The sequence below is a fragment of the Vipera berus genome (assembly GCF_964194415.1).
Source record: "Vipera berus genome assembly, chromosome: 2".
Taxonomy (NCBI): domain Eukaryota; kingdom Metazoa; phylum Chordata; class Lepidosauria; order Squamata; family Viperidae; genus Vipera; species Vipera berus.
The window spans coordinates 207,333,448-207,621,805 of record NC_138203.1 but is presented as its reverse complement, the minus strand read 5'-3'; the positions used below and the strand labels follow the sequence as shown (position 1 = coordinate 207,621,805).

General features: G+C 40.1%; 3 protein-coding genes and 1 long non-coding RNA gene across 4 annotated transcripts; 2 read left to right on the top strand and 2 right to left on the bottom strand.

The window, feature by feature from the left end:
- Positions 1-52,840: 52,840 nt before the first annotated feature.
- On the top strand, positions 52,841-61,547 carry ARSI (arylsulfatase family member I). Its single transcript, XM_081320213.1, has 2 exons — positions 52,841-53,284; positions 59,978-61,547. Exons 1-2 carry the CDS (start codon positions 52,962-52,964, stop codon positions 61,374-61,376), a joined length of 1,722 nt encoding a protein of 573 aa, XP_081176339.1. The 5' UTR covers positions 52,841-52,961; the 3' UTR covers positions 61,377-61,547.
- A 15,189-nt stretch (positions 61,548-76,736) lies between these two features.
- Positions 76,737-120,094, bottom strand: LOC308663816. The gene is made up of 2 exons (XR_014025496.1): positions 119,986-120,094; positions 76,737-77,009 (listed from the first exon to the last, which is right to left on the bottom strand). It is a non-coding gene; the product is annotated as an uncharacterized lncRNA (long non-coding RNA).
- Positions 98,030-276,727, top strand: CAMK2A (calcium/calmodulin dependent protein kinase II alpha; the record flags this gene model as incomplete). The annotated part of the gene is made up of 20 exons (XM_081320536.1): positions 98,030-98,091; positions 135,994-136,088; positions 183,249-183,308; positions 218,597-218,651; positions 228,024-228,089; positions 229,757-229,829; positions 233,717-233,819; positions 236,334-236,417; positions 240,306-240,400; positions 243,718-243,840; positions 244,778-244,861; positions 247,832-247,874; positions 252,594-252,634; positions 256,927-256,959; positions 258,026-258,074; positions 265,834-265,909; positions 268,036-268,130; positions 269,230-269,458; positions 270,293-270,355; positions 271,211-276,727. The coding sequence occupies 20 exons, from the start codon at positions 98,030-98,032 to the stop codon at positions 271,212-271,214; spliced, it is 1,533 nt and encodes a 510-aa protein (XP_081176662.1). The 3' UTR covers positions 271,215-276,727.
- LOC308662401 (protein Tob1-like) lies at positions 199,073-200,096 on the bottom strand. The gene has a single exon (XM_081318167.1). It carries the CDS (start codon positions 199,881-199,883, stop codon positions 199,302-199,304), a length of 582 nt encoding a protein of 193 aa, XP_081174293.1. The 5' UTR covers positions 199,884-200,096; the 3' UTR covers positions 199,073-199,301.
- Positions 276,728-288,358: the final 11,631 nt, after the last annotated feature.

Below are 288,358 nucleotides of genomic sequence, written 5' to 3'. Positions count from 1 at the left end.
ATGGCCTAAATTATTTTTCAAGGTAAAAGTATATTAGCATTTTATATGGGGAAGTGTTGGTTGAAAAAAAAGGCAATGCACATGGAAGGGCTTTCATAGTTCTTTGACATATTATCCCACTTGGTGGGTCTAATCACAGAAAACTCAACTCAAAATTCATGTTTGCAGAGAGTGGGGGCACAGTGAAAAGGTCTTAGTGACTTGGAATGTGGGAAAGCTTTATTGTGCATGTTAGATTTCTGAAAAGAAGTGGTTCATTACCCTATAATATTCCCATCCTGAAACTGTCATAAAGAAAACATAGTGCTTCTCAAGTAATTCCTGTTGATCTTGAGGGTGTTAACTTTGAAGCGAACATTATTATGAAGGCAGACTTCGCTTGATTTCAAGGTTATGACTGAGCTGTAGAACTCTTTCCTTGGATAAATAAGGAGTTCAGCAACAGACAGAGGCAGAACCTCTTGTGTGCTTACCTTCCTCCAGTGTCACTTACATACCCACATTTCCTAAAAAAAAATCCCAGTACAATTAGTTATCAACCAGGTGAGTTTATGAAACATGCAGACTTCATTTTTAGTTGAATGACATATGCATATTTTGTAATCTTGCAATGAGCAAGAACAAGTCTCTTGTGCCCAGAGGGAAATCTAATTAGCAACCAACCTTGTCATTTGTCTGCAGAAGTAAGTAACTTGGATTGAAAGTAACACGGATATTAATAGCTTGTCCTATTTCTTTTCCTGATCTGAATATTTGTGTTATGGAGAAAAGTGTGAAACTTAAAAATTTGCACCTTCTCTGAATTTCTATGTAAGCCAGTATAAAGCATTTCACAAATTTGATCTCTGTTTCTCTAAAGCCAACTGCTTTCCAGGCTTTCTTCATGGACAGTGTGTTATCTTGCATCAATCTATTTAAACTTCCTGAGATTAAAACCTGCATCCTACCCCATCAAAGGAAAAAACAACGTCGGCTCTCACTTTAGTAACTGACCACATCTGCAAAAATTTCTGGGAACGCAGGAGAACATGCTTGACATATACAGACAGTCTTCTTCCTGTTAACAGAATTCATGCTTATGCATCAGCTTGATGTAGACAGGTGTGTTTTTCTTTCTGTGAAATGAGATTGGCTTACAAATAAACAGAAGGACCAGGTGATCGTGTTGTTTTTACTGGACATTTACAGAAAGTTTTCAGAGTGAGAAAGACCTCCTTGTTTAAAGCACAAGCACGAGCCAAGTAAAGAAAGACTCTTTTTTAAAAAAAGTGCTTGGCTGCATTTATTGGGAACAACAGACCTCAGGCAGAGTGGGAAACACCTTCTTTGTGTTGAAAGGTGTTATTTATTTATTAATTTTTTTTTGAAAAATCTTCTAGCCAAGAAACAAACAAACATCTCCTGGCCTTTGTAGTGGTTTCATTGCTAAAGGGAAGAAAGCAATTGGGAAAAGAGTAATCTTGGGGAATCTTGAATGCTAGTAAAGTAGATTAATAGTAAGGATCCTTTTGCTCAAAGAGCAAAAGAAATCTACTTTACTGAGACAGTTTACCATTAATTAAAACAACAACCTCATGTAATGTAAGGGTATTAGTATAAGCCTATTCTATCAATAGGCTTCACCAGTGAGTATTAATGCAGACTGAGAGTAAATTCAGTAATAAGCACAAATATCAAATACCCTGTTGCAATTTGCAAGTTTTTAATGAAACATTCAATTTTCATAAAATACTTATGAAACTCACCATAAATTATTATAGGCAGCAGTGATCATTTGACACCTTCTATGCTGGCCCTTGGTTGTTGTTGTTGTTGGTTTTTTTACACGTTCAATGTACAGCTATTTTTACTCACACAAAATGGATTTCTTTCCTGGTCTTAGCTTTTCTTTCCTGGTTCTGCAACTATTTCAGTCTTACAGTACATAAATTTAGATAGTTAAAAATAACTGAAGCAGACAGATGTTTTTTATATTGGATTTTGAACATTTATTGTTATATCCAAATGGGAGCTTTCACAAGATAAAAAGGAGAGGGTGCATAAAGAGGTATATGTATACACACACACACACACACACACACACACACACATTTACGCATTATCTAAAGCAGAGGGACCAGCAGACCAGAGGGGGCATGGTTTCGTGTGCTGCCTGCATCCTGTGGATGGGGCTTTACTTGTTTATGTAGCCCAGTTGGTTGGGGACCCCTGATCTAAAGCCTGTAATGCCAAAAAAAAGGCAAAAATATTTGATCCTCAGGTGCAAATGTGCAGGCAGTAACATCGAGTGCAAAAATAATCATGGAGGTTTAAGAAATTCATGCATATGCTTTAGTTGCAGCTTACTGGTATGCATAAAGAACACAACATTGTCCCAATGGCATCATATCTAGAAATTAATTCTTCACAGAATTATAAGACAAATCGCTATGACCCCCAAGACAGCAACTAGCGTTCCATCTCCCTGCTCACAATGGCTGAGAGCGATGGGAGTGATGAGTGTGTGCTTCCCTAGGTTCTTTCAAAGCCAGGAGACATCGCAAATACATTGAGAAGCAGTCTGAATGGAGGATATCTCGACCCAAGGGCTTTGAGCCAGTTTGGAACAAGTTTTGGAGCTGTCTGATTATACAGAGTTGGCTGGTTCTGATGTAGGAGTTGATTTTTTCCTACTTCGTTTCACTTTATGGGAAACTGAAGCCAACACTGTTCATCTTGTAACGCTGTGACCCTGTGGAGTTTGTGGGCTGTTCATTTTCCCATGGCTGGGAATTTTTAAGACCCACCGGGTAAGAATTCTCTCTCTTCTGACATATGGAATCCATGTGATATTTTGGAGTTTCTCTGCATTGTCATCTGCTCCTCACCCCTTTTCTGGTTGCAAAACCCATTTCAGCTTTAGAGGTCTTTGAGTGCAATGCAACAGAAAAGTAATCGCAAGATGTTTGTATGACTCTTTTCTTCTTTCAGATAAGTTTCCCAATCTAGAAATATGAATGATAAGGAGCACCACCGATTCGTTTTGTTCTCCTTTAAGTCTTCTACTGATTTTCACGAAGTCTGGTGACTCTGTAGGTATGCATTGAATAAACATCCTTTTTTCTTTCTTTCTTTCTTTCTTTTTTTTGGGGCAGTCTCCTTTCAGTCAGCTAGAAGAAGTGCTGATTTCCAGAGTTTCAGAAACGAAAATGGCCACTGCTTTCTGAAGGACTGGAGAGAGGGGAAATGCCACGTTATGCAAATAACCTGAATCTGTAAATAAATGAAACTAAAATCTCATTTTAAAGAGGATGCTCATGTGTCCATTTTTTTCAGATTTTTTTTTAAATGAGAAATATCTTTTCTAACTTAAACAATGTTTAGATTTTTTTTTAGTGCACGCCTTAAATTTAGAATCTGGACATGCAGTTTGATGTGTAAGAGATAAGAACAGTTCCTGATGGCAACATTAAATGGAAACAATTCAGCATCACATTTCTTTTAAAGAAAAATGAGGCCAGCTAAGCAATAAAAAAATCTGGTGCCGATGATGAACATTAAGCTTGGCTTGTGCTGAATGGACACATTCCCAACATGGGGAAGTAGAAGAGCCATCTGAAAAATAATCTTCGCTGTAAAAAAAAATCCTTATGTTGCAGCCAAAAGCAGATAGTCTCTAGACGTTCCTGCTTGGAAGAAGATTCTGTGTCTTTTGCTTCCTTTTGGTGATCCAGAATGAGAGAGATCATACAAGCTTCCAAACAGAGAAGTCCCAAATCAGTATATCCTAGGATTCATATATTTTATAAAGACTTGTATTCTTTTCTTCTTCCGTCTTCTTTCAATCTCAATAGCCAGCAGGATCCCCCAAGCAATGTCATATTGTTTGCATTAACACTTTTTAACTGTTACAGGTGTGAAAAGAAGTTGCTTGCATAGACAGAAAATATAACAAATTATGTATTTTGCAAATGATAATGCATTTAAACTCCACAGTGATGCTTTTTGCTCTGAAATATTCTTTCAAGTGGCCCCAAATCCATTAGGAAACATTTATTAATCGGTAAAGTGCAAATTAATTCATTAGCATTTAAAAAACAAAACAAAATTCTGTGTTGTTGAACCCGTTGCTGAAATATCACCAGGATTCAATTGAAATATCACCAAAATTCAAATATTTCCTTAGTTCTTCGGATTTCCTTAAAAACCTGGTGGGAAGCTGAGTATGAGTTTTAGCAAGACTTCTTGAGGCTCTCAGAATTCACATGAAAATCCTGCTCTCTTAATTCAGTTTTGGAAAGAGAGGCAGAAATTCAAATGAGATTGGAATATTTTATTGAAGCCACGAGGAAAGCATCCAATGCACAAAGAAACAAGGTCAGCCAAACCACAGGCCCCTCTCCAGGTTGACGTCTCTTCAAAGAAAACATTCTCACCATTTAGAAGTAGAACAGATTTGGAGTTAGAACTGGAAGCTCCTTCAGGAAACTAGATTGAACCTATGCCTCCAAGAAGATTAATATGGATCTTAGTTTCTCAGTTCTGCAAATAAATGGCATTCAGTCTGCAGCCCAGAATAATGCCCATAAAGCAGATGCAAAGAACAATCAAAGAACTGGTATGTGGGTGGCATAGTTTATGCAAGAAAAAGAACCCTGTTAGTATAGGGACGTGGTGGCTCAGTGGGTTAGGACGCTGAGCTTGTCGATCAGATGGTCGGCAGTTTGGCGGGTCGAATCCCGAGTGCCGCATAACAGAGTGAGCGTCTGTTACTCGTCCCAGCTTCTGCCAACCTAGCAGTTCAAAAGCACGTAAAAATGCAAGTAGAAAAATAGGGACCACTATGGTGGGAAGGTAACAGCGTTCCGTGCCCCTTTGGCATCTAGCCATGCCGGCCACATGACCATGGAGACGTCCTCGGACAAGTGCTGGCTCTTTGGCTTTGAAACGGAGATGAGCACTGGCCCTAGAGTTGGAAACGACTAGCACGCTTACGCGGGGCAACCTTTACTTTACCTAGTATAGACTACATCCCAAGGTTCTGAAGGAACTGGCAGATATGAACTCAGAACCACTGGACTATATCTTTCAAAGATCCTGGACCACTGGGGAACTACTAAAGGACTTGAAAAGGGCTGATGTAGTTCCCATCTTCAAAAAAGGGAAAAAATAGATCCAGGAAACTACAGACCTATCAACCTGACCTCAATACCTGGGAAGATTCTGGAAAAGATAATCAAGCAATGAATCAGCGAACACCTAGAGCAGGGGTGTCAAACTCAATTTCATTGAGGGCCGCATCAGCATTGCAGTTGCCCTTAGGGGGGCGGGTGGGTATGGCCTGGGTGGGTGTGGCCTACTGGGTGGGCGTGGCTAGAGTGTGTATGGCCTACTGGGTGGGCATGGCCAGCTCTACTACGTTCGCATGAAGGGTGCCTATGGGGACCTGTGCAGGAGTGGGACAGATCTGAGGGTCTCTGGGCCAGGGCCAAGGCAGTGGGGGCCGTTTCCTCACTGTTTCCAGGATGGCTTCGCGGGCTGCATGAAATCTCTTCGCGGGCCGGATCTGGCCCCCGGGCCTTGTGTTTGACATGTCTAACCTAGAGTCAGACAAAGTCTTTACCAAAAGCCAACATGGGTTTGTCAAAAACAGATCATGCCAGATGAATCTTATTGCATTCTTTGACCAGGTGACAAAATTAGTGGACCAAAGGAATGCTGTGGATATAATTTACTTGGACTTCAGTAAGGACCTTATGTCCGCGGGAGACCACCGTTCCTCAGATAGTCGGGTGTGAGTCTCTCTTTTTGAGATTTGGTCCGGGGGCGCAGTTGGGCTTGCTGCTGGTGTACTTTTCGCCTAGTCGCGCAGCGGCAGCCCTGCCCGAGCTACTCGATGTCCTCTCTGGGTTGGTGATTGAGTTCCCCAAACTTATAGTTTTGGGTGACTTCAATCTACCATCCCTGGGAAGTTCCTCTGAGTTAGCTCGGGAGTTCATGGCTTCCATGACGGCCATGGACCTGACGCAGGTAATTTCTGAACCAACTCATGAGGGAGGCCACACCCTTGACCTGGTTTTCTTATCTGTACGGTGGTTTGATGATCTTGGTGGGGGCTCTCCATTCATTATGCCCCTGTCATGGACCGATCATTACCTCCTGCGGCTGGTTTTCCGTTTTGCCACCCCTCGCCGTGGGGATACGGAGCCAACTAGATGGTACCGCCCCAGACGCTTAATGGATCCTGATAGGTTCCAGGCAGCGCTGGGGTCCCCACCTGCCTCCGTTGCTCACAACTCGGCGGATGCCCTAGTGGAAGCCTGGGAAAGGGCGGCCACTGGGGCACTTGACCGAGTTGTACCCTTGCGGCCCCTGACCCGGTGCAGATCCCAACGAGCTCCATGGTTCTCTACGGAGCTCCGGGAGATGAAGCGTCGGAAACGGGGCCTAGAGAGCTGTTGGAGGTCCAGCCGATCCGAATCCGACCGGTTGCGACTAAGAACCTATATTAGGTCTTATCTCGCAGCGATGAGGGCGGCGAGGTGTAATTACTTCTCTGCCCTCATCGCGTCCGCAGATAATCGCCCGGCCGCCCTGTTTAGGGTGACCCGCTCCCTCCTTAATCAGGAGGTGAGGGAGGAACCCTTGCAGGGTCGTGCTGAGGAGTTTGGTCAACATCTGTTGGATAAAATCGCTCGGATTCGGACCGGTCTGGACTCCAACTGGGCAGAGTCTGACGATCAGGACACGGGCGGTCTTGTCGATGTTATCTGGGAGGAGTTTGATTCTGTGACCCCTGAGGAAGTGGACAGGATTATGGGGAGGTTGAGCTCCACCACATGTTTATTGGACCCGTGCCCTTCTTGGCTGGTTTATGCAGCTCGGGAGAGGACATGAGGCTGGTTCCAGGCAGTTATATCTGCTTCCTTGAGCGAGGGTAATTTCCCCGCCGTCTTGAAGGAGGCGGTGGTGAGACCTCTCCTCAAGAAGCCTGTCCTGGACCCAGCTGTGTTGAATAACTTTCGTCCGGTCTCCAACCTTCGCTTTCTTGCGAAGGTTGTTGAGAGTGTGGTGGCGCATCAGCTTCCCCTGGTCCTGGATGAAGCAGATTATCTAGACCCGTTCCAATCGGGTTTCAGGCCCGGGTACAGCACGGAGATGGCATTGGTCGCTCTGGTGAATGATCTCTGGAGGGCCCGGGACAGAGGACATTCCTCTGTCCTTGTCCTATTAGACCTGTCGGCGGCTTTCGATACCATCGACCATGGTATCCTGCTGAGGCGTCTCAGGGGACTGGGAGTGGGAGGCACAGTTCTTCAGTGGTTCTCCTCCTATCTCCTGGGACACTCGCAGTCGGTGTTGGCAGGGGGGCAGAGGTCGACCCCTAGGACTCTCGTTTGTGGAGTTCCTCAGGGGTCGGTACTCTCGCCTCTCCTGTTCAACATCTACATGAAACCGCTGGGTGAGATCATTCGTGGTTTTGGAGTTGGGTATCGTCAGTACGCCGATGATACCCAACTTTTCATTTCGACCCCAAACCACCCCAGTGATGCCCTCGATGTGATGTCCCGTTGCCTGGAGGCGGTTCGGGCCTGGATGGGGAGGAACAGACTTCAGCTCAACCCTGACAAGACTGAGTGGCTGTGCATTCCGGCATCCCGGGACATTCAAAATATTCCACCTCTCCTTATGGGGGGTGAGTCCTTGCCCCCCGTGGATAGGGCTCGCAACTTGGGAGTCCTCCTAGACACACGGCTTACTCTGGAAGACCATATAGTAGCCGTGACTAGGGGGGCTTTTGCCCAGGTTCGCCTGGTGCACCAGTTGTGGCCCTATCTGGACCGGGATGCCCTGTGTACGGTCACTCATGCGCTCGCGACCTCTCGCCTGGACTACTGCAATGCTCTTTACATGGGGCTTCCCTTGAAGACCACTCGGAGGCTCCAACTGGTACAGAATGCAGCCGCGAGAGTTGTCTTGGGAGTTTCCCGGTACTCCCATGTTACACCTTTGCTCCGTGAGCTACATTGGTTACCAGTTGTCTTCCGGGTGAGATTCAAGGTTTTGGTTATGATCTTCAAGTCCTTACATGGCATGGGTCCGGGGTACCTCGAGGACCACCTGCTGCCGGCGTCAACTTCCCTCCGCCCTGTGCGTTCCCACAGAGAGGGCCTCCTCAGGGTGCCTCCGGTCAGGGAATGTCGACTGGTGGCCCCCAGGGGGAGGGCCTTCTCTGTGGGCGCACCAGCTTTATGGAACCAACTGCCGGTTGAGCTCCAGATGGCATCGGACCTTCGCTCCTTCCGGCGCGGCCTGAAGACCCACTTGTTTGAACTAGCTGGTCTGGCCTGATGGGGGACGTTAGGGTTTTTTAATGTTTTTTTTTTACTGTTATTGTATTTTTAATTGGGCACTTGTTTAATTCCTTTTTAATTTTTGTATTGCTATTTATATATGCCCTGTTCACCGCCCTGAGTCCTTCGGGAGAAGGGCAGTATACAAATTTAATAAAAGTAAAGTAAAGTAAAGTAAAGTAAAGCATTTGATAAAGTAGACCACAACCTACTACTTGATAAGATAGAAAAATGTGGCTGAGACAGCATCACCACCAGATGGATTCATAGCTGTCTGACTGGCCATACTCAGCATGTGGTCCTCAATGGAACTGCATCTACATGGAACGAAGTGTGTGGTGGGGTGCCCCATAGGTGTTCTGGGTTCAGTGCTCTTCAACATCTTCATCAATGATTTGGATGAGGGGATAGATGGGGAACTCATCAAATTTGCAGACGACACCAAGCTGGCAGGAATAGCCCACACTCCAGAAGATAGGCCTAAGATAGAGAAGGATCTTGATAGACTTGAAGATTGGGCGTTATCTAACAAAATGAAATTCAATGGTGAAAAAAGTAAGGTTCTACATTTAGGGAAGAAAAACCAAATGAACAACTGTTTGACTGAAATGGTATAGGGTTTCCTGCCAGAGCAGTGGGTTGAACTAGAAGACCTCCAAGGTCCCTTCCAACTCTATTATTATTGTTATTGTTATTGTTATTGTTATTGTTATTGTTATTGTTATTGTTATTGTTATTGTTATTGTTATTGTTATTGTTATTGTTATTGTTATTCATAAAACATGAAACTCAGTCAACTGAACACTCAAACTGACTGGCACTAATGGTTGACACGGGCTGCTGCCAGCATCCTAGGTATCAACCAGGTATCTCCTTAAAATGTAAGATGTTCCGAGTAGCGCAGTTTTTTGTAGCTTTGCTGGAGTTATTGCAGGAAGTTGCAATTTCTTGATGTGTTTTGTAAAGTTTTTGGACATAGTTCCCAGTGCCCCAATGACAATGGGTATCACTGTTACGTGTTTCATCCATAATCACGCAGTTTCGATGGCCAGGTCACGGTATTTCGTAATTTTTTCTAGTTCTTTTTCTTTGACTCTGGCATCTCCTGATACAGCGATATGCTTTGGTTCTCTACAACTGTGATATCTGGCATGTTGTGATCCAAATGGCGATCTGTCTGTATTTGGAAGTCCCACAAGATCTTCACCCTCTCATTCTCAACAACTTTTTCCACCCTATGTTCCCATGACTTTTCGGACACAGGCAAGTCTTATTTTTTACACAATGCCCAGTGGATTAGTTTAGCAACTCGGTCATTTCTAGCTTTGTAATTAGTTTGCGCGATTTTGCTGCACTCACATATTAAATGTGAAACAGTTTCAGCTTTGTTGTTGCAAAGTCGGCAATTTGGATTGTCAGTAGATTTTTGTATCTTCGCTTTCCTGGCATTAGTTTGTAGTGCTTGTTCTTGAGCAGCCAGTATTAAGCCTTCTGTTTCTTAAGCCATGCCCGTGTCAAGTTGTTATCACATTTTCCTTCAATGTTTTTCAAATCTTGTCCATGCAAAGCTTTGGTTTTCCATCTATTTAATCTATCATCCAGCCGTTTTTCCTTATATTCTGCCTTCATTTCTGTTATTTTGATAATGCTCTCTGTTTTCACAGCCTGTTTGACTGAAATCATATAGGGCTTCCTGCCAGAGCAGAGGGTTGAACTAGAAGACCTCCAAGGTCCCTTCCAACTCTATTATTATTATTATTATTATTATTATTATTATTATTATTATTATTATTATTATTATTATTATTATTATTATTATTATTATTATATCATTGCACAGTCAGCCAGATGTTCAGACTGGATTTGGCATTTTTGTCTACCTATCGAGTCCTTACCAAGGACTTGGGATAGGCAGATGTGGATGTCTGTTGGTATTATAGATATTGTCGCAGGACGGAAGCAGTTCCTAGTAAGGCCGCCTTTTGCAATTGACCAATGGCGAATTTGTCAATGCCAATGGTGTTCAAGTGGTGCTCCAGTTGTTTTGGGATTGCACCCAAGAGGCCTATTACTAATGGTTGCTTTTGCCACAATCTTTCTATTTCTATTTGTAGGTCTTTGTATTTTATTATCTTCTTCAGTTCTTTCTCATCTATGCTGCTGTCTCCAGGCACTGCCAGGTCTACTATCCAGACTTTTTTGTCTTTCTTATCAACAATTGTTAAGTCCGGGGTGTTAAGTTGCAGGTGCTTGTCTGTTTGAATTTTGAAGTCCCAAAGCAGTTTAACTATCATTTTCTATGACTTTCTCTACTTTATGATTCCACCAGTTCTTGCTTACAGGGAAATGATATTTCTTGCAGTTCTTCCAATGCACCATTGTTGCTACTTTGTCATGTCTCTGCTTGAAGTCAGTCTGTGCAATCTTCTTGCAGAAGCTTACCAGGTGGTCTGCTGTTTCTTCAGCTTCTTTGCATAGGCAGCACTTACTGTCTGTTGCTGCCTTCTCAGTTTTGACTTTGTATGCATTTGTCCTTAAGGCTTGGTCTTGTGCAGCCAGAATTAATCCCTCGGTCTCTTTCTTCAACTTTCCTGCTCTTAGCCATTGCCAGGTCTTGTTATTATCTGCTTTCCCAGCTATTTCTTTTAATGTACTGGCCATGCAGTGCTTTGTCTTCCCATGCCTCTATTCCGTTCTTCATTTGGTCTTTCTTGTAGGCCAGTTTGGTCTCTCCAGTAGTCAGTAAGCCTTCCTAATATACTAATTTCAGTGCATCTTCATCATTGTCCTTCAGATATTCTTCCAAAACCATTTTTCCTTCTTCAATCATCTGATGTACTTGCAGCATTCCACGTCCACCTATTTGCCTTGGTAGATAGAGTCAATGTCACTGCGTGGATGAAGGGCATGATTCATTGTCATTATTTTTCTGGTCTTCCTATCCATTGCTTTTAGTTCTGCTTGAGTCCAGTCCACTATTCCAGCTGTGTATCTAATGACTGGAATTGCCCAGGTGTTGACTGCCTTCACGGTATTTCCTCCATTGAGTTTGGACTTTAAGATCTTCTTCACTCTCTTGATGTATTCACCTCTAATCTTTTTCTTGACTTCAGTATGCTTGATGTTGTCAGCTTGAAGGATACCCAAGTATTTGTAGTAATCTTCCTAATCCAGACTCTTAATGTTATTTTCGTGGGGCATCTTTATTCCTTCAGTTTTCACTATTTTTCCTTGTTTGACAGTAAGTGTGGCACATTTGTCCAAGCCAAACTCCATTGCAATATTTTGGCTATATTATTATTATTATTAGTATTGGTATTAGTATTATTAGTATTATTATTCCAACCTACACCTCCAGTCTTTTGTAGAAGGTATATATTTTATGCTTGGGGATTTCCTGTTTCAAATTGAATAGAGAGTACCAGAAACTGTAGGCAGGCTGTGAGGATGGACAAGTGTTAAATTAGAAGGAAGCTTAGGTTGATAGCTACCTACTTCCATTCAAGAACTCAACTGCCTCACTCTTTATTGCAACATTTGGGCCTCCCTACTTCTTTAGCTATCACTATCTCACGTGTCATGTGAAGAAAGCTACTTCATTAATAGAGATCACATGAAGTGTTGATGCCATTTTATAATGCCTTGGTAAGATCACACTTGGAATATTACATCCAATTTTGGTCACCATGACATAAAAAAGATGTTGGGTCTGTAGAGAGTACAGACAAGAGCAACAAAGATGATTACAGGACTTAAAGCTAAAACATATGAAGAACAGTTGCAGGAATTGAGTATGTCTAATTTAATGAAAAGAAGGACTAGGGCTGACATGATAGTGGTGTTTCAATATCTAAGGCACTGTCACAAAGAAGAGGGAGTCAAGCTATTCTTCAAAGCACTGAAGGCAGGACAAGAAGCAATGGATGGAAACTAATCAAGGAGAGAAGCAGTGCTTTTTTTGTAAAAGAAAAAGGTGCCGGAACTCACACATGTCATACAACCCGCCTTGCCTACCCTACAAGGTTCCATCCAAAAAAGATGCCGGAATTCCATTCTGAGCGTTCTATGAGGAAAAAAGCCCTGGAGAGAAGTAATCTAGAACTAAGGAGAAATTTCCTGACAATTAGAAAAATGAATCAGTGGAACGACTTGCCTCCAGAAGTTATGGGTGTTCCAACACCGGAGGTTTTTAAGAAGAGATTGGACAACCATTTGTCTGAAATGGTATAAGGTTTCCTGCCTAATCAGAGGGTTGAACTAGAAGACCTCCAAGGTCCCTTCCAACTCTGTTATTCTGTTATTCTGCTACACAGTGAATTTTCCACAAAGCGAAGAATTGTAAAATAGGAACATATAGCCAGACTGATAGAAGTAGTATGTAAGCTAGTACTTTGAGTTTACCTGAAATAGTTACATTAAGTTTTTAAAAATAGGCTTGAGAATATTATATGTGTAACAAAGACTGAAAAGATGAAAAAGAACAGAAGTTATAGGATTTTTTCTGTTAACTTGACTTATTCTCTTAATCTTTTTCCAACGTAACTGGGTTTTATATATGTCTAATGTTTTTACCCATATTGTTCCATTTCTCCCCACTGTTGCCTTCTCTTCTCTTCTGTTTTGTCACTATCTATTTTACATTCAAAGTTTTTGGGAACAGTGATCTATTTATATTGCCTATGGTAATTTTCTTACTAGTGATCTATTGCTTTTTTTGAGTATTCTAAAGTTATCCAACCATTGCTATGTCAAAATAACTAATGAGACCAGAGTTTATATCACTTCAAAGATGGCTAGATAATATAACCCCCTATAAGTCACTACTGAGGAAATGGCCTATGGAATATGATACCTGTAATCTATTTCTGCCACAGTAATAAAATAAATAGCAATGTGTTATTTCTGAAAAACTTATTTATAGAATGCTGGAATAAATCCAGAACAAAACATACACATATACACACATATACAAACCCACACAGGATCCCATATTGAATGGCTAAAGATACAACTATAATCCAGATTGGTTTTAAAACAAGTCATAAAAGGGCCAAGTTTGAAGACCTCCGACTTACTTAGTCCTTCCCAAGGACCTGGGGTAGACAGATGTTGTTTGATAATGTTAAAAGTATTGTTGCAGAATGTGAGCTGTTTCAAGTAAAACTGCCTTTTGAAATTATTGTTTTTATCATTCATGATATTATTACAGTAGCATTTATTAAATTGTTTTCATATAATGTTTGGGGATTGATGAACAATCTAACACATAAAGGGTGCATGGGCTGAAGAGTTTGGTGATTCCTGCTCCATACTATGTTTGGCTGAAACAAACCTTTCATTCTCCAGATCCTGTCCGTTCCTGACTAATAAAATCTATTGGGGCTTCAGAAGCAACCATCCCAAATGGCCAAACCATTTTTCAGAAACCAGATATGCCAGGGGTCTTCAAACTCGGCCCTTTTATGACTCATGGACTTCAACTCCCAGAATTCCTCAGCCAGCATGCCTGGCTGAGAAATTCTGGAAGTTGAAGTCCATGAGTCATAAAAGGGCCGAGTTTGAAGACCTCTGAGATATGCTATTCCTAAGTAAGATCTAGAGGAAGTAATAGCAGTTTTCCAGTTTCAGAGAATATTCAGCACTATTTTATTATTGGGAAGAGTGAAGTTACTCTATTGCTTCGGGTTACAGTGGTTGGTATGAGTGGTGAACTCTAGGTGATGGCTCCCCTGTCATTCATCAATTCCCTTTTCGAAATGAACATTTCTCAAACTAGCTTCCTATTCTCATGAGTGATAGAAATCTTATCATGTTTCCAGTGCTGAAATGAAATTCCACTCACAATTCAATTGACTTCTGGAGAATAACAGCCAGTCCTTTTTCTTCTGCAGTTAAATATATTGAGTCAAGTGGCTGACTCAATGATTACTGATATAAATCCCGATTCAGATTTTACTAACCTGAACAATTGGGCTGGAGGATTTTGAAGATTTATACTTTCTTGGTCTTTTCTCCTTACATTATCCAATAAAAGTTATTTTTGTAACCGGATACCATTCAGAGAGAACATAGGTCAGACCAGTGCTTTTTTTGTAAAAGAAAAAGGTGCTCTGTAAGTGGTTTACAGAGTCAGCATATCAACCCCAACAATCTGGGCCCTCATTTTACTGATCTCAGAAGGATGGAAGGTTGAGTCAACCTTGAGCTGGTTCAGACTGAACTCCTGGCAGTGGGCAACGTTAGCCTGCATTCTATCTGTTATGTACTGGGCTCATAGTAATACCACGTGGGTTGCTGGAGCAGCTAATGGCTCTCCCGCAACCCAGACTACAAGTCCCCAGCTATTGGCTATCCCTAGGCGGCAATGGTTGTTTCAAACCTATTGGCTGCTGCCTAGCGTCTAGACTATATATTGTGGCTAGTTGCAGCCATTTGCTCAGTACAGATTCTGCATGAAATAAAATATGAGTTTCCCTGTACTCAGCTACCTCGTCTTCATTCCTGTGCCAAAGAACCCGCTATTTAACACTATCCACTGTGCCACCATGTGAGATTGAACTAGGATAAGCATCTGGATTCTGTCTTCATCTGGAACAGGTCATAAGGAGGTCTTACGAGGTTTCAACATTGTATTCTGAAGACATTTTTAATATTAGAGACATTCTAAAAATTTTGGCTTAACTAAGTGGAGATGAGTGAAAGGTGTCTTGACTTTTTTCCCCCCACAGTGGGAACAAAATGTGAGGAGCAAAACAATTATCACTGCAGTCTCTTCTGTCTGAGATTGCTGGCTTATTTTCTGTTATAGTAAGACTGTATTTCCAGAACAATACCATTCCAGCTCCATGTTTCATGGAGGATATAATTATGGTAGCCCAACTGAACAGGTTCTGGGGTGGATGAAAGGAATTCTGTATGGTCTCAGCAATGCTTTTTATTGCATCATCACTGAACTTTTTTCCCCAAATACAATTGTTTGTTACATTGAAATACTGCTTATTCGGTCAAAATACAATACAAAACAAAAGTAAAATCAAAAGGAAGTCTAACATTTATTTATATTTGTCTTTCACTTTTGCTTCAAGGAGGCACACACAGTCATTGTGACCACCAAAAGCCTCTGAGCTAGGTTGAATTGAGAGAGAGTGACTGGCACAAACTCATCTTGTGAACTTCCATACTTCAGGGTGCATTAGAATATAGTGTGTTTGGCTTAGTGTCAAGGTTGAATTGCTAAGATGCTTGCTAACCTTTGTTGCTACTCAACTTGCCATAGAAATGGGGGGGGGGGGAGGGAAAGCCTGGGAAAGAAATGGGAGTTTCAAGAAGCTGTCCATGGATCATGAGACCCAAGGTCGTCAAAAGTAAGTGTCTGATGGAGAAGTGGACCATTCCCATAACAAAAAGAAAAGATGTGATTGGGCAACGTGAACACCTAGTGGGTGGAGAGTTATGAAAAGCCATTGTTAACTAACCAGAATTTTGCACGAGATTTTGCTTCTTTAGTGCTGGTATGTGTATTCAAAAAGACTGTTTCTTATGACACCTCAAGACTGCAGAGTTTCTTCAATTTTGAATTCACTAAGTTGACACTTAGTTTGATATTGTGTCATATCCGGGCATTATCTTATGGTGAAACTAGCCTTTTGCCAGAACATGTCCAAGAGGGGATGTTGAGAAGCCTACCACAACTGTTGTTGCTTGGGAAGAAGGGTGTCAATAGTGGCTTTAAAAAAATTCAGGAATATTTGCTGATAATATGCTTGCCTTGTTCTGGTTTAATGGGAATGTGATCACTGTAGGGAGAAAAGGAAGTTGTGGCATATTGAATTACTATGGTTGCTTTAAATCTCCTGCCTTTTTTTTTACTGAAGTTCCACAAATTGCTGTTTAAAGAACCACAACACTTCCCTTCCAAGTGCTCCATTGGGAAAGAAAGCCACAATATCTTTGAATCTGGAAAACATTATGGTACTTTTTTGGGTTCTCTTTCAATTTGCCAATGTTAGGGGCAAAACTGTTATCATCAAAACAAGCATCACCTTTTTTTTAGCTACACTATTGTGGCTTTATCCCAATTTACTGTTTCTTAATGACTCATCAAAGATGGTTCATCTATGCTTTGCTCCTGAGAATAAGATACATAGAAAGTTCATTCAGTCTGCAACTCAATGAAGCACATTTTATAAACAAGTATTTATTTTATTTTATTTTATTTTATTTGGAATTATTTATTTATTTATGATTTTATTTATTTATACCATTACTAGAGCTGCTCAACTCGCAGTAATGAGATACTGACTTGTTCATGCATTCCACTCAACACAGTAATGCATATGTGCAGTATAATCAATTGCTCCATTTTTGCAAGATGTTCCCATTTTCACTCAATTTCTTCTACCCACATTTCAACATTGTGTGAAATCATAGCTGCTCATTGGGAAAATACTGATATTTTTTCCTTAGGTAAGATCTCCAGCTGTGTTGCTTCTTCCCTTCTCCATATCTTGCCGATACAAAACAGCTCTTTTCCCTACTGAAGCTATTGCTTAGCTTATTTAAGATTAAAACAGATTTTTCTTGGTGGTGTGTAAAAGCCCCAAGGGCCCCTCCCAACATAAATACAATAAAATAAATCTTTGGAGGGAAAATAGACTATAAGGAGGAAATGTGCATTGTGCACCTGGTAAATGAGCTAGATATCTTAGTAATGAGCTGAAATGCTTACCCAGATCAATATTTAGTGGTGCTGATAACTAGATTTCCCATTTTCCTTCTCATTATACACTTTTAAAAAGTAGTTATGTTAATTACTTGAAAACTTGTGCATTCCTTCCACCAGATGCTTCATATTATTGTCTATCTTTGAAAAACCCATTTAATATTATGCAAATAATCCATTTTGTACAGTTATGTTGCAGTACGTATTCTGAAAGAAACCCTATTTATCTATTAGATTTTGTATCAAGTACAACTCTTAGCAATTTACAAGGCATATAAAAATGACTAAAACTTCCATGGTAAATAAATTAAAAACATCGAATCCCTAAACCATAAAAGAGTCAAATATAGGAAAACAAAAGATCGTGTTGAATCAACATGTACATTGAAGAATAATCCTAGATTAGAGGTGCTATATGAAAAATGTAATATTTTCTTAAATATGATTGGAAAGCCGTATAATTTTCATAGGGAAGCTGTTCCACAGTAGCTACACTTCTGCCTCCAATCCCCTTTATTTCTCCAAAGTGGGAAACTTATCACCTTCTCCCCACAAAATGACCTTATCTGTCAAGCTGATTCTCCAGAGAGCCCAGAGTATGGCCTTGATCGAGATAGGAGAAATCAGTTTCCAAAGCAACGAGAAGGAAATATTGCTCAAGTCCAAAAAATGAAGAATGTATTTGTGAATGTTGACATCCCCCTAATCCACATGAGTGTAAGAAAGGAAAGAGGTCAAGCTTAATCCTTTGCAAGATTTTGCTGCTTCGTTGCAATCTTTATAAAAGTAATTTTAGGCTTAAAGTGGAGTTGAGTTCTTGGTCTGGTCTATATCTTGGGGCTGACAGATTCCCAATGGACAAATTGGTCCTGGAGATTCCTAGTTTCCAACCCACAATTTGCGCTGCATACTTTAACTATTCCCTGCTCTCTTTGATCATATTCTTTTGGCTGTCTTTTTTGCCTAAATACAGTTTTTTTCCAATAGTTTTCTCTCATAATTTTGAAGAAGATGGACGATTCAGAAATGTGAAAAATAAATAAATAATTTTGCAGCAGTCATTATTTTATATGTACCTTTTTCTTCTTCCAAATGCACACTGGAAGTGAACCATTCCATCAACACTTTTTTCCCCTTAAAGTTCAGTAGTGCAGTTCCACACGCTTCTGTGTCATTCTGCAATATATGTAACTGTTTTTATTCCATTCTAAGCAGCTTTTATATCCTCCTTTTCTTATAACCACTTTCCATTTTTCTGTTGGGAAATAAATCTGTCTTCAACTTCTTTCTCATAGAGATTCATTCTTTTTCTTCCAGTAATCTTTCTATTTTTATTCAAATTCCTCTCACTTTCTTCCTTTTCATCCATGTCCATTTTTTTCTCATGATCCAGGCTTGACCGTCTTATCCTCTGTTTTAAACCTCTTATCACTCTTGTATATTTCACTAATTCTCCAAGCCTTTTGTCATTAACAAGCAAAATAATCATGCTTTCAGTTCTTTGTTCATTTCTTTAACTTGTATATGTATGAACAGACTTATTTTTAAACTATTTATTCCTTTCCTAAACAAATATTTTCCAAATAGTCATCCTTCTCACTCATTCTTGGGTCTCTGAATGGCCTAATCACTTTTTCTGTACTGATTCCACTTGTTCCCACATATTCATGTCACCTAACAGGATTCCTCTAACTAGCAAGGCAACCAACTATTGTTCATACCTGCCAGTTCAGGGATATGTGTAGCAGACTGACACAGATTCTAGTATATAGCTTACTTCAATGGTTCTCAACCTTTTCTTCACCATAGACCCCTTTAAATTCCTTTTGAGGCCATGGACCCCCAAGAATTAACTCAAGATTTAAATAATAACATTTCTTCAAGCCATCATGGACCCCCAGGCAGTGGTGGGATTCAAATATATGAACAACTGGTTCTCTGCATGGATGCCACTTCCGGAAGTCCATTCTGGGCCTGGGCAACAAAGAATTAGCTACCGGTTCTGCCAAAGTGGTGCAAACTGGCTGAATCCCACCCTGCCCCCAGGGGTCTTTGGGTCACAGGTTGAGAACCATTGACTTACTGAGTGTTCAACATACTTGAAGCTCACTAGGTGGGAAAAATACATATCACTAATTATTTATAAATTAAAAATAGAATAAATGATAAACACTGAAACTTTTTTTAAAAAAACAAAACAAAAAACAGTAAGTTAAGGTTAGCCTAAACACACATCTAAGAGGAAGAAAGTAGAATGTTTGGAATGGCCTATAATGTCTGAGCCAGAGCAAATACAACAACTATTTTTTGGTTAGGTCACAGTATTTTCAAAAGGAATTTCAGTCACTTTTTATTTGTGCTTCTGGCTTGCTTAGTCTCTTTAATCAAAGGCTCAATGAAGAAAAACAAGCTACGGTACACATCAGTTACAGGGAAAGAAGCCCTTAAAGGCCTAAGGCTAAAAGACCAAAGGCCTCTGCAATTTAATTCTCAATCCCCTTGTCGTATTAGGTCAAGGTATTTTGTTATAAGGAAAATAAAACAGGGTGCATTTAAATCCGTGTGTATACTTTTTAAAAAACGTCATGTTACTGTAGGTGGGATAACAGGTTAAAGACCGTATGGGGGAATGGGAAGAGCCCCATCAGAGCATGCAAACAAGGTACACAACATGTTGCTTTGCACAGAGCTTTTATTGTAAAGGAGAGGAGTCTGTTTCAGTAATTCTTCCACTTTGAATCCTCAGAGAAAGGCAGCATTGAAGTTCCTGTAGAATTGTGTTTGAAAGAAGGGGTTATTTTTTAAAAATATCATTTTTGGCATGGTTCTATGTAGCCTGTATTATTTATTTTTATTTTTTATTTTAATCTCATTTATATCCCGCCCTTCTCCGAAGACTCAGGGCGGCTTACAATCTAAGCACAAACCAATGTGCTTAGCAATAGCCTTCATTCTATGTATATGCCTGCTTTTTAGGGCTTTCGCCCCCCCCCAAGCGGCATTATTACAAAGTCAGCTTATTGCCCCCAACAATCTGGGTCCTCATTTTACCTACCTGGGAAGGATGGAAGGAGTCAACCTTGAGCCTGGTGGGATGGGAACCTGCACTAATTGCAGGCATATATTATATACTGGGCTAGCTGGGAAACATGTATAACCAATCTGTGTAACTAACTAACTAGTCTATGTGGCAAAACACAAATTCAGAAATACGCAAGGCAATGATATACAGTAATGTTCACCGAGAATGTGGATTTGATTTATTCCTCCACCACTGTTTTGTTTTTGAAAATACAGTCTCAAATATGTGCTTAAATGAATAGATTTATAAGAGATATTTTGATAAATACAAAGCAATGGAGCTTTCATTTAACTTCAGTATTTGAATTTTGTTCCATGTAGAAGAAGGAGTTGGCTTTGAAATGGTTTTAGGATTCTATTCCATAGTGTCCATCCAGTCAACTGCACTGGGAAATCATCCTTCCATTGCTTGCAGGATAATCAGGATAAGCTAGATTTGAGGATGTCCATCTGGTGGCTGTTCATTAGCTAAAGCTGTTTTATCAAATGGTACAATCTCCATGAAGCATCTTGGAGAATGATGGCTTCTGGAAAGACTCCTAATCTACTTATGTAAGACCATATTCATTTTAGAAATAATATTCATTGGCAACTATAAGGCAGCAGTAGGTTCTTAAACAGAAATGCACACCATGTTGAAAATTCAAAGTGCTATATTAAAATAAAAATAGAAAGTAGTTTTCAGCCTAGTAGTAATGATGGGGGTCTTTACTTAACCTGACATCTGTTGGGAGACCAGTTCTCACAGCACGATCCTCCCAGAAAATTCCTGCCTTGTCTTCATGACAACTTTTTTCTTCCTATCATGGAGGAAAGCACAAGAGTAACAGAATAATAAAGTGGGAAGGGACTCTGGAGATCTTCTAGAGGACCAATTATTTTTCATAATTCGGTAAGGCTCCAACAGAGAACCAACAGAATAGCTACAAATCAACAGTAGTTATTGTAATCTCCGATTATGAAGCCAGACATCAGTTCTCACGGAATGTCAAATTTGCAGGGGGCCAGCCTGACCTCTCCAGAACATTAAAGTCTGTCCTTGAGCCACTAGAAAGTTTGCTGCCCTGATTGCCAAACTCTAATCTACCTCAATAATAAGGCCGGCAACTGGTGCCTCCTTGTTCTAATGCAGGACAAGTTAAGGAAAGTGATTGGTGGATTCCCCTGGTTTCATCTTCCTTGTCACCAGATGCTGCTTGCTGATGGAGAAAGAACCATCAGTAACCCCCTTTCATATAAAATAGCTGAGGCCAGATGAGTGCAGGCAATTGTTTTGAATGGCATGCCCGTTTCTTACCAAGTTGGCAGGCTTCATGTAAAGTAAATAGATAATAACAAATATACATTAATAAAAAAGATGTGGTATACTTTTAGACGGTCAGCCAGGTTATTTTGGGACACAGAGATGGTCATGGGATGAAATAGATGAGACCTATAGATAATCATCATGCTCTGTCTTCAACCAGTGCTGCAATGAATGCAGTGCTGATAGCACATCCACCCTTGTCTTTGTGGGCAGCAGCAACCAGAAGTAGCCAGTCGATGACCATCATATCACAAGGGAATAATCAGAATGGTGCTGTTCCCCAGCCCAAAACATCAACCCAGTAAAGAAGTATAGCCTCACGAAATCCCTTACTGGCAAAAGCAAAGGAAAGCTGGCAGTGCACCAATGAAAACAGAATCTGCAACACACCGCTGGCAGAACTTGACTTTCCCTCCCAATTTAAGCTGGACAGAACTGTTTCTCAACAGAAAGTGCCTAGCCCTCTCTTTCAAAATGGTGGGTAAACTGTGTACCTGAAAAGCTTATGTCAGATCTGATAAATGCTTCAGAAAGGGCAGGTCAGATGTTATGCATGAGATACCTAAGTTGAAAATAAGATTTTGCCAAAGTTGTTTCAGTAAACTGCCTTCTGAGGCAGCCTGAAATATTTAAGGCTTCTGCACTTCCCACTCAATCTAGTTAAAACTACTCAGCCTAGTTTGGCTAGTTTTCTGTTCTACAATGCTTCAGCTGTCACCAAGCACCTTCCCCTGCCATCTAACTTCTGGTTCATCATCTGTTGCTGGCTACGTCTGATTATTTGGATTTCCACTTTAGCTACCTGTATTTTGTGTTGGAGGATGTTGCCTTCAGTTCTAGGGTCTCTATATCAGAGTTAGAATAATGGAACCAGCATCCTTCCTTTCACTGCTTGTATTGAGGCATGATTCCTTGACATATGAATTGCCAGGTTCATTAGCATTATCTTCTTCTGAGAAAGATGACACGCCTGGGTAGGCCCTAGTACCATCTTTGACATGTTCCTAACTGATACTGAAAACTTAGTCAAGGAAATAGAGTAGCAGAAATATTGGTGGAGGCTATAGATTAGAACAGGGCTTTTCAACTTTTTCACCCATTGTACCATTTTTAGGATATGACAACACCCGAGTACCACAAGTCGCCTAGCAAGGTGTCAAAAACTTGATGACCAAAAAAAAGTAGGAGACTCTATACCAGTGATGGCAAACCTTTTAGAGTCCGAGTGCCTAAACTGCAACCCAAAACCCACTTATGTATCATTGGGTGCTAGGTGGGCGTGGCCCATTGGGTGGGTGTAGGCAGTTGGGCAGGCATGGCCCATTGGGTGGCCATGGCTGAGGTGGTAACAGCAGACTGGGTGGGACTAAAAAGTTCAATCAATCAATTCCAACTTTGCGAAATCTTTTTTTCCCTGTGAGAAGTTGAAACTGATTGATTGAACTTTTTTTTTTGCACACACTGGCAGTGTTGAGCCTCGTGGGCCTGACACACAAAGGGGGTGGTGGGAAACCAGGCCTAAAGTGGAAAGGTTTTATAAAACCCAGCTAAAGTCCTAGGACTGGGACGACGGCATGTGTGCCCCCAGAGAGGGCTCTGCATGCCACCTGTGGCACGTGTGCCATAGGTTCACCACCATGGCTCTAAACCATGTCAGACAAATGGCTGTCCAGTGATGGAGCACTGACAGCTTCTGGAGGCAAGCTGTTCCACTGATTGCTTTCACTGCCAGGAATTTCTTCTTAGTTCTGGGGTGGATCTGTCTTTTTAAGGTTCCATCCTTTACTTCTTCTCCTGTCCTCAGGTGTCTTGGAGAATAGGTTCACCCCTTTGTTCTGTAACAGCTACTCCAATATTGTAAGACTGCTATCATGTCACCCCTAGTCTTTCTCTACATTAGACTAGACATAGCTAGTTCTTGAAACCATTCATTGTATATTTTAGCCTCCAGTCCCCACTCCAGTCATATATATTGTTTAGCAATGGTATTGTATAGCATCCCATGGCAAGAAAAGAAGAAAAGGGGCTTCTGGTTCACGTGTGTGGCGCTTCTGGATGTGCAGGAACAGTCTGCTTCCTGCCGTCTGCTTCTTTCTTTTTTGGAGGACCCTGAAAAGGGTCAAAAATCACCTTGGAGGGGTGATTACCGAGAGGAGGACTTCCCTGTGATCACAGAAGGGCAGCAGCTCTCCACTGGAATCTGGGATCATCTCCTTTGGCCTGAAGAAGAAGAGACCGGCCATAAAGATGGCCGATCACTAAGCCGCTCCCTGCCGAAAGCCAAAAGCACTACCTAGCACTAAGAAGCAATCTGGAGGACCTGGGTGAGCTTTTACCTTTCCTATTCCCTTAACCATCTTCCTTTCTTTCCTGAAAATCTCCTTCCCCATTTTTTTGAGAAAACGGTGAATATCTACTTTGGGAACAAATCTTAAAGCCTCAAAGCTACAAAAGAAATTCAATTAATTCAGCAAAGAATTTAAGCAATCTCATCTGTATTTACTAAAAGCTTCTATTTGTTGCTGGGGATCCACTATTCTATCCTCTCTCTAAGCTGTAAATTAAAGAAAAAATTTGGACTAATCCTACAAAAGTTCTATATTAATTTGGAAAAAAAACAAAAAGAAAAAACCCCGTACATTGCAATGTTATATGTTATTGATGACATCTTGTGGTGAAACCTGGTACAGCAAGTGAATTCCTTTTTCTGTTGTGATAGCTGACTGAGTAACAGAGCTGTCCTTGAAACAATGCTTAAAGATAAGTGTGGGAACACCTGGCACTGAATACAACTCTTCAGGAGGTGGAAAATCTTTGATTATTATTAAAACAACCTCCATGGATGATCTAATTGCAAAAAACAACGAAATGGATGAATACATCCCACCACTTGATTATAAACTGATATTGGACACGATCTTGGCAAAGACAGAGCAAATTAAAGCCAAACTCCAAGAAAAATCTGACAACTTAAAGCCACCAAATCAAATTCAGACTGTAAATGAGGAAAAGATAACCCAAAACCAAATAAAAGAAGTGGAAACTAACACTAAAATAGGAGATTTGAAAGAACAACAAAAGCAACCTACGGAAAACCTTAAAGTCCAAACTTTAATGGCAACTACAAAACTTACAAGCCAAAAAGCAACAGCACCTGAAGAAAGCAACACCAAGAGTGAAGACACTAAAGGCCTTCAAATACACTATATTGAGAATTTAATTAATCAAATGACAACCAAAATACCAACTACTACTTTCTACCTAACCCAGATAGAATTGGAAGAACAAAAAGATTTGACTGATTTAATGACAATTATATTATATCAACCACCAAAAACCAAACTACCAAAGCAAAAATACAATGGTTACAAAGGGGACGTTCTCCTTGCAAAACTGACATTTGGATACACCCCCTGGATTCAAATAAGGGGTATAGTAAGAAAGGAAGATACATTTGAGAATTTCAAGATGCCAAGAGGGAAGCATGACTGGCACAAAAGGAAGGCAAGAGTTAGATTTAAAAAACTGAACTTGTCTCTCTTTTGGGATTCCTAAAGATAGACTATAAAAATATCTTTCTATAGATAAGGGGAATCTCTAAAAAATATCACTGATTTTACATTTAGCTTTTAAATCTGTAAAGGAAAACAAAAATAAGCTTTTAGAATATAACTCCGAACTATATTATAGAATTTGGAATGACATATTAAAAGATAGTATCTTAATAATTGATGTATGGTCAAGATGACTTATAGAACATTCAGTGGTTACTTTTGAACTATAGTATAGAATCTAGAATTTTATATATAAAAGATAGCATTTTAATAATTGTTGAACGGTTAAGGCAAAAAATATATTTCTCATAACTGGTGATTTGTTAAGATGAAAACTAGACTTTAATGGTAAAACATAAGAATATCTTATAATGAACAATAAAAGTTTTCTAGACAAAAGAATTATTCTTTACTGAAATGATTATAGACTGAGAGCTTTTGCTGATGACTTGGTTGTGACAGTATCCCAACCGCTACAGTCGGTTGTAGACTTGATGGAAATTATAACTCAGTATGGTAAGGTTTCTGGGTTTAAGGTGAACAGTAATAAAACTAAGATATTATCCAAGAATTTATCTACGAGTGAAAGGGATATGTTATCTAACTTAACAGGTTTTGAAATAGTGAAGAAGGTTAAATATCTAGGAGTGCATATTGCAGCCTCAAATGTAAAATTGTATAAGAATAATTATGAAACACTATGGTTGAAGGTACAAAGGGACTTAAATAATTGGAAAAAATTACAATTATCACTACTGGGAAGAATTGCAGTTGTTAAAATGAATGTTCTACCAAAGTTCCTCTTTCTGTTTCAGATGATACCTATACTGAAAAAGGATGCCAACCTTGATCAATGGCAGAAGGGTATTAACAAATTTATCTGGGCGGGGAAAAAACCAAGAGTTAAATTCAAGATTTTACAGGATGCCAGGGAAAGAGGGGGACTCAAGGCGCCGAATTTGAAATTGTACTATGATGCGGCTGCTTTGACCTGGGTTAGTGATTGGCTTAATTTAACTAACAAGAGAATACTTCATCTTGAGGGATGGGATTTGGTATATGGATGGCATGCATACTTGCTTTATGATAAGAAGGTAGACAGGGCTTTTAAATCCCATATTCTTAGAAGTGCTTTACTGCGTGTCTGGAAAAAGTACTATAATAAGTTAAATTATAAAATACCGATTTGGGGAATTCCTGGACACGCGATAGAGGGTGTATCTATGGGAGTGAGTATGGATATGGTTTCTTATAAGGAACTACTCAAATTGCAAGGGAATGATTGGCAACTTAAATCAGCAGAGGAGTTAAGACAAGAAAACATAAATTACTCTTGGTTTCAATATACCCAATTGAAAGCTAGGTGGAAGTCAGATCAAAAGGTTGGTATCACAATTACAGATCAAAATTTAGTAAAGCAAATTAGAGATTCAAAATGTGCACATATAAAGAGGATATATAATGCTTTAATTGAATTGGATTCGGAAACGGAATTGGTTAAAGACTGCATGGTAAAATGGGCACAAAATATTCAGGAACCAATCTCGTTGGACACCTGGGAGATAATTTGGGTTAGAAATGTTAAATTTACCCAGGCTCAAAATTTAAGAGAAAATTTTTACAAAATGTTTTATAGATGGCATCTGGATCCCAAGAAGTTGTCCAACATGTATCCTAATCTGCAGTCTAAGTGTTGGAGGTGTGGTAGCTTAGAAGCTACCTATTTCCACATGTGGTGGACTTGTAGAAACATAAAAGCCTTCTGGATTAAAATTTGGTGGAACATTCAAAAGATTTTTAAGAGGAAGATAAAGTTTTCCCCGCAATTGTTCTTACTGGGTATCGTTGTAAATTGTGATGTCAAAGAGACTAATCTGATGTTGAATATGATAACGGCAGCACGGTTACTGGTGGGACAATATTGGAAGAAGGACAATCTGCCCACGGTAGAAGAATGGGTGTTTAAAGTTTCTAATCTTGCAGAAATGTCCAAGATTTCTGCTTATTTAAAGGATCACTCACAGGAGAGATATATTTCAGTTTGGAGGAGATGGATAAATTATATTGAAAACAAATATGGGACCAAAAAGTTCCATTTAGCTTATGAGTAGAATTTAGTGGGATATTGTTATTGTTAGTAGTTATGCTAAGAGAGAGTTAAAGCGCAGTACGAATTTGGTTGATTGTATATTGTGTAAATTTTTATTTAGAATATGATTGTTGTAACTATAATCCTGTATTTAGCTCTGGGAAGTGGGGGGGGGAAGTGGGGGGGTTGGGGTGGGAGGGATTTGGGGATATATTGTAAAATATTGTAAAACTCTTTAATAAAAAAAAAGGAAGGCAAGAGTTAGATTTAAAAAACTGAACTTGTCTCTCTTTTGGGATTCCTAAAGATAGACTATAAAAATATCTTTCTATAGATAAGGGGAATCTCTAAAAAATATCACTGATTTTACATTTAGCTTTTAAATCTGTAAAGGAAAACAAAAATAAGCTTTTAGAATATAACTCCGAACTATATTATAGAATTTGGAATGACATATTAAAAGATAGTATCTTAATAATTGATGTATGGTCAAGATGACTTATAGAACATTCAGTGGTTACTTTTGAACTATAGTATAGAATCTAGAATTTTATATATAAAAGATAGCATTTTAATAATTGTTGAACGGTTAAGGCAAAAAATATATTTCTAATAACTGGTGATTTGTTAAGATGAAAACTAGACTTTAATGGTAAAACATAAGAATATCTTATAATGAACAATAAAAGTTTTCTAGACAAAAGAATTATTCTTTACTGAAATAGGGAATTGTGGGTTACCCAAAATTAAGCTTTTTCCTATATACCATAGGCTCTGCTAGAATATTTTATTGCAATTAGATAAAATTTAAAAACAGGATATTGACATGTATTAGTGAAAATATATTTTAAATTTTGTTGATTGACTAGGTGATAACTAGAAGTGTACTAACTTGCTTATTTTGACTATGTAATCACTAAGGGAATTAGAGAGGGCATCTCTGTTGATGTAATCTGAACTATTTACAACTGGTTATTTCTTATTTTAACTACCCAACCACCTTGTTGTTTCACAAATACATGTTTATGTAAAAAATCAATAAAACTTGTTTATAAAAAAAGAAGAGAAGAAAAGGAATTTACATTCAAGTTTAAACTTCTTCAACAGTGTCCAAGTCATAGGAAGTAACCATTTTATTTGCTTCTGAACTGTCAGATTTGACCTCAAGTATTATGTCCAATTCAGGACACAGTACTTTAAGAAGGATTTAGAGAATAGAATTTAGAAAATATAATGAGAATTATCAGAGGAATTAAAACCATATCTTGTAAAAAGAGATAGTCCTCTGTTTAGACTTGAGAAGTCTGGCGGGGGAAGGGAGGGAATGCATTCTTCAAATACCTGGAAGGATGTCACACAGAAAAAGGCCAAGAACTATGTTGTCTTGTCAAAAGTGTAGGATATGGCATAATAGATTTAAGTACAGGAAGGAAAATTCCAGCGGAATGTTAAAAAATGAATCAAAGTAACCAGTAAGAACAAGTTGACACTTCAGTGGTTACCTAGAAAGCTGAAATATTTACCTTTTATGTGAAATATTAAAACTAAAGCTAGATAGCCAACCGTTCTTGGTTATTTTATTTTAAATTCCTACACTAAGCAGTGGGATGAATTCAATAATCTAAATAGCCTTTTCCAACCTTTTTACTCTGGAGGAACTCTTGGAATAATTTTCAGGTCTCAGTGTGGCCCTGCATGAAATTTGCAAACAATATAACAATTTTGCAATTCAATTTACTTCTAATCTAAACAATCCTCATTTTATAGTATTTAGAACAACAGCAAAGTGGCGGGCTGGCAGCTGAGTCACAGTGCATAAAAATTCCCACCAATGGGAGCGTTAGCATTCTGCAGCATGTGAAGTTCAAAAAAATGGTTTATTTTTTCCCCCAATCACAATCTTTCACAGACCCCCCTTTCATGGAAACCCATGCTCCCATGGAATCTCATTTGAGGAAGTCTGGTCTAAATGGCTCATTCACTAACTTTTTCACAACATCAACCTTGTCCAATTTTATGAAGTCCTAATATGTTGGACTTCAAATCCACAATCTCCAGCCAGCATGTCCAATGGCTCAAGGATTGTGGGAATGAAATTCCAGCAGAGCACAAGGGCTCCAGGTTATGACTGGCTGCTCAATAACAGAAACAGTAAAAAGAAGTGTTGCCTATATAACTCCTAGCAAGAGTGCAGCTCACACAAAGAAAAAAAAGTATGCCTATGACTACTTTATTTACATAAAAATAAAAACTTGTACTGCATTGGTGGCAGTATATACCTCACTTTCACTTGAGGAAAGAAAACAAAACAGGTGAGTAACAACTTCTCTTTGGCAAGCATTCCTTGTGTGTCCAACCACACTTGGCCAATAAAGAATACTATTCTGTTCTGTTCTGTTCTGTTCTATTCTATTCTATTCTGTTCTGTTCTGTTCTTTGCAAAAAAAAACAACACGTCCAGTTGTTGTGCATAACAAATTGTTTAGATCTTTGAATCCCACAGACGTTTTCATGTCACCCTAGAAGATTTGAGATAAAATCTGTCACATTTTATAGGGTTTACAGAAAGAAGACTGGTTCAGCCATTCTTTTTGCATAGATAAGATCAGGGGTGTCAAACTGCCAGCCCATGGGCCGGATGCAGCATCCAGAAGGCACGCCCACCACATTCGTGGCAATGGCAAAACTGTCCCGATACGTTGCGTGATGTCACGTGATGTCACGAGTTTGACATGTCTGGATAGGATCCTTGGCTTAAGCCATTCATTTCTGGGAGATTTTAGATGGTAAGTATTTTTTTGTCCTTCCAGAGACTTTGATCAGTCTAACCACATAAGACAAATTCACATGAGATTTGTATCACTTGCTGGTTGCAGATGAATAAACAGATAATATTTTTGGTGGTATTGGTTTGCATTTGCCATGGCTACTTACTATGCATCAACTTGCATTTCCTTCTCTACATTTCCATGGGTATGTAGATATATTTCTAGAACATAGCTTAGGTTATACTGAAAGAACCCAATTTATTTATTTTATTCATTATTTTTATTAATTAAATAAATTTATATGGCTGCCCAACTCACATATGGTGATTCCAAGTGCCCCCCTTCTCTCTCACACAAAGTGGCAGCAACCACACAATCATGCCAGCATTTGATCAGCTTTGCATCAACCTGAGGTTCCCAAGCCCATTAACAGGACCCTATCTTCAGGGCCTTCCAGAAAAGTGTAAAGGTGGGGGCCAGTCTTATCTCTGGGAGAATGGTATGCCAAAGGGAGGGAGCCACAAAAGAGATGTCCTTTTCCTTGGTCCCACTAGATATACTTCCCTAATAGGTGGGATCTGCAACATATCTTGTCTTTCTGCACTAATTGGGCAGGGAGGTGTTAACTGCCAACAGATGGTCCTTCAAATAACCTGGCTCCAAGCCATGTAAGGTTTTAAAGGCAATAACTGGCCTCTTGAATTGCAGCATGAAGCAAATTGGTAACCATAGTGCAAGTCTCAATGTGTGCATAAGTATGTGGGCCATTGAATTTTGAATATGAAGCTTCCTGATACACTTCATATTGCAGTAGTTGAAACAGGAGATGACTAGGACATAAGGGTAACTGGCTTGTGACTTGCAGTTGTGCAAAGACCATCCTTGCCACAACTGCCACTCCTAGAAGGAAGCCATGGTTGATGTATTAAAAGCTGCAAAGAGATCAAGTAGAGCAAGGATGGACTCATTACCCCTTGTCCAACTCCCATCGGACATCATCCAAATGTTCAACTAATGCCATTTCCATCCCATATCCAGTCCTGAACCCCAGCTGAAGAGGATCCAGATGATCCATTTCTTCCAGGATCTTCTGGAGCTTCAGGGTGACCACCTTCCCAACAACCAGGCTTTGGTTATATTAGTCACAATGTCTGTAGCTGGTCCAATGAAAAAATGTACAAAAGAGATGGTCTGCATCCATCCAAGAAAGGGACCGAGTTACTTGGCAATAAATTAACAGCTTTTCTGGAGGAATATTTAAACTAAACAACAGCGAGTTAATTGATACAGAACATCACTGTCCCCGGCAATCTAAGCAAATAGGGGAACTCAGGCACCACACAAGTTATGTAGCAAGTAAACACAGGGTCAGTCATAAAGGACTCAAATGTCTATACACCAATGCACAGAGTATGAACAGTAAGCAGGGTGAACTAGAAATTCAGGTAAATGATGGCGGATATGATATTGTTGCCATTACGGAAACATGGTGGGACGAAACCCACAAATGGAACACACAGCTAGAGGGATTTAAATTATTTAAAAGAAACAGACTAAACAAAAGAGGAGGTGGAGTTGCTCTATATATAAGAAATAACTTTATCTCTACAGAAATAAAGCACAACAATGATGAAAACTGTAAACTTGAATGCATTTGGGTCAATATAAAAGGGGAAAAAATGACATTGCCATAGGTGTATACTATAGGCCGCCCAACCAAGCAGAGGAAATAGATGAACTTTTTGCTAGTCAGTTAACTAAGGTATGTAGGAAGCGCATCACAATAGTAATGGGGGACTTTAATTACCCTGATATCAACTGTGAGACAAATTCTGCAGCAAGTGGAAGATCTAACAGATTCCTGACAAACCTAGCAGACAACTTTCTCTCCCAAAAAGTAGAGAAGGGAACTAGGGGATTAGCCATATTGGATTTAATTCTCACTAACAGAGATGAAATGATAGAAAGTGTCGAAGCCACAGGAACCTTGGGGGGAAGCAATCATGCAATATTGGAATTCAACATTGGACTTTAAAAGAGCTAATTTCAATAAACTTAGAGAGACCTTGGGAAGAATTCCATGGATGAGAATCCTAAAGGGGAAAACAACTCAAGAAGCTTGGGAAATTTTGAAAAGTGAGATAATAAAGGCCCAGTCTAGCACAATACCAACAAAGAAGAAAAATAACAGCTTTCAAAAGAAACCAGCATGGCTGCATAAAGAACTCTGATAAACTGAAAGATAAAAAGGACAAGTATAAGAAGTGGAAAGAGGGGCACATAACTAAGGCAGAATATCAGCAAACAGCCCGTGCCTGCAAAGATGAAGTGAGAGAAGCTAAGGTTCAAAATAAACTAAGTCTTGCGACCAAAGTAAAAAATAACAAAAAAAGCTTCTTTCAACATATAAGAAACAAGAAAAAAGTTAAGGAAACAATTGGTCCATTAGTGGGGGAAAGTGGCAAGAAGGTGACAAGCAATAGGGAGAAATCAGAACTATTTAACTCGTTTTTTGCATCTGTCTTTACACAAAGGGAAAAAACAGTCCAACCTACCCAAACCAGTGCCATAAAAAACAGAATAGAAACGCAAGTTAAGATAGGCAAGAAAATGGTAAGTGAGCACCTGTCCAGCCTAGACGAGTTCAAATCACCAGGACCAGACGGATTACACCCCAAGGTTCTCAAGGAACTGGCAGACATGATCTCAGAACCACTGAACTATATTTTTCAAAGATCCTGGAGCACTGGGGAACTACCAGAGGACTGGAAGAGAGCTGATGTAGTTCCCATCTTCAAAAAAGGGAAAAAAATAGTTCCAGGAAACTACAGACCTATCAGCCTGACCTCAATACCTGGGAAGATTCTGGAAAAGATAACCAACAACAAATCAGCGAACACCTTGATGCAAACAAAGTCATCACTAAAAAGTCAACATGGGTTTGTCAAAAACAGATCATGCCAGACAAATCTTATTGCATTCTTTGACCAAGTGACAAAACTAGTGGACCAGAGGAATGCTATAGATATAATTTACTTGGACTTCAGTAAGGCATTTGATAAAGTAGATCACAACCTACTACTTGATAAGATAGAAAAATGTGGGTTAGATAGTATCACCACCAGATGGATTCGTAGCTGGCTGACAGGCCGTACTCAGCGTGTGGTCCTCAATGGAACTCCATCTACATGGAAGGAAGTGTGTTGGGGGGTACCCCAGGGCTCTGTTCTGGGCCTAGTGCTCTTCAACATCTTCATCAACAATTTGGATGAGGGGATAGTTGGGGAACTCATCAAATTTGCAGACGACACCAAGCTGGCAGGAATAGCCAATACTCCAGAAGATAGGCTTAAGATACAGGAGGATCTGGACAGACTCGAACACTGGGCACTATCTAACAAAATGAAATTCAATGGTGAAAAAAGTAAGGTTCTACATTTAGGCAGGAAAAATCAAATGCACAGGTATAGTATAGGTGGTACCTTGCTCAATAGTAGCAACTGTGAGAGAGATCTAGGAGTCCTAGTGGACAATCACTTAAATATGAGCCAGCAGTGTGCTGCAGCTGCCAAAAAAGCCAACACAGTGCTAGGCTGCATTAACAGAGGGATAGAATCAAGATCGCGTGAAGTACTAATACCACTTTACAATGCCTTGGTAAGGCCACACATGGAATACTGCATCCAGTTTTGGTCACCACGATGTAAAAAAGATGTCGAGACTCTAGAAAGGGTACAGAGAAGAGCAACAAAGATGATTGGGGGACTGGAGGCTAAAACATATAGGGAACGGTTGCTGGAATTGGGTATGTGTAGTTGTCAAGCCCCTCGGGCTCGACACTCTCACGGGATACAGGAGAGCACCTGGAGAGGGATTCAGCCGCAACCGCGCCCAACAGCTGCACGGCGGCCGAAAACGAACCCGGGCGTCCACGCCAAGGCCGCGCCTGCCCGAACAGCTGTCTGGCAGCCGGAAACGAGTCCCGGCGATCACGGAGGAGCCGCGCCAGCTCGAGCAGCTGTTTGGCGGCCGGAAACGAGCCTCGCCGATCGCGGAGGAGCCACGCCAGCCCGAGCAGCTGCAGCGGCCTGAAGCGGGTCCTGGTAGCCACGGGGAGGCCGCGCCAGCCCGATCAGCTGTGCGGAGGGCTGAAGCGGGTCCCGGCAGCCAAGGAGAAGCCGCGCAAGCTCGATCAGCTGTGTGGCGGCCTGCAGCGGGTCCCGGCAGTCACGGAGAAGCCGCGCCAGCCCAGTCAGTAGAGCAGCAGCGAGAGGTGGACCCCGGCCATCGCGCAGGAGCCGCGCCTGGCCGGTTAGCTGCGCGGCGGGCAGCGGCCACAACAAAGCCATCGGAAACAAGACCTACGGGACCTACGGACGTTTCAGCCGTTTGCATACCGATGGAGCTGCAGGGTGCTCTACAGCTGCGATCGGACAATGGGGCTTGCCAGGGGGCTGCGGGTGTGGCACGGAATACCGAGTTGGTGGAGGGGAGCACAATAGGGACTTTAGAGTACGGGGGAGGGGGATGCTGGACTTACACCTTCCTTCGCGCTGTATGGACCTCGGCGTCAGGGGAAGAAGCAGGGCGTGGGGCGACAGGATAGGGGGGTGGGGTTTTTACGCAGTTCAGGCGGATGCTGGTCTGCGTGGGGAAGGGGTGGGGCTAACAGGTGGGGCTGTTGATCAATTATTGGCAACGTTTAAAAAGAAGCGTTGAAGCGTTGGGACGAGTGGCTCCCAACGCTGACTTTGCAATTGCTTGGATATCCTGCTAGTAAAGGTACTCTCGCAGTCAACCGTACTACGTCGTCGTTTTTGCTTGATTGCGTTTCCCGGCGTAGACGAGGAGTTGACAGTAGTTTAACGAAGAGAAGGGTGAGGGGTGACATGATAGCAGTGTTCCAATATCTCAGGGGCTGCCACAAAGAAGAGGGAGTCAAGCTATTCTCCAAAGCACCTGATAGCAGGACAAGAAGCAACGGATGGAAACTAGTCAAGGAGAGAAGCAACCTAGAACTAAGGAGAAACTTCCTGACAGTTAGAACAATTAACCAGTGGAACAACCTGCCTCCAGAAGTGGTGAATGCTCCAACACTGGAAGTTTTTAAGAAGAGACTGGCCTGCCAGTTGTCTGAAATGGTATAGGGTTTCCTGCCTGAGCAGGGGGTTGGACTAGATGACCTCCAAGGTCCCTTCCTCCTCCTCCTCCTATTATTATTATTATTATTATTATTATTATTATTATTATTATTATTATTATTATTATTATTATTATTATTATTATTATTATTATTATTATTATTATTTCCAGAAAGGGAAGGTTGGAGACAGGATGAAAAAATATCCATTAGGGTGGGATCTAGAGATGGCTTCATAAGAAGAGAGTGAACCATGGCCTCCTTAAAGGGCTGGGACACCACCCCCTCATCTAATTTAACATTCCAATCATTGTCTGGGAGGTTAAAGATGCATGTTATTTTCTCTTACCTTCCTGAGTTGACTACTTCAGAGAAATATATTTTGAACTTTTTTGAAATATATAATTGAAAGCAAACAGGCAACCCAATTTGATACAAGCAAGGAAGGGATCAACAGATCAAATGTGGAATAAAAAAGAAATACAGTAAAATAAATGACATTATATAAATAAAGCGGACCTGAGGCTTGATCCATAAAATATTTAATGACAAATAACAAGATATGTCTGCTTTCAAATTGTAAGAGCTATCAGTGTGATACAAGGGCAGTTGGCTTCAACTCCCAGGCACTCCTGTCTGAACATCATGCTCAGTTCAGTTTCCATTCTACAGCAAAGAGCATTTGGAAAGTGTAATTGTCAAGACAATAAGAATGGGGGGAAAAATTAAACCCCTCTTCTTCTAATATCAGGGTCTCTTACTACTGGGATTTTGAAAATTCAGTATCTACAAATACAGTGTAATTATGGTATTTATGTATTATCTAGCCTGAACCATTACTCTGTCTTGTGAATTACCTGTAGTTCTTTGAAATCAGAACTAGAGTAGAGAAAAAATAGTGAAATACTTAAATTAGATAATAAATTAGGTAGTAGGAGAAGGTAGTAGGAAAGATGAGAAGATGAGAAACATATTTATCAGAAACATATTACTCGGGAGAGAAAAGGGAAGATATATGGAAATTCTATAAAGTAGACTTCATCCAGGCAGGAGTGGAACTGGGGACTCCACCTATATTTGTATCATGGTACTGAAGGATCCTCGTTCTACAGCAGTAAAGAATATAGTGGATGCCAAGAGACATTCCCTGGACATCTATGTGGGAATTGTTATTCATTCCTTGGTATTAGAGTGTTTTGGAACTTCCTCTCTTGTAAGTTTTTTTTTTATTCTGCCATGCTAATGAATTGCTTTTTAGTTCATCCTGTCGTCCAGACAACTTCAATAAGAACTGCTCATCAATAGCTACCATAGCCAAGCCTGGTAGAAATGCCTTCCTGGTGGATGGTGAGGAGGTAGCTTCTTGTCCCAAGAATCCTTGAAATCATGGTCAGGATTTTGCTTAATTTAATTCATCAGGGAGCACTGATCATGTATCTGGCATAGATTATAAAAAGAATGTGTGGTCTCTGTTTATGGAGGCTCGCCAGTCTTGGTTGCATGTCCTGGATGCCAGTTATTTGCCCTAACTCCTGGTATGTGTTCTTCATCCCTTTCTCCTTCTAGGCTGTGTATGCAGGAATGTGCAAAATGTGATTTGGTCACAAATCATTTTTGTATTCCCCCAAACATTCCATTCTGAATTCACAACATGTTAAATCTATCCGTCTCAGGAATGGTTCATCATTTCTTGGGAGTAAAACTTTGTGAACAGGAAGTGGTTTGTACTGGTAGTTCTGGATATGTATGTCCTTGCCCTGAAATGGGTTGATAACTATATTTAGAAAGTAAATAATCACTATATACTCATGCATATTTGAACCCCCATTCCTCCATTCTTTCATATTTGAAATATCTTTTTAAAAAAGCAATGGTTCCTCCTGTAACTCCCCCACCCCCCACACACATACAGCATGCTGTGTGAGCTTTGCTAGCCTCAATCTAGCAGAATCTCTTTGCTTTCAGTCCGTCTCAGCAGCTTCCTCTTCCACAGCATTCAAAGGAAAGGCTGCTTCCTAAGCCACACTCATAAGGGTATCCTTTCCCTCTGCCCATCTCTGTGACAAAAACAGTCACTACTAGGAAGTTCAAATACTGCATATTCCAAACACGTTGCCTGATGGTTCATGGAATCCATGCAAAATACATGTCACAGTGGTAGGAATGAAATGTTTGTGTAGATCTCTTCTTAAATGGTAGAATAGTTAGTTATGTGATCCTTCCCTGAAACCTGAAATGGTGTGGTCGTACAAAGAAGTAGCTTCTGATTTTCTTTACATTAGTTATAAGTGCAATTATAAGTTTATCTCTTACTCCATGGTTATAACATACCTCTCTTCTTTCTATTCTGTCTAATCATCAGAACCAGGAATTATAAGTTCATTTTTCCCCTGTTTCACACGAAAATTCTACAAAGCCTCCAGCCAGCAATAAATGTAGATATTGTCTTTTCTCTGGTCAAAGAAGTCAATTTAGCCATCTCAGCAAGTTCCACCATATTCACCAACCATTTCTCCGTTGTGGGTAGTGCTCAATCTTTCCATCTTTCTGCATAGAATAATCTCGTTGTGGTTATCATATACAAAAACAAATTTTTATGACTTTTCCCCTATTATTTGTCCATTAGTCTCAAAAGAAAAACCTCTGGTTTCAATTGTGACCCTGAGAGACAAATCATATAAGGATTTTTAGAATAGTTCCAGTTGCAACTCAAACTAGCAGGTTGAAATGCAGCTGTAAATCTTTGGGAGCCATTGACTTGTTAATTAAATGCCTAATTACTTGCTTGCTTTATAAACTTATTAAAGAGACTCTGTCAGAATTCTGCTTTGTAAAGAGTTACTTCTGGTGTAGGGATTAATGACAATGTGACAGCGTTCTGGGTTAAAAAAAAGCCCTCCTTCAGGAGGGTGCACTACTGGTCTTCAAGGCAGTAGGCATCATCCTTAAGATGTGTTGACCACATCTCAGACCCAGCCAACCACACATTGCCAGGAAAGTAAAGAGGTCTTGAAAGACACGTGTCCAAGCCAGGGGTGGCAGAGCTCATTCTACAGAGCACCCTAGCCCTTAATTACATATATGACAACAAAGCATTTATTATGTTCAATAGACATTTCATTGCAGGATGTCATTCACTGATTATGCCACAGAGAATTAAGAGTTTGGGATTTTTACAATAATGTTACTAAAAGTACAGCAATAAAAACTAATACAAACTAAAATAAACTGGTTCTTTGCATCAGTCTTAATGCAAAAAGAAACTACAGCCCAACCTACAAAACGATAACTGTAAAATATAGACTAGAAATAAAAATTAAAATAAACAAGCACCAGAAGGCAAGACAAGAAACAATGGATGGAAACTAATCAACGAGACAAGCAACCTGGAATTAAGGAGAAACTTCCTTACAGTGAAAACGATTGACCAGTGGAATAGCTTGCCTGTTGTAGGTGCTTCATCACTGAAGGTTTTTAAGAAAAGATTGGACAACTGCCTGTCTAGATTGGTCTAGGGCAGTGATGGCGAACCTTTTAGAGGCTGTTTGCTGCTGGCTGTGGCCATTTGCCACGTCGTGCGTCGCACCCAATGCCGCTGCCATGAGATCATGGAACAAGCTGGGTGGAGGTAAGGAACCGGTATGGCAGCAGCATTGCACAGGAGGCAGCAAACGGCTGGTTTTGGCATTGCGCGGCTGTTTGCCACCTCACATATTGTGCCCAATGCTGCTGCAATGCGGCTCGGCCGAAAGCGGCCATGGAACAAGTGGGGCAGGTTCCCCCCTCACCTGCCCATTCAGCTACAGCTTTGGTGGTGCTCATGGATGGGACTTAAGGCCTTAGACTGGGGCGACGGCACGCGTGCCCACAGAGAGGGCTCTGCATGCCACCTGTGGCACGCGTGCAATACGTTCACCACCACGGGTCTAGGGTCTCCTAATTGAGCAGGGAGTTGGACTAGAAGACCTCCACAGTCCCTTACATCTCTATTCTGATTGATTGATTAAAGAAAAGAGAAAAAAATAGAAAGTGCAGAAAAGAAAAATAGAAAGAAAAAAGAAAAACAGTAGGAACAGTAAAGGAAAAGAAAAGAAATATATAAAGAAATAACTCCCCCTTTCACCTTGAATATAAACAATTTTAGTAACCTATCATCTTTTCTTAAAATACAAAAAACAATTCCTTCTCAAATCCAATCTGTCTATAAACAAATCCTTAAAGCTTCATCATTTCAGTCCTGATGTCAGCAAAAGTCCATTAAAGGTTAACAGAGTTGACATCTATTTTAACCTTGATCAAATAAACCAACTTTATATTCCTACCATTTACTTTTGATAAGCTTGATATTTAGGCCCTTCAAATAATGTACTAGAACTTGATTTCTTTTTTCCCCCTGTTTCTTCTCACAAAATTCTTTAAAGTTTTAAGAAGCCTCTTTTGTAAATCCAATATAAGCCTGTCAGTCAAATATTTATTAAAGTCAAAAACCAGTACAAGTAAATCCAATATAGGAAAATTATCCAGATTGCTCTCTTGCTTTGTTATTTGATTATCTCATCCAAGAAAGAAATAAAGGATGACTTCACAAAAAGAGCTGGCAAGTAGACTGATTCTTCTATAATTCCTTTCTGGACAAGAAAAGTACTTGAGATCACCCACAAGTGGTCCAAATAGTTATTCTTCACAAGGAGACTGTAAGACAGCAGTTGGTGCTGGATTTGCATGCTACCTTTTCTAACCACTTCCAGAAATTATTTAATAACTGTCTTTCACCTATTAGGAAACGTTGGATTTAGAATTTTTATAGCACTAGGTGAGTTTTCTTTAATACTTAGCAAAAAAGTTTTAAGTAACAGTTTTAAGAGTTCTTTTTAACATAAAAGCAAAAGGGTAAAGAAAATATTGATTTGAAAAATTACAATGAAATAAGGGTCCAGATGAATTTGAAATAAAGTTTTAGAATTAATTATAAACAATTCTTCCTGTGGGAAAATGCCTTTGTTTTGAGTTTTTTTTAGAAAAAAATAATATGATAAAACCTAAAAATTATATACTAGAAGGAACTAACTAGAATGAAGCAAAATATTTTAAATTTATTTTAAAATAATAATAATGTTAAAAATATTTTAACATTAGACATATTGAAAGATATTTTTGAACAATGTACACAAAAGTTAATTGTCTTTTTTCTATGGATAGACTGTGTCTAAAAGATATTATGGAAGAGGAACAAGTTCTATCTGACAAGATCAAGATTGATTTGAAAGAAGATTTAAAAGTGACAGGTTGCAAAAATAACATGAAAAAGATGTTACACTGGGCATAGAAAATGAATTGGCTGGAGAATTGAGATTTTGGTGAATGTGAGTAAATATATAGGGAAAAAGGTGTGCCAACTGGTCATAAGAGTCTGCAGAGAGATTTTCATGTCCAGTGTTCCCTTATTAGGGAATGAGTCACTATGAACAATTCTGCCAGGTGAAAACTCTCTAATATATTGAGATTTCGTAAACTTCTTAAATGACACCATGAATAATAATACAGTTTTCCTCACATTTGCATGCTAAAATATGTAAGACTATATTTGGATAAAGTTATTTGCAATGAATTTGAAAATTGCCATCATTTATATGCGTTTGCGTTAAAGACAATAACCTTCCTTTACCAGGTATTTCTGCACTAGAATCACAATAAGAGAGGAAAATCAGAGAGCAGTATGTCCCTTATATTTTCCTTTAGTCAATTTTTCTACAACAACAATAACAACAACAATAAAAGAGTTGGAAGGGACCTTGCTCAGGCAGGAAATTCTATACCATTTCAGACAAATGGCCTTCCAGTCTCTTCTTAAAAACTTCCAGTGTTGGAGCATTCACAACTTCTGGAGGCAGGTAGTTCCACTGATTAATTGTTCTGTCAGAAAATTTCATTTGTTCAGCTTTCCTCACAGAAAGGTATTCCAAATGCTTGATTATTTTGTCTTTCTTTACTTCTGTGCTTTAATTCACAGAGTTTGTTTTCCTTTGGAAGAGAATTCAATGGAACTCAAGGTTGAACAGTAGAATGCACTGATGATGTTACCTAGTTGGGTAATGAAATGTCTGCAAGCAAACAACCAAGCTCAGAGGGTACCCTGGCTTCATTTACAGCCAGAACGGGGAGCTTCGATATATAATATCATATTTAATATACAATATACTACAAATTTCCAGAGAGCAGCTTGAGCAATTCTTCCCAACTCCCTGCTAAAATTGGCTTCCCAATTTCACTAATTTCAGCTGAAAAGTTGAAACTCACTTTCAAACTACCAAACTGTTCCAGAATTATTCACCACCTTGTCTCTTTAGCAACTTTATGAGAATGCAACTTCCTTAAATGGATAAGGAATTTGATGGAGCACTGCTTAAGCTGAAACATAGCTAAAATTAGTTTAACACCTACATCATTCATTATATCTTATATCTCCATATCTTCTACCCTTGAAATCATCCTTGCTTGCTTCAGCCTCATCACAAAGTGCTTCATACTGAATATTGCTTTTTGTTCTTTCACCTCTCTTTTTAATGGCCTCCTTAGTTCCATCCAACTACAACTTTCTTTGTCTTCCCCTTCCTCTGGACCAGGGGTGTCAAACTCAATTTCATTGAGGGCCGCATCAGCATTGCGGTTGCCCTCAGGGGGCCAGGTGGGTATGGCCTGGGTGGGTGTGGCTAAAGTGCGTATGGCCTACTGGGTGGGCATGGCCAGCTCTACATCATTGGCATCAAGGGTGCCTATGGGGGCCCGGGCAGGAGTGGGGCAGATCTGAGGGTCTCTGGCAGAAGGAGGGTCTCTGAACCAGGGCCAAGGCAGTGGGGGCCGTTCCCTCATTGTTTCCAGGATGGCTTCGCAGGCCACATGAAACCACTTTGCGGGTCGGATCCGGCCCCCGGGCCTTGTGTTTGACATGTCTGCTCTGGACCCAATTAATCTTCTTTCATGTACTTGCTTTGCAATTTGATCCTATTTTGTTTGTAACCACTTCAACTTAATTCTTCCATAAATAATAACTCATTTTTGTATCCAGAATACTTTAATTCATCAGCATATCCCTGACTCTATCTCTTCTTACTTTACCATACACACTTTTTAAAGCACCCCAGTCCCACCACATTTAATTTGCTTTTTTGCTTTTCCTGACAAACCCAATTCTCCCTTCCATATAATGAAATGTGCTTCCATTCTCACCCACTTCCATTCATATTTTCACAAAAGATACATCCTTCTATGACTATTTGCATTCTATTTCCATCTATTTTCCAAATTTTAATAAACATCTTACAAAGGTTCACAAATTCATCTACTTGTTATAATCTTTTGATTAATTATTTATAACATGCAATCAACCACACCAATTTTCCAGTCAAACCCAGCTACCTTGATCTTTGATACATTAATTTTCAGATGTACAGTATGTACTTTGTGGCTGCACACAGTCTATCTAATATTAACTGCGAATAATACATTACACAACAGCAGCATATAAAGTCTACATTTTCACGTTCTCAAGCAATACACCTCTAATATAGCACAAACATAATTTTTGAATTATCTATAAATACATTAAATAACAAAAGGGACACCACATCCTTGTCTTCTTGCTCAGTGTTGAACCATTCATTAAGCATTTCACATTGTCATCCATGTTTTATGTCTATGAAAAAGTGTTTGTGCCATATTCAGCAACCAGCCTTCAGTTGCTTAGTTATACAAAATGTTCCCTATAATTTAAAATGTTGTTACTTGATCATACAGTGTTTTTAAGTCAAACAAAATACAATAAATTTTATACCCCACATGAATATATTTCTCAGCTGTTTGCCAAAGAACAAAATCAGCACATCCCTTGTCCAGTTTAAAGCCATATTTATTTATTTATTTATTTATGGGACTTATATGCCGCCCTATCTCCCGAAGGACTCAGGGCGGCTCACAACAATAAAACAGCTATAAAAAACAGTAATACAAATATTAAAAAGAATTAAATTACAAAGCCCCATAATTAATTACTAAAACCAATAAATTAAAACAATATTTAAAAAACCCCATCCTCAGGTTGCAGCATTCATGTCTTGGTTGGCTTTGAAAGGGGGTTAGTATACCATCATATTACATTTGTGGAACAAGTTTGTTTTAGGCCTTATATGGTTAGAAGTGGAGAAGCATTTAGAATATGTAGTAATAAATCCCCGTAATTAGGAACAATACTTTCCTCCCTTTTATAGGACACTGTGATGTTTTCATGCAATTGGAAGAGATTTCCCAGTGTGTCACACTGTCAAGAAGCAAATATATTACTTTATTTATTTCTCATCACACACAGGGGGGGATTAGAAAAGGAATAAACTGTTCCCAGGATAAAGTAGGCACAACTTCAGATGTATTTTTTAAAAAATATGAAGTTAGAATTGCATTTTCCAAATTGTGCTCATTGATACTTATCCCATTTTGGTCAGGGTTTGCCAAATATCTTCCTTTGCACATTTAAACTAGTCCCCCTGCAGGTTTTCTACTCACTCTTGCCATATATGATATAATTTTCATTCATAAGCTACAAATGGAGCCTTCTTATCCAAATAAAGAGCTATGGTGGCACAGTGGTTAGAATGCAATACTGCAGGCTAACTTTACATTCTACTGCCAGAAGTTTGATCCTGACCAGACAGAGTTTGACTCAGCCTTCCATCCTTCTGAGGTCAGTAAAATGAGGACCCAGATTGTTGGGGGCAATGTGCTAACTCTGTAAACTGCTTAGAGAGGGCTGGAAAGCACGGTGAAGTGGTATATAAGTCTATTGCTATTGCTAAACAACAATGCCACTACAAACAAAACTTGCCTATATTTTAACTTTTCCTCAATGATACCATTGGTCCCAATTCTACTCTTCAAAATATCACTATCACTATCTTCAAAATATCCTGTACAGGAAAAAAAGACTTGGTCAATCAAGATTCAAAAATTAGAACAGTGACTGATGAATATTTGCCTAGGAAAAATGTCTGTTTCAGAAGCATGATTTAAGCATATCATCTCCTATGTATATCTGGAAAAGGAAATAATAACATCTTATGGAATTTTAAGATCCAAATAGAAAGGCATTTTCTTGTTCCTAACATGCCGGATATAACAGTCATTGAAAAGACTCAAGACTGGTTCATTGGTGTTGCTATACTGCATGATGCTAGGATTGAAGAAAAGCTATTGGAAAAATTACAAAATATTGGCTGGCTTTCATGCCTCAAGCGGGAATAGAAATCATGATCTTCTGATTTCTAGCCTGATGCCTTATTCACTAGACCAAACTGGTTTTAAAAGTAGTAAAGAAGCAATAGGAATATACAGAACAGATGAAAAGAAGTAAATAGGGTGGCACAGATTTATATGTAGTTATTCTGGGAAAAAAGATGATAGAAGGAGGAATAGTGAAATAATGTATATAAGATGTTTGCTGCAAAAAATAAGGACAAAAAGGTACTGTGTAATGTAGACAGAGAGAAAAAGATGGTAAAGAATGCAGCCAAAGGTAAGACTAGTTAAGATTTAAAAAGGCAAAGAAAATGCAGAGTGATTTTGATGGAGAATGATTTGGAAAAGGGTATAGAATACTAAGCAAGCAGTCTCAACAAAGGGAGCCAAATTAAAAATAAAAATGATGAAACTGAAATGAGAGAATGTTGGCAGCAATATTTTATAGACCTTGTAGTTTTCTAACGTGTATAATAAAAGTTCTGTATCTGCGAGTCATTGTCATTGATAACCAAATGGAGGTTTATTTCCGAATTGCCCTCGTATTATTACTGTTATTACTCTCTCAGCATTAGGAGGTAAGCAGGAATGGAGAAGTTCATATAGCTGATTTCATCACTATTTGAAAGATCTGGAAGGGGAAATGCACACAACTTGACTTTAAATATTGCTGTGGCTCAACCGGAACCGGTAGAAAGCAATCATATAAATGCAGGTCTTTGAACATGTAAGTACTGTATATACAAAGTACACCATTCAGATTTTATCATAAGGATAGCAGAGATAAAGCACTGCCTAATTTCCAAAAAAAGGAAGAGAAAAATAAAGGATTGAATACAGTCTGTCAGGCATTTACGGAAATGCAGAGATGACCAATGTTTCTCTCACCTCCTGTGAATTTTGTATAGAGTACATTCATGGTTTCTTCTGAAAATCCTATATGAGTCAATCAATGGACTTACAGGAATAGTTCTATGCAATTTCCCTCAAAAATTCAAACCAAAAAAAATGAAAGAAGCTATAATTCACAAAGCAATTTATAAAAGACTTATTACAGTTGAGCATGCATCAGATGTTAATGTAAGAGGAGGAGAAAAAGGTTAAGATGCATGTCCAGAGTCAATTTGAAGGTGATTATGCACATCCATCCTCCGTTCTATTTTCTATATACACAGCATTGTAATAATAATAATTAAAATATCCTGGTTATATATTTGTTGTAGCTGTCTCCCTACTTCTACTTCCACCTATGAAAAAACCACAAGTGATTTTTAACAGTTATTTAGAAGATAGGGAACATTGGTGGGTCCTTGGTGGTCTCTGAGCTTGCTTGTTTTCTTGCAGACATTTCATTACCCAAACTAAATAACATCGTCAGTGCTAGTAAGGAATGCAGTTTGCTGTCAGTTTATATTCTGGTGGCTTGCCCTGTCAATATTGGTGAGGGTTGTCTTAGAGATTTTTTGGTTGGGCTCTTTACTGTTCACTCGTTGGCAGTTTCTTGTTTGGGACATAGTTTACTTGATTGTTGGTCAAGAAAACAAGCAAACTCAGAAAGCACTAAGGACTCCTCATGTCAACTCGGAGCTACAAATGTTCTCCTTTATTACCATCATAGGTATTTGCAGCTACCCATTGCTGTTGGGAATCAGGTAGTAGCGTATACCATTAATGCATTATTATCTGTTCACAACAAGGTGTAGTCACAGTTGCCAGTTCTTTAGTTGGTGTTGGTCTTCCCAAGGACCTAGGATGTCATAGTATTGGCATAGTATATGTGCAGACCTTTTGCAATTGACAGATGGAAATGTTGTCAATGGACAAATTTCTAGATTACTATTTGCTGCATTTTGTATATTCTGGGCTAAAGCATTGCTGGATTACTTCACAAACTCTGCTTCTTTCACCCATATATGCAACATCAGGTTGCACAAAAAAGGGGCAGCATTTGCACCACCTCTGTCATTTCCTCCCTCCTAGTGGAGAACATTTTATAAAAATTAAAGCCTTTTCAATAAAATACACAGTACCATCATTTTAAATGGCAGTTTAAATGCTGCTTTGACTGCTTGAAATAATATGCTTCTTTCAAAAGACCTTACAGATGATCTTCTCTGACAGTCAGACTCAACCATCCCATCTTGCAGGTTCACTGTACAGGTATAACTCTGTTTTTCATTTTTTCCATGAAAGGAAATTTCAGTTATTTTCCTGGGGATTCACTTCCCCACCCCACCTTCCTCTGCTATCTGAAGTATTTGGGAATGCCAGAACTAATCTATTACTTTTATAACTATCTGTGTATTATCTCCATTGCCACCATTTATATTTGATAATAGTTAAAAGACCGTGACATGTATCTATGTACAGTGATATAAATTGTCTTGGATGATGGAAATATATTATTTTCATTTTTAAACCTGAATGATGGACTTGCATGCATACATGATCCAAAGTATGGGTGGCTACAATTATAACCAGAAACATGCACAACTTTGAGCCAATTGTTCTAACTTTGGCACAGCACTGTCAATGTGGTGGAAGAGCAAGAGCAATGGTGAAGAACATTTATTGCTACAGATGTTGCCTCTACCAGCTTTGAAGGACTGTCAAAAATTGATAGAAAACCATGAATGATATTACAGAATAACACCACAGTTACTACAACATTGCCCGCATTGTGCTAGAACCTGGGCTTCCAGGTTGGGACTGCAGAGCCACCTCTGTGACCACAGGTGAACTACACAACAGTGTGTCTTCTTCAAACCAGCTATATTGTTGCTGAACTGCAGCTCCAGGCATTCTTCATCATTGACCATAATGTTTGACTATTTATTTGACCTACAGCCCAGTCTGTTCGAAAGGTTCAGTGTTCTTTACAACATGAACTCCATGTTATAAATTCTTCATCCCAGAGAAAAGCTTTATGGGATTATCCTTGAAGATTCAATTGTTGAAGACTGAACTCCTAAGCAGCTAATCATTACACAGTTTACGCCTGAGTTTATTATTTCTGCCAGTCACCAGATGGTTTTCCAGATGTGTTTCAGAATGCTGGTCTTAACCTAAAGGTGTATTTAGAGGTCTTGACGATGATGATAATGACAATGTTATCCATTCAGTTGTATCCAACTCATGGTGATTCTATGAGCCAGGTCTCTCTACATCTTCTGATCTATTCTTCTAGCACTTCCATTTTAACTTCCAGGTACACACTCCACGCTCCTTTTCTGCTTGTGAAGAGATTTATATAACTCAAAGTAAGTTAGTGCAGTCAGAGGTTTCCCTTATTACTTCTCTGTGATTTGCAGTCTGTCTGAAAGTGAAGTTAATGGAAAAGATTATAATCTCCTCAACAAGGACTGAAAAGGACTGAAAAACTTTGGAACATGACAGTCCTTTGAGACTGACTGTTTAAAACAGGATTTTCCTTTTGTGTGATGTATTACCCTAATCCAATAATGGCATTTGGTACTGGAGCAGCTAAGCAGACTAAACTTGTCTCATTGTGTTTTAAGTAGTAGAATTTGTTCAACATTTTTTGAATGGGAAAGCCACAATCTTTATATTAATACCCCACATTATTTTGTGGTTTGTTTATCTGTTGCCTTTTTCTAATTGATTTTAGTATAATGGGCAGGTGGAGATCCACTGGATTTCTAGCAGCAAAACAGAAGTTATGCCTTACAAACTGTCAAGTTTCTGGTAGGGCCTCTCTTTCTCGTACTGCTTTGAGGCTTTTCAACAGGTGTGTCCACACAACATGCAAAGCCTTAATTACCTGAATCATAATTCATTGAATTCAGTTGCATGCATTTCTGCCACTCATTAAACTAAAGCAAAACTGATCCAACTGCCTCTGTATCGTGTAACATGGAACCACAAAATAGCTAATCATGTTTTAGTTCATCATGTTCTGCCAATCTCCAGGAAATATTTCATGCAAATAAGCACTTCATTTGTATTTCAATTGTCATGACATCAGTTTTCACTCTCTATTCAGACCTGTTCAGTTATGCCTGAAAAATAGTAAGAAAGAGAAGAATCTACCTTGACTAGTTCAGATAATCCTAATCATAATAGTAAAGTTGGAAGGGACCTTGGAGGTCATCTAGTCCAACCCCCTGCTCAGGCAGGAAACCCCATACCATTTCAGACAAATGGCTGTCTAGTCTCTTCTTAAAAACTTCCAGTGTTGGAGCATTCACAGCTTCTGGAGGCAGGTTGTTCCACTGGCCCATTTTGTGTAGGCAGCTTAATGCAATTTATTTTCCCTGTCTACATAGCTGGACCCTCCCTCTCAGATGAGGCCAGCAGTTCAGGGCAGGCTATGTTAAAGCAGAAATTGGCCAATTTCCCTATCAATAGGAAAAACATTTACCAATTTCTAATGAGGACCGAGGCTAGGGGAGGAAGTGATAGTCATCTGTCAGAACTTTTAAATATAAGAGCTGCTCAGTGTAGCCTGCCTGCCAGATCTGTGTAGAAATATCCTGTCTGACAGGCAGGTTGCTTTAGAGAGGTTCTGGTCTACTGCATCCTCCAATAATATTGGTGCTGTTGGTGTCAAATCAATCCAACAGTGCAAATAAACATAGCTGTGGAGGGAAATCGGTAGTCATCAGAGAGCAGAGTCTGGCTTTGGCTGCACAACCCACAGCAGTCAATTTTGACCTGAGCAGATTCCAGCCCATGCTGTCTCAACCTGAGTGGGTGAACCTATACATATAGATTAAGAGAAGATAAAGCACTAATTTCACAACTATTAGGGAAAAAAACAAAGTTAGCTGGCCTTAGCTGGGGATGAGAGGAAGGCTGTGGATGCATGCTTATAAAAAGGCATCTTCAAGACAACTTTATGCAGGCAAGCAGACATGCTGTTTATTAATGCTGCATAGAATAGACAGCTTCATGCTTTCCAGAGATTTAGATGACAAGTCCTGATGGCTGACTAATACAGACATGGGGCCTCTAATTCCACTTTTGGCAGCAGCTGTCCAAGGTTTCAGGCAGTCATGCCTAAAGCCTTAGGCCCCTCATTAAGCTCTTTTTCTCTGAGAGCCCCTTTGGCTATCCTGAAATGGGGAACAAGAGAAGTTACAGCTTAAGCCCTTAAATAGGTGTGTCAAAGGTACAAAGTAGAAAAAAAGTCCACAAATCTCTTTCCCAAACCAAATCTGTATCCACACATGCACTGTGACCCCACCTACCTGTAGCCCTCAGCTCCCCCAATTTTTTTCAAGTGTGGCAAAAGGTTTATCCATCCTTACTTTAACTGAATAAGTGCAGGATTAACCTGGGAGTATCATTTGCAGGCAAAGTATGTGCTCTCCACTGACAGGATTTCTTCCCTAAAATTGGGGCGAAATCTGTTGTTGTGACCCATTAATATATATGGGCCCAAAGATGTGCCCCACTCTTTTACAGTTTGTTTGTTTTCTCAAAAGGAGAAATCCAGGGTAGTATCCTCACTGAAGTGGTGACAGTTAAATGCCTTCCAGATGCACTGGACTACAACTCTTACAATATACTAATACCAGTAGTACAGCATACTAATATACTACAGGTAGTCTTTGACTTGCAACAGTTCATTTAGTGACCATTCGAAGTTACAACGGCACTGGAAAAAATGACTTATGTCCATTTTTCACAATTATGACTGTTGCAGCATTCCCATGGTCATGTGATCAAAATTCGGACATTGGCAACTGGCATGTATTTACTAATGGTTGCAGTGTCCCAGGGTCAGGTGGTCCCCTTTTGTGACCGTCTGACAAGCCAAGTCAATGGGGAAGCCAGATACACTTAACAGTGTTACTAATTTAACAGCTGCAGTGATTCACTTAACAAATGTGGCAAGAAAGGTCATAAAATGGGGAAAAACTCACTTAACAAATTTCTCACTTAACAACATAAATTTTGGGCTCAATTATGGTTGTAAGTTGAGGACTATCTGTAATTAATACACGTTTGCATTGGGTTTTGCTGTTTAATACAGTCTGTTGTTATAGAAATTGCTAGTATTTGTTAAGTTAGTAAAGTAAAAAGTTGAGTTTTGTAGTTTTATTTTGTACATTACTGAGCTGAAAAACGTTAGAATTCGATACTTTCCCTCCCCTTGTACAGTACCTACACTTCTCTTTCTCTCTTCCCCCCCCTTCCCTATTTCCCTATCATTTTTATTTACATTTGTATTTTGTGTTATGATAACCTTAATAAAATTCTTTTAAAAACAGTTCCTAATTACCGTAATTGTTTACTGTCTGGAAACCATAGCCCAAAACACGGAGAAGGAAATCTGCTCTGGAAGCAGAGAACGACCTAAAGTTCTTTGGAGAACCAATTTCTGGAACATAAGCTAGGAGAAGATCAGAAAACATTCTCATAAAAATGTTCCCTCCATGTCTGAGTCCATTCATCCACCCAGGAGAAAGTTTGATGATGGGGAAGCCTGGGAAGAAACTATCAAAATCAACAGGGACACAGCACTTTTGTATCTACTCCAATATAAAGGATTTATCAGAAGGATCCCCAAATCCCAGATTCTAGAATACCACAATACCAATCCTACCTGCAGGAGAACAACCTGCATACAACAAATAGAAAAAAAATCTGCTTTATAGAACCAATCTGTTTTATCACATTTTAGATGGGTACAGAAGTTCCTGATACAGTATTTTCTGTTATGAAGATATATTACAGCATCATTTAATTTTTTTTTAAGTCTACCATATCTACCTTGTTTGCCAGTAGCATCATCGAGCCAATTACTGCCTAGGTGTCAAACCCAAAATATAAATAAAATATAAAATAAATAAAATGGGCAGTCTCTCAATAAATTGAGCATTGGTATTTTGGTGCCTGCAACTGGTCTCTACAATGCTCTCACAGATCAGTCCCCAATCATAGATCTTGTGGGTTACATGTTGGGCAATGTCTGAACATTATGTTAATTTACTAAACCATGGCAATAAACTTGTGTAATTCCAGCCACTGCCTAGCTCTCTGGCAATGGAAAAGAGGGCAGGAGGAGAAGAAGAAATCTCTGTTTGTGTGCCTGACATGGAAAATTAGACATTCCACGGGCCATTTTGCTTGATGCAGGTGGATTAAGAGTATCTGATGCCAGGCATTGATTGATTTTTACAGGCCAGATAAGGTCAACCTAACCAATGAGCCTTGACAGGTGCTCTTCTTGCATGTGAGTGTATTCAGCACAGTTCAATTTATTAAATTTGTTATAGCCTCCCAAATTCATTAGAATACCTAAACTGGACTTGGGAAGCTAAGCAGGGTCAGGCTTAGTTGTAGTCAGAACTTGGATGGATCCCCTCTCCTCCCCTCCCTATCCTTGGATTTGAAACCAGTATGGGAAAACCCTGGGAAAAAAGTGGGGGTTGGGGTTTGCAAACCACTTTTCTGACACTGCCCATACAACTGGATCAGACTTATAGTCAGGGAGAATTCAAGCGTGGCTAAGAGGAGGAGGAGGAGACCTCACTGCTTTTTTACAAGGTGAAGAACTGACTCCGGGTATCTACCTTGGTGGAGCAGTGGGCAGTGGGCTAATGCCTCCTTAAGTAACACCAGCTGCCTGCAATTATTGCAGGTTCGCATCCCTCCAGGCTCAAGGTTGACTCAGCCTTCCATCCTTCGGAGGTCGGTAAAATGAGGACCCAGATTGTTGGGGGCAATTAAGCTGACTTTGTAATAATGCCGCTTGGGGGTGGTGGTGTGTGAAAGCCCTAATAAGCAGGCATATACATAGAATGAAGGCTACTGCTAAGCTTGTAAGCCGCCCTGAGTCTTCGGAGAAGGGCGGGATGTAAATGGAATTAAAATTAAAAAATAAAATAAAATAAATACTGGACCGGAGAGACGGGTACCGAACTCGTCTTAGGACCCAGGAAAGCGGCGGAGATCTCGCCGGCCGGTTCCCTGGAATCAATGAAAGGAGCGGAGTCTTCAGGCTCCCTCCAGAACCTGGCGGCGAACCCCTGGGCAGATGTTGCGTAGAACATCTCACGTTTTTCACCCTTCGGCTCCGAAGGGGGCTTTTCTCCCTGGCTGCGTTGCCCCTCCCTCACCACCCCCCACACCCCCATATTTCCAAAGAAGCAGGCGGGACGGGGGTTGGGAAAGAAGTTCGACATACTTGGGGGGACGGGGACGGGTGAATCTGAAGGGAAGGCAGCGAGGGAGGGGTGAGGCCACATGACAGCCGCTCCTGGCCGAGACTTTCCGTCGGGAAGCCCAGTCCCGCCGCCCGGGAGGGAGGGAGGGAGGAGGAGGAGGAGGAGGGGACTCGGCGGCGATGCAGTTGAACTTGGGCGCAAGTTTCGGGAGAAGGGCTTAGACTTCGGGGGCAAAAGGTTTCGCGCTGACAACTTTCCCGCAAAAACTTGGCGGGAATGCCGCTTCTCCCTCTCTTTTGCTTCGCTCGCCCGACGCCGCAGCCTCTCTGCTCCGGAATGCTTCCTCGAGCCGCCGCCGCCGCCGCTACGAATCCCACCTCTGAGGCGTTTCCCGCGGGCGATTTTAACTAGTTCGGCCGCTCTTCCGCTCCGCGTGAGCGAAGGGAAACCCAGCTGGGTGTGGCGGGCGAGATTTCCCCCCCTCCCCATTGGCGAGAGATGCCGGCCCCCTAGCAGCTTCTCATCCAGGCTTACGGGCTCGGTTCAGCATGGCCGTCTCTGCCCTGACTGGCTTCTCCCTGGCCAGCCTGCTGAGCTTCGGCTACTTATCCTGGGACTGGATGAAGCCCGGTCTGGTGACGGAAGTTTCGGGGGACCCGGCGGGGAAACCTCGCCTCCCGCCTGCCTTCTCCAGGCCTCCTCACATCGTTTTCATTCTGACCGACGACCAGGGTTATCACGATGTGGGCTACCACGGCTCGGACATCCAGACTCCGACGCTGGACAGGTTGGCTGCCGAAGGGGTTAAGCTGGAGAATTACTACATCCAGCCCATCTGCACCCCCTCCAGGAGCCAGCTTATCACGGGAAGGTAAGGAGGGGCAGAAGCGCCAAGTCTTTCACGCCACTCGCCTCCGGTCCACCGGGGACTGGACGGGAGAAGCAACTCCCGGCAGATGCAGGCGCCGAAGGGAACAAAGCCGCGTGGAGGGTGCTGGAGAGGAAGCCTCATGAACCTCAGCCAAGGCCCTCCCCAGCATAAACTTTGTATAAATTGTGTTCAAATGAAAAAAAAAGGACAGAATGAATAACCAGATCGAGAAAAGCAAAAAAACAAACAAACCCCACCCCCAACAAATTAATAATAATAATAATAATAATAATAATAATAATAATAATAATAATAATAATAATAATAATAATAATAATAATAATAATAATAATAATAATAATAATAATAATTTTTTATTTTAATCCCATTTATATCCCGCCCTTCTCCGAAGACTCAGGGTGGCTTACAATCTAAAGCACAAATCAAATAGCCTTCATTCTATATATATGCCTGCTTATTAGGGCTTTCCCCCCCAAGCGGCATTATTACAAAGTCAGCTTATTGCCCCCAACAATCTGGGTCCTCATTTTACCTACCTCGGAAGGATGGAAGGCTGAGTCAACCTTGAGCCTGGTGGGACTCGAACCTGCACTAATTGCAGGCAGCTGGTGTTACTTAAGGAGGCATCAGCCCACTGCTCCACCAGGATGGTTAATAATAATAATAATAATAATAATAATAATAATAATAATAATAATAATAATAATAATAATAATAATAATAATAATAATAATAATAATAATAATAAATACTAATAATAAAAAAAACAAAAGAAACACCTAACCCACGCTATATTTAAAGAGAGAATGTGGTGCTCAGGATCCAAAATTAAAGTGTTAAGAGCTGAATATTTGTGAGCCTTTTGGAGGGCGATAAGGTTAGATGGATTTTACTGCATTAGAACTTTTCAAGTTGAGCAATATTTAAAGTTGTGCAGACAATAGTGATGAGGCATAGTAATGAGTCATAATGAGTAAAAAAAACACGGTAGATGGATTTCACTGCATTAGAATGTTAAATCAGAAGAGGGTTGGTGTGCAAACGGTAATAATGAGGCATAATAGTGAGTAATAATATTGGCTGTATTTCATAGGATTAGACTTTTAAAACAGTAATGGTGTACAGACAGTGTTACCCAACGGATGGACATACCACTTTTCAGTTCAGACAACTTTCCCTCCAGGGAGACGCCAGTTTATCTTGAAAAAAGTTACGCTACATTGTTTGCTCCTTATTTATATGGAAATAGTATCACTGATCTCCCTTGCCAGGTTACCATTAGGATTCATGCCACATACCATTAAAAGTTGTATATGTACATACAACTAAAACTTGTATATACAATTAAAATGCAATTATAGAATGGATGATGATGATGATGACAGAAACGGCAGCATTTGGAGAATTAACAGGATTTCATCAGAGCCTCTCAAATCTTGACTCGCTAATATTAACCCAAGAAATTCATTTACTTTGTTAGCAGTGAAGGCAATTTTGCATCCCTTTTAAAGTTATGGTTCTGGTTTGGGATTAACATTATTCATATCTGTGATAATAACATTGGATTAGATAGGCCACTGAAAAGTTTGTGAAAACATAAGCAAAAATTTTCTTTTGAGTTAGTCTATTGGTCCAGTAGTGGCAACATTTACAGATTTCATGAAGGAGGTTTTTCCCACTGGACCTCTTGATCCTCAGTCTAGGAAGCATCCTTGGCGTGTAAAATATACGATGTTTAGTTTAGTTTAGTTTAGTTTTATTAAATTTTTATACCGCCCTTCTCCCGAGGGACTCAGGGCGGTGAACAGGGCATGTGATAAAAATACAAAACTACAAAAGTTAAAATAGAATTAAATTAATGCCCAAGATAAAACAATAAAATATACAAATATTTAAAACCCAAATTAACTCCCCATCAGGCCAGGCCAGCTTGTTCAAACAGGTGGGTCTTTAACCCGCGCCGGAAGGAGCGGAGATCCTGTGCCATCCGGAGCTCCACCGGCAGTTGATTCCACAAAGCCGGGGCGCCCACAGAGAAGGCCCTCCCCCTGGGGGCCACCAGCCGGCATTCTCTGACCGGAGGCACCCTGAGGAGGCCCTCTCTGTGGGAACGCACAGGGCGGATGTAGCATACAGGGGGAAGAAAGAGGGGGAAAAAGACATTTTGCTTCACAAAACCCAGAATAATCTATTTTTCCTTAGCAAATTGAAATCTATCAGACAGAGAGGATGCCATGAAAATTTCTGCCCAAACTTTGAATGAAGTGTGTTCTTCGCTTTGCTGCTACAAAGTAGTCCTACAGTCCAGTCCTACATATTCACCAAACACCAAAATGAACATTCTAGGTGGAAACTCTGTATTGCACAAATCTTTATGTTTTGCCAGATTTTCAGTGGCTTTCTCTGCTGTTCACGAGCCAGAAATCAAAGAAACTGGCCTTATTTTCATCATTCAAGCATCTGTCAGACATAAAACACAGAACACGTTTAATTTCCCACAGCTACGCATTCCAAATCAACAGTGCATGTGGGGTGTGTCTATGTGTGTGTGTTGGGATGGGGCAGGGAGACAGATTCAGAGCCAACGGTAATTATTCCTGACAAAGTAAAGAAAAGTTTGGAGACTGGAGAATGATGGGATGGTTAGAAAGGACTCACTGTGAGACTTTTCCTAAAACAGGGAATATGACACTTCTAGAAAGGCAGAAATCTGTTTTGTGGCTAGCTAAAATATCTTTGGTGCCATTCATTTTTTTTTGTATCCAATTTCAGAGTGCCATTACCTGCATGCATATCATGAGACGTAATAATTTAACGGTGAGGAAAAAGTATGTGGATATCTTCCATAAATATTTTGAACGGAGGGAAAGTAATACTTGTAGAGTATTGCTATACCTTATAGAAGACTCAGATTTTGTGCATTGGAGCCAAACTGGCGGGAGGCCCTGACCCGTGAATAAGGTGATACGGCCTTTAGTGTATGAGCATTTATACCATAATAAATCTGGAAGTGTTTAAGGTGCTATATAACATACTAATATTTTCCCTCTACAGCACAAAATTAAATAAATGACTTCCAAAATAAATAATACTGTGGATTTCAGTGAGATAATTAAATCTGCACTCCTATACCATTTATCTGGGAATAAGCCCTCTGGGCTTCATTTCTGAGCAATTATGAATGTGATTTCACTCTATGGAATCACAATCCAATTTTACATGCACATGCGTGCACACACACACACACACACACACACACACAAAGCCATTCCTTCCCTTGCAGCAAACTCTATAGAAATTTTGCCTCAATTTACCTCAGTTTTAAAAGTCCTTAGATAACGATAAATAAAAAGTTTTCAGAAAACAAAGTATGTCTATATGAAACATTAAGGAGATCAATACAGCCTTGTTTAGCAACCATTTGTAGTTATGACAAGGATGAAAAAGTACCTTTGCGACTCATCTTTCCATTTACAACCTTTGCAGCTCTGTAAAGCAAAGGAAAGCTGAAATAAAATCATAAGCACGGTCATGATTTCACTTTGTGACCATTTCACCTGATGACCGAGTTGCCAGTCCCAGTTGTAGTCACTAAATGAGGACAATAATTCATTTAGTGACCAGTCAAAGTTACAATGGCACTGAAAAAAGTGAATTCATACTTACAACTGTTGCAGCATCGCTATGTTCACATGATCGAAATTCAGACGCTTGGCAACTGAATCATATTTATGACGGTTGCAGTGTCCTGGGGTCAAGTGATCACCTTTTGTAAGCTTCTGACAAGCAAAGTCATTGGGGAAACCAGATTCGCTTAACAACTGGGTTAGAAACTTAACAACTGCAGTGATTCACTTAACAAGTATGTCAAGAAAGGTTGTAAAATTCACTTAACAACTTCTCGCTTCACAACAGAAATGTTGGGCTCAATTGTGGTCGTAAGTTGAGGACTGCCTGCAATATCTCTATTTAAATATTAATCATTATAAAACTTAAAAACAAAAACCATTCAAATTTTAAATTTTGACTTTCTAGATAGTGTTGATTGTGATTCTGAATTTGTCAGAAGTATCGATGCAAAAACCCTTTCTGGCAGATGCTATCTAATCTGCAGTAAGACAGACTATCAGCACTATTGAAGGTTTTAATATGCTTCCTTACATTAGTGGTGGCAGAGGCGATAGACTGTAAAGATGCTATTCTCCTTGGTGTGTTACCTCATAACAAGCTTAGGCTGGGTTTTTCACTTGCTATCCAAATCATAGCTAATTATTCTCATCTGGGAAAAAAAGAGATTGCATTATGCAGAATTTGTAATATCAAATTAATTGCACGGCATGTGAAACTCATTGGGCTTTGTTACAGATAAAGATGGTCCTTGACTTATGTCCATTTGTTCAAGGATCGTTCAGAGTTACAACAGTGCTGAACAAATGGATATATAAGTGGTCCTCAAAGTTCTTCCCATTGCAGCACTGCTGTGGTCACACGATTAAGATCTGAGCACTGGAGTACTTGTTTCACAATTACTGCGTCAAGACAGTCATGGTCACCCAATCACTAGCCTTCCTTGCCAGCTTCCCATGAGCAAAATCAATGGGGAAGTTGGTAGGGAGAATCACAAATCACTCCAGTATGTCACTTCTACTTATTCCCTTATTCCTCCACCTCCTGCAGCTTATACTGGGTATCCCAGGCCTTCCTACAACTCATATGTAGTCTGTGTTGGTCCTCCCATCTTCTCCAATTCATACATGGTCTGCACTGGTCCTCTCATGCCCTCCCCAGCCAACTTCCTTCTCCTGTGGCACTTCCATGCACCTTGTCTGGGACTCCTGCCTCTTCCTGCTTAATAGCTTGTAGGTTGTGGGGTTAACAATCAGCCAGGATTGCTGTTGAAAATCAATGAGGTCACATGGTGTTGCACTTATGACTATTTTACTTTGCTACCATCGCCTGAGTACTACTGGTAGTGTCATGGATAGTCATATATCAGGGAATTCTGCAGTATGTAGTGAACTGGACTTAATGACCTCTTAGGTGTCTTCCAATTCTGTGATTCTATGACACTCAAGATGTATCTGAGGACACTGGTCCTGTCTGCTGAGTGTAATCCTGCTAGGGATTCTTTTCGGGTCAGTCTTTTTACATCAGATTTGCACCATTTTGAAAGGTTATGAATATCTTCCAGAAATTCAGTTGGAATTGCACTGAAGTTCACTGCAATTTTGTGCTTTGGATCTACTCACAGCATAATCATCCAGAAAGTATTATATAATAGACTGATCTTTGTTTTTGCTCCATTATTTGCTCCTGTTATTTTTACCCTCTCTGGCTTGAATCTCAGCACACAGTTAACTTTTTCAATTGGAGATAAAGTCTAACAAAGAGATGGAAATAGGAGTGGTGAGCAAGTATCAAGAAATAAATAAAAAAGTAATATGGCTTAAAAGTAGTCCTGAAAAGCATTGGAACAGAGAAATATTCTATGCATCCTTTAAAAATATGTGTATTTTGTGGACTTCCAGAGGAGAAAGGGCAAATTTGATGGCTGATTATGGTTCCATTAAAAAAAGGAACCCACAACCAAGTGGAATGAAGAACTGGTGAGAGGACTAGCTCTTCATAATTCCTCTGGACAAGGAGAAGACTTGAGCCCCTGTTATTTACCCCAGCTCCTGGCAACTTAGCAGTTTGAAAGCATGCAAATGCAAGTAGATAAATAGGTACCACTTTGGTGGGAAAGTAATGGCATTCCACGTGCCTCAGCATCTATAGTCATGCTGGCCAAATGATCACAAAAATGTTGTTGGACAACACAGCTAAGAAACGGAGATGAGCACCACCCCGTAGAGTCAGATACAACTGGATAGGAGAAACTTTTACCTTTACGTTTAAAAGGGATATACACATAATACTAATAAACCAAAAAAGTGAGTTGGATAACTTTTCTATATTTGGTTTACAAAAGAGACCTTTTAAAAGTTCAAGAATGATGTTCGGAGGGAGGGAGAGAAAAAGATGTAAAGAAATAAAGTTTAAGGACATTATTTTAAAAAGATTAAAGATTGAGGTTGTTAAAATTAAAAGGAATATAAGGTTAGTTTATTTGATCAAAGTTGTTGTTTCTGCTAACTTTTAATGGACCATTTCTGACATCAGGACTGAAATGACAAGACTTTAAAGACTTTTTTATAGATAAGAAATGAGATATGGGAAGAAGGGATCATTTTGTATTTTAAAAGAAGGTGATAACTATACTAACTTTGTATGTACTTGTTGTGATGAAGGGGGAAGTCACAGCCACCCAACCACACGCGCGTGCGCACACACACATACACTGCTTTACTACAGTCTTATTTTTTCTTTTCTGGACTATTGTTTTTAAAGCTTCTATTAGCTTTCTCTTTTTAACTGTAAAGTTTAATAAAATTACTATAAAACCAAACTATATGTATACAAATATACCTGGAAATAGATATCCATTATATTATGTCTGATTAATGCTTGGACATTTTAAACCTGCTGCCATGCAGCTTTTAGAAGGAATACAGGTAGAAGTAATGTTCTGTTGGGGAAACCTACTTTTCAGGTGCACAACTGTAGGTTCATGGAGGATGGAGATGCTGCAATTCAAGGTGATGTCTTTGCTTTCTTTATCTCTCTTCCTAGGTACCAGATCCATACAGGTCTACAGCACTCAATCATTCGTCCCCGACAGCCAAATTGCCTGCCTCTGAACCAGGTCACTCTCCCACAGAAGCTGCAGGAAGCCGGCTACTCTACCCACATGGTTGGCAAATGGCACTTAGGCTTTTATCGAAAAGAATGCCTGCCAACCCGTAGGGGCTTTGATACCTTCCTGGGCTCCCTGACAGGAAATGTGGATTATTATACATACGATAACTGTGATGGGCCGGGAATATGTGGCTATGACCTTCATGACGGGGAAAATGTAGCCTGGGAACAAAGTGGCAAGTATTCCACGTTCCTTTATACCCAGCGAGTCAGAAAAATTTTGGCAACCCACAACCCCAAGGAGCCTCTCTTCATCTACATAGCATTCCAGGCGGTGCACACCCCTTTGCAGTCCCCAAAGGAATACATCTATCGCTATCGCTCCATGGGAAACGTTGCCCGCCGCAAATATGCTGCCATGGTCACATGTATGGATGAAGCTGTGAAGAATATCACCTGGGCCCTGAAGAAGTACGGTTACTACAAGAACAGTATTATTGTCTTCTCTACAGATAATGGAGGGCAGACGTTCTCTGGGGGAAGTAACTGGCCGTTGCGAGGCCGCAAAGGAACATATTGGGAGGGAGGAGTGCGTGGCATTGGATTTGTCCACAGTCCACTGATTAAACGCAAGCGAAGGACCAGCAGGGCGCTCATTCACATAACTGACTGGTACCCAACCTTAGTGACTTTGGCTGGGGGCAATGTGTCTGATGCAGATGGCTTGGATGGCTATAATGTGTGGCCAGCTATCAGCGAAGGCAAAGAGTCACCACGGACTGAAATCCTGCACAACATCGATCCTCTGTACAATCATGCCAAATATGGCTCTTTACAGAATGGGTTTGGCATCTGGAACACAGCAGTACAGGCCTCTTTAAGGGTGGGAGACTGGAAACTTCTTACTGGAGACCCTGGCTACAGTGACTGGATCCCGCCACAGACTCTGACCAACTTCCCGGGGAGTTGGTGGAACTTAGAGCGCCTGACAGACGGGATGCGTCAGTCCGTCTGGCTTTTCAACATCACAGCCGATCCATACGAGCGCTATGATCTGTCAGACCAGCATCCCGAAGTAGTCAGGGCTCTGCTTCTTAGGCTGGTCAATTACAACCAAACGGCCATCCCTGTCAGATATCCTGCGGAAAACCCACGGGCTCACCCTGACTTCAATGGTGGTGCCTGGGGCCCTTGGGCCACAGAAGAGGATGAAAGGTGGGAAGGAAGGCATGGAAAAACAAAAAACAAAAAACGGAAAAAGAAGTGCAAGATTTGTAAGCTACGCTCCTTTTTCAAAAAGTTGAACACCAGACTTATGTCAAACCGCATCTGAGATGGGGCAGGCTGGGTTCTTGCCAAAAGGCATGTTGGAAGAGGGCTGTTCCAAAAAAATGGAAGTGGGGGGGGGCAGATCAGTAGAGTATTCTTCTTTCTGTTCAACTTGGAGTGAAGTGAGATGGACTATCAGCTCTTCCTCCCCTATTGTGAGGTAGGGATAACCAAGTCTGCCAATCCATCCCACTTCATTTCTCCCCCCCCCCCCAATTTCAGCACCAACATTACTGATTCTGAATATGGGCAGTCTTTGCAACCTCTATTTGACATAGTCCCTTCCTTTTAAATGTTATGACATGAGATGGTACTTAATGTGCAATTAATCATTCTAGGAGGTTGCAGAAAAGACACCCAAAGTGTGCCATTCAGGAACTAGTGGGAAGAATATACATTCTCAGTCTTTAACCAAAGATGAAATTGTTCTTTACCCAGGGAAAGAATTGCTTAAGGATGAAATTGTTCTCTATTTGCTATTGACTCATGGAATGCTGACCATAAATAATCTTATAATAATGTTTTTGCTCTGAGAAAGTGACGGTGGATTCTTCTCTCCCTGGAGACTGTAGTTTCCTCCTTCTGATCACTTTAGTGCCTGTGGGTGTGGATACGGAAGACCTGGGACAATTATTTTTTATCAGAGTTAAAACGCAAATCTGGCGTGGTGCAATTCCCCCCCCCCCCGAATATGTATAAAGCCAAACATCTTGTAAACGTGGGCAGGGGCATCAGTAAACACTGTGAGTGTTGCTTGAGCTAAGAGCATAGTCTTATATATGCAAAAGGAGTTGATAAGAGCTGAATTTTCAGATTTGATTTACTTCCACTGAACAACTGCTCTTATATAGTTTTTTCACTATGCAGATTTTCTCTTCTGCAATTATGAGTGTACTGCAGAGGAGCTCTTGTTCATCTATAGATCTGTTCAGAATACAGAATACTTGCAAGTTGATTCCATACGTCAGTTTGTATGTAAAACAAACTATGCACATATTTATGATTAGATCACAAAGCTTACCGTTTGGGGAGCAGATGCTTGAATTTCTTCATAATGGTAGAATTGATTTTTACAAATGTGATGATTACTAGCTGAATTTTTTTTTTAAGAAAAATGAGGACCCAGATTATTGGGGGTAATATGCTGACTCAGTAAACCGCTTGGGGTGAGCTATAAAACACTGTGAAATGGTACATAGGTCTAAGTGCTAGTGCTATCCCTAATATGGTCCTTCAGGTCTTCCAATGGTGCATACAATCATTTTATTCTCTTTCTTACCACCTTTCCCAGCATCAAAGCCTTTTCGGAGAACTAAGACTTCACATAACGTGTCCAAAGTAGGAAATTTTCAGTCTGGTCCTTTGAACTCCAAGTGAGAACTTTGGATTGATTTGTTCACTAATCCATTTCTTTGTTTTCTTGGCTGCCTGCAGCTTTCTCTGGAGTCTTCTCCAACACCAAACTTTGAAAATGTCAATACTCTTCCTATCCTGCTTCTTCAAAGTACAACTTTTGCTTTCATAGATTGTGACAGGGAGTTGCATAGATTATTCTGATCTTCGTAGGTGTAGATGCATCAGAGCATCTGAATACCTTTTCCAAGGTATTCTGGTTCTGATTCCCAGGTTCTGCCAAGTGCTATTGGGGAAAATATTGCATTTCTTAACAGCTTGCTCCTTTAGTGTGGCTGGTTGACGCTAAAAGGCAGAAGCTATCTACCATCTTGATATTTTAATTGATCACGACTGTGAAACTAAATCTTCCTATTCAAACCATAAAATGAAGTGTCGAAGATAAAGATGAATGGTCTAGGAATCTCCAGTGGTATCTGGCTGGCAGCTGAGGGACACAGAGACTGAATGAAGTTGATTGCTGGTCTATCTAGCAGAAACTTTTTTTGCCATCCTATATTTTAGTCATGTTGACACTTGCTGTGTTCTAAAAAAAAGGAATTTAGCAATCTGGAAAAAATAGGATATTTGGCTCTTAGGCAAGTCTGAAAAAATAAGGTTTGCCCTCCTTAAAAGATTCATTTGAATGAATCAATTCAAATCAAAATGATTGTACCTTTTTTTTTAGGCCCGTGCAGAGGTCTTGGGCAGGGTTCTCCAAACTTGGCCCTTTTCTGACTTGTGGACTTCAACTCCCAGAATTCCTCAGCCAGCATGCCTGGCTGAGGAATTCTGGGACTTGAAGTCCACATGTCATAAAAGGGTCAAGTTTGAAGACCCCCTGGTCTTGGGCAAGAGGAACTACTTTAAGGCATCGCAGAGGTGCTGTGCTCTCACGTGGTCCAAAACACTTTTTCTGAGTCACTTTCAAAGAGTGCTCAGCCCTAAAGATCACACATTATCCTCAGTCTCTAAGGCAGCGTGTGTCTTTGAATACCAATTGACGGGGAATATGAGAGTTTGGTGATGCTTGAAGGATTTCCATGGATATTTGTTGGGTCACGGCAGGAGCAAGATACTGGTTTGAATTTTCTAAGATCCATTCTGCATATTTGCCTGGAACTATATCTTTGTTTTCTTCCTCCCTTCCTCCCTACCTTGCCAAACACAGGAGTCAGCTCGTGAAAGTTGCTTTTAAAGAGAGTAGCTTTTCCAGAGCCTGGTGCTAAAGTCTATTTCTCTTCTCCTTCCTGGACTGGTGCTTCTCCTTTCTCCTTTTCTAAATGCTAGGCAGGGTTGCTTGCCTGGGGCTTCCTTGGGGCAGAGGTGCTGAAGGATTGTAGGCAGATCTCAGGTAGACCCATTCTGATGAGCAGTCAGATGCTAATCTTACATTAGAGTGGTGTTGACTTTCCGGCCTGACTAAGAAGAGGATGATATCTCTGGTTTGTAGGAAGCTCCTGAAATGTCCCTGCAAAATGACAATGGTTGTCTGAATTGTACAATTTCCTTTCGGTGTTTTGTGGAAACAGTTCCTGTATGTATACCAGGGCTTTTCAACTGGTGGTACGGGTACCACCTGTGGTACATTGGCACCTGGCAGGTGGTACGCGACCATCCTAGAAAAGTGGTAGTGGGGGAGGGGAATGAGCTGAACCCGTGGCAGCACCAGGCAAGCCTGAGCAAGAGATGGCTGCAGCTGCAGGGCTGTCAGGGCTCAGCGGAAGCGCCAGGACCAGTGCTTCTTTGGGGCTGTCAGGGCTCAGCGGAAGTGCCAGGATCAGTGCCAGGCTGCAGCTGGAGCTCGGTGCTGATCCTGGTGCTTCTGATGAGCCCAGAAGAAGCGCCAATCAGCTGGAATGTTGCAGCATCTCCAGGGTCTTGTGATTTACATTCAGATGTCCCAGGGTCATTTTTTTTGGTCATCATGTTTTTGACACCTTGCTAGGCGACTAGTGGTACTTGGGTGTTGCCATATCCTAAAAGTGGTACAATGGGTGAAAAGATTGAAAAGGCCTGATGTATACCACCAAAGAAGATACTATCAAAAAAGGGGGGGCAAACAGCTCTAAAATCAGTTAACCATGGGGGCTGATTTTATTTACACTTACATAATGCATTTTACATTTTCTCCCCACAGGTTTTAGTTGGTACAGTGTGTGTGGGCGAAAGCCCTGCTGTGATTTTTTTTTTAAAAATGTTATTTTTGTCCTTAGAGAATGAGCCCCTTTTAGGACTTGTCAACTCATTGATGAGCTGTGTGAGGCTCTTTTTCTTTCATGTCACTAAAATCTGTGACAGTTGGCAGGGCTTAGACTACCCAAGTATACAATGTACTCCTTTTCATAGTACCCTGGAGATCTGTTTCTGCCTTCTGAACAAAGTGTCATTTGCACCATAGGGCTACTTATGGTGCTCCCAGAATGATGGCTTAACACATTCATGGGTTAAGGAGAAGGAGAAGGAGGAAAGGGATAAGGAAAAGAAGAATTGCAGTTGTTTCTTAGAAGTGGCTAACATACAATGGGTCTAATTTATCTCTTCAGAGGCATTTCTAAAGAATTGTCACTATTTGCCCATGAAGTAGGTCAGTTTTCCAAACCAGAAAGAACAAAGGATGGATAGAGCTGACTGCTAATTCAGTGCTGAATTAACACACAGCATTACCTTATTCTTTTGGATAGTCCTGGAGGAAGGGATGGCAATGACATTTACATTTATTAAAAAGTCAGGGAGATGGAATGGGGAAATGGTTGGCGAAAATGATGGAATTTGTTCAGATGGCCAAACTGACTTTCTTGATCAGAGAAAAGACAATATCTACATTTAATGCATCCTGGAAACCCCTTATAGACTCCTTGTGTGAAACAGAAAAAAAACCCTTATGATTTAAGGTAAACTTAGACATGTACTTATAACTGCTATAAAGAAATGTGGAAATTGGAAGTTACTTCTTTGCATCATTGTTCTTTCTTTTCTATTTTTGGGGGGGTTTTTCTTTCTTGCATTTTTAGCTTTGTCTTTTATTTCTTCCTCTTTCTTCTTCTTATTTTATATTAGTTTTTATGAGTTTTTATTTTCCTTTTTAAAATCTTTAATAAGATTATATTGAGAAAAACGCCCAGGAGATGCTAAAATGCATTTGGTGCTTACATAAACATGCTGGCAAATGTCAATTTTTAAACAGTTACCTACATTTAGTCATTGTAGGAGGAGAAGTGTGTTAGTCTATGGGGGCAAAAAAATCAGAACGCATCTGGTAGCACCTTTTCTGACCGACAAATTGTTATCATGTGCCTGTAATTTTATTTCACTTCATTTAGTTAAAAAAACCCAACTATACACAAAAGAGCATTTTATCAGAATAAACCATAAGCAGTCTTAAGGAGCTTTATGCATTTACTTGATTACATGCCATCAAGCCAATGTTAGCTCTTAAATACTGGGTAGATTTTCTCCATCATGATCTGTTCCAAATCTGATCTTTCAGTTTTTCATCCAAAGGTGCACTTATTGCCATTTTAACTGAGTCCATCCACCTTGCCATTAGTCGTCTTCTTCCTCCTCTCTTTCCTTCCACTTTCCCCAATAATAGTGCTTTCTTCAGAAAGCTAGATCTTCTCATAATGTGTCCAAATCAGGATAACGTGAAGCTTGATTATTTGCAACTCAAGTGAAAACTCTAGATTGTTTTGTTCAGTGGTTCATTTCTTTGCTTTCTTGGCTGTCCACTGTACTCGTAGAACTCTTCTTAGGACTCAAAACCAAATTTTATATATATTTATAACAGTGTGTAAAGTTGGAACATACTGTACAGTCTGTTTGCTTATAATCTGAGCCTGTGTTTCCCATCAAACCCTTTCTTGTGTGGTCCTATAATGGACAGCCAACCACAGCTGCTAGATCTTCCCTCCAGGCCTCAAGAAGATAGATAATCCTATTTCTCCCATCAATTTGAGATGCATTTGTGCTCTAAACCCAGACCTTTTTTCCTCTGCTTCTCCCGAACCAAATTAATTCAAATTACAATCCTTTAGAAAGATGAAATTACATTTGAGTAAACATGGTTATTATGCTATAAGGATTTTCCAGAATATGAAAGTATCTAATAGGGCAAGTTTTGATTGTTTGTGGGGGTGAGTGGGGCTAGGCAGCATTGTTTTATTTTAATGGGCAAGGCAACCAAGGTTGGTTGCTTGTTTGCCTGTAGTCGGAGAGCAGGGAGAAAACTTGTGTCCTTTCTGATGTTTATTTTTAATTCCAACTGCCACCAGCCTCAGCTAGCTAGCTGATAGTTAATCATGATGGCAGTTGTAATCTAAGAAACCCAGAAGACCACACATTCTCCAAGTCTGGACCAGTTAGAACTTTAATCAAGCAAAATGGGACTTTCAAAATGTTTATTTTTATTTCTTTTCTCCTCCATTTTAAAAACCTGTAAATGATGTCGTTTGTGCATGCAAAAGATCCCGGAACATTCTGGACCTAATTCCTTCTCCTTCCTTCAGATCTAAAGAAGTGTGGAAAAATTACTGATTTTTTCTATTAAATTCATTCTGAAATGCATAATGCTACCTGACTCACCTGGTCTTTACCATTCTTCTTTTCCTGAGGATCCCCCAGGATCCCCCAAGCGAGAAAATATACATTATTTTTTCCAATTACATTGAAAACCAAAGCCTTTCTGTGTTTGATTTGATGCTTTGAGGAAATTTGAATCAACAAAAAATTGGTTTATTTCTCAATTTGGGGCAATGATAAAATTGTTCTTTGGAGAGGAATGCTTAAAGGCTTAAAAATCAGATAATGAACCATGGGATCACTTTAACGCCAGCTCTGAATATGTTAACTATTTGCCCAATAGTTCAGTTATTATCCATTGCCACTTTCAGTGTGGAAATTATGTGAGATTAGAAGAAACAGGCTGACCTGCAAAATGTACATGTAGTGACAGTTGGAACTTTGGAAATGTCAGAATATTTCATTGATTGGCATGAAAGGTCAAAATGTTTCACTTTGAACACAAGGAGGAATATTCATATCTCATCTCTGTTCTCGCACCCCACCTGAACTGTGGAGCAGACAGGCTGTCCAATATTTCTCTCTTGGCAAGCACGGTTCCAAATGACACTGCTCCTGCAACATCTCCATGCTGTAGGAACGTATGCCAAGAGAAGGAAAACCATTCTCTCTTTTGCTATGCTTCAGAAACTAAATGTATTTTAAATAAAGCACAATTCAGTGTGTCAAGCAGACCAACCCAGAGGTCTTAGCCAGGATGTGTTCTGGCCAAAGAGAGCATCAGATTTGGGCATGAATGCATGCAAACAGGACGCCAGATCTAAATGCAGCTGTCTCTCCCTAAGTGGAGCCCCATATCTTACAGTCCCATTAAACCCCAGCCTGCTCTGCCTGTCACTCTCTTCAAGCTTGGAAGCTGTGAATACTTGAGAAGTATGAAATTGCCTGGGGGAGCACTCTGAAAGTGGCTGAGTTACCTCCTGCTTGGTGTCAATCCATAAAGGTCACAGGCGGTGAGAAACAGCAATTAAGTTCAAGAACACTTTGTGGAAATACTGGGTGTTCAGTGTGAAATGGCTCTTTCTGCTTTTGCAGGATGATTGCCCAGCTGCCTGGCTAGCATTTTCAAAGCCATAAGACAGTTCTGCCTTCCGACTGAGCACAATAATGTTGTGTTTTCCTCGCCTGTGTCTCCTGCTGCATGTTTTGTGAAGAATTAAAGCCAATTAATAGGAGTGGCCATGTCCTGGTTCTGTCTAGAAATGACATTATACCTAGGTACTTCTACAACTGAACAGGCATTTATTTATACAAGATGGAGGTAATGTGCAAATTAATAGATGGCATTAAACATGCTGATATCCACTATATGAAAACAACAATTATTTTCTGGGTTTGGCCGACATTTTTGTCCTTAAATGTGTTCAAAGAACCACTCCAGATGTTATGCATTGTTACATGCAAGATCCTTACATGACAACGAATAATACAAAACCTACAAGGAATGTGTTTTGAAGGCTTTTGAGATCAGTCAACTTTACCTAGAATTTGCTACTTAGCTGAACTCCAGTAATTTTAGCCTCACTTTAAACATTGAATTGCTTTTTATTTTAAATGTTAAGAACTGTGAACGTGCTGGAGGAGAAGGGGCCGGAGAAGGCAAAGCTGACATGTATGTCATCAGACAAATGATGCAACTTGCGTAGTTGTATCAGACATTATGATGCAAGTACATAATTGATCATATGTGCAATAATGATACGGTACGCATGTGGCCAAGCTGAAATCAATGTGGCTTGTTACACTGAGCAGCTGTTCCTAATCTGGCACCTCTTGGTGGGTTAACAGCCAAGATACCAAGCTGGTATGTCAAAGAAGCAGGTAGGGAGGGCTATCTTAAAAGAGCCTTTGAACAGCTGCCTACACAAGACTTTGCCTCCTATTATCAAACTATTTACCTATCTAGGTCATTGTTATCAGCAGTAGCTGACCTAACCAAATTCTCTCCAGAGATGTCAGATACGACAGTGGATATAGGCAGAGATCTCATTCCTATTTTCCCATTTTGCAAGAAAGAAGTAGGGATGAACAGGGAAGGAGTGCTCCCAATCCCTTACACATGTCAATATTCTGACATTTGGTTTAGAAATGCACAAGCAGGAAAAGACTCCCAGAAGAGGTGACTCACCTCTGTTGCCTGAAACCAGGGCATTCTGGTATCCTAGATGGATTGCTCTAAAATAATCATACTGCATCAGCTAACATAAACTTACCCAGTTCTATATACGTGATCATTCGTTCTTGGGGGAAGAAGAAGCATCAGCAGCTGGCCTTTCAAAGTACCTGGATTTTGAGTCACGTGGGGTACTTAAAGTTGTTGCAGAGAACCCAATATTTGGGATATGCTGCTTCACAACAATTGCTTTAATATGCTTTTTGTAGGCAATCGCTGCTAGGCAGGGCTCAGCGTGATTACCTCTTAACAATTTAGCTTTCTTTTCACTGCTATCCATAGAGACTTCGCTGTACTTCCCAAGAATGAGATGAGGGGTTTGCATGCTAGAAACGTACAAATTAGGGCTTGTTGCTTCATCTAGTGATTGTCTGGATTTTTTGCAGCCCAGATGTGATAAATTTAATATCAATAAAATGACATGGTATGTATGAAAGAGAGACAGACAAGAGTGTGAGAGATTTAAATGTTCATATTCAGCATTAAGGGCTGATGTATTTCCCCCTGCATCTTACTGACATACAGAAGCTATACGTCTCACCCAGAGCATTTGAAAGTGGAAGACTAAACGGTTAATGTTTGGGTGTGTGTTGAAAGAGTCCGTTCCTGGATTTTTCAGGCTGAGAAAATAATTATTACCACTCAGCACAACTGCATCTTTATTTGCCAGACCTGTCAACACATTCTATACATACAGCAGACCCTCTTTTTTTGGTTACTGGACATCTTCGTTGGGTCTCTTTAATGAAGGCTGCAGTGCCCCCTAGCGACTTTCTGTGAAAAACAGTTGCCCTTTTTTGCACATCGTTGTTGGGATTTTCAGAAAATGTGTGCTGGTAGCTCCTTCAGCTCCTGGCTTTGCCCCAAAGCATTCCAAGATCTCCTGTGTAAATCACATAGCACTGCAGGCCTGAAATCTTCAAAGGGTTTTGTGCTCTTGGTGTAAGAGCCATTGACCAAACCTCATCCCACCACAGATGTGGCAACACTGAATGAAGTTTCTTTTCCTGCTTCGTGCCTGGATCCTCCTACATGCAGTTCCTAGAAGGCCCGGTGAGGGCTGTGGAAGAAAAGAGGCAATGTCTCCTTTCAGCCAAGCTTGACGTTGATGACTTTGCAGACACGCTTGTCTAGTTTACTTGGCAACCTCATAAGACAAGGTTGCATTTTGTCTTCTGAGATGTTTTTTCAACTTCCCAGTCTACTCTTCAGCTAGGTGATTTTCTAGCGGACCCTTTCAAGTACCAACCAATTCAGTCTCCTTACCTTTACAAGATTGTCCACATCAGCCTAGAGAAGTGGGCACCTCCATTAAAAAGTAAGCCTGGGCTTATAAGGCTGGATGATTACCCTTTGGCAATCCAGTGTGCATCTCCCTCCCCAGATAGGTTGGATGGCAAGGGATGTAATTCGACACAACCAGATTGGGACAGCTAGTGCAGACAATCCTAAACTAGCAGGACCCATGGTCTGACTCGGTATAAATCAACTTCCTTTAAAAGACCAGGGGAAAAAAACCTGCCAAAGGGGGGGAAAAGTGACAGTGTGTTCTTAGCCTTTTTCCTAACACGATCCATTCTGAAACAGATAGCTTGCTGTTCATGCCAGATTGGTCACCAGTCCCCCCAATCAATCCTGCAATGAGGAAATGAGTACACAGTAGCAACCAGATCTTGTAGAATCTGGGATTATTAAGGGAGATGACTCAAAAGAATTGTTGGCAGGGCAGAGAGAAGTAGTTTATGACAGAAGATTCTCTAGGCTTGTTAATGAGCTCTGGATTGCAAATCCAAATTTATTATGGAATTATCTTTATTTTAATTTGGCATAATCTTCATTTTCATAGATTAATAAAACACGGCTAAGAGTTAACAATAGAGATAATGCAAAACTGTGATATAAACCTTAATCAGATGAGAATATAATAACATATAGCATCATAAACCACAGAAGCATACACTCAGGGTACAATCTGACCAGTATTACAACAAACTCCAAAGCTTTCAGAATTATGCCGTTTAGCTTTTATTGAATTGATCCTCAAGTGCAGTAAATTGGACTAAAGCCTTCAGTATTTTTAAGTCTCAATGATTTCAGTATGGAAACACTTACCTAACTCCTCCAGACAAATTAGACCAGGGGTGTCAAACTGCCAGCCCATGGGCCGGATGCGTCATACTGAAACCGCGTCCATCCCATTGCCGGCAATGGAGAAAAAGTTGCGATACGTCATGACACATCACATGACATTGCGAGTTTGACACCCCTCAGTTAGACCCATCAGATCTGTGAAAATCCAGCCAACCATTAGATCCTGATCATCCAGATTTTGAAACACAGTTCTAAAAGTCACGTAGAAGTCAATGCAACACCAAAGTAAACTCAGCTGATTTTCTTGTATTTTTAAAATAGCGGTTTTAAAAATATCCAGATAAATTATCTTATTCAAACAAGTTTGTCCATGTGGTTTTGAGGAGATTAAAACAACTGCCCATGTACTACTTTTCTGCAGTTGTTACAGAGAGATAAGAAATTATCTTCATATCTTTTTAAAAATATCTAGGACAGACTTTTGATACATAAACTTTCTATTTTCGTATTCTAAAATTACTATTACCAATATTGTGTCTAAATTCTGTATTACTGCAATTAAAACATACCTTCAAATCTGTAGCCTTCATTATCATACTTGTGCAATCTTTTATGATTTTATTTCTTTGTAATAGAGGTCATTGCTGCAATTATAATAATGACAAAGACAAAATATCCAAAATAAAGGCAGTGTAATCTTAGTAAATTACTGGTAACCAATTCCTAAGATGTTTAATTGTGTAAACCACTTGAAATACAAATGGAAAAAATTGCACAGCATTGTATTTTCCTTTCAAATGCATGCTTACAAAAATTAAACTTGCCAAACTAATGCATGGATACAACATAAATTTAAATTTATAAGATTCCTTTTCCTCTGAACACTGCAGGATTGAACAATATAATCAGGGCTTTTTTTGTCATAGAACCCACAGAATGGAGTTCCGGCACCTTTTTTGGATGGAACCTTGTAGGGTAGGCAAGGTGGGTTGTATGACATGTGTGAGTTCCGGCACCTTTTTCTTTTACAAAAAAGCACTGAATATTTATTTATTAATTATTTAATTAATAAATTAATAAAATATAATTAATAAAATATTAATATAATTATAATTATATTTTATTAATTATAATTATTAATTATTAATATAATTAATAAAAAAGTAGAAGTATATAAACCTGCCCCACCCAAAAAAAATATGTTTAAAACTGAGCTGCAAATTTATATCTAAACAATTTGTAGTAGAATATGCCGATGACTCCAAGGGGACCAGAATTTTAGACTGCCACAATCAGAAACCTGGGATTACTGAAAAACAGTTTAAAGGGAAAATAAATATTGTAAAATTGAATCATATTTGACTAATCTATCTCGTTAAATAAACAAGGACTTATGCAAGGTTGATTACAAGCCTGTGTACTCCAGCTTTTTGACAAATGCATAACTCTAAGAGAACATTTCAGTAAAATAGCATGCGATTATGCACTCTTTTAGTAAGTATAAATTTATTTGAAAGGAAGTTGGACCAATGAGATTAAAGAAAAACAGCAGTTTAATGGCATGCATGTACTGTTGAGACTAAACGCCAGCTTGAGGCATGACATATTATAGAAATGGGCTTACTTAATTCTGCAATGAATTGTAACACATAACAGTAATAGCACCTAGACTGTACCCATTCAGAACTGTCTGCCTCAATCATTTCTCAAGCTATGAAAGTAAGGAAATGAAAACTAAAATTTGACAGTGGCTCATAATGGCTTATGTCCCCATTTTTTCTGTAAAATGATAAAAGTACGTTTCCTGATATAGGCAGACTCTGGAGCCATAGCAAAACCTGTGTATCTACCATTTAAAAGTATAGATGCAAGGGAAATGCAGAATTCAATTCTACTAAGCAGCATTAATTTCCTTAAAGTAGCAGGATCTGGAGGGTAAAGGAGGTCCAAAAAGTTAAGACAGCAGTCGTGAGTGTAGAACTGAAGGTCCGCCTTGTTTCACAGGCATTGCATGCATGATGCACATAGAAAAAGGTTGGAACTTGATTGTGTACCTTAACATTTTTTATCCCTCATCCCCAGTTCTCCTGCCCCAAAGTAGCAAGTATGCTTATCAAGTCTTCCTCCAGAGTCCGTTATCCCACTAAAGTACATGAATGAATCTTCTTTTTATTTTATTGTCTGCCCACGTTTCTGATTCTCTATAGCCCTTTCCATCAACTTGTTAGTTAGCTAGTACTCATAACTGGCAGGGCTGTCAATATTTAAAAGGAGAATTCTAGCTTTCTCTTTCTTGTAAGAACCAAGTCAGACAAGCCTTTGGGGGGCATTGTAATACCCAGGGTAGTGGGTCTCCTCAAAACGGCAGAAGACAAGGCTTTGTGCTTACTTGATAACGCACGTTCCTGTCCAGTATGAAGATCTTTCTCCTTGTGAGTAATCCCACTGGCCATGTAGCTGCCTGTAGGCGCTTGATAGAAGAATGGTGGGAAGGCAAGGCAGGGAGTAACCTAACCACTTCTGTGGTGAATATGCCAAGTAATGGCCAAACCTACAGTAAATCTAGATGACTAGATATTCCAGGGTGACATCCCCTGCGATTGTGTAAGAATAACAAGAATATGTCCAATTAAGTTATCCAAGGCTTTGTATGGTCAATTTGAATCTCCTCCCTGGAAGTGACTTCCACTTCCACAAAAATCCTTCAGTTTGACAAATGGATGTTATTACAATAGCTGCAAATCTATCTTTGATACCTCTAGCAAAGCTAGTCTGCCAGCCTATCTTGATTTTAAGACTGCTGTTTTTTCCTAGGGCTGATTTCAGGAAGTGTCTTCTAGCTATTGACTCCCAATTCTGAGTCCCTTCATCATCTGTGATATTGATTCTTGATTGATGGAAACCATAGTCCAATACTATCACCACAATCAAACTTAGGTTTGTTCAACCTTTGGTTTGAAAATCTTTGTTCAGCTCTTAATGTTTACTGAAGATTGACCTTCAGCTACTCAGCTACTGTAATTTATGCGAAAGCTTTCAATAAATGTCCTCATTTGATAAAAGCAAGTAACAAGTAACAAGAGACAACAGGATCCATCATCAAAAAACATGAAAGTGATGGTGGCATTTAGCACTTTTTCTCTCCTAGACTTCTGCAGAAGGCTTCCTCTACTTATGCCCAGACAAGCAGCAAGAGTCTGCATTGTCTGCTCATATGGTGCAACAGATCATTTTGTTAATGGGAAGCCTGATCTGTTCTCCCTTTTCACAGCCCTGCTGGCATTGTGTGTGTGTGTGTATGTGTGCTTTAGACAAGCCAGCTTTCTTCTAGCTTGTACCTTCTGTTCTCTTTGTCTACTGCTACAACTGCAGCTTCTAACTACTATGAAAATAGTTCATTCTGGTTGGTCATTCTGATGTGCAATAAGACACCAGGGTTTGACAAGGAGCTTCCTTGGATTTCTTACCAGTCAGTTCTCATAAGAACATTGACTGATAGGCATTTAGGCAAAGTCCACTGCTTTCTATTGAGCTCTTAACAAGGTTCCTGAAATAGCTTTCAGTTCACATTCTAAAGCCCTGGACTCTGATGTCTTCAGTTCATGGCCTCTTGAGTTTCTTTTCTTATAACAGCATTCCTCCCTTCCAATTTATTTTATGTTCATTATACATCCTTTTTTTCTTTGTGTAGAACAAAAGACACAGCTTGCTGCTTTCTTGTCTTTCTCACTGCTGAGTTAAACAGCTCTCTGCCCACCCAGAAGAAAACTTCACCAATGTGAAATTGGCTGCCTCCATTGCTAATCGCCCTACTCCTTCAAATGCCTCTGTTCCCAGTCACTGTGGGACAGCTGACTTCCATCCAAAATAATGGATGATGAAGCCCAACAGGTTTTACACCTTTTGAGGCTGCTGGCCTTGGACAGTATCAGAACAATGGGAAAGCATTGTGGCTCTTTTGGATTGTTCAACTGTTAGCCACCTTGAGCCTGCAAACAAATATGATAGCACAAATTGTACTATGGCCTTCCATCTGTTCTGCAACAATAGTGGAGTTGGTGTAGGCTGTTTGTAATGGTATGTGGGAATGACCTTGGGGGAGAGGAGGAAGAGCCACAAACTAGACCCCTATCATGCAAAACTCAGCCTACAGAAGCAGAAGGAACATGGAAAGCATTTCAGAAGGGACCCAGCCTAATTTTCTGGAGAGTAAATGTAAATGTAAATGTAAATGTAAAGGGACGCGGTGGCTCAGTGGGTTAGGACGCTGAGCTTGTCGATCAGAAGGTCGGCAGTTTGGCGGGTCGAATCCCGAGTGCCGCATAGCAGAGTGAGCGCCTGTTACTCGTCCCAGCTTCTGCCAACCTAGCAGTTTGAAAGCACGTAAAAATGCAAGTAGAAAAATAGGGACCACTACGGTGGGAAGGTAACAGCGTTCTGTGCGCCTTTGTCGTCTAGTCATGCCGGCCACATGACCGTGGAGACGTCCTCGGACAAGCGCTGGCTGGGCAGCAGGGACAAGACTCCACCCTTGTGCCCCATTGCACACAGATGATGCTGCAGGGTGTGGGTAGAGGGCGTGACCGCCATGGCGCTGCAGGGCCATCTGGGCGATCTGCAGCAGGCCATGGAGGTGGTACGTGGCCCTGGAGGTGGCCAGGGTAGGGGGTGAGTGGGGGAGAGAGTGGGGGCAGGGTGGACAGGGGGGTTGGAGCAGGGGCATGTGGGGGGTGGGGTGGTTTTGGGGCACTCAGTGTCTAAAAGGTTTGCCATCTAGTTGAATGGCAAAGTTGGCAGTGAGTGACCCTCTTGGCCAACAATATCTAGTGCTCTCAAAGCTGAAATGGAGGTGACAGAACAGCACCATCCTCAACTTAGTAAGGAAACCAAACAAAACAATAATAAATGTTGCCACACAGTTCCACCTTTCTAGCAGATCATCTCTTCAGGGGCTTCCGTCACAATTTCTCTGTTGCATCACATCCCAAATTGCTTTCTTTTAAGCCCCCTCTTCTAAAATCTTACAAATATCTACAACAAAGAGGAAATCCACACAGTGGCTTCTCCATTCAGCTCAGAGATCAAGAGATCCTCTTTCTTCATGATTGCCAGAAACTTCTTTCTTTCTTTCTTTCTTTCTTTCTTTCTTTCTTTCTTTCTTTCTTTCTTTCTTTCTTTCTTTCTTTCTTTCTTTCTTTCTTTCTTTCTTTCTTTCTTTCTTTCTTTCTTTCTTTCTTTCCTTCCTTCCTTCCTTCCTTCCTTCCTTCCTTCCTTCCTTCCTTCCTTCCTTCCTTCCTTCCTTCCTTCGCTTTCTTAGGTGTTGCTTTCTGTAAGTCAAAGTTGGATAGGAAGAATATTCACATTTTTGGATTTTGGTACTGGAGACGACGTCTGAGAATACTGTGAACAGAAACAAAGAAACAAACAAATGGATCATTGAACAGATAAACCCAGTGTTCTCTAGTTTGAACACATTATGTGAAGAAATATCTCTGTGGAGGAGGCTTTAATGCTAGGAAAAGTGGAAGGAAAGAAGCTAGGACATAGAAAATCATTTCACGATATGTTATGGAATATATGTAAAAACTAAATATAAGGTATTTAGAAGATGGCTTTATGTTAAATTAGGAAAATTGTGTGCAAAACTTAACATTCCTGCCCTTACATAAATCACTCAATACACTAAGTAATGTTCTTTGTCTATTATTTTGTAATTTTGACAAAGCCTTTGTACATTTATCTATTATTGACCTTGTTTCTGTCTGAGAATTCACAATGAAGGGAGCTGTTGGGTTCTTTTATGAGTAATTTCAAAAGAACAAAATCCACAAAACAGATTGGAATCACCAGTGCTTTGTTTGTAAAAGAAAAAGGTGCCGGAACTCACACATGTCATACAACCTGCCTTGCCTACCCTACAAGGTTCCATCCCAAAAAGGTGCCGGAACTCCGTTCTGAGTGTTCTATGAGAAAAAAAGCCCTGGGAATCACCAATTTTATGGATTTTTAATAGGAAACTGTTCCTATTAAAGAAAGTGGTTTAAAATGACCTAAATCCCACCCCCCCAAGATCCCTATTATATACCATGTTGGTGTGGAACAAATACCACAGGTATGAAGCACAATGTCCATGTATTATCATTTAATCAAACCTGATATAGACCAAATCATAAAAATCTATGGACATAGTGCTCATCAACAACCTTCACTTTTACTTATATAAAATTCATAAACTGATGTTTAGTGTCCATCTCCTATTGAAAGCAATGTACAAAATACCATCATCAAAGACTTTAGCCAAAATTATGAGATTGTCATTATGGGGAAAAAAAGTAAATACTGGCTACCGGTCATTGTGGATACACACTGCCTATCTGGACACATTTGAAATTTGTATGTTTTCTTGTTACAAAGTGGGAGGAGAAGTAATTTAAAATGTTTATGGCAGATCATTTCTCCCCAGGGCTCCCAGTAAAAAGTAATTATATAGCCTTCCCCCTGGTTAGATTGAACCTCCTGGCACACTCTAGGACAGTAGACTCAATCCCAAGTTGTCATGAGGGCTACATGAGGACAAATTTATTAAATCAAGGCCTTTTCACATGCTAATTGAAGACATGGTTGTTCCAACAAGCGGGCCTGGACTGACCATGGTTTTTAATTTGGTTTTTATTGTGTTAAATTGTCCCGTATTTCTTATATTCATTGTTTAACTCTTTTTTAATTTTTGTATTTTATGTCTCTTAATTTTTATTGTTGTGAGCCGCCCTGAGTCCTTAGGGAGAAGGGCGGCGTATAAATTTAATAAATCCTAATCCTAATCCTAAATTTTTCATAGATTTTTTTTTAAAATATGATTGCTTTGGAGAAATTAGCCTATATTTTGCACAGAGGACCAATTAGCTTAACCATGCAAATAATAAAATGCTGATTAATCATATAAGGCATATAATTAAAGTCATCTGCCAATACAACTCACATGTAACAAATAAATTGGTCAACCTCATGAGTGACTAAATGTTTGCCTGCTCTTCAAAATATTATACAGAGTTGACAAGTAGGGGCAGCAAGCAAAATGAGGGTCACTAAAGGAGTTCAGAGAAGATAAGTCAGGAGATGCAAAAGAGGAGTGAAGAGAACAGAGAATGAACAATATTGAAGGAGAAAAACAAAATAAAGAGGTTCATCACTTCTTGGAGATGTTAGAGCTACTGGTTTAGAAGGAGACATTCTTCACTTCTTCTCCTACTGACCTCTAGAGCCATCAAGAAATGACAAGAATTGATGAGTTACTCTTTCCTTGTCCTTTGTTTGTCTCTACTCTGCTCTCCCTGATGGGAAGGCTGACTTTCCTTCAGCCTGCTTCTTGCTCCTTTCTTCCTCTAGACAGAAAGATTGGAGAGGAAGGCTTTGAATCAAAGCACAACTGTGTCTGTCCTTTCACCATCTGTCTTTAAGACTACTTTATTTACACATCCTGATCCATTTGCCCCTTTGCATCTAATCAAGCAAAAGCATGTTTTAGCAGCCTCCTTTTTCAGGTGGGTCCTTAAAATGTTGCCTTTTTGCCCCAGTACATACTCATTTAGAGTTAAAGTACTTTCCCCCCTTCTGCTGGCAACCATGGTAGTTTCCCCTTTTGATGCTTTTAAGCGCCTGTCTGGTCCCTGGGAACTGTCCAAATAAAGCAACAGCGGTCTCATTCATTTCAACCAGACCCACCAGATCACTGAGCCCATCCCCAGTTCAGAGATCCAGATCAGCTCCAAGAGCAGTGGGACAATGTAGGGGAGGAGGGCTGCACTATGAGCCAGAGGAGAAAGCATGGTGCAGCCCATCAGTACTCATCCTGTATTCAAAAGCAGCCCAAGCCACATTTAATTGATGCAGGGGAGGGATCCCATGGTACAGGAGGAAGAGCTGGCTCTCTTGCTACCACAAAGACACCCCCCCCCCAAAAAAACCCCATGACAACTGTTAATCAAGCTTCTTAAAAGCTGACAAGCACTGTGAGAGGGAACTCTTTCAGAGGCTCCAGAAAAACCCATCAGCAGTGCTGTGATGGCTGGATGGTTTTCCTACTAGATGGTGACTCTGAGCAGGAAGGTAAGGGCACAGAAGGCCCTGACCACCAACTGCAAACTTAAGCATGGTTTCACCTAGTCATGTCATGAGAAAGAACACATAACTATGTTCTCTAATGAACAAAGTGGAGGATTTTTGACCTACCAGATTTAGCTCAAAATTCTCCCTATTTCTGGGCCATGCCACTACTAAGCAAGAAGTCAGGCTGGAGATGCTGTGAGCAATGGTAAATAGGATATAATAGGGTTTTCAGTCTGGCAAAGACCTCCTTGAAAGTGACCAACAAATAGTAGTTTTTATGTGACAACTGGAAAACTGTTAAAACCACAGGAAGTGATCATATAATAATAATAATAAAGTTGGAAGGGATCTTGGAGGTCATCTAGTCCGATCCCCTGCTCAGGCAGGAAACCCTATACCATTTCAGACAAATGGATGTCCGGTTTCTTCTTAAAAGCTTCCAGTGTTGGAGCATTCACAACTTCTGGAGGCAAGTTGTTCCACTGATTAATTGTTCTAACTGTCAGAAATTTCTCCTTAGTTCTAGGTTGCTTCTCTCTTTGGTTAGTTTCCATCCATTTCTTTGTGTCCTGCCTTCAGGCGCTTTGGAGAATAACTTGACTCCCTCTTTATGGCAACCCCTGAGATATTGGAACACTGCTATCGTGTCCCCCCCTTGTCCTTCTCTTCATTAAACTAGATATACCCAACTCCAGCAACCGTTCCTTATATGTTTTAGCCTCCAGTCCCCTAATCACCTTTGTTGCTCTTCTCTGTACTCTTTCTTATTTGTATTAATTGTACCTTAATGCTACTTAAATTTCAATTCTTGTTCCAACTGTGTCTATGTTCTGAATGAAACTTCTAGCATGCTACTGCCATCTGAACATGCAAGAAACATTTATAGAGCCACTGAGTCAAGTGACATGCAAGTTTAATATATTACAATAATTACAGCCAGTTACTACCTCAGTTAGCAACAGTTTGCAAATACAATTGTAATAAACAATAGTAAAAAAATCATTTTGCTGACCAATGTATACACTTACCTCCAAATGTCCACACCTGATAGCAATGCACATGAAAACTTTATCTAAATGAGATGGCAACAACCAGTGACCTTCACAATCTCTGTCAGTCACACAGTTGACTTAGTGGCTATTTTGCCTAGCAGCCATTTTTCTGAAATAAATTGCTAAATGAGGAGACACTGTGTTGCTGCTATTATTGAACTAGTCTAAAAAGAGATTTAAAAATAAACAAACAAATTCACATGTAATAGATAAGAGAGAGAAGCTACAGTCTGATAGCTGAGGACTTCAAGGAAATCAGAAGAAAGTAAAGGAGTCTCATTCATGAACCCATTGGAGGCTGCTTTTTAAGGACCCTTTGGAATCCCAAAATCTTTTAAATGAATGCCAGGAGGAGAGGATTATGAATAAAGGATCTTTTCCAGATATATATTTTTCTTAAAATACCCAGGATACTGTAAAGATATAGATTTTCAAATTACAAATGCCCTAGGATCTCTCTTTTCAGCATTCTGTTAACAAGACAAAGGAGCAGCATAAAGCAGAAATGTTAAACAAGGGAGCCACAGTGTTTTTGCACATTAATGGGAAAGTAATTCTGACAAAGACTGTATGCAGAGCATTCATGACTGAGTCCAGACTAGCAAGAATGAAGGAGGATCATGGAAAAGTTCTGGATAAATCAGGTTTGGGGTATTAAATGGGAAGCATCGCAACTGACCTGATCTTTCAGTAGCACATGAGAGGGAACCTGTAGGTGAGAGTTACTCTACTGAATTACATAACTTTATAGATCAATTTTTCTGGATTAGCTCCTTCCCTGGCTGTAGATATTTTATTTATTAGTTTCTTATCCAGGCTTTATTATTTCATAAGTAACTCAAGTTGGTGATTGTATCTAACATTTAATACTACATCCTCTTCCTATTTTCCCCACAACAACAACACTGTAGGGTGGGTTTGAGCTGAGAGAATGACTGGCCCAAAGTCGCCCAGCTAGATATTGTGGGTCAATGATGGGACTAGAACTCTAAATGTTTATCACCTCTCAATGTGTTTGCTAAATGTATGGTCCCTCTTAATAGGATATGCACAGCATGATTCATTCCCCAGGGAAACCCCCAACAATCAATTAAGGAGGAATGCAAATACCTCTTCCTCATTTAATTATTTCACTGGTTTTCATTCATGCTGCCTTATTCAGCTCCTTACAGCTGACTTGTTTCAGAAAAAAAAACACAGCTGCTAAAGAAAATCAAAAGGTAAAGTGCCTGGGTGATGGGAGGCTAAAACATAAAACATCAAAAGACTCTCAAGTGGAGAGAGATTTTTTTTTCCTTCCAATATCAGCATGGATATCAGTACTGCCACAAAACTTTTCCAAATCCAGGTTTATTTGGACATATTGATATCATTTGAAAATCTTCCATGATAGTATTTTCTTCAAAGCTAAACCTACGATCTTTAATCTTCATTATTTAAAGACAATCTCCTCTGTTTTATTCACTCTTACATTTCAGGCTGCTTCACTTTGCTGATTGTGATTAATGAAATTATCCTCCCCATCATCAGTTCTTCATTAGCTTCATTTTCTCTCGGGTTTTGGTTCAAGCTGGGTGCACAGTTCCATCTTCCTTCCCTAATCCAAGAGGAAAATTTTCTGCCTTGAATTCTCAAGAAACGATGCCATCTATTCATCATACTGATCCTCTGTGACCTGTTTTATTTTTGTTGATGAAAAACATTCAAAAGAATCTTCATCAAAATGAATCCCAGCCCAGGTAGAACGCAAATCTCTTTATCCCCTAGTAAGGGGCTTTTATACTAAAACAAACAAACAAACAAACCTTGCCTTAAAATTTCTCTCTACCAGGTCGATACTGCAGTAGCTCAAAACAGCTAACTCAGAAGTAAGGTTGCAAACTGGAGGGTTGATGAATAGATAATCATAGTTGCTTCTGACATTCTAATAGAAATATAGGTCACTCACTCCTGTTTTTATATTTCAGAGAAATGAAAACTGAAGGGGAAAAAACCCTTCTGAATTGGATTTACTTTATATTTATGTCCCAATCTACTTTTTTCTAACGTCCCATTTCAACCTGATGGATTCTTATTTCCATAACTGACCGCCAATAAAGTCATTGGGTCCGCTGGCTAGAAACTAGGGATGATAGAGTATAATTTATTTGGAGGGTCCTAACATCTAAATATGCCTTAGGTAGGTAGACTGTTAGGACATAACTTTAATATTGTCTGAAATGTCAATATATTATCCCCTTACGAAACCTCAAGAACTGTAGTTATCTAAGGTTAGCAGGCCCTTATACAGAATTCTGTATTCTTAGCTTGAACACTCTCACAGAACTGAGAAGAAATACAATTTCAGTTCATGGTAGCTAGAAAACAAATGTGCAAATAAAATATTCCAAGCATTAAAACATTGCATGTATTCAGTTACTCTTGAAGGTACAAATCTGTAATTTTATAAGGGGCAATCTCTCCGATTCAATTAGCTTTCCACTGTGCTTCTGCAGAGGTTCTCAGTTGTCAGTTCCATGCTGCTAGAAATGATATACTTTCAGTACAGACATAGCAGTGGTGGCACTTGACATAACGTATCATTCTGAGGGATTGCAATTGTCTGTCAAATTATAAATAGAAAAGGACACACAGGGATTGCAGTAAACACTTTCTCAATGGGATTAACATTTCCAATGTCCCGTTGCCATTTGGTGAAAGGGGATAATGGAGGAACACAGCTTAGTTTCAACCAGGGGTAGGCAACCTTGGCTCTTTTATGACTCGTGGACTTCAACTCCCAGAATTCCTGAGCCAGCTGGCTCAGGAATTCTGGAAGTTGAAGTCCACGAGTCATAAAAGAGCCAAGGTTGCCTACCCCTGGTTTAGACAGAAGTTCTATGTTTCCTTTTATCCTAACAAGGTATTCCTGCAGTAATAAGACAGAATCCTAACTTCCTGTTTGGCAGCCAATGGGACAACTGGGAAAAGCCGGTGCTCGGCTTTCCAGCTTGGTTTTTCTTTGTCTAATGACCCTTAAAGGTTCGGAAAGTTGCCCTGGAGGGGCAATGAAGGAGGAGGGATACTTCAGGAGCTTAGATCAGGGGGCACCCAATTCGAGCAAACTGTAGGACCCTCTGGAAAAACGAAGGAAAAGGCTGACAAGATCCAGCAGCCATAGTCATCTCCAGCAGGAAGAAAAAGGACTATAAATCAACTGAATTTCAACTGCATGCTGAAGCTGGGTGAGCAAGAATTTCTCTTTCCTTCTCCTTGAGGATTATAAATGTTGTGCCCCTGATGGGAAAAGGGCTGGAAAGTAAAGACCCCCAGAAGGATTAAGTTAAAAGTGGCGAGAAATTATAAAGAAAGGGAAAGACTCTTTGTTAAAAATATTGGACATTGATAAATAAGCCAAGAAGGACATCTAGTGGCAAAAGAAGAACGAAGCTGTAAAATGACTTCATCAAATATTACTAGACTTATGAATAAAACCTCTTCTGCACCCTCAGTAGGACAATCCAGTCCTACAACACAGGGATCTATTGAAGCAATGTTGCAATGTGAAAAGATAAGCACTGCTCAAAGTGAAACATAGATTTCATTAAAATTTCTTCAAGAACTTATGTTAAAAATCAAGAGACATTGGGAAAAAAAACCACCTGGAAATGCAGGAAAATCACAGAAAGACACAAAGTAAACTGGAGAAATTAAACGAAGAAATTTTGGATATAAAGGGAAAATTTGAAGCTCAGAATCAAATGATAATAAAAAATCAACAGAAAATACACAAAATTGAAGAAAAAACAGATGAGAATAATAAAAAGATAGAAATGTAACTACAAGAAAATGAAAAATTAGAGAATGCAATCATAACTTTAGAGATGGAAAAAGCGGAACATTATTTAAGATTTCAAAATAACCCTGAGGATAGAGAAGAAAACATAGCAGAGGTGATTATTGGCATCCTGGAGGAGGTTCTGAAGGCAGATTGAGGAGAAATTCAGCTAGAGATCGATGAGACATTTCGCTTCAATTCAAGCTACGCAAGAAGAAATAAACTGCCAAGAGAAGTACATGTACGGTTTACAAAGAAGCCAAAAAGAGATGAAGTACTACGGAAAGTTAGAGATGAACCAATACAATATAAAAATAAAGAAATTGTGGTCTTAAAGCAGATACCCAAGAGAGTTAGAGACACACGAAGACAGTATCACTTTTTGACCACGAAGCTGATTGCCAATGGTATAAATTTCAGATGGCTGATGCTGGAAGGCATCTTAATAAACTGGAACAATACAAGATATAGACTGGACTCAATTTGGAAAGCAGAAGATTTTGAAGTGAGGAATAGGTCAATCTTAGATGAAGGAGTGAAACTAAGGCAAGGGAAGAGTAAGGAGCAGAAACAAACAGAAGAGAGGACCCAAGGAGCAACTGCACAAACAGAAGAACAGAAAGAGGAAGATGACCAAAAGGGCGAGGATGAAGGACTTGCCAGAGAACAAAGGACTACTAGATTTACTAGACCGAAATATAAATAAATGGAAATGGAGAAAGAAAATGGAATCTTCTCAGTAAACATAAATGGACTGAATTCCCCAATTAAAAGAAATAAGATTTTTAGGAAATTAGGGAAATTCAATTTGGATATAATCTGTTTGTAAGAAACGCATATAAAAGAACAGCATCATAAATTATTGGAATATCCAAAAATTGGGAAACTTTTTATGCATCAGTGGAACAGAAAAAAAGAGGAGTCACTATATATATTAAAGAGACAATAAATTCTAAAATGGTATATTCAGATAAAGAAGGAAGAATTTTAATGGTAGAAATTTATCTGCATCAAAAGCAAATATTATTAGTGGCAATTTATGCACGGAATAATAATCAAGAAAATTTTTACAAAAACCTACATAGAAAAATAATAGAAATGGAATATCAAAATATTTGCCTACTAGGAGATTTCAGTGCAATAATAGATGGAAAAATTGACTATAAAAGTAACAAAACAGGGAAAAGTGGAAGAGGAAGACCTAAGACTTTTTTTTTGATATGGCGGAGGAAATTGGAATTCAAGATGTTTGGAGAGAAGTTAATCCACAAAAATTGCAATATACTTTTTATTCAAATAGCCAAAAATCCTGGTCAAGGATTGATATGATTTGGATGACTGCTGATGTGAGAATGAACATTCAGGACATTGAAACAGAAACAGGCATATGGGCAGATCATAATCCTTTGAAAATGACCTGGAAAGGAATACAAAAAGGGCCAAGATGGACTTTAAATTGTTCCATATTAAAAGAAAAAGAATGTATAGTGTTAACAAAAAAAGAAATGGAATTCTTCTTCAAATAAAATAAAAAAGAAGATACAACAGCACAAAATGTATGGGATACAGCTAAAACGTACTTTAGAGGTATAGCTATAACGTATATGGCAAGGAAAAATAAACAGAGAAAACAGCAATATGTATTATTGAAAGAAGAATTTGGAAAGTTAGAATTAGAACTGCAAAGAAATCCACAAAAAAAGACTTTAAAAAGAGAAATGGACATAATAAAATATAAATTAAATCTGTTAGACTCAGAAAATGTGGCAGAACAGATAAAAAGAGTGAAACAATTTTTTTTTAAATGCCAACAAGCCGGGAAGATGGTTGGCTTATAAACTTAAAAAACAGAAAGAAAGAAAAATGGTACATAATTTATTTACAATATAAAAATGAAGAAATAAAAAAGATAGTTAAAGAATTCTATAAGGAACTGTATGATAAGGAGGAGACTTCAAGAGAGAAAACTGTAAAATATCTGGAAGAAATTATGCTAGATGAAGGGGTTACAATGATGGAAATAACAGAGGCCATAAAGAGACAAAAAAAATGGGAAAACACCAGGTCCAGATGGGCTTCTGGCGGAGTTATATAAGAACTAACAAGAGATATTAAGCGAACCTTTGAAAGACATTTGTAATGGACTTTTATTAGAAGCTAAAATGCTAATGACGTGGATTGAAGCAAATATTACTTTAATACCAAAAGAAGATTTGGATTTGACCCAGATCAAGAACTATAGACCGATCTCATTGCTCAATGTGGATTATAAAATTTTTACTTCAATAATGGCAGAGAGATTGAAAAAATATTTAGTTGAATTTATACACCCAGATCAAAATGGCTTTTTACCAAAGAGACAAATTAAAAATAACTTAAGAGTGATAATATATGTATTAGAATACTATGAGCTACATCCAGGGAAACAAATGGCATTAATATTTTTAGACGCTCAAAAGGCATTTGATAATCTTTCATGGCAATTTATGATTCATCAATTACAAATAATGGACTTTGGACAGAATTTTATAAATATGGTAAAAACAATATATAACAAACAAACAGCCAAAGTGATTGTGAATGGAGATTGTACTGAGAGCTTTGAAATAAGGAAAGGCACAAGGCAAGGATGCCCTTTATCCCCTCTGTTATTCATTTTCACTTTGGAAGTTTTAAATCGAAATATAAGACAAGATACAGAAATGAGAGGGTTGGGGATAAAGGGTGAAACGTATAAGTTACAAGCATTTGCTGATGACTTAGTATTTATTTTGGAACAACCCTTGGAGATGATCCCGAAATTGTGGGGGAAGATAGAACAATATGGAGAAATAGTGGGACTAAAAATAAATAAAGAAAAAACTAAGATAATAGTTAAGAATCTTATGGATAAGCAAAAAAGCCGATTGTCGGAAGCAACAGAGGTACAGATAGTGAAAAAGGTTAAATATTTGGGTATATATTTATCAACCAAATGCTCAACAATAAAAGAAGACAATTATACAAGGCTATTGAAACAAATAAAGCTAGACTTGGAAAAGTGGAAGAATTTACAATTGTCATTACTAAGAAGAATTGCTACAGTTAAAATGAATATATTGCCTAAGATTTTATTTTTATTTCAAACAATTCCGAAAAAACTTGGGAAAAAATTCTTCCAAGAGTTGAATTCATTAATTTTGAAGTTTGTATGGCAAGGAAATAAAGCTAGAATAAAGATGAAAATGTTGCAAGATGCTAAGGAAAATGGAGGCTTTGGCCTACCCGAGTGGGCTTTGTATTATCAAGCATCTGTATTAACATGGGTGAAAGAATGGATAATGCTTAGGAATAAAAGGTTGTTATATTTGGAGGGACATGATTTACAATTGGGGTGGCACGCTTTTTTGTGGTATGGGAAAAACAAAATCATAAGTATTTTCAAAATCACTGTATTAGAAATGCTTTGATAACAGTATGGGAAAAAAATAAAATTAAAATATATGTAAAAATCTCAGGGTGGTTATCAACGACGGAAGCTTTCTCACACCCAAATTTGTTAGATTTTGAAAAAACTTGGGCATATAGAGATATTTTGAATACTGATGGAACTTTAAAATCGAAACAAGAGCTGGAAAATCAGGGCATCAACATGTCATGGTGGGCATTGTTACAAATACAAAATAGATATGAAAAAGATGTGAAACTGTATGGATTTTATAAAGAACAAACTGTATTTGATAAGATTTTGTTAACTTCTGATGAGAAATTAATTAAGAAAATGTATAATTTTTTGTTAATTTTAGAGATGGAAAGTGAACAAACTAAAGAGACAATGACAAGGTGGATGAAAAACTTTGGTTATAATATAGAATTAGAAAAATGGCAAAAATTATGGGAGAGAAATTATAAATTGACAATGTCAACTGCGTATAAAGAAAATTTATATAAAATGTTTTATAGATGGCACTTGCCACCAGCAAGATTAGCAAAAATGTTTAAAAATGTGTCAGATAAATGTTGGAAATGTAAACATAATTCAGGTACGTACTATCATATCTGGTGGACATGTGATAAAGTAAAGGCCTATTGGGAAAAAATACATGATTAGAAAAAATATTAGGAGAACATGTAGTATTTAATCCTGATTTTTTTATTAGGTATAATACCAGAAAAGGTTAATAAGCAAAATTTATATTTGGTTCTACATATTACAACGGCAGCAAGAATAATCTACACGCAATGTTGGAAGAATGAACGAATACCATCAGAGGAAGAAGTAATTAAAAAAATACTAGAATGCGCTGAGATGGACAGACTAACTATGAGGCTAAAAGACAAAGAAGAAACAGAATATTACCAAAGCTGGAATTTATTCTACAAATGGTTAGAGGAGAGAACCAAAGAGTAGGACTTGATTATGTATTAGCGTTTTATGAACCCAAATCACACACTGATTGAAAAATTAACATATGTATGTAGAGAAAATAATAATAATAAAAAGCTTACTATAATAAAATAAAATAAAATAAGACAGACTGCCTATCAAGTATATTGAAAAAGAGATAATTCCAAGCTTGATTTAGCAATACTGCAGGGTTCTGATAGAACGTATCAGAAATTTAAAATAGACATCCTAGCTTCACAGGTGAAGAACCATAAGACAAGAACCAGTGGGTGGAAGCTTTACAGAGAGAAACAAAGTTGAATTAAGGCAGGATTTCCTGTCTGTGAGAACTACTAAGCAATGGATCAGTTTGCCTCCTGAAGTTGGGAAGATTTCATTACTGAAGGCTTTCAAAAAAAGAAAAAGAAAAAAGATTGCACAGTTTTTTGTCCAGAATGGCATGTGGATTTCTGCAGTGGGCAAGGGACTAGAAGATTGCCACGTTCCTTGCAACCTAAGATATATTGCCAATATATTGCGAACTGGCAGCTGACCTCTCTGAATATCCACAAGTACTTCTAGGAATACTCATTGTTTGGGGTACTCCAAATAAGGGTGGCCACTCAGATGTCTGGAAAGAAGTCCATGATTTAAAGAGCTAATTATGTTTAGTCCAAGAAAAAAATTAAGAAGAATTACTAAAAGACTGGTGTTAACAGGAGATGGAATGGATTATTTTGATTTCCAGAGAGGAGGACTTGAAACAGCAGGTAGGAATGGCAGGGCAATAAATCTCAATTAAACATTAGAGAAAAAAATTCATAGCAGTGAAAGCTGTTTGACAATGGATCAAACTGCTTAGACTGGATGAATTTAAGCCGAGACTGAACAGATGTAAGTGCATCTGGCACGCTACATTCTGGATCAAAGAAATAGATTAGGTGGCCTCCAAAGTCCTTTTGAATTCCACAATTTAGAGAAATTAGTGTAATTGGTTTTTCTTTTTTTAAAAAAATACTTCAATAGAAAATAACTCCTTTTTTCAAAACAGACAAAATAATAATAATAAAAAAACCAAGAAGGCATCTATACATCCTATACAGCCCTGCACCAGAAACGCTCTTGCTTGTGCATCTCTCAGAAACCTTTGATTCAGCTAAAACACCATTATGGTTAATTATCCATTGTTCTAACTCAGAAGAGTAAATCTTTGGTTCACCCATTACTTGAAATTTCAAGACCTAAGTGAGTCTTGCCTGCCATTTGCCCACAAATTGTTCTCAACATTATTCAGTGCCATTTAAACAAGCAACCTTTCTAGTCACTGTTGAGGTAGCTATGTAAGGGAGGCAGACAAATAGAATCTATTCTTTGTTTGAACTAGGCTGTTCAGATGCTGCTTAGCTTTATTTTTTTATTTTTATTTTTTGTCAAAGGAGCTGTTGCTCATCAATTTCCCTATTCCACAGTCAATGAATCAGTGAATGCTCTGATTTTGAAACAGAGTCTTCCTTCAAAACCTGGGTAAAAGTGTTTGAATCTTTCAGGGAACTTGTTGAGATCACTGTAATAATGTGCTACTCTAATCTGACCTGATTCATCCAGGATGCTTGTGGGTGGAGACAAATTGCACTGAGTGTTGAGGAACACTGAGAAACACTTTCCATGAGAGAGATTGCTGTGCTGAAATAGGAAGAATTGTAGCCTCATACCCACGAGCCCAAAATTAAATATTCTTTATAAATGAACAGTTGACGTTGCAGTCAAAACTTTGCCCAATAACTACAGCTCTTTCAAACTACAGTGTGAGCCAAACTACTAACTACAGTAGCCAAAAGTAATTATTAATATATACGTCACCTTCTAGTATACAGGGCTGTGTTAATAATCCAATTATTCTCAAATCTCTTTAACCACAGCACGAAGATGGCCCAGGACTATTTTTAAAGGAAAGGTTCTTGCGATTTTACCTTCAGCTCATCTCCAGCCCACAGCAGAAACTGCTTAAAGCATTATTTAGCTGTTCTAGTTTTAAAGTTGTGTTTTCTCTCTTTTCCTATTTTCACAGTGGACATGATTTATGATGCTTCCTCAGTTAATAATGCAGTAGGGGCTGAGATCTGGCCAGTTTCTATAAGGCAGACATGTCAAACACAAGGCCCGGGGGCCAGATCCGGCCCATGAAGTGGTTTCATGCGGCCCACGAAGCCATCCTGGAAACAGTGAGGGAACGGCCCCCACTGCCTTGACCCTGGCCCAGAGACCCTCCTCCTGCCAGAGACCCTCAGATCTGTCCCACTCCTGCCCAGGCCCCCATAGGCACCCTTGATGCGAACGATGTAGAGCTGGCCATGCCCACCCAGTAGGCCATATGCACTTTAGCCACGCCCACCCAGTAGGCCACGCCCACCCAGGCCACACCCACCCGGCCCCCTGAGGGCACCGCAATGCTGATGCGGCCCTCAATGAAATTGAGTTTGACACCCCTGCTATAAGGTGTTTCAGAATCGCCATCCCCCACTTGGGTCACCAGGCACTTTCCTCCGTGGCCAATTCATTTGGTCTACACAGGAAAGATCAGGCATCTGGCTTCTGTAAAGGGATCTACCTTTGTACCTTTTCATACATCTTATACTTTTGGTACCAGTGCTAGTGCTCTTTCAAAGTACCCAGAACATCAGTGTAAACTGGGAAACAGCCAGATACCATGAGTTGCTGATTCTGTCTCCAAGACTGCATTACAGGTTTTCTGCTACTTCTGTTGACAAGGATATCTCTCTGTGTGTGGCAGCACTTTTTACTCTCCCCCCCCCATTACTGGAGATGGGAGTGCCATTTGTCCTATTCCTGTAGCCTTTCTATATTTTATTAACTGCTTCGGGATGCTGCAGGCAATGTGGCCAGATTCTTTTGTTACTCATTGTCACAGTCAAGAGCAGACCTGGAACCAGAGATTCTGCTCATGAAAGATTTATTTATTGAACAGACTAACTCAGACTAGAGTGACATCAGGTGGCGTACAGCAAAAAGCAAACAACAAAAAAACCCCACCCCATAACATCAAAAAAGCTACCCAACATATAAAACATAAACTGAATGCAATAATTAAACAACTGAAAGGGGACTCTATGCAAACTGGATCCAAACACCTGGAGAAAAAGCCAGGTCTTAATGGCTTTTTAAAAGTCAAGCAGGGGTGGTGACTGTAGCCTATTGGGAGTAGTGGGTGGGTGGAAGGGATTGGTCCAGAGCACAGGGCAAAAGGCACACACTTCTGAGTTCCCATAAGTTGGAAAGATTTAAAAGAAGAAATCTAGAGCATGGCCTTCCTGGGGGCATGAGTGGGGAGGGAGGTTAATCTTGGGTGAAGAAGACAATGCTACAATGAAATCATGTACAAACCCATAATTGTACAATCTGTAAAACTTTGTAAATGGGAATGTAAGATAATATAACATCTGTATCTCTGCTCTGAGAGTTTAAGATAGTGTCTCTCTGCCTTGGCAACTTTAAGATGTGTGGACTTCAACTCCCAGAATTCCTAGCCAGATGCATCTTAAAGTTGCCAAGGCTGAGAAACATTGGTTTAAGAAAATAGTTTGCATGATTGTGCGTTGAACTTTGGGCTTCATCTCATCTTATTTCTTAACTTATCCTTTGGATTTGCTGCCTAATAGCATGTTGCTTAGATAGTTGCCTTGCCTGTTGGGCCACAAGGACTGTACCATCTTTTCTCAGATATAATGGGATAGACTTTTTCAGAAGGGGTTGTTACCTCACCTAGCTTGTGGAAGAGACTGAAACTACTTATCTATAGCCTGTGACAGATTTATAGTCTGGTAATTTACTCTTTGGCTGACAGCCAGCCATGCTGGCACAGAAAAAAAGCTCATTACCAGCTGCACCATTCACAACAAAATGCAGAGTAAGTATCTGCAAACCACAGAATAAGTACAAGCAATTACACATACACACTTCTGTCCATGCAGATCACCACAGAATTCCAGTTGAAAATATTCTAATATGTCACAGGTACAGAAAAAAATGCATCACTCATTAATCCTTCCTTCTCTTGCTCAATCTTGCCAAAAAAGGGAAGGCAGGAAGGCAGGAAGGCAGGAAGAAAGGAAGGAAGGAAGGAAGGAAGGAAGGAAGGAAGGAAGGAAGGAAGGAAGGAAGGAAGATCAAACTTGTGTGTGTGTGTGTGGGGGGGGGAAATGGGAGAATTAGAAATGGAAGATGACATTGTTTGGAATTCTTTTCAACTTCCAGGAATGAATCAGGATGATTTCCTAATAAATACTAGATCAAGGGCAAACTTTGTAGGTACCACTTGGTTGCTTGGTGATTGGTATGTAAGGAAACTGGTATCATGTTTTCCCCAAATGAAACTGCTCTTACTGTATGTATACATTAAATAGATGAAGAGAAAAATTGCTTCTTGGTACGTATGTTCCCTGACATAGCCCTTCTAGCAGCTTGCTTCTTAGTGTCCATTTTTTTCAAAGTATAAAGGGTGTTGAGCAGTGCTACTTCATTTATGATCAGTTGCTGGGCCTCCCATAAGCATTCACAATGACATTTCTTTTTGTGTTTTTATAATCTAGTTTATCTGTAACAAGCTTGCTCGCTTGCCACTGAAAGCCACTTGTAGCACAATCACAAGATAGAACTATAGTCTTCATGGTTGGGTTCTAACCTTTTTCAAACTAATTGGCTATTATATACCAGAAACAGGATGCTTGACTACATCAAACTGATCTGATTGATTTATTTATTATTTAAATTTATATACCGCCCTATTCCCATAGGACTCAGGGCGGTTTACAGGGAAAATTAAAAGTTAAAATACATCACATAAAATTAAAATCGATTAAAACTAAGATTAAATTAATCCCTGAACTTAACTAAAACCCCATTAATTAAATAATTAAAACCCCTCAGTCTGGGCCAGACAGCTCAAAAAACCAAGTTTTCAAGTCCCTACGAAATGAGCGAAGGTCGAGGGCTTAATCTAGCCTTATAATATGATTGTTGCTTATGGAAAGGATGTTATGCAGAGAAAGCTTTAGGTCTTAGTGAAACTACAGATTTAATAAGGAAAAATAAAAGATGCAAGTAAACAAAAAGAGAAAGGGGAAAAAAAACCTAAGAAAGTGATTTCCCACCTTATCACGACAAGTATAAATAATTCCACTATCTTTTCACCTCTTCTTAATTAACAGATATAAATCTCTTCTTCACATAACTCAACTCTTAATTATAGGCAAATCCAGCAAATAACATCTCTTTCAATCCAGGTATTAGCAAAGTCCAAACAGAGCCCTAAAATAATAATTCATCATTCCATATCTTAACTGTTAACTGTAAGTAAATCCAGGCATAAAGTGGTCCCAGTATCCTAGTATAAACAAAAGGCTGAACTATAACTTGAGAAAGAGGGAAAATATCTCCTTCAGAGAGAGCAAGCTCACAAAGGACCTTTATTTTAAGTGAAAAGACAATTAGGTACTAAATCAATTTAGATGCTGTCATAAAGGATATATAAAGTGACTGCAAGGAAAATAACGTTAACTATAAGCAAATCCAATACAAAACATTTTTCCACTTCAGATATCAACAAGTCCAAAAAGAACCATCCAAAATAACACATTACATTTTAATCCTGATTGAATGAACCAGTTTTGTGTTCCTTCCTTTTGAGTAAAATTGCTCTTTAATTCATTCAGATAATTGTTGATCTTCGTCTCAAATTTCCTCCAAACTTTAAAACTGTAATATATCCAGCAAGAAGAAATTATTCCAAATATTCTTTGGGATTGGCATTCTTATTTCCTTAATTCATAAAACATAATCTGATTTTTTTGGTATGTTAATGACAAACTCACAGATAGATTTTGTTGGAAATCCTTTTCTATAACAGCTTTATAGAATAGACTGTTCCTGAGAAGAGTCAACACAGCTGACATCAATGATTCAAGAACCCAATGCAATTCCTCAAAAATGTGTCTGAATGCCATTATAAGTTATCTTGTTATGTCTCCAATATTAAAATATTTTTTCTTCCCAACAAAAATATATTTATTCTTTATAATTAATTTTAAAGTCTGAATGCTCCAAATCAAATATCCAAATGTTTACACAGCCCTTAATTTGTTTAAAACTTTCTACAGCCTATAGCCAAAACCTCGCCTTTCTTTTTGCTGTTTATTTTGAATTCTTAGAATTTATAAAGAAAGTTTCATTTTCTTATATTAAGGACTGGTGTTTTAGCTTTGTCATTTTGAAGGTGTCTCTCTCTTTAAAGTAGCCAGAGGCAATTTCCAAAAGTGATTAGCAAAGGAAGTACATATGAAGTCCTTTGAAGGCTCTGATTGCAGCTGGCGCAAGTATGGCAAATTCCTTCGGCTATGTGGTCTCCCAGCCTCCAGTGACTGCTGCCTTGCAGTCTCCTTGTGAGAAACAAGTACTCAATATGGAGTACAGCCTGGGCAATCTCACATCCTTTCTTTGTCCAGAGAGTATCGAAGGAACTGATCTGTTTGTCAGTTCCCTGTTCTTAGCCACAATTTTGAGCCCCATCTTTCCAGAGTTATCTTCAGCCCACCATTCTTCACAAAGTCATTATTCATAAGTTACCAGTGGATAGGAAGGAAAGGTTCAGTTTTACATTTTTTTCTATCTAAAGGGGGAAAGTACTACAAGGATTATCAATTTCACTTGACTTTTAAAGGCTTCTATTTCATTGTTGCATTGTGTCAGACCCCCAAACCCCTTGCCTATTCTCTTTTGTCTTCTATTCTTTTGAGGTCTGCCATTCTGTTGGGGGAGGGGGTGCATGGGGGAATATGTTGGTAACTTTCACTTCCCTCTTTCTTTGTCTGGCCTCCTCCCTCTGAGTACGGAATGCGTCTCCTTATCTAGGAAACAGTTGCAAGGAAACGAAAGCTGGAGAAGACCTTGAGATGCGCGCCTACCTTACCAGTCAGCCAGCCATCAAGCCACCTGTGGATTGGCTGGAGTTCATAGCTGAATTTGTACAAAGATGGGATCCCCCTCCCCGTCGCAGTCTCTCACCCTGGAAGAAGTGACCAGTAACCACAGGGAAGGGGGTTGTTCCTGCCGCATAGCACAGTAGCAAACTGATACAAAAGCATTTGCCACAATGAATTGAAATGTAGGTGAATCAGCATGGAGTGCACCACCCAAAGTATCAAATGCCACTTTTTACGTACAGCAGGAAAAGACAGAAGGAAGTGGCCTTCCAAGTGGGTTGGGAATGGACAACAAAATAAGTCTTTATTATTGCTAAATAACCATTAGCTATTATTTTTCTTCAACACTGGATAACAAATATACGGCCCAAATTATTCACTGAGTCAAAGATATGATGTTACCTTCATTCTATGAATGAGATTTCTATAGACAAAGAATGTGCATGGACAATTACCATGAAATATGTTTTTCTTTATTTAAATTGTTATGTGAAATATCTCACATATTGTATTTGCATCCATATATGCATGAGAAGGTCTTATATGTACAATTTATCTTGTTGTCATTGCATTTTTATATTTTTCCTTGTTATTTTTTTTCAGCATTTTTCTTCATTTTACTTCATTAAATAAAACAATGAGCATGTGTTTGTGTGTGTTTGTGTGTATATTAATTATAGCAATAGCACTTGAATACATCACTCCACAGTGCTTTACTGCCCTCTCTGAGCGGTTTCCATTATTGCCCCCAATAATCTGGCTCCTCATTTTACTGACTTTGGAAGGATGGAAGGCTGAGGCAACCTTGAGCTGATCAGGATCAAACTACCTGTGGTTGGTACAGTCAGCCTGCAGTACTTATTCTTAGAAAAATGACAACTTGAACGTGAATAATAATTTTTCACTATATAGCATTATTAAAGGCAACCTTAATCTGTGAACAGTTTCTATTGTCCCATTCTGAATTGTTTAGGGGCAAGATTTTAAGATTGTCACACTATCAATGTGTTACATGCTATTCAGGATCCTTAACTAAGCCATAATCCACAATCACTCCCACTTAGAGACTGATGTCTGCTAGACAGTATGTCTTTCCATCTGGGTTCTTTTCCGTAATAGCAGCTGCATCTAACTAACAAGTGCATCATGAACTCTTTCTCATGGAGCGATTCAAAAACAAAACAAGTGCCAAAACACAAAGTGCAAGAAATCTGGGCCAGATACTCCATTGGGAATAAAGCTCGGTAGCTGCGTTCCAGAAGATTTTTCAGAGTCTAGATCAACTTTAGTTTTAGCTGCTCCCCCTATTGAAATTTGAGAAACACTGATACTTTCTGCTGTATTTCATTTATTCCCAAAGCACAGAATCACTATAAGATCTTTAAAAGAATTCACTTCTAATTACCCCGAGTTATACCAAAACGAAGCTGCAGAAGCAGCCCTTATCCCATTTTTCCTAAGAAGCTGTGACTGAAGGTAGCATCATGTTTCCTTAAACCTTAGAACTATTGTAGTTGCCAGGAAACACAGCAACACCTGTCTTTCTGGAGTAAAAGATGCAGTTACCAGGGCAACAACATCCTGTCTTTCTGAATACCATCCTGTAATGTGGAAGCTGCAGTTTCCATAGTAATCTTTTTGACCTAATTAATTCTTATTTGTGTGAACTAATTCTATTTTAATATTGATTTTCGTTGGCTCACTGTTTCCAAAAGCCTTTTCCTTCAAGCCACCTCTTCTCCGGCTCAAGATGCAGCTTCCCCACTCACAGACTCAGGGCGTAAGAGAGCTGCAGAAGCGGCAAGCAAAGCAGGTGTTTGGGAAGTAGTTACCCGGGCAACAGAACCAGGGCGTTCCGGAGGTGGTTGCTATGGAGAACTGGATGCTGACGAAGGCTTGGGAGACTGAGAAGACAAATTGCCCTCATCATTATCTCCAGGCTTGTCAATCATACATATTCACTTATTTACCTCCGAGAGGCAAACAGCACTAGGAGCAAGGAGCAAAAGGAGAACTCGTGTGCTCAAGGCAGAAACGGTGCCCAGTGTTAAACTTCACGCCAGGAGAGACAGTCACCATCCAGGATGGCAACCATCACCTGCAACCGGTTTACAGAAGAATATCAGCTCTTTGAAGAGCTGGGGAAGTAAGTTTGAGAGAGATCTGGGGGGAAAACAACAACAAATGTGTTTAATAGGAAATGTTGGGTTGTGCAGAAATGGGGGTGGTTAGAAACCTTGATCAGAATAAGTGCAGCTTATCTCAAGGCAAAAGACAAGGCAATGGAGTGAACAACAATCACAAACTCATAGGAAAGCAGGGAAATGCACGCACTAAAGAGAGCAGAAAGAGTGCACGAGGAGTGAAAAAAAAAATCAGGGAGCTGGCAAACATTACCAGCCTGCTGTTAAAATTAAGGCAGTAGAAATAAGCATGGGAAGATTACAACTGCTTGCTGACACTGTTCACTTATTGGAAATAGGGACATATGCTTGTTGGTTATAGCCGGTAGTTCTGAGCTGTCCCAGCCAGAGAAGACAAAGGATCTATGTTCCTGTAAAACAATTCTGTCGTGTTGTGAATTTGGGAGAAGTTTATGCTTCATTGACCTAGCAAGAGCAACTTCCCAAGGATGACACTCTCTTCCCTGGGAATGGCAAACACCCGTCCCATTGCTTATTTTTCTAAAACCCTATTTCTTGTGAGATAATGATACAGCCGCCTTGAAATACCTGGGTAAAAGCACCCCAAGTCAGTGCAAGAGAGCATGTTATTTGGGTGCTGCAACACTGCAACAAACAGATGGGTCTATGTTTAGTTTTGCATATTTCTAGCCATGTTTTTGCATGGACAATTACACAAGCTTCTGTTGTACTGTTAGTTTGTACATGTTTGTCCAAGCATATATCTTTGTGCATAAGAATATGCTTGAGTTTGTATTACAATATTGTTTACTCTCAGTGAAGCAAGTACAAAGTCACTTTATTTAATTAAATTTCTGGAAAGCCAATCAAGAGCTATGTATAGCATCAGGGAGAGTGGGATTATATGTATTTCATTCTTTATAGTGCATCTTTAGAATGCTGAAGAAAATAATTCTTTATGTTCTATTTTCAATATTGGCAGGATTTCTAACCCTGTAAATGATGCCTGAATGTTTGTGTACTTTTTTTGGAATCATGTATGTATGCTCTGGTGTATTTGCTATCTTCACTGTGCATCTATAAATGTATTCCTTTGTTTCAACTTCTCTGTTGTATGTTTTCATTTTTTTATATTTGCAAAATGTTATGTAAATATGCATTTTGATTTGAATATGTGAATACATCTGTTTACTGGCATTACTGTTTCTCTAAGAAGCCACATTGCTATTTTGCATCCTAATCCGCATTTGTGTGGAAGTACTTAAGCATATGCAATTATACAACGAACCAAATTGGAAAAGAAATATTTAGGACAAAGGTGCATCCTACAGAGGCAAGGACATTTAATTCCTTTATTAGCACATGTCAATGTAAATAAAGGGCAGAGATAAAGTGTGGCAAATTCAATAAAAGTCAACTTTGTAAAAGTTGAGACAATCAAATGGTTGACATGTTACTGGGTTACGTGTTTCTCCAAATCTTATATTTATATTCACATATTTTGGTGATTAAATCATGCAGGAGTGGCTGGTAGATGAGTCAATGAGCAGGTCTCTGCAATAAATGGAGACATATATTTCATTCCAATCCTTAACAGGCACTACCAAGCATTTTTTCTTTAATAAGTCAAGCTTAGTTTGTCAGGTGATTTCTAAAATGTGGACTAACTCTCCTATAGAATATCACTTGCAAGGGTGATTTGGTCAGGAACTCTGCACAATGTACAGAAGAGTGTGTGTGAGAGAGCAATATTTCAATGGCGCATGGCTCAGGAAGAAAAAAGTGGGCAGCATTTTGAGTACTGCAATAGTGATTCAAAAAGTCACTGTTCTTTGGTGGCCACCAAAGTGTTAATATCATTTGTGTTTTGTTTTGTCTCTCTTTTTGCTTGGATCCTCATTCACTCTCTATTAATTCACTCAGGAATATATATGGACAACAGGGTGTGGTGTAGCTTCTATTTTTCTCTCTCTCTACTCTAGCACAGGTTGGGGTTGGAGAAGCAAAAGAAGAATGTTATTGCCATGGAAGAACCATGGTCAGATGTTTTCATGGCAATGAAATGTTGCTGTTTATGATGTGTGTGTGTGTGTGTGTGTGTATCAAGTTGCATGAGGAAGACTCTATCTTTGCAGATGTGCACCTAAGCACTGTGCATCTATTGCCCTGAATATCTCATTGCCCTTTGGTCTTCTTAATGTCATCTAGCTACTGGTTCACATATTATTCAATTTTATTGTAACTACCCAAATCCTTAGTAGATACCTCTGTGATGTCAGTGGGGATGGGGGAAGGGAGCAAATAATGTAATGTATGCAATGGCTGATGCTGTGCCTCTTATATACTTGGAGTATGTCACTGCAAGCATATGATATGGAACGTGCATCATGATGTCACAATGCTTGTGCTGTCATTTTGATGAAACCTAGCTACTGTGGATGCCTATGACATAACTGGATATAGGGCAACTTTCCCCTGCCAGTTGTCTTTTGTACTGTTGGACCACAACTCCTATAACTAAAAAACAGCATGGTTAATATACATACACCAGGTTGGATAAAATTGCCTATAGTCATATGCTATATTTTCAGGGTGCTCAAAGAAGCTGGCAATGCAGCTCTTTATGTTATATAAGACAAATACATTTGAGGTTGAGAAAGTAAAATAATGTTCTAAATTTATAATTGGGAAAACGGGGAAAAACAGATTGAGTTAATATCTTCCCAGGTTCTTCTGCTGTACAAAGTATTTATCATGGAAAATATTTTCATTCAGCAATTCTATTTATAAATTGGCTGTGTATTGAAAGATTGATCTAAATTAAATGAAATAAAATAAACATTTCTATTTATCATCAATTAAACATATGGATTAATTAAAAAGGTTTTCCAATTGATTTTTTTTATATGGCCAAAGGGGGAAAAGGCTTTCTAAAATGATCTTGAGAAAAGGTAAATTTTGCACTGCTTAATTTTTTCTTTTAAAATGTCTTGCGTTGGAGTTTTAATAACTGGAGAAGTTTTCAGTATATTCACGTTATACCAAATGGTGTTGTATCAGATCTGAAAGGCATTATCTCAATGTTTTATGTAACAAAAGTAAAGGTAGGGTTCAGTTAGAATGGATAGAATGCTATTATTTACATGACTGTGTCAAATGTGTCAAGACAACATCAAATTAATCTTTAAGAATGCTCTTTCAAGGCAATCATTCTTGCACTAAAATTACCTATACTGGATAAGTAATACAGCTTCAAATAGAGATTTCTCAGAGAAAGATTAGGGGAAAAACAAGAGATACATTGAGTAAATATGATGCCTTATTTTAGAAGCCAGAAAGGTGATCACAACAAATCCAAATCTCCTACAGATTAGCATGTAGCATTAAACTATATTAATAGCCCCATAGACTCATGTTAGAAATCTCTCTTGCTAAATGAATTATTTACACTTTTAAAATCTTGTTTTTCTGTGTTAAACAGTCCCAGAGCAATGAGGAAAATATCCTCAGGTCAACAGGCTGTACTCAATGACTCACTGGATCCTTTCCAGCTGTAAATTTACAGCTTCTTATAATATTGAAATATGATTACATTCATTTGTTCAACTATCTAGACTCATACAAAATGAGTTCCCAATGGTTCTAAAGCAGTTCACACAAACTCAGGATAATTAGAGAATTCTGAATAACCTATCATTAATTTCCAGCTGTTGCCACTAGCTAAGCTAATGTTCCTGACAATAGGATTTTCATCCCAGGAAATCAATAATAAATTTACTGTAAGAACATAAGGATCTTGCTAGATTGGGCAAAACCAGTCCAGGATCTTGATTTCCATGGTGACCAACTAGGTTCTCATAAAAAGCCATATAACAGCAGAAAACAGTAGTAATTCTTTTCTTGCTTTTTAAAATTAACTTATCCCTGCCAATGCTTCATTCATACTTCTGTGAGAATGCTCATATGTTTTTGTCACAAGGCAAAAACAGGAATGAGAAGCCCAAATGTGTTGTGTGCATAGTACAAATTTATACACTGGATTTCATATAAGGGGGAATAGTTATTATTGAATTGAACAAAAATAGTTCTAAGGATAATAAAGTCCCAAATTTATTCATTCTTTTGCTGCCAATTCTATGAGACCCATGGCAGCATACAATAAAAACAAAATATAACATATTTAATAACATATGTGCAAGAATACTAAAACAACAGCAACACCCCAACACTAAACTCTCCATGCTAAGATCATGCAGCAAACACATACTAGCAAAACCTAAGTTATAATCAACCTCACTATTCCCATAATTCATGCTAGCTTATTCCCCCCCCACACACACACAAATACACAATAAGAAACTAACCAACATCAGAAGGATGATATCAACAACCAAAAGCTTCTGGCTCAATTCAGTTTTTAATTGGAAGCAAGGGACTGTTCTACAATGTTGAAGCCATTATAGAAAAATACACCTCTTGGGGCTTTGAATATACACACCCAAACCCACCCAACCTTATGAAAATGCTAAATCCTCAAGAGTTTTTCCTGCTATGCTCCAGTACATCAGTTGTAATGGGAAAATGCAGTCCTGGAGGAGATGAGCAGGCAAAGCCCAAAGACAGGGTTAAACACATCATCAGTTTAGAGTCCTTATTTTCCCATAAGAGACCTAAATCCAGCCACCCGCAAATTCTGTTGACCCTTATCTGGTGCCAATTTGATTTCGCCATTATTATATCATATTAATGTCAGAAGTCGAGTTCAAGGCACTAAATGTTTATTAAAAGGTAAAGGTAAAGGTTCCCCCGCACATGCGTGCTAGTTGTTTCCGACTCTAGGGGCCGGTGCTCATCTCCGTTTCAAAGCCAAAGAGCCAGCGCTTGTCCGAGGACATCTCCGTGGTCATGTGGCTGGCATGACTGGACGCCAAAGGCGCATGGAACGCTGTTACCTTCCCACCGTAGTGGTCCCTATTTTTCTACTTGCATTTTTATGTGCTTTTGAACTGCTAGGTTGGTAGAAGCTGGTCAAACCAAATTGACGCTAGATAAGAGTCAATGGAATTCATGGGGAGCTGGACTTAAGTCTCTTGTGGGAAAGTAAGGATTCTCAACTGATGATGTGTTTTAACTTGCCCTTGGGCTCTACCTGCTCATCTCCTATTACAGGATAGTAAAGGTAAAGGTACAGGATACTTTGGCACAAAATACAAATGGCTTTATAGGCAAACTCAGCACTTCAAATTGCACTCGAAAGCCTATTGGCAGCACTTAAGCCGTTTTATTTTGTACAAATTGCAGCTTTCCAGTGGTCTTTAAAAGCAGCCCTAAGTAAAACATGTTGCAGTGATTTAATTGTGCGATAATGCGGGCATGAATTATTATTGTGGAATCTCCAAGTTTCTGGGCAAGGTTTCAAATGTTTTTTAAACAGTTAAGATACCAGGCTAGAAAGCAGAAGATCACGAGTTAAGTCCCACCTTAGTCACGTAAGTCAATGGGTGAATTTGAGCCAGTCAGTCTCTCTCAGCCCAACTCACCTCACAGGGTTGTTGTGGGGAAAATAGGAGGAATGTGTGTTGGATATATTCACCACCTTGAGTTACTTGTAAAAATAATAAAGGCAGGATACAAATGAATAAAGAAATAAATGTTTACACATACATACACACACTAAAATGGGGGAGAATATTCATTAATCTAATAACACTAGTGCCTTGGCATAATTTTTCTCATTGATGACGTAACCCATCCCTTTTTCATTTTGATAGCTTTTCTTTCACTTTTTCTAGCCCAACAGTGAACCACATCTCTGCATGATATTCCACATGTAGTAGTTTTACATAAAGGTGCACACTTGGCTTAATTATTTCTGGGGTGTAATTTGTATTTTTGCACAGTTGTCACACACCGTCCGCCACAATCCCAAGATCTATCATTTCAGACTCCATTTGTACATATTTGAAGATAATATATTTTGTCTCAATATATATTACACTGTTATCACTAAACTGCTATTTAAATTTTATGGCTGATTTATCCAATCTAAAGATATACCTTGGGATTTCATCACAGTTGTTTAATAATTTAAATTATCGGGAAGTTTGATTACTTTCCATCCTTCTGTTTAGTTAATTGTGAGCCACTTTAAAATCCTCTTCCAAATATTGAACTGAATGCTTTCTTTGCTAGATGCTAATAATTGTCCTGACTCCTCAGGGTAGTCACCACGGGCTACTGCCCAGTCCTAGAAAATGCTTTGGGTCAGATCCCAACAGACCTGAAAGAAGACAATTTTCAAATGGCAAAAGAATAGTGGAGAGTTTTTTCCTCTAGTAGAAAACAACACATCAAAACAGCTGCTGAAGCACTTTGGCATATTGTGTTTCCAGACCCACATTCAGAAGCTTGGCAACCCTCCCTACTTGAAGTAGGCAATAGGGGGTCTTTGAATACAAGGTGGTTTATCTGTCTGTAGCCTTCTGTTGAACATGTAGCAATCAAGAAAACTATTTTAGCCAAAATTCTCTTAGGTTACTATAGATGACCAGAGAACTGCTTATTTTTTTATTTATATGCCATTGCAGATTTTGAATCTGTTATCATACGCTGTGAGCCTCTTCTGTTTGTTAGCAGCTATCCTAAACTGTTCTATGTAGCCAATGATATATTCCCCTTACTGTTTCTATTCCTGAGTAGGGCGATTCTCTTTTTCTTTGTAAATAATTGAGCTGAGCATACTTTGAAATTATTAGGATACACTAACATTGTCTTATGTAGTAATTCTTTTTTCAGCCATATATTTTCTCAGTCTTCCATGTGAGCCTAAAAATGGAGAGAAGGGGGTTGCTGCTTTAAGGAGTTGACTCGTTAAAATTAATGCAACTCATAAACTGAAGCAATTAGACATTGCTTCAGCAATTAGCAGAAAGATGCTTTTCTTGCATTCATACAAGACCCAATGTACTTTTTTTCTAAATAATTTCCAAGGTAGGTGTGGCCCTGGAATTTAGAAATATACTGTCCCAGAAGTCTAGTCCAACCTAGTAAATTCTGAATACCAATAATTCTGCTGAGATTCAGATGCAAACATTTCATCTTAGCTTTTACCTCAGAGCTGTCCTTTCCTACACAGGAAGAAGAATGAACAGTTATCTCTCAAGGACACTTCAATACACAGCAGTAGAACAAGTTTTATACATAAAATTAGAAAGAGAACAAGAAGGCACATTGATTCCCTTCCCCTGCATCCTCTCCTTTCACCTTTCTGTAGGGGTATTGCCTACAATAAGCAACAACTGATTCTCACAATCATTCTTGAATACTGCCTTAGTTTTCTATGTCAATGTATTAGAACCAGTTCAATCGTGTTTGGCAGGCATTTTGGTGTGCCCTCCTGCCCACCTTTACTTTTCTGCTGTGAGAGATCAGTTGTTGCTTTTTTCAGTGCCGTACCACAAGTTGTCATCTAGAATTGGGAGAGCAACATGGGTAAATGGAGTGCCAGAAGTGATCTAGAGACAGGAGGCCAGGATTTCTGTGTGCAATAACCAATTTCTGCAAACTGGCTAGATAATAGCCTTGCCAAGACTGCTAGCTTTGTTCAGAAAGTTTTTGTTTAGATCCTTATCAAAAGCTTTATAAAAGTTCAATCAATCTTTACTGGCTCATCGCTTGCTTACTGAGACTCATAAAAAGAAGCTCAAAGGGGAATGAGACAGGACTCGCCTTTACAATGTTTTACCATTACTCATGTGTCACAGGAATTAAAATAAATGAACAGAGACAATCTCCTTTAATTTGGTTTCATGTTTGGCTACACTTAAAAAAAGAGAGAGAAAGAAAACCAAAGATCTTGGTTCTTTCTGCTTGAAACATGATCATAGGGACAGGGTTGCTTTTGTATTTGCAATTTGAATTACATTTCGTTTCCTGCCCGAGCCTTCATTTGAACTTACTTCTTGCAGAAAATTATTTGTGTCATTTTTAAACACACAATGGATTACTATGGATTTCAGTAATTTGTAAAAAAAAGTAAAAAGTCTATTTTAAACTCCATATAAGACTTTTTTTATATTAAATATCAATTAGCCTCCCCAAAAAGAAAAAAGCCATGATCATTGCTTTCCAGCAAAGGACACCTTAATTATGCAAACTGCTATGTACTTGCTCATTATTATGTAGAAAGAACTTTGCAATAATTTAAAACTCTAGTTGAAAGACAATGTTTACATTCTTGGTATGACCATGGTTTGTATGTGATTGCTTAATGTCTGAGATTCTCAGTAATCCACGTCATGACTGTCCCAAAGGTGCTTTTCCACGAGGCAACTGGACTTTCCTTTTTCTCTTTGAAGACTGGTCATTTGCATTCTTTTAGAGAGTCATTGATGCCACATGGAGGCTTATCTACGTCATCAAGGTCACCTCAGTAGTGCAAATGGCACAACATAGGAGAACAAACCCATCAGGACAAGATCAGCAGTCCATCTGCATTTAAAAGACAAAGGCCACTCTTTCAAAGACAGCAAAGTTCATATTTTGGACAGAGAGGACTGCTGGTTTGAAAGAGGGGTCAAAGAGGCCATCTATGTCAAAATTGAGCAGCCCTCTCTCAGCGGAGGGGGGAGGGATCTGACCTCATCCATCTCCAGTCTACAGTACAGTCCTTTCAGTGGTTCCAAGAAGGCTCCACTCCCATTTGCACTACTCAGGTGACTCAGAGGACACAGAGAAGCCTCCAGGTGGCATCAATGACTCTCTAAAAAGAATGCAAATGAACAGCTGTCAGCAAGCAATATAAATTCTTCTATTCCCTACCATCCAGTCAAAGCTGAAGAACCTTTTTGGATGAGAAGTGAAATGTCTTCAAAGAGAAAAAAGGAAGTCCAGTTGCCTTATGGAAAAGCACCTTTGGGACATAAGCGATTGCTTGTATTTATTTGTTTTATCATTTTAGTGATAGCACCTACCCCTCTTAATTTGAATTTGCTACCTCACTGTGATTTGATTGCATAAAACCACTAAGTGTGAGAGTTGGATTTATTTCTCTGCGCAGTGCAGACTCGTAGAATTAAGCGTCAGAGAAAAAGTAACAACACATTATTCAGTGCAATGCCTCCTGGCATTGAAGTGGGTGTATCTAAATGGTTGTCCCACTCCTCTTTTCCCCTGCAGCATGAGAAGGCAAATTTCCCAGAATTCATTGTTTCCCCATTCCTCAGATTTGACAATATGGCCAAAGTCCCAGTAGCCTCTTTTCATTGGCAAAAGGAAAAAAACTGGGTTCTTTTGGAAGAGGTTCGGTTAAGACTGTGGAATCCAAGATGGAGAGGAGCTGATGGCTTTCTCCCTAATAACTGTCATAATGTACTCAGTCACTCAGCCCCTACTGAGAAATAGAAGGACAAAGGAAAAGAGTGAAGAATATAGAAAGGAATGAAGAGAGCAAACCGTTGTGCATAAAGATCCAAGCAGGGGAAAGAAGGGAGAAAGAGAAAGAATAGGATAAGTCTTGCTGAGTTCTTGGAATCCACCCCCACTGGCAGGTGAAAGAAAAGGCTGAGTGAAATTATCATGAGGCACCATATAATCAGGCACCTCATTCCAGAGATGTAGGGGGAAAACCGAGATTTGTTTAAAAATAAGAAGAAAAGGAATATTCCCAACCCACACTTCTTGCTAGCAAAGAGATAAACTCTTAAAATGGTTTCATGGAGGAGGAATGCAAGGGAGGCAGGCAGGCAGCCTCCGAGCCAACAAGTGAAGTGTGAACAGGGGAGTAGAAAAATGGTTTTTGCTTCCAAGATGCTGCTATGACAAGGATCTGCCAGCTCTCAGAGTTTGAAAGCAAAAGGAAGCCCCTATCTTCCCATCACAAGGCAGAAATAATTAATAAGAAGAACAGCAAGTTTATTGATAAAAGTACTAGACTGAGCAAAGTAAAACAGGGCAGTATTGAAAATCACGACAGCCCTTCACCTATTGCACCCTCCCAAATGTTTGGAATACAGCTCCAGTTCCCCAAGGAAGTTGTGATCTTTGGGCCTTTTCCACCTGCCCTTGGGTTGGCAGAAAATGATGCCAGCATATCTCTCTCTCTCTCTCTCTCTCTCTCTCTCTCTCTCTCTCTCTCTCTCTCTCTCTCTCTCTCTCTCTCTCTCTCTCTCTCTCTCTCTTGCCTCTGTTTTAAATTTTTGCAGTGAAGATCATCAGCGACAATGCCTTGCAGGTTTTGAGCACCTTGATGCAGTTCTTCAAGGGTTAGGAAAAAAAAGGAAAACATAAGTACCGCTAAGAATCATTTGAGCCTATTTTTATTTCCTCTATTTTTCTGCAGAATACGACAAGACTTAGCAAACCATGTCTGAGCTCAAAAAGGCTAAGCAGGGTTAACCTGGCTAGAGTTTGGATGGTTGGGCAGCAGGAAATTTGGTGAAGAGTTACTTGGAAGTTGAAAAACAGTAACTTGGAAACAAGGCAATGGCAAACCCCATCTATCTTGTTGTTGGGGAAATCACATGAGTGTTACCAAGAGCCAAACTGGGCACAAAAGTTGACTTCATCTGTCTATCCATGCTAAAGGAACGCATAATAAATAAGAAAACTGTCTGGCTGAAATTCACACAGTACATTACCATTATGGCATCAATGAATCAGGATTGGTTGTGTTCATACAATATAAGTGCCTAAATAAAGCATACAATGACCTAGTTCACGATAGCAAGTTAAGGCAATAGCTGTTTCCTCCCAACACTTTTTCAATTGAGATTATCAATCCAGCTAATCTGTACAAGATTCATTTTTATTGCAACTTGGGGGGGGGGAGGATCTATATCAGCCTTTCAATTCCCCTTTGTAAGGGGGAGGGCCTATATCTCTTTTGAGGGGGGAGGGTCATAACTCTGCACATATGGTGGAGTTGCCTTCCTCAGAACTATGCTACCATAGTCCAAAAGTAGGGGGACAAGGGAAAAAAAGTTTTCCTTGTTGCTGCTACTACTACTTTCTCCTTTTATCCTGAATCCTTGAAGGAGTCTTGCAATTTAGAAAATAAAATAGATGGAATGTTCGTGCCATTCCCCAAACCAAAAATGTTCCCATCTGCCTATTGAGTTGATAAGACTGGTGGGCCAGAGGCAGTATGAAAACCAGTGTACTCAACCAAAGGATATGAGGTTAAGTGGTGTTCAGATGTGATTGGATTAAGAAAATAAGGAATTCTGACTTGCTCTATTTTGCAAGACATGGTTTGATTTGGTTACAGTACTTAATAAATACACTTATGTTTTATTTATTTCATGTAAGCCAGGAGTCCCCAGCCTTGGCAACTTTAAGACCCGTGGACTTCAACTCCCAGAATTCTGAGATTTGAGATTCTATGGGTCTTAAAGTTGCCAAAGTTGGGGACCCCTGATGTAAGTTATCCTAGGAAAGAAATACCCAAAGAATAATTGAACATGAAGAAGTGATTACATCGTATCTCAGAAGAATTACCTCTCTTCCTAGAGGGATTTTGGATGATATACTTAGTGTTGTAGCCTCAACTGAGAATGTGATAAAACAATCAGTTATGGCCATGAAGTGTTTACCTCAGGGAGAATTTGAGCTGTCTGAAAAGGCCACAAAGAGTTAATTGTTCACTGTAATTCTACTGCTTGTGAAAAGGGTGGAGAGTGTGAACATGTCTGCCTTGCATGGAGGGCAAACTAATTTGGCCAACATTGGGTAGGTGTGTTGGGAAGGAGAGGGGATGAAACAATATGCCATATCTTGTCTCAGAAGAGTTTCCTCATATCTTCCTCATACCCCAGAAATGAGATACTGCTGAATATGCTGATCAGTATAAGCAGGAGCTTCCCTATCCACAGGGAGCACTTCCAAAGACATTTGGGAATCAGTCCTGAGCATTAAATGTCCCCCGTAAAAAAAATAAAAAATACTGCTATTCGTTCTCCTGTGAAGTCATTCTCCTCACATCTTTCTGTTTAGAGATTGCTTAGTGGAGCAAGGGGGCTGATGAGATGACCTATAAGCTATCTTCTAACCAACACAGCATTATTCTCACAACACCACATAAATATTTAGTTTCCTAATGCTTCTCTCAGGTCTGATAACTTGTAACCGGATCATCTGGTGCAGAACATTCAAGCCCATCTTTTACATCAGGTTGATGGGAGGTGTGAATGCCCACATAAATCAGCTCCATTTTTCTCCCTGTGGGCAGTGGTGAAGACATGCAGTTCTTCAGAAAAAAACATACAGAAAAAGGGAACTCTGGGAGAAGTTGGTATGAAGGAGAGGTTTTATGTAAATTAGCTGCTACCCATTGCTATTTCTTCTCTCTCTGCAGATAGCTGCTTCAGAAGAGAATAGTCCTCTTAGGAGTATGGAAGGAAGAGCCTCAGGGGGGGGAGGGTGTGTGTGTTATGTATTGGGCTCAATTGTAGCATCACGTGGTAAGCTGGAGCAGCTAATGGCTCTCCAGCAACCCAGACTCCAGGTCTCCATTGCTGTTATTGGCTGTCCCTAGGCGGCAATGATTGCTTTAAACCCATTGTCTGCTGCCTAAGGGCCTGGCTATAAATTGCTGCAAGCTGCAGCCCAATTCTCAGTTCAGATCCTGCAAGCAATAAACCATGAGCTTTGCTGAACTCACTTGCCTTGTCTTCTTTCCTGCGCGAAGAACCTGCAACATAACACTGGCGATGAAGGTGGGATCCTGCTTCCCAAAAAGAGCTGAAGTCCACTAGGGGAGAGGCAGCTCATGCCTGGAGGGAAAAGGCATTTTCCCCCCCCCCCAGGGTTGGCTAGCAAGCCATGCTAGTGACCATGTGCACCATGGATTCATTCCCTGGGCCTTGGGAAGCAGGATCCAAAACCGCAGGAACCAGCCGAAGACAGAATGCCGAAGGTCAGAAGACTTCATAAATTCAACATCAAGCACCCAGAAGGATGGCCTTCCTACTTGTCCCAGGTAGAAAACTACCTCCGGGCAAACCGAATCGCAGAAGATGGGCTGAAGGGCACCACGCTACTCTGTGTGTGCTGCCCAGCCACCTTCAACCTGGCTGAAAACCTCTTCACTCCGACACTGCTAGAGTCGATTTCCTACGCGGACCTCAAGAAGAAGCTGGGAGAACATTTTCAGCCAAAGATGTCAGAGATTGCCTGGCACTTCACGTTTGATCAGTGAGTGCAGCAACCCGGCGAAACAGCATCAGAATTCATCGTGGTCTTGAGGCAGGCCGTACACCTCTACAAATTTTTGAACCTTGAAGAGCGACTGCGAGACCGGCTCATCTGCAGCCTGCGGAACCGAACGCTCCAACAAAGACTTTTTGCCAGACCGAACTTAACATTCTCAGAAGCTCAAGGCGAAGTTATGGCAGATGAAGCTGGCAGGGGTGCAGTCCAAACAGTCCAGCCTGCCAAGACAACGAAACACGAAGAAACAGTCCACCATGAGGACGCTAAACACTCAGAGGAATCTTTGGAGGAAGAAGATCCTGAAGTCAACAAGCTTCACAAGCAAACCGACGTGCAGTAACATAGCAGCAAACAGAAAGAGAACACTTACAAGGCACTTCTCTTACGTAGATGTAAAGGGTGCGGCGGCAACCATTTTTGCGCCGATTGCAGATTCCGGTCAGCCACATGCAGGGCCTGCAGCAAAACAGGCCACATCGCAGTGGTTTGCAGAGCTTGCCAGAGGGACCAGCCGCCCAAACATCAGTCAGAAGACCCGACCAGGAGAGGTACCGGGGCTCAGGGTCCATTCAGTGTGGGGTTTTGTAGAAGCCATAGAAGCGTATGCCACACAGGGGCCCGATGCCCCCTCAAACCTAAACTCAAACTGCAGGTAGAGCTACAAGGAGTCCCTTGTAAAATGGAGTTGGACTCTGGCTCTGCTGTTTCCATTATTTCCCAGGACACCTTCAATTTTGTGTGCACGTGCAGTAATAAATGGGCCAAGCTGAGGCCCTCAGACATAATCTTAATTCACTTTCAAAATGCTCAAGTCAAAGTTAAGGGAGAAGCCAACTTGGCTGTAAAATTTAAGGGGTTTTATGGGCACCTGGATGTCATAGTAGTAGGGGGGCAGAGAACGAGTATCGTAGGACTCGATTGGTTTTATGCGTAAGGCATTCAGATAACTGGCATCAACTGAACACAAGCTGCAAACCTTTCATCAGTTTGTGAGGACTTTGCAGACGTTTTTGATTCAGCCCTTGGAACATACACAGGCCCGCCTATCTCATTCAAGCTAGACCCCAATGTAGTCCCTATTAGGGTTAAGCCACAAAGGGTCCCTTTTGCCCTCAAACATAAAATTGACTCAGAAACAGACAAGCTTGTAGAACAGGGCGTTTTACAACCTGTTGATAGTGGGAAGTGGGAAACTCCTATAGTCACCCCACTTAAGGCCAACAGGGAAATTAGGATATGTGCAGACTATAAATGTACAATCAATAAAACCCTTAAGCAACACGCTTACCCTGTCCCTGTGGTCAACCACATTTTAGCTTCCTTGCAAGGGGGCACTATTTTTGCTAAATTAGACTTAGCACAGGCCTATCAGCAATTGCCGGTTGATGAGGCTCAGACAATCGTGACTCACAGGGGGGCTTTTAAAGTTAAGCATTTACAATTCGGAGTCAGCATGGCCCCAGGCATTTTCCAGGGGATCATGGAATGCACACTTATTTTGATGATGTCCTTATTGCTGGGAAATCTACAGAAGTGTTAGCCAGCAGGCTCAGGGCTGTCCTACAGAGGCTTCACGAAGCAGGCCTCAAATTAAAAAAGAGCAAATGTAGTATGGGTCCCTTCAACAGAATTTCTGGCATTTCGAATTGATGCTAATGGTATTTACCCTGCTGAATCCAAATTGAAGCCCATTAAAATGGCTCCCAGTCCTAAATCCAAAGAAGAGCTACAAGCATTCTTGGGCCTCCTCAACATCTACCATGCCTTTCTGCCTAACAAGGCCGCATTGGCAGAGCCTCTTCACAGGCTCTTAGATAAGAAAGCTCCATGGAAATGGACCAGCATTCATGAAAAAAACTTCCAGGACCTAAAGGCACTGTTGTCAGTTAAATCCACTGTAACTCATTTTAAGGAATCTAAACCAGTCTGTTTAGCATGTGATGCATCTCCTTATGGGTGGGAGCAGTCTTGAGTCATTTAGAAAAGAATGGAACACAAGTCCCTATTGCATTTTATTCTAGGACACTATCCTCTGCTGAGCATAACTATGCTCATATTGACAAAGAAGCCCTAGCCATTGTTACTGGAATAAAAAAAAATATGACTATTTATATGGCAGGGACTTCACAGTCTTTACAGACCACAAACCACTGTTGGGACTCTTCACAACAGACAAACAAACCCCCCACATACTTTCTCCAAGAATGTTGAGATGGCCTGTTTTCTTATCTGCATACACTTTTAAATTGGTTCAGAAACCTGGTAAAGAAATGGGCCATGGTGATGGCCTCGGCAGACTCCCACTGTCACTAATGGAACCAGACCCAGCCCCCTGCGGCCACAATTCTGTCCATTCAGGACCTGCCAGAATTTCCACTCCATGCTGGGGACATAGCTGCAGAAACAGCTACAGATAAAACACTTAGTAGAGTGCTTTCATGGGTACACACGGGGTGGTTGGATAAAAGCCCAGGCTCTGAGTTTCAGGGTTATTTTGTCAGAAGACATGAGCTATCAGCTCACAAGGGGAAACAGAGTCATAATCCCATCTTCACTGAGAGACAGGGTTTTACACTCATTACATGAGGGCCATCCAGGCATTGTCAGAATGAAAGCTTTAGCAAGAAGCTACCTTTGGTGGCCTGGCCTTGACAAGGACATTGAGGCACTGGTACATGGTTGTTATACATGCCAGCAATCTAGGCCTGAGATGCCACATGCCCCAGTTCAGAAGTGGGAAGAAACGCACACTCCCTGGTCTACAATTCACATAGACTACGCTGGGCCCTTTCAGGGACAGCTCTTCCTCATAATGGTGGACAGACACTCCAAATGGCTGGAAGTAATCCCAGTTGCAAACATGACTAGGACCATCCAGGTGCTGAGAAAACTCTGCCACACATGGGTTGTCAGATGTCTTAGTTTCAGACAATGGAGCTCAATTCACTGCTGCTGAATTTCAGGCCTTCCTAAGAGCAAATCTTATCAGGCATGCAACATCGGCCCCTTTTCACCCATCCTCTAATGGTCAAGCTGAACGAATGGTGAGGACCACGAATGAATCACTCAAATGCATCATAACAGGTGACTGGCATCACAGACTGGCAGATTTTTTACTCTGCCAACATTTTATACCCTGCACTGCTACAGGCAAAAGTCCTGCAGAACTTCGTTGGGGGAGGTGACTGATCACTAAACTGGACAGGTTGCATCCAGATAGAGTGGCAGCAGAAGCCTCTCGACCAAAACCCCCTAGGGGGTTTCAAGTGGGTGATTGGGTATGGGCCAGAAACTATGGACATGGGAATCTGTGGGTTCCTGGTAAAATTACCAAATCATCTGGTCCCCTTTCTTACGAAGTGGGGTTGGAGGGAGGGCGAGTTGTCAGACGCCACATTGATCAACTCAGAAAACGGTTTCCAGAACAGCCACTAAGTGAGGACTGCATCATAAGTCCCTCCCAAAGTCTCCAAGATGGCAGCCAAGCCAGCCCATACATGGACTCTCAAGACTCTTCCTTCTTAAGCAATGAGGGACTGGGCGTAGAGGAGGGGAGTCCAGAAGTGCAACATGGATCCCCTGAAGGAGCAAGCTAATCAGACTTTAACAACCACTGTGCCAACTCTGCTGATCCATCTGACTCTGGGGAGGGCCAACCTGGAGAGGCCAGCCAGAGAGCATCCAATTCCTTTGACTCAGGTGCATCAAAGGACAATGGTCTACCTGGCCCACTGGGTAAGCTGGTAGACCACAAAGTGACTGGAACCCCGAGGCGTTCCACAAGGGCATGCAAGCCTCCTTCTTACCTTGCTGATTACATTGTAAAATAAAGGAACTGTAATGTTGTCTGTTCTGTAACTTGTCACTGTACTAAACAATACTGGAGCTATGATGTTAACTGTCTAGTGTGCTGTCGATGAAAACCTATTCATTCAGATACTATGATGTTAACTGTCAAGTGTATTGCCAATGAAGCCTATTCATTCAGATACTATGAGGTTAACCCTTGTAACTTGTATTATGTTTTTCTAAGGTTGATATGATGTTAAGTCTTGTACTTGTATTGTTTGCCAATTATTGCTATGATGTTTGTCTGATCTAAGAGGGGAGGGGTGTTATGTATTGGGCTCAATTGTAGCATCACGTGGTAAGCTGGAGCAGCTAACGGCTCTCCAGCAACCCAGACTCCAGGTCTCCAGTGCTGCTATTGGCTGCCCCTAGGCGGCAATGGTTGCTTTAAACCCATTGGCTTCCGCCTAGGGGCCTGGCTATAAATTGCTGCAAGCTGCAGCCCAATTCTCAGTTCATATCCTGCAAGCAATAAACCATGAGCTTTGCTGAACTCACTTGCCTTGTCTTCTTTCCTGTGCAAAGAACCCGCAACATAACAGGAGGATAAAACTATTCACTTCTCTTTTCCTTCTGTTCCACATTTGCTGCAGTTTCAAAAAAGGCAGCCTTTTTTGAAATATACTATCACTTGATAAACATAAGAATTTAAGTCTTGTTACAGCCTTTAATTCTCAGCTCTTCCATGGACTGTTTTATTGTATCTGTGTTCAGTGGGAAAGCTGTCTAGAGAAATTATTGGAGAAGGAGGGGCAAGGACAAGTAGAGGAACATACAGTATTCACCCTCAAAATGTCTGAATGCCAACTGAGACACCTCACCCACTCAACCACCTACATGCAAATTAAAATATGAACACACTGAATACCTGTCATAGAACACAGCTCTTCACACAATATGCTCTTGCATACACATCCTTCTGGTTACTTCCGGAACATGTACACACACACCACTTTGAAAGAGACAATTCTGTTCCTTTATATATAGGCTAGCTGTAACTTGTCATTCACCAACTTTAAAATGCTGGTTTCATTAATAGTTTCATCCCATCTTGCTGAGAGTTGACATGATTCACACCAGGTATAAATGAGCTGAAGTTTTAACCAGAATTCTCAAATTTTAACACTAATTTGTTTTGAGACTACAAAGGAGGCATTCCCCAAAAGAGGGAAAAAAACCCACTCCCATGTGACTAAAAGCAATATTTAAAGGGCTCCTATGTTGGATTAAAAAGTGCATAAATTCCAGTTAGAGTATGAGAAAGGACCTTCAAAATGCTAACAGTAGATTATTCTATCTGTTTATCTGTCTGTCATTGTCAATTTTCCACTCTTTCTCACTGGTGACTTCCTGGATAAATCCCTGTAGTTTTCTTGGCAAGATTTTCTTGTCTGCTTCCTAGGTTTAAGAGAATGTGACTGGCCCAAGGTGACCCAGCTAGCTTTGTTCATAAGGTAGGACTAGAATTCGCAGTCTGTTGATTTATGTCTAGGTATCTTAACTGCCACATCAAACTGGCTCTGGTGTTTACAATACACCCTGATTCTTTTTTTTCTCCTTGTTGCTAGAACATTGACAAATCTTCAGTGTAGACCTCTAGCATTTCTCCTGAATCTTATTTAAGCTATAGGGGAATCTCCAGAAACTCTCTGATCAAGATAGGCCTGACCAAAAGCTCTACTACAGAAGGACTTACGAAATTATTGTTGGCTCATCTGTTTATTTTGGTCCTCCTTAAAAACAATGTTTTGTTTCAGCTGGTTGGAAAAACTAGGCAGTTGAGATATTGTGTTTCCCTGAAAATAAGACCCAGTCTTATCAATATTTTTGCCTCCAAAAGAGGAACTAGGCTTATTTCTCTCTCTCTCTCTCTCTCTCTCTCTCTCTCTCTCTCTCTCTCTCTCTCTCTCTCTCTCTCTCTCTCTGTGTGTGTGTGTGTGTGTTCCACTCACCTCCAGCATTCACAGCCCCACCAGCCCACTTCTTCTGCAGCCAAAGGGCCACTCCCCAAAAAAATCAAGCTAGGGCTTATTTTCAGGGTAGGCCTTACTTTCGGGGAAACAGTAGCTCTACTGCAGTTCATGTTTCAGACAAATATGATTATCCTGAAATGGGTCTCCAGGGGTCAATACCCAAAGTGAGTCAGGAGACAGTTTTATAAACAGACATCTGCAAGCTCCTTTGTTATCAGTGAGGAAACTGGTTCACAGAAAGGCAATGAAAAGGAAAGTGAGGCAGATCTTGCCCTTATGCAACTTTGGGTTATATTTGTGATAGATAGGAAATAGATTAGTTGTTGGAATTTTTTCAACCCCATCCCTTTCTTTTTAAGTACTCTTGCCAAAGACGCTATAAAAATTGCCTTTGAAAGAAGAATTACTTTCGATTTAGGCAGATGACAAACAGTCTGACAAATAGCAATCAATCTGTTTAATGCCCATTACAATAATGACTCTGCTACCGCACATGTATTTCCCATATGTACACAAAGACTCACAATTCCTGATGTCTTGGTAGTTTCTAAATAATAGGAATATAGTCAGGAAGGGTGTATAGATTGACCTCGACTTACACTCATTTGCTTAGTAACTCTTCAAAGTTACAACAGCACTGAAAAAAGTGACTTATGACTATTTTTCACACTTGTGACCATTGCAGCATCCCTGTGGCCACATCATCAAAATTCAGATGCTTTGCAACTGGCATGTATTAATGACTGTTGCAGTGTCTCAAGGTCATGTGTTCACCTTTTGTGATCTTCTGACAAGCGAAGTCATTGGGCAAGCCAGAGTCACTTAACAACCGTTTTACTAACTTAACAACTTCAGTGATTCACTTAATAATTGTGGCAGGAAAGGTCGTAAAATGGGGCAAAACTCACTTGAAAGAAATGTTGGGCTCAGTTATGGCCGTAAGTTAAGGACTACCTGTACACATCTTTACACAGCAATGATCATTCTAAAGTCATGTTAGTAAGGTTTGCAGCCCAGACTGTGACAAGAGTAGAGAAAGTCTAGATTATGAATTAACATTCCAGCTCCTAAATTGCCCATCCAACTGCAATAGAACTGCATCCAAGTCTAATCAGATATTCTTTAAGAAGTTCAGGATATGAGACATAAAATCTTCTGGGGTATCCACTTCATTTTAAAATGAAAATACATTTTCATAAAGGCAACCTTCCATTGGTTCCCCAAATCAGGACATTCAAGATTATTGTTCCAAGTTCATGTAAAGAGTTCATCTTAATTTCATTAACTTCCTTCCGCTTCTTATAAAAGTGGATTACTGGCTTTCAAAATGCAACTGATTTTTACAATTGAGAATCTCTAAGGATAGCAGTATCATCAGAAACAGACGGCCAAAGCTACAAGTGCTGAATAAATTGCCAATATATATCCTTAAGTTAGCCAAATAATATAAAATTCTATCAAGGGATTAAAAATAACTACATCAAGAACCTAGTCCAAAATTGTGAGAAGTTACTTTTTTAAAAAAAACACCATCTCTTTTTAAAGTGGGATGTCCTCATAATATCACCTTTCTGTTAAAGCTACCTTCCAACCCAGTCTTTCCCATCTTGCATTATTACAAGGTGCCTTGTGCGTGTTTTACCTCCCTATTTTCATCTGATCCTCTGCTGCCAAGCTAGAATAGAGTAAGAAACTGCTTTCCATTTGCATGGAACACCAGTTTTCTGTACATGTGTTTGCATTAAGGAAAACCAAAAATACATGGGAAAGTATACTGTATATACACACACTCTCAATTCTAGGAAGGAGGCAAGGACAAATCACTTCCAAAATCTTGCCAAGAAAACTTCAGGGATTATCCAGGTAATTGCCAGGAGTCAACACTGACTTGAAGGCACAAAGCAACAACAAAAATAACAACGAAAAAGAATAAGGAGCAAGAGCTTATCCTAGTATCAGAGCTAGTAGTCCCATTGCTGAGCTCTTCACCCAACAGAAAACATTAACTTGAAATTTGCTGTCCCAATTGCTATTTCCTATCTTGGTTCTGTTTTCACTCCCTACTTGACTCCTTGCAAGGTAAATAAATGTGCAGTCGATTTAAGAAAGCTACAGACAGATACCAAGGTTACACTGAACAGGCTAGAGAAAAAGTGGGAAGAGTTGCTGATTCCAGATCTGAAGCCTTCTGCAGGCTGAAAGTGTACATTTCATTATAAATATCTTGGTCTGAATAAAATAAGACAGTGTTCTGTACCAGCCTGCTACCGGCCCTGCAGAAAAGGCAGGGACAACCCCTTTACAAACGGCAAGAGGCTGGAATTAAGCCTGCCAAATTTATTAACATAAAACAGAGCAAACAAGACACCAACCATGAAACAGGAGCTATGAAACAGGAACTAATCAAGCGGTTGCCTTCAGCAAACCAGCCCTCCCACACATTCCCCTTTTATACAGTTCAGGGCGTGGCTTCTCTCTGCCTCCTTCCGAGGTGCCCCATTGCCTTCCTCTGTTTACTCCTGATTGACTGCCTCCTGCGTCGGGCGTCCTTGAACAGGGCCAGCTGTGGGTCATCTTCATCCACGCTGTCAGGCTCACACAGCTGGGTCTCCGTCGTGACCAGGTGGGAGGGGCCTGGCTGAGGGCTCTCATCAGCAAGCTCTTCAACACCCCCCTCCTCCTCTGAATCGTCCGACCCAACTGCCGAACCCACAGGCTGACCCTGAATCACAACAGACAGCAGCTTTGCTTCCATGGGAAATATCAGCTCTCCATTCAAATAATAAGCCTTATTTTGAGAAGTATTTGTATCTCAAGAGGGAACACATCATCAGTATAAATGCTGCTGGGGAAGAACTGTATTACCTGTAGCATGTGGTGGAGAAAATACAGGTGTTTGGAATTCTTTTCTTCAACAACTGAAAAGCCCCTACAAATGGGCTTCTTTCTTGAGCTCTTTTTTCACCCTTCTCCCTTCCCCTCCTATCCAGAGATGTCTCAGTCCAATTTCCAGTTGCCTCCGCTAAACAGCATGTCTTTTGGCATCTGTGACTTTTCAAATAAATCTCACCATTTCACCTTAAATCCCTTCATGTTCTAATTTTATTAGGCTGAAGAGTTGGTTATTGCTATGAGCCTTCTTTACTTTGTATACTGTAAAGGCAGAGATAAACTTTCTTTCAGAATTGATTTAGATGATGCCATGCCAAATTTCTGCTATTTACATCCTTTAGAAATATCTACCCATTATATAATCTCTGATGTTTTATGTATAAACACCCTCCCCTTCTTTCCATATAACAATCCCAAATGTTATAATTACTTGAAACTATTAATTATCCAAGGGAACCATGTTCCTTGTTACATCCCCCTTAAGAGTCCAGTTTCTTTGTCACCCAGAAGTAAATTTTTCTGGATTTTTTTTCCAAACTTCTGAAGTTAAAGGGGGGGGGGGCGAAAGCCCTAATAAGCAGGCATATACATAGAATGAAGGCTATTGCTAAGCACGTTGATTTGTGCTTCTTAGATTGTAAGCCGCCCTGAGTCTTCGGAGAAGGGCGGGATATAAATGGGATTAAAATAAAAAATAAAAAAAAATCTTGCATAGAAGAACCCAAACACATCCTTTTAAGAAAAAGCCTCTTCTTAATATAATTTGCATTGCCATGGCAACTAGTCTCCAGCCATTAAGGAGCCTCTTTACAAGTGTGCAAAACCTGTGATGGATAAGCTATCTCTTTTCTACAAGAGCAGCACTGTTATACTTTTGCTTTGCTAAAAGTCTCTGCACATTGTTGTTTTCAGATTACTGCGCTAGAATGAAGTCTCTCTGGAAGAAATGCTTCCTCCTGGTTTAGGGCAGCCCTAAAGCTATGTGGGGAAATCTGTGATGTCACCCAATTTGCATTGCCAGCCATGGAGATAGGGGAGACAAGGAGCCGCTATATACAGGAGCAGCTGCTTATCAGCTGTAGCCAATGTGTCATGCCCCAATTACAGTGCACTTAATCTAAGCATGGCAGGCAGACATAAACAGCAGTAGAAGCAACCCTGAATAGGAGATGGAATCAAGAAAGTGGATAATATGAACTCAATGTATTACAGTCCGCTGGGGGTTGGAACTGGCATCCCCACGGTTAAATCTAGCATGGCACCACAGGTGCAAAGCAGCTGTAAGAGAACTGTAGCTCCAAAGGAGCCCTGTGTGCAGTTGAAGCTTGAAAGCACGGGTGAATTCCTCTGGGAATTGAGTGAGTATCATCTTTTGCTCCCACCCACCTGCCCTCCTACTCCAGCCAGGTACTGGTGCCTGCTAAGGAGAAATTGTCACAGAAAGATTCTCACTTCCTCCTCTCCGGCTGCTGGAAAAGCAGAGATGACTTAGACAAAAGCATCAAAGAGGAGGGGGGAATGGAAAGGGAGCATTTCTTCCAGGAGAAGAAATGAAATATGCCTTTTCTGCTCTTCAAATTAAACCTTTGGTCCTCTGAACATATGGACTATTAATAATCTACATAATTCACTGGCAAAGAATAATGGCTAGCCTCCCATAGTGAAGAGCAAGTAAGCGGATCTCAGGCACTGATGTACTGTTCTTGCTTTATTTTGCTCGCCTGGCCCCAAACCCTGTTCACTTCCCGGTCTAAGCTGTAAACGTGACCACGAATGGTGGTTTCCAGCTAGGAACATTTTGTGTGAGGATTTGTTTCACTTTGACAATTTCGATGCCCACATGTTACTTCTGTTGTTCACACTCTGTTGGGTTCCTTGAAATAAGGTTCATATTTAAATGGCCTCACCCTTGCACTCCAGAAGGAAAATCAGTCACCCTTATCCCTGGAGCTCCTGGAGCTGGCTGTAGGGGGAGCAGGAGGAGGCCTGTGGTGATGATAGTGATAGCAATAGTAATAGCAGACTTATATACTGCTTCACAGTGCTTTACAGCCCTCTCTAAGTGGTTTACAGAGTCAGCATATTGCCCCCAACAATCTGGGTCCTCATTTTACCGACCTCGGAAGGATGGAAGGCTAAGTCAACCTTTAGTCGGTGAGGACTCCTGGCAGTGGGCAGAGTTAGCCTGCAACATTGCATTCTAACCACTGTGCCACCATGGTTCCTGGTTGTTGATTACTGATTATTATTGGTTTTCTGTATTGAATAGATTTGGAATAAATATGTCTTGGTAGAACGGAGAATGACTGTTAGCTGGCAAAGCGGATGTTCTGCATATGGCTGTCCAGGATCAGGACCATGGTTTGATAATTAAAATAGAATCTGAGAGAACCAAAGATATACTGAGATCCCAGAAAGATAATACTGCAAACTACTGTAAAACATGAATCTATAATTCTAACCTATTGCTATGGAAACTGAAAGTACAGCTAGTCCTTGATTTATGACTGGTTCCTTTGTGATCATTTAAAGTTATGACGTACCCCCTCCCCAAAGGCAACATTTTAAAGTTCAAACACTGTTCCTCGCCCCATGGTCACATGACCACATTTTGGGCACTCAGCAACTGGCTTGCATTTACAGTGTTGTGATTCAGGGTCAGCCTGTGGGTTCGGCAGTTGGGTCGGACGACTCAGAGGAGGAGGAGGAGGGGGGTGTTGAAGAGCTTGCTGAGAGGATTGGACAGCTTGATGAGAGCCCTCAGCCAGGCCCCTCTCATCTGGTCACGACGCAGACCCAGCTGTGTGAGCCTGACAGCGTGGATGAAGATGACCCACAGCTGGCCCTGTTCAAGGACGCCCGATGCAGGAGGCAGTCAATCAGGAGTAAACAGAGGAAGGCAATGGGGCTCCTCGGAAGGAGGCAGAGAGAAGCCACGCCCTGAACTGTATTTAAGAAGGAATGCGTGGGAGGGCTGTTTTGCTGAAGGCGACTGCTTGAAAAGCTCCTGTTTCTTGGTTCATGTCTTGTTCTATTTGTTTTTGTAGCAATAAATTTGGCAGGCGTAATTCCAGCCTCTTGCCTTCTTGTAAAAGGGGTTGTCCCTGCCTTTTCTGCAGGGCTGGTAGCAGGCTGGTACAGAACATACAGTTGCAGCACCACATAGTCATGTGACCACAACTTACAACAGCTTTGCTGGAAGCCAGTGTTTACTTCTGGTTTTTGGCAAAACCCAGCCCATAGCAAACAATAGGTTTGCTTAACGACTGCCACATTTGCTTAAAAGGTCATTTAAAAAGGTAATAAAAATGAGTCCGTTCATGTGGTGACCATCTTTTTTTTATTGAAAAGTTTTACAATACATTTTATCTTTAACAATCCCCCCCTCCCTCCACCCACCCCTACCTAACCCTCCCTATCCCTCCCCCCCATTCCCCCCTCCCCCCCTGACTTCCCAGAGCTAAGTACAAGGTATAAAAACAAAGAACAATCATAAACATCCATATGCTAACAACAATAAACTATTAAGTCTATCGCACTCTAGCTCATATGAAATGACTACAAGCAATACTAATATCACATAAAAAAAGGAAAAAAAAACTTATTCAAATGCTAAGTGAAACTTTTTAGTCCCATATTTGTTCTGGATATAATCAATCCACTTTTTCCACTCCATAATATAACGTTCTTGCGAATGATCTTTCAAGTAAGCCGAAATCTTTGCCATTTCTGCCAGGTCAGAAACTTTTAGAGTCCATTCTTCTATAGTCGGCAGTTCCTCCTTCTTCCAATATTGACCTATTAAGAGTCTTGCTGCTGTGATTAAATTCAACATCAACTTAATGTCCACAACAGTAGCATCTGTAATTATACCCAATAGAAACAATTGTGGACAAAACTTTATCCTTTGCTTGAAGATCTTCTGCATATTCCACCAAATTTTTATCCAAAAAGCCTTGACCTTTTTGCAGGTCCACCATATATGAAAATACGTTGCATCTTAATGACCATTATGATTTACAACCAAAATTTGCCATACCCAGATATGGTCATAAGTCATCTGTATTACAGGTCCTGTATTATAGTAGCTCACTTCTACTTTGTCCAGAAAGTGTTGTATTGACTTGTGGAAATATTAATGGCCAGCACTTTAGAATGACTACATATTTAAATTTATTTCTCTTTACACTTTTTGAACTTGTTTTCAGTTTTTGTTTCCATTAAATAAGACTTTTTGTAAGCAAGCAGTGTTTCTGCAACCGCATGGTTTCTGTCCTAACTAATACAGCTACTGTCTTGCTTTACCATTTCCTGGCCGAGAGCCATTAATTTCTTTTCAGAATAAAAACCCCACTGTGGATGGCCACATTTTTATTATGTTTACTTCCACTTTTGGAGGGAGATAAGGAGAGGTTCTCAAAGATTTAATGCACTCAGAAGATGTAGAGGCGGCCAAAATATATTTTGGGTGTCAAAAGCAGGCTGTGAGACAAATTGCTACCCCAGTTTAGGTGAAACAGAAAGAATAACTTAGATTATACCTAACTAGCAGGTTCCCTGGTTCTATACAACTTTTGATGTAGTGGTTAAGGCACCAGGCTAGAAAGCAGGAGATTGTGAGTTCTAGTTTCACCTTAGGCATAAAGCCAACTGGGTGACCTTAGGCCAGTCACTATCTCTCTCAGCCCTAGGAAGGAAGCACAGGTAAACCACTTCCAAAATCTTGCCAAGAAAACTGCAGAGACTTATCACTGTCTCAAATGCACAGTAAATAATAAATCCCATCAGCCCCAATTATAGATGAAAGATCAAGGTGCATATTATAAGGAAGAAAGTGGGCATTAAAAATGTTAGTGATAAGAATACCTTAACCAAAATTATTATAAAAGAAAAAAACAAGAAACAGAGAAACCTATGTCTTAAGATCCACCCATAAGTAAATCTGCATTATTTGCTTTAATGTAAAATACTTTTCAGACAAATTGTCTCTTGCCTTTTAGGGGAATATAAGCAACTAGGAAAATGGAAACAGTCACATGTATAGCATTTGTGGAATTTAGACTGCTGGAAGTCAACCAGAGGCCTATAGCTGTGCCAGACTGTGAACCATCAACACAGTTAGCCACAAAGGGCATAGTGACCGCTATATTGAGTAGAGGCCACAAAATAGGGGAGACCAAGTTAAAAAAAATTCCCCATTGAATTAATTAAAGTATTATAATTGCATTCCATATAATTAACTATTCCTTTCTTAACATTCACAAAGAATAACCGAGGTATGCTGGAAGCTATATCAAGCACTTGGGGGACTTAAAACATTCCTGTGATATTCTTATCCTCACTTAGCAGTAATGTTGTATGTTTTCCCATACACAGAATGAACAGCTTAAAGGACCTAAATTCCATGAAATTTTTCAGTCTGACATACCTTTGTGTTTTTGAAGGGTGTGTGTTGATCTAGAATGGAGGGAAGTTGGATGTCAGAAATGTCTTAGCCATTCTCTGCTTACATTCATTTTGGGGTGGACTTAGCAGACCTTTTTCCTAGCAGAAAAGGTGACAACACAAGGTAGCCTGGTGTAATCTGGCTGTGGGGACCTTTGCCAGTGGCAAGTGGGAGGCTGCAGACTTCTCCTTAAGTTGCTATATCACTGCTAAGCATTCTGCCTTTGAAAACTTTCTCACGTGTGGTTCTCCAAACAGTCTTAAATCACCAGTGAATGCAGAAGAAGAAAGGACCAAGTGAAATTTGAATTTATATATTTTTCAGTGTAGGCTAGCCATTAGCGCTGCACATTTAGGATATACAGTAAAAGGTAAAGGTAAAGGTTCCCCCGCACATGCGTGCTAGTCGTTTGCAACTCTAGGGGCCGGTGCTCATCTCCGTTTCAAAGCCGAAGAGCCAGCGCTTGTCCAAGGACATCTCTGTGGTCATGTGGCCGGCATGACTAGATGCCAAAGGCACACAGAACGCTGTTACCTTCCCACCGTAGTGGTCCCTATTTTTCTACTTGCATTTTTACGTGCTTTTGAACTGCTAGGTTGGCAGAAGCTGGGACGAGTAACAGGCGCTCACTCTGCTATGCGGCACTCGGGATTCGACCTGCCAAACTGCCGATCTTCTGATCGACAAGCGTCCTAACCCACTGAGCCACCGCATCCCTTTAGGATATACAACCCGCTATTAAAACCCGGCACCTGGAACATCAGTCCTCAGCTTTAAAAAAACAGGGAGCCAACTTGTGAATTAGTCTTGGGGCACTGGTTGCTTCAGAGCCACAAGATTCCTGATGCAAAGCTTACTTACAAGCACTGGTATAACCAGTCTCTGTGAAGGCAGCATGTGTGGCCAATGTTGGGGAGAAGTTGTAGGTTGGTGAGGAACAAAGAAGATGGTGCTGGGAAAGGAGGAAAGAGATCATATATGTGGTGGGAGAATGGGAAGGGGGAAGACTGTGTATATTGCAGATAAATGGTAGAAAGAGAAAGAGAATCTGGTAGTTGGGTAGAAGAAAGCACGTGGATGGTAGAAGTTTGGAGAAGACAGAACCCAGTGGATGAATGAAAAGTAAGTATTTATAGAATGGGTGGGGAAGAAAGCAGGTGGATGTGGAAGAAACCCTACATGAAGGTTGTTAAGAAAGGGCATGATGGGTAGACCGAGTCTGCTGTAAATGAATGCATCAGAGAACATGAACTATGGGGAGGGGAAGATGAAGAGAATATTACAGCAGTGGTTCATTTTCTATATTTTATTTATATCCCACCTTTACTATTTTTTATAAACAACTCAAGCCAGTGAACATATCTAATACTCCTCCTTCCTCCTATTTTCTCCATAACACCAACCCTGTAAGATGAGCTGGACTGAGAGTGACAGTGACTGGCTCATGATCACCCAGATGGCTTTCATGACGAGGAGGGACTAGAACTCACAGGCTCCTGGTTTCTAGTCTGTTGCCTTCACCACTGGACCACATGTATATTATATTATTATCATATATTATATGAATATTATAATAATACCATATATTATGATATGAATATTTTATACAAATAATCTGCTAGGTGCCAGTCAGTATGTCAGACCTGCTGTCACACCGCTTCATTCCTGCTTTGCCATAATAAAGTGTGGGGAGGGGGGAAAATAGAGGGATATAGGGAGGGGGGGTGACAGGAACCAGAGGTGCCAACCAGAGATAATGGTTGAATGATCCAAGGACACAAGCATGGGAATGGAATGCCAATGCCCATCAAAGAGGTGCCAAACTTTAGAATTGTTACCAAAACAACTAATTTGAACCTCATTGGATAGAAACAGGATGACCGGGGTGGGGGAGGGGAGGGCCTGCGAGAAGGGAAAAATACTGGGTTTCTGCAGGAATTCTCAGATCTTTGCTTATGCTGTAACCACTTGGCTTTAGTAAAAGTATACCTTTCACTACAAATGGAGTCGAGGGTCTTTCTTTCCTAAATGCCCAAGCCGGGACAAGCCTGACACAGGGTTACCATAGCGATTTCCTTCTCCCCCCCCCCCCCGCACACATCACTAACCTCTGATAAGTACAGTAGTTTAGTGATAACATCCTTGCCTTCCTTCCTCTATTCAGTAAATTATTAATAACTTCTCAGTGACTGCTCTCAGCTTTCCCAGAATTCATAAACAACACATCCCCAAATCTGATTCAGCTGAATAGGCTCAGTTGAGCATTGTCCCTGTTCTAGAGTTGATCAGAGCACTTCTCTCTGCTCAGGTCAGCCTGAGGAAGGAAATCACCGGCTTTCTGACTGAAAGTAGCAGGCTATACAGATAAGGACTGAAAGATCACTTGGCAATTCAACTCACCTTTCCTATCAAGAGTCAGTACACTTGTAGCACCTTACAGTGACAAATGTATCTGAGAGCTTCTGGGAAAAGAGGTGTTTCCTAGAAAACAAGGAATGAAGTGTAAGCACTAAAAAATAGAAAGAAAAAAAGAGAATGCATTGGAATCCCAGTGAAGATTAGTGTTGTTTTTTTTAACTGTATTAGCCAGGTCTGGCAGGTTTTGGCTTGGTGCCCCTTTCAAGGAACTATAAAAGGCGAAGTTAAAGACATGAAAATATTGTAGTAAATATTAAAACATTTGCAATGCAGCAAATAGATGAAAATGCTCACTTGCTTTTCAAGTACAATGACTTGAAAAACATCTGCATTATTACATAACTGCCATCAGAAACATTCTGAAAACAGTCAAATACATTTTGAAATTGTTTGATCTCTCTAAATCTAAAAAAAAAGCATATGAGGTCAAAAGGAGCTAATACATATTCACCCTATCAAAAATAAAAGCCAAAACATTATAAAACCACTTTTGTTATTCATTGGCATTCTTTCAAACAAGCATAGTATCATTGGTTATATAAGATATAGTTTATAGCCCTTGTAAAATTCTCTTATATTATATGAAAAATACTTTTGATCTCAAAAATATGGTATGTTTATGTCAATTTCTTTTTTCTTTTTTTTTTAAAAAATAGCCTACTTGCCAGGAGTTAGTGATAACATCCTTGCTCACCAAACTGTGGACTCATAGTGGAAAAATTACTTTTGTATATATTGACATATTTCTGATCTATCTAAAAAAAAAACCCTCCTGAACATCTTGGCAACTGTGCTTTCCACTTAAATAATAGAGTTAAAACATAAAAAGCTATATTAACAACAGATATAGCCCATATCTTTCTGAAAAGGTGGTTGTGACCTACTGCATTGATATCTGAAGGTAAAATTGTTAAAAAAGAGTAGCTGTTATAAAATGAGGCTATAATAAGTTATATGTATTTCCAGCTAGTACTGATGCATTCTTAAATGAAAGATTTAAGGAATAAAAATATTTTTGGTAAAAAGTGAAGTAATGAATGGGGGAAGGGAGTGGGAGGGGGATCAGGGTGAGACAAATGGAGAAGCAGAAGAGAGATGCAAATGGGGAGAGAAAATGAGGGAGAGATGAAAACAAAACAAAAAAGCTGTAAAAAGCAATTATTAAATCAAGGGAATACGGTATACTAGATGCCTTCATTCAGTCCTGCAAGGAGCAAGGCTGTTAACTGTCAGGATCCATTTAATCTTTCTTCTTAATAAGGAGATTACACAATTGTTGTTATTTTGTTCCAAGGGCCAAAAGTGTAAATCTGACATCGGATTTTATTTTCTCTATAAAGTGGTTGACTTAAAGGAATTAATAAGAATCCCACAGAATATGAGCGGATGTTATTCTTTCCTAAATTATGTAATTTTGATTTGATTTGGTTTCTTCGAGGAGGCATGAAATAAATTAAGCAAAATAAGCAAGCATATGCAAATCTTCTTAATTAGACAAAAGCTACTAAACTACAGACTGCAAATTGGGGTGCAGAATATGGTGTTTGATGTTGTCCCACAAGCTTGTGACACAGATCTGTAAACATATCCTTAGGCAACTGCTGTATTTGTTTGTTCATACAATTTTTTATGGCTACTCAATTCACCAGTTATGACTCTGGGCAATGAATGTAGGTTTTAAAAGATAAAAAAAGAGTAAGCACAAAAACCACAAAAATGAAGTATAAAACAGCTCAAAATGAGGTGGGTGGATGGAAAGGAAAGTATAATGTGTACAACAACCCAAACCATTCATCTGTTGGGCTCACCCAATGTCCTGTACTAGGGCTGGGCAGCGGAGAGGGTGTGGAACAGGTTTTTCAAGCTTTATGGAAGAATATCAAGGTTGGGACCAACTGAGTATCAGGACTATGCTATTCTCAAAGGCAGGCTTCATGAAAGAAAAGGCATGTGTCTTAAGTCCCACTAAGTAACATTGTCTTACAGATGAAATCTAAAATATTCCCTATGTGTTGAATGTCATGGGATGGGCAGACACAACTGAAGATAAACTGTCCTGCAAATAGCCCTGAGTCATGCAGGATTTTATGGGTGTTAACAAGCACTTTGAATTGTATCCAATACCTACAGGAAGGCAGTGAAGTCACAAAATAATAGTGTCCCATGAATATACAATGATGTGCCCACAACTATCTATTGTTTCACATTCCAGAGCAACTGTAGCATTTGAAGCTAGAGGGGCAGATAACCTAGGCATGAAAGACCATGAGCAGCACCTCCCAACCCTGGAATGGTTGCAACTAGTATATAAGATGAGTTGTGTAGAAGTTCTCCTGCCACCTGCTCTTCAAGCATAGTCTGGAAGTAAAGATGGAGAAACTTCAGATGCCAGGGATCCCATTACAAGGGTCTGTAATGGGCTGTGAAGAGACTGGAGGAACAGCTGCAGCCTAGACAATGGTCTCATAAGAGAAATCTGAATTGAAGCAGGAATAGAGATGGAAAGCATCTCAAATATGAATCTTCATAGTTCTTTGGAATGTAAAGATGGGAGAAGAGGAAGGACATTTAAAAATCCTATAATTATAAAGGCAGTAGTTATTTATTTATTTATTTATTTATTTATTTATTTATTTATTTATTTATTTATTTATTTAATAAAATACATTTATACATTTATTGACTCTTGACCACTTTGAATGGGGTTCCCTAGCCCAGTGACAAAGCCATGTCTTCAAGGCCTTGCAGGAAAGCAACAAAGTGAAGAGCCATCTTATCTCTAGGGAATGATATTCTGAAGGGGAGAGCCAGCATAGAGAAGGCCTTTACCTAGGTCCCACCAGATGTACTTCCTTGATAGTTAGGACTTGCAACATGCCCTGCCTTCCTAGTCCTAGTGGGTTGGGTAGATGTAATTTCTTAGATTAACATGAAGAGCTGACAACCCTAAAACAAACCTAAAACCCACAGCTGGGTTGAGCCAAAGCCTACTATATTCATCCCCATCCAGATACTGGAAATGAAAGTTGATGGCACACTTCAGTAGTCCTTGACAGAGATGTATATCATAAGTATATGATAATACTTAATCTTGTACTTATGGATAACCTCATCCAACAGCATCATGTCGGTATTACAGTAAATGGGAAAGGAGAGCACAGAGCCCCAAGGAACCCTGCAAAACAGGGATTTACTGCTAGTTCAGCCCTTCTTACCAACACCAAATAGCTCCAAAGGAAGGAGAACCACCACAAAATCATGCCCCCAACTCCTAACCCATAAAGCTGATCCAGAAATGTAACATAATCAGTAGTATTAAAGATACTGAAAGTAGTATTAAAGATCACTGAAATGGCCAAAGGTCATCTGTACATGCAATAAGTGTAATTTCTTTGCTACATCCCAGCCCAATACCCACTGAAAAGGGGTATCCACATAATATTTCTCCCAATGTCCTTGAGAGCTATATACTGACCTTCTCAACCAACTGCCTTAAAAATGGAAGGTTAGAGACAGAACAAAGTATTGTCCAGAGCAGTGGGACCCAGAGATGGCCTTCTGAGTAAGGTAATGTAGCATTGACTTTGATATTGAGCTGGTATCCATCAGATGTCTGGAACAGACCAATTGTATTTTCCAAGATCAGGCTTTTCTGGAATATATACAAAGGGAAGAAGAGAGTTTAATAATTCTAGAGCATTAGGGTTAGGGTTAGGGGCTGTAAGGGGCTGTAAGCAACTTGGATGGATCTCTATGTTTTGACAAATGTTTTCACTCAGCCTGTTCAGCCAAAATGGATGCATTGTCAGATCAGCTTTAGGCTTGGTCCTCATTTTGCCTGTAGTGCAGTGGGTCTGCAATCTGAGAACTGCTGACTATATGTAGATTACAATGTGATGACTAAAAGCATTCAGCATAATTTGCTTCTTACTCAATCCTAATTGCAGATTTGTCATTTATCATTTACGGGTGTATGGTACTGCAAGGTTAGAGACCCTCAACCCCAAGGTGTTCTCTCCCCAACCTCAAACTATTGCTGTTTTCAGTGAAACATATCTGAAATCATTTGACATACTGTCCAGTGGAGGACTACTCAGCAGAAAGAATGACATGAGCATGAATCTGGAGTCATAAGTTTCTAATCCAGTGGATGGATGAAAGATTCAGAAAGGAAGAGCCCAAGCTTTGCATTAGGAACTTTTGGAGAACAGATCAAACAAGTCAAAGTGATGCCTCTAATTGTGTGATTGAAGCCCTGTTCATTTTTTACATAGAACATGCATGCAACACACAGAGAAGAAGGGTGAGTTGCTTCCCCTGCAGACAACTATCTTACATTTACAGCACCCTTAGGACTCTGGGAACCAATTTACTTATCATGAAGACAGATAAATTGGATTAAAGGAGAACTGGAAGAATGTTGGGCATTTCATAAACTTGGCAAAGTTTAGTTTTGTGTTTCTTTCAATGGAAAATTTCCACAGAAAACTCAAAGTTTGATTTTTCTTTGCAGCTTGACAGGCTTCTATCCTACATTCAAGAAATAATTGGAAACCAAACAGTTCTTTGAGGAAACTCACAAAACAGAACTGTATTATCCAGAAACAATAGTGTAATTTTATTTTTATCATTGTGTGGGTGGATAGAGTCACCATATTTTATAACCTTTTCTGAGAAAGCCGAAGTAGTGTGGATTTTTTCAAAATCCAGATTGGCACCATTCTTTCTTTCATTAAAATGCATTAGAAGCGGCACATATTGCCATTTGTACTGGGAAACATTTGATAAGACAGAAGGTATTGAATGCTTTCCGCCAGTGGAAAAAGTCACCATTGAGGGTGGGGTGGGGAAAAGACAATGTAAAATAATCTGAATGTGCCAAATGTTCGATGGCAGGAAACGAATCATTTCTTTCTCTAATAGGAAGATTCTTTTCCTTGGATTTTTCACATTATATTTTCTCCTTCAAATGTCATTCTAGTGCAAATATATCCCTAGTTGGATCAAATACATGTTGGCCATATCAGGTTAGAAAGACATCTCCTAACATCTGTACTCAGGAAGTCCTCACTTTGGTCTCAAGGTGTGTGTGAAGTGTGTGAAGAATTCAGATAGAAATCGTCCCTCTTGATGCATTTGGTCCTGTTTGAGAAAGCTATTTATATATATATATATTTCAATGTTATGGTGTAAAATTTCTTGGAGAAAGAGCAAGATGTTGCTGTGATCCTTACATAAACAGCAGTTTCCTGTCAATTTCCTGTTTCAAGTTTCCCCACCTGTGAATAGCATCTGGCATTTGGAAAAAAACAACATTATAATTGTGAAGTCTTTTCATGGTGTCTATTAAGGATCTCCTGGCTATTTCTTAACAATCCATTAAAATGGGATCTCAAATGGGATATTTCTAGGGATATTAAGATGATGGCAGTTGGAGCTTCAGCCATGCTGCTCTGAGCACTTTTGCAGAATTGTATCTCCAAATTTCCTGAAAGATTTAATTCCCGTCTGAAAAAGTCACTATTTTTTTCAGGGAGTTTCATAACTTCTTTCCAATTTCTTCTGGGGGTACTTTTGAGCTAGCTTTATTAATGACCCAGAAGGAATGAGAAGATAAGCAGAAGAGACTATTAAGGACAAGGGTAGAGAAGAAAGACAGAAATAGAGATGACAGAGATGATATACAGATAGATGGTAGATAAATAGTGTGTGTGCTTGCATGGTAATGGATGGATCAATAGAAGTGTATAGAATGCAAGCAAGTCTATAGGGTGTGTGTGAAGAGTAGAGAGAGATTATGTTCAAGGATGATCCTAAAACTGATATAAATTGGCATTTTGTTTTTCTATGAGTAATCAAATAATAAGCTTATCATTTCTTCAATAGCAACATTGCCTTGTCTTCAATGTTATGGGCAAGCTGTGTGTTTCTGATTTCCTTCCTCCACAAGGTGGAATCAAATATATGCTTGGTATTTGAAATTCAGACTCAGTTTTTGCTTTTAACTTAGTTTTGAAAGGCAAATGGGCTTTCTTTCATGCTTAAACAGATATCAACAGGAGCCATTTTAAGATTAGCCAAGCTCCCCAGAGCAAACACTTTTCTCTTATATCTTTCTTCTCTGCTTCATCAGGTATTGTATAACAAGTAAAATGCCCCCCTGTCTATAATTAATTAGACAAATTTTTATAATTATCTACTGCAAATTGTGGTTCTTCAAATTTGGTACTTGGAGGGCTTTAAAGGGGAATTTAGTTATTGATAGTTACTGTTCATGAGTTATAGATCAATTCCAGAATTGGATCCAGAATGCTCTAAAATCTTTAGTAAATAAAAGGAGAATTACTGTACATGATCCAGCACTACACACCTTATAACAATAAAAATGTCAAAAGAAATCAAATACCTAAAGCCAAATAATAATGCTACAACAATCAAGTAAAATCAGTTAAATAACATCGGTACCAAATATCAAAACATTAGATATTAGATAGAATAATGTTTGCCAGTTTAGTGTACAAGTAGCCCTCGACTTATGCCCATGATTGAGTCCAGAATTTCATTTGTAAATTGTCGCCATTGTAAGTTGAGACATCACATGACTGGTATCAAAGTTGCAACCGTTGTTTACAATGGTTGTTACGTAAACACTGCAGTCATTAAGCAGATGCCGCAGTCATCAAACAAATCTATTTTCCCCAATGAGTGTTTTGTCAGAAACTGGAATAAACACTAGAAACTGGCACAAAAGTCTCAAATTGTGATCACACGACTACAAACATCCATGAAGTGAGTTGGTTGCCATATGCCCAAGATGTGATCACAAGATCGTGGGTGTTTGTGTGGCTGTCATAACTCTGAAAATGGGTCATAAGTAGCTCTGGGGAGGTTCATCATAATTTCAAACAGAGTGATGGAAAGTGCTGCTGGAAAATGAGTAAGAGAAATGTTTCTTGTACAAACTGCTTCCTAGGGAAGGGGCAGCACATTCCAGATGTAGGCCCAAAACAAGAGAATGTGTGATCCTGAACTAGATGGGAAAGGGAAGAAAAGGATCATGACTCTCCTAGGGTATATCTATTATGTTGGAAGGTTATGGCTTTAGTCTGGCAAGATTCTGTCTATTAGGTTTAAGCTAATAAAGAACTGGACTTGATTGGCTCTCACTGTGTCTTTGGGCATAAGCCTGACAATGGACCTTAAATGACTGGTTGCAAGTTGAGGACTATCTGTAGTGCCGGAGAGTCAGTTTGATATAGTGATATAGTATAGGTACCAGGCTATAAACTAGGGGACATAAGGTCTACTCCCATTTTAGGCATGTAAATATATGTGGGAGTTTGAGCCAGTCCTCTATCTCAGCCTTAGGAAACCGGCAATGAAAAACCACTTCCAAAAAAAAAAACTTGCAAGGAAATTGCAGGGACTTGTCTAAACAGTGGCATTGTTTCTTGAAGATCCCACTAGTAAGCTGGAAACACTCTTAATACAGACTATCATGTTTGTCTTTTGATAGGGTTGTGGACTTCCATAAAGAACAGGTTCATGCAGTTGAGGTCCTCCTGGACTCATGGTTTCTGATCAAGGAATAGGTAGAAGCCATGCTCAGGAGGGCTTTTGCCTAGTTTTGACGGGCTCTTCAGTTGTAACCTTACCTGAAATAAGATGCTCTGAGGACAGTCACACATGCTCTTGTCATGTCCTAATCCGGTTATTATAATCGCGGTACATGGGGCTGCTCTGTGGGCTTTTTGACCAGTTGCAACACTACTGCATTATACCACTGCAGCAGAAATTGAAATAGTTGCCAGTGCAATTTAAGGTGTTGGCTGCTACCTGTAAAGCCCTGTAAGGGGTTGTCTTCTTAGCAGCATTTCTGCTTTCTGGGGCTGAAAGAACTGACTGGCCCAAGTCATCCAGCTGGCTTTGTGGCTAAGGCAGGACTAGAACACCAAAATTCCTAGTTTCCAGTCTGACACCTTAACGATTACACCAAACTGACTCTTGGGAAGCAGGAGGGGGATGTTGTAAAAAGGATCAGCTCTGGGTGGCAAATATGCTAGGTATACCACTGTTTGGCCAAACCTCTCACATATATTTTGTTTTCATTCCTGCAGAGGTGCTTTCTCCATTGTCAGGAGGTGTGTGAAAGTGCTGTCAGGACAAGAATATGCTGCCAAGATAATAAACACCAAAAAGCTTTCTGCTCGCGGTAAGTGCTGTCTGGCCCTAATACTAGAATTCTTTTAACCTGGACTACATTACTAGTATCAACAGCATTTGTAATGCATTATGTATTTTATTTATTTGGGGTGCAACTTTGCTTGAAACATGTTGCAAGAAAGAAGTCATACATGCTGATCTATCTATATGCACCTTGTGCTCATGTGCACACATATTAGAAATATAGAATTATCGGACTGGAAGGAACATTGGAGGTCTTCTAGTCTAACCCCTGCTCAAATCAGGAGCCTTATACCATACCAGTCAAATGGTTGTCTAGTCTGTTTTTGAAAACCTCCAGTGATGGAGCACCCACAACCCCAGGAGGCAAGTTATTCCATTGATTAATTGTTCTCGCTGTCAGAAAAATTCTCCTTACCTCTCTCTCTTTCTCTCTCTCTTTCTCTCTCTCTCAGACACACACAGACACAGAGAGAGAGAGGGAGAGGGAGAGGGAGAGGGAGAGGGAGAGGGAGAGGGAGAGGGAGAGGGAGAGGGAGAGAGAGAGAGAGAGAGAGAGAGAGAGAGAGAGAGAGAGAGAGAGAGAGAGAGTGTATTGCACTCATACATACCAATAGACTAATGTGCAGGACCAGAAATAAATATTTTGAAATACCTCATAAACTAGATGTTTTACAGCGTTGCCTAGAAAGTCTACTTTCTCACAACGATGGACCATGATGAAGCACACACGCAAGCAATTATATATGATTGAGAGCAGTAATTCTGACCTACTTTACTTTTCTACAACCTTCTCCCCTACCTGTTCTAAACCACATTGTAAAACATTGGAGCTTTTTGTATATGTTTATGTGTGCATGTGCAGACACATCTCCAAGTCAATCCTGGCAACTGCTTGGACAAGATTGCAGTTTTCTTGGCAAAAAATTTTTGAAGTGATTTGCCATTGGCTTCTTCCTAGAGCTGAGAGAGTCCAGCCCAAAATCACTCAGATGACTTCATGCCTAAGGCAGGCAGGAATTCAAAGTCTCCTGATTTGTAGTCTGAAACCATCATTCCAGATTGTGTCTCAGTAACATAAAAGCAATCTCTATTTTCTGCTATGTCCCCATAATGTTGTCTTTTGCTTCATTTCCAGGCCACGAGTGACATTTAAACAACATCAGTGTTTAGTAGTAGTTTATTGATACAGTTATTGATACTGTGTAAGAACAGCCTTGAGGTGCATAAATATGTTAGTCTATGCCACTTGTTAGCATGAAAGAAAGTCAGGTCCCTGGTAGCGCCTGGGCACAGAGGTGAAAAATGCAGGATAGGAATTAATAGGAATTAAAAACTGGGGGTTTTTAAGAAAAGACTGGACAGCCATTTGTCTGAAATGTTATAGGGTTTCCTGCTTGAGCAGGGGGTTGGACTAGATGACCTCCAAGATCCCTTCCTCCTCCTCCTCCTCCTCCTCCTCCTTCTTCTTCAGAAAAAATGATACTAGCACACTTTTTAAAAAAAGTATGGACATTGATTCCTAGCTTTTCCAAGCATATAACTTTTTTATGACTTTCCCAAAATATATTTTGCTTTTATCATTTGGAAAACAAATTACTGCCCTTTGTACCATAGTAGAATCAATACCAGGAAAATGCTTTTCATTGTTGAAGAGTAGCATGTGTCAAAGGCTGCATTGCACAGAATAGGGATGGGATGAACATCAAAACTAAATGTGCATTCATTTCATTCACATCGTCACTTCTTTCATTTAAATGCAGAAAATTTGACTGTTATCCAGTCATGTATTTAATTTTATTCTTGGGCACACAATAATTTATTTATGTAATTTATTTGTAAGATTTTTTTATCAGTCCTAATAGCAATAGGTGCTTTGGGTGCAATTCCAAAAGATCTAGACCACCACTTGAACACCATCGGCATTGACAAAACATCAGTCAACTGCAAAAGGAAGTTTTACTTGGAACAATTTGCATCCTGCAAAAGTACCTTTAACACCATAAGACAATAACATCTACCTATCCCAGGTCCTTGGGAAGGATTCAATAGGTGGACAAAAATGCCAGATTCAATATAAACACCTGGCTGACCAGCTACAATAATAACATCCTGCAATGGGTAGATGTTATAAGTATTGACCTTTAATATTATTAAATTCTTCTGTATCTAGAGAAAATGGACTGGGCTCTGTCTCTTTCCATATTCACATAGCGCAGGGGTAGGCAACCTTGTCTCTTTTATGATTTATGGACTTCAACTCCCAGAATTCCTGAGTCAGCATGGCTAGTTGAGGAATTCTGGGTTTTCAAGCCCACAATCATAAAAGAGCCAATGTTGCCTACCCCTGACATAGCGTGTTGATATCCATGAAGAGCCTCCACTTGAGTGTATTGCTTTTACATTTAGGCACTGCAACTCTCAGTCCTATTCAAGGTCCTCCCAGCAGCAAAAAGGAGGTCAGCTCCTTCAGCCATATCCTCCTTTAATATTATTCCTTATTCTATGGTTTCCTTCCTCCATCTTTTAATTTGATTTTGTTCTTGTGTATCCTCAAGAATGTTTGTTCTTGCCATAAAGCTGAATTGGCAGGCTTGGAGCATATGTCTGTCCAGAGGATTTTATTAAGTAACCTCTACCTATTCTAGGTCATTGGGAAGGTGGACAGATATGCCAAATCTATTGTAAACAACTGGCTGATTATCCACAAAAAGACTACTTTACTGGTGGGACCTAGCCATGTTAGTAGAAACCATTGGGAATAGGCGATTCCAAAAATAGTCTGGCCTATTTCCATGTAGGACCATAAAGTGATAACCAGCAATTTTAATTGCAGTCAGAAGGCACTGGGAACTAAGGCAGCTCACATAACAGCAAAGTTATATGGATGCACTTTGGTGTGTCCAGTACGACATGTCCCACTGCATTCTAGACCAACTGAAGCTCTGAATGCTCTTCAAAAACAGTGCTATATAAAGTGTGTTTCAGTAGTTCAAATGAGAACTAATTAAGCCATGAGTGATGTGAACAATGTCTTCCAACCTAGAAACAGGTATAACTATTGCAAAAAACTGTAATTGCGTGGAGGCCTTTCCAGTTATAGTTGCCACCTGCTCATCAAGCTGTAATACAAGTGCAGAGTATGTTATCCCATCCAAAGTTAATGATATAAATTGCTAAATGCAATGGGCCCTAAAACCCACAGCCACTTGGTCTTGTCAGGATTGAGCTGAAATGGTTCTTCCCCATCCAGACCCCCGTAGCTATCATGCACTGGGAAATTATACTGATAGTGTCACTTGGCTGGCCTTCGGGAGTGAGGAATAACCAAGTATCATCCACATACTGATGATATTCAGTCAGCAGTTTCATGTAAATATTAAATAGGATGGAAGAAAGAATTAAGACTTGTGGCATCCTACAAAGCAGAGCTCCTCTTAGCAATACCAGAACAAACTGACATTGGAAGAAGGAGGACAACCCAACTCTCAACCCTCTTAGCTGTTCCAGAAGGATATCATGATCAATGATTATGAAACGGCCCTTTGGAGAAGCAAGTCCACCACCTTTTCAAGAATCTTCCCCCAAAAGGGAAGTTGGATGAAAATGACCTCTGGGGCAGGGGATGGATCCAGAGATGACCTCCTGAGGAAGGGGCAGACCACCACCTCCTTTAAGCAATGAAACCATCCTCTCCCACTACTATTGCCCTGTGGACACAAGGTGAGCCTGTTCAAGTACAGTAAAGATTTGGGAAGGACATTTTGAACTCTCTTAGAATTTCACCCACAAAGCATTTTGAAGCTATGCATAATCTAAGGCTCTAAAAAAAACTAGAAAATTCCTTTCCATCCTTTCTCAAAATGCCAGGGATGCTTATCCCCCCCCACCTCTTTTCTGATCTCCACCTAATTCTTGCTCCAATTTTTCTGTCCTTCACACAATTTCTCAGACAAAATCGAGCAGTCGATAAAGAGCATTTTATAAGATGCCACTATCACTGCCTCTACTTTCTTTCTATGGCAGGTTCCATACAAGTTCTAGAGCCACAAAACTTCAAGAACCTGAATGAATGTAGCAACATATTTTAGCCAATGAGTGGGAGACTGTGGATAGGAATAAAACACAAAATGCAAACACTTCTTCCCTTAAACTCCCAAAACTCAAAGCAAGCCTTGAAATATGCTTCTTTAGCGGAAAAGTTTGCAGGGTTTAAAGGATGAGAATGGGAGTGGGAACACATTGGGAAGCAAATTGCTAACATTGCTACCCAACTCCATTCCCAAACATTCCAAAATTAAGCCATTTGGACAGATTGGGGGTAGGTTACAGGTGGGAAATTGTGGGAATTTAAGAGTTGGGAGCTTTTTCAAGGCAATTCACTATTATTTCACTGAAGCTTGGACAGTGATGACTTTAATGTAAGCAATTAGGCCTTTGGCCAAGCTGTACTGAAATTATGCTTTAGGTCACAATATGAAACCTTTTTGATTTGAGGTTTGGAGATTGGTCCCCAAAATTGAGAAGGCCTGGAGGAAGTGAGGGTGGCTAAGAGAAATAGTACAATGAATTAGGCTACCCTAAGTACTGTACATAAGGTTAAATTAACTGAAAATAAGTAATGTATTTATTCTCCATAGCTTCCATATTTTTCTTTGGCTGTCACATCTTAATGTTTCAGTTCTATTTTGGAGCTGCATTCAAGACATGAGGAGGGAGAGTTTCTGCCTTAGATTCATGCAGAATAACTTATTTATTTTTTATTTATTTTAATCCCATTTATATCCCGCCCTTCTCCGAAGACTCAGGGTGGCTTACAATCTAAGCACAAATCAATGTGCTTAGCAATAGCCTTCATTCTATGTATATGCCTGCTTATTAGGGCTTTCACACACACACCCAAGCGGCATTATTACAAAGTCAGCTTAATTGCCCCCAACAATCTGGGTCCTCATTTTACCTACCTCGGAAGGATGGAAGGCTGAGTCAACCTTGAGCCTGGTGGGATGTGAACCTGCACTAATTGCAGGCAGCTGGTGTTACTTAAGGAGGCATTAGCCCACTGCTCCACCAAGGCTCTTATCCCACATTGCCTTTTCATAATCTTTTATGGCATAAGAAACAGAAATATTTTATTCTGCGGGGGGATTAAAAATCAGCCAACTATTTAGTTTTTGCCACTCCAAAGTAACTTTTTATTTGATCGTGATTCAGTTCAATATCCAATTTGCTAAATCACCCAAACTTTTAAAACTATTTGTTCTAATGAGAATAGCCTTTGGAATCATCACTTTTCTGCCTTCTTGTCTGTGAAAAGGTGCTTTTTTCCTGGTTTCTCCCATACCTTTTAAAGAAGTTAAAATGAAGGGTGTTTTCACACATCACCTCTGAATATTTACTGCAATATTCTTGATAGTGTGGCAGAAAAACAAAGAATATTTGTAGTGTGAGAATAGGTATTCTGGCAATGTAAGTTTTACATTTGCATTAGAAAGCTAGCTTTAAAGAGCTACTTTAGGTCTCAAGTATGAAAACATCCCTAGACGTCTCCCCCCAGCATTATACAAATGTGCGCTGACTGAAGATCTTTCCCCACTCGTCTCTAACCATAGCATCAACTTGTCCTTGCAAGGATTTATTCTGCAGTGACGCCTTGATACTGCTTTTGTCTTATCTCTAATCTACAAATGTTATAAGTAGAATCTCCCATAACCTCACTTGGAGTTAAAGTAGCGTTTCCCCCCTTATTTTGCCCTGCAAGTCTTAAGTGTTCTCAAGCTGTTCAGTTTCGTCACTCCTTGTCTTGGAAAAAAGTCAGCTGGCTGGCAGTGAATGGGAACGGAAACAACTGTGGCAGGAAAGAGATTGGCAAAGGGATAGGGAAAATGACATACTAAGATAGTTTTATGATGACCTACCCTTGGATTTTATTTTGATTTAGCAGTGGGAAATCAGTCAACCGTCAGAGTTCACACCAGACATGGCAATAAATATTAATACTCAAGATACGTAAATCCATATTCAGAAAGTGGCTTAAAGCAGAGACACATTGTGATTAGATAAACGCTTTAGGGCAGACCAAAAAGGAGAAACATGCGGAGAAGATTTGCTTACTGCAGAATGCAGAAACTGAGACTCTTGTTTGTCTGCTCTAGGCCTTTTTCTCCCATCTTTTGTGTCAAGGAATTTTTGACCAGGGTTAAAACATCTGCTCAGTGTGTTTACACAATAATTCATAATGGTTGGGTTTGGCCTGAGAAACATTGGTTCAGTCCTTACACCTCCTGATGGGATCTCAAGGAAGTTTGTCTTCTACTCCATATGCAAAAAGATTCATTTTCAATCTCTGCTATCTCCAGTTAAACACTTCTATGTCGAGCAACCACTGATTTTCTGACTGGGGTTGGTGGGAGCTGTAGTCCAATACATCCATAAGATGCTATAAGACAGGGATCTCCAAACCGGGCAACTTTAAGCGTGTTGGCTGCGGAATTCTGGGAGTTGAAATCTTAAAGTTGCCAAGTTTGGAGGCCCGGTTTAAGGAAAGGCAATCTAGAGAGTAACTGCCAGTCAGGGTTTTTTAGGTAGACAAATCATTGAGATGCTTCAAAGAAGGCTTCATAGGCTTTTCTCTCCTCTTTTCCATTTTGCGAACTGAGAGGATAGGGTTTCTGTATTTTCTTAAAGAATGGATGGTCAGTCAAATAAGGGTGCTCCCCCAGTCATCCAAAAATCTTTCTTTCAGTTCAGGATGGTTTACCATTGCCTCTGGAAAACAAAGCATCTATATTTCCTAGTATTATTTTCAAAAGTTGCAAAACAGATTAATTTTAAGGCAGTGATAGAAACGTCTAAAGGGAAAGGGATGCAGCAGCAATGAAACAGATTTTGTTTGCCTGGAGACGAATAAGCAGAGAGAGAGAAACATAATTCTTAGTCAAGGTGTAGTGCCTCAGGCTTCAGCTGTGTCACAGAGGATTGCCTGGAAAGCACAGCTGCCATTCAGGTGAGGGGAAACCCAAGAGACAGGGCCAGATTGTGCACAATGAACTGCAAAAGGCAGCGGGGAAAAACCGGAGGATAAAAAAAAACCATATCTAAAAGAACTGCTTCTCTCATCCCCCCACCACCTCACCCGCGAAAGATCTATATTATTAACAGCCACAATAATCTTTTCTTTGCACATGAACTCAGCCAAATTTCAGACAGACCAATGAAACTGTGCAAGAGTGAAAGGAAATTCTTTGATATTAGAGTGGTGATTTTTTTTAAAAAAAGAACCATATGGCCTTTATCTTCCTTATTGTTTGTAGACAATTTCTTGATTTGTTTTTTTAAAGCAGACACTGAACTGTACTTTGCTCCCAAATCTGCCATGCTAGGAAAGAATTGATACAGGAGGATTGATTTGGGGACTAGAAGAGGGAGCAGTGTTTCCTTACTATCAAGCATGTGTTTGAGTGACTAACAACAAAAATGCATCTGCAAATTACACATGAGACCATTGAACTGGGAAAAAGCTGTGTCAGATTAGAGGAGTGAGAAAATAATTAAAATTTATTAGCAAAGAATTCAGGAGGCGGAGGTACCAGGTCATGTCTGCACTCAGAGAAGATCACTTATATCAAGGTAACTTTAATTTAAATAATTTATATCCCAGCTTTATTAATTTTAAAAATAATTTAAGGCAGCAAATATATCCAATACTTCCTCCTCCTATTTTCTGCACAACAATAACCCTGTGAGGTGGGTAGGGCTCAAGAGAGAATGACTGGCTCAAAGTTACCCAGCTGGCTTTTATGGCTAAGGCAAGACTCACAGTATTGCTTTCTAGCCTGGTGCCTTAACCACTAAACCAAACTGGATCTCTAATTAACATAGTGAACTGGCCTGATGAGAGATAACAACATTTGAAAAATCTGAAACTTGGTAGGCAGTAGATAATTTGTGAGCTAGGAACGTATAAATGAAGGCGGGACAGAAATACTTTTAAGCCCCCTCTTGATTCTGCCTGCTATGGGGGAATCACTAAATCCAGCTGTAAATCCAGCAGACTAGAGGACTTCTCTAAGCTTTCACCATTCTAGCCAGGTTCTCTCCATTGCATGTCTACCACTGGATCTTTTATTGTGGGCATTCAGGTCTTTGGCTGTTTTCTTCACAAAAAGACTGGCAGAGGGAGGGGGCTGACTCACACTAGCAGGAGCTGCCAACTTAAGGTGAAGAGTGGCATATATTTCCAAGTGAGCCATCTTTTTGTGGGGGTGAGTAGAGGAAGATACTCAGTTGGGCATGGATAAAGCCAGCAGCCATTTTGCTTTCACCCTTCTTACCCCACAACCCAAAGAGATGGTGAAGGCTGATCTTGTTCAGTCTTTTTCAGGGATGCTTTAATTTGGATTCCAGCCTTAAGGAGGGGATCAGACTTAAAGCCTATACTGTGACTCTGTTCTTTTTTTTCATCTAGAAGCATTATGTGGTTTTGTCAACATCATTGTCTGGTTCAATGTTAAATAAATAATTTAAATAATAACCTGTTAAAGTGAACTCCATTAAGGGTAAGACATGGATAATTAAAATGATAAATTATTGATATGTACATACAAACACCAAAAAAAAAAATCTGAAGGGAGAATACAGAACTTGATTTAGAATAATATCTAAACTAAAAATGAGGGCTGAAATGATAAGGGGGTGGGTGGAAAGATGGCTCTGCCTAAGGAAACTATTGTAATATGCAAGATCAACAATGGCTTTAAATGAAACAATTTCAGGAGGAGGAGCAGGGCACATATACTGTAAATGGACTACAATGGAAAAAAGAGAAATGGGGGAGGGGAAAGGACCATGAAGTAAGATCAAAATTTGTTAAAATAATAAATTGTGGAAAATGAAGTTGTCACAAAAGAACAGAAATTACAATCTGCCATCAGGAATGTAAACCTATTTAAAAGGTTCAAGAGAAGGTCCAGATTCCAAATTTGATTTGGGGTGTTTTGAAAAGAACTGCATTTTGGTTTAAAGAACCACAGAGCCTTGCAGTTCAATTCAGAAATCCACCAACTCATCTTTATATGAAGCCCATTCTAGTTTCACTAATCTAGATTGTGGGATCCTTAGTGCTGTCTGAGCTTGGTTGTTTTCTTGAACATGTTGCATTACTAGACTAGTTAATATCCTGCTAGCACTGATGATGTTACCTAGTTGGGTAATGAAACGTTTGCAAGAAAACAACCAAGCTCAGAGAGCATCAAGGACCCCACAGTTCAGGCCTGAGCCACAAATATTCTCTTCTATTGGCATCAATCTAGACTGGTCATCTTGCAGACTGAAATGTGCTTAGTTATAAAATATATAATCCCTAGTACTATACTAGGACACCTACTGTCTGTTATTTAGTAAAATAGCAAAGTTCATGCTGAAAAATCATTATTTTCTCTTTATAATTGCAATTACCATTTTGTTGGAAAATGTTACCAGGTACAGAACATTCTTTCATCTGCATACATTTTATCTGCCCTAACAATAGGAGTCAAGCTAATAAGCTATCTCTTGCGTTTGCTATTAATGGTGGTTGTACGGCTTTTTTCTTGCAATCACTGCAGAGGTGGGCTACCAAGTCTGAACAGGCAGCACTGCATTAATATTGTTAATAATTGCTGGATGGATGCTAAAATCTCTCTTCTTTCTTCTGTTGAAGTTTATTTTATATCAATGAAGAAAAAAGAACATAGAAATTTGAATACATTCTTCCTTTGTTCTGCCTCTCCTGTTAAATTTGCATTTACTACTCTTTCTAGCTCTCTACAGGGGGGAAAATGAGTAGGTGTGACAAAGTGATAATTACTGAAGGAACATTATCAGTCTGTATTATGAAGCAGGTTTAGCAAGCTTACAGTGTTCTTTTTTAAAATCTAAAAATTTCATCCTCCTATAACAAGAAAACTAAGACAATTCTGCTTCCTAGCTTTCTTTACAATGCAAATTTCTTATAATTATTTGTAGTTTTTTCAGCATCACAATATGCCACTATTAATCAGATACTATATAAATGTTCTGTCTCATCAATGTGGAGGCACATCTATGTGTTCCCTGAAAACTATACATTACTTCCTAACATCTTTAATCCCAGCTGTTCCATTCTTTCTCAAATTGTGCACCCATCACACATGCGAGCACACACTCTTGCATTTAGGCAGCCTAAACAAAGTTATGTAATTCATTGATTTGGTTCTTGATTCAGTTGCTGCTTTTGGGATTGGCACAAATACATACATAAACAGCCCAATACCCATTGTTAAGAGGAATCAAGAATCTTTTAAAAAAATGAAACAGCCAAATAATCCACTGATCAGGGAGCAATTCCTCCTGATCTGGGAGCTATAGTCACATTTTATTTTTTAAGATTAGTTCCACCACATCCTTTAAGATCTGACAGGAACAAGATTGTGTGATGGACTCTGCAGCTGAGTTGAGAGGAAAAGTGAAAAAGCTGGCCACTCTTGAATCACTGATGAGGAGGAAGTGGCTGAAAGGTGATTCTCCCTAAAGCTTCTTCACAGTGTTTATCTAGTACTTTCTATAGTGAGTGCATTGGTCTGGCGAGAATCCCTGTCAATAAGCAAGTAGTAATAAACACACCACTCTGATCAGCTCCTTTTCTCCCTTCTGGTTCCTTGGGTATGACATATTCTCGTGGAAAATGCTTTGATTGCTCATGGACCAGAAAACAAGAAGGCCACCTTACTCTTACATGAGTCCCTAAGTTAGAGTTCCAGTGCCAAAGTCTGCAAGATAAATCTCTGCATCAAAAGTATTGATTGGAAGCCGGGTGTTAGTTAATTGTAAGCTTTTGTTGTTGTTGATTGAGCACGTCTAGCAGATTGTGAGATGCAACCCAGTGAGATTTAGACAACCTTCATTTTCACTTTCTAAAAACAGAGAAGCTTTTATCCAGGGGTCTTCAAACTCGGCCCTTTTATGACTCATGGACTTCAACTCCCAGAATTCCTCAGCTAGGCATGCTGGCTGAAGAATTCTGGGAGTTGAAGTCCATGAGTCATAAAAGGGCCGAGTTTGAAGACCCCTGCTTTTATCTATTGAATGTGATTTTCCACATTGTGGTAACATCTGAAAATATTTAAAATCTGTTAGGGTTTATCACTTTACTTTAGACCAGTGTTTCTCAACCTCGGTAGCTTTAAGAGGTATAGACTTCAAATCCCAGAATTGCCTAGCCTGGGAGCTGAATCTCTTAAAGAGGTTGAGAAACATTGCTTTAAAAGGAAGTCAATTGGCTACAATGACAGCAGAGTTGCTAGAAAGCAGAGCTGATTGGAGCAAGGTAGTCTCTCAAATAGCCAGGCCTAAAGCCATGAAGATAACCAAGAATTTGAATTGTACCCAGACGTTCATTGCCACCCACTGAAGCTTACATAACAAAGGTGTTACTTGGACTTAAAGCGATGCACCCATAGTTGCTTGTGCCTCTTCATGGATGACTTGCATCTTTCACAAGCAATGGGGTGTAGAACACATCTCAACTATCCAAACAATAGATCATGTAGCAATTTGCAGCATTTATAATAAGATCATAGAATCATGGAGTTTGTAAAGAACAATTGGGGTCACCAAGTCCAAGTCCCTGTTCAGTGCAGGAATCTAAATTAAATCATCCCAGACAAATGGGTTTCTAATCTCTGCTTAACCTCATCCATTGAGGGGGAAGCCCACCATTTTCTGTTCCATGGTTGAGCTGGTCTCAATTGTAAGAAAGTTCAACAATCAGCTGAACTCATATTTGACTTTCCTTAACTGAAATCCATTTTTTATGTCTTTCTTGCGTTCTGAATCACTGGAAAACAGGTTTTGAACTGTTTCTGTGTTATGGTCATAGGTGACACATTAAACAAGAATGAGCCCCCAATATATCATTCTTTTAACTATCCAATTTATCTATTACTTTTAGACTAATAGCTAAGGATCTTCTTTGTTTGGTCTCCTACTTGCAATACAGTTTAAATATCCTGAATAGAACTATACAAAAATTATAGCAGAGCAGTGAGTTGGCTTTTTATTGCCCTTCCCAGGAGACTAAATTAATAATTCCCACCTTTGTAAATTTGAGAACCAGAAGCTCAAGTAATGGTTCCAGTTGACCCCTTGGGAATAGGCCTACTAACCTTTCTTTTAGCAGCTTAGCTTGATGGTTTCTATTAATATCAAGCTGGCTGCATGTCAGAAGGAAAAAAGTCTTTAAAAGGAAAAGTTTGGGATTGTTCAGAAGTGAGAGGACAAAATCCTTTCAGTATGGAAACTATATTGGCTGGAGATATAAGCTAGAATGGCTGCATTATGTTTCATAACTGGATGCTGTTTAGTGTAGAGCATATGAAAATGAATTGAGCTTTATATAATGCATTTTGTACCCAAGGTACCAAAATACTTTATAAAGCAATGAGTAGGAGCAGTAAGTGTGTGAGTAAATAGCACAATCTGTATGTGTATGGGTGCAGCTGTCGTTCAGATGTAGTTTTGTAACTTTCCTTATTGCAAAAGGAAAGAATAGCCCAAGGCCCCCTCACATATTTTCCTCCTTGTAATTTCCCACAAGTTCTGAAAATTTCAACTGAATAATCAGCAAAGCAAGCTAGGCTGATTTGCTCAATTGCCATTGAATTATTATATAAAACTGTCATTTATATAATTTTGCAGTCCTACTTGTTGCAGATTTAGGGAACTGGACTCAGGCTTTGAAAAATCAGTTGCAAGATGTTTACTCTTTGCTCATATATATTTTGCTGAAACATCTTGAGAAAAAGCTTGCAAGAAAGAAAGAAAGAGAGAAAGAAAGAAAAAGAAAGAAAGAAAGGAAAGAAAGAAAGAAAGAAAGAAAGAAAGAAAGAAAAATATATATATATATTTTCGTTATGGCCTATAACAGATCTTTTGTGAAGTTCACCAGGTGTCATAATAGCTCTTCTATGAAAATTAGCCATCAGATTAAAGCAATTTCTGAACTTCTATAAATATAAATGAACATCAGTAAAATATAATAAGTGTGGATGGAAAGATATGTAATTCTGAAAATGCAAAAACACAAAACATCTTTTTCCTCCCATTCCACTTTTCCCCCCCTAGCCTGATGCTCTCTGCACTGCAGTCAGGAGCTACCAATAGCTCAAGGGATCCATCAAAGGGTGCTTTGCTCAGGTCCTTCTCAAACCTTGTCCTAAGGAAAAAATGAACATCCCAGTAATCATTTGTGATCAACCGTCCCTCTTCTGCCTCTTCTATATATGGCAGTGATGTGGAACTGTGTATTAACAAAGGCAACCTTTGATCTTTGAGTTATGTGCTATGAGCAATGCTTTTAAAGCCATGGGGGTTCCAACTACGGTAGCAGGAGCCAGACAACCTACTCTAATTTAAATTTTGATGGCTAGATCCAGTGCTGTGGAACTATCCCGGGCCTCTCTAGATTATGTAATACACATTAAAAAATGTGTTGATCTTTGACCACTTGTTTGAAGCCACCTTTTGGGTTGTTGGGGTTTTTTTTTTGACTCTGCCTGCAGATACCCCTGTCCCTAACTCTGCTGATGCAGTAGTTGCCTTGTGGTGTATAAAGGGTTTGCGATGCAAAACTAGAAAAAAAAATCACCATTATTTTTGTTTTCTGAGCTACTGACTTTTTTCTGCCGTACTGTTGATGTTTTTAATCAGTCCATCAATGGGCCGTTGAAATGCTAGAGCGGGTTTTTTTTCTCCATTTTATGGGGCCCCAGAGAAATGCAGTCATTTAGTGATTTAAATGATTTTGCATCATTTAGTCATTTGGGTTATTTAGAAGCTGGAATGAAATTCTATCACAAATAACTGCAGGAACAATGAAAAAGTCCACTGATGAGCCAGTTCATTAAAAAGGCAATAAAGGGGGGTAGCTCAGGAAGAACCCCCCCTCCCAGCCCAATATATTTAGTAGAAAGTTGCTCCTGCTGGGGACTCTTTCCATGTGAGGCAGACATAATAATCACAGAATGTAGCAGACCACATTTGCTATTTTTGGAGAGATTGTTCAAGTGTGCTCTTCATTATCCCATTGCAAACACACATGTCCTATAGGATTTATCTACAGCAAGGCTAGCAATTGCAGCTGATTTAATGACAGGGTGAGAAAGGTGAAGAAGCAGGAGTGTCCACTAATTGACTATTGTCTTAAATGCTGTCCAAACCAAAGCTGTGGTCCTCATTACAGCCAAAGTGGAGGAAGGGGTTGAAATACAAAAAGAGATTTCTTATGCCAGCCTCGTTTCCAGCTGGTTTACATCTGGCAGCCAAATAGCTTAAGGTTGCGGTGTGGAAAAAGGAATAAATGGTACATTCTATACAGAAGGCTGCCATGCAGAAAAGCCTTCAATGCCTTCTACTTGGCAACAATGCCAAGAGATCAGTTAAACCACGTTTAGCAGGCCTGAGTGGCCAGAAAGATGGTGACCAGATTTCTGTCCCCAAAAATCATCTCCCCAATGCAGCGCAGATGGCACATGAAATGGTGGGACCAATGGGAAAGGAATGCCTGTGGGGCTGTGGTTTTGGGGATTCATTTTGACTTGTTTCTCAAAATTCAAAGTGGGGGCGTTCCATTCGGCAAAGCAGAGAGTGCTTAATTAGCATGAGCGAGAAGTCTGGAAATGGGTAAAGCTCTCCCTTTGTTTCTTCATGACACCATTATTCATCTCTCCCAAAGGTAAAAAAGAATAAAATAAAGGAGCTACTTTCAGAAATAGAACAGCATTTTACAAGCTTCCCACACACAGTTCTGCCAAAGCAACACACATTCCCCAAACCACACAACTGCAGATCTTCCCCAGTGGATTACAAACTAGGTTTTGCTCCTGTCTAGCTCCCAGCTCTTTCCAAAACTTTTCCCTCCATTCTCCTGCTTCTTTTCATTCCCATCCATTCAGGGAAGGTAAGGCTTTTGGGCTGGACATCTATGAGCAGGTCTACCAGTGTTTGCCTTCATTTAGGGCAGGGGTAGGCAACCTTGGCTCTTTTATGACTCGTGGACTTCAACTCCCAGAATTCCTGAGCCAGCTGGCTCAGGAATTCTGGGAGTTGAAGTCCACGAGTCATAAAAGAGCCAAGGTTGCCTACCCCTGATTTAGGGAATGGTTTTCCCTCCCCCCTTTCCTTCACATTCTCAGATGTTTGAACACATGAATGCCTTCCCTGCCCCCTTCCCATGTTCTCTGCCCATTAAGGCCGATCCTTTTTTCTGTTTCCTTTACTGAACTACTATTGCTTTAACTCTAAAATGTTTAAAGCAAAAGAAACATGAGTCTATAAAAAAAGTAGCCTTCTTTGCAATGTTGTAGATTTGTTCCAGAATTCCTACATTGGGATATATTATAACTTATTATTTTAAGCAAAGGAACACTTGCAGTACTGGGCAAATGACAGTGTTGAAAAGAAAATAGAGTATGCTTCACACAGACCTGTAGAAAACAAGAAAAGTGCCTACTTGGAGGGTGGAACAGAAGTGTGCTGGCAGAAGAGGTGGGGGAAATATGGTGGCCAATGAATATGTCAGCCTTATGAGGTAAATCAGACAGGAAACATGACCAGATGAACTAATTCTGTTTTATTGTAAAGTTACATTAACAGAATCTTGCAAGTCTGAAAGTATTTCTCTCCCCCATCCCCTTTACAGCCTCAAAACTAGGGAAGGTGTTTTCTTAGCACTGCCCACATTTCTGCTCTAGGCCTAGCTGCTTTTTATCTGATCATTCCCTTGGCTATTTCTCTTTTATCCTGTCTCACACTATCATTCTCACATTCCATGGACTTCAACTGGGGAGATGATGGGCTTGCTTTGTTAAGAGAACACCACACGGTAATTGTTGGAAGCCTGTTTGAGCAGGGAAGCTAGCTAACGGCTCCCAGCTCCTCAGACAACCCGTCTCCGGTGCTGCTATTGGTTGCCCCTAGGGCGGCAATAGGTTGCTTCAAACCTATTGGCCGCCGCCTAGGGTCCAGGGTATAAATTGCTGCTTCTGCAGCCCTGTTCTGCAGTTCAGATCCTGCAAGCAATAAACTATGATCTTTGCTGAACTCACTCGCCTCGTCTTCATTCCTGTGCAACGAACCCAGTACACAACAATGATGATGAAGATATTTATTAGCTCAGGCTATAGCAGCCAAGCAGCCAAGCAGCCTTAAATGAAAGCAGGGACTTGCTAGAAGTTCTGATGTTTTTTTAAACACAGATTAGACATGATACAAAAAAACTCTTAAGAAGAATGTGGAATTACAACTCTTATTAACCACAAACAAAAATTATGTTAGGGATGATGAAACCTATACTCCACAGTTTGGGAGGCTGTCCTAAGCTTTTGGGGAAATGGCGACTTGTAAAGTATTTAGAAGAGGAAACATAAATCTTCCCATTTGTAAAGTGGATATGGATGAAAGCACCAAGAGATCATTAAGCTGTTAAGGAAACTTTTGCTGAAATGAAGAATAATTTTCTCTGACAATGCGTAAGGACAAAGATCTGCACATGTGCAGTTAGTTAAGATTCATAGCGGATGCACTTCCTGACTAGAATTGACAGGAAATTGATGCTTCCTCCGTTCATATTCTTCCTGAGGGCTTAGCTAGATATATTAAATAATTGTGAGTTATGTTAAACTGATGTTAGCTAACTGGAAGAATGCACTTATTAAATAAATGAGAACATATAATGAGGGAAACAAAGCCCACTTTTACTTATTAGACCTTCTTGCACCTAAACAGTTTTCTCACTTTCTCCCTTGGCAAATCCCTAAATGTGGGCCAAGTATAGGAAGTCCACAACTTGCGACCACAATTGAGTCCAACATTTATGCTGCTAAGCAAGACAGTTGTTAAGTGAATTTTGCCCCATTTTATGGCCTTTCTTGCTACAGTTGTTAAGTGAATCACTGCAGTTGTTTAGTAACACTGCAGTTGTTTAGTAACAGTGAATTTGACTTCCCCATTGACTTTGCTTCTCAGAAAATCACACAGTGATCACATGACCCTAAGACATGGCAATCATAAATACATTCCAATTACCTAGTGTCTGAATTTTGATCATGTGACCATGGAGATGCTGCAACAGTCACGTGAAAAATAATCATGCATTTTTTTAAGTATCATTGTATTTTTGAACGGTCATTAAATGATTGATTGTAAATTGAGGAATACCTGTATTTTTCCATTGTTTTAAATACCTGTGGCTTCAATGGGCTCATATTTAGGGATCTGTCAAGGGCTTTGCACCATTTTTAAAAAAAGAACTAGCACAATCCCACTTATTTTCAACTTTTTCATATGAATTCTCATAAAGGCTTAGAAATGAGAACCTACAAATCTTCAGGAAGTTATAATCCTGTTAGTAAATAGTATGTGGGAATGACCTTGGGAGAATAAGAAGCGGGAACCACAGCCTAAGTAACCGTTTGATAACATTTGAGTCTGAAAGAGGATGGGTGGCAAAAGCATCTCAAAATGGACCCTCTGTAGTTTTCAGGAGAGTAAAAGTGAGGAAGGAGAGATGCACTTTCAAATTTGCAAGACTCTGTTAATGTAACTTTATGTTAAAATGTAACTAGTCCTCCTGGTCGTTCTTCTTGAAGTAGCCTAAGGACCACTCGGGACGACAGGCTAGTTAACAACAGGTTTATTTAGAGCAAGGCAAACATAGAATAACTTGTCCGGCTTTTATAGCCGGCAGCTGGCAGCCAGGGCCAAAAAGGAGTGTTCATTTTGGCGCCGTGTCAAAGCGGGACCAATCCGCGTCGTCTTCTGTTGACAGCTCCGGCTTCCGCATGGGTTGGTGTTTTGACAGCCGCGAGCTGTCAGTGGTTGCGCCTGCGCTGTGCGGGGAACTTTGACAGCTCAGGCTTCCACATGGTCCGGAGTTTGACAGCCGCGAGCTGTCAGTGGTGGCGCCTGCGCAGTGCGGGGAACTTTGACAGCTGTCAAGGTTCCCACGTGTTTTTCTGTCAGGCGGCTTCCCTGGTTTATACAATGAAGTATTATTAACTGTTTATATATATATATCACACCCCTTACCCCTCTCCTGGCGCGTTTCTTCCCTCTTGGACGTTGGAACCCGCCCATTGATAGTCCTTTAGGTAGGTGGGGGCTCTTCGATTCCTGTTTGAGCGGCGGAGGGGTGGAGGATCGACTGGTTCTGGTAGTGCGTTCTGCTGTTCTTCTTCCTGGTTTGGCATAGGCAGTATTTCCGGTGGGGGTTGTATCTCGGAATCCCTTGGTTGCTCTGAGTTGTGTGGTGGTTGTCTGGGTCTAAGCTGGTCAATATGGCGGCGTATGTTGCCGTGTGCTTGTGTGGCTATAAGGTATGAGATGGGTCCGGTTTGTTTTAATACTGTCCCCTGGACCCACTTGTTTTTATCCGTGTATGACCGTGCCCATACCAATTGTCCAGGGTTGAGTGTGCGGTTTGGGTGGGGGTGCTCTTTTTCTTCTGGATATGTATCAGGGTGCAATCTGTCGAGTCGTGTTATTAGCCTCCTCCCCCATCTTAATTCTGCTGGTGATTTGCCCGTTGTTGTGCATGGAGTTGTGTGTTGTGATAAGAGGAACTGGCTGAGACGCCTCTGCCAGTTCCCTTTAACGAATTTTTTTAAAGCTTCTTTTGTGGACCGTACCATAATTTCAGCCATCCCGTTCGACGATGGGTGGAACGGCGCCGACGTGACCAGTCTAATACAATTCTTCATAGCGAACATCTGAAATTCACGAGAGGTGAATTGAGGTCCGTTGTCTGAAACTATGGTGTCTGGAAGGCCATGTGTGGCGAATATTTTTCTTAAGGCTTGAATAGTGGCTTCGGTCGTTGTTTTTCTAAGGGGAGTGACTTCTAGCCATTTAGAATGGCTGTCCACTACAATTAAGAAACTTTGGCCCTGGATAGGTCCTGCAAAATCTAAATGTATACGTGACCAAGGGTTCCTGGTAGTTTCCCATTTGTGGATTGGTGCTTGGGGTGGCTCGTTTCTGGTTGCCTGACAAGTATAGCACCCTCCCACATACTTTTCTATTTGTTTATCAATGCCTGGCCACCATACATAACTTCTAGCCATCGCTTTCATCTTTACAATGCCTGGGTGTCCTTCATGTAAAATGTGTAATGTTTGGTCTATGTTTTTCTCTGGTATGATGACCCTATTTCCCCAAAGCAGGCATCCCCTATGGGTGGAAATCTCATTTTTTCTGTTAAAATATGGTTGGAATTGGGGTTGTGGGTTTTGAGCTGGCCACCCTGTTGTGGCCCATTTGAGGATTCTTGTAAGTATTTTATCTTTAGCTGAATTATTGGCTATAATGTTTGCAGTCAGGGGGCATTCTGGAAGTTGGGAGATTGCTAAAATCAGACCAGCTGGGGCTGGGTCTGAGTCCTTGTTTTGCATGGGCAGTCTGCTGAGGCAGTCTGCGTGTCCCAATTCTTTTCCTGGTTTATGTATTAGTTGATAGGAATAGGCTGCTAAGAATGTGGACCACCGTAATATTCTCGGAGAGAGAATTTGTGGTGTAGTTTTATTCCAAGTGAATATGCCCAGCAGGGGTTTGTGATCAGTAAATATAGTAAATGGCCTACCATAAAGGTAGTCGTGAAATTTTTTGACCCCTGCAACTATTGCTAGGGCTTCCCTGTCTATTTGTGCGTAATTTCTTTCTGCTTTGGTCAGAGTGCGTGAATAGAAGGCTATGGGTCTTTGTGTACCGTCCTTGAATATATGACTTAACACTGCCCCGATTCCATAGGGAGAGGCATCGCAAGCGATGCATATTGGGGTGTCTTCTTTGAAAAGGGTGATAGTTGAGCTGTGACAGATAATCTTTTTTAATGATTGGAAACTATTCTCATGTATCTTGGTCCAGGACCAACTCGTACCCTTGTCCAGGAGCCTATGCAGAGGCTCCGCGATAGTGGCTTTATGGGGGATGAAGGCATGGTAAAAGTTTAATAGTCCTAAAAAAGCTTGAAGCTCTTGTTTATTCCTGGGGCTGGGTGCGGTTTGAATAGCCTTTAGTTTTTCTGTGGTGGGGTGGATGCCCTGGCCGTCTATTTTGTACCCTAGGAATTCAGTAGATGTGACTCCAATGGAGCACTTTTCTCGCTTAAGTTTGAGGCCGGCTTCTCTGAGCCGGCTCAGCACAGCTGACAGCCTGTCAGCTAAGCTTGCTTCGTTTTCCCCGGCGATGAGAACATCGTCGAAATAGGGGCAGACCCCGGGTATTCCTTTCAGGGTCTTCTCCATGATACCCTGGAAGATACCCGGGGCCGCCGATATGCCGAATTGGAGCCTCTTTACTTTAAAGGCACCGCGGTGGGTGACAATAGTCTGGGCTTCCGTGGTGTCCTCAGTGACAGGCAGTTGCAAATACGCCTGCGTGAGATCAAGTTTGGCGAAAATGGTGCCAGAACGGATGGAAGCAAATACGTCCCTTACCGCTGGTACCGGGTAAGCGTGGGGGCTGAGGGCTAAGTTGAGTGTCGCTTTATAGTCCGCGCACACTCTCACTTCTCCATTAGGTTTAATTGGGGTGACTATAGGGGTTTCCCAGGTTCCCCCCTCCGTTGGTTCAAGCACCCCTAGACCTATGAGGCGATCAAGTTCGTTTTCTATTTTTTCTTTAAGTGCAAAGGGTACCCTCCTAGCTCTTATTTTAATTGGTTGGATTGCTGGGTTTAACTGTAAGGAAATGGGGGGGCCAGTGTATTTTCCTAAAGTGCCATCGAAGACGTCTGCATACTTGTTGCAAACGGCTTCCAGGCTGGGTGCTTGAATTGTATTTACCCCCGTTATGGCGATTCCTAGCGGTCCGAACCAGTTTAACCCTATCAAGTTGGTGCGATTTCCTGGCGTAACTAAGACCTCTAAGGGACCCTTGAACCCCTTGTACTGCACTACGACCTTAGCCCTCCCTTCCAGAGGAATGGGGGATTTCTGGAAATCAGCTAGGTGTACTTGGGTTTGCCTCAAGGGAATTTGTTCCTTGCCTTGTTGACAGATCTCCTGGTACGTCGTTAACGAAATTAAGGAGACTGCTGACCCTGAATCCACTTCCATGTGGCAGGGCACCCCCTGAATTTTGACCCAGATCTTAACCTTTGAGCTTAGGCTGTTTACCCTGTCAATTGTCTCTACCAGGGGGCCTGGCGGTTTTTCTCTGCTGGCCTGGGTTGCTGGCCTACCTGGGGAGTTTGCCTCCACATCATTGATGTTGTCCCGGCCCTTGCTGCGGCACACCGGTTTGATGTGGCCGGTCTTCCTGCAATTGTGGCATTTAGCATTTCTAAAGCGGCAGCTTCCTCGGGCGTGATTGCCCCCGCAGCTGGCACAGGCGGCTCGTTGCTCATAACGCGGCGGCGGCGGAGGGGGGTTCCTGGACCTACGGCGGTCCGACGTGTCGCCTCTCCTCGGTTGCCGGCGCTCCATCCTGCGCTGCAGGGCTTCTCCGTCGGTGAAATCCACCGACTCTCCGCTGTCGCTGAAGGTTGCGCTTTCTTGGTAGACGGTCGCTGGGCTCTCTGGGGTCGTGGTTGTCGGCTTCTTCTTGTGGCTGTGCTCGTAGGCCATGATTTCTCTGGTCAGCTCTGCCAGGCTCATGTCGGGTTTGGATGTCAGCTTCTTCTGCAGCTTCTCGTCCCTCAGACCGATCACCACCTGGTCTCTGATGCGGTCTTCCAGGTCGGGGAAACAGCAGTTCCGAGCGGCGTGTCTGACCCCGGCGATGAACTCGTTGGCGGGCTCGTCCAGTCGCTGTTTCTTTTGGGCGAATTGCACTCGCCAGTACAGTTCTGAGCGAGCCGGCATGTAGTACTTGTTCAGCTGGTCCACCAGGTCTGCGTAGGAGACTTCGGTGATGGGTACCGGGCTGAACAGGCCAACGGCAGCATCGTACACTGGTGGTCCGCTGATGTATAGTAGAGCGGCGGCCTTTGCTCTGTCGTCAGTGATTTTACTGACGAGGAGGAATCCCTCGACCTGGCCTAGGTGTGATTGCCATCTCTCGGGATGGCGGGTATCAAACTCCCTCACACGCCCGAAGTTTGCCATGTCGTCTGGTCCTGGGTTGCTCCGATGGAAGTTAAAACTTCCGTGACAGCTCTTGCCGGGAACTCTCTTCCTCGGCCGTGACTTCAGCTCCGGAGCGATCCCATCCTCGTCGCCAGTGAAGTAGCCTAAGGACCACTCGGGACGACAGGCTAGTTAACAACAGGTTTATTTAGAGCAAGGCAAACATAGAATAACTTGTCCGGCTTTTATAGCCGGCAGCTGGCAGCCAGGGCCAATCAGGAGTGTTCATTTTGGCGCCGTGTCAAAGCGGGACCAATCCGCGTCGTCTTCTGTTGACAGCTCCGGCTTCCGCATGGGTTGGTGTTTTGACAGCCGCGAGCTGTCAGTGGTTGCGCCTGCGCTGTGCGGGGAACTTTGACAGCTCAGGCTTCCACATGGTCCGGAGTTTGACAGCCGCGAGCTGTCAGTGGTGGCGCCTGCGCAGTGCGGGGAACTTTGACAGCTGTCAAGGTTCCCGCGTGTTTTTCTGTCAGGCGGCTTCCCTGGTTTATACAATGAAGTATTATTAACTGTTTATATATATATATCACACTTCTTGTCTGGGCCACCTCGCAAGGCTAAAAGTAAAATATTGATTAAAATGTATAGATACGTACAAAAAATACTATTCATTTTGGGGGTAAGCCACATTACGCAGAGCATAGAAAAGGAGTAAGAAACAGTGCATTGAAAAACATGAGTTAAGCATAACTAAATCTAATTTACAGCAGCACCATTCGCCACACCTTTTCCTAACTTTCTCTTCTTACAAATCTCCCTTGCTTACACTATACTGTATTCATAGACCAGGGGACCCCGATCCCTGGTCTGTGGATTGGCACTGGGCCGCAGCATGCCAGAAACTGGGACACGCATACAAGTGAAGCCCCATCTGTAGGATGCAGGCAGCATGCCAAACCACGCTCCCTCTGATCCGCGGAAAAAAACTTTCTCCACGGAACCTCTGGTCACCTTATTTTGCCTCCAACATTAGGAGCTGCATAGTACAAAAACACTTTATACAACTTGAGGCTGCTGCTAGACTTTCAAAATAACAAGGAAAACACTAACACTGGTACAGCTAAGGATAACTTAAGCCTCTCTCTCTCCCCCCCCCCCCCAGCCCCGAGGTGCTTTTCCCAAAAAGCAACTGGTCCTTTCTTGGTTTTTTTTCTTTCAAAACATTTTGTTTCTCATCCAAGAAGTTCATCCTACTGAAGAGGCTTCTTGGATGAGAAGCGAAATGTTTTGAAAGAAACCCCCCCCCACCAAGATGCGCCTCTGGGACAACAATGACCAGGATGATTGAGAATCTCCATAGACATTAAACCTGTCTCATTTATGACTGGGGAAAAGAGGAAGTTTGTATCATGGAGACAAGCAGGAAAATTTGGGCAAGTGAGGATGTGATCATAGTCAGGATACTATACCAACTATCAATCCTTGCTCTAGCCAGGGAATATCATTCTCAGAAGTCATTTTCCCAAATTGTTTAAAGTTTAGAATGGATGTCATCAGAATTTAAACTTAAGCAGCTTAAATAATCTGTGCAATCAACTCCTCAGTGAGCCACTGGACTGAACCCAGTTTGATTGGTGAAGAGGAAGATCCCTTGCATGGTACATTGGGTGGTCGTCTAAATCCTCTGCCCCATTTACTTCCAGTATTTCAAGCATTGATCACTGCCACTGTGCATTGGATTGTTGCTGACAGAAGCACTAGGGATAGTGCATTGCTTCCCTTGCCCCTTTGTCTTAACATGTTATAGGAGGCAGATGGCTGCTGCCCTTTCTGTCACATGCAGCCATAAATTATTAGATTCACAAAGAATTACTTGCCATGGCCCTGAAGGTTAAGGAGATGCCCGTATATCTCCCTGACACCATGTGCAACACAGTTCATTGGACTTATAATGACAGGTAAACTACAATAAAGCATCTCAGGTGTAGACACAGATGCTCCAATGCACTGCTGTGCTACTTTCTCCCCTAATCCTTTTCTCTTGAAATGTGATTGCTTTTTAAAGGTTAGGACAGAGAAAGCAGACAATATGTCCCCTGAGAGCAGATGGTGCAATTCCTTTACAAGTTGCACACTCTGGGTTGAATGCTTGGCTGCTCCGTGTTTGTACAAGCTGGCAGCATTCAAGGAAGGGAACACATGAAGGATGCTACAGTACAGCTTTAGGAAAGACCTGATTGACTTATGTTATTTCTTTGTTCTTCCTAATGCTTCCACTTATTTTGGTTACTTTTTAATCTTTTAGTCCCCCCCCCACTTTGCTGACCTTCACGTTACTACAGTATATTGTCCTAGATAAGAATGGGCCAAGATTCTACCTAGAATCATTCTCAAGAAACACCTAGAGATGAATCCTGTGCAGGATCGAAGCTTAAGAACAGTTCAGTCATAGCAGGAAATGGCAGCTATAAAGCTGCATTTTATTATTTATAGAAGGCTGGGGGGAAATTGTTACTGCTGTTCTACACACAATGCAGTGGCCTGGCGGAGATGGGAGTGCAGTACATGATTTATTTATTTTATTAAATTTGTATGCTGCCCATCTCTCTACCAGGTTTTTTTTTAATTTTAATTCCATTTATATCCCGCCCTTCTCCGAAGACTCAGGGCGGCTTACAAGCTTAGCAGTATACTGGATGGCTTACAATACTATAATAAACAAATAAATAGGTAGATAAATAGATACATAGATGAACAGATAAACAATGCCTTCCAAGTAACACCAGCTGCCTGCAATTAGTGCAGGTTCGCATCCCACCAGGCTCAAGGTTGACTCAGCCTTCCATCCTTCCGAGGTAGGTAAAATGAGGACCCAGATTGTTGGGGGCAATAAGCTGACTTTGTAATAATGCCGCTTGGGTGTGTGTGTGAAAGCCCTAATAAGCAGGCATATAATTTAATTTAATAATTTAATTTAATAATTTGATTTCTATACCGCCCTTCTCCCGAAGGACTCAGGGCGGTGAACAGGGCAATACACAATAAAAATCAGATACAAAAATTAAAAAACCATTAAAAACCAATTAAACATCATGCCCATAAAATCAATACATATTAAGTTAAAAACTAATTTTAAAAACCCAACCCCATCCCGTCAGACCAGGCCAGCTTGTTCGAAAAAGAATGTTTTAAGATCGCGCCGGAAGGAGCGAAGGTCGGGGGCCGTCCGGAGCTCAACCGGTAAGCTGTTCCAAAGGTCTGGCGCGCCCACAGAGAACGCTCTCCCCCTGGGGGTCACCAATCGGCATTCTTTGATCAGCGGCACCCTGAGGAGGCCCTCTCTGTGGGAGCGCACTGGACGGAGGGACTATATACATAGAATGAAGGCTACTGCTAAGCTTGTAAGCCGCCCTGAGTCTTCGGAGAAGGGCGGGATATAAATGGAATTAAAATAATAAAAAAATAAAAAAAATTGAGGACCCGTATACTGTACAAGCCAGAAAGAGGGATGGGAAAATGTTTACAGAACCCACACATCCTGGACATTAACTTTCAACCCCTCCCTTTGGGATGTCACTACAGGGCATTGCATGCCAAAACAATTATACACAAAGGTATTTCCCCCCCCCATGCCATCACTCTGTTAAATACATAATTCCCACAGCACTGTCTTATGTTTAATGATATTTACCCATATAGTAGGACTGTTTTGCTATCATCCTTCTCATCTTCTCATCTGTCTCATCTTTCCCATTTGCTCATCTTTCCCACTACCTTCTATGAGGGCAATTTGGAAATAAACCTCCGTTTGAGCATGTGTGAGAAATAGATGGGGATAGCGATGCCAGTCCTATGGCGCCGTGCACAGTAGTTCAGCAGGCAGTGAGGAGTGGAAGGAGAAGGTTGTGTTGCAGTTGGTTTGGACCCCAAACCAGTCAGCATAGCCAGGTTTTCAGGTTTTTCCAGGAGGCCAAGAAGGTAAGGATTTCACCTTGGGAAGGCATGATATTCTAAAGAGCTATGGCATCTTATGACCTCTTTGACTGTTATAGACAATGAGAGCATTCCTGTGTGCTTTGTCCGTTTTTTGTGCATCCTGACTTGAAAGAATCATGGTTAAAGAAACTTGGAAGAATAAAACAGTTTACATATGCCTAAATAAATATACTGTATTTTGTTAATGATTTTAAATGAATAGCTATTTAAAAATGGAGATCCCCTGAAGTAATTATTCCAAATGTACAATCATCCTACTGGTGCACCTCTGCTTATCACCAAAGAAGTATTTTTTAATCATGCTTTTGCCTCCAATCAGGGAATTTATATTAGGAAAGGGTTATTAAATTAGTTTGATTTGCTGGATTTTTGGATGATCAATTTTTGGTAAATTTGTATGGTATCTGATTGGTTCAAACTGCCAAATAATTTGAAGCTTAATTTTTAATGCCTAAGTTGAATCACTCCAGCCCATAAAATATCAGCTTTGGAAAGCAAAGCATTGACTGCTACTCAAGAAGAAGTAAAATGCATTCAGTGATACTCCTCACAGGTATAGTCCTGTTGCACTTTGCACATTCTCAGGTTCCTAAAAGATGATAGAATGCAATTTTAAAAATGCCTTGTTTATTGGTAATGGACAGTAAATTACTCTTCTCCCAAATTTTCTTTCTGTGGGTGCTGTGGATATTAGAATATATTATATTAGATATTAGAATACATCCAAATATACCCAAGGGCAGCAAAAAATCTTGATTTTGTATCTATTAATCTATGTCAAACTGATCACAGTTCTTTGATGCAGACACAATAGTCAGAATGAGATTTCAGTAATAGCATAATCCTTCATAACTGGCAATTGCCAAACCAAGTATTGATGGGCAGGTGATTGATTCCTCAATTTTCATTGGCATCTCCTTGGATAAGTTACTCCCATAGCAGAAATGTGCTGGTAAATATTTATATAGGGTGTTTCTGGTTGTGGTGGTGGTGGTGGTGTGTGTGTGTGCGCGCACTTGTGTTATTTAAGTAATATGTCAAAAACAGATGATGAGGAAAGGAAGGGCAGATTTGACTTCCTTCAAGGATCATTTTGTAAACAGAGAGAAATGTTTAAATTAGTTGAGTAGTTCAAGAACTAAACTCCCATCGCTACTACAGATTGGATGGTTTAGTGAGGTCCTTGGATTGACCCCGCTGGGGTCGGCCTTGGCCCTGGCAGAGCGCCGAGAAGACAGTCGAACTTGACTATTTAGAGGAAGCAAAAGTCGTAACAAGGTTTCCGTAGGTAGGGTAGTTCAAGAACTAAACTCCTCTACATAGTTTCATTGTTCATTGCCATCAAATGCTGAGGGCTTTCTTTCAAATTACATGAGCATTAGCTGGAAATCTACTGGCTTTATGTATTCCTAGGCATAAGGTTCCTTGCTGCCCTGTCAAGCTTCACCATGGCACCTCTTTCTGCTTAGATAAAGAGCAATTACCTCTGCCCCTTCACACCTCCCACACCCAGAAAAGTACAGATTCTGCCAGAGGACACAGGGACCTGCTGTGTGTTACACTATAAATCCTATTGTCTATTTCCTGTCACATTTGCCTTGGGAATTTTAAATGCACAGATCTTTTTAATTTCCTTCCTTCCTTCCTTCCTTCCTTCCTTCCTTCCTTCCTTCCTTCCTTCCTTCCTTCCTTCCTCCCTCCCTTCCTCCCTTCCTCCCTCCCTCCCTCCCTCCCTCCCTCCCTCCCTCCCTTCCTCCCTCCCTCCCTCCCTCCCTCCCTTCCTTCCTTCCTTCCTTCCTTCCTTCCTTCCTTGTTATTAGAGGTTCTACTCTAGCCAGATGACAAAATGAACCTTTTATGTTTTCAGAGGACAATAAGTATTTTTGTTTGTGCCTTCATATATAGATAGAGAAAACCTGGGAAATCTATACTAGAACATTCAACTGTCAAAATAACAAAATTAAGGTATCATAATAAATTGCAGTTTGAGCCATTCTTTTGAAGACAATTTAAGCTAGTCCTATGGGCAGCAGGCATCTGGAAAATGTAATATATGTATGTTTTTAATAAACAGAGATGATGTTTATTCACAATTAAATTTCACTTTGCACAGTTCTGGTGTCATCAGAGGCTAGAATGTTAACTAGTTTGGCAATGTAGGCTTTTGCATGCAGGCAAGTATGGAAATAATGATCATACCTACAAATACTGTATGCATTTTTTGATTTTTCCTTTCATGCAAGATTAATTCCATCTCTAAAGAGGTGGTGTCACTGATGGCAAATGTCAGTGGTTAAAATGTAGTTAATGCAAGTGAGTGGCCCCAGTAATATTAGAGACAGGACTGATACAAGGAAAGGAGGAAATTTACGAAGAAAAAAAGAAGGGAAAAGGAAGGGGAACCATTTAATACAGAACCTGGACAATGCGGTGACTTTGCCGTATGCCACGCCCCTCTGCACCATTTGGCCATGTTCCGCAGGCATAATAGGGATATTTTTTTACTTTCATATTCCCTCCCTCCATCCTTTAATATTGGTATAGAAAATACTTGAGTGATCTGTGCTACCAATACGATCAAAACATCCTACATTATGGATGCAGTGTGTGGGCCAGGTATCTGAGAACAATTTTGCAGTAGCAATTATGCTACAAAATCAATGTATGAATCAGACCTTTTGCTCAAGCTGTTAATGCTTACTTTTTTTATTGCCTAGATTTTTCTGAACACAACTATGCTGGAACATAGAATTAGAGAAATGCTGGGAGAGTATCCAGATAAGAGTACAAGAGGGTGCAAGCATGTCACTTGTCAGTAATAATGCATGACTTGTTTACTTCAGCAGGACAATACAGTATAGCCAGGAGGTCACCAAAAGAGGGTTTCAATTTGCCACACATTTCATGGGCCCTCAGAAGTAAAACAAGCAAGCTATTTTATCATTCTTATGTTTTATGAAAGGAGGTGCTCGGAAAGTGCTAAAAGATAACAACAACAACCTAATTTATTTTAGAACTGGGGAGTCCTTGGTGTTCCTAAACTTGGTAGTTTACCTGGAGATATGTCATTACCCAACGATGTACCATCTTAGTGCTGGAAGAAAGTGGGGTTTGCTCCCTGTTTATATATAGTATAAATACAGTGCCTACTCAAACAAACAATCAAGCAGTAAATAGCAGCCTAATCGATGAACCACAAAGGAGAAAACAACACTCCCACCAATTACTGCATATAAACAGAGAGCAAACCCCACTCCCTTCTAGCACTGAAGGTGTTACCTAGCTGGGTAACAAAATGTCTGCAGGAAAACAACCACGCTCAGAGAGCAATGACTTCACAGTTCAACCCTGAGCTACATATATTTTCTACTATTAATTTAGAATCTCAAGACAGTAAACTCAAAATGGAACCATTTCAAAAACAGGAATTTGATTTATGTCTGGAGTCAGAAATATGCATGGAATGTGCAAATAGCCACACCCTCTTCTATACTATTAGGATAAACCATGTTTTTTATCTATTGTATGGTTTACTGAATGCACTATACATCATGATTTACAAGTTCCAATAGCTGGATTCACACAACTTTGTAAACCACATTAGAGACACATTGGCAGGATGTGAATGCAGAGAAATAGGGATTTTGTTTTACTAAGGATTATTTTCCTCACAGCTATGCCTCTCTAGGACAGGAGAAATAACTTCACTAGGTAGTTGCTTGGGGACATAGGATGAACAGCGTTGCTAATTCTATGCTTCCTTTTTCATAATGACACACCCCAGCTTTCATTTCCTAATATTCTGCAGACATTTCTCCCAATATCTTCTCCTCTGAAAAGAGATGTATCTTTTTCCCAACTGGGCCATTGGATGTGCCTTCCACAGTGGAGAAAGTAAATGACCCTGTAACAGTGTCACATGGAACATGCAGTAGTTCCCTGACTCTCTTTTATAAACAAACAAACACATAAATACATACATATAAACATAATCCTAAATAAGATCTACAGTACTGAATACACATAACTGACTTTTGAAACTCAAATTGTCATAGTTACTTTTCTATATACTCTTTTTTTTCTATATCCTCTTAACATTTAAAGGGTGCTTTCCCCTCCCCCCCACCTTAAAAGATAAAGGTAAAGGTTCCCCTGCACATGCGTGCTAGTCATTTCCGACTCTAGGGGCCGGTGCTCATCTCCGTTTCAAAGCCAAAGAGCCAGCACTTGTCCGAGGACGTCTCCGTGGTCATGTGGCTGGCATGACTAGACGCCAAAGGCGCACGGAATGCTGTTACCTTCCCACCTGTAGTGGTCCCTATTTTTCTACTTGCATTTTTACGTGCTTTCGAACTGCTAGGTTGGCAGAAGCTGGGATGAGTAACAGGCGCTCACTCTGTTACGCAGCACTCGGGATTCGACCCGCCAAACTGCCGACCTTCTGATCGACAAGCTCAGCGTCCTAACCCACTGAGCCACCGCGTCCCTATTCCCCCCACCTTAGCAAGACCTAAATCTAGGGAATGCTTCTCCTCCTGCTATCTTATTTCACAATGACAGATTTCAATGGCCCCAAAGAAAAGGAGAAATGCTATTTGGTGAAGGAGAAAACCATTATTACTATTTCAGTCCTTAGGAGAGGAGATGAGAAGCAGCATCTAGTTCTGATGTTTTGAAACATATACAACCACACAAAAGAACAGGTAGACTGGAACTAGAAACTTCTGTTCAGCGGTCAAGGATCTTACACTATGGAATGTGTGTTTAAGAACCACAGGATCTCTGGCTGGTTATGCAGGCAGCTGGAGAAATGTGTGTGTTTATTTGTGTGTGTGAAAGAGAGAGAGACTTTCCATTGTTTTCCTGCTTCAGGATGGAAGCATCCTTTGTGTTTTCTCAGTGGACAAGCTAACCATGTCCATGCCAAAGCTACAATATATGTTTTAATTTGTGTAGTGTGACTTTCCATTTTGTTCCTTTTTTGGCGGCAATGCATCTTTTTAATAGTTATGCCAATTTTAGAATTTACATCATGGTTTTACTATTGGTAACGTATGTTTTTGGCAGGCCTGATCAGAGGAAACTATGGAAACCTAAAGAAGGGATGGTATGGAATATAAAAAGAGACCCTGGGGTTCAACTGTAATGTTGTGGCTGATAGATAAGGTGGATGGGTGGAGGTAGGACAGATTTTCTGAGCCTGGCAACCACCAGATCCATGAGGAGTCCACCTTTTAAATTCCCAGTTAGATTGGCCATTGGCCACACTGGCTGGGACTGCTGGGAATTGCAGTCTCCATACATCTGAAAGATCCTCAACTAAGGAAGGATCGCCGCTTGCTAATCAGATGTTTATAAAAGTGTGTGACATTAATTACTTATCTAATACTTAACCTTTTCTTCTGATCCTGTTTGCATACAAGGGAGGCAACATAATCGATCAGCATAAAATATAGACTATGAAAAGTCTTTCATATCCTACCGCAATTTTTCAAAGCAGTGACACTTCACTGGCAGATTGCATACTGCTATTGCAGCCTAAGTCAACATTTTTCTTTTAGTAGCACTCTAAATGCTTCCAGATGGGCACTTTCTAATGCTATAAATCCTAAGGTTCTTTCCTTCTGCATGCAGGAAGAAGGGCAGAAGTGGAGGGAAACATGGAAGCATTATAAATGAATGATATCGCACAAGATTCTATGTCTGAAGCAAAGCTATTACACCACCTAGGTCTTGTCTAGAAATCGGCTTTTTTGGAGGATTTCAAAAGTAACTGAGGGATAACCTTTGACTCCTTGTGGGGAAAAAAGGCCTTATTTAGGATTCTGTAAATACATTTTGCTTCATACTATAGTTATTGCTGCTTCACCTTCTCAAGGACCCAGAAATGAGTTTGCTTCTAAAGAAAAGATGAAGTATGGTGCATTGCATTCCTTGAATTCCCTGGCAAGTTGAAGCTGAGACAAATCTGAGACAGTAAGTTTTGTTTCTTTCTGCAGATATCCTTCTCTGCAAGAATTTCTGACAGACTGATAGCGCAGGTCAGCCCTCTAACCCTCTATATACTCTGCAGTTGTTTGGGGGAATTTCTAAGCATCCCTTCCTTTTAGGAAAATAAAGAGAGGAGGGATGCAATTGCTTGAATCTCTTGAAGGTTAAATATTCCAGGTTTAGAGACTGTCCTTTAGAAAAAAGAGAATAGTATAACCATAGAATAAACAATGGAGATCTCAGCCAGGAATTTTAAAACAAGGCAGTCAAATGTCACTATAAAGAATGAAAGTCTATTTAGCAAAAGAAAAAGGGGGAAGGGAAAGCTAAAATCCTACAGCAGTGTTGCAAGGCTGGCTGTGGAATTCTGGGAGTTGAAGTCCAACCATCTTAAAGCTGCCAAGGTTGGGAAACACTGCCCTAGAGAGAGAATTTAAGTCAAATTAAATTTAAAAATTGCTCAAAATTGTACATGTTAACTAACTTGAATAGAACATTGGCTTCTAGAATTAGTGTTTTTTGCCTAGTAGAGCAGATGATTTATACACCAGGTTGCATGATTCCAAGATTAAAACTACCAATAGGGGTTTCACTGTCTTTATGGACAATAGACGTCAGTGAAAATTAATCCTTTGGAAGAGATGTTTGTTCAGCTATCACAGCAGTAGCTTTCTCTAGTTACTAGTCTAAGTCAGCGTCCCCCAATCTTTTGGGCACCAGGGTCCAGTTCCATGGGGAGAGATTTTTCTGCAGACTGGAGGGGGTGTGGATTTGCTTGCTGCCTGCATCCCGCAGATGGGGTTTTGCTTGTTTGCGTGGCCCAGTTTCTGGTTCGCTGCGGCCTGGTGCCGGTCCACAGATCGAGGGGTTGGGGGCCCTTGGTCTAAGTGACCTATTATTAATTCTCTTAGGGGTAATTTCTACTCCTTAATGGCTCTGCACTAACATTATAAAATGACCACTCTGCTTCATTTTAATTCAAATGGCAGCATCCTAAATACCTCAGAATGCCTCTTGCTCTCGCCTGCCAAATAAATGACTCATAACGTTCTATGACAGATGTGGGTGGCTCCCAGCTCCCAGTCACTCATGCGCTCATGACCTCTCGTCTGGACTACTGTAATGCTCTCTACATGGGGCTGCCCTTGAAGTCCACTCAGAGGCTTCAACTGGTACAGAATGCAGCCGCGCGAGTTGTACTGGGAGTTTCCCGATACTCCCATGTTACACCTTTGCTCCGTGAGCTGCATTGGCTGCCGGTTGCCCTCTGGGTGAAATTCAAGGTGTTGGTAATGACTTACAAAGCCCTACATGGCATGGGTCCGGATTACCTACGGCAACACCTGCGGCCGGTGTCAACTTCCCTCCGTCCAGTGCGCTCCCACAGAGAGGGCCTCCTCAGGGTGCCTCCGATCAAAGAATGCCGATTGGTGGCCCCCAGGGGGAGGGCGTTCTCTGTGGGCGCGCCAGACCTGTGGATTTATTTGAGCAATCTGGCCTGGTCTGATGGGTTAGGGTTGGGGTTTTAACATGTTTTTAATTATTGTTTTAAATTTTAAATTTGGGCATTATATTTAATGGTTTTTTAACTTTTGTATTCTGTTTTGTTATATTTATTGCCCTGTACACCGCCCTAAGTCCTTCGGGAGAAGGGCGGTATAAAAATATAATAAATAAATAAATAAATTTGTGACCTTCCGAGAACTTCACAGTGAATTTGGCCAATTTGGTTTTTAGATTTTTTTTTATTTTTCATTTTTGAGATTTTCTGAGGAAAGGTTAAATGGGCACTTGAAGCATTTGGTACTTAAAAACCTCTGAAACTACTCTAAAATTGATCATTCTCCCTAACGTGGAATGAGGTGTGGTTGAATGTCTGTGGGCAGGTGTTTAGAATGGCAGGTTTAGCCACCTGTCAAGCTGCCCAAGTAACAAGTGGCAGGATGCTGGGTGAGGCAGGAAGGAATATCCTCAGGGCTTCTGCTCAGCACAATCCTCCCTCTGCACCTGTTCTGTGTCAGTCTGGCTATTTCTGAAGGGATGCATAGTGCTTTTCTTCCTTACTGACAGATAACATGTGCAGAGGGAACATAGGGTGAAACAAAGGGAGAATGATTGATAGCAAGTAAGCCAAGGCTGCAAGGGGATGGTGGTACAAGCACTAAGCAACTAAGGCAGCACCATAAAGTAGCTAGGAAATGATCATGGGGATGCTAGATCAAATTTCTGGAATCCCATCAGTATGAATGGGTCACCAATAATAGTAATGACAACTTTAACTGTGATATTCCTTGGTGGAGCAGTGGGCTGATGCCTCCTTAAGTAACAGCAGCTGCCTGCAATTAGTGCAGGTTCGCATCCCACCAGGCTCAAGGTTGACTCAGCCTTCCATCCTTCCGAGGTAGGTAAAATGAGGACCCAGATTGTTGGGGGCAATAAGCTGACTTTGTAATAATGCCGCTTGGGGTGTGTGTGAAAGCCCTAACAAGCAGGCATATACATAGAATGAAGGCTACTGCTAAGCTTGTAAGCTGCCCTGAGTCTTCGGAGAAGGGCGGGATATAAATGTAATAAAAATAAAATAAATAAAAAATAAATATTCAGTGCTGCAAAAGCTGGAATGGGAATACAGTTGATAAGAACTTTGAACAAATATAATTGAAAAAATTAGAAGTCATCTAGTTCAGATAATTTCACACACTTACCTTGCAATCTTTGGACAACACTCCAAGTTAACACAGTATTATTCCCATATTATATGTAAGGGTTTTCACATTCATGGTAAGGCTTCTTTTAACTGTAGTTTAATTAGCATGCCAAAATGTCATTTTTTTTTCATGTAAAGGCATGGTTTAGGACCTCCAAGAAGAGCTGTGTTCATGCAGCACACAAAGGCAAATCAAACAGACCACTTTATGGTTTAGCAAGATATGAACACTCAGTAGCATTTGTTAAAGAAAAAAGGAACACAACACAAATATAATGATACTGTAGATGGCATACGTTATTGAAGAAAAGAAACACAGAAGTGCTTTAAATAAAGGTGACAAAAATACAACAGAAAAATGTCTATGAAGATTTTCAGTTGTCCAGGTTCTCCCAAAGGTGCTTTTTCAAGAGGCAACTGAACTTTCTTGTTTTTATTTGAAAACATTTCACTTCTCATCCAAAAAGTTTTTTCAGCTCTGACTGGATGGTGGGGAATGGAAGGATTTATATTTTTTGCAGATAGTTGGTCATTTGCATTCTTTTAGAGAGTTGTTGAGGACACTTGGAGGTTTATCTGTGTCCTCAGGGTCACCTGAGTAGTGCAAGCATTCTGGGAATTGCTGAACATCCTCAAAGAAAAACAAGAAAGTCCAGTTGCTTCTTGAAAAAGCATCTTTGGGACAACAGAAAAAAGTATCAATATATTGTTAGAACAACAAACAGTTTCAGTTTTATATGCAGCATACTTACCTAATGCAAATATTATGCACATATGTATTTATTTCTAATAAACCTATAAAGCAATCATGCTTTCTTAACCTATTGTCTTTTGTACAAATGAGTTCCATATTTCATTATACCTGTTCATACAAAGTCTACATCTATAAACAATCTGCTCATAAGTGGCAAGAATAATCAGGTCCTCAATCCATTGAGTGAAATGAGAAATACATTTATCTTTCCAATTTTGCAATATCAGAGTTTTAGCTACAGTATGAGCATGGAGAATCTATTTCTGTTGTCCAGTACTTTGTTTCTTAAATGCACTTAATAAAAAGCTGGACCTTTTTATTTTAATCAAAAATAATTGCAATGTAGTCATGTTCAAATAACATGCATAATTGGGACATTTTTATACCTGGCATATTGTGCAAATGAAGAGGACCATTCAATTCAGGGACAAGGTTATTCTATTCCTAAAGTATCCTAGGCTAATTTTTAGTCAAAGCACCTTGCTTTCGTCAGGCAATATTGTGTGAACCCCAAAATTTGGTCACTTCTGATCTCCTGCACTCGTCAACTGGTTGGTCAGGGAAATGAGACAGTGGTGTTAAAAGGGCTGAAAATACAAGGTGCAATACAACTGCAAAGTGTCATTTGGGAATCGTCAGATGAGAATTGGGTGGTCAGGCACTAGCAGGTTCACAGCTGGCAGAGAGGGACAAGGCTACGCCAAAAAATGTTCCTAAAGAAAAGACAAGAGATGAAATTGATTTGCCTGACTCTCCTTGTCATCTTCCATCAATGAATTAAGAAGCAAGAAGTCTGAAATAGAAGGTTTATATGGATTGGAACTGTTCCATTGTCTGAAGACAGTATCTGGGCTTTAGCAAGATGACTCTATCAGCATTTAAACCTAATTATTATGGGTTCTCAGTGTTGCTATGTAACTTCAACCAAAACCATTTCTTGATTGGCTGGACCTGCTCATTGTAACTTTAATGTTGCGCTGGAATTGCAGTGTTCAGTCCTGTGATATGATGTCCATTTTTCCCTCAGCTTCCAATTTGGCTTTGCCCTTCCCTGGCTTCCCAACTTGCAAATGATTTATGGCTGATTCTGGTCATAAAAGAGGATGCCAAGGCTTGGCATCAGGCTTGGCACAGTGCTCCCAAGTATCATTTGGCTTTAGTGTCCATAGCCTATCTAGCTGATGCAGAAGAGACATTGATGCAATGAAGCTCAAGAAGTCATGGATTCCAAGCAGGAGAAGAAGGAGGGGTGCAGTGACTTGCCACTTTGTGTTACTGAAAACAGCAATATTTCCCCTGGCCAGCAAGATTAAGAGTTGTCAATTCCATGAGTAAAGTCTTGTGAATGGTTGTGTCTAGATTGGGTTCTGCTAAGTTCACCTGAGACAGTGAGTTTGGCATAATTACAAGAATGTTCACAGCTGCCTCAAGTGTCACAATACAAAAGCCTTCTTCAATGTTCCTTATTCACTCTCCCAAATGTTTGTCAGATGAAAGAAGAACATTGTTCCTTCATGAGGTGAGAGAATTGCTCCTTGTGTTGGAGTACATAATGAGCAGTACAACAAGCTGCTTCTTCAGTGGCAGCAGATACAACTAGCTTGAGCATTTTAGAAACATATTTTTTTCATACCATTATTTTTTAAAAAAACAACAACACTACTCATAGGCATCTATTCTACCGCTGCACGATACGGGAAAATATGATTTCTAAATAAGGATCAGCAAGATTGTTAGATGTGGTAAAAGCCTGTGCAACATTAACCTGGAAGTACAAAAATCAGGTTGTTTGCAATGTGGCATCACCATGCATGTTTTGCTATATGAGTATCCTTGTGGTTAAGAAAAGACACGTGTGATTGTACCTATTCAAGTTCTTCTAGAGGACAAGACTAAATTGCTGTGTTATAACAGAAAAGAATTGAAACAACACAGAATGAAACACAGCTATTATTTATGAAACCTTGTTAACCCTTCAGACCAACAGTGACTGCACATTTGAAATTACATGACGTGCTGCATTCTGAGCACATAGTACTCATGAATACACACACACACACACAGAGTAAAATAAAATTCAGTTGCTTTTATCCTTTTATTCATACAGCAAAATCATATGCACCTAATAAATTGGAGTTATATCCTAGTAAGGTTACAAACCTATTGTCAAAGTTCCGATAGACAAGACTCATTTACAGAAAGCTCTGTTGAACTCTGTGAGGCATACTTCAAAATAATGCAAATTGCACAGGGTTTCTTTCATAATGGCAGCCTGTTCCTGGATAGGTATATTAGTTCAATTTGTTCCCACTGTTTTGAATTTGGTGAATATCTCCTAAAAGTTAAAATAACCCTCCAAGTACTGTATTTTTTGGACCATAAGACGCACTTCCCCCAAAAAAAAGTTGGGGGGAAAATGAGGGTGCGTCTTATGGTCCGAAGGTGATCCGTATGGCCAGCCCCAACCTCCGCAAGTGGAAAGCAAGGGAGATTGCCAGGAGCACGAATCAGCACGTGCTGAGAAACGCCGATCTCGCGCTCCTGCAATCTCCCTCGCTCGCTTTCAGCTTCCCTTGCTACAAGAGAAAGCAGGCTGAAATGGAGCGAGGGAGATTGCCAGGAACGCGAATCAGCCAATCTCACGCTGCTGCAATCTCCCTCGCTCTGTTTCAGCCTGCTTTCTCTTGTAGCGAGGGAAGTTGAAACCGAGCGAGGGAGATTGCAGGAGCGCGAGATCGGCTGATTCGCGTTCCTGGCAATCTCCCTCGCTCCATTTCTGCTTGCTTTCTGCAAGAGAAAGCCGGGCTGCAGGGCCGCCTCTGTGGGTACTGCTCTAAAGCGGAGAGGGAGAGGCCAATCCCCATTTGGCCCACCAGCCCTGGGAGAGCCCTGCACAAGCGCGTCACCAGCCGCCAAACCCTGGCTTTCAAGCAGGAGCGGCCTTGCCCTATTTGCCGGGACCAGCCACCCGCCCCGCTTTTCGCAAGCCCTGCTATGCCGCCGCCGCAGGTTTCCAGCAGCGGGAGGCTCCGGGACGAGGGCCTGTCAGGGGTGAAGGAGTTGGGGTTGCTCCGGAGGGCCACTTCTGTGGCAGTGGGGCATGCCGCCCTGGGAAAGTTGGAAGCACAGCTGTAGTCCGGGACGGTCAACTGCTCCGAGCCCTGTCTGGCCGGCTTTGTGCCTCTGTCCCCCAAGAGCAGCTGTTGTGAGTTGCTAGCGTGTGCTTCCCTGAGTGGCGGATCTACCCCCACCCGGGACTCCGGCCATGTCTGCAGAAGGCGAGCGGGGCGAAGGGCGCTTTGGTGCATCTTCCATCCCTCCCGTGTGAAGGGCACCTTGCTGCCCCGCGGTCCACAGCATTGTTGGTGTGCGTGGATCAACTGTGAGCAAATGCAAGGTGTTTCTGTTGCTGTAATAAAGCTTATTAAATGAGCTAGCAACCTCCAAGTATCATTGATAGATCTTCCCCAACTTTCCTCCGGTGCTTCACGAAGAGTTAAGTGGGCGTCAGGTTTCTTGGTAAAAATGGATTTGGAAGGAAGGAAGGAAAGAAATGACAATGGGAGGGAGGGAATGAGGAAAGGACAAAGAGGGAGGGAAGGAAGGAAGGAAAGAAGGAAGGGACAATGGGAAAGGGAGAGAGAGAGAAAGAGAGAGAGAGAGGGAGAGAGAAGGAGAAAGAAATAGGGACATAAAGAGGGAGAGAGAGAAGGAGAAAGAAAGGGAGAGAAATAGAGGGAGAGAGAGAAAGAGGGAGAGGGGAAAGAGAGAGGGAGAGAAAGAAGGGGAGAGGGAGAGAAAGGGAGAGACAAGGAGAAAGAAAGAGGGAGGGAAATAGAGGGAGAGAGAGAAAGGGAGAAATAGAGGGAAAGAAAAATAGAGAGGGAGAGAGAGAAAGAGGGAGAGAGAAGGAAAAAGAAAGGGAGGAAAATAGAGGGAGAGTGAGAAAGAGGGAGAAATAGAGGGAAAGAGAAAAATAGGGAGAGAGAGGGAGAGAAAGGGAGAGAAAGAGAGAGAGAGGAGAGAGAAAGAAAGAGGGAGGGGGAGAGAGGGAGAGAAAGAGAAGGAGAGAGAGAAATTAAATTAGTAACATGATTGTTAAGTGAATCTGGTTTCCCCACTAACTGCTTGTCAGAAGGTTGCAAAAGGTGATCACATGACCCTGGAACAATGTGACCATCATAAATATGAATCGATTGCCAAGCATCCGAATGTAAATCACATGACCCTGGGGATGCTGCAATGGTCATAAGTGTGAAAAATGGTCATAAGTCACTTTTTTCAGTGCCATCGTAACTTTGAACAGTCACTAAGTGAATTGTAAGTCAAGGACTACCTGTACTTTATCATTTTTTTCCTTTTTTGGGGGGATGGTCAAGTTTTTGACACCTTGCTGGGCGACAGGTGGTACTTGGACATTGCCTTGTCCTAAAAGTGGTGCAATGGATGAAAAGGTTGAAAAGTCCTGTTTTAGTATACCGGTACTATTTGGTTCAGAATATTTTTTTTCTTGTTTTCCTGCTCTAAAAACTGGGTGCGTCTTATGGTCAGGTGTGTCTTATGGTCCAAAAAATATGGTATTATTCCCAGAAATTTGGGGAGAAAAATAAATTCTGGTTTGTTGCTGCTTTCCTCATCCATATGTTAATGGCAGAGGAATTTCATCATGGGAACAATATCCAGATTTCGGACAGCAGCCAGGACTATGGCTGAGGTATGCAAACTTGACCCTCACTCGCTTGAGATCCCATGCTGCATCAAATTTCAACCTTCCACCATTTTCCAATTCCTGGAGCCTTCTGTGATAAGAAACTAGTGATGGGTTTTCCTACCATGCTGAAGCAGAAATGCTAATGGTTCATGTTGAAATTCTCCCCTGCCATCTGCGATTGGATTCAAGACTTTTAGGGATTGGTTACAAACAGTGAGGGTCGGGTCTGCTTTGTCCACCCCCCTGAAGCTTTGCACCAGCACGCCACAGGGCTGTGTGATTAGCCCCTACCTGTACTCTTTATACACTATGATTGTGTATCATCTGACCCATCCACTGTGATAATCAAGTTCGCAGATGATACAACTGTGGTGGGTCTTATTACAGGTGAGGATGAGACAGCATATAGGGCGGAGGTACAAAAACTATCCATATGGTGTAGTAACAACAACTTGCACCTAAACATCGGCAAGACGAAAGAGATGGTGTTAGACTTCCGAAGAAAAAAGGAGGAACCTACCCCACTTTACATTGGGGAGGACTGTGTGGAGAGAGTTTCCTGCTTTAAATTTCTGGGAGTCTACCTCTGTGAAGATCTGACCTGGAAAGTTAACACAACCCAGGTGGCTAGAAAGGCCCAACAGAGGCTTCACTTTCTTAGGGTCTTGCGGAAGAACAGGGTAGAACAACGGCTAATGACCCTCTTTTACCGGTCTACTATAGAGAGCGTCCTCTCGTATGGAATTGTGGTTTGGTATGCTGGTCTGACAGCCGCGGACAGGAAAGTATTACAGAGGGTAGTGAGCACAGCACAAGACATTGTGGGCTGTTCCCTGACACCCCTGGATGACATCGCCAGGGCTCGTTGCCTTGGAAGAGCAAGGAAGATTCTCAGGGATGACTCACACCCTGGACGGTATCTCTTTACTCTCCTACCATCCGGTAGGAGATATAGGAATATAGCCAGCCGTACCAACAGGCTGAAAAATAGCTTTTATCCGTGGGCTGTTAGGCTTTTAAATGGGATATAATCTCTGTGAACTTATGCAGAATTGACTTGGGAGGCCGGTGTGTGGTGTAGTTGGTTCACATGGTGTGGTAGGATGGAGGGTTTGTTGTCACTGTGTGTTGGGGGGAGAGAGCACGGGGGGGGGGGAGGCTCAGCTAATCTCAATGTACACATGTTGTACTTTGACAATAAAGGTTTATTTATTTATTTAGCTAGTAAAATGAAAGGTCCATCTCTACAAAAGGGACAGGGAGACAGTTCCGTGTCCACAGTTGGGCACTATCATATTGCCTTTGACAGCCCTTAAGTTTTCCCCAAAACATCAAGTGCAGTCTCTCCTGACCATCTTATCCTAGCTGTCCTACTCTTGACTGGACTAAAATGCTATTCCCTAGGCTTTTAGATGGCTGAAAACGAAGATAAAATGTGCTGCCCCCACTGGTTGTCCTTATCCAGGTACTGATAGTATGTTGGCACCCTGTGTTGTCCATATTTATAGGCCACACCAAGGAATTGATAGTTTTTCCTCAGTTTATGTCTCTCTCCTCTTGTCAGCCCTTCAAGACAGTCCATGCCAGGAAATAGACATCACAAGAATGACTGGAAGTCTGATTAATTCTTAGGGTATATAAAGCCCGACAGAGAGTCTCTTTTCCTTCTTCTTATACTGAAAACAGTCACCCCTTCTCTTGTTTTTCTGGGATAAGGTCACATTTTCATAATGGCTGTTGATTCCTTCTTCAAAGCTATTTGCATACTCATTTATACCTCCCATCAAATGTAAACATCTACCAATCACTTCCTTTAAGGAGAGCTGAGACTGGGAAGACATGGACTAGTAGGTTTAATACTTTGGCAAAACTTGCTCTGGTGTCACACAATTGCTTTGCATGGGTTCACTCAAAAGGAGCCGGACTGTCAGTTGGTATCAGTAGATAGTTGAGCTCCCTTTACATGGATCTGATGCTATTCCAGTCTAATGCCTTGATAATTGACTCCATTTCAGAAGCTGTCCGGAACAATATCTGACAAATTCGGGAGAGGGGAAGTTATAACATGAAGCAGCAGGTGGGTGAGGGACTTGATTAGCAAAAGGCCCATAGAAGACAATGGCTTCAATTAGATTGTTAAATATTAGGTAATTAGAATTAGATTAGAATTCTTTAGAATTAGATTAGAAAGGACAAGATGTGTCTGCACTAGCCTAATTGGTCAATACCTGCTGCACTGATTCTTCCCATTAGAAGTCACCTGACTGCAGGATCTTTGAAAAGGTCTCTGAAATGTGACACATTACATCCAGGCCAAAACTACCATGACTTACTGCCTGCTACAACGCTATCATTAGAAAAGCTAAGGATGATTTTAAACTGCCTCTAGCATGGTTGGGGATGAAATGAAACCAATGTTAGGAGGGTCTGGAAGAACAAAAGAGGTTGCTGGGGCATGTTCATGCCATGGTTAGTTGTGAGTTGGGAAAAAACCCTTTTAGTTCCAGATAGTAATTCATGCATCTTCAACATAATCTGCACCTTAATATGGCTTGCCATGTCATGCAAATATATAAAGCTGAGTATACATATACATCATGCTAAGCCATAACAATTGTTTCTACGCTGCACTAACTGGATTAATTCAACACACTAGAGCCATGCTCAAACATATATTACAGCTTAACCTGTCTTGCTGATGCCAACTGCAGAAATAAAGCAGTGACCAATGGAGGGAAATTGTGAAAAGTGTTTGTGTGTGTGTGTGTGTGTGTAGGAAAATTCAATGAACAGAATGAGATGGGAAAGATTAAGTGTTGTATTCTATGTCTAGTTTAAGGGGGAAGTGGGGGGGAGTGCTGCAGTGATGAGTCTTTAAAAGTCATTTAAATGCCAAGAACTGAAAGAGATTATTTAGGGCTTTACATGGCAGGTGCCTAAGTAGAGATGCAGAAAGACTGAAATAGGAAAAAGTGTTAGTGTTCAATTATGAAAGAGCTGCCTGTCAGACTCAGTGGCAGGAGATGATGGAATTCTGAAATAATTAAAGCTGCATCAGCTACAAATTGTGTTCAGTCAAGAAACCCAGTGTAAACGGTTTGCTTTGGCCTCACTGAACCCAGCCACACTACAGCCCATTAGGGATGCAAATCTTCGGATTCGTTGTTCTCATTTTTTGCAGAGATCCGTGAGAGGCAATGAGTGTGATGGAAAGCAACCTCCCCAGTGGAAAACTAGAGTGGGAAATAACTGCATAAAGACATGCTCCTCCTGAAGCAGAAGCACATGGAGCAAAGAATAATCACTGTCTTTTCTCTTTTGGAGCACTACTCTGAGATTGCAGTTCACACTGCGGGACCTCACACCCTTGAATAGCTAACTATTTTTCTACCTTTGTTCAGATAATGACGGTGTCAACTGACATGCCCAAATCATAAATCACATTCACTTCTCCTGTCTCCTGCATTGATGATATTACCTTATACAGTATAGTACATAATGCAGTCTGCGCAACCCCAAAATGTAGCTTAGAGAACACCAACACAACATGAAACACTGAGCTATACATATGTCTGCTATCGCAACGTTCATAAATATTTAAAGGAGGAATATTATGCTCCCAGGAAATGCAGTGAATGCACCAAGCAGCCAACAAATTGCAAAGACACATGCAAAAACGATCACATTATACAATGTAAAGAAACAAATGCCTATAATTTACAGTGATGTTGCTAATGCAACTCCAAGGACCTCAAACAGAGTTGGGAAATTTGTTTGTCTGTCAATAACAGAAGGAGGAAAATGATGCCTCAGTGTTGACACTTCTAAGTTACAAATGATGCTGACAGCCCAAAATTTCCATTAATTCATAAACTCAAAGGGCTGACTCAAGCCATAAAGTATAAATCACAGTAGCTGAACTGACACTGTAGGTAACATGATTTGAGTGAACATCCTGTGTTCCTTTTGGATTTGCTGCTGGTTTTATCTTGTTCTTTATTAAGTGCTACTGCTGGGATTTTTATTCTTTTACATTGCGCTCAGATTCTTCTGTATTTTAAATGAATATTGCCTGGAGAACCTCAGTTATTGAGGGAAAGACCAGCATAGATAGTAACGGGATCCTTAAGGAGTTAAATGTCTGAGACTTCTCTTCTGAATAAAAAATTAGAATTCACCTTTAAGAAATTTCTTTGCTCACCTTTAGATCAAGTTTTTGTTGGGTTCTCTGCTCACACCATGTTTGTTTATAGTAAATAAGGAGAACAAATTTACTCCTTCTAAAATCATTATGAGAGTAGGAAAAAAATACAAGGTCACGTCCTTAAAAGAAAAAGGTAATTTAAACTGATCCAGAAAAAGTTTTCCATTCTACTTATGCATTCATTTCTTTTACTAGCACTGTTTTTAAAACATTTCTTTTCTTCCTACAGCAAAGGAGAAAAACGCTTGTAGAGGAACAGAAACACTGCTGTGCATGTTACAATTAACTGATGGCCACCAAGGCTACACTCAAACTGTTATTGCTGATTTTCCTCTGAATGTATGCAGAGCAACATGCAGGCGTGCTGGGGGTGGGCTGGGGGTGGGTGGGAATTCTTCCATCCACTAGGGGAAAAATGTAATTGCTTTCAGCAATTACCTTCCAGTTACCAAGTTAATTTACAAAAGCACCAATTAAAATGTCAACAATTACAAAGCCCTATAGCAAAGTTAGGAGCAAGATCAGGAGGAAAGCTCCTCAGAAACAATTATTTCTTCTATATTGTTCCATAACTTATTAGAAACGATAGTGTGGATATATTTAATATATGAGTGAAATCTAACTGAGCCAAATACCTCAGGTTCAATCTCAATAGCTCATTTTTATGTCGCTTTGTATTACAACGGCAACTCTGAATCCATTTTGGCAAAGGCAATAGATAAAATTTAAAATCACAGCTCCTTATTACCACCCAGTAATAGTGTAAACTGGTAAGTTGGCTTAACATTTTTCTGATATTGTGTTTATCCTCCCAGACTCACCTTGAACTGTGACATGGGGAGCATATAAATATCATCATCATCATCATCATCATCATCATCATCATCATCATCATCATCATCATCATCCTGCTGTTATTTTGTGTCTTTAAATCAGTGCTGACTCCTAGCTACTGCCTGGATTAGTCCCTGCAGTTTTCTTGACAAGGTTTTTCAGAAGTGGTTTGCCACTGGGTCCTTCCTAGAGCTGAGAAGGAGTGACTCACTGGGTGGGATTAGAACTCACAGTCTCCCAATTTCTAGCTTTGGACCTTAACCATTACACTAAACTACCTCTCTACTAATGTATAAAACTGAGGAAAAAATGTTACAAATTTTCTGTTAGGTAACCTTTTATATAGCCCATTATTTTAGTCTTTGAAAGGAGAAGGATTAAAGAAACCTTTGCCACCTTCTTACTCTTCATCATGGTATGGTGAAGGGTTTTGCCTCTTACTTGGTAATGACTAAACATATTTGCTTTTAGTCACTTTTATTTCCCTTCTGCATTTTGCTCATTCTCCTCTACTAATTTCTAAATTAAAAGTTCTCTGAGTAGACCAATTTTAACATAAAATACCATGTACTCAGATGGTAGTAAATGACAAATTGCTCAAAAGTATTCCTCGTAAACTTGGAAGGACTGCTGCCCCCAGCACCCCCAGCACTTACTTATATATATATTTCCAGCAATATATACGGTACACTGCACATGCTGATAAAAAATTCTAAAGGTACAATACCATAAAATCAATAATAAAATGACCACAAACCAGCCATATGATGTTAATCATAATTAAAAATATTATTGATAATTACAGTGAGGAAAACCATTCTCCATAATATTAATAACCTCCTATAGAATGGAAACTCAATCTCCTACCAATTCTCAAATATTTTCAGAAATAGCCAGATTTTAGCAGCTTCCCAAAATGCCAACAGGGTTTCTGGCATAAAAAGCATTGGTTTGGGCAGTTTTATTTTTCTTACACATAACAGATAGTCACTAAAGGACTAGTGGAGGATTTTCAACTATTTCAGATCCAATTGCACAAAATATTTCAGGTACGCAACTATTTTTTTAAAGAAGAAAAGAGAATTAAGCTTCATGGTTTATTTCTATATACTTGTTGGAATAGACATTAAAAAAGCTAACAACAACAACAAAACTGCCTAAAAAGCAGAGCAACAAAGAAAGGACTGTGATGTTCTTACTCATGCACAGCTTAGCTTTTGATGTTTGTCACATCTGCTGTGGTGTGAGACTCTGTCCCCAAGCACTGAGGTACAGTTACAGCACAATGGAGAATGGATAGCTATGGGAACTTTCTTCTATCTCATCTCAACACAAGCTGAGGTATTTTATATGTGACTCAGGGCAAATGGAATGAGTCAATTTTCATGGAAACATCTTCTAAGATTCCTTGTTTAACTTCCCAACAGAGCTTACATGCCTGGACTTTCTTGATAGTCTTCCAGCTCAAGTAATGTCAGACTCTGCTTAACTTTTAAATAATCAATCCCATGGAAGTCAGTGGACTTGCTTCAGAGTATACAACTCTAGGATTACTTAACGAAGAACTATAAGGGCTGACTTATGGTATCCCAGATTTCCACAGCTGCAATCTCCTGCTGCTACTTTTAGTTTGAGATATCCTATGTGATTACCACTGTATCCCTTAATTCCCTCAGATAGCTTTCTGAATGACTTTATATAGGGACTTTCTAATTGTTGTTGTTATTTTATATCCTGTGTTTCAATTCACTTTCTGATTCTGTATTGTGAAGAGCAGCATACCATTTCAAATATTCAGTGGTAACTGAATTTGCATGTTCTAAATCCCAAGATAATAATAATAGGAGGAAATTACATTTGTCGTTGAGCATCTCTCTCTCCCATGCTAATTTGTGAATGTCTTTCCTGACAGATCATCAGAAGCTAGAACGAGAGGCTCGGATCTGCCGCCTTCTGAAACATCCTAACATAGGTAGGAAAAAGCTCTCTACTCTTTCTAGGGGATTTTGCCTGCTTCTGTTCCACCTTTCTTTCATTTCTAGTAAATGATGGGAACACAACATCAGTATTCTCATACTGCATATTTCAAAGGCAAAGGCATATTTACCTGGTGCTGTTTGTTCATTTAGCAGTTTTAATTTACTTCCATGAAGGCATACATTAGATCTTCTCTGGCAGCCTTTCCCAACGTATTGTACCCTTACAATTTCCATCTTCCTTGGCCATGCTGATCTAGGACTATTTCTGAATTTGCAAATGTGTGTTCAATTAATCAGTTAATGTGCTGTTGAAGAGGGATCATTAATATAAAAAGATATTCAGCAAGAATTTTACAATGCCCTTTAGTGCTAGTGTTGTCTCATTCCTTCTCCTTTAATTGTTTTGTTCTTGAAAATATGTTTGTGCATTTCTATATGTATTAATCCCCTTGTTTTCAGTTTCCTTTGCAAATACCCCCACACACATTCTCTTTCTGACTGTGTACATTAGTGTTTCATAATAGAAGGAAGGGAACAGGCCATAATTTGCAGATGAAATTACAGCTCAGATCCAGGTTTATCCAAGATTAGCTTTGGTTTGAAGAGTCTTGACAGGTTCTCATCCAATGGACTTCTTTTTGCCATTAAACTTTTTTTAACTTATCCAGGTCTTCAACTGATCTGTGATAGTAGCCTTAATGCAAAGCCATCATGTTAATTGGCTCTAAATCAGGGGTGTCAAACTCACAACAGTCATGTGACATGTCACGATGTATCGTGACTTTTTTTGCCATTGCTGGCAATGGGGTGGGCAAGGTTGCACTATGATGCATCCGGCCCGTGGGCTGGCAGTTTGACACCCCTGCTCTAAATCTTTCTTTTACTGAAGCATCTGGACATATATTATCATACTTTGCAGGACATGGGATTCTGTAGCAAAATAGTTTCCTTCCTGCTGCCTCAATTCTACACATCTGATCTGGGGACCATAACCCCGATAGGACAAATGGACATTTCTGTTCTTGAATTTCCATCTCTTTTTTTCTGAATGTGTTTAGTCAATGGGGGAGGAACCTACAGTCCTCAGTTTGCATGTGGCTTTTAGCCAAAGCATATGCTTCCTCAGAGGAATTTACAAGGCCTTTTCAAGCAAGCAATTCAGATCCCTAGTAAGAAGGTCCCTTACTTGGCAAACTGCTGAATGGAGGTAAACAAAAGAAAAACAGAGCATTGGAGAGAGGTGGGGAGAGAGAAGGGAGAAAAGGAAAAACAGATTCCAGAGAAGGATGTGACTTGAGGAAAAGAGATAGTGAGTGATTCCTGTTCACTTTTGCACCTGCCCTTCTGGTTGTTTGCTTTAGCCTGCTCCAACTGACCTGCATCTCACAACACTTATCTAAGGAATATATTCCTTCTACTTAACAGAAAGAAATTTGCAAGAGGGTGCATGGATTTGCACATTGTGCCATGGTTTGTTTAACCATGATGTGTTGACTCACACTTGGCTGGGATTACATAACACCCATGAGCCATGGTTTATAAACATCATTTATACAGCAACAACAACCTCCTTTATTGCAATAGTGTTTTTAAATGCTGGGAGAATTGTGCCTGTTTTAAAGGCACCAGGTCTTGCCAAGCAAAAAATGATGGCAGCTCATCTGTCCTGAGTGGGGTTGCTATGCAACTCTCCCCCTTTCCATTTTTTTTTTGCCTTATGCCTATAGTAACCGGAACAGCGCAGGAGTGGAATCTGACTGCTTTTCAAGGCAAACCTCAGTGAAAAAGAGATGACAGGAGTCCTCCTTCCTGAGGAGTCAGGAAGAATGCTTGGTTTTCCTATCATCATGGGAGAAGGATATTGATTGGTAAAAAGATAAAGGAGAGATTCATCCCTTAAGAACTTTTCCTTGCATCCTTTAGAGTTGCTCTAATGGCCTGAAAAGGCTTGCGGGCTTGGTCTTGTACCTCTAAAGCAGAAAGTGGCTTTTCATGCAACAAGAAAAGCACTATTCACTTACTAATGTCTGCAGATCAAGCCCATATGTGGGGCTGAGGGAGGAAAGGAGCAGTCCTATGTTCTGTCCCTTTGGTCTCTTTGCTCTCCAGAGCTCTTCAATGTTATAGAATAAATGTCCTTGATTTGAAGGACTAGCTGGAATCTAACAGGGTTTTTGCTAGAGTGGATGAAAGATCGCAAGAAAGTTTGTGCAGAACATACCCAGTGTGTTATATGTTAATTGTTAATGTTAAGTATTTAGAGTTGGAAGAAATGTTAACCACTGTATGAGGTAATAACCATGACAGGAATAGCGCAGCTCTCCACCATGCATGCGCAAACCGCCACGAGGACGCGAAGCTGTCAAAACACACACCGCAGCCGATTGGCTCAGCAGTCCCGGCGGGAGAAGAACGAGCAGCGGATTGGTGCAGCCAGCCAGCTGCCGGCTATAAAAGAGCAAAAGCGGAGCACCTGAGTGTCCGGTACCTCAATAAACTGTTAGACCAAGCCAGCTGTCTCTGAGTGGTTCTTGAGCCACTTCACTGGCAACGAGGGTGGGATCTGCTTCGCCAAGCTGAAGTCACCGCCAGGGAAGAGAGTTCCCGGCGACCAGAGCGAGTCACGGCTGAAGTCACAACGGGAAGTTATAACTTCCACTGACGCGGCGAAGCAGACTACCGGACCGAGACAGTATGGCCAACTTCAGACGTGTACAAGAGTTTGACATCCGCCATCCAGAGCGTTGGAAGTCGCATCTGGGGCAGGTCGAAGGGTTCCTACTGGTCAGCAATATCACAGAAGACCGAGCCAAAGTGGCATCTCTCCTGTATATAAGTGGCCCGGCAGTATACGACGTCGCCGTCGGCATTTTCAGCCCAGAGCCGATAGCGGAGGTACCCTACACAAAACTAACGGAGAGACTCAACAAGCATTTCATGCCGGCGCGCTCTGAGCTGTACTGGAGGGTACAATTTGCGTGTCGACACAAGCGGCCGGATGAATCTGCGACTGATTTCATCGCAGGAGTCCGGCACGCCGCCCGAAGATGCCGATTTCCAGATTTGGAAGACCGGATCAGGGACCAAGTAGTTATCGGGCTTAAAGACGAGCGCCTCCAGAAGAAAATTATAGCGAAACCAGATTTAAATTTAGCGGAGGTCTCCAGGGAAGTTCTAGCGTATGAAGACAGCCACCAAGGAGACCCCGCACGGCCCACCATCGAACAACATGGATCGGTGCATCAAGAAGGGATAACCCTAAGCGACGACGATGAACTGATAGACCTGACCGACGTGGATGCCATACAACGGCGACTCGAGAGACTCCAAACCCGCCGAAATGACCATGGGGAAAAACAAAAATCCAAAAGCTACAGTTCCCCACAAAGCTACCCCAAGGAACAGTGATCCACCTGTGCCAGCTGCGGCGGAAACCATGCCCGAGCCGCCTGCTGGTTCCGAAATGCCAAATGCCATAACTGTGGAAAAACCAGGCACATCAGGACGGTATGCCGGAGCTGACCCCGCGAGAATCTTCACGAGTTGGAGGCTACCTCCCCAGGTACGAGACCCACAAGAGCCTATAGCGAAAAGCCCCTGGGGTCCTTAGTGCAGGCGGTAAACAGGGACAGGGAAGCAAAGGGAGTCCACCAGCTAAACCCAAAGGTTAAAATCAGAACAAAACTACAAGGGGTCCACTGTGACATGGAAGTAGATTCCGGGTCCTCGGTGTCACTAATTTCCCTTAAGACCTTCAGGGAAATTTGCTGGCATAACCAGAAACAAATTCCATTAGAACCCCCCCCCGATACATCTGGCAGACTACCAGAAAACCCCCCATTCAATTAAAAGGAAAGGCCCGAGTGATAGTTGAATTCAAAAAATTCCGAGGTCCACTTGATGTGTTAGTCATGCAAGGAGATCGAACCAGCCTAATCGGCCTGGACTGGTTCAAGGCCTTAGGCATTGCTATTACGGGTGTTAACACAACACAGGCCACAAGCCTCGAAGCCGTCTGCAATCACTTTGCAGACGTCTTCGATGGCTCCCTGGGGAAATATACCGGCCCACCCATCTCCTTAAAACTAACCCCGCCGTACAACCAATACGAATCAGAGCCAGAAGAGTTCCGTTCGCCCTCAAAAAGAAAATTGAGGATGAACTGGAACGCCTGGTTCAATTAGGGGTCCTAGAACCTACAGATGGGGGGAGCTGGGAAACCCCAATTGTCACCCCAATTAAGCCAAATGGCCAAATTCGGCTCTGTGCCGACTACAAAGCTACCCTGAACCGAGCATTAAACGCACACGTTTACCCAGTCCCCGCGGTTAAAGACGTCCTCGCTTCCATCCGCTCCGGCGCCATCTTTGCCAAGTTAGACTTGGCGCAGGCATATTTGCAACTCCGAGTAACTAAGGAAACCGCGGATGCGCAGACCATAGTCACTCACCATGGGGCTTTTAAAGTCAAGCGGTTACAATTTGGCATATCAGCAGCCCTGGGAATATTCCAAGGAATAATGGAGAAAACCTTAAAAGGAATTCCCGGGGTCTGCCCCTACTTCGACGATGTCCTCATCGCCGGCGAATCAGAGCCAATCCTAGCGGACAGGCTGACAGCTGTTCTAAACCGATTTAGAACAGCCGGTCTTAAACTGCAAAAAGAGAAATGCTCAATAGGGGTGCCATCCACGGAATTCCTTGGGTATAGAATTGATGCCCAAGGAATCCATCTGACCAACTCCAAGATTAAGGCTATCAAAGCAGCCCCCACCCCCAAAAACAAGCAGGAGTTGCAAGCCTTCTTAGGCTTACTGAACTTCTATCATGCATTTTTGCCCCATAAAGCAACAATAGCCGAACCACTACATAGACTATTGGATAAGGGGACCCCATGGATCTGGACATCAAAACATGATGCCAGTTTCCACAATCTAAAAAACTTCCTATGTAACAGCTCCATGGTCACACTATTCAAAGAGGACCTGCCCCTATGCATCGCTTGCGACGCATCCCCATACAGAATAGGGGCAGTCCTAAGCCATCTAACAGAAGAAGGAACACAAAGGCCAATAGCATTTTATTCAAGAACCCTGTCCAAAGCGGAACGGAACTATGCCCAAATTGACAGGGAGGCATTGGCAGACAGTTCACCATTTTCACCGACCATAAACCCCTTTTAGGTATATTCACATGGGACAAAATAACACCCCAAATCCTGTCACCCAGAATCTTAAGATGGTCGACCTTCTTATTGGCTTATACTTATAAATTGGTGCACAAACCGGGGAAAGAATTGGGCCACGCAGACAGACTCAGCAGGCTTCCTTTGCCAGCCATTGACCCCGACCCAGCCCTGGCCAGGCACATCTTAGCAATTTCAGAACTGCCAGAATGCCCATTGTCAGCCAAGGACATAGCCTCGGCCACAGCCAAAGAAAAATACCTTAGCAGAGTACTGCGGTGGGTCACTGCCGGCTGGCCTGCGAAGTGCCCAGAGCCAGAGTTCCAACCATTCTTCGCTAGGAAGCAAGAACTGACATCCCATTTGGGGTGCCTTCTATGGGGGTAACAGAGTAGTGGTTCCAGAGAAACACAGACCACAGACATTGCGCACACTACATGAAGTACACCCAGGAGTGGTAAAGATGAAAGCCCTAGCTAGGAGCTATGTTTGGTGGCCAGGAATAGATAGAAACATCGAAGACCATGTGGCAGGATGCTACCCATGCCAAATAGCGAGACCAGCCCCACCCCAGGCCCCGGTCCACAAATGGGAGACAACCAAAAACCCATGGTTCCGAGTACACCTGGACTTCGCAGGGCCCCTACAGGGACAACATTTCCTAATAGCTGTGGATAGTTTCTCCAAATGGCTGGAGGTTATCCCAGTCAACAGTATCACCATAGCTGCCACTGTTCAGGGACTCTGGGGGCTTTTTGCCCGATGTCTTGGTCTCGGATAACGGGCCCCAATTTACCTCTCGTGAATTTCAGATATTCACCACGGAGAACTCTATTAGGCATGTCACGTCGGCTCCGTTCCATCCCTCGTCTAATGGTATGGCTGAAATTATGGTGAGATCTACTAAAGATGCCTTAAAGAAATTCATCAAAGGAAACTGCCACCGGCGACTAGCCCAGTTCTTACTGGCCCAGCACACCACCCCTTGCACAACCACTGGGAAATCACCAGCTGAACTGCGTTGGGGAAGGAGACTAATTACCAGAGTGGACAGAATGCACCCAGACAGGACAAACCTTGACGCAGAGCAGCCTCTTCTGCTAAGGTCCTTAAGGAACGGACAAACCGTTTGGGCAAGGAACTACGCAGGGGGGCAAAAATGGGTGCAAGGGGTTGTTATAGACCAAACCGGACCCCTGTCATATCTGATAGACGCTGGCCGCAACGAGCACATCCGGCGACACCTCGACCAACTAAGGAAACGGAGCCCCCAAAATATAGCAGAACTGGCAAACCCTAACATAGGGGAGGAAGAAACCCCACAAGAAGGTGACCAAGAATTACCTGACCAGACACTACCCGAAACCGCCAATCAGCAACTACCAGAACAAGGGGAAGAGGAGCAAGTCACAGAAACACCCATACGTCGCTCCGGGCGAACAAGGAAACCCCCAGCCTACCTGCAAGACTATGAGTGGGCAGGCAGCAGTCTGCAACAACGGGGTGGGGGGGAAGGAACCGATCCAGGGTAAGGGTAAGGGGTGTGTTATATGTTAATTGTTAATGTTAAGTATTTAGAGTTGGAAGAAATGTTAACCACTGTATGAGGTAATAACCATGACAGGAATACACGCGGCAGCTTTGACAGCTGTCAAAAGCTGCTGCTGGCGAAGGCGCAGGCGCAGCAAGCTGACAGCTCTCAGCTGTCAGCGCAGCTCTCCACCACGCATGCGCAAACCACCACGAGGACGCGAAGCTGTCAAAACACACACCGCAGCCGATTGGCTCAGCAGTCCCGGCGGGAGAAGAACGAGTGGCGGATTGGTGCAGCCAGCCGGCTGCCAGCTATAAAAGAGCAAAAGCGGAGCACCTGAGTGCCCGGTACCTCAATAAAATGTTAGACCAAGCCAGCTGTCTCTGAGTGGTTCTTGAGCCACTTCACCCAGAACATACCAGTCTCTTCCTCCGTGCTCTGCCTGTAACACATGTGCCTAGCACCACCCATGTTTCCTCCCCCCCTTCTTCTCTTCACACATGTCCATGTACATGAACACCCATGTGGCCTCTACTTTATAAATGATTCAGATCCTAAAGAACCTGTCAGCTTGAATCTGTCTTGGGCAAATGCCAGTAGAGCAAAGTCAGGCCCTTTCCATCAAGTGGAATCACAGAGGGACAATTGCCCGACCAAGTGGCTGCTATGGCAACAGAGGCCTTTTTTCCCCCTTTCTTTCCCTTGCCCCAATGACAGAAATGTTTCCTCAGATAAATAAAAATGGGGGAAATTAATAATAATATGAATGGAGGGGAAGGAAAAGGGTTGTTCTGAATAAAGGTGTAGGACCTGAATTTTCGAAATAAAAGAGAGCCAAGGAGACCATTGTTTCTTCTCACCACTTCAAAAACTTTGTGTTTGTGTGTGTGTGTGTGTGAGAGAGAACCATTTTTATACTGATGTTTTCAAGTGACAAATCTGACCAAAATGGAAGAGAGATATTGACAAGGAAAACAAATAATTCTAATGGAAAGAACAGTAATTCAATAAGGAGTGCACCACAGGCTTTTTGAATGCCTGCGGGTAATTAGAATTAATTTAAAACAGATAAAAAAATCACAGCAAGACAATGTGCTTAATGAAAAAATAAACAGCATAAACCATAATAATATCTTGGCTCCATCTGGCACTAAGTTCAGATCTCTGCCAGGCTATTTTGGTTTCTTGAATACGTGTTGTACTTCCAGGTTGCTGCTTTTTAAGGCTGTCACCTATTTTTACCAGCTGTTTGTTTAAAGTGGCTCAGCACACTGAAGACAAACTTGATTTTGTTATATCCTTCAGAAGTAAAAACATTAAATTCTTCAGAACAAATCTTGACTGCTCATATAGGATTCTAGAAAGGTCTCACTTCTAACAGAACCATTCAAGGAGTATATATAGAAATGATATTTATCATTTAATATCTGGCATAATTTACCATGTATATAACTGTCTATACCAGGGGTCCCCAAACCCTGGTCCATGGACCAGTATCGGGCTGCGGCATGTCAGCAACTGATCCTCACAAACAAGCAAAGCCCCATTCACGGGATGCAGGCAGCACACAAAACCATGCGGCATGTCAGCAACTGGTCCGCACAAACAAGCAAACACCCATCTGCGGGATGCAGGCAGCACACAAAACCATACACCCCCCGGTCTGTGCAAAAACCTCTCTCCATGTAACCGGTCCCTGGTGCCCAAAACGTTGGGGACCTCTGGTCTACAACCTGTCTTCTTACTGTATCTTCGCCTCTCCTGTTCAACATCTACATGAAACCGCTGGGTGAGATCATTCGTGGTTTTGGAGTTGGGTATCATCAATATGCTGATGATACCCAACTTTTCTTTTCGACCCCAAACCACCCCAGTGATGCCCTCGCTGTGATGTCCCATTGCCTGGAGGCGGTTCGGGTCTGGATGGGGAGGAACAGACTTCAACTCAACCCTGACAAGACTGAGTGGCTGTACATTCCGGCATCCCGGGACATTCAAAATGTTCCATCTCTTTCTATGGGGGGTGAGCTCTTACCCCCCGTGGATAGGGCTCGCAACTTGGGAGTCCTCCTAGATTCACGGCTTACCCTGGAAGATCATATAGTAGCCGTGACTAGGGGGGCTTTCGCCCAGGTTCGCCTGGTGTGCCAGTTGCGGCCCTATCTGAACCGGGATGCCCTGTGTACGGTCACTCATGCGCTCGTGACCTCTCGCCTTGACTACTGTAATGCTCTCTACATGGGGCTTCCCTTGAAGACCACTCGGAGGCTCCAACTGGTACAGAATGCGGCCGCGAGAGTTGTCTTGGGAGTTTCCCGGTACTCCCATGTTACACCTTTGCTCCGCGAGCTGCATTGGTTACCAGTTGTCTTTCGGGTGAGGTTCAAGGTTTTGGTTACGATCTTTAAGTCCCTACATGGCATGGGTCCGGGATACCTCAGGGACCACCTGCTGCCGGCATCAACTCCCCTCCGCCCTGTGCGTTCCCACAGAGAGAGCCTCCTCAGGGTGCCGCCAGTCAAGGAATGCCGACTGGTGGCCCCCAGGGGGAGGGCCTTCTCTGTGGGCGCTCCGGTATTATGGAACCAACTGCCGGTGGAGCTCCGGACGGCATCAGACCTCCGAACTTTCCATCGTGGCCTGAAGACCCACCTATTTGAAATGGCTGGTCTGGCCTGATGGGGGATTATGGGTTTTAATTTGTCGTTTTAGATTTGTATTACTGTTTTTAACTGGGCATGGGTTTAATCTTTTTTTAATTTTTGTATTGTCTTTTTTATATATGCCCTGTGAACCGCCCTGAGTCCCTACCAAGGAGAAGGGCGGTATACAAATTAAATAAACTTGAAACTTGAAACTTGAAACTTTATTTTTAAACTTGAACTTGATTGATGCTGATAAATCTGTGACAAAAATCAATGTTACTATTACAAATTAACATTATAAAATAAAGATAGTACAACTATTATTTTTGATTGGTCTTTTCTTGCTAGCCACCCTATACTTCTCCTGGGAGTATAGAATACAAACGTGCATTAAACTGATGATAATGATGTCAATGATGATGACAATGATGCTTTCTCTTTTGAATTTGGAGAGATGCAGAATTTGGAGAAATTTTAGTGCATCACTTCCAACGTCTATCATTTCATTTTATTTTATTGCATTTATATACCGCCCTTTCCCTGAGGACTCAGGGCGGTTTACAGGGAGTTAAAAATCAAACATACAAAAGTTAAAAGCCAAGTTAAAAAATATTAAATCAACCCTGTGCTATTAAAAACCCCAATTAAAATAATTTTCTCCTCAGCCTGGGCCCGAGAGCTCAAAGAGCCAGGTCTTCAGGCCCCGGCGGAATGATCGGAGGTCGGGGGCAGTCCTCAGCTCCACCGGCAGCTGGTTCCAGAGGGCAGGCGCTCCCACTGAGAAGGCCCTATCCCTGGGTGTCAACCGCCGGCAATCTCTTACCGGCAGAACCCTGAGCAGACCCTCCCTGTGGGAGCGCACTGGGTGAAGGGCGTTTGAAGCCGGCAGCAGGTGTTCCCTCAAATACCCCGGACCCAGGCCATGTAGGGCTTTATAGGTAATAACCAGCACCTTGAATTTCACCCGGAGGGCAACCGGAAGCCAATGCAGCTCGCGGAGTAGAGGTGTTACATGGGAGTATCGGGAAACCCCCATTACAACTCGCGCGGCCGCATTCTGCACCAGTTGAAGCCTCCGAGTGGTCTTCAAGGGCAGCCCCATGTAGAGAGCATTACAGTAGTCCAAACAGGAGGTCACAAGCGCATGAGTAACTGTGCGTAGGGCGTCTCGGTCCAGATAGGGACGCAACTGGCGCACCAGGCGAACCTGTGCAAAAGCCCCCCTGGTCACGGCTCCTATATGATCTTCAAAATTGAGCCGTGAATCCAGGAGGACGCCCAAGTTGTGAGCCCTATCAACGGGGGGTAACACCTCACCCCCCATCGTTAGAGGTGGAATAACTTGGTTAACCCGAGATGCCGATATGCACAGCCACTCAGTCTTGGCGGGATTGAGACGAAGCCTGTTTCTCCCCATCCAGACCTGAACCGCCTCCAGGCACCGGGACATCACGGAGAGGGCATCACTGGGTTGGTTCGGGGTGGAAAGAAAAAGTTGGGTATCATCAGCGTACTGGTGATACCCCACCCCGAAACCACGAATGATCTCGCCCAGCGGCTTCATATAGATGTTGAACAGGAGAGGCGAGAGAACCGACCCCTGAGGAACTCCACAAATGAGAGGCCTCGGGGCGGATCTCTGCCCTCCTGTCAACACCGACTGCGAGCGGCCCTGAAGGTAGGAGGAGAACCACCGTAGAACGGTGCCTCCCACTCCCAACCCCCTGAGACGCCGCAGCAGGATACCATGGTCGATGGTATCGAAAGCCGCTGAGAGATCTAATAGGACCAGGACAGAGGAGCAACCCCTGTCCCTTGCCCTCCAGAGATCATTCACCAGCGCGACCAATGCCGTCTCCGTGCTGTGTCCGGGCCTGAAGCCCGATTGGTACGGGTCCAGATAATCAGTTTCCTCCAGGAACAGAGGGAGCTGATGCGCCACCACACTCTCAACAACCTTCGCCAGAAAGCAAAGGTTGGAGCCTGGACGATAGTTGTTTAAAGCAGCCGGGTCCAAAGCAGGCTTCTTGAGAAGGGGTCTCACCACCGCCTCCTTCAAGGCGGCAGGGAAGACACCCTCCTTCAAAGAAGCAGTTATTACTGCATGGAACCAGCCTCGTGTTCCCTCCCGAGCCGCATAAGCTAGCCAGGAGGGGCACGGATCCAACAAACAGGTGGTGGTGCTCAGTCTCCCCATGATCCTGTCCACATCATCAGGGGAAACAGGGTCGAACTCAGTCCAGATAATGTGCTCAAGACCACCTGATTCCTCCACATCAGACTCTGCCCAGTCAGAGTCCAGGCCGGTCCGGATCCGAGCGATTTTGTCCACCAGATGAAGACTAAACTCCTCGGCTCGTCCCCGCAAGGGATCCTCTCTCACCTCCTGGTTAAGGAGGGAGCGAGTCACCCTAAACAGGGCAGCCGGGCGATTATCTGCGGACGCGATAAGGGCGGCAAAGTAGTTAGACTTTGCCGTCCTTATCGCCGCAAGATAAGACCTTATAAAGGTTCTTAACTGCAATCAGTCGGATTCGGATCGGCTGGACCTCCAACCGCTCTCTAGACCTCGTCTCCGACGCTTCATCTCCCGGAGCTCCACAGAGAACCATGGGGCCCAACGGGATCTGCGCCGGGTCAGAGGTCGCATGGGTACAATGCAGTCAAGTGCCCTGGTGGCAGCCGTTTCCCAGGCCTCCACCAGAGCATCGACTGGGCTGTGGGTAAGGGTGATAGGTATAGGCCCAAGCGCCCTCTGGAACCGATCCGGGTCCATTAGGCGCCTGGGGCGGAACCACCTGGTCGGTTCCGCCGCCCAGCGGCGGGGGGTGGCATGACGGAAAACCAGCCTCAGGAGGTGATGATCTGACCATGACAGAGGGGTGATGGACGGGGAACCCCCTCCCAGATCATCCAACCACTGTCCAGACAGGAACACCAGGTCGAGAGTATGATCCCCCTCATGAGTTGGGCCCTCAATAACCTGGGTCAGGCCCATGGCTGTCATGGAGGCCATGAACTCCCGAGCTAACTCCGACGACCCTCCCAGTGACGGCAGGTTGAAGTCACCCAGGACTATAAGCCTGGGGAACTCCACCGCCAACCCTGAGAGGGTGTCGAGCAGCTCAGGCAGGGCTGTTGCCACACAGCTGGGTGCCAGGTATGTAAGCAACAAGCCCAACTGAACCCGAGGACCACATCTCAAGAGGAGGGATTCACTCCCGGCCATCTGGACAATGGTGGCCTCCCGGGGACACAAAGTCTCCCGAATAACCACTGCCACCCCACCACCCCTGCCCTGAGCCCGTGGCTGGTGAAGCACCCGGAAACCTGGCAGGCATAACTCGGTGAGAGGCACCCCTCCCTCCGAACCCAACCAAGTTTCCGTGATGCACGCTAGATCCGCACATTCCTCCTCGATCAGATCATAGATGAGGGGAGCTTTGTTAACTACAGATCTAGCGTTAAAATAGACCAACCTGAGCTCAGGGGCCTGATCACCCTCATCCCCGGGTAAGAGGGTGCTAACCGGAGGGTTGGAGCGCGCCACCGCTCGGAGATAGCGGGGGCGCGATCCCAGATGTTGATATGGCCCTCCGCGCAAACACCTGCTGCCATTCCCTATCGCCGTGGGGATTTGAAGCCCCACCCCCACATTCCCAGAACCAGCAGCCACCTCCCCAGACCCCGTCCCGTCAGGACCTCTAACAGGACCAGACTGAGTGCCGGTTAAAGATTCCCTCCCTACCCCCCTCTCCCTCCCCCTCCCTAACCTTTTAAAATAACCGGCTAAAAATTTTATCAGGGGCCTCTTAGCACGTCTTAACTCGAGGCCCCTATCTAAGCCCAGCCACCTCTCGGAGTCCCAGAGCTTGGGCTCGTCATTAAGGGGAGTATGGAAACAGGCGACAGGTCGCGCCCATGAGGCAGGAACCCCCCTAAGGGCATACAAGTCCGCTTCGGAGTAATGATAAACCATACATAAGGATAGTCTCTTAGGGCAGATGTTGTAAAAATGTCCAAAGGATCGCTCAATGATGGTGTATAGCTGGAAAAGGAAGTCCAGTAGGCATATCTCTTAGTCCGCAAGGCCATCTCAGCTCTCACCTGAGATGGTAATCCAAGGGACAACCTCAGTCGTCCTCTCACTCCGGCTGAGGAGTCCAATCTGGAGCAGAGAGAGAAAGGGGGGTCCTGAGCCAGGCCCACCCCAACTGGTCTCTCACACTAGTGAGGTGGTCGCTGACCAGTCCAAAACCGTCCTCCCACCACGGTCAGGTCCCAGCCACACTGGACTGTCAATAGGGGGATCTTAATTCCCATCAGGCATGGAGCTAGCCATAATGCCTGCCTGTCAACAGAGAAAGTAAAGAACAGGCAGGCCAGGCCTCTGTCGATCCTCGCATCACCGGCCAACGCCGCCAGTCTGGGGGGGGGAGGACAGAAGCATTCTCTCCCCAACGCCCGTCCCCCAGTCCAAACGATCTTCCAGCGGCGGAGAGAGGCAATCCCAGCAGCTGTATTGAGTCCGGGAATTCGCCAACATGTCCACCGAGGCCGATGACCAGGCCCACAGTCCGCAACCACCATCCGGAAGGAGAAGGCTCCGTGCCGCCGAAAACGGCGCCAGCCAGCTGATGGTCATAGAAAGGTCTCCGACCGGTGGGATCGTCGCCGCTGCCCCTCCGACAAACAGAGGGTATCCACGGCGAGCAGGCAGAAGAGGGAAGGCAGATCAAGGCGTCCCGGGCTTCACGGCGCTGTAGCAGTGCTCGGCATTGTAGCGAAGCTCGGCAGGTCGGCAGGCCGGCAGTTCTCAAGCGCCGCTAGTTCAGGTCAGCAAGCCGCTAGTTCGGAGGGGGGGGCTCAGCGCCGCGAAAAACAGCGCCCAGCAGCTGTTTTTAAATCCCGCAACCCCCAAAGTCGCCTCGGCGAGCAACCAAAAAAGGGAAGGCAAGGCAAGGCGTCCCGGACTTCACGGCGCTGTAGCAGCGCTCGGCGCCATAGCGGAGCTCGGCAGGTCGGCAGGCCGGCAGTTCTCAAGCGCCGCTAGTTCGGAGGGGGGGGGCTCAGCGCCGCAAAAAACAGCGCCCAGCAGCTGTTTTTAAATCCCCCACCCCCAGAGTCGCCTCAGCATACCGTGGGCCTCCCTGAGCAAGTTCCTTTGGAGCCCTCGAAGAGCACCCGAAGCTTAGGTTGCGGCCGTCGCCATCTTGGGCAAAAAAAAAAAATCACCATCTCTCTCTTGCCCTTCAATTTATGTAAGAAGGGTATAGGAAAGGAACAAATTTATTTTCCCAGCCGATACCAGTTATATTGTGCAATATATATTGTAATCAGTGGCATAGGAATCCTGTGATGAAATATCAATGATGGGTTGTATCAAGAGGTGAAAAGACAGTGGATGACTGTAATCAATTGTGGTTTCCATTTATTGAAACATTTATTGTACAACTTTATATATGTATGCATGTGTTCTTCACAGACATGCATACATATATAAAGATGTACAATAAACATATGTATGTTTTTGTTACTTTTCAACTTTTTTCCTTTATAACTTTATAAAAGAATATGTATGCTTTCTTTCTTTGTGTGTTTTTTAAAAAATTAGGAGTTCAAAAGACATGAGAAATTACAACTTTTAAAATCTCCTCACTCCCCCAAAATGTGCTTCCTCTGGGTGATGTCCCAGAATAAAAAGCCATGGCTTTTCTGTAGGGGATGAGATAATTAACATTGCTGATGTCTGAATATATCTAGCTGATACTTTAGCTTCCCCTAAGAGAAGCATCTTGAAAATTCAGTTGGTTCCTCTCCATATTTTTTTTTCCTCTACAGTCATAAAAAGTGTATTTCTTTTTATGAACGGAAACCAAGATATCTTAACTAGTGTTAAGTAAGCCACATGATCACATAAGAGGCTGTTTCTCTAGGGTGGTCAATTTTCAAAGGCAATTAAGTCCTGGAATTTTTAATTTATTAATTAGAAGGATACATTTATTGTGTTGTACACAAAAGAGTCAGTAGCCCTGTTGTCACTTTATATCTGATTTTTTTCCTGAGCATTTTCTCTTAATTGATAAAACTGTTTTATCCCTGAACACTTTCATTGTTTCTTTTGTGAAATGGAGCATTATTTTTATTTCCTCCTTTGTTTAGGTGACGAGAAAGAATGGGATAAAACAACTTTCCTTAACAGTTTTTGTTGGAAAGATGTAGTTTCCCATTATGTGCAAGAAAAGAGATAAAAATGCAATACCATGTTGTAGAAACAATATATACTCTGATATTTTACAAACTTTGTACTAAATTAAATTATACAATTAGAAAAGACCAATAAACCCATTTATTAGTGCCAATTTTTTAATGTATAAAAATCAGCTGTCCTTGCTATATCTTAAATACTGTAAGAGGCCATATCTTGAATATATTTAATGTACAGTCAGTATAAAATAACTTTGTGCTTGGTTGGCAAATGAAAAAAGATGCATGTTGTCCTTATCTAACCAAGCTTGAATGTATTCATACTACAAGCTTTTTAGAAAAAACTCAAGAGGTGAAAAAGTTAACACCCTTGGGTACGTGCATTTCAACTTGTACAATATGGTTTGTATTTTTGTTTAGTTAGCCATAACAGGCTGGAATTGCTGGTTAGAGTACTGCATGCTATTTAAAGTGAAATTCAAGCCATCCACAAAAGATTTTTCATTTAGACCTCCATAGGCTGCAAACATATCAAAGGCATTACCGTACTGGAGAGGACTAAGGTTAAGGGGATTGTCTCCAGGGAACAGATTGTTTGTACTACCTTGGCCCTGTACATTAGGGAAAATGAATTCTTTTGCGTTAGGAGAAAGGGCAGATGTTTTCTGCTGCTGTTGTGATGGTTGTTGCTGTTGTGAAACCTGCTGGCTATTGAGGCCAAGACCATAGAGAGAGTGCATGGAGAATGAAAGAGCTTTCTGTTTCAGCAGATCGTTGACATTCAAACCAAGATTAGTGGGAGAAGTGCAGGCGACCTTGTTAGTACGGCTGCTGTTCTTCATCTTGGTCGAGCCAAACTTGGTGGCAGCAAACGTGGTGGTGGTAAAAGTTAAAGGCTGAGTGGAGCGGGGCATGAAGGTTGGGCTCACAGTGGCAGAATGACCAGTGGGAGGTGAAGGAGAACTTGACATAGAAGATGTGGGGTCACTAATTGGCATGAACACCTGGGCCTCTGGGTTAAAGCTATTCTTGATTTCTTTATCTAGTTCACATCCATTTTCACTGGAATCATCCACATAAAGCACTTTCACTGGTCCCTTTTCACCAATTTGGTATGAAACCTCAAATGGGTCAGTCCAAACACTAAGATCCTGAGGCAGATTGCCACGAACATCATCAATGTCCAAACCACTCTCTTTGGATGCTTGTTCAATGACTGGGTCCACTTTTTCACCTACATGTTTACATCTAAACCCTGATCCTTTATATGGCTTATCTGGATACCAGTGCCCTTCATACGTCTTCTTAAGCAATCTTTCAAGTTCTTCACCAAAAACGTTCACACGTCGTCTGGGAAGCTTATTGTACAAATATGAGATAATAAAATTGAGTGCTACAGCACAAAATTACAGTCTGTTTCAAACCACAACGATCAGGAAAAAAAAAGTTCAAAATACCACAGGAAAGCAAAAATTGTGTTCAAAGTGCTGATTTTAGTTGATAATTATTCTTCACCTTGAGTAGTGTTGTTCCCGGGTGAGCGGAGCAGGTGGCGTGACTGGTAGTGCAACAATTCTGGCTAGAGTCCGAGGGGTGCGGAGGGGACGGAGGGGGCTCAGGAGCAAAGCCCCATTCCCCGAAAGGACGCTTGGAGAGGGAAAAGGAGGATGGTGCTGCTCGCCTCTGACCCGAGAAAAGACGCACCCTGTTCGGGAGCTGCTCGATGCCTTCTTGTGTCCAGAGCCACAAGCAAGCCAAACACAAATAAACATGGTTGGTTACACAAATTCTGGCAGTACTGTTTATAAATTGGTGTGCTCTGTGAGCCTATGCTACTGGGCTAATTCAGTATGCAATGGTTTAACTACTTTATAATGCTTTGGTAAGACCACACTTGGAATATTGCATCATGTTTTGGTGGCCATAATATATAAAATTATGTTGAAACTCTAGAAAGAATGCAGAGAAGAGCATCAAAGATGATTAGGGGACTGGAGGCTAAAGCATATGAAGAACTGTTGCAGGAATTGGGTATGTCTAATTTAATTTAAAGAAGGACTAGGGGTAACATGATAGCAGTATTCCAATATCTAAGGGGGTGCCACAAAGAAGAGGGGGTTAACCTATTCCCAAAGCATCAGAAGGTAGGGCATGAAGTAATGAATGGAAACATATCAAGATGAGAAGCAACCTAGAACTAAGGAGAAATTTCCTGACAGAACAATTAATCAGTGGAACCACTTGCCTCCAAAAATTGTGGGTGCTCCAATATTGGAAGTTTTTAAGAAGAGACTGGACAACGATTTTTCTGAAATGGTATAGGGTTTCCTGCTTAAGCAGGGGGTTGGCTAGAAGACCTCAAGGTCCCTTCCAACTCTGTTATTCTGTTATTCAAAGTATGTATGCACCACAAATACAATTGAGAGGTCATCCTATATTCTGCCAGGGTCAGCTGCTTTTCAATTTCGTCACTGCAACTATAGCATGTAGTTCATTTGCAGTTTACTTGTGTACCATGTTCTTTTCTGTTGTTCTGATTTAGCCAGCTGTTCAAATAGTCAAGCATGGAGCCTGCTTCTTACTTTGCTCTCCTGAAAGATCTAAGTCTGTACCTAACAAAATGGCAGCATTTCTCTGTTGAGTCAGACAGGATTGTGTTAACATAATAATCTAATAGTTAACAGATTGCTATTTATACCCCAAAAGCCATTCTCCTTCCCCCTCACTGCTGCTTGGTAAATTCAAAGGTATCATTCTTTATGACAGCAGCATAAGTAGGCTGACTGTTGATTGATCTAGAAGGATCCAGAATGTGATGCTAGAAATGCAATGGCAGAATTGACTCTGGAATTCTAAACTAAGATCCATGTGAATATGAAGCTGAGGACAAAAAATTGCAGCATTCTGCCTTTGGGGGTATACTGGCTGGTTTCCTGCATCACCCTTAGCTGTCATATGCTTTAATTTTAGCACAAGCATATTATGTAAACTAGGCCAATTGTGGCTTGTTCATGAAACCACGATAGAGCAGACTGTGTGAATTCCATCTTCATCTACTAATGCCATAAACAGTAGTGCTGTCAGTTTAAGACAGAGGTACAGACACAGGAAGGTTATCAGGTAAAGTGAAGCAAACTTTCCAGATCTTGAAATAAATGACATGGCAGAGGTTATCTGAAGGGCTAAGAAACTATTAACTTAAGAGATTCACATTACCTCATTGCACCATTCACTCTATGAAGGAAAGGACAATTCCACTGAGTTTGAACCTTACTGTAAAAAAAGTATTTGGTTGATTCAGAGTGCAATAAATAGGAGAGGTTGTGTGTTCATGTAGCATTTTACATTGTAGCACATACATACAATCACTGCAGATTAAGGCACCAGGTTAGAAAGTCTCACCTTAGCCATGAAAGCCAGCTGGGTGACCTTGGCCAGTCACTTTTTCTCTTCACAGGGGGGTTGTTATGGGGGAAATAGGAAGGCAGTGTGTTGAATATGTTCATTATGAGTTATCTGTAAAATAGTAAAGGTGGGATACAAATAAATACATTAAAAATAAATTAAAGATGGCAAATGTGAAACAAGCCCAATTTATTTCATTCTTTTTCTTTTCAATTTAAATGAAATGTCAAATGATAAAATAAAGTGCAGAAATAAAAAGAAATTAAAGAGCAATAACAATAACAATGGCAAGATTAAACTAAATTAAAGGGCAATAACAATGGAAAAAGAAAGGAAATTGGAAATATGCACGTATATGTACAAGCATTTAAAATGCATTTAAGAGGCTTTAAAGATCCTGACTCAATATTTTTACATAGAATATTTATTCAGGTGAACGTAACCTCTTAGGAAAAACATTGTTAATATAGCTAAGGGATGGTGACTAGATTTGAATAAACATATTCTTATTTTTACAAGGTTTCAAAGCTCTTCATTGTTGTGCTAATTTTTTGGCCAATGCACTTTCCCACCCTTTAAAATAGTTCTGTTACAAAAAAAGATGTACTTTCCTTCTCCAGTGTTTTGTAATAACAAACCTAGTAGCTTCCAAAGGAATTAAATTAGTTTCTTACATTCCATCCATATGCATGCACGATAAGCTAATGGCAAACTTCATTGTCAGGAATTGCTATACAATTTTCTTGATATCTTCAACAACTTCTGAAGATAGAAGGTATGGCTGATTATATATTGCTTCCAAAAATGATATACAGGTAGTCCTCAACTTACAACAGTTTATTTAGTGACTGTTCAAAGTTACAACAGCACTGAAAAAAGTGACTTATGACCGTTTTTCACAGTTGCAACCTTTACAGCATCGTCATGATCATATGATCAAAATTCAGATGCTTGACAACTGTTTCATATTTATGATCGTTTCTGTCTCCCAAGGTCATGTGATCCCCTTCTGCAACCTTCTGACAAGCAAAATCAATGGGGAAGCCAGATTCATTTAACAACTGGGTTATTAACTTATCAACTGCAGAGATTCACTTAAGGTTGTAAAATGGGGGCAAAACTCTCTTAACAAGTGTCTCACTTAACAACAGAAATTTTGGGCTCAGTCGTGGTAATAAGTCAAGGACTTATATTGTTTGTTTGCAACTCTACAACACTATCTAGAAATATTACAATGTATATGATTATTTTTAAATGAAATTTTAAATTAAATACAAAATATATAATATTAGTAGAATATATAGTGGGATATTAATCTTTTTCAAACTCAGTTTTTCATGGCTTGCTAAAACAGATTTAGAATGAATTCTATGCCACAAAAAGTTTCTGTGAAATTCATCAAATTCCTACTCCCAATTATCCTACAGGTAGTTTTTGAAAAAGATTTTCATGAAAACCTATAATCTTTCATATATGGTTTTAGATTCCCTTGGTTTTAAATGAGGTATATCATTCTTTAATTGTTGTTAATTGTTGTCCAAATTGATGAAGTTTAATAAACTTTATGAAGGGATAATTGAATAGGATGGGATTCATTTGAAATCAAGTTGGAACTTATAATCATTTTTTCCTAAAACCTATTCAGCAGATCCATCAGGGGATGAGTATTTTTATTTTTATCTTTATGGATTATAGTGAGCTACTTAGAATTATTATATGAGAAAGGCATGCATACAGTATAAGTCCTGTAAATAAATTAATAAACATATTATATTTTATACAATTTTATGGGACTGGAAAAGTTATCCTTGCATTTAGTATACAATACGCTAATTTCTAATGAAAATGATAGGTATTACTCAAATCATTAATGAGTCCAATGCTAGATAAGTTGAAGCCATTGAACATTAATTTCTAATGATATCATTAATTGTCTTCACTGAAAAGCATCATTCTGCATATTTCTTGTTCCACTTTCAGTTCTACATACTGACTTAAATAAAGTCCAGCAGGAATTTTTAAATAACTACTTAAAACATATAATACTAACCTATTATATGATTTCTTGGGTTTTGATTTTGAACAACCTATGAGTCCAACCATTGTGGATGGTAGAGATTTTCTGGGCTTGGCAGATTCAAGAGGAGAGGAACCACATGTAACCTCAATAGTTCAAGTTGCTCAACCTTGGCTTAGAGAAATTTGTAACCCAACCCTTGGCTATCCTAAGGAACACAAAGTTGCAAGATTTCCTGTATTCTGTAAAAGTTATCAATGTGGATTCCTAGAATTCCTTGTGGGTGAGTTAGGCAGATTTATTTGTTTAACATATTAAGACAAAAAGCTGGTTTATGCATCAGAGTGATATAGAGTTCTAGATTGCCACATGTCCTCTTTTATAGTTAGGGTATTTGTCTCATCTTTGTACCTTTTCAACTAACAGACCTGTTTCTCCACTTCTCTAATGTCTTTTAGTCCTCTACTTTTTGAACAAATGAACTTGGAAAAAAGTTTCTGTTTTTCCTAAGTTACTGATTCCTCAATAGAGCCTATTGGACTAGGACAAAGTCCTACCACTTCATGTTTGTGGCATTTGTTATGATCCAGATGAATATCATTGCCAGAGCCTAACCTTGGAGTCAAGTACAGGAAAAAAAAGAGCTTTGTGCCTGCTGGTATAGAATTAAAGAAAAAAACCCTGACAGAATCCTTCTTAATTTCAACTGTTTGTTTATCAAGTATGACAAAAGGTGAGTTGCAAAGCAATCAAGCTGGAATAGTCTTTTCAGGGTGGAGGTGCAGGAACCAAGGGGATGGAAGAGACAAAAATCCCATCCAATAGAGAAACAAAGATCCTGAATGTCAGAAAAGAAGAGAGAGAGAGACAAAAAAAAAACAACTTCACAACGCAACTGAACCAGAGAGTCAGCTCAACCTCTGGCACTGATGGTTAGCAGAATGCAGCACCTTGGAACTGCTTTCAGATTGGCATAGAATCCTGGTGTAGACATGATCTGACTTTTACTATTGTAGGAAGAAGAGGCATCATCAGTCAGAACAGAGGTTAGGCCCTGCAAGTAATTTGTTTCGTCTAGTTTAATGAAGAGAAGGACTAGGGGTGACATGATAGCAGTTTTCCAATATCTCAGGAGTTGCCACAAAGAAGAGGGAGTCAAGCTATTCTCCAAAGCACCTGAAAGCAGGACAAGAAGCATTGGATGGAAACTAATCAAGGAGAGAAGCAACCTAGAGCTAAAGAGAAACTTCCTGACAGTTAGAACAATTAACCAGTGGAACAACCTGCCTCCAGAAGTGGTGAATGCTCCAAGAAGTTTTTAAGAACTGGAAGTTTTTAAGAAGAGACTGGACAGCCTGAGCAGGGGGTTGGACTACATGACCTCCAAGGTCCCTTCCAACTTTTATTATTATTATTATTATTATTATTATTATTATTATTATTATTATTATTATTATTATTATTATTATTATTATTTGCAAAATACAACAAAATTGGGAATTTGAGAGAAAGAAACTGCAAATCTGAAAGCTTGGAATATAAAAGCCAAGCAAAGAACAATAGCTGAAAAACAAAGCTATCTGTTGGAAGAAATTCTGGTTCATCTATGAGATGGTAAAATGAAATAATAAAATGAGAAAACGGACAAAGAAGAAATAAGGGCAATGAGTAAGAAGCATTTACAGGGATGGTTGTATGCTGGTTCAGATTAAAGTTCTAAATTAAGGGCTGTGCATTCTGGACCAATTTAGGATTTTATGGATCCCAAGTCCCATTATGTCATTGGCTCAATACACATTCTGAATCTGTTTTGTTATTTGTATAAAATGACTATGATCCAAAACTGCAATCTCTAACATTCATATGGTTGTCATGGTTGGTTCATTTTTTATTCAGTCTTTCAAAAGCCTTTGCTCACTGCAAGGATAGGAGGTCAAGTAGAGTTATGTATCCTAAAGGGCAAAAGAAGACAAAAGATTTCCAGAAGGTTCTAGGGACTTTCTAATTGCACTGTGACCATGGAGTTGAACTAGGTGGTTGACAGAATTTCCCAAGTCCCTTTTCCCACTTGGCAGGGCCAGTCTAGCCCCTTGAGGAAATGAATATTGATGTATATAGAACTTAATTGGAGGAAAATTCATGATGAGCTCTGCTGTTCATTGCCGAGAGCTGACTGTTGAGCTTCTTTGAGGGAGAGGATGGCAAAGAAAGAACTACTTTTCACTCACATGTGCCTCCACAATATTGTCCAGCAGAGCTCTTTTAGAAGTTGAAAAGAGTGGATGGATTCAATCACTTACATGGATTGTTATATGCTGGATCAGATTAAAATTTTAAATTAAGAGCTGCTCATTCTGGATCAACTGCTGCAGTGATAAATTTGCTGTACATTTTGAAATTATTTGCATCTTGGTTCCCACAGTGAATACAATTATATTAGAAGTAGGATTTATACTCCTTTTTTGTCCAGATTTATTGAATATATTCTAAATGTTGAAGTATGAGGATGCAAATTGGACAAATGTCATCAATTGTTAATTTCAATCTTTGTTATACTCAATCTTTGACTATCTTGGCTTGCTAGATTAGTAAGGAGGAAACGGCCAGAGGGATCCACGCTATTCTTAATTACTCATTGAAAGAGGAAGAGATAAACACCAGATTGCTCCTGAAGAAATATATTTTGATCTGGAAGTAATGATTGGTTACTAATAGCTTTTGGGGGCAAAGCACTTGAGTAAGTGATTCCATAACACGCCAGAGATTTTTGATGAAGTTGACATCTTCATCAATACAGTGAAAAATCAGACTCAGCATTGGGACAGAAATCAGTTTAGTTTGCCCTGTGATATGACATTTGCTAATAGACAGAAAAAGGAAGTGTAATCCTTTTTTTTTATTAAAAAGTTTTACAAAAACAAAATTTTACAATATATCCCCAAATCCCTCCCACCCCAAACCCACCCACTTCTCCCCCCACTTCCCAGAGCTAAATACAGGATTATAGTTACAATAATCATATTCTAAATAAAAATTATGCATAATATACAATTAACCAAATTCATAATGTGCTTTAACTCCCCTTTAACATAACTACAAACAAAGTACCAATAACAATATCCCACTAAAATCTACTCATAAGCTAAATGGAACTTTTTAGTTCCATATTTGTTCTGAATATAATTTATCCATCTCCTCCAAACTGAAATATATCTTTCCTGTGAATGATCTTTCAAATAAGCAGAAATCTTAGACATTTCTGCAAGATTCGAAACTTTAAACACCCATAGGAAGTGTAATCCTATTGATTGTCTTGTCCCCCTAAACAGCTTTCAATATTATCGATCTTGTTAATAGATTCTAAATATACTCTCCAGTTGAATGTTAGAGGCCCTTGTTTTACTTTACTTCAGTTGCTACTTGATAGCCATGCTAGAAAAGGTGGCACTGGAGGATTATAGCTTTACTCTGTGGTAATTATTTCACGAGAGTCCTCAGTTTTTCCCCATTTTATTTAATATCTAAAGGAAACTGCTGGGGGAGATCACTTGACAAAAATAGATTGAACTTCAATTGGAAATCTCTTGGTTAGTTAAGACAATGTGTTTTACTTTTGAAGAAGCCTGATGAACTTCAGATAGCTCAAAAAAAAAGGGGAAAAAAAAGGAAGCGACTCAGATTGGCCTGCATCAGAAGTGTCAAACTGGCAGCCTACGGGCAGGATGCATCATGTGCAGGCCACACCCACCCTGGCTTTGCAAAGGGAAAAAAACATAGTGATACATCATGATACCTCATGTGACATGATCGAGTTTGACACTCGTGGCCTATATGCTCATGTAACATTGATGTATTGGTCAATTGCAGTGGCTCAAATCCATTTTCAGAGCCATTTCAAAGGGCTGTTGGTATACTGATTGTTTAAGCAGACTAGAACATAATACATAAAGCAATAAAATATTCATCATTCTGCTTCCATAATAGCAAATGCTTGATGCTTGACCTTAAGCATTTTGCTGTGTTATTCAGCAACTATTATTTAAAAGAATGCTACTTCTACTGAATGAACACATCACTCTTATGACTAAGCCATTAGTAGCTAATTCCCTATTCAAAATGATGAACTTTGCTTGTCTATAAGTTAACTATGTGTCAAATGTTATCTATTTATCTATTTTAAATATTCATGGGACAACCCTTATACTTTCCCCCATGCTAGCATAAACTTCAATAATACTCACTTTACTGCCTTTATCTTAAGCTGATATATCTACATTGCAATCATGTATGATAAGAGAATTGCTTCAGTACTTTGTTGGCTTCATGTCTTCCTATCTGTTCTGCAAAAATTTTCTAAAATTGTGCATAGAATTATATAAAAACATGATAATAATGCCAATTTTATTTTCAATTCTTTTCTTACAGATGCTTATTATATTTCTTGCCTGTTTCATAGCGAAGTAGAATTGATTTTCTTTCTTTATGAAGTTGTCTGCCATAATTGCAGTGTTATTTTTTTCTTTGAGAACTCAGTTAGAGAAAATATCTACCATGTCATTCCTCCATTCCCAAAGAACTGTAATACATTAACTAGACAGGACTTTTCTTTGTAGAAGGTAATTGGATTCTTCTTCAGTGAGGTTTATTGTACCTATGTATTTTTAATTATAAATGATTAAAATTATCTTTAAGGTATAACATTTGTACTTTTCTGATTCATCTCCTAAGTGTCAGATTTCTTTTCAAAATTTGGCATTAAATGGACCAATTTCTAGTTTTCTGAAGCAAAAGCTCATAGTGCATGACACAGTGTGAAGAAGCAGTGTGCGTTGCCTTCAAATGATAAATCATTATGATGGCTCTTCTTGAGATTTCCTTCATCATAACAATTAAATTCATTTTGTAAGCGTATGTGTACAAGCCCATTAAGTACACCTTACTGTTGCCTTCTTATTGCAGATCAGTTATTTTAAGAAAATTAAGAACTAAATTAACAGATATTACTTGAATAGAAGAATAGCCTTAATCTTTTCAGGTGTGAAATCCAGTTACCGAATCATTTGCTTCTTCTCAAGCTAATAAGCTAAAGTTATATAGGTACTGCTTATAGCCTATCTACAACTGTTTCTATGATCACCTCCATTTCCTTATTTATTGCTGATAATTTAGACTGAAGATGAAGAAAAAGCATTGAAGTTCCATCATGGAGACATTGTATATTGGGAGAGCACCAGACTGGGGAGCACTAGAATAGCTCTTACTTTGGGGCAACAAAAATGGCCTAATCCCAATCCATATTTGGATAAAACAGTATTCATGGCAAGTTTCATAATCTAGTTTAGCATTTACCCTCAGACCATTTCTTTATGCTGCTCCACCCTTCATTCATCATGCCCCTATAAGCAAATGCTGAGGGTCTCCTGTGTGCATCTCCTAGCCCTGCAGCACCCATGAGTAGGTGTGATTTGTCTAAGGACTGAAGGCCTGCTGTACTTGGAAACCTCTAGGTGGCCCCTGTCACTGCTTTGACTATTTTCATACTATTGGGCCAGGTTCAGGAGATAAAGACAATGGCAGGCATCTATTTCAGGATTCAAGAAGCTCACAAATAGATGATAACAAAGTATGGACTGAGTTGTACAGGAGTTATTTCAGTTATGAATCCCATTGAGGGATGGCCATAAACACCCAAGATTCCTTGTTCCTCACCTCACCCTAAGCTAAGCAGCCTAGATTTATTAAGGTCAGTCTTTTAAAAAGTGCCTTTTAAATAGATGCTTCCCTTTCTCATACATTTTGATGACTCAGCTCCTAAAGGAGATGTGCCTAGAACTGCCATTCAAGGTCCAAGGTGTCTATATTGGAGAAATATAGAAGGACAAGCCATGAACCTGCTTCTCAGTCAGGTACTTGTGTTTGGCTGTTTGGCCTTTATGTTATCTAGTTTGTTCATCTTTAGATGGTGTGCCTAGATAGACCCTAACATTAATCATCTGAAGCTTCATATAATGGGTAATTTTCTAGAATTGAAACCAAAAGTAGTGAATAACAATGTCATCTCCTCTCCTCTCCACTCCAATCCACTCCATACCTTCCTATTCCACCTTGCCCTTCCTCTTCCACCTTGCCTTGCTTTGCCTTGCTTCCCCTTTTCCTGGAAAAATAGTAATGGCAAAATTTGATCTGACTTGGTCAAAGGTTATTTTTAGATGAGACTGCATAGCTGAAAACCTCATCTTCTCTCCTGGTCTGATGGTGATCCAAATTAAATGCTGGTGCTCATGCTGTTTCACCTTTATGGGTATAACATATGTGAGAACAGAAGACATAGGATTAATGTACCCACCCATCCCCAACCCCCCCAAAATGAAAACCCAACAAGGGAAAAATAATAGCATACATAGGGAGAAAGATAGGATAAGCAGAAATATTATTACCATAAACTGTACTGGTAACTATCGTCACGTTGCCTGTCATTATGTTCACATGGAACTAGGGAGCAAACAGATAGGATTAACAGCCATGTCTCAAATCTTCAAATGTACGATGGAGAATGAGAAAAAAGATTCATTCAAGCACAACAAAACTCATAAATTCCTATAGTAATTTGTAATACTATAATAAATTTCAGAGCAAATTCAGTGCAGACTGGTTCAAGATGGCAATATTTTAACAAAGGTGATGTTTTCACAGCTTAGAAAGAAATGTAAAGGCAAGCATGCTAAAAAATAAAATAAGTTGCAAGCAAAAACATATCATGTCATAGGAAATGTTCTTCACTAGAGCATCATAAAAGTGATGTTTTTCTTCTTCTATCATTTATCCTATCTTCTCATCTCCTAGAGATTTTTTAATCACTGCCACATTTTCCTTATATAACATTTTCTTCCTCTCTGCAGTATAACGATTAAGTATTTATAAAATGTTTGTGCAAAGTGCCTCACATATATTATTAATTAGCTCTTGAAGAAACTTATAAAGTAGACCAGTTTGGTTATCCCTATGTTGTCAAGTGGCTCTCTATTGAAATGATTAGGTGAGCTTGTTGATCAGAAGGTCGGCAGTTTGGCGGGTCGAATCCCAAGTGCCGCGTAACAGAGTGAGCGCCTGTTACTTGTCCCAGCTTCTGCCAACCTAGCAGTTCGAAAGCACATAAAAATGCAAGTAGAAAAATAGGGACCACTACGATGGGAAGGTAACAGCGTTCCGTGCGCCTTTGGCATCTAGTCATGCTGGCCACATGACCACAGAGACGTCCTTGGACAAGACGTCTTTGGCTTTGAAACGGAGATGAGCACCAGCCCCTAGAGTCAGAAACGACTAGCATGCATGTGCGGGGGAACCTTTACCTTTACTATGTCCAAAATAAATCAAACTGTATCATGGTCATGGGCTAGTGTAACCTTTACATACTGAATATATACTTGAAAGAGTACATATAATTTTATTGTGCTTGATCATGAGTGAAAATTGGTACAATAAACTAATTACTCTAGTCATGTTTGGGAAGCTTTCATAAGATAAATAAAGATTTGGATTATAAATGTTGGGAGTGAGGACATTATGAAAGAATTGACTTTCATGTATGCTGTACGAAAAAGTATGCAAGAGAAAACTGTAAAATCATATTTAAATCTTGTTACCTTTTTACACATTAAACCAAAAAGTCTGTGAAGAACAATTAATCACATATATGACACGAGATGTAAAATATTAGAAAAATTTCAAATACAGACGCTAAGCAAAATAACTAAAGAACAGATGTGCAAATTGGACTTCAGGAGAGAAAACATCTATGTGATGCTGAATTGTGCTAAAGTTGTTATATAAAAGTGAACAGTAGTAGTAGTACTTTTGTTTACACACAGAATTGCAGGGGACCTTGGAGGTCTTCTAATCTAACCCCCTGCTCAAACAGCAAGTCTTATACCATTTCAGACAAATGTTGTCCAATCTTTTCTTAAAAATCTCTAGGGTTGGAATACTTACAGGCAGATTGTTCCACTGATTAATTGTTCTGTCAGGAAATTTCTCCTTAGTTCTAGGCTGGTTCTCTCTTTGATTAGTTTCCATCCTTTGCTTCTTGTTCTGCCTTGTGGTGCTTTGGAGACTAGGTTAACACCCCCCTCCTCTTTGTAACAGCCCCTTAGATATTGGAACACTGCTATCATGTCACTGCTATCCTAGTTATTCTTTTCATTAAAATAAACATACCCAATTCTTGCAACTGTTCTTCATATGTTTTATCCTTCAGTCCCCTAATCATCTTCCTTGCTCTTCTCTGCACTCTTTCTGGAGTCTCAACATCTTTTTTATGTTGTGGTGACCAAAACTGGATGCAACTTTCTAAATGTGGTCTTACCAAGGCATTATGTAGTGATAATAACAGTTTATGTGATCTTGATTCTATTCCTGTGTTAATGCAGCCTAGGACTGCATTGGCTTTTCTGGTGGCTGCAGTACCAAATATTTAAGTAATTGTCCACTAGGACTCCAAGGTCCTTCTCACAGTTACTACTATTAAGCCAGGTATCACCTATTCTATACCTGTGCATTTAGTTTTTGTTGCCTAAATGTAGAACCTTACTTTTCTCACCATTGAATTTCATTCTATTAGATAGGTTCAAGTCTGTTGAGATCCTTCTATACATTGTATATTGTATATCTTCTGGAGTGTTGGCTATTCCTACTAGCTTGATGTTGTTTCCAAATTTGATGCGTTCCCTTTCTATCCCCTCATCTAAACCATTTATGAAGATATTGAAAAGACTGGGACTTAGAAAGAATTTTGAGGTACCACACTCCACATGTTCCTCCATGTAGATGCAGTTCCATTAAGGACTACACATTGAGTGCAGTTGGTCAGCCAGTTACGAGTCCATCGGGTGGTGATGCTGTTTATCCCACATTTTTCTATCTTATCAGATAATGGGTTGTGGTCTACTTTATCAAATGCTTTACTGAAGTCTAAGTATATTATATCTGCAGCATTTCGCCAGTCCACTAATTTTGTCACTCTGTCAAAGAATGCAATAAGATTTGTCTGGCATGATCTGTTCTTGACAAACCCATGTTGGTTTCTGGTTATGACTTTGCTTGCCTCTAGCTGTTTGCAGATTTGTTGCTTGATTATCTTTTCCAGAGTCTTGCCAGGTATTGATGTCAGGTGGATAGATCGGTAGTTTCCTGGATCCATTTTTTCCACATCAGTCCTTTTCCAGTCATCTGGTAGTTACCCAGTGCTGCAGGATCTTTGAAAGATATCGTTCAGTGGTTCTGAGACCACGTCTTTCAGTTCCCTTAGAACCCTGGGGTATAATCCATCTTGTCCCAGTGATTTAAACTAATCTACAGTGGATGTAGGTGTTGTTTTTACCATTTCCTTGCTTATTTTGACTTGCATTCCTATTCTGCATTTTACAGTAGGGTTTTTAATAAGTTAGCCCCTTTTTTCCCCCTTTTGGGTAAGGTAAAGGTAAAGGTAAAGGTTCCCCCGCACACGAGTGCTAGTTGTTTCCGACTCTAGGGGCTGGTGTTCATCTCCGTTTCAAAGCCGAAGAGCCAGCGCTTGTCCGAGGACGTCTCCGTGGTCATGTGGCCAGCATGACTAGACGCCAAAGGCGCACGGAACGCTGTTACCTTCCCACCGCAGTGGTCCCTATTTTTCTACTTGCATTTTTACGTGCTTTCGAACTGCTAGGTTGGCAGAAGCTGGGACGAGTAACAGGCGCTCACTCTGTTACGCAGCACTTGGGATTGGACCCGCCAAACTGCCGACCTTCTGATCGACAAGCTCAGCATCCTAACCCACTGAGCCACCGCGTCCCTTACCTTTACCTTTTGGGTAAAGACAGATGCAAAAAATGAGTTAAGCAGTTCTGCTTTCTCCCGCCTCCTCCTCACCTTCTTGCCATTTTCTCCCATCGTTTACTTGACTTTTTTTCTTATTTTTGATATGTTTTTCTTATTTTTTACACACATGCACTACACTCTGGATTGCTATGCCTTGTCATCTGCTCCAAAGAAGCCCTTCTCCTTTGAGAAGAGAAGCAAGCAAAGAGGAAAGTCCTTTTCATTGAAAGACATAGTCTACTAACATTTTAAAACATGAAAATAACTGAGAGCAAAGTACAGCAGCTTACCTAGTAACAGAGACACAATTAGAATGGATAACAATTTGTATTCTTAACTTTCCATTTCCAGATAAACTGGTGTCCATGCATGATGAAGTATGCTAATCTGTAATAGCATAGCCCTGGTGGTCTTCAAGAAGATTTATTTGTTTCTCCAGAACATGTCTTATAGTTACTAAACCATTTTTCTTTCAATTTCTAATGGGGGCCGAACCAATTTCATCAAAAATCTAAAAGGATAGCTCTCTATCCTAGTAATTCCCATCTGTGTGAAGAATATTTTGAACTGAAATGGAAAACCAAATATTTTTAAGAAAGACTTTCTGCTATTAACATTTAGAACTTTCAAAGACAGGACATAATTGCTTAGATTATCAAATCCTAAAAGTATATTTTAAAAATGCATTAGTGGTAATGTGAATCAGTTTTTAATGCAGAGGAGTGCTAAGCCTCATGTGTTTGAGACCAAGATTTTGAGATCTTGTGATTCTGAAACCTTTGCATTTATTAGGAACTACTGGGATCAGCTTTACTCTAGTTATTGTTATTTTACTCTAGTTATTGTTATTTTACTCTAGTTATTGTTTTTTAGTTTTATAGTGGAGTGATCATTTGGGGATCATATTAAAATTATTAATAAACATGAGCAATAGACAAGTTATAGTTTCAAAATCAACAATAACCTAAATACATTTCCATTATTTCCTGACTTGGGTGAATCACAATGTTAATTTCTATTTGTATTTTGTTCATTTTATATATTGACTTCTTCTCACCTGGATATGTTGGCTAGAATTCTGAGAATAAAAAATCACAATGCAACTGAAGGATATCAAGTTAAAGACGTTAGGTTAAGCCGTCATCTTCACAGAGAGTCATATCCACATTTTTGGATGCTTTTGGGATCCTCCTAGTCTTTTCTATTAGAAATTTAATTTAATTTAATTTATTTTTTTAATTTTATTAGATTTATATACCGCCCTTTCCCAGAGGACTCAGGGCGGTTTACAGGGCATTTTAAAATCACACCAATACGAAATACAGAAGTTAAAAAACAATTAAAAAGATTAAATTATCCCTGAAAATAAAAACCCCAGTTAAAAATTCTCAGCCTGGGGCAGAAAGCTCAAAGAGCCAGGTCTTCAGGTCCCAGCGGAATGAACGCAGGTCAGGGGCAGTCCTGAGCTCCACGGGCAGCTGGTTCCAGAGGGCAGGTGCACCCACAGAGAAGGCCCTCCCCCTGGGTATTATCCGGCGGCAATCTTTTACCGGCGGCACCCTGAGAAGACCCTCCCTGTGTGAACGCACTGGACGAATGATTAGCTTTGTCTTCCATTTGGAAATGGTTCTTGCTTAAACACGAACTAAAGGATAAACTGGAATACTTCGATGGGACACCCCAAAATTGTGTGTGTGTGTGTGTGTGTGTGTGTGTGTGTATGTATGTATATGTATGTGTGTGTATAGATAGATATAGATATATAGATGTAGATGTGGATGTGGATGTAGACAGAGATAAAGACAGAGTTAGAGATAGAGGTAGATACGCAGGGCTTTTTTTGTCATAGAACGCTCATAACGGAGTTCCGGCACCTTTTTTGGATGGAACCTTGTAGGGTAGGCAAGGCGGGTTGTATGACATGTGTGAGTTCTGGCACCTTTTTCTTTTACAAAAAAAGCACTGTAGATACGGATACAGATGATACAGATATAGATAGATATAGACATACAAACACACACACGACTGATAGGTCAGAAAATATCTTTGAGGAAGAAGTGCTAACCAGGCCACTTCTGCTATTAAGAAAGCTTCATAGATGTGTCTGCCTAGGTTGTCACAAGCTGAACCTGTCTCAAGGGAGAATTGTGTTTGCTTTTCTAGCCATAGCACAGAACAGATAGGAACAGGATATTTTCAAAAGGTCATGCAAATGTTATGATTAAAATTTCAATAATATTTAGATTTCTCACAAACTTATATCAAATCCAAAATTTAGTTTGGCTGCTTTTAATCATATTCCGCTAGCATAATCTGCAATGATTCAGAAATATGAAGCAATTCTGAAACATACCAAAATTAGATCAAAACTGAAATACGTATTATCTTTTCAGGTGTTGTACATCTATAGAGCTAGCCTGGCAGTTTCCTAAAGAATGGGCTGTTCATTAGTGCAAACTCTTATAATAATAATTAATTTCTTTTTAAAAACTGTATGAATTTTAAATTTCCTGCAATAAATAATTTTTTCTTCTTTGTGTATTTTCCACTAGACTATTTTGTGATGGGAAAAGACAAATCCTATGGTCATTTTAATAATGAAAAAGATGGGGGAGGGAGGATTTTTGGATGTTTTTAATATATTAGCCACATTGATTGTATGCTCTGGTATGCTCTGCATTTTGCTTCTGCTTTTGTTTAGGGCTGCAGCAGAAGTAAAGGGAGTGTCACTTTGGACATGGAAGCCATCTCCAGATTGAGTTGATAACTGGTGTCCACAAGTATTTGTGTGAGAATATCAAATTAAGCCACACAGCCGTAGATATCCTGCCTGCTAGAATGCTGTGATAGTAAGATTTATTTTAAAGTTGAGGTATTCTGCCAGGCAAATTATATCAGCTATTGGTTGAGGAGAAAGCATCTGTTTGATCTTTCATTGTTGGATTCCAAAGATAACATTCTGAAGTTTGAGTAAAACATTTTTATCCTATTCTAAACCTGACTGCAGCACTTCTAAGAGTCTCCTCAATTTCTATTTAGAAGATGGGGAGTTTCTTAGACAGGATATTATTCAATTTTCATCCTGATCCAATATGCTACTAAACAAAGGAAACTGGATAAGCTATAGTGATTTCCAGATAAAATTGCTGAAAATTGCAATTACAATTCATTGCTAATTCTCTGAGCAAGGTGAAGTTTCAGATCTGCAATGCTTTTGTGCTATTGAATTACATATAATCACAGTACCTTAAAGTGTATCTACTGAATTAAAACCTACAAAGTGAATATAGATGGAAATATATTAATATCCAAGATCCCCGTCTTAAATAACATTAACATATTTTCACATATCTCTGATGTACATTAATGATTTCTCCTGAATTTGAACTAACACTTAAATTGCAAAAAAATTTAATAGTTAACTCAAGAAACATTTTCTAGGCTATACCACATACACGACTCAGCTAAGAATTCAAGCAATGGCCGGTTGACTATTTTATGTCAACTTAGAAGCGATAAACATTTTCCTACTTTAGTTTAAAATAATATTATGTATCAAGGTGTATATTTTCTCTGAACCAGGCTGAGATGTGAGCAATGGTAAAGCAACATTGCAACTTATGCAATGCAATTTATGTTCCAATGACTTTAAACACACAATACAAAGATCTGAAAAATGTTATTGGGTAATATAAGCTAATTGAATGAATTGAATATTCAGTGAAACAAGTTCCCCATTCTCAGTAATCCCATCAATCCACATCTGGGCACAAATAGAAGATACCTGTTTATTGGTCCCAAGTCCCTTAATTTCATATTCCCTTCTGCTCTTCTCCATTGTATGACATCCAAACATTCTATTCTATTAGTTTCACATTCTGATATCATCAATATTTCCCATGGAAATGCTGCAATATAGTCATGGTCTATAAGAATATCTGTGTTTCTGCACCCTCCAGATTTATTTGGGTTTCAACTGCTGACAATACTGAAGAGGAGGCATGACTCTGAACATGAAAAAGATGGATTTCAATATTGTTTTATTTTCTGCTCTTGTACTTTCATTTTATAGCAAGGAAGTGTTTTGCTCAACTACAGAACTGAAAGAGTAGATTGTTGCTAGAATTGTAGAGAATTTTGATTATTGTATAAAGAAATAATGATATTATATAGTAATATCTGGAGCTCCATTTAATCCAACTGGCATTGATAAAATGACCACTTTTCAATAGCAAAAGGCAGATTTACTTGGAACAGCTGACATCCTGTTATAATATCTTTTAATGCCATCAAACAACATCAGCCTATTCAGGTCCTTGGGAAGGACTTAATAGATGGACAAAAATGCCAAGTCCAGTGTAAACAACTGGCTGACTGTACAAACAAAATAATAGTAGTAGTAATAATAATAATAATAAGTTTCTTTTATTTTTGCAGTGAGACTCCATGACAGCATATCGGAAGAGGCACACCATTATTTGATATTTGACCTGTAAGTAATTACAGAAAGTCCAAACATTTTCCTATACATGTTGAGAGTTCCATGGAACAGTAAGAATATAGACATAAACATACATGCCTACTTCATCTTCCATAGAGTGCTTTTCTCCAGGGAATTCCATGTTGCATATTGGATCTCAAATGAATGAACCTTTATTGTCAAAGTACAATCATGTATACATTGAGATTGGCTGAGCCTCCCTTCATGCCCCCCCACAACTCACAGTGACAACAAACCCACAATCTTGTTACACCATGTGAGCTAATTGCACCACACACTGGCCTTGCAAGTCAGTCATACATAAAATTATAAAATTATTTCCTGTTCAAGAGCCTAACAGCCCATGGATAAAAGCTGTTCTTCAGCCTGTTGGTATGGCTGGCTATACTCCTGTATCTCCTACCCGATGGGTGTGAGTCATCCCTGAGAATTTTCTCCACTCTTCCAAGGCAGCGAGCCCTGGCGATGTCATCCAGTGGTGTCAGGGGACAGCCCACAATGTCTTGTGCTGTGCTCACCACCCTTTGTAATACTTTCCTATCAGTGGCTGTCAGGCCACCATACCAAACCACAATACAGTGTGAGAGGACGCTCTCTATAGTAGACCGGTAAACGAGGGTCATTAGCCATTGTTCTACCCTGTATTTCTTGCAGTATATGGTGTATACACACTGTTTTTTTGTTGTTCTGTTACAATCTTCAGAAAAACAGGTTAGTGCTACAAAAAACATTAGCCCCATTTGATGATAAACCACAAAGTACCCTAAAGTGTTATTCAATCAAATTTGGCTGCCTGGGGATGGCAGTCATGAAGTTTTCTTAGTAGTGATATGGAAGTGGTTGCTGTGCCCTTTTTCTGGGATGGTTTTGCAACTTCCCAGACTATCAGTTGTGAGTCAACTGATGTACATCATGGGCAGCCTAATCACTCTGGCAAAATTAGCTTCAGTCCTTTTAAAATCTATCCTCTGTTTCTACTTTGAGATGGTGACACTCATTCTTATTTATTTATTTATTTATTTATTTATTTATTTATTTATTTATTTATTTATTTATTTATTTATATTCCATTTATATCCCGCCCTTCTCCGAAGACTCAGGGCGGCTTACAAGCTTAGCAGTAGCCTTCATTCTATGTATATGCCTGCTTATTAGGGCTTTCATACACCCCCCAAGCGGCATTATTACAAAGTCAGCTTAATTGCCCCCAACAATCTGGGTCCTCATTTTACCTACCTCGGAAGGATGGAAGGCTGAGTCAACCTTGAGCCTGGTGGGATGCGAACCTGCACTAATTGCAGGCAGCTGGTGTTACTTAAGGAGGCATTAGCCCACTGCTCCACCAAGGCTCTTCTTAGATACCCTGGCTCTATAGCTTGTGCCCAATTCTGATCAGAAAGTAGTAACTAAGTGGTTTAGACATTAAAATTGCAGTAGCTAATAAAAATACACAATGCAACTGTTATGTATGTAAATAGTTAGCAATAGGCTTTGGAAGAGATTGCAAACATAGTGCAGCGTTGCAAGGTTTAAAGCGGGAAAAATAAGGTGCAATCATTGGACGCCACAACCAAGGAGCGGGAAAAGAGACTGTTTGTATTGGTTACAGTTCAAACGCTTTCCCTATAAAAGGGTTGCAACATTTGACAGTTGGCAGTTGACTTTGTGTATTCAATAAACTCATTCCTTGTTAAACCACTCTGAGTCCTCGTCTATCAGAACCAAACAATTGGCGACGAGGGTGGGATAGACAGAAGACCAGAGAATCGGCGGAATTGTCGCGCAAAGGCGGCGGAATTCGAATACGTGTCAAAGTCAACCGAGCGGCCGTGGCAGAATAAGAAAATTCTCCGAATGGCGCAGATCGGGTCACTGAAGGAATTCGACCCTAACTTCCCCGAAGATTGGGAAGAATACATCGGGCAGGTCGAAGGATTCCTGTTAGTGAACGGAATCACCGACGACCGGAAAAAAGCGGCGGCACTCCTGACAATCTGCGGCACACCGGTCTACAGAGTTGCTGTCGGGCTGTGCCAGCCTCAACCAGTCTCCAGCGTGCCCTATGCTGACCTCCTCGCAAAATTAAAAGTTCACTTTACTCCCCGAAGGTCCGAACTCTTTTGGCGGCGCATCTTCGAGAAGAGGAATCAGAGACCGGGGGAGTCCATACAGAAATTCGTCGCTGCCGTCCGGGAAGCCGCAGTACGTTGCAAATACGATAATTTAGAAATTAGAATCAGGGACAGAGTCGTGCTGGGCTTACGGAATGAACAATTACAAAATAGAATAATCGCCAAACCCACCGGCGATTTACAGGACGTGCTCGACGAACTTCTAACGTATGAGTCAACCGGCTATCGCGACCCCCCCCGCAGTAGCATGGCGGCTGCCCCCGAAATTAACCAAGAGGGCTATGTGGACTGTGGGGAGGTGGATCAGCAGTGGGAGGAAGAGATCGCCGAAGTCTCCAGGCGATTCGGTAAGATGGCACCAAGACAACTCAGAAGCGAGGGGCCCGAACCCGGCCGCCGGCAACAACCCGCAACACCGCAAAGACCACCGACTGGGGCACAACGACCGTGGCGGGACACCGCAACTAGACCACGCGACAACGAAACCCAGAACCGATGCGGCAGCTGCGGCGGCAACCATTCCCGCGCTTCCTGCCGATTTCGTACCGCCAAGTGCAGGGCTTGCGGCAAGACTGGCCACATCCAGGCCATCTGCAGAAATCGCGTTCGGGACACCCGTCTGAACGAAGTCGATGTGTGGCCAGAGGGTAAGGTAACCCCTAATGCTAGTGGCAAGGAGACCCCTAAACCCCGGGTGAAAAGTCCAACCCTAAGGGAGGTGGCCCGCGTCAATCGGAGACGGCGGGGAAGGGGGCACAATTTTCCGGACGGAAAATTAAAAATCACAGTCCTTCTGCAAGGGGTCCCTTGCAGAATGGAAATCGACTCAGGGGCTTCAGTGTCGATAATTTCCACTGAAACCCTTGAGAAAATTGAACAACTAAGCGGAAAAAGAATTCCACTTAAACCAACAAATATTCAATTGATGGACTTCCAAAAAAGTCCAATAATCGTAAAAGGGAAGACCAGCCTTAAAGTAAATTTTAAGGGGTTTAAGGGGGTCTTAGATTTGATAGTTACGGAGGGGAATAGGACCAGTTTAATAGGGCTTAATTGGTTTCCTGCCCTAGGAATTTGGATAGGGGGAATAAATTCAGTGATTAGAAATAAGACCCTCGAATCCGTCTGCAAAGAATTTGCAGACGTATTCGATGGGTCGCTAGGCAAGTACAAAGGGCCCCCCATTAATTTTAACCTAGACCCCTCAGTAAATCCAATCAGGCTAAAGGCCCGGAGGGTACCTTTTGCCTTAAAAGAAAAAATCGAGGCCGAGCTCGACCGGCTTGTAGGCCTCGGAGTTTTAGAACCTGTTGAGGGCGGCTTGTGGGAGACGCCGATTGTCACACCCCTCAAACCCAATGGGGACGTGAGAATCTGCGCCGACTACAAAGCCACCCTCAACATTGGAATGAAAAAGCATGCTTACCCGGTCCCGACGGTGAAGCAGGTCCTCGCCACGATCCAGGACGCCGCCATCTTCGCCAAGCTCGATTTGGCGCATGCGTACTTACAGTTGACTGTTTCCAAAGAGGCTGCAGAGGCACAGACAATTGTTACCCACAAGGGGGCGTTCCGAGTCCACAGACTGCAATTTGGAATTGCAGCAGCTCCAGGCATCTTCCAAGAAGTGATGGAGAGGACCTTAAAGGGCATACCTGGAGTATGCCCTTACTTTGATGATGTCCTAATAGCTGGAAAAGATGAAGGAATGTTAGTAGAGCGGCTGGAACAGGTACTGGGTAGATTCAGAAAGGCTGGATTAAAATTAAAAAAGGAAAAATGTAGCATAGGGGTTAAATCCACTGATTTTTTGGGGTTCAGGATTGACAAAAGCGGAGTCCACCCTACCCCTGAAAAGATTAAAGCAATAAAAGGGGCTCCTGAACCAAGGAACAAGGCTGAGCTACAGGCCTTCTTAGGCTTGGTAAATTTTTATCACACTTTTGTGCCACATAAGGCTGCCATTGCAGAACCACTGCACAGGCTGTTAGATAAGAAGACCCCTTGGCATTGGCAAGACAAGCACAAAGCGAGTTTCCAGACCTTAAAAGACATCCTTTCCAGTAGTTCCACAGTAACCCACTTTATAGAAAACAGACCAATCTACCTGGCGTGCGATGCTTCGCCTTATGGCGTTGGGGCAGTAATCAGCCATTTAGACACCCAGGGAATGCAAAGACCCATTGCTTACTACTCCCGCACACTAACCAAGGCAGAGCGGAACTACGCCCAAATAGACAGGGAAGCTTTAGCCATAGTGGCAGGAGTTAAAAAGTTCCATGACTACTTGTATGGCAGGAACTTTACAATACTGACAGACCACAAACCCCTGTTGGGACTGTTTACCACAGATAAACAGACTCCCCAAATTATGTCTCCCAGGATGCTGAGATGGTCCATTTTCCTCTCAGCATATTCATTTTCCCTCCAATACAGACCGGGCAAAGACATGGGACACGCTGACGCCCTCAGCAGATTGCCCCTTAGCATAACAGAGGAGGACCCTGCACCTGTGGGACAAATAATGTCCCTACAGGATATTCCTGATTTACCCCTAACTGCTAAAGACATAGCTGAGACAACCAATAAGGACCCCATCTTAAGGAGAGTAATGGCCTGGGTCATGAGTGGTTGGCCCAACGCCAACCCGGATGTAAAATACAGTCCATTTTTCAGAAGGAAAGATGAACTATCAGTTCATATGGGGTGCTTACTCTGGGGAACTCGTGTAGTAATTCCAGAAATCCACAAATCAGCTATTCTAATTGAATTGCATGAGGGACACCCTGGAATAGTAAGGATGAAGGCCCTGGCTAGGAGTCACTTGTGGTGGCCAGGTTTGGACCATGACATTTTATTTATTTTATTTATTTTAATTCCATTTATATCCCGCCCTTCTCCGAAGACTCAGGGCGGCTTACAAGCTTAGCAGTAGCCTTCATTCTATGTATATGCCTGCTTATTAGGGCTTTCACACACACCCCAAGCGGCATTATTACAAAGTCAGCTTAATTGCCCCCAACAATCTGGGTCCTCATTTTACCTACCTCGGAAGGATGGAAGGCTGAGTCAACCTTGAGCCTGGTGGGATGCGAACCTGCACTAATTGCAGGCAGCTGGTGTTACTTAAGGAGGCATTAGCCCACTGCTCCACCAAGGCTCTTCATTGAGGAATGCGTTGCTAATTGCTATCTGTGCCAACGTTCCAGGCCCGAACAACAACACATCCGCACACATAAATGGGAGCTAGCTAGGAATCCTTGGTCCAGGATTCACATTGACTTCGCTGGACCTTTCCAGGGGTTAACGTTCCTTGTAGTGGTCGACAGCTACTCTAGATGGCTAGAAGTAGTACCGGTCAGCTCAGTAACGGCAGGCAGAACAATACAGGCATTAAGGGGCCTCTTTGCCACTCATGGGTTGCCGGATTTAATAGTGTCTGATAACGGGCCACAATTCACATCTATTGAATTTCAGGATTTCCTCAAGGCCAACTCGATTAAGCATGTGACGTCTGCACCCTTCCACCCCTCCTCCAACGGATTGGCTGAAAGGAATGTGAGGACCACTAAGGACGCGCTTAAAAGAATCATTCGAGGAGACTGGCATCAGAGACTAGCTGCGTTCTTGTTGGCTCAACACACAACCCCTTGTTCGGCTACAGGGAAAAGTCCAGCTGAAATGAGGTGGGGCAGGAAAATATTGACCAAGTTGGACAGATTACACCCTGACAGACTCCATCCAAATATTGAATTAGACATTCCTAACAGAACATATGAGGTGGGGGACTTGATTTGGGCCAGGAACTACGGCCAAGGGGACAAATGGATTCCAGGGGTGGTAACTGAAATCTTAGGTCCCCTATCATACATCATTGAGGGGGAAGGGAATAGGATCTGTAAAAGACACATAGACCAGCTGAGGAAAAGATCTAGTGGGTGTGTGCCTGCTGAGGGGGACCAAAGATTAGTAAGGGGAAACAGTACAGACAACATTAGGCCTGAAAGCGATGTAGAGGTTGGGCATGATAACACATTCCCTGATGCCCAACATCAACAATTCAGTCCAATTGATTGGGAAATACCCCTGCGAAGTAGGCCAGTGACCACTGAATCCCAAACACAACCTATTATTCAAGACAGTACATCTGTAGCCAGTAACCCAGTGCCCAGGTCCAGTAGTAACCAGCAGCCTAGCAGTCAACCAGAAAGAAGGGTCCCTAATAGCCAAAGCAACAGATACCCGTCCAGAATACATAGGCCACCAAAATACCTAATGGATTTTGTAAAGAAATGACATCAACTGGGGGGTAAGGGGTGTTATGTATGTAAATAGTTAGCAATAGGCTTTGGAAGAGATTGCAAACATAGTGCAGCGTTGCAAGGTTTAAAGCGGGAAAAATAAGGTGCAATCATTGGACGCCACAACCAAGGAGCGGGAAAAGAGACTGTTTGTATTGGTTACAGTTCAAACGCTTTCCCTATAAAAGGGTTGCAACATTTGACAGTTGGCAGTTGACTTTGTGTATTCAATAAACTCATTCCTTGTTAAACCACTCTGAGTCCTCGTCTATCAGAACCAAACAGCAACTGTTCAATACCTTACTCCTCAAAGGATTTCCCATAGTTAAAAAAAATGGAAAATGGGGTAGGGAAATCTGTGATGGTTCCAAATGGAGAATGGCAACATCTGGAATTTTCATCAACTCAGGAAATGATTACATCTAAGTGCCCCCTTATGAGGCATGCAGCTTTAATAGAATTGCCATTGCTCTTTATGCAGATCAGTCCTTCAAAGTTATTAGAGCAAAAATTAGCATCTTTAACATGGAGTCCCTGGAGAACCATCTGCTCTTGCAATATTCTCTCTCCGTTTTTTATAAGATCCTGCCTGTTGTTTCAGCTTAGATTCATTACTGTAGAATTCACATATTCAAAATAAAAAGCAAGATTGGGATGGAAATGGGATAGCAATAGCAATAGCACTTAGACTTATATACTGCTCCATAGTGCTTCATAGCCCTCTCTAAGCAGTTTACAGACCCAGCATATTGACCCAACAATCTGACCTCAAAAAATAGAAGGCTGAGTCAACTTTGAGCCAGTCAGGATCGAACTCCAGACTGTGGGCAGAATTTGCCTGCCATACTGAATTCTAACCACTGCACCACCACGACTCAGTACCATGTTGCCAAGGTTGGGAAAAACTGGCTTAGGGAATGAAAAACCTAATACCTTGCTCATAGATAATGGTATAGAATTTGTGGTGCTGAAAGACAATTGCCCTCTCCATAAATGGGCAAGACACTATGCAAATAAAACAAAACAAAATATATACTTGGTGGAAATCCCACTCATGCATAAAAGAAACATTAGGTTATATGTGACAAATGTATGAATTAGGATTATAGTCCTTCAAACTCTGTTCATTGACAATAAACTAAATCCACAGACATTCCTCTTCTTTTCCAGCAGTGAAGATTTTCTCCCATATCCAAGAGAATCCACTCTCTCACACACATATCCTGCCATGTTCTGGTATAATGTCCTGACTACAAAGATCACTGATTACATCTAATAATTCCCCATATTTGTAGGCCACCTGGATTCATTCTATTTATAGTTAATCTTGTGATACCAACATAATTTTATTTCTCTAAATTTTGCTTTAATATTGCTAGAATATGTAGTACATTGAGAACATGGAATTTTATCATTAATGGAACAGAATAACAGAATTGGAAGGGACCTTAGAGGTCTTCTAGTCCATCCCCCTGCTCAAGCAGGAGACCCTTTACCAAGGCTGTCCAACTTCCAAGGCTCATTAGTTTTATTACAATTTTTATTTGTTGTCTCAGAATTTCTTCTCTTCTTTTTGAATTAGTCAATGACCAGATTGATTGATTGATTGATTGACCCCAGCCACCAATCTCTCAGCTCTAAAGAACCCAAGTATTCCCCTCATCTCCCTTGATTGAGTATCTGCCATTCTTTATCCAAATATGATGTCAGGTTTTGATTTCCCTTCTAAGCTTTAACTTTTCATAGCGTTTTTATTCAGTGTATTCAGAAAACTCAATTAATGTTCATTCACCTTTAACGGTCCCGCACATGTATTATATTCAGACATTTCCAGTAAAGCTCCTGCCTTGAGAGAGTATCTAGTTTTAACTTATTCTTTTTAGAAATCCTATTTAATTTCATTTTGGTGATCTCAAAAAGTGTCCAGGTAGATTAGAAAGTAAAGCTATTCTGAACAGCCTTTGTATATGAATCATAACTTTGCATACGAATAAAACAGATGTGTTAATCTAGCATGGCACACAGTCTTTTATTTTAAAAGGCTCCTATTCTTACAACCTATCTTACCCTAAATATTGCTAGTTACAATATCCTTCAGATGTGTATTTTTATCTTAGTACCCTGCTTTCTCAAATATATACGCCTTTCATAGTTGCTAGTTTATTATGGAATTAAAGGCAGTCCTCAATTTATGAGCACAATTGGTCCCCAAATTTCTGTTGCTAAGTGAAACATTTCTTAAGTGAGTTTTGCCCCATTTTATGACCTTTCTTGCCACAGTTGTTGAGTGAATCATTGAAGTTCTTAAGTTAGTTACACGGCTGTTAAAGTGAATCTGGCTTCCCCATTGAATCTGCTTGTCAGAAGGTTGCAAGAGTCATTCACATGACCCTAGGACAATGCAACCATCATAAATATGAGTTAGTTGCCAGGCGTTTGAATTTTGATCACATGACCCTGGGGATGCTACAACAGTCGTAAGTGTAAAACCTGGTCATAAGTCACTTTTTTCAGTGCCATTGTAACTTTAAATGGTCATTGAATGAACTGCTGTAAGTCCAAGACTGCCTGTATAGATCTGTGAACCTAACAGTGATAATATGTTGTTTCCTACAGTCAATCATTAAAGTGGGGGGAGGGAATCAATCATTAAAGTGAAAAAAAATGAATCCAAATACATATGAACATGCATTTAGGTCAGGATAACCATACTCTATAAGACCTGGTATCAGTTAGATTAAGATTGATAGGGGTCATCATGAGATCGAGAGCACAGCATGAGCCCACTACACTCTACAATTCAGCCTTCATCAACTAAATTCTTTCTGTCTGATAGTTACCTAAATTTGGGTCAAGGCCCTTACATAGTACATGCAATTATTTGGCGTTGTCAATCAATGGAAGCTGATTCTCGTTTCCTTGCTTTTCAGTGTAACTGGAGGGGAGCTGTTTGAAGACATTGTTGCCAGAGAATACTATAGTGAAGCAGATGCCAGGTAGGTATTGGAAGGTAATGAAGTATCTCTAAGACAATGTTTTTCAACTTTGGCAATTTTAAGATTGGTAGATTTTAACTCTCAGAATTCCCCTGTTAGCAGGCAGATTGATTGAAGAATTCTGGGAGTTGAAGACCACACATTTTAAAGTTGTTGCGGCTGAAAACTCTTTGTCTAGAAAAAAAACTGTTTCCTAAATTTTCTAAGTGAAATTAATAGGCCAGAAGGGTGAAAACATTATTTTTTTCACTTATAAAATCTATTTTCAGCTCCTTGCTCTGTTAGATCTGCCTGTTTCTTCTGTTAGAACTACATTTCAGCTATTAGTATTCTAGAGTTTTATTATTATTATTTTCTTTTTTAAAATAGCAGCAATCTGTAATGCTGTATATCTCCAAGCTTTGACTTCACTGATATGAGAGAAAAAATATAGTTTTTATTAGAGGTGGGCAAAGGCTTGATGGGGATTCAGATAGTTGCAGGTGATTAGAATGTCATTATACAGGGGTTCACACATCGTGCTGTACTATGGTTTATTAAATGAGTTCACATGGCATATTCATTATAAAGTATTATTTATAAAAAATAGATCAGGTTTACACAACATGCTAAACGAACTCAACGAACCTATATGATGCTTGGCACAAACTGTGAACCCGCCTTAACTAAATTGCAACTAAGATTGGTGGTCTTCAGCCTTCTCTTGAACAAGGAGAATTCTCTAAGCCAAAGGTCTGCTCCCTTTTGATTTAGATAATCAAGAATAATTTATGCCTTTCAATCTCCTTTTCAGTTCATTTCATTTTTATGGTGCTTAATTTGTATCTGAATTTCCAATTTAAATTTAATGGTTTAAAATTCAATTGAATACTGACATAGGTGTGTATTGGGCCTTTGTGAGACAAATATTTCCTCCAGTTTGTAAAGCAAACTCAAGAGGATGTCTGTGTCTAACACAGGGAAGATAATCCATGAGATTTCCTTGCAGAAGGTAAAAGATACCCAATTCAAGGCGTGCAAATTTGCTGCAGGCTTGAAATTCAAAACCAATTGCATTTTAGCATCTGGGAATTGAGTAATTTCATTTTACAGGTGGCTGTTCTCTCTGTTCTGCCACCTGTGTCTTTAGGTCTCCTGCATGATGCTTATAACTCATCTAGCAACCCTGGTGAGATCTACCAAAATGAACAAAATGTTTTTTTATGGCTACCATATCAGATCTGCCAAATATTAATGAGCGCTAGATGACACCAAATAGTGGGGGGCAGCTTGCTGCTATCTCATTGTTATTTGGAGTTTTGCAGCCCAGTTACGGTAGCCCTATTGGGATGGTCATGTCATCTAAAGTCATCATTTATGTGAGAAATTGGTCAGGTTGTCCCATAAAGAAATCCTCTAGGTTCTTTTTGTTTCTCACAGAAAGGAGCCCAAGTAACTCTAAAGATTCCTTGGTGGCTTTTCAGTATACAGTCAGATTTCTCTTTGTTAAATAAGCTAAGATTGTAATGAAGGCTTCTTCTGCTTGGCTCTCGGCAGAAAAGCACATAGGAAGATAGAAAATGAGAGAAGGAGTGAAGCATGAAATGGAGACCCCTGAGAAAGATTATCTCAGCCTATTACCCATAACGAGGAATATGACATAATGTGACCATGTTTCTTCTTCCTAGCCATTGTATTCAGCAGATCCTGGAAGCTGTTTTGCATTGTCATCAGATGGGCGTGGTGCATCGGGATTTAAAGGTAAAATGTTTATACATTGTAAAATTGAAAGAACTTAAAAGCATTCCTCTGTTTAAACTTACTTCACAAGACCTAGAGTGAAAGTGCCCTCCGTGAAATAAACATCTTGTCAGAATCCATTTATATCACATTTATAAATGTATGTTTAAAACATTATCCCCCCCCCCTGGATTCAGCCTGCCTTAGGTTATTTCAAAGACCAAGGGAACCTTTTGAACTGGGGGAACAAAAGGGAGGGTTAGAAGAAGAAGGCATCTGGACTGTGTCTTTGTTTAATTCTGTAGAGGAAGAAGGCAATAACCATAAAGATTCAAAGTTCCTTTTTTCCCATGAAAGGGATGACACAAAGTAAAATGATGGGGGCTGACCAAATGGGGTTGAGGGAAGGGGGGTTGAACTGGGATCCCTTTATAGAGTTTCAATTTGTAAAACAATACTCAGTCCTGTCTTGTATTTCCACAACCAAGCATGTCTTAGTAAAAATTCCTTTTGGACTAGAACTGATTCCAAGAGTTTTTGTTTTCCTAAGATGTGGATTGGGGTGGGTCCTGACACATCTTCTCTTGTTAATGTGCAATTTGAACTGCTAATTTAAGCCTTTATGGCCTGGCACCTGGCTATCTGCAGGAGCACCTGCTCACACCAGTAACAGCCCAACCAACTCAATCAAAAAGAGAGGACCTGCTACTGGTTCCACATTTTCAGGACATCCAAGTGAGGAGATGTTGTTTTTCCAAGGCGGCACCAACCCTGTGTAACAGCCCCCTTTTGAGAAAAGGCCAGTCCCCTCTTTGCTAACATTTCAAAAGCTTGTAAAATCCAAGTTCTTCCAGAAAATCTTCAGTTGATTTTAGCAAGCCATCTTCATTTTCTATTTTTATCACTTATAGCTTTCTGTGTGGCTACAGTTGTTTTAATTGTTTTATGATTAGATTGTTTTATTTGGCTTTATACTTTACATAAGCTTCCAGGAATCTCTGGACTGCAGTGGGTAATAAACAAAGAAACACCCTTAGGCAATTGCTTACTGTTTTCCATTCTAAAGGTTCTGTGAAAATTTAAGTGTTTTAGCCATCATCCCATTAAAAAGGCGGAGGCCACTCTGATTTACGTAGAGCAACATTTTCCCTAATGAGGAGGCTGTTCCTGAAAAAGCCATTGTACAGACCAGGGCTTTTCAACCTTTTCACTGATTGTAACACTTTTAGGACACAACAATATTTGTGTACCACCAGTGCTTAGCAAGGTATCAAAAACTTGATGACTTAAAAAAAGGGGGGGAAATTTGGGGTTTTACTGATTAAATTCATTTGTTGTTATAGAAATGGCTAGTTTATAATATTATGGAAAAGTAAAAAGTTGAGGTTCAATATTAATGCTTCCTTCTACTGCAACAAAGGAAGTCTGTTCTTTTCCCCTTCTCCCCCTCACTTTCCCCCCCTTTTTCCCCCACTGTGCCCTACTATTTGCTTTTGTATTTTATTCTTATAAACTAATAAAATATTACAAACTGTAGAAAAAAAGGAAAAAAGAACCAGTTTTAATTTCTTCAGTGGCTGTTCCTTTGCTGAATCACTTTCCCTATGCACTGACAAATGTATGATGAATTTATCCATGTTTATTAATATGCACCACTACCAGCTAGCTCAGGGGTCTTCACACCTGGCACTTTTAAGACTTGTGGACTTCAACTCCCAGAATTCCTCAGCCCTCATGGCTGGTTGAGGAATTCTGGGAGTTGAAGTCCACAGATCTTAAAGTTCACAGGAATCAAGTGAAAAGCAAGAAAGGCTCACAAAATAAAGAAACACTTAAACTCCAGGGTTTTTTTTCTTTAAGCTGCCTCAGGCGTGTCATGTATCACAATGTTGCAATGCTAGACTGAAAGGCTCCAGCAATTGTGACAAGCTTTAGTCTTAAATTAAGCCTGTTTACCTTCAAAGAAAACTTTCTAAAAGCCATAGACAGACTCAAGATAAGCGGGTAAAACTAATTACATTTGTTTAAAGGGATTAAACCTATGGAAGTCAACACTCATTGCTAGACTAAAATACAGACTAAAATATTCCAATAACCAAAACACACAAACCGAGCCTCTGAATTACAAAATGCTGTAAAAACTATTAAAAAATCCTTATGGTAACCCAATCAAGCTGCCAGCTGATCCAGAACTAAATAAACCCACCTCCTTTCCAACATGCTTGTCTGCCAGCTTCAGCACTGATTGCATTCTCCTGGCTGGAGAAAACGAACCAGGGGACCTTTTCTTCCAGCAACAGCTGCTGTTTCTTCCCTGTCTCTGTTTCCTCCCTGTCTGCTGAGCTCTCTTTCTCTTTCCCTGTTGTCTTTTTTCCCTTTCCTGCCCAAACCACCTCCTTTTATAGCATCTCCTCTCCTCCCTCTCTTTCTTCAGTTCACCTCCAGCTCCATGCTGCTTCCAGAAGCACCAATCAGCTGGAGTCAATCAGCTGGAGCCCTGCTGGCTCCTGGGGCTTCTGCCAAGCCCAGACAGTCCTGTAGCTGCAGCTGCCTCTCCCTCAGGCTTGGGTTGCTTTGCCTCATTCCCCTCCCCCACTACACTTCTCTGGGAGCATTGTGTACCACCTGCCACATGGCAAAGTACCACAGGTGGTACACATAACACCGGTTGAAAAGCCCTGGTATGAACCTCTCACTAATAACCTTCAGGGGTCAGGAGTCTACAGTGCTCTCTCCCAAGTAGACTGTATGAGGCAGGCAGATTCCCCCTGAATTAGATTGTCCAAAGGAATGAGGCTTTAAGACTTAGAAGTACATTGTAGATATCAATCAGCACCTTGAATTGGACTTAGAAGTTACTGGCAACTAATGCAACTTCTGCCACATGGGTGTGGTTCTATTGAACCAATTAGCTTTGGTGGCTGGTAAATTTGTAATTTCACTCTGTTATCAGCTGTAGCTTCTGGGTCAACTCACCACTAGTCCCATGTACAGCAAATTGCCATAATCTAAGTTACTAGTATCCAGGGCTTTTTTTCTCATAGAACGCTCAGAACGGAGTTCCGGCACCTTTTTTGGATGAAACCTTGTAGAGTAGGCAAGGCGGGTTGTATGACATGTGTGAGTTCCGGCACCTTTTTCTTTTACAAAAAAAGCACTGCTAGTATCCATTTCAATTTTATTCTGACATATTATTCCCATATAAGCCTTTACAGCAGAGGTCCCCAACCTTTTGGGCACCAGGGACCAGTTACGTAGAGAGAGGTTTTTCCATGGACCGGAGGGGGCATGGTTTTGAGTGCTGTCTGCATCCTGTGGATCGGGCTTTCCTTGTTTGTGCAAACCAGTTTCTGGCATGCTGCAGTTCGGTACTAGTCCATGGACCAGGGGTTGGGGACCCCTCCTTTACAGTATTTCTTTCAATGTTCTCTACTTCAGTTTCAGCACAAAGCATTTCTCACTTTTATTCTGAATTCCATTTGCTGAGGTTTTTTTTCTTAAACTATTTTTATTCATTAAAATATTGCATTTTCTCTGTTACTTTTAATCTTAATTTCTTGTCTCTCATTTGCAGCTATCCTTTTTCCGTCTTAACACATTGTACAGCATTGTTCAACCTCATTTGTTTTTGTAGCAATCTTTCTATACACTGTTTCTCATCCACAGCCTCTTCCTCTTCCTCTTTTTAAGAATTTTTGCATTATTTCTGTTCATTATCCTACCTATACTAAAAATAAATTTATTGCTCTCCAAATTTCCGAGAAATATAGATTTGTATTCTTAGAGATGTGGAAGTGTGCCAAGTTTAGTATTCTATTTATAACACTTTTGCATCTCAGTCACAAGAGAAAAGTGGGACCTTTCTTCTTTGCATTTTTATTGTTCCCTTCTCTTTTTTTCTCTTAAAGCCAGAGAACCTCTTGCTGGCCTCCAAACTGAAGGGGGCTGCTGTTAAACTAGCTGACTTTGGTCTTGCTATTGAAGTGGAAGGAGAACAGCAGGCTTGGTTTGGTAAGTAGAAGAAAGCTGGACTTGCAGATGTTCCATTTTGTTTGGGTATGTGTGTAATTGGGCAAAATACATTTTACTCTCTTGTTAAAATGAAGCAGGGCATTATTAATTCTACACCACTGTGAATTGGTATTTTTCTACAAATGGTACCCTCTGAAAATGATAGATTAATACTTTCCTCTGGTTGTTTTTTTCTTTCTTACTCTGTTTTAGTTTATATTCATGTTTATTCTTGTTTGTTAAAACTTTCAATGAAATTATATTAAAAAGAAAGAAAGTAAACTGGCGTAAGGCTGAAGCCAGTCAGGAATAAATACCTGCCAGTCTGGGAAGAGCCATATCTCAGCTACCCAATGTCCCAAAGCAAACCACCACGTATCTGTTAATTTGAAAAGCATGGAGGAAGAAGCCAACAGTTTCAAGACTGAAGTATACTATATATGGGTTAAAAAACCCTGTATTCTCTGCTCTGAGAGGGTCATTCAGCTACTGTGTTTAAAGCTTTATTCTGGCCAGGTCATTCCTAAGCACCTTCTGCCAGGTCAAGCTAAAGGATTAAACGTCTGGAGAGCTGTGATTATTTACAATATGTCAGATGTATGAGAATCGCATATTGCTGAAATATGCTGTATTCTAAAACTAATTATTTCAATGGAGTTTCTGTTTTGAAAAAGTCAATGACCCTGATTTAGACTAACTAAAGCAGCCTAATATAAATGGATTGTAGAAACGAATATGTTCATTGTGGTCATATTAGTCTTTCCCTAGTGGCATTTATTTAGACATCTCTCTCTCTCTCTCTCTCTCTCTCTCTCTCTCTCTCTCTCTCTCTCTCTCTCTCTCTCTTTCTTTCTCTCTCTCTCTCTCTCTCTCTTTCTCTCTCTCTCTCTCTCTCTCTCCCTCCCTCCCTCCCTCCCTCCCTCCCTCCCTCCCTCCCTCCCTCCCTCCCTCCCTCTCTCTCTCTCTCTCTCTCTCTCTCTCTCTCTCTCTCTCTCTCTCTCTCTGTAATATTATATAATATTAAAGCCAGCTACCACTCCAGATGAGAGAAAGCAGGGCTTTTTTTTGTCATAGAACGCCCAGAACAGAGTTCCGGCACCGTTTTTGGATAGAACCTTGTAGGGTAGGCAAGGCGGGTTGTACGACGTGTGTGAGTTCCGGCACCTTTTTCTTTTACAAAAAAAGCACTGAGAGAAAGTATGTATTTATATACAGACATACATAAATACGGAGTAGTAGCTGGGGTTTAATTAACTCACAATAACTGCAAGCTGATTAGGTCATTCTAATGTCTGTTACTATTGTATCTTTGAGCTGTAGACACAGGCTGTTATGGGAATACATTTATAATTTCTAAGTCATAAATACATTTTGCAAATACACTAGTGTAGCACATGCTTCTGCAACTCAAAAAGTCCCAAAAGGATCTTGAATAACAAGGCTGGAAAAGATGATTACTTTGAGACTTCACAGAGCTGTAGTCAGTTTGATCTGATAGCACATGCCTAGATGGGCCAGGGATGGGGTGCAAGGTGCTTTCAGTTGGCCATTGCTTGTACTTCATAACCCCTCAAAACACATTGGAGGATGATTAGTGATCATCTTCCAATCAATGTGACTTGCAGCTGTGAGAATCAAGAGTGAAATCATTGCTCCACTGCCAAAGGTCCTGCAGCAATAAATATCCTCCCATTCCAAAGGAGAAGAAGAGACCAAGACCTGCCTGCTGTTTTATTTGCAGGCTAACAAAACTTTGTCATTTTCATGTTACACCAAGGAAGAGATAGGAAGCAATCAAGCCAGCATTCCCAGTACAAGTCTCGTAGAGTCAGTGGTGGGATTCAAATATGTGAACAACCGGTTCTCTGTGTGGATGCCACTTCCGGAAGTCCATTCTGGGCCTGGGCAACAAAAAATTAGCTACCAGTTCTGCCGAAGTGGTGCGAACTGGCTGAGTCCCACCACTGCATAGAGTGAACTCAAAACCTGGAGGAGGAGTTCCCTCCAGTGGGGAAATAGGTTGCTTGCATTCTTAGCTTTAGGGGAGAGAAAAATAGGGTTGTTTGGGGAGCATTTTTGAGTAGCGGGAGCAATAAAATTGGATCCAAACAGAGTAGAAGTTAGAAGAACAGCTCCCATAATATGTGCATCATAATTGAACATAATAGAAGAGGCTCAGGAGATGATAATTATCACTGCTATTTCAGCTCTTCATATTTATCATGTAATAAGAAATGAGGACCCAGATTGTTGGGGGCAATAAGCTGACTTTGTAATAATGCCACTTGGGGGCCCCCCGAAAGCCCTAATAAGCAGGCATATACATAGAATGAAGGCTATTGCTAAGCACATTGGTTTGTGCTTAAATTGTAAGCCGCCCTGAGTCTTCGGAGAAGGGCGGGATATAAATGGGATTAAAAAAAAATCCCAAGACGGAGAATGGTTCTAAATGAAACGTTGTTGATTCTCCTGGGGCCAAATAGTGTAATTAGCTATCTCTTTTGACAATTACAGGTTTTGCAGGCACTCCCGGTTACCTTTCTCCTGAAGTGCTCCGGAAGGATCCCTATGGCAAAGCTGTTGACCTTTGGGCATGTGGTAAGTGAGACTATGTTTCAAAGGATGCTGAAGACAGTAACTTAAGGGACATAAAAAGAGTCGCATGTGATCTACTACCAGTTTTTTGTCCACAATCATTCATAGCTTGTCCATAAGATTGGCTATTTGTGAAAATTTTTAGTGGAATGCCTTCCCCAACCGGCATGCTCTATATGTGTTCAGAAGTCACTTTGGGTGGGGGGTGGGGGGAATAAGCATTTGAAATTTGATAGATTGGAGAGCATTAATTTGGGAAAGCTAGAGTCCATATCACCATTAACCTAAGTAACAGGTTAGAATGAAATCCTATGAGAAGACTATGACTCCCTCCTTTGAGTTGTTCCCAGTCCTTTTTTTTTGTTGTTGCTTATTCTGAAGCATGCGCCCACCCACAGCACAGCCCTGCCCACACTCCATAACACACTCATGCCCAACCAGCCGGCCCATAACACCCTCCTGCCTGGCTATACTCACACAGCTGGCAGTGATGTTGCACTTTATGATTGCATTGTTTAACGACAGAAATCCTGGTCCCAATTATCATCGTTAAGTAAGGACCTCTGGTTCGTTATAGACAGTGTATATTATGCTGTTAGTTTAAGTGTGGCATTAAGAGTTTTTGCTCTCCCACATGCATCAGAACAGTTTGATAATATCTGCAAACTTCTCCAGCTGAGTGCTATCTTTTAAACGAAAATAATGCATGGATAAAATAAAATAAATAAATAAAATAAAATAAAATAAATAAAATAAAAAAAATAAAATAAAATAATAAAATAATAAAATAAAATAAAATAAAATAATAAAATAAAATAAAATAATAAAATAATAAAATAAAATAAAATAAAATAATAAAATAAAATAAAATAAAATAAAATAAAATAAAATAAAATAAAATAAAATAAAATAAAATAATAAAATAAAATAAAATAAAATAAAATAAAATAAAATAAAATAAAATAAAATAAATAAAATAAAATAAAAGGAGCCTTGGTGGAGCAGTGGGCTAATGCCTCCTTAAGTAACACCAGCTGCCTGCAATTAGTGCAGGTTCGCATCCCACCAGGCTCAAGGTTGACTCAGCCTTCCATCCTTCCGAGGTAGGTAAAATGAGGACCCAGATTGTTGGGGGCAAAAAGCTGACTTTGTAATAATGCCGCTGGGGGGGCGAAAGCCCTAATAAGCAGGCATATACATAGAATGAAGGCTATTGCTAAGCACATTGGTTTGTGCTTAAATTGTAAGCCGCCCTGAGTCTTCGGAGAAGGGCGGGATATAAATGGGATTAAAATAAAAAAAATAAATAAAATAAATAAAACACCCTGGTCCCAACACTCATCCTTGAAGAACTTCTCTCCATTGAAAACAATGCCCATGTGTTCTTACACTTTGGTTTCTCGTAATTAGTAAAAAAAATACTAGGACAGATGACCTAATCCCATAAGAGATAAGAGAACTCAAGAACCTTTTAGGAGGAATGTTGTCAAGGCCTTGTGAAATGTAGGTATACATTAGTGACAAGATCCCACCATCCATTGCCCTTGCAAAAGACTTGAAATGATTCATGAGACAGAATCACCTCTTCAGTATCCACACTGGTTTTCCTTCAGCAAGCCTTATCCCTCTGTGGGCTTAGTTTGTTTTTTGTTTGATTATAGTTTCTTCCAATTTGCCTGGAACATGTTAAATTGCCTGGGCTGTAATTTTCTGGATCTCCCACAGATCCCTTTTAAAATATTGGATGAAGACCATTATTAATGCTTCACAAGGCCATTAAGGCTCGCTTTCTCCAGCACAGGGTGACTATTCCTGATTCCTAGCATTGACTTATTGTAATAAATCCTTGTCAAAATCAAATAATTTATTCCAGCAGCCCTATTTCCATAGCGGAGCAAAACATGAGGAAATATTCAGATTCCAAATGTAGCCATTATGTAAACAAATTATAAGGACAGACTGGATTTCCCTCCTTTCTATAACACTGAAAGGAAGCAGGGAAGGAAGCCAGAATCTAGTGGTTTAAATTGCCTATAAAGGTAAAGGTTCCCCCGCACATGCATGCTAGTCGTTTCCGACTCTAGGGGCCGGTGCTCATCTCCCTTTCAAAGCCGAAGAGCCAGCGCTTGTCCGAGGACGTCTCCGTGGTCATGTGGCCGGCATGACTAGACGCCAAAGGCGCATGGAACGCTGTTACCTTCCCACCGTAGTGGTCCCTATTTTTCTACTTGCATTTTTACGTGCTTCCGAACTGCTAGGTTGGCAGAAGCTGGGATGAGTAACAGGCACTCACTCTGCTACGCGGCACTCAGGATTCAACCCGCCAAACTGCCGACCTTCTGATCGACAAGCTCAGCATCCCAACCCACTGAGCCACCGCGTCCTATAAAGAATAATAAATAAATAAAAATGTATTTGCCAGAAGTCTGATGTTTTTACAGGCAACCTTATTCCTAATAAATTTTAGCAAAGAGAGAATTGTTCCTTGTTATTTTCCTCCCATTCTGATAGATGCTAGGAACAAAAGTCGTCCCATTCATAATTTAACACCTTTTTACAATGCCATTCATAATAAAAACATTTAAGTGCTGCAGATTTTTTTTAATGAGTTGATTATCCTTCTCATCTTTTCATCTTTCCCTATTACCTATTTCCTTAGCTTCTTATGACTATAATTTTGTTGTTTCTATCTCATGATTTATGTTGATTGCCTTTATTTAGTATCCTATTATGATTTATGTTGTCTGCTTATTTAGTATCCTAATGACTATCGCTGAGTTTGTACCATGATTTATGAGGATTGCATTTTTTTATTATGATCATGATTTATCACTTACCGTTTGTATGTACACTGAGAGCTTATGCACTGGAGATAAATTCCTCCTCTACTGATATCCCACCCCACTTGGATACTTATTACAAAAAATATAATGATCATTGTCAGAAGATCATTGCTTTCAAAGGTTCAACTCAGCTTTGTCTCAAACAATGGGCTCTACATGCTTAAAGCTGAAGGACTTTAAAACATTCTTTGAATTCTCCATTGATAGTAGTAAATTGATAGTAAACCTGCCACAGGTAAACCTCGATTTACAACCATTTGCTTAGTAACTTACAACCATTTCTTTTCTTAGTCTGCAAGATTAGCATGGCATTGAAAAAGGGGCTTATGACCAGTCCTCGCACTTATGACCATTGCAGTATCCCCATAGTCACATGATGAAAATTTGGGCACTTGGGGACCTGCATGTATTTATGACTCTCCCAGGGCCACGTAATGGCCATTTGCAACCTTCTCAGTTGGCTTCCGACTAATAAAGTCAATGGGTGAAACCATTTACCTAATCATGTGATTCACGTAACTACAGCAGTGTTTTGCTTAACAACCATGGCAAAAAAAGATAGTAAAAGGTTGTAAAATCAGGCCCAAGTCCCTTAACAGCCACCTTGCTTAGCATTGGAAATTCTGCTGCCAACTGTGGTCATAAGCTGAGGTCTACCTGTATCTATTTGTAGAACTATATCTAATTATTCCTTCCACCAGGTGGATAAATGCAGCCACTGCTATCATTCAGCGAAATGCCAACACTAGAGATATTTTAAAAAATTTTCATAAGGAATTGCCGGCCTTGTTTTCAGGCATATGATGATACTGATGATTCAGACTGAACCTCAAAGAGCTCACACTTATGCCTGAATCCTTGACATTTCAGTTAAGAAGTAACCTTTTTATACAACATCGAGATAATGTTGACAATACAGGAAGATATCTAGCTGTTGACTCATATTATTTTTTTTTCTCTTGCTCACTGTGTAGGCCAATTCAGATCTCCTGTGTCAATCAATTACTTTCCACTAGCTTATGTAACAATGTTCCCTCTGAACACACAGGAGTTATTCTCTACATTCTACTGGTTGGCTATCCTCCTTTCTGGGATGAGGATCAACACCGATTATATCAGCAGATCAAAGCTGGAGCCTATGATGTAAGCAATCCTCCCTTTCATATTCTTCTTCTCTCTCCCACCTTAATTTTTTGTTGAATAACTTTTTCTCACTTGCTTTATTTGTGCACCACCATATTGGAAACCAATCTAAATATCTATCTAATGTTGCAATTAATATGTTGGACTCGGGGTGAGACTATGTTCATATCCACACTTGAGTAATTGGGACTGATAAACCATGGTTCTGAAGTGCTGTTGAACATCAGTTTCATCCAGTTCTAGCAAATATGACCAATGGAGAGAGATACTGAAAGACATAATTCAACAAGACTTGGAAATCATAGAGCTATGTCAGATTAATCTTCCTCTCAGACTATTTTATATGGCGAAGAAAGATGAGCCTTGTATATTTACTTAACATATTTCTCCACCATCCTCAACAGCTTACATAGAACAAATGCCAATTTAAACTTCTACAATATGAGTAAAATAACTACAGAACAATAGAAAAATAAAAGTGACTGTTTTTATTGAATCAATAAAAGGGGATGCATAAAATTATAGTAAAGATGGAGTTGCAACAAGGAGAGTTTGTGAACAATGGAGCATCTGCTGGAACATGATCTCACTGCATGAGTTGGTGTGATTTTTCTTTCCTGTGGCATCTCTGTATTAAACAAATCTGCTGACTCTGTGGGGAGTTTTCTTTCTTTTTGGGGGGGGACTTTAGGTTGATAAAATGGCCAATTTCAAACCAATGCTCCTCTCTGTCCAGAATGTGGATTTTGCTATCTTCAAAGTAATGACCTTTTGAAGAGTGACCATCTATGCTAAAATTGAACAGTCCTCACCACCTATCTCCTGTCTACAACACAATCCTTTCAGAAGTCCCAAGAAGGTTCCACACCCATGTGCACTCTGATTCGGATGACCCTGAGGTTACAGATAAACCCCCAAGTGGCCTCAATGACTCTCAGACTGCTAACAACCAGATGACCACAAAGAATATAAATCTTTCCATTCCCCACAGTTGAATCAGAACTGAAGAAGCTTCTTGGATGAGAAGTGAAACATTTTTAAGGAAAAAAGAAAGAAACTCCAGCTGCCTTTTGAAAAACACCTTTGGGACAACCATGACCTGGATGACTGAGAATCTGCATAAATTATCTTATCCCATATCAAACTGCTTTGAGGGTGGGCTTAAGGTAGCTTTGGACTGCCTGATGATGATTTTTATCTAGGGATCAAGAGATGGAGCATGACTCCATTGGTTCTCATTGACATCATCTGTTTTGATATTCTCTACATCATCTGAGAAATTTGGGAACAGGAAGCACAACTTTGCAGTGGACCAATTGCTATCTCTCTCCAATAGATTTTAGATAATGCTGCATCCTCAAAATGGAAGCTGTATCTTCCAGAACTACGTTATATATCTTATGCTGTTCAACATCTAGAAGTAGCTGGAAGGAAATAAATGAGAGTTGGAGCTGGATACTATAGTATGTTGATGATACTCTTCTCCTTGATGTATTTAGGAAATGGAATGGCTCTCCTGAATGCCTTCCTGCAGTTATTAATGGGCTGGATGAGGGATAATTACCCCCCGTAGATAGGGCTCGCAACTTGGGTGTCCTCCTGGACTCACAGCTCAGTTTGGAAGACCATGTAGGAGCTGTGACATGGGGGGCTTTTGCCCAGGTTCGCCTGGTGCGCCAATTGCGACCCTATCTGGACCGGGATGCCCTGCGTACAGTCACTCATGTGCTCGTGACCTCTCGTATAGACTACTGCAATGCTCTGTACATGGGGCTGCCCTTGAGGACCACTCAGAGGCTTCAGCTGGTGCAGAATGCGGCCGCGCGAGTTGTGATGGGCGTCTCCCGATACTCCCATGTAACACCTCTTCTCCGCGAGCTGCATTGGCTTCCAGTTGCCCTCCGGGTGAGATTCAAGGTGCTGGTGATTACCTATAAAGCCCTAAATAGCATGGGTCCGGATTACTTACGGGATCACCTGCTGCCGGCGTCATCTTCCCTTCGTCCTGTGCGCTCCCACAGAGAGGGCCTCCTCAGGGTGCCATCGGTCAGAGAGTGTCAGCTGGCGGCCCCCAGGGGAAGAGCATTCTCTGTGGGCACGCCAGCCCTTTGGAATCAATTACCGGTTGAGCTCCGGATGGCTCCCGACCTTTGCTCTTTCCGCCGTGATCTGAAAACCTACTTATTTGAACAGGCCGGCCTGGTCTAAGGGTTTGGGGTATTTTTAACTATTTATTGTTAGGGCTAAATTAATTTAATCTTACTTTTAACTTTTGTATGTAGTACTTTTATTGCCCTGTACACCGCCCTGAGTCCTTCGGGAGAAGGGCGGTATAGAAATTCAATTAAATAAATAAAATAATTTTTTGAAACTGGATTCAGACCAGAGAGAAGTGCTCAACTTGAGGTCCCTATTCTAGACCTGAATCACTCTTTGATTTTCCAAATTAAAACAAGGCCAGATGTACCTTTGATGAACTCCAGGGAATATACCAACCATGTTTGGTATATTAACTCTTTATCTTTCTGAAGATAGTGAGTAATAGCTGGCCAGGGTGATAACTACCAGATTTAAATAGAGTAACACACTCTGTGTGGATCTGTTATTTCTGTCTAGTCTAGAATATACTGCACAAACCTGTCCATGTAGTCACCAGGAGTAAAAAAAAACTGACTCAAAAGTGTGCATGCACATATACTAACACACATATAGGTTATCTTCAAAACTTTACGTAATTTAGTTCTAGGCTACAGTTTTCTGATTGAACTTCCAAACTTCCTGAGAACCTCTAAAAATGTTTTCCTGTAATTCCTATGGTCCCTCCTGCAGTAATGTATGATTGAACCTCTGCAAAGTTGATCCACCTAACACCTTTATTAGTTTTTTTTAAAAAAAACTAATAAATTCATCTTGAAATGGGTGAATAGGCAAAATGGAGATGGGCAGTTGAGAAATATGAAATATAAATAAATCTTTTTGTACTGCATTTAACAGTTGTACTTATTTCCCCCTAGTCAGCAAAATTTCAAGTTAGGACACATACACGACATGAACTTTTAATTTGTTTGTATTGCTTTTAAAATAATGACAAAAAATAAAGAACAACAAAAACACAAGGTAATTAAATAAAAATACATACATCTGGGGGGGGGGCGTTCTTTTCTTTGACAATATGTGCATACAAAATATGTACTTAATACCTGGACTCCAAATCGTTTTGGGCTTTTGTTACAATTACTGTCTCAGAGAAATATATTGTGTCTTAATTCTCTCCTGCAGAAGAGAGAATGAGAAGTTTTATCTTCTTGTACTTGCAGTTTCCTTCTCCTGAGTGGGACACCGTTACTCCTGAAGCAAAAGACCTCATCAATAAAATGTTAACAATCAACCCATCCAAACGTATCACAGCAGCAGAAGCTCTGAAGCATCCATGGATATCAGTAAGTGCATAGTGAATAGTGCTTCTCTTAGTAGCTGCTTGGATTTTGATAATAATCTCCAGGTGACAGTGCTCCCCTGTTTTAAAGTGGGGGTCTGCAACATCAGAACCCAGGGCCTTCTAAATCCTTTCATTCAAGCCCTCCAAAACCTTTCAAGTTTCCTTTAGAATTCCTGAGAAAGTCGCTCTCTGAACTACCCAGTTGACACAGGGTTCAAATTGAATAAATAAAAATGGTAGTGCTTCAGATTACAGAAAGGAACTTTTTTAAACCTGGAAGAAGCAATGATCAGGTTGAGTACCATTTTAATTTAATTTAAAATTAATTTCTTAAAGTAAATTTCATTTTTGCCCTAACCCCATCTACCTCTTTATTTTGAACTTCCCCCACCATTTGTTCTTGTCATGCTGAAGGAACAAGTATGGCTCTTGACCACCAAAAGTCAGCAACCTCCAAATGTTATTGTTGGGAGAAAAAATTATACCTGCCTAGTAGAGAATATGCAAAACTATGCAGAAAATTGTGAAAAGCACAGGAGATCAGTCAAGATGATACTCCATTGCTCCTTTTTTTAAAAAAGAAAAAAAGAAAAATGAAATCTAACTGGGCTAAATGTTGAATCTTTTTGCAACATTAATGGGGAGTAGCATTCTGCAACAGGCTGTCTTCGTAGAGGCAGGGGAGGGTCCTTCAATACTTAATCACTGCTTACTTTATATCAGCAATATATTTTAGTCCATGCAGAAAAGCCAGGTTGAAATAGCTTTCAGATACAACAACAGTATAGAATTGAAGAACAGAAGGCAATCCTGTTTCATAGATCATATTTACAATCACACAAGGAAATATGGCTTCCAACATAAGCCCAGCTTTCTAAAATAATCAAGGATTTTGCATTCATTTTCATTTCTAAGCATGCTTTCTTTATATCTTTTAGCACCGTTCCACTGTGGCTTCTTGCATGCACAGACAGGAGACCGTGGATTGCTTGAAGAAATTCAATGCCAGAAGAAAGCTAAAGGTAATTATGGGACTTGGTGCTTCCCTGTTTACTTAATTGGAAGTTTCCATTTTCATTTGTTCCCCATGTTCATGTTTCATATCTTTCAAGACCTGGATCCAGATTAGGCTGCTTGCAGGTCTCTATTTATATTCTACAGATCCAGATGACATCACCTGTAATGGGTAATTTTTCTATATTTTCTCATACTTGTGCTCACATTCTTTCCACACACACACACACAAAATCACCAAAGAGGAAAAGACAGACAAAAGAACGGTTTAGACTGGATTACATTTTTCTGCATAACTAAATTAGTTACTTTACATAAGATAAACATGTTCCAAGTATAGACAGACAGTATTAATGCTACGGCCATTAGTTGAAAGTTGAAATCATTATGAGTTTCACTGTGGTTCTCTCAAAAGATGACCCAAGTGATCTCATTCATCTGAATTTGAAAAGCTAACATTTAGTCATTTCTGCACTGGGTGAAAAATTTATAGAGATTTAAAGGTTTTCTAGACCACTGTTTTGCTAAAATAAAGAGGGCAGACTTTATATTACATCAACTATGCCTGGGTGATGTTATTAAACTGCTTTAGATCACTAGTCAGGAAATGAACTTATTAATCTGAAACCTTTAAAATCTTAAAAGTAACTATATTGGCTTCTTGAGAGATTTCTGAAAACTGATATTTAGTGGAATTCAGACAAGTTGCAAATTTCAAAGGTCTGCGTTTGCAATTTTTAGACCACTTTTCACTCAGCTATGTGCTACTGTGGGTAGGAAAAGTTTCAATTAGGAGTCTTAGCTGTAATATCATTATCAGTTTCTAGATTCAATGTTTTCTTGGATTATCTTTACACATACGTTCTATGAACTTTTGCGGATTTCTTGCCTTTGGGCTGGACACTAACAAAATTACTGGCTAAGTAATAAATAGTGATCTGTGTTGGCTTTTAATACATAAATCTGTTGATTCTGCTAATTTATGCAGTGTATATCGGAGGTGGTGACCCTTTGAGAGCTGTATGCAACGAAATTTCATTATAATGTGTGCCGATTAGTGTACATTCAATGTGACAATAAAGTTATTATTATTCTGTTCTAATGTAATTTCTCACTAGCTCATACACTTGATTGAGATATTGAGAAACTGTGGATTGTCACACAGTCAGCCAGATATTCAGACTGGATTTAGCATTTTTATCCACCTATTGATTCCTTCCCAAGGACTTGAGACAGGCAGGTGTTGATGGTTTGATGGTATTAGAGGTATGTCACTGGATTATTATTATGATTATTTGTTAAATCCATTTTCTGTCTATCTTGCTGTGGGGCTACTCTAGGCAGCTTATAAGTATAAAAATGCAGAAATGAAAAGAAGTGTAAAAATAACTAAATAGTAAAACTGTCAGAATCCATTTATATCACATTCATAAATGTACGTTTAAAACATTATCCCCCCCCCTATGGATTCTGCCATCTCCCGAGGAAGGAGGAGCATATGTGGATTCAGCCTGCCTTAGGTTATTTCAAAGACCAAGGAAACCTTTTGAACAATACTAAGTCCTGTCTTGTATTCCCACAACCAAGCATGTCCTAGTAAACATTCCTTTTGGACTAGAACTGACTCCAAGAGTTTTTGTCTTCCTAAGACGTGGTTTGGGGTGGGTCCTGACAAAAACAATAAAATAAACAATGAAAATACAGTAATGCGAGATTAAAAGAAATGCTCAACAGAAGAGAAGAGAAGACAGACAGTAATAGGTAAAGACACAGCTCCATTTGACCTTTTTACCCTATGCCCCAAAATTATATTTTGATAGACATTTCAAATCTATCCATAGCTAGAATAAAACACAGAGATGTAAATGTTACATTCTTATGCTAATTCAGTTTTATTCGGTGCAAGTATATCTTGCTTTTTTTCTATAAATGCTAAACCAATTACTCAGAATTCTACATCAAACAAATGTGGAATGTTTCCTTTTCCTATTAAAAATGGATACTTCCTGCTAACAGGAAGTAAGTGACCTTAAAATATAATGTTGGGCTACAGCAAATCAGGCAACTATATTATTTTATTGACCTACATATCCAGAATGGCTCTGGATATGTTACTTCAGTAATGCATTGAAGTCTTCCCCTATCAAATGGATGTGATGAGACTGGTCATTCTTTTACTTCTATGGGACAATATGCTTGAGAGCTCTGTGTGGTAATAGTATAGTAGTGGTAATTGTAGTAGCTTTTATTTAGAGCTGCTAAATAGGAGAAATATATGTTACGGATGAGTCTTTGTTGGCATGCCCAAATGCTTTTGTCTTTAATGCTGAAAGTGGAATGAGTTTGGGGCATTATAGTGTAATCTTGCATTCTAGCACAACACCAAATATAGAAGGGTGGTTGGTTGGTTGTTCATTAGGATAATTTATTCTGTTCTATGACCTGAGACAAATGACTGATGCATCAGAAGAATTTTAATCTGTTGAATGTCTCAAAGATAGATGGCATATTTGAGATTACACTTGAGATACTGTAGGAAATCCTCTTTAATACAGCAAGACATTTATGAGTTAGTCTGGTCCCATCAGAGCTCAAGTGTTACTTGTTTAGTGAAGAATGGAGTTACATTAACATTGGAAGGAAAGCTTTTTAATCTCTATATAAGGTGGCTATAATAAACTCTGTATCCACCATTCAGAAACTTGCAATTAAAAATCCCTGGGCTAATACCCAGTGACTTGATTTCTGCAAACTGTTTGCTGTTTCTATTAATATCTTCCTTGAACTATATTCATCCTGCCCTGAAACAGGGCCAAAGGTATATTCCCCTTGTAGCTCAGCCAGCTCCATTTTCCGTGAGATGTTTTTAAGAAAAACGAGACATTAGAGTGGGGGTGGGGGGAAGGATACTCCTGATTCTGAATCCAACATTATGTCCTGTTTTCCCTTTTTTTCTTTTTGTCTTTTGTGTGTTCCAGGGTGCAATCCTCACTACAATGCTAGCGACCCGTAATTTTTCTGGTAGGCAACCCAACTCTATTTACTTGCTACTTTCTCACTTATTGACTACTAACTTTGGTTAGAAAATATGGCTGGTTGCTGCATTAAGACTTTCACAAGCAGGTTTGGACATTTTCATGTGATTCCCAAATGACTTTTTTTCATGTATGTTGAAATGTTCATACAAGAAAGAGAAGAGAAAGAAAACATTTCAATTTATGTTGTAACCCATACTCAGTGGTGGTGACCTGAGGAGAAAGCTCTGAAGATCTTATGTTACAGTATGTATATTCTTGGACTGTGGCTTAAATGTACCACCAAACTAGGAAATGAAGATCTGATCACCTATTTCCCTTACTATACTTTAAAAATGCCCCTAAATGTGCCAGTTTGAATGTGGAAAGTAAGAAAGAGTTTCTTTCTTTCTTGGCAGAAGAATCCATGAGGAGCTTTAATACAGTCTGCACATTCTATAGCTCTGCAGGAGGTAGTACTGAAGATATTGGCTTCTTAAGATTAATTCCTTATAATTTTGTGCAGTGCTTTTTTTGTAAAAGAAAAAGGTGCCGGAACTCACACATGTCATACAACCCGCCTTGCCTACCCTACAAGGTTCTATCCAAAAAAGGTGCCGGAACTCCGTTCTGAGTGTTCTATGAGAAAAAAAAGCCCTGATTTTGTGAAAGAAAGATTCTTTTATGCAGTCTAGTATTCCTAAACAATACAAATAATTTTTCCCTAAATAACCCACCCCCATACCATTTTCTTCACTTAAAGCTGAAAAGCCGCTGTAATTAATTATAGCTCAGGCCCCAATTCACAGGGTGTGATAAATGTAAACTCCCTTGGATTAACAGCTCATCAACGTAGCTTGAGGAACATCAACTGATCATTTCCAAAGGACATATCTGCATACCATTGCCTGTATCTCATCATCCAACCACAGCTGAGGCAGAACAAGGATAACTTTAAGTGTTTCACTCTGAGAGTAACATCCTCCCTCTTATTCCATCTTCATGCGTTCTGTGTAGGCAAAGTTGGGTATGTTGATGCCATAGAAGAGGTGGTCTAAAATGATTTCTTCCATTGTGATTATATGATTTATATAGCTGTCCACTAAGCACATGACTCAGAGCAGTATACATCATCAATAAACAGCAATAAATATTTATAAAATAACACAGAAAAGAAATAATAAAAACAAAACGCAAAAACATAAGGCCATAAGATTCTTGGAAAGATTCATACAATGGGATCATGTCAGTCCATAACTCAAAGCCTGGGGAAAGAATTGAGGTTACTGCCTTTCAAAAGCCATATAGAGCTGGGTCAACTGAATCTTGGGAGGGATGCTGGTCCACAGAATGGAGGTGGTGACAGATGGAATGTACTCTGGGTCCCATCAAATGACATTGGCTGAGGAATAGAATCTAGAACATTCTGACCCTATCAGATCTTACCAAGAAAGCAGAAATAAATAAAGCCCCAAAGGTGCTTTTCAAAAGGCAACTGGACTTTCTTAGCTTCTTCCTTAAAAATGTTTCACTTCTCATCCAAGAAGCTTCTTCAGTTCAGAAGCAAAACATTTTCAAGGAAAAAAATTAAGAAAGTGCAGTTGCCTTTTGAAAAGCATCTTTGGGACAACCATGACCTGGAAGATTGAGAATCTCCATACGCAAATAAATAAAGCATTAGAAAATGTTCGGCTCCAACCAGTTCTGTCACTTTCCTGGGGAACCATCATTTTCCACCCATCCCTGATTGGTCTTCCACCATCAATTCTGTTTTGGCTGTGAGGGAGACTGAAATCTAGCTTGTTTGTTTCTTTTTTAAATGGGTCGATTACCTGTCCACTGGTTTACCTAGAGACCTGGTCCTGGACCTTGTCTTGAAAATGACCCTAGCTTAAAGCAAGTAATTGGAAGTGTAATTGAAAATATTTGTTTTTTATTATCTGTAACTTGCCTGGCAGGGAAGGCCCTTCCTAGAGGTCACAATTATCAGGAACCGTGGCTTCACCCGTCCTACCCTCTTGTAATTTAGGGTAGTTTTACAACTCCCACACCAATCCCCACAGCAAATCCCCTTGCTCAAAATCTAGTACTCATCCAGCAACAGCACAACTCTAGATAACTACTGGAGAGGCACCCCGAAATTTAAAAAACTAGATTGAATGACTTTTCCTGACATTTAGTGGTTGATATGTTCTCAGGGTGATCCATAATTGCAAAGAATTAAAAAAAAAATAAGTTCAATGGGTCGAGGAGACAATAGAAAAGGTGGTGGGGAGAAAATGCCTGTGCATGACTTAGCCAGCGTATTGCCATGCCAATTTTCAAATGAAAGATAGTGACCGGCAGGACTGGAATTCAATCAAGGAAACCAAAATTACAGCTTTTACCACAGAATAGTGTGCTGTAGCAACAATGGCAGAGGTCAGAAGCCTTTTGAGACCTGCCGGGGAGATAGCAAGACTTCGGGAAGGACCCAGAATAAGAAGGAACATAGTGAAGCAGCTGTGTGGATGTAAGCTATGTTTGGCTTGCATAGTGACTCGTGCACGACATCAGGGAGAATAAACACTAGCATCTATCTTCTAGCATTTCATATTAATAGATATTGACCATTTTCTCTGGATTATTAAGTGAAGACAAAATATAAAAATACTTTTTTTGCACATTGATAGAAAGGTTGCCATAAGCAAATCAATCAAGTTTCCATCCTTCACACAACAGGGCAAACACCATTATTTATTAACAGATTACACTTGCTTTAAAGAACTCAGATTAGAAATAAAAATTCATTTTACACTGTTCTGTGACAAATGTTGGGTAACATGGTTATTAATCAGAATACATCATTCAGTGAGATGGAGTTTATTAAGAGACAACAACAACAGTAATAATAATAATAATAATAATAATAATAATAATAATAATAATAATAATAATAATAATAATAATAATAATAATAATGATGATGATGATGATGATGATGATGATGATGATGTCTTTCTAGAATACAGGTATTAAGATGAAAGCATTTCCTTCCTGTGTAAGAATTGCTTAGAAGTGAATTTTTAAAATTATCATTCAGGAAAGTAAGGCAGTTTATTGGATTTTCTAAAGAAATCTTGAATTTATGGGGAATCTTCTAAAACAGCTTCCATTTGCTAAAATTTCACATGAAGAAAAGTGGATCCACAAGAAATAAGTGGGATTGTATGATTGACATTATATTTGGAAAGTAATAAAATGTTGGCTTTAAAAGAGAAATAGCAAAATTTATGGAGGATTATAGATATGCTGGGTACCCAAAGTATAGGTTCAGAGCCACTGAACAATTTACCATCCCTGATTCTTCTGGACTTCCCAGAGTTATCTCAATTATTGTAAGAAACATATTGTAATAAAATGCTGAACCAGACAGACATTTGTTCTGTTCCATCAAGTCTCCCTTACATTTTTAGAACTTGATTGATTGGGACAGATACCCTTTTTGGAGGGAACAATTGTTATGAACAGACATTATGACATTAAGCTATTTCGAACAAACAGATTTCTGCTTAGGAAATTACAATGTGTACAGTCCGCATTCTCATATACAGCATACGTGTCACTGTGGGACATGTTGGATGCAAAACCATAATTGGCTGTTGCTTTTACATATCAGCTCATGTAATAAAGTATACATAGATAGCATTTACATGTAACAATATATAATTTGTTTAACCTGAGCAGTTAAGAATTTCAGCAAGTGGAAAATACACTGCAGAACTTTAAAAAACCCTAAAATGTAGAAAAATATAATGCACTTAAAGATTGTGCAATAGATGTGAATCTGATGGAATAAGAGCATTTAAAGAGATCTTGAGAAAAACATCATAACAACTTGGGAAATAAGAGAGGAAATAGATCTTAACAATCTAAGGAAACCATTAAAAAAAACAAAAAACCCTGGAGCTGGGGAAAGGTTAATTGACTAAGAATTCTGGAACTGTTACAGGTTTATCATAAAGACTAAAAAAAATTCCAAAACTTTACAGTGTGAACTTTCTATCCAGCTTGAACCAAATATAGTAATCCAGGTTTGCAATGGCAATGGGAAAGGGGTAGAAAAAAAGGTGCCTGTTTTTTATCATTGTCAAAATGTGGGCTGCAGCTGTCAGGATGTCATAATTGCAGCACGTGGTCTCCACCAGCATGGGGGACTAAAATTAGCAGGAGAGCTTGAGAGTGAGAAAAACAGGCAGGCACAAGAACACTTATCTACAGTTGAACCATTTGTGAACCGATGTAACAAAAAAGTGAGACTAGCAAACTTAGAAAGTGGAGTGAGTTCATAGAGAAGATTAAATCGTTATGGCCACGTGGTGGGAAGACCCTTAGTCCTTTCAAGAAGGAATAACAAACTTAACAGAGAATGCTCCTTCGGTTTGCCAACATTGCTGGGCTCTGTTTTGACTTCTTCAAAAATTTGGGAATACATGACTACAAGTGGCTGTGGCTTGTTTTGTTCTATTGGAAGGATCATAGCAATCCACTTTGCAAGCTTCACGGGTTATTGAGAGACTTCTTTCAGACTGCTGGATTATTATCAGAGAATGCTGCAGCACTGAATGTGTGGTTTTCACTTCCATTGTCTCCTGCTCTTAGTCAGTTCTCCTCATGTTGCTGGTTCTCACTCTGCTAACTCTGGTATCCTGCTTGTGCCTCTTGACCTGGTACCTTTTCTCCACAGGAGGGAAAAGCGGTGGCAACAAGAAGAATGATGGTGTGAAGGTAAGTCCTCCTCATTTCTGGATCCTACAAGATGACAAATACGCTTGGATGTCTTTTCTAGTAGTGGGTCCCAGCGTGGCCCAGATCTTCTGTTTCATGTGTTACTCAATTTTTAGACACATTTTTTCCCATTCTTGCCTTTTGTACAAAAAATAAAACTGAAGGGAAAAAAATATAGTTTGTAAAGCTTAGATATAGTAATGGTTGCCTCAGTTTATGCTCAATTTGCTTGATTAATCCATACCAAAATAAATGTGAAAAAAGAATTAGAGAGCAGAATTGTGAGAAGACAATAATGGAGAACTAAGCAACATTTTGACCTGCTCATTGAAACTGAGAAATATATTCTAATAATTCTCTTTTCATTTCTACTTACTTTTATAAATTGGAGAAAAGATTGTGCCTTTCTTCTAATCTTCTGCGTTTCAATATTAACAGATAATTATGTGATTTCTTAGAAATAATCTACGCTTGGAACTGATTTCAGTATTCAGAAGTTATAGTGATACTGCCTTCTTGTAGAACTGTAATTCACAATTCCCCCTACAGTATTTAATATCTCAGAATATTTCTGTGGCTGTGTATAATCTTACAACATACCCTAGTGTGAATCCCTCTTGATCCTGTTAAATATTAGTCCCTAGTGAATTATCTTTCCAGGCAAAGGACGTTTTTGAAGGAGGAGCCTTTTTACCACTTTGCAGATATCCCAGATCAATATTCTGTATTCTATTATGCCTCTGACATTTCTGCTCCTATGTAAGGGCTGTCACAGGGGAGCCTAAGAAGAGAATTAGAAAGTTAATTTAAAATTGGGATTAAAAATCTGAGATCTTCCAGAGGTTGCTATACTACAGTTCCCAGTGGTCCCAGCCAAGACAGCCAATGCTGAAAGTGCATGGTGATTTGATTTAGTAAAATCCGTTAGATACAGTATTTTGTTCCTGGCTTAGCTTTTGAGCAGTGGTAAGAATCCCAGCTGTTACCCTTTTTTTAAAAAAAAAATCTGAATAGTTTGTGATGATTTTTAAGAAAACTACCCTCTACTACATTAATATGATAAAGGAACTTTTGGAAACCTGAAAGAGATTAAAGACTTCAGAGGTTATTGTCACCACTAGGTCTAAAGAGAAGGTAGTAAATCCAGGAACAATGCTTCTATGTTTTTAGCTTTGTAAGGCCATTGAGACTTTGAAAGCTGGTTCATGACTTTACTAAAAAGTGGATTAAAGCATGAACAACTTTTTTTTAGCAGCAATATTACTTCCATTGCTCAGTTCCAAACTATTTGAGTTGGAATAGAGTGTACTGTAGCTGTGCACTGACATTATTACTGTTTTATTTTCTGGAAACCAAAGTGGAATTTTCTTGAAAAGTGTCTGGCAACCCTTTCACAGTTCATGTGGTGACTTGATGGTGGTCTGAGGGTGTGGAAAGGAATGCAGTTTCAGAGAATGACCATATATATATATGCCTTGGAGATTCTGACTACAGCACTGTTGGGCCAAGATATATATTTATGCTGAGGCAGCTGGCTGTTCCTAGTACTAACAGCCTCTCCTGGTGCTCTCACTGTTAATTCCTCTCAGAAACTAACCAAAAGAATCAGTTTCTTCCCTTATCATGGTTAAACCAGCTTACTGATATATTCTTGTACTTATTTTTGTGTGCAGTGGGGAAGATTTTGCTCCTTTTGTTTCAGGACACAAATGTCAGATTCATGGCCACAAGATTTGTGTATTTTTCTAATGAAATCCATGGTTTAATAACTGCTCCCAAGAAGCAAATGTTTTAAACTTGAAGTAGGATTCTTTCCATGAATAGTTCATTTTAGAAAGATAGATATTCTTGTTTAGATATAACAACATCTCATTAAAATAAAAACTTGTCAGCTAATCCTTATTATTTTGATCAATACACTCCTATATTTATTGATAAGGTGTTCTCTTCTTTTTAACCAGCAGCTACACAATAATGTTCACTGTCCCAGTTAGAATCACATCCTCACACACTAAATTAATGCAATCACTGCACTCCACCATGTCACATCCTATGTCCTAAATTACTAAGTTCACTTCCCTGTACTGTGTTCTTTTATTGTGTGTTTGTCCTACTTAAATGAGGTCACTGCTTTTGTGTTGCATCGTGTTATGTCTGATTACTTTTATAATTATTGTCCAGTAAGATTTCCTATTGCATCTTTTACTAGGTTTTCAATGGAATTATCATAGATCATAGCCTGGGTGGTTCCATTTTAGATAGTAATCCCTGTTCTCCCTTTTTTAAATTTTCAGAGGAGAGTTGTGAAGCAATAATTTAAAACAAGATATGACCTTATACATAGGTGATAGAAGACAATGAAGATCCCAGATACCAATGGGCATGAATTTGCTATTTCTACCCACATAATCTGAAGCATATCGTAATTTAATTTGCAATAGTCACATTTGAAATCTGTTTCTAAGGGCTGTGTGAAGCACCTGAAGTGCTCAGCTGAACTCACTGTCTGAAGTGCTGAGATGCTACATCCTTTTGGAAGGGCAACACAACCACTTCAAGGCACTTTCTACCTTGTCTGAGCATGACTAGGCATGCTCACAAGGATTGTTGAGATTGCTGCCAAAGCAAAGCAGAGTACAAAACCCAAAACTGGATAGTAATGATGATAAATAAGAGGGAACTTCAAAACATTTTTGACTGCTCATTGAACTTCTGAAATGTGGTAAGGCGATTCCTTTCCAGTGTGCAATGTGAAGTAATTTCATCATGAATTAAGGGGTAAAGTTTTAAATTATATTTCTAGGATTTCTGCTCTAATACGCAAAGTGCTAATTTGTGGTGAGTCTATGTCTGCAGTTAATGAGACGTTGATTTTCACCATTTAGTATATGAGATCATATGCAATATAATCTCTGCTCCTCAGATTGTAATTAGAATGTGTACATTTTTGCAATTAAGAATTAACCATATAATAAAAATCTATTATTTTTTCATCCTCATTTTTAAAAATTTTCTAATGAAAACACGTGTTAACACATTCCTACATAAGGTTAATGATTACTACACTTTGCAGAAATCTAGGAAAGAAGCAGACAAGATAGAATAGCATATATTTATTATTTTTGTTTCCAAATAAAGCTTAGCAACCCTCTTCTTTTTAGTGGGAATGAAAATATTTTGTCATCATTAAAATCCAGTTTTCAGATTTTCCTCTTGGGAGAATTTCTTTCCAGGCAAAATTGTATCTTGTACTCCCTGTCACTACATCAAACCTACAGTTTTGTTACCCGGTAATCAGTGCAGATGCATAATGTGGACATCTTGAAAAGTGAGATATGCTTCACGTATCCATGCAAAAGACTCTGTAACTGTTTTTAGAACAGTGCCCCCCAATCTTTTTGGCACTAGGGTCCGGTTCTGTGGAGAAAGGTCATTCTGTGGACCGGAGGGGGTGTGGTTTTGTATACTGCCTGCATCCTGTGGATGGGGCTTCACTTGTTCGCATGGCCCAGCTGCTGGCATGCCATGGGCCAGTGCTGGTCCACAGACTGGGGGTTGGGGACCTCTGTTTTAGAAGAGTACATCCATTAATTATTTTGTGAAGCAATGGATTTCAACTGTAACAAGTGTACAGTTTTAGGTTAGTAAAGTAAGAGGCTTTCGGCACTTCAGCAATTATTTAAGAAAGATTCAGATATTGGTGTTGTAACATATCCTGCCTCATTAAGTTGAGTTAGAGAGTTGTTTGAATTCCTTCTAGCTTATCTTCTGATTCTAAATGAATGGTTTTTGCCTATTCCACTAGCAGGATGTCAATCTTTCCTCTTGGCAAGGCGTGTTATAAAAGTTTAGTGTTTTGTTATTGGAAAGTTGAATTTAAATACTCTTGTGTTTATAAGAAAGAGTAACACAGTAGTTTTAGTTTGATATCTAATATGCATTCAGCTTGGAAAATTTTCACTTGGAAATATTTGCTTTGGCTTGGGTAAGAAATGAACTAAGTTGAGAATTAGATGTCAAGGCTGTTTTAGGGTAACAAGATCCATAGGGAGCAAAGATGAGTAGCACTCAGTGCGAATTGGACAATGTTGATTGAATTGTTCCTTACGCAGGAAATTTTAGGTTAGCATGCTGTGTACAGTGGTTGTTCTGTCTTTGCTGAAGACATGGAACTCTTCAATTAAGCATCAGGCTTACACACAAGAAAACCCATCTTCTCCCATGTTCTGCTCACTTCTTTCTTTCTCACTCTGTGTCTCTTCTTGTCCCATCTCTTCCCCTTGTTTTTCCAGAAAAGAAAGTCCAGTTCCAGCGTTCAGTTAATGGTGAGTGTCCTTTGTCTTCCTCAATGCTGATAATGTTGGGCCTCTCAACATCTTCCAACCATTCCTGTTCTTAGAAAGCATAGAGGGTTGGGTTGAAGGTTGAACCTCTTCGGTGCAGCATCTCCCCTACAAATCCCATTAAACAGGAATGGATGGCACAAAAAGAAGCTGAAGCCCACCGAAGAGCACTGAGAACCTAATCTGAATTTCTAGGGAAAGGTTTTCAGTGGTGCTTATCATTTAGCAGACGTGCAAACTACCTCAATAAAAAGGAGACATGAAGGAAAAGGCTATCTAATGTGGCTCTGCTGGAACTGTGCAATCACAAGCAATCAGACAGCTGGTGAAGCTTGGTCAATTTGTTGTTTGAGACCGAGATATGTTAAAAACAAAAAACAAAAGTCTCTGGTGGGATGAATTAGTAATCCTATAGCTACCAGAGCTGTCTTGCTGATATTGCTGGAGAGCAAATGGCTCCCCTTTCTCCATGTTAATTTGTGTACCAGTTGGCTGTTTATGGAAGAAAGTGTGTGTCAGGCTTTGATGGTCTGTGTGGGTCTTAGAAACCCTCTTTGTTTTACTGTACATTTCTTTCTTTACTATGCACTCAGTGTGGCCTCTTTCACTCCTGCACAGTCTCCCTCTCTCCCTCATCCTAGTTCCCTCCTGTTAATTTGTACATATTGTCTTTCACTTCTACACAGCCCTCTTATTCCTCCTAATGATAGGAGATTTCAGGATCCTCATTCCTGCTGTACTGATCGGTCTTCTTTATGATGGCAGACAATTGCAAGAAAGGTGATTAAGTTTTTACAAGATAACGCAGTCGGACCTCCTGCTTACTTTTGTAAGACCCAGAAGTCAGGGCAAGTGTTACAGATACAAAGCAAGAGCTGCAGTTATTGACCTGTACTGATGCTTACCTGGTTTTTGTTTCTTTGCAGTGTTGGGTGCTGTTTGGGTAGAACCTTAATGAAAGGCTAACCAACAGTTCTGAAACGAAGTCGGAATAGTCTTACTTTGCTCCAATATTTTGCTTTTTTTCCCCTTTTCTTTTCTGGTCCAGGAATCTTCAGAGAGTACAAATACCACCATTGAAGATGAAGACACTAAAGGTACAATATAAGATTTTGCCAGAAGTGGTGTTGAATTGTTTCTAATCCTTTTGAGTCAATAACACAGAGTTTAAATCAGCTCATTACCGAAATAAACATTTAACTCAATTCTCATTACACAAATACAAATACTTGTCTTAGCTATCTCGACAGTACAAGATTATAGTACAAGATTTCAGTACAAGATTTCAGTACAAGACAGTACAAGACTATATTACTTTTGCTATAATTTCAGTCCACGAATTGGAGGACAATTAGATTTCATTCATACTACTACAGTTCTAATGATCTATGCAGTCCGGTTCCTAGGATTATACAATGAGAAAATATATAGGAGAGATGAACGATGGGATTACTCTCTACAACCTTGCTGTTGCAGTGCAGGGCTGAGACCATCACTGAGCGTTGATCTGGATATTCCCCCTGCTCTGCCCACTTCCTGTGATTCTTAGATGTACCTGTCCTCTTCTAAGGCACAAATATCGAACTTCATGTACAGCCGTAAATCTAAATCAATTAGAATAGAATACTAAGGAGGCCAAACAACCCACATGCTTTAGAAAATGTTCTTTGGTATTTTTTGTTTCCCTTTTCCAACTATTGTTTATAATTGTCTTCCAAAAATGGACCGTCAGAGCTCTTCCCTTGTCTTGTATTAAACTAAATCATTCCATGGCAGAGAGGTAACGAGAAACAGAATTTGGTTGAAAGAGAGAACAGAGGTTGGCAGGAGCACATGCATCAAGCAGTTCTTATTAGTTTGGCTATCAGTGGCAGCAAAGGGCCTGACTGGTTGCACATGAGCCTCAGAATGAAAAACAATACAACCAACTTGCCAATTGAAAGGTAGCAATTATGGAAGAAAGTTAAAGGTAAAGGTTCCCCCGCACATGCGTGCTAGTCGTTTCCAACTCTAGGGGCCGGTGCTCATCTCCATTTCAAAGCCGAAGAGCCAGCGCTTGTCCGAGGACGTCTCCGTGGTCATGTGGCCGGCATGACTAGACGCCAAAGGCGCACGGAACGCTGTTACCTTCCCACCGAAGTGGTCCCTATTTTTCTACTTGCATTTTTACGTGCTTTCGAACTGCTAGGTTGGCAGAAGCTGGGACGAGTAACAGGCGCTCACTCTGTTACGCGGCACTCGGGATTCGACCCGCCAAACTGCCGACCTTCTGATAGACAAGCTCAGCGTCCTAACCTCTCCAAATCTTGCTCGTGAGCTTTCCAGAGGCATATGGTTTGCCAGAATTAGAGGAGCCCCTTGCCTGATCAAGATGTTTGTCATGTTTTCGTTATGGACCCTTTTATACTATTTCACTTTAGATGACTCTAAATGATCGGCAATATGCACCAGAACAATAAAACAATTCAATAATAACAGAGTAATAAATACACTCTTCTACAATAGATAGGACATAACATTAAATCTCCCTTAGGGTAATCCATAAATTACTCCATCTACCACTTTCCAGTGGCCTTTCAACTTAAGCCAGTCTTAAAGTGTTTTTGGAATTTCAGTGAGGGAAAGGGCCACTCATGTGCCATAGAAAAGGAACCTCATAGAGAATTCCTGCTTTTGAGGACTTCTTGTTGGATAACTCCATAGATGAGAACCCTTGGCAAACACTGACTGCTTAAATGAATTAGGTAAGCCTACTCAAGCAGGTGGTTAGACTAGAAAACCTCCAAGGTCCCTTCCGGCTCTATTCTATTCTAAATACTTTTCTCAGAATAGATGTTGTTCAGGATCATATCCTTAGTATGATGGGAAAGGAATTGCATGACAACAGCATCATCCTGAAAGTAACAATATTTCCACATCTATAATAATAATGCTGCAGGATCCAATCTGGGTCAGTCACTGGTTTTATGTAGTGGGTTAAGTCAATAGGCAAGGAGTGACACAGCATCAAAACATCTCTTTATTGTCTCAAGAACACAACTGCTCTGCTACAGGTAATGGCCGGTACTTATACACATAAGCTCTCAGGTGTTCCTCCAATTACCTGCCTGAATTCTCCCACCCCAAATACACCAAAACTGTTGGGGCTGACCATTAAGCTAGCCCCTGAGGGCTAGCCTCAGCTTGGCAGGAAATGCCTACTTAGCTTCTCCACAATAGGCGAGGGTCAATGGCTTGCATCATTACATTCCAGTACAAGACTGGAGGTTTTGTCTTCTGAGCTTTCGGACTCATGCTGGAGCCCGTTTTCAGGGAACGTCTATCTGAAGATGGGTTCCAGCATGAGTCTGAAAGCTTGGAAGACAAAACCTCTGGTCCCGGTGACCGACCCAGATTGGATCCTGCAACATTGCCCTGGGACATGTATATTCGCCTTCATTTATATTATAGTAATAATTGATGTAAGATATGCATTCCATACAAAGGATTGCTTTGTATGATTCTGCCTTCCAAAGGACTCAAAAAGCATGTTGAAGAGTTTGACACTGAGGGAGAGAGACATAAAAAAAAATATTTTCCGGCTAATCCACCAAATGTGTGGATCCAGAGAAAGCATTCAGGCATTGCTTCATGGCAGCTTTTTCAGGAATAAGATCTATATAAAGGCACACAGCTTTGGCTGACAGTGACTTATTAACATATTTGTAAGACTTTGTAACTGAATCCCTACACCCAACTGTTTAAAAGAACATCTAAGTGTGTTTTGAGGTATACGGATGGATAAATGAATCCTTTCCCCCTTGCTTTCTCTTTTTCTTTTCTCTGAATTGCCACCCTCAATGACTTCTCTTTCTGGGATTCAAAATTGGTATTAACTGGATGCATATTTGTTCTGGAGAGTTATTTGGGGTGAAGAACACTTCTCAATCCGACTCTGTTGGTTGAAACATTTTAAAAACATGGTTTGGAACAAACATTATCAGAATACTGTATGCACAAGGAATGAGTTTAGAATCTTGATAAAATTACTTTAAGCGAGGCTATCTTAACCTATCTTATCTGAGCTGCAAAAGCTCTGATAATTGTTTTTCTTTACTTCTTTGCTGCCATCTAGTGATTATCTGGATTTTTGCAGCCCAATAGCTATAGCAATTGCTGGCCTATTTCCCTTTTTTTTTTAACAAACTGCCCAATCATCAGTGGCAAATCATTTCTCAGGATTAATAGTTCCAGGAAGAATACTCCTGCATGTTAGCAACAGCATTTCCTCATTAAATTTATGTTTGCCCGTATATATTTTCCAAAATATATATGCCACCTACTCTTCCAATTCTAAGGAGGTTACAACTCATAAAGTAAAACATTCGTATAATTATAACATCCATCCATAAAACTAACAAATCAACTAAACAATCAAAATCTTAAACCCACCACTGTAATTCAATGTATTTAAAAATCTCTTCAAGAGGATGGTTTTTGTCATCTTCTGAAGCATCTTCAGAGTAGGACCATATATAACCACAATGAGCAAGTTGTGACAAAAGAAGAGGGCCAGTTACTTAGAATAACAATTTAAAATCTAACTCCCAAATAGGCTTCCCTACCATTTTTTTTAAAAGGCAGAAATGGAATAGCTAATAAGCTCCTGAATTATATAGGCATATAGAAAACCTGGTCTAAGGAGAAAGATATTTTTACAAATCTTATGAAGGAGATACTTCTCTGGCACAACTGTGTTGTGTTCAGGAATTCCGACATTTATAGAGAATGATATGCCATGTTTCTTTAAATGAGCCCATTTCCTGCAATGTTATGCACCAATACTACTAAAGATAGTTGTACCACAGTCCCAAACTATATCTTTCATATTTCCTTATTTTTTGAGATGATTTTTCTTTCTTGATTCATACCACACCATTTCCAGTCAAGACAATGGCAGATGATTAGATGAAATTTCTGTCTTCTCAATTTTCATTTATGCCTCTTCATTTCGCAACCATTTAAAGAGATCCCATACTTACATGGTTTGAACCTGAAACTCTAATTACAGATAATCCTTGATTTACGACACAATTGAGCCCAAAATATCTGTTACTAAGCAACTGTCATAAATACATGTCAGTTGCCAAGCATATGAATTCTGATCATTGTGACCATGGGGTTACTGCAACGGTCATGTAAAAAAACTGATCATAAGTCACTTTTTTCAGTGCCATTCGAACCATCACAAAACGAATGGTTGTTAAGTCGACGACATGCCGCTTTATTTTCTTGTGGATATTTTCCCCATATTTTGTTTAATAAAGCAATTAATGTGGGGGTTTGGGGTTCATTTGTTTGTTTGTTTTTATCCTGCTGCCCTAATACTGCCTTTGAGCTGCCCAGTTCACTGTGTTATATTACAGTTTTCAGTTAATGAGAGGTAAGTGGGAAACAATCTTCTCTTGACAAGGACCAAAACTCTCCTTAATTGTGATAGAGTGGGGAAACTTTATTTGCCCAATGCAGTCTGATTAGTGGGACTGGTAATTGTTCTGTATTTCTACTTTTTTATTCCTGGCCATCCCCTGGTCTTAAATGCTTTGTTGTCCTTCCCTCCCTATGGAGTGGTATATAAGTCTTAAGTGTTATTGCTATTGCCAATTCCCTAGGCCACATATCTTCTTCCATGCCAGCTGAATTTGCTCAGGAATCTTTTTGTGAAATACTTCGTCAAATGTTTAAAAAATCCAAGTATATAGTATGCCTGAGTTTATGTAATATACACCAAGTTCCTTTGTCTATATGTTTGCTGATAACATCATCGTCAACAAAATATTTGTAAGATAAGATGTGGTTTGTGGAAGCACTGCTGGCTTTTCAACAAGCTTCATTCTTCTATGGATTTACCTACTTTCCCCTTTAATAATTCAACCATTTCTAACAGATTTATCATTTCCACTATTGCCCCTGGCTATTTTCTAGCTCTTTGAAACAGATACTGATGTGAAATATGAATGGCATATTTCTGGGAAAAGATCAGAATTTTCAGGTTGGGTTAGAACTTCATGTCCATTACTTTTACTTTAATCAGATAGAGCTGGAACAGACCTTGGGGGTTTTCTAATCCAACCCCCTGCTCAAGCAGGAGACCCTATACCATTTCAGACAAGTGGCTGTCCAGTTTTTTCTTAAAAAAAACCTGCAGTGATGAAGCACCCACAACTTCTGAAGGCAAGCTGTTCCACTGATTAATTGTCCTCAGTCACTGTTAGAAAGTTTCCCCTTAATCCCAGGTTGCTTCTCTCCTTGATTGTTTTCCATCCATTGTTTCTAATCTTTTCTTCTGGTGCTCTGGAAAATAAGTTGACCCCCTCTTGTGGCAGCCCCTTAAATACTGGAATCCTGCTATCACGTCACCCATAGCCCTTCTTTTCTCTAGTCTAGCCATTCCCAATTCCAGAAACCATTCTTCATATGTTTTAGTCTCCAGGCCTTTTTTACTTTAATTTCCTTCAGTCTTCCTCTTGAAAAAGCCAACTTCAATATAAATACGTATCTGTACTACATTCTCACCTGTAAAAGCAGAACAAAATACATGGTTTTATATCATCTGGAAATTTGACAATCACCCCTTCAGTCTGTTCATCTATGTCCATTTTTTAAAAAACTTGGCAGGTTTAAGATGTGTGGACTTCAACGCCTAGAATTTCCCAGCCAGCATGGGGAGCTTATTTATTTAAAATAATTACTGTATAGAGCCACCCATCTTCTGACCAGCTCTAGGCAGCTCCCAATCAAAAGTTAAAGCACCTTTTAAAACCATATTAAAACTATAAAACTAAACATATTAAAACATTAAAAACAATAACCAAAGTTGAAGTTCACATTACCTTAAAGTTGCCAAGTTTGAAACATACTGGTCTAGATTCATAATAAAAATGTTGAGCAACATATGATCGAGGACAGAACCCATGGTGTTCCACTTAATACTATTTTCTCTGAGCTGATGGGGAGCCATTGATGAGAATTATCTGAGAGTGGTCATTCAGCCAGTTATGACAATTATATCTTTTAGCCCATCTTTTACCATTTTATTAATAAGGATAACAGAGACTTTGTCAAATGTTTTGCTGAAGTCATGATATACTGTGCCCACAACATCCCCCCACCAGTTTATTAAGATAATGAGTCTGTTAAACAGAATATAGGGTTAGCGTGACATGACTTGTTTGTCATTCATCCATTCTGCTTCTGGCTAATGTTGCATTCCTATCTAAGTGCTCATAAATATGCTGTTAAAAAATTATTCAATCAGGCTAATTGGCTCCGAAATTCCTTCAGTCCAACATATTATTTACTTTTCTGAAAAGAGGGACACCCTTTGTTTGCCTCCACTTTGGGGGGGATGTCACCAGTTTTCCAGGAAAGGTGGCAGGAGTTGTGCAACCATCTCTTCTACATCCTTCCATGTTCTAGTAATTCATCCTGGAGATCTGACTTTGTTTAAATTTGCTAAGTGTGCTTTTATTCTCCCTTTGTTTAGAATTAGCTGCAACACCTTCCTTTCATCAGTGACACTACAGTAGTCATTGGGGTGTCAGTTCCTTTCTGAGAGAAGGCAGACATAACAGAGGAATTGAGATATTTTTACTTTTCCTCATATCCTATATCTTTCCTTTATGGATGCTATGTCCTTGGAGCTGTGATGCCTCATTAGCTGGGGCTAACCTGTGTTTGGAGAGCTCTGTCAGCCAGTTGGTGCTCACCTTTTCCTCATGCTGGTCCTGGGAGGGTTCAAAGAAGATAATTCAATGAGTGCTCCACTTTCTGAATGACTCTTGCAACCCTTAAATGGAAAAATAAATTACTAGCCTTCCCATCCATATTTTTCAGTACAAGTACTTGTGTTTGCTGATTTTGTGGGGAGGGGGGTGGAATCTGATAAGTTCTTCAAGGGAAGGTCAGTTGTTTAAAAAACAAACCAAAAAAACCCCCAAAAGCTTTAAAATAGTCCAAACACTTCCCAGCTGCCTTGCTGCTATTGTTATATTTAAACATCTGTGAAGGTGAAATGCAAGTACATTAACAATTTCACTATTGGTTGCTTTTTCCAATAGCTGTGATCATAATTGCATGTTGCAGCTGTAATTGGATGGGAGGGGGAGAGATGAATTCTAAACAATGTGTATAGGAAGAGACAAACTTCAAGAGCATGATGCTAAATTATTCTTGGGAGATAAGGGATATTTGCCTTGAGCTCAGAGCCAGTAAGTGAGATGAGGCAAAACTTTATGCAATGGGGAGGTCAACTGCCCCATCCCTATCCCAAAATCTACAGAACTGCAAAGAAAAGCACCAGCTTTGCAGTACTTAAATGAACCAACAAACCAGGGCAGAGCCAAAACCAAAGCTGAACTCCTGGTGAAGTGAGTTTAATCAACGACGACGCCAATCTCCACATGGCACAAAACAGTAGGGCAGAATTGCTGTGTTCCTCACCCTCGAAAGATGTTGAAGTGAAGGACACACATTAATTTTTGGTTTTGCATAACTGCTGCTGCAGTTGTTTTTACTTTGCATAATTCATTCTGATTCAGATAGTTTTCGATATGCAGAAAACCCACCCCTAAGATACTAAAGACCTTATTTATCATCACTGTGGCTGCTGAGGTGTCCCAAAGGCTTGAATATGTCTTCAAAGCAGTGAGAAGTAGAAACTGGATCCTCCAAATAGTGAAACCCGATTTCTATGCCCAATCACTTTCTATGTGTTTCCTATGCACAGCAGAAACAGACATACAGCTCTAAGAAGTGCTCCTTGTCATTGTCAGTTTCCATTTAATATTTTCTTCTCTCTTTTTTTAAATCCAACAGTACGGAAACAGGAAATCATTAAGGTGACAGAGCAGCTGATTGAAGCAATAAGTAACGGGGACTTTGAGTCCTACACGTGAGTGTATCTGCTGTGTGTTTTGGTTTGTATAGAGGGAAAAAGCACACTTCTCAGCTTGCCCAGTGTGTAGGAGAATAGCTAGTAATTCTAAATGCCTTATCTATGGAAAACAGCGTAGTGATGCTGGCGGGATTTGAAATGTCAGCTTGCTCTGAAGGCAAGCAAATTAGTGACTTTCTTTGACTAGTATTTAAAACATGGCTCGAAACTGACCTCAGAAAATTTTATCTGTCCACTGTAAATTATCTTGTTATTATCTTCCATCATAATTATTTTTAAAAAATGGATTATTTTGGACCAGTGATAAATCTCAACTGTTACTGCTGACTAAATTGTGATTCCTGGCTGAGAGAATGAACTGCATGAATGTATTAATGAAGAATAGGGGGCAAAGACCTGGTTTTTCTTTTGCCCCTGAGTATGAAGTTTAAAAAAACAAGTATTCAAAAACCACTACTAGCTCTGCAAATAACTAAGTAGCAAAGTGATTCAAATATACCATTGTTAGATCCCTGCAGAAACCTTGAAAGAGATATGAAATTAATGGGAAACATTTTTAGAGATGATTCAGATAAGACAATATTGCTCATTCTTGTAACATTGTGGTGGATTCAGACAACATTGACCTTCATTTGTAATCCCATGGTTTTGTTTTCATTATTAAAAGGGAAGACAGAAAAGCTAATTAATGGTAACAAAACATCCATGAATTACAAGGGTATATCCTTGGTGGGTAATTATGAATTAAGAGAGTAGTTTCCATACATTTAAAAAACAAAAAAACAAAAACAGTAGAATGTTTTATTTGGAATCAATAGTTTATTTTCTCCCTTTGCTATTATTGTTCCTTTAAGGTTTATTTTCTTTTAAAAATAGATTTCTCAAACATGACTCTATAAAGTCTGCCATACCATTTAAGAATAATCAGTACAGTACGAGCAATATAAAATAATGCCATTGTTAAATTGTTTAAATCATAAACCAATAACAAAACAGTAGCAAAGAATTCCCATCTAGAAGATCTATAAAACACAATAACTTGTGGACCAAGTACATGTACCACTTGAGAATTGAAACCCTCCCTTTAAATTGTATCAGAAGTCAACCAGCAGCAGCATAATTTTCTTCACACAGTTGACATGGACTTTTAGCAGGTCACTGCTGCTCCTGAGAATTCTGTAAGACTTTTAACTCATCCTTCCAAGTAATCTTTATAAACACCCCTAAGCATGTTATGTCAACATATGTCACAATATTACAGCATGGAACTTAAAAGGGTAAAGGTTCCCCCGCACATGCGTGCTAGTCGTTTCCAACTCTAGGGGCCGGTGCTCATCTCTGTTTCAAAGCCGAAGAACCAGCGCTTGTCCAAGGACGTCTCCGTGGTCATGTGGCCGGCATGACTAGACGCCAAAGGCGCATGGAGTGCTGTTACCTTCCCACCGTGGTGGTCCCTATTTTTCTACTTGCATTTTTACGTGCTTTCAAACTGCTAGGTTGGCAGAAGCTGGGACGAGTAACAGGTGCTCACTCTGCTACGCGGCACTCGGGATTCGACCTGCCAAACTGCCGACCTTCTGATCGACAGGCTCAGCGTCCTAACCCACTGAGCCACCGTGTCTCTAGCATGAAACTTATAAAGATATAAATTAAGATAGATTGGTACAAGGTACTTCTAACAAGAATTGGCACTTCTCTCAAAATGAACACCTGATCCTTCAATGAGATATACAAGGAAGGGACTTTGATCCCAAATCAAACCAAATTCCTATAGCAAAAAAACAAAACAAAATCCTCCTCTCTTTGAATTCAGTTTCAGTGTGCTTACCATGTTCATAATTGACCTTGTCATGTCAATCAAAAGTCAATTGGATTGAGATGGGTGGCTATAGAAATTAACTGAATGAATAAATAAATATCCTTGGAGGCAGTGAAGGACAATCTTTTTGGAGATATTACCCCATCTCCAGTCACAGTCTTTTCTCCCTCTTTTTCACTGATGGATGGGTACAGTTTTATACTCTCACTTTATATTCATCAACATGATGAAAAGCTTCTAAATAAATTTGAGTAGTGAGATAATTATTTTTCTCAATCCTCTATCTTTTTATGGATATCTCCAGTAAAATGTGTGACCCTGGAATGACGGCGTTTGAACCAGAAGCTCTGGGGAACCTGGTGGAAGGGCTGGATTTCCATCGATTCTACTTTGAAAACTGTAAGCATCCTTTATGTTTTGAAAAGTTGCTGGACTTTGATTTAATTCTGTGTATGTCTGTGTGTATGTTTAATCCCTAAACAATCAAAGAATGGAAAGGGGAAGGCATAGTTATGTATTTCTATATGGAAGAGTGTTTTACTTGTGAGAGAGAATGGTTGTTATATGCAAATTGAAGGATTAATTAATTATATAGGCCATCTTTATTTATATATTTATTTATTTGCAATATTTATATACCATCAATTATAGGCAATTAATTTTAATTTGTAGTCTTTTTCCTCCTCCTCCTCAGTTTGTCCTTTTAAAAATGGCTTCTAATATATATATATACACACATACACATATACACCTATACTTACACACACATGATAGAGATAGAAATGGAGACAGAGATAGAGACAGAGATAGAGAGATATAGAGATAGACATGGAGATAGAGATATACTTACATATAATGTGGTGCATGCATATAATTTGGGAGAAGGGAAAATTTCAAGGAATAGTTTGAGCTGGAATTGGAAACTCTAGGTTGTTAAGGCAGAGAAGTTGGCATTTATATTCTGTCTACTCTTCCCTTTCATGAAGTTAAAAACTGAGTTTTGAATTGATGCTGTATATATTTTGCAATTATATTTCTACAGTTCTCTGGTTGTTTGTAAAAAAAATCTGAGGTTGCTATGATGGAAGGCTGACAATAAAAAAGGCTAAACAGAACTATTTAATACAGATTTAAATCCCTATTCATACAGATTATTCTTAATGATTCTCAACGTTTTACACAAAATCATTGGTGTTTTAATGTGAAGTGCACATTGTTAGATTCTGAATCTGAGGTAAAAGATTTGCACAGTTGTTAAATTAAGCTTCTTAGATTCAGGTTTGAATTGGAGCAGCAGTAAAGCATTTGTAGTCGATGAATAACAGAAATACACCTTTGAAAGAAATATTGCACTCTGTTTTTAATGTGGCTGGAGCACGCTCTGAAATCCTAGCAAAATGCATCACACACCTGTTTTTGTCAATTGTATTCAGTTATTTCCTCACAAAGGTAATAATCTCTCATGTCAGTGAGTTGTTGTTTTCCCCCCCATCTGCAGTGTGGTCCAGGAACAGCAAGCCAGTGCACACAACCATCCTGAATCCACATATCCACTTAATGGGAGATGAGTCTGCCTGCATTGCTTACATTCGTATCACACAGTATGTGGATACAAGTGGGATCCCACGCACTGCCCAATCGGAGGAGACTCGAATCTGGCACCGCCGGGATGGCAAATGGCAAATTGTTCACTTCCACAGATCTGGAGCACCTTCGGTTTTACCACAGTAAGTCAATCCCAAGCTATGCTGATTCCTATTATCACTTCTCTTGGCACACAGGTGCATCACTGTAAAATATGGATTCAAAAATCCATTCTAAAGAAGATAGTCATTGTTAATGGATCCAATATATAAACATGCAATACTGTTTCATTATCTGTGTCCAGCATCTGAAATTCAGAGTTCTAACAAGTGTAACAATGAAGCTGAACAAACATTAATGTATTATTGGGCTTTCACAAGAATGAAGTATATTTTAATATGCTTTAAATGGATCCAAGATAGCATAAAGTTAACCCTTCCTCTGTTCATATCCTTCTCAGAGGCATGGGTAATTTTTATAGCTTACATTAATATGTTTGAATAAAATTGCATTCATTAAACAAATAAGTGGTCCTTTTCTTCAGTGTTTTTAAAGAAAGTGCCATTCTTTCTATTCCATTATCGTATCCATACTATTATATCATAGTAGTATATAATAATGGTATGTAATGGATTTGTATACTGTACTATTTTGGGCTGTGGGAGGGTTGACATTTTACAGCCTGTGATGAAAGAGTGATTACCCAGCAGTAAGAATTTGAAACATGGGATTCAGATTTTCCTTTTCCTTTTTTAAAAATAAGAAACTTAATAAACTATGTAAAATTCTTTGTGGAGGAATAGAAAAATTGTAGATTGGGCCGAACAACAGTAGATGATTCACCCATTAAAAGCAACAAGTGCTTAGCTCTGAAAAGTGTGGATTTTGCATATTTTTTTTTTGCATTCAGCCATGTTTCTGGAATTGATTTTTTTTTTCTGTTGGGTTCTTATATGTAACAACTACATGGATGTTAGGTCCAATATGACCCTTTCCATGCAAAGTAGAGCTGCGCCTATTCATTTGGCCGCTATAGACGGGTAAGAACTTCATTAAATTAATTTATCAAACATATAAATGTGCACAACTGTCAAGATGATTCCATATTTGTCTAATAGAGGACATTCATATAGTTTTAAACAAGTGACAAAAATAATTAATTATATGAGGCAAGAACGGCTAGCTGTGTAGAACCAGTTTTAGAAAACAGTGTTAGGGTGTAGTAAAATTTGCCCATCACTAGCCACCAGCCCTAAAAAGCTGCAGTGAAGCCCATTTTTATAACTGGGTTGACAATGCTTACATGTATGCTCTGTCTTGCATATTCTTTTATATCAGCGTTTGAGGGGTCGATATGCTATCTTCCATCTTCTCTCTTCAAGAGAAAATGGCTTTAAGCAGTTCTTGGGGCTGTGTGGGCCAACCCTAACTGAACCCAGTAGCACAGGTGTGGGGAACGATGGCCCTTTATGACTTGTGGACTTCAACTCCCAGAACTCCCATGCTGGCTCAGGAATTCTGGGAGTTGAAGTCCACAAGTCATAAAAGGGGCATCGTTTCCCATACCTGTAATAACAGCTGGTCATTAGGCAATTCTTAGCAGGCTGTTTTCTTCTGGTCCCAAGGGATCATGGGTAAGAAGAAGCCCTTCCAACATAGCAGCCAACCTCCTATACAGTACTTATTTGCTGTTAAGAGCCATCTTTATTTCCCCAGATTGTGAGAGCTGGACACCAGTAGCAAACAAGGTTCCATATTTGTCTACAGAGGACATTCATACAGCTTTAGAGAGGTGACAAAAATAATCATGAAGCAAGAAAGGCTAGCTGTGAAGAACCAGTTTTAGAAAAGTGTTTTTTTGGAATAAAACAACTATTTCTTTTTGTGTCTTTCAGCTGAAGCACCTGCCCTGCAGGCCAAGTTTCTCACTGCCTCACTACAAAAGGAAGATACTTGCTATCCTTTATCTAGGGAACTGGGCAGCTGGCTCTCCTATTTGTTTCTTGCTGGAATTCCTTTCACCCTTGGAACTCCTTGCCAAAATAAACTGAGCATTCAATAGACTTTTTCCTCCTGTTTCACCTGGTTCATGTTTGCTATTCTGTGCCATCCTAGTAGAAGACAGCATATATCATGGCCCTATTGCAGGAAAAAAGCTTTCTGCATACAACAAGAAACCAATCTGGAAGAGGCTGAAATAAAGCCTTCATCAAATAAAAAAACCCAGCACTTTCTGGCCACTTCTCCTGGAAGTTACAAGCTACAAGTAGCTGCTCCTTCTAATGGGAGGCCAATTTTGATTGGAACATCCAGACACCACGTGAGGAAGCCTCTCTGAGTCAATGCCAGCATTTTCAATTGTACCTGACATCAGCTGTCAATAAATGCGATGTTACATGCTCCTAAAATCAGGAGGCAGGCAAATAACTTAGGTGGCCATACGCATCTAATAAATAAACAAAATTATTTGGTTTAGACCATTAATTACAAAATTCCAAACAAGTGTCTATCACTTGATAAAATCTCTGTTCACAATTTTTTCTTGGAGTGAATTAAGTTTTATCTGAATGGCAGGTAAAATATATCATTGATTTATCTTCCCATCGGAATATGTTTTGTGATTAGGCTAATAGATATTCCCAACAATTCTAGGAAAAAAAGCCCTTTTATTTTATCAGAGACTGGGCTGAAAGGAAATGGCCAGTAGTTTGTCATCATGACTATGACTCTAAGTCAGTGTTTTTCAAACTTGGCAGTTTTCAGATGTGTGGACTTCAATTCCCCATGCTGACTGAGGAATTCTAGGAGTTGAAGTCCGCATATCTTAAAGTTGCCTGATTTGAAAAACATTGCTCTAAGTCAGGGGTCTTCAAACTTGGCCCTTTTATGACTTGTGGACTTCAACTCCTAGAATTTCTCAGCCAGGCATGTTGGCTGAGGAATTCTGGGAGTTGAAGTCCACAAGTCATAAAAGGGCCAAGTTTGAAGACCCCTGCACTAAGTGACCATAAAAGAAATAATAGCTGGAAAATATTAACCCGATAGCAATTGTTTCCATGTTAGTTTTCAATACTGTGAGATATTTTCAAAATAGTGAAATATAGTGAAGTATATAGTTGCCACTATTCAATTTACAATAGGAGCTTTGCTTATCTATGACCAGTTGGGAAATAGCTGCCTAAAAAAAAGTGCTGTTTTGACTTCATAGGCTACTGACTTTCTTTGTCTCAGCAGGTCTTTTGTTTCCTTACCTTTAGCATTATGAATCTTATCTTCTCTTTGCCTCTCCAAGACTTGGGTTGATAGCAGTAGCAGGGATCCCAGATCTGGGCTATCTCTCTTTGCTACTATCTAGCAGTCAGTTGAATTTTGGTAGCACCAAGCAGTAACAATCAAATAAATCAACAAATGACTCCCAAAACCCACCCTCTACCTTTTCTACATATGCATTTCAGGAAACGTGGCAGCATGGAAGATATCTATGGTGTGGAAACAGAACTGCCCATTACTCTGAAATAAAAATAGAGGCCAACCCTTTCCAGCAAAGATAGAAAATGAAAGCTTTACAAATGACACTTTGAGGCATTTTGATGATGCTTTTGACAAACAAAATGAAACCTTTCGCTATTTCTTGTACTTTGCATGCCTTTTTACAGGAAAAATGAAACCCGTGTTATTTCGTAAACTTTTGAGTATTGCTGAAATGGATCTTTATGTAATACCTAGAAATATCAACTGTTTGGGTTTGTGGTTGATTGTTTTTTTAATAAAGTTGGGGTGGGGTGGGTGACTTAATATGTTATTGTTTACATTTGGAGTTGACTTGTGATAAATTGTTATGAAAAGTGTAAAAAGGTACAAGAAATTAAAAATGGGGAAGAAGGATGTGTGACGTGGCCCTGTGGAAAAGCAGAAAGAAATGGACACAATACAAGAAACCGGTCAGGTTCACTTGTTATATGCTACGGAAGTCTGACAATCCAAACTGCACATCTGAATGGCATCATGAAGAAGGAATCTACTTTGGAACAGTGGCAATGCCTGTTAATATATCATGATATAAAAGCCAGCTTGAAGAAACAGAGAAACGGATTCTTCTTAAGCCTGTATAATTTTTTTTTTGAATGATAAAGAAAACATGTTGAAAATGACCTTGAAGGCAGCACCTGCTTGCCTTCCAAGGATAGATATAAGAAGCCTGAGGATTATTTTTTTGGCAGTGTCTCTGTTTCTTGTTCCCTTTTATTTTTTCCAGATTTAAGAGTCTTTACTCTTTGGTGTGAGATTAACTACCATGCACCAGGGGAATGAACTTATAAATAGCACTTCCTTCATTTGCATGACATCTAACTCTATAGACCGCTATATGTATTTCAAAGCAAACAGTACTTGTTTAGGAACAATTACAACAAAAAATGGATAAGCTTGCTGTATAATTTTGAATGATGTAGTTTTACCTTTTCCGTAAAAATGCTTAGCTTTCCATCTTCTAAGACAGTGTGAATACCTGATGCTATAAAACTATGTTTGCAAAAATGCAAGAATAATTTCCCACTGGAGCAGGAGGGAAGTGATGACAATTACAGGGCGCCTACTTGATAGGATTTGATTGCCTTAAATAGAAGTTTACTTTTTTATATGGAACAAAGTAGAAATATACCATTTACACAAACTGATAATATAATTGGATAATTCAATGAAGAATTATATTGAGATTATTTGAGCTGAGAAGGGCTTTTAGAGTTCAAGAGGTATTGTATTATTGTATGGATATGAATACATGTTCATAATTAAACTACTTGGCTTTCAGAACATTTGGGGGGAGGGGGGCTTCCTTATCCAATTCTACCCTGGCATTTCAAATTAGCATGGCCCTTACTATCATGGACACCTTATTTTTGAAGGGTCATTCTTCTTCATATCACAATTTTATGTTGAGCATCACTAAGCCTTCTACTCAACCCTGGATTCCAAGGAAGAAATGTATCTTCTTTTGAGCTTGAATCTCCTTTTAACTTGTTCATCCTTAAATAATTGACTAGAGAGCTACTCTTGTGCTCTTCCTTCATGAAAATCTCAATTTAGGTAATAAATCTTAAATATTTGTCAGCGTTGCTAAACCTTGGCAGCCTATCTTGTCTGAGTTTTTACTTGTAGAAAGAGTCTCCTACCCATGTTTTCTATCAAGTGTTGCCATTAAATACCTTTCTTAATGGCAACTTAAATATTGCATTTTGCAATATTTTACAGCTTCCAGCATCATTTTGAACAATGCTTTCACAAGCTAAGAAGCTGGAGTCTGCAGGAAGCTGAGCTGAGTTTTTAGTCTTCCAGTAAAAAAAAACCTGATAGACTGAAATGTATTTCAACTCCTTTGAGTTTTGCCTGCTGCATCTGACATAAGCACCTGCACTTTAATCCTCTGGATTGCATTGGCATTTCTAAAACTTCTTTTCTTAGGTAAGGAAGCATTTATAGCCACATTATTATCCATTGCTTGTTTCTCTTTGCATTTTCTGTCCTTTCTTACTCTTTCAGATTTCTAGCATTTCTAATGGCTCATTTCTCATGATTCCAAACATCTGCAAAGAAATTGTCAATAAAACACAAAGTGTGCTTATTATTTATTTTGTACCTGCTAGGGCTCATAACTAAGATTTCCTTTGAAGACTGACCTGTCTTCATAGGCCAGATGACCCAGTACCTTTCTTGATTGTAACATCAAAAATGTGGGGAAGAAGTAGCTTACATACTGTACATCATTTTATCTTAAGAAAAGAACCACTTCTATTTTTATTTAAATTATTTTGGCAGGGATTATTTTGGTGTCTAATGGATGCTAACTTTTTCTAAACACAATATCTTTGTTAATGTTTGGACAGCATCTCATAACATTTGCCTGTTCTTCCTTTGTCGGCATCATTTTTCCCCCTTCTAGCAAAATTTTGTATTTCTTTCCACCCATTCCCCAAGAAATTTCATTGATTTTATTTTTCTCCTACCTTTTTTTTAAAGCAGAGGGGAGGGAAGTGATTTTTATAATCTAACAAAACAATGTCATCCCATTCAGAAATATCAGACCCAGCACTGTCTTTTTGGATGTTGCATCAAAGTAATGGATGCATATTCAATGTTTGTTTGTTTTTTAAAAAGTAAACATAGCAAACATTTTGAGCAAAAACCAATTCCTGCATTTATAGTTAAGAAACGATGTGCAACAAAAGCATCATGAATGAAAGGATAAAGATGCACAAACTAATCCAAAATCAAGTCTTGTCCATAAACTGCAATGCAGGAGGTCTTGTCTTGACATTACTCTTTATAAAAATAGGAAACCAGGGCTGATGTGTACTTTGTCTATTAATATTTTTGTATAGCAGTATGAAGATATCTCTCTGAAAATTTCCTATATCCATCAAGGTATCTATTTTAGCTCTAGTAAATTGGACAAGATGAAAGAAGGCTGCTCCAGCTGAAATAGTGTGTGAATACAGACACTAATTTTAAAAGGGGTAAAGGAAGAATATTTTTTGCTGCACTATACATTTACCCATTCGTTATTTTGCAAATCAACTTATTTCCGGCTCTAGAAAATAATAGGCACGTTGTTTAATTAGAGCGTTTCATAGCAGAGCTTATGACATTGTACAGTGTCGGTTAGGCTGCTGAGATTTATCCCCCCCCTAAACAAATGGAGATTCCAAATGAAGATTCCGTTCACTTGGCTTCCTGCATGACTGGGAATACAGGCTGATTCTTTTTTTTCCTTCTCAGTTATCTTTCATATTTTCTGTTTTATTAGGACGGATTTATTTCCTTCTCCTCAGTTCTTGCATGGCTGCAAACAAGCCACCTTCTGATATATATATTTTCTGTCCTAAAATAAAATCTTTGGGAAACAGTTTGGGATTTTCTTTTTCTAAGCGTTGCACAATTTTATGACTTTTTAACTTTAGGGGTAAGTAACAGGAAAAATGTTAAATGGAACTATGTGTATATATAAATATATATTATATAAATAACAAACACACAATATATGTATATATATATATGAAATTCCTTTGGAAATATTTATTTCACACAAATGCAAAAAGCAAAAGCAAACTGAAAAAAAAACAGCTTTGTAATGTAAGCAAATAAAAACTTCAGAGAGTTTCTCCCTCTCATTTGCAACTTGATGTGACTGGAATACTCAAAAAAAAATAATATTCAGTATCTTTTGTACGTGAATCAGAATTGTAAAGCAGCGTGATCGTGTTGGGTTCTTCCTTCCAGTTTTTTGAAGCTGTGGCTGTGAACAAATGATCACTGCTAAAATTTTATGCTATATTTTTGGGGTGAAGGGGGGGAAATAAGGATTGTCAGAGTTATTCTTGGTGTTTAAGTGCAATAAAATAGCTACAAATTCTTGTATGGAAAATACTGATTCTCATTGAATGATTCCTACAGTCTGTTTTCCTCTTATTTCTTTGTTCAAATTCTGTCTGAGCTGGATCATTTCCCAATTCTACAAACCTTGGTGTTGGACGCTGAAACCACATTCTCTGTTTTCATCCCATTCCTGAGAGTGGGAATCTGATCTAACTAACGGTTCGTGAAGCAGGTTTTATAACTACAAAAGAAAGATTTATTTTCACAAACATATTATAGGATGAGGTAAAGCCTGTCTCGATACATCCTAGAACAAGGGTAGGCAACTATGGGCAACTTAACATCCTATGCACTTCAACTCTCATAATTCCTAAACTCTAGCTCAGGAACTCTGGGACTTGAAATACATAGCTCATAAAATTGCCATAATTGTCCAACCCTGTCCTAGAGAAAAGTTTTAAAACGTGCTATATGTGTGCACATGTAGAAAGTAGAAGGAAGTGACCTCAGATTAGCAAGGCCGAGTCAGTAGATCATGAGGTCAAAGGTCAAAGGTCATGAGATACTGAAGAATCAGTCATTGGAGTCATTGCCTGAATGTATATTTCCCTCTTCTCTCTTGACCGTGGCTCCCCCTCCCCCAATGGTAGTCAACTCTTTTTTTCATCAACCTGGGTGTCCTTCAAATGTATAAACTCCACCTCCCACATTTCCTCAGGCAGCAGGCAGTTGCTAAGAATTCTGGGATTTGAAGAATAGCTATCTGGGGTAATAAGATTTGGAGATGATGAAAGGTGCTAAATAATCGGTCTCTCACCAGTCAAGCATCCTTCAATATTTGTATATTATACAAATATGTGTATAATAGTATGCACACTTTGCTCTTTATACTTGTATATAAAATTTAGTTCAGTGAGAAGTGCTTAGAGGGAGATGAGAATGGAGGCACAACCCAATCCAAGTCTTAAGCCAGAACCAGGGTGCTATAGCTTGCACATGAAGGCAAGATTCCATGGACCCCCTTTCCTGGACTGTGGGCCCCACATGAAAATTTACACAATTAAAGTCAAGGTGAAGAGAATGAAGGGACTGAATCTCATTGTGGCTTTAAAGATAGCACAATATTTATTTGTTTGTTTATATAATTTATATAGTTACCCATCAGACAGAAGTAGGGTTGCCAGAGGAGGACATGGATAATTGCAAAAGAGAACAAAGGGGTTGGGAAAAGGAGAAGAAATGAATTGTTTATGTTTCTTGGCATCTATGGCAAAAGTTGCAGCAAAATCCTGCCCCCCCCCAAAAAAATCTACTTGGATCTACATGCATAAGAAATTAATGTTTTCCAGTTTAAAAAGACTAGTTTTCCATTGTGATTTACTTTCACACACACACAAGCATACAAAAATCTTTATTTTCAAGAACATATGCTAATAACTAGTTGATGTCAACATGCTCTTCAAACTTCACCATAGAAACTCATGGAATGCGTCAGGTGATTTGCAGACCCCAGTGATTACAGATCTGAAAGGGCTGTCTGGGCAGTTAGAATCAGGAACTAAATTAAATAACAAAAATCTCGGCTGTCAAGTCTGTTGATGGAGGAGGGAAGCAGGCAGTTTACATGGTCACAATATATGAAAGCTTGAATGACTAGTATTGTGAAAATAGTGGAAGAGAAAGAAAACGGCAGACGATATTTGATTTTGAAGCTATGCTTGCCGGATGGAGGACATGAGAACAAAAAGGACACAAGTGATGCTGTCCAGCTAAATTGTTTCCAGTGACTTTGTAAAGCTCTGTACCTTTTAATGTTAGCAAGATATTGATGCTTGCCTGTTGTTAATGTCTTCGCTCCCTGCTTTAATCCCATTTTGTCAGTTAATGCTTGCTGATATTTAATCAATATCAAGCTATATTTTTGTTAGCTGGACTAAGTGGTATGTCTACTTGCGCTGAACTTCATCTAGGGACTGACTGGGAGGTGCCGCTTTACTTTCCAATGCTGTGTATTTTCCAATGCTCTTTTCTATAAAGCAGTGCCATCTAGCGGGACTTAAAAGAAATGCCTTCTCTGTTGCTATGTAGCCCCCTATGCACACTCCCCAAACCTGAGGTCCAGAAGGCCCATACTCTGCTAGGTCTTTCACAAGACTTTAAAGGCTTGGCTTTTCCCTCCAGCCTTGGAACCAGGACCTTAATTGAGCTGAGCTGGATTGTCTGTCTTTAGTCATTTGCAAGATGGGGTGGATTTTTCAGACCTTAGATGCACCATGCTTGATTGTCTACCCTAGCTATTTTAAATATTTTGAGTTGTTTTTAAAAGAAATAAAAAATTGCTGCTATCAGCCTAGAGATGTATTATTTAAAACAAGCAAACAAACACAAGAGCTTTGGAAATAGAAGGGTTTGTAATACCCTCTGCTGCAGTGGTGAGATTAAAATACCTGAACAACCGGTTCTCATAATTGATGCAGGCCTGGGCCTCCAATGACTAGAATGGACTTCCAGAAGTGGCATCCACACACTTCCAGTGGGCTCTTCTAGGCCTGGGAGGCCTCCTCCAGGCCTCCAAGCCCTAGACTGGACTTCTGGAAGCCAGCTGGTTCTCCAAATTCAGGTAAATTTAGCTACCGGTTCTCCTGAACCGGTGCGAACCAGCTGAATCCCACCACTGCTCTGCTACCATTTGGAGCTAAATTGGCATCATGTTTAGTTATCCCAAATGTGCTGTTCAAAAGGCAACTGAACTTTCTTGGTGTTTTTTTTCCTTGAAAAAGTTTCACTTCTCATCTAAGAAGCTTCCTCAATTCTGGCTGAACGGTCATTAGCACTCTGAAGGTCAGTCGTTAGTTCTCTGAGAGTCATTGAGAGGTTTAATCTGTGCCCTCAGGGTCACCTGAGCAGAGCAAATAGGTATGGAAGCTTCTTGGTGCTACTGAAAGGACTGTGTTGTAGACAGGAGATAGGTGGTGACATATCCCTACCCCTCTGTTAAGAGATGGCTGTTCAGTTTTAATATAGATGGCCTCTGTTATGTACTGGGGCTGTTGGTACATCACCACGTGCAGGACGTCTCTGGTCCTGTAATTGGTCAGCTTTGGGAAGCAAGCATGGTTTCAATCTGATTGGTTGCTACCAGAGGGTCTGGCTATATATTGTGGCAAGGTGCACCCAAGTTCTCAGTACAGTTCCAGCTTAATAAAAGAATGAGTTTCTCTGTACTCAACTGTGTGTCTTCATTCCTGCTCATCAGAGCCCACGACATAATAGCCTCCTTGACCCCTTTTCAAACCAGTGGTCCTCTCTGTCCAAAATATGGACTTTGCTGTCTTCAAAAGAGTGATCTTTGTCTTTCAGATGCAGATGGACCGCTGAATCTTGTCCTGATGGGTTTCTTCTCCTATGTCATGCTGTGCATTTGTGGTTATTTTGTTTCATCAATGTTCAAATCTACACATAATAATAAATAATAATAAACCTTTATTGTCAAAGTACAACATGTGTACATTGAGATTAGCTGAGCCTCCCCCCGTGCTCTCTCCCCCCAACACACAGTGACAACAAACCCTCCATCCTACCACACCATGTGAACCAACTACACCACACACCAGTCTCCCAAGTCAATTCTGCATAAGTTCACAGAGATTATATCCCATTTAAAAGCCTAACAGCCCACGGATAAAAGCTATTTTTCAGCCTGTTGGTACGGCTGGCTATACTCCTATATCTCCTACCGGATGGTAGGAGAGTAAAGAGATACCGTCCAGGGTGTGAGTCATCCCTGAGAATCTTCCTCAGTCTTCGAAGGCAACGAGCTCTGGCGATGTCATCCAGTGGTGTCAGAGGACAGCCCACAATGTCTTCTGCTGTGCTCACTACCCTCTGTAATACTTTCCTGTCTGCGGCTGTCAGACCAGCATACCAAACCGCAATACCATACAAGAGGACGCTCTCTATAGTAGACCGGTAAAAGAGGGTCATTAGCCGTTGTTCTACCCTGTTCTTCCACAAGACCCTAAGAAAGTGAAGCCTCTGTTGGACCTTTCTAGCCACCTGGGTTGTGTTAACTTTCCAGGTCAGATCTTCACAGAGGTAGACTCCCAGAAATTTAAAGGAGGAAACTCTCTCCACACAGTCCTCCCCGATGTAAAGTGGGGCAGGTTCCTCCTTTTTTCTCCGGAAGTCTAACACCATCTCTTTCGTCTTGCCGATGTTTAGGTGCAAGTTGTTGTTACTACACCATATGGATAGTTTTTGTACCTCCACCCTATATTTATTTATTTATTTATTTATTTATTTATTTATTTATTTATTTATTTATTTATTTATTTATTTATTTATTTATTTATTTATTTATTTATTTATTTATTTATTTATTTATGGGATTTATATCCCGCCCTATCTCCCGAAGGACTCAGGGCGGCTAACAACAATAACATATAATAAGTACAGAAATTAAGATAAAAATAAAATTAAAATCATCTGTGCAATAAATTAAAATTAAAAATTAAAAATAAATTAAAAGTTGTAAACATAATTAAAATGCCTGTCAGTCCAGGTCAGCCAGGTGGAAAAGGAGTGTTTTGAGGCCGCGGCGAAAGGACTGGAGATCTTGGGCCATCCGAAGCTCAGGGGGGAGCTGATTCCATAGGACTGGAGCTCCCACAGAGAAGGCCCTCCCCCTGGGGTCTCATCCCCACCTGTAATAAGACCCACCACAGTTGTATCATCTGCGAACTTGATTATCGCAGTGGATGGGTCAGATGATACACAATCATAAGTGTATAAAGAGTACAGGTAGGGGCTAAGCACACAGCCCTGTGGCGTGCTGGTGCCATGTCCCATGGCATTGAACCGCATAGGCCACATTGCTTAGTTTGTGTCGGGGTGTTTATCCTTGGGGTGGACCAGCTTCTGCTATGAAATATTCTTGAGTTTAAAGTGTGCACGTAAGTTGTGTTGGTTGAAAAATCCTAATTCTTGGTTGAGAAGTGAAATGTTTTCAGGGGAAACCCCCTCCCCCCAAAAAAGGTCCGGTTGCCTTTTTTTGTATAAATTTTATTAGTTTTTATATGGTTAGGAATAAGGTGGGGTCGGGGTTGGGGTTGGGATTTGGGTTAGGGCTAGGGTTGGGATTTTTCCAAATAACATTCTCAATATTTAGCAAACAGCATAATGTCTGGGTTCATGTCTTTAACAAACAATAATAGATAATAGTTAATTATCATAAACAATATGTTAATTAACCACTCAACAGTCTTTTTCTTGCTAATATATATTCAAAGTTCCATATCACATTCCTTTCTCTCTAACTCATTTTTCTAGCCATTGATAGAAATTATCCCATGTTCTAAAACTGAGTCTTCTTTCTCTTTTATCTTTAAAGTCAGTCTATCCATTTCTGCACACTCTAAAATTTTCTTAATTAGTACTTCAGCTGGTAAATTTTCATTTTTTCAATGTTGGACAAATACAGTTCTTGATGCCGTTAGTACGTGTAGAATTAAATATATGTAATTTTTCTCATAATTTGCTCCTATTATTCCTGTTACTCGTCCCAGCTTCTCCAACCTAGCAGTTCAAAAGCACATAAAAATGCAAGTAGAAAATTAGGGACCACTACGGTGGGAAGGTAACAGCGTTCCATGCGCCTTTGGTGTCTAGTCATGCCGGCCACATGACCATGGAGACGTCCTCGGACAAGCGCTGGCTCTTTGGCTTTGAAACGGAGATGAGCACCGGCCCCTAGAGTCAGAAACAACTAGCATACCTTTACCTTTACCTTTATTCCTAACAAAAAAAATTCTGGCTTAAAGTCTATTTGTTTTTTAGTCATTTTCCCCAAACATAAATGTATTTTAACCGAAAATCTTTTTGTTTCAGGGCATGTCCACCAGATATGATAATATCTGTTTGCATTTCCAACAGTTGTTTGATGCATTTTTAAACATTTTTGCTAATCTCATTGGTGTCATATGTCATCTGTAAAACATTTTATGTAAGTTTTCTTTATATGCCACTCTTTAGTTAATTTAACATTTCTTTCCCATAACTTTTGCCAGTTTTCTAATTCTATATCATATCCAAAGTTCTTTGCCCATGTTATCATTGTTTCTTTTAGATGTTCTTCCTCTATCTTTAAGTTTAACAGAAATTTATAGAGTTTCTTAATCAACTTTTCATCTGTTTTAACAGTATCTGATCAAATTCTGTCTGTTCTTTATAAAATCCCATTGTTTTAGCATCTTTTTCATATCTCGTTTGAATCTGCAGATATGGCCACCATGCTAGATCAATACCTTGTTCTTGTAAATCTTGTCTTTCAATTTTCCTTCATTGTTCAAAATAACTTTATAGGTCACAACTTTATTGTAGTTAATTAAATATGGGTAAGCAAAAGCTTCCATTGTTGAAAGTATAATTTTCCCATTCTGAAAGTATAATTTTCCCATTCTGAAAGAAGTGAATTTCTTATAAAATGGTTTTGAAAGTATCTATGTATTTTATTCTTCCCATACCACAGAAAGGCATGCCAACAATTTGTAGGTCATGCCCCTCTGGTACAATAGTCTTTTGTCTCTAAGCATTATCCATTCTTTGAGCCATGTTAAAATAGTTGCTTGGTAGTATAACATCCAGTTTGGCAGTCCAAATCCTCCACTTTCTTTCACTTCTTGTAGAATTTGCAATCTAATTCTAGCTTTTTTTCCTTGCCAGATAAATTTCAATATTGTTGTATTCAGTTCATCAAAAAAAGCTTTTCCCAGCCTTACAGGAATCATTTAAAATAAAAAGTATTTTTGTTAAGATACTCATTTTCACTGTTGCTATTCTCCTCAATATTGAAAGTTGGAAGTTTTTCCACTTTTCCAAATCCAATTTTATTTGTTTTAGCATACTTACATAGTTATCTTCTTTTATTGTTACACATCTTGCTGTTAGATAAATTCCCAAATATTTAACTTTTTTTAACTATTTGAAGATTTATTTTTTTGTTAGCTGCTTTTTTTGTTTTTATGTTAGGTTCTTTGTTAGCACTTTAGTCTTTTCTCTGTTTATTGTCAACCCTGCCACTTTCCAAATTTTTCTATTTTCTCCATAAGTTCAGTGCTTGTTTCCAATGGATCTTCCAATATGAAAACTAAATCATCTGCAAATGCTTGTAGTTTATATTTTTCATCTTTTATCTCCAGTCCTTTAATTTCTATATCTTGTCTAATATTTCTATTCAATACTTCCAGTGTTAGTATAAATAGTAATGGAGATAATGGGCATCCCTGTCTTGTGCCTTTTTAATGTTAAAGTTTTCTGTAAGATCTCCATTTACAATTATTTTGGCTGTTTGTTTACAATAAATTGTTTTAATTACATTCATAAAGTTTTTTCCAAAGTCCATTTCCGCAAGTTGCTGGAACATGAATTGCCAGTTTACATTGTCAAATGCCTTCTGTGCATCAAGGAATATTAAAGCCATCTGTTTCCCTGAATGAATTTCGTAATTGGCTTCAGTCCATGTATTTAGTATTTTAGCTTCCAGAAGTATTTCATTATACAGTTCTTTCAAGATCAGACTTAATACATCTTGTAATGATTTATAAAACTCTGCAGGTAATCCATATGGACCAGGAGTCTTATCATTTTTTGCCTTTTTATAGCCTCTATAATCTTCATCATTGATATTTTTCCATTTAATATATTTTGAATATTGTCTGAAATTTTTGGTAAGTCTGCTTTTTTAAAATACTGCTGTATTTTTTCTTTTGGAATTTCCTCTGCCTTGTAAAGTATGTCATAATAATCTTTAATAATTTTTTAATTGTATCATTTTGAAACTGTAATTCACCTTTTGGATCTTGCAGCTTATTTATCAATTTTTTTCTCTTTTTCTTTATATGCTAACCATCTCCCCAGCTTGTTGGCATTTTCAAAAAAGTTCTGTTTAGCCCTTTTAATCTGTTGAGCCATTATTTCCATCTCAGCTAGATTTAATTTATGTTTAATTATCTTCATCTGTTTCTTAACACCTCAAAAACCAAGATCATGGTCACCATCTCCCCAGCTTGTTGGCATTTTCAAAAAAGTTCTGTTTAGCCCTTTTAATCTGTTGAGCCATTATTTCCATCTCAGCTAGATTTAATTTATGTTTAATTATCTTCATCTGTTTCTTAACACCTCAAAAACCAAGATCATGGTCATCAGCAAACAACCCGTTAATTTACCACCAATAAATTCGGAAGGAATATCATTAGAAAAAGTTGAAAGAATCACACACCTCAGTTCTAATTTACATGAAAGCTGGAACATGACCACTGAAGTAAAGACAAGGATAGAGAAAGCTCAAACAGTATTCTTCAAAATGAAAAAGGTCTTCTGTAGTCACGACATAAGCCTAAGATTGAAAATCAGGCTTGTCAGATGTTATATTTTTTCTATCCTGCTCTATGTAGTAGACGGTTGGTCTCTGACAGAAGGCCACCTGAAGACACTAGAAGCATTTGAAATGTAGACTTATAGGCAACTGTTACATATATGCTGGGTTGACAAGATCAGAAATGAGGAGGTGATAAGCCGCCTGGGAAAGCCAAGGGAAATCATCAAAACAATTAAAAAACAAAAGTTAGAATATTTCGGTCTTGTGATGCAACACCCAGAAAAATATGGCATACTCCATTTAATCCTCCAGGGTAATATTGAAGGCAAACGAGGTCAAGGCAGAAGAAGAACATCATGGCTTCAAAATCTAAGGGACTGATTTGGACAAAACTCAGCAGCACTTTTTCATGTGGCTGCTGATAAAAACAGGATCACCAACATGATCGCCAATGTCCGATAACGGATATGGCACAACAAGAAGAAGAATATTTGTTTCTTAAGTATTTTCTTTTGTGCATCTATTTGTAATTCTGATTCTAACTTTCTGAATTCTTCCTTCAACTTTAACTGTTGTTGTTTCTTTTCTTTATTCTTTTTAGCAATGTAATTTATAGCCAACTCTCTGAAATATGTTTTAGCTGTGTTCCACACATTTTGAAGCTATGTTTCTTCTGTCTTGTTTATTTTGAAGAAGAAATCCATTTCCTTTGTTACTAGTTGTAGAAATTATTTTTCTTTCAATATAGATTTATTCAAGGACCGTCTTAATTTTTTTCTTAGTTCCTCTCCAAGTCATCTTTATTGGGTTATGATCTGCCCAAACATTAGTTTCTATCTCAATTTCTTGTATCATCATATTAAATTCCAAAGATTTTCCATATCATATCAATTCTAGACCATGATTTATGTCTATTTGAGTAAAATGTATATTGTAATTTCTTTGATTTTTTCTCTCTCCATATATCTTGGATACAAAGTTCTTCTGTCAGTTTTAAAAATGCTTTAGGTAATATATTTCCTCTTTTTCTCCCTTGTTTAGTGCTTTTATAGTCCAAAGTTCCCTCTGTTATGCCTTTTGAACAGCACCTTTGGGACAACCATGATCTGTATGAATGAGAAACTCCATAGACTAAGCTATGCTTAGTTAGTAATTCACAAAAGTTCCACATCATTATCTAATAGTTTTTCCCCCCTTTCAATAGATCGCTATTATTATTATTATTATTATTATTATTATTATTATTATTATTATTATTATTATTATTATTACAACTAAAAGCAAATTAGCTCTGAAGTTTTAATTTCTTTCTGTCTTGTTATTCACCTACTTCAAATCAAATATGCAACTATCTCAAACTATCTTTGATGATGGTTTAAATGAATTCCTAGTTTTTATGGAAAGGTCAAATTCCCAATCTCTCCTTTTCAAAGTTGCAGTTTCCACTTGATAAATGGGAGGTTTAATTCTTCTGATTTAGATTTTCCTGCTTTAAATTATATAATTGGCCACATTTGTTAATTTCTGTTTCATTTGAATGAAGATGAGGCTAATTGTCTCCTGTTACAACCTCAATAGGAGAGCTACTACTTGACAAATCTTCATATTATTTGATTCTAATATAATAGAAACTGTTTTATTTCTAGCATTGAAGGCAATCAGACATATATGGATGCTAATTGAGTAAGAAATTAAAATTTGATTCCTGCTTTTATGAAAAACTGATCCATTTGAAAAGTGAGAGTATTACCCTTAATAAGCTTGTTACCCTTATCTGCTAATTGTTAAAGATAATTTTAAAACTTTTGAAAAATTACAAAAATAATTTATTTATTTTTTTAAAAGCAGCTGAATGGCAATATAATCAATTAAAACATTTGTTATATTTTCCATTTCGACCAAATGTTTTTGCTGTCTCAGACACCCCTGTAGTTTTGAACAATTTTGAACGTTCCAGAATTCCCCAGTCAGCATTCTGGGAGTTGAAGTCCACAGATATTGAAGTTCCAAAGTTTGAAAAACATTGTTTCAAAGTTTTACAATATCATTATTCCTCAGACTTATGGATTCTACTAGAACCTGGGAGCCACAGAGCTAAAAACATGTACTTAATGACTATGCCATGAAGTATCAGACTAAATGCACCTAATATCTGAAAATTATCTAGAGATCTGCCGGTACATGTTTAACTTCTTTCATTCTTGTCTATTGTGCTCAAGGTTGACTCAGCCTTCCATCCTTCCGAGGTAGGTAAAATGAGGACCCAGATTGTTGGGGGCAATAAGCTGACTTTGTAATAATGCCGCTTGGGCGAAAGCCCTAATAAGCAGGCATATACATAGAATGAAGGCTATTGCTAAGCACATTTGATTTGTGCTTAGATTGTAAGCCGCCCTGAGTCTTCGGAGAAGGGCGGGATATAAATGGGATTAAAATAAAAAAAAGATTAAAAATAGTACTGATGATGTTACCTAGTTTGGGTAATGAAATGTCTGCAAGAAAACAACCAAGCTCAGAGAGCACTAAAGACCCTTCATTTCAACCCTGAGTTGCAGATATTCTCCTTTATTAATACTATCTTTGTCCACAGGATGTCAGGAGATAGCCACACAAATGAAGCCTCACTCACCAAAGTAATGTAATTTCATTACTTCAAACTCTTTGGGACAGTAAGCTGCCTTGTAAGATGAACTGTTTTAAGCTGTCAAAAACTCCTTATTAGTGTAAAGTTAGCATTCAGAAAAAAGAAATTGGGAATACTGGGGATCTTGTTTTTCTACACTTAGTATCTTTCAAAGTTTCTTCAGCTATGTTCCAGAATAATGCAAGGTTATTCCTAGCTTACTGCAGTGTATGAATGTTTAAACATTTGTATTCATTTACTTAATAGTATTTAGAAGCCACTCCAATACATACATTATGTGATTGCCCAATATGATCCAACACTGTACAGTATTGTGAAAAGTTGTAAAGGTAATGACTAGCATTTCACATTGGAAAGTCATGGAAGCTTACTAGTAACCAGAATAGAGACTTCCAACTGGATGTTATTCTACAATGACATATTCTATCAACAGCTGTATTTTGGACTAGCTGTAACTTCATCTCAAAAGAAAGCCCCATGTACAGCACAGTTCTAGTTCTATGTGGAGAGTCCCAAAGATGACCTTAGGGAAAATATGAAGTGACAGTTACAGAGACAAAAACATGCTTTAAGCCTAGGAAGCAAAGTGTCTACAACGAACCTAGTTGCAGCCATCTTTGTCGTTGCCACAAAAGGGAGGGGGAGGGGGAATGA

Coding starts and splice junctions, on each gene's coding strand:
- ARSI (XM_081320213.1), top strand. CDS start 52,962: ATGGCCGTCTCTGCCCTGACTGGCTTCTCCCTGGCCAGCCTGCTGAGC. Junction 53,285..59,977: donor AGCCAGCTTATCACGGGAAG/GTAAGGAGGGGC, acceptor CTCTCTTCCTAG/GTACCAGATCCATACAGGTC.
- LOC308662401 (XM_081318167.1), bottom strand. CDS start 199,883: ATGCCAATTAGTGACCCCACATCTTCTATGTCAAGTTCTCCTTCACCT.